This window comes from Hyaena hyaena, unplaced genomic scaffold (genome assembly GCF_003009895.1).
Source record: "Hyaena hyaena isolate Hyena2069 unplaced genomic scaffold, ASM300989v1 scaffold_276, whole genome shotgun sequence".
NCBI classification, from domain to species: Eukaryota; Metazoa; Chordata; class Mammalia; order Carnivora; family Hyaenidae; genus Hyaena; species Hyaena hyaena.
The window spans coordinates 1,118,414-1,406,771 of NW_024080909.1; the positions used below are offsets into that span (position 1 = coordinate 1,118,414).

General features: G+C 42.4%; 1 protein-coding gene and 1 non-coding gene across 3 annotated transcripts; one reads left to right on the forward strand and one right to left on the reverse strand.

Moving 5' to 3' along the window:
• Positions 1–27,392: 27,392 nt before the first annotated feature.
• Positions 27,393–204,676, reverse strand: USP6NL (USP6 N-terminal like). Of its 2 annotated transcripts, XM_039246017.1 has the most exons (16): positions 204,499–204,676; positions 188,294–188,380; positions 106,367–106,434; positions 104,098–104,180; positions 93,773–93,812; positions 82,377–82,457; positions 74,214–74,321; positions 68,790–68,899; positions 66,473–66,521; positions 64,967–65,087; positions 61,727–61,821; positions 60,771–60,836; positions 60,579–60,678; positions 57,559–57,711; positions 29,340–30,738; positions 27,393–28,776 (listed from the first exon to the last, which is right to left on the reverse strand). In XM_039246017.1, exons 2-15 carry the CDS (start codon positions 188,295–188,297, stop codon positions 29,357–29,359), a joined length of 2,460 nt encoding a protein of 819 aa, XP_039101948.1. In that variant the 5' UTR covers positions 188,298–188,380; positions 204,499–204,676; the 3' UTR covers positions 27,393–28,776; positions 29,340–29,356. The 2 variants fall into 2 exon arrangements, with proteins under 2 accessions (XP_039101948.1, XP_039101947.1); XM_039246016.1 differs by having other exon boundaries at positions 27,393–30,738.
• Positions 168,575–168,679, forward strand: LOC120241098. Its single transcript, XR_005530832.1, has one exon. It is a non-coding gene; the product is annotated as a U6 spliceosomal RNA (small nuclear RNA).
• Positions 204,677–288,358: the final 83,682 nt, after the last annotated feature.

The window sequence follows — 288,358 nt, forward strand, 5'->3', positions numbered from 1 at the left end:
GCTGGATCTCGACAGGACACTTGAAACCCAGGCCACATCCACTTTGCGGCTTTCCCGGGGCTGCAGGTCAAGGTTGCAAGCTTGGTTAAGCTTCAGGGATGATTTGCAATAGAATTAGAGTTGAAGTTTTTTGGTTGGGGGGGGTACGTGTGTGTGTGTGTGTGTGGCATGGCCGGGGAGGGAGGTCTTCTCTTCCCTTGCAAACATACCTTTCCGACCAAGTGCCCAAATACACATTTTATTTCACGCACTGAAACAGCGCATGCAAACCAGACCCGGAAGTAGGTGGACAGATAGAGGTTCCATTAAAGCCACTGGAAGGAGGCTGAGTTAGGGACACATGAGTCTCCGCCTCTTTCTGGCAGTGCTGGGTGGCGGGAGGACATGAAAAAGATAAGGCAGAAGGAGAAATAAACCTATGAGGGGCGCCTGGGTGGCTCAGTTGGTTGAGCATCGGACTTTAGGTCAGGTCATGATCTCACGGTTCGTGGGTTCAATCCCCGCGTTAGGCTCTGTGCTGACAGCTCAGAGCCTGGAGCCTGCTTCGGATTCTGTGTCTCCCTCTCTCTCTGCCCCTTCCCTGCATGTTCTCTCTCTCTCTCTCTCTCTCGCTCTCTCTCTCTCTCTCTCTCTCAGAAATAAACATTAGAAATTTTTTTTTAAGAAAGAAAACTGTAAGAGTGACGGTAGCTTCCCTGGGCACTTACTACATGTCTGCACCACGCTGGGTCGCAGAGACCAGTCGGGGGCAAAGGGAAAGAACACCTAGGGGCCACCAGGAGCCGGTCCCGCCCTTGGAATGATGGCCCACCGTCCTCAGAGGGCCCAGCTTGAACAAGGTCTGAGCCTCCACCTTGTGGGTAAAGAAAGTGAGGAAAAGAGACGACAAATTAAATGTAACCCCCCCCTCAAAAAATCATAAGGGCCGTGAGTGCTTCTGAACCACAGGAATATCATGCTAGGAAACCTCTGATTTGGCCTGCGTTCAAAACGAGTTCATGAGGACCGTCTTAGTCCGTTTGGGCTGAGATAACAAAATAACCCCTGTCTGAGGGCTCAAACAGCAAGCATTCACTCCTCACAGTTCCAGAGGCTGGAAGTTCAAGATCAAGTCACAGGCAGAGTCTCTGTCGGATCAGGGCCCGCTTCCTGGTTCCCAGACGCGGCCCTCATGCTGTCCTCACACGACAGGGGTGCTGGGCGGCTCCCCCGGGTCTCTTCAGAAGGGCACTAACACCCTCCTGAGGGCTTCCTGCTCATGACTCAATCACAGCCCAAAGCCCCACCTTCTGTGTCCATCACCTCGGACGGGAATTTGGGGGAGGACACAAGCATCCTGTCTACAACACGGACCGAGCAAGCGACCCAATGTGGAGACCACATGATGCTAGGCCAGGAGGACCCGCTCATTCCGTGGCGGGGAGGCACAGGAGTTCACGGTCCCACAGTATCTTTTTCTGCATTATGCTGAGACACGCTAATTTTTTTCACAGTCATAAACCCCAATTTTCCCCTAATACAATCCTCTTTCCTTATCCCTAATGAGGAAACCTAGTTTTGAAGCCCTTAGGTTTGTCCAACACGGCACCAAGGACTGTGATATTTAACCCTCACGGTACTCCCAAGCGCCTGGTGTCCCATTTGGTAGATGAGGATGTGGAGGCCCAGAGAGGTTAAGTCACCCGGCCAAAGTCACATAGCTAAGCACGGTCTACTCGACTCGAAGACCACGTGTGCCGCTTCCCATAGTGGCGACACTCTCAGAGGCTGACTGGCCACACAGAGTGGGCTGTCCTGTCTCCGGGCACAGTGTTAGGAGCAGAGGGTGCAGATGAACGAATGCCACCCTGCTGGCCCTTCTCTGGCCCAGGCCGCCATGAGTGACAGGGCCAGACGGCTGCTCCCTCCTGCAAACGGGGCGGGGAGGGAAGCTGTTTCCAGCAAGGGCCACAATGGGGCGGCCCTGGCCCCTTTGGTGGGACTCCAAGGGGCCACATGACAGACTGGAGGGATGGGGTCAGGGGCTGGGGCAGCAGCAGCCACTGTGTTTGGGGGTCACAGGTTGCTTGCAAATGTCTGGACTCATGCTCTGACGGCTACGGAGAAGGGACACCTGAATTAATCCCCATGTGCCCCCCCACCCCTGCTGCTATGTGTACATCTGGACAACCTGATAGGTCTAATAAGTCACTGGCATTGAGCTGACCTTCTCTGTCATGTGCACCTGCAGAGGACAGCAGTGCACATTTACCCCTGTCTCACTGAAGATCCCCCTCTCCAGTGTTTCCACCACAGAGCCTGGGGGAGCGGCAGAACTGGCTCAGAGAAACCCATCCACCCCCGGTCAGACACCGAGGAGCCCCTTAGACAGCCTGCTGTTTGCTGTGGTAGACGTGTCGTGGGCTTCCGTGAAAGACTTGTTTGCAAATCATGGCTCTGCCACAAGCTGTGTGACCTTGAGATAATTACATGACCTTTCTGTATTCTCATCAGCAAACCTGCTCCATTCGGCTCTAAAGCTCTGAAATGGAATCACACCTGGAAAGGTACACAGCAGGATCAGGCTCTAAATGACAGTGTGACACATTCATTGGCAAGAATACTCGTGCACTCCCCTCGCCAGGGACCCCCACCTCTCCCCCCTTAGACGCGGCCTGCCGTGGCTTCGGTGCTCGGCCAAAACCTTCGGAGCTGTGATCTCTGGGTAAGACAAGAAGGCTAACGTTCATCTGATAAGCGAATCACACCCCCCACCCTATGAAGGAAGGAGAGAGACAGATAGACACACAGACAGACAGAGACAGAGAAGAAAAAATAAAAAGAAGCGGGGTGGAAGAGAAGGGAGGGGGTTTCAGGGAGATTGTAGGAGCAGGTTTCCCAGAAGGACCCCTTGTCTCTCGGTGTGGAAGTAGCAGATACGTCTGGGGACGTTTGAGGAGAGCTTGCTTGTGGTTTGGAAGCTGGTGGTGGAGCAGGACTTGGCGGGGGGCCCCGGGGAAGGGCTTCCAGGAGAGAGAACAGCCGTATTGGAAACAGCTATGCAGCAGGGGCAGGAAGCCCACCGGGACTGGCGCCTGAAGCAACAGGGAAAGGAAAAAGTGAGCCTCACACGTGAGGACATCTGGCCAAGGGGACAGTGTGAGCAGAGCTCAGGAGGCGTCCTCTGGCTTCCTGCCGCTCTGGGAAAAGGCGAGAGGGAGGTGTGAGTGAGCTCGAGGCAGGGCTGCTGAACAAGACGGAGCCCGGCGTCCTGGTCTGGGAGATTCTCCACTTCTCCAGATGCCAAATGGGGTTAAAGTGAAGAAAGGGCTTCCGGGCCAGACGAGTGCAGGGCGCTGCCAGGAAAATCTGGTCTAAAGATGAATCCAGGAGTGTGACTGGGTCTCTGTTTGAGCCGTAACAAACAGCAACTACCACAGACGGGGGTGCTGAGCCAGCCTCGTCCCCAGCAGGCCTGATATTATAGCTGAGGCGTCTTGTTTCAGATGAAATGAGCCCCACAAAGGTTCACAGGACACCCGCAAAGTCTTACAGAAAAGGGCAGTGGAAGAAACATGGCCAGCTGGGGCTGAAGGGACAGCGAGCACACACTGAAAAGATGCCTTTGGGCCCCAAGGCGCGGTGCAGGTAGAAAGCGAGCTGCGGAAAGAGGGCCCCCCCTCCCCCCCCCGGACGAGGAAGGATGGCTCAGAGGTGGGAAGAGAGGCTCCCAAGAGCAGTGGAAAATTATCACAGGAACCATGCACTGGTACCGCCTGCGTTTCTGAGCACCCTGACCCAGTGACTTCTGCCCAGCCTCGCTGAACACAGGGGGGCCACAGCAGTACCCTACACCTGTCCCGTCATCGCCTGTTGTCGAGTGTGGGAGGGGGCAGATACCTTGTGTCTCTGGTCCACAAATTTCAGATCCAAAAGACTTGGATCTGAGGACTCCAGGAGCCTCATCAGAATGGACCTGGTTTGGATAAACTCACGTTCGACCAGGGTGAGCCTCGGGTGAGGCACCAGCCTCCAAGATGGTCCGAATGATCCCACCCGTGACATTCTTAGGCTTGTGCTTTCCTTCCCTAGGGACTAGGAGTGACCCACAGAACCAACCAAAAACCGCAGAACCGAAGTGCCCAACCTCCAATGTGGCTCTAACCTCATGTCCTTCCCCTTAGTCTCCCGGGTCCCTGGCTCTGGGGAAGCCGGTGCTCATGCCATGAGAACACTTGAGCAGGCCTCTGCGAAGTCCCCGCTGGTGATGAACCAAGGTCTGTGCTGACAGTGACCATGGACTTGCCACGTGTGTACGTGAGCCATCCCGTGGAGCCATCCTGTGGAGCAGATCTGTGGCCTCCTTCAGGTGGTCTCAGCCCTGCCTGACCTTTTTACTGCAACCTTGTGAGAGAACCCAAGTCCCGGGATTCTTCTAAAATGCTCCTCAGTCCCTGATTCATGGGCGTGATATAAAATAATAAACACTTATGACTGGTTGAAGCCGCTGAGGTGTGGGGGTAGTCTGCTACCCAGCAACAGATAACTATTACAGGATTGAAATAGACACATCAAACAGTTCATTCAGTTCATTAATTAATGATGAAGACAGTACTACAGTTCCAAGAGCATCTGAGGAACTGGATATTTACGGGCAATTTATGAAGAGCCACGAGAATCTGAGTGCTGAGTTAATACAAAATAACACGGAACTAGTCCATGAGCTACAGAGTAAGGAACTGCCGCCTGTGGGTTATCTTTTCCACCAAATAAATTATTTTCCTTTGTGTCAGTCAAAAATCTAAAGTCCATATAGAACTTCTGAGACCTTTAATTGACAGAAAACAGGGAGCAGAGTAGTTCTCTATTGTCAGAGGCTGGACTGCACGGTGTGGGACAGCGAGCAGCATCCGGGCCTCTGTCCGCTACTTGTCAGTAACACCCCCAAGCTCCCTGCCAGTCAGGACAACCCAACATGTCTGTAGACGTCGCAAATGTCCCCTGGGGGGCCCAGGGTGGAGAACAACTGCCTCACACAATTAAATAAGCCTTGGGCAGACCTGTCACGTGATGCTCGTTTGGGCGTGCTATCCACTTTTTGGCCTCATTTCTGAGTTTTCAATACTTTTTCTTAACAAGCGTTTGCGTGCCAGGAACTGAGAAAGGAACACCTCCACTCGTGGGGGACAGGAATGAGCAGGTAAAGAGGGCCCAACCGTTGGAGAAGGACATGGGGTCAGAGAGCATCTGTGGGGAAGCCACATGGCACTGTCTTCAGAGGCTTGTTTCCTAGCAGCTCGGGCAGGGAGATGAGTGTTAGCTGATTGAAAGGCAGGCAGAAGAACGGGTAGAGAGGAAGGGAGATGCAGGATGCCCAAAGAGCGCCCTAAGTGGGTTTCGTTTGTTACCTTTTCAAAATCACTTTAAACATGCAAGCAGTATTTATCCAATAAAAAGGGGAAATGTGAATTTACCTTTGGAGCAGATGGATTTCTTGTTCTGAAAGGAACCATTAAATGAATTCCTTAAGTGAATTTCCCCTTAACCTGATGGGGGGTGGAAGCAGGACAATGTTCACCTTTAGCTCAGAAGGCTGACCTAGAGCCTGCATAGTTTCAATAAGGATCAAATATGTACGGTCTGCCACCTTCTTAAAGGGTCTCATGACTGCCTGTAAATCTCACTGATAGTTAATGTCAAGCTAAATGATAAGCACCGAAGAAATCTTGTAAAATCAGTTTTCCGAGTCAAAATTTGAGGATATTTATGATCTAATGCTCCCTGTACGTCCCTCCACCCCCTGCTTGAGCACTAAGCATATAACCACCAGCTTCACACAGCATCATGTAGCAGAAGTATAGCCTTTTCTGCCCATGGGTCCTGTCCCTGTGCTACTTAAATAAACCTACTACGCTGCACCATACGCTGTCTCAAGAGTTCTTTCTTGGCTGTTGCATTCAACAATCCTGCAACAAAACCAGTACGTGCAGCTTTGATGACTAAATATAAAGCAAATACTCACCAGGCTTCTGGTTGAGTCTGTTGTCCTCCGTGTGCATGGCTGAGACTGAGAAGCTCCCTGTTCTGTGCAGAGTAAATGGCAGAATCAGAATTGTACCTGAAAAAAAATTAATTGGTTGGCAAGGGGCTGAGAGATCAGTTTGCAGTGACCGTACCCTCAGCCTATGGGGTGATGTGTCTCAGGAGGCCAGACAGGGGCTGGAGAATTCCCCCACAGGGAAGATGAAAGTCCAGAGCAGGGAACCTGGATGGGGCTTGTAGCCTTTGGGGATGCCGTGGTCATCTTAAGGCCCAGTGAGGGCTCATGTTGGACAATCACGTCCTGATGGACTGTTCTGTCGAGGACCAGAAGGCAAAGGAGCAGTCTTGAGGCCAAAGGGGTATGCCTCAAGGACAGGGGCCATGTCTGTTGTCAGTCATCCTAGGAACAGGCTGGTCATGAGACAGGAAACAAGGATCAGCAGAGCCAGCCTCTGATGGGAGAGATGGGCATTCTTTCTGGGCCTCTGAGCACCAGGGCTGGACCTAGAGTTAAAGATGTAGACAAAGCTTTCCCAGGGGAGGGAGGGGGCCACTTGGAAGTCATGTGTGAGAGCCCTGTAAAGGACCCCAGGACAGACCCACCTATAGACTCTAAAGGAAGCCACATCCAGTAGGCTTATCCCTCACCCATGCTGCATCTCCTTCCCCCTCTTTGTCTCTAGCTCATAGGCACAGGCTGGTTTCTGTCATGGGGTAGGCATTTAAGGGAAAAGCCTGGCCTGTGCCTGAAATTCAGTGCCAAGTGCCAAAGCTAGCGTGCTGGTAAGGACAGCAGCCTGAAGGAAAGAGATTGTGGCCTGGCCCAATGACAAAGCAGGCATACAATACCACACTCCTAAATCAGACCTCTGAGAGATCTCAGGAGACTGAGACCCTGGGCATGGAGGGGACCCAGGGTTACCAATTCACAACCTTAACAAGCAGCTGGGGAATTCATAGAAAGATGATGTGTGGTGAAGAGTGGTCACAGACTGTGAGGCCTGGACATGGAGGCTGTTGATGAATGAGATAAAGAATAGATGATGGACAGACAGTAAACATACAGATACAGGTGGAGAGGAGGGATGGAAAGATGGAGAGGCAGGCTGACAGAGCTACAGGTAGAGAAGACGGGTGGGTGGGTGGGTGGATCGATGGATGGATGGATGGACAGACGGACGGACAGCCAGACAGAGCTACAGGTAGAGGGGATGGATGGATGCGTGGATGGATGTATGGATGCATGGATGCATGCATGGACGGACGGATGGATAGACAGGAAGGCAGACAGGGCTATAGGTGGAGATGGATGGATGGGTGGGCATATAGGTAGGTAAACAGAGACACAGGTGGAGGATCGATGGTGAAGGAATTCAGAGAATATCGCTGCAAAAGAGGCCACTTGGCATGTTGATTATTTTGAGTTAAAAGAACTGAAGAAACAGCAGGTGTAAGAAAGACACACGGACCCTCCTTTTTCTTCCCAAAAGCAAGAGATAAAACTCCCACATGAAAGTGCCCTTCTTGTTCCAGAGAGAGACAAGGACAAAGGACCCAAAGTAGGCTTTGTTCTGAGAGAGAGAGCCCAATGCAGAACTTGAACTCATGAACTGCAAGATCATGACCCAAACCAAACCTGAACATTCAACTAAGCCACCCAGGCACCCCATACATGCAAATATTTAAATAAGCTTAAATTTAATTCTCAGGCCCAGCTGCAGACCCAAAGATTGTAGAGGAGAATTCTTCCTCCTCTACAATAGATAGATATTAATATAGGTATAGGATGTATAAAAAGATAGATAAATGATAGAGAGATACATAGATAGAAGGAGGGGGAAGAAAAGAAAGAAAGAAAGAAAGAAAGAAAGAAAGAAAGAAAGAAAGAAAGAAAGAAAGAAAGAAAGGAAGGAAGGAAGGAAGGAAGGAAGGAAGGAAGGAAGGAAGGAAGGAAGGGAGAGAGGGAGGGAGGGAGGGAGGGAGGGAGAGAGAGAGAGAGAGAGAAGGAGGGAGGGAGGAAGGAAAAAAGAAAGGAAGAAAGAGTAAATGAAACAAAGAAATGAAGTAAGGGAGAGAGAGAGGGAGGAAGGAAGAAATGAAGAAAGAAATAGAGGGAAGAATGAAGGAAAGAAGAAAGGAAGAAGAATGAAAGGAAGGAAGGAAGGGAAAGGGAGGGAGGAAGGAAGAAAGAAAGGAAGAATGAAAAAAAGGAAGGAAGGATGGGAGAAAGAAAGAAAAGGAAAGGAAAGGAAAGGAAGCAGGAAGAAAGGAAGGAAAAGAAAGAGAAGGAAATTACGGAGGAAATATTTATATTTGTTACCTGCCTAAAATGTAGACAAGGGGCAAAGCAGGACATGAAAACAAATGAAAACCACAGAAGGCAAATCACTCGCTTCTGCTTCCCACAATCCAGAAGGAGTCGCAGAGGCAAAGTTCAAAGCTTCTGGGCCTCCCCCTCCACCCCAGGTGTGTGTGACGGAGACACTTCACAGCGGTTGCACCCAACACCACCCACGAAGTCCCAACGCAACATGAGCCAGAAGTGTGAGAGCCAGAGGGTCGGCCCGTTCCTGTCCTGTGTGTCACAGGAAAGGCGTTCGGCAGGGGAAGTCATCCAGATGCGCCCTGAGGAGAGCCGGCCGTTGCAGATGTCGCCCTGAGCTCCCCCACCCCAGGGCCATGGGGTTCCTTCAGGACGGCTCCTCTGCCCTTCACCCGCTTCCCACAGAATGGGAAGGGGTGATACTTGGCCTCCTCCCTGAGGGGTGTACCAAGCAACTATTCTAAAGAATGTGGCTATCCGGGGATTAGGGAGGCTAGCCAATGCCACTCAATAACCACGTGAGGCCCCCGGAAACATGGCGGCCAAGCAGATTGCGCCGGGGAGCAGGGGAGCCCTATGGGGCATTAAGAGGTCTAATCCTCTGTGAAAGGCCTAACTGGGGAGCCCAGCCATATGCAACGTGTGTAGTTTTCTACACATAAAGCTGATTATCTGCCATTACCAGGAAACAAGGAAAAATTACTTGTAATTATTCTAGGCTAAAAACTAGTGAGTTTTGGAAGTTTCTTCGGCTCCCCTCCTACCATGTCCATCATTCACAGGTCTAATGAGGAAACAACACCGCGCTGACTTGGGGTGACACAATGGATGGCAGCGTGCCTCACGCCTTAAGAGGAGGTGGGCGAGAGGGATCTACCTTTAAAGAACTCCAATTAAAGTAATCGCCATTGTTACCAAAATTACTGTTTTTAAACGACCGGAGTCCTCTATTGGAGAACACTTCAGAAAGCGGTGGGAAAAACCCACACGACCAGCACGAGGGAGAACAAAAGCCAAGCACCGTTCAGAGCGAGCTGCTTAAATCCTCCCATGCCTCCCGTTCCGTGGTGGGAAGCCACTGTTCCCGGAAAGCCTGTCACACTGTCTTCAGTCTTCAAAGAGCTGTCAGCAGTATTCCCGGGGTGGGAGGGCGATGCACACGTGAGCGGGGCTGCACACGTGAGCGTGGCTGCACACGTGAGCGGGGCTGCACGTACTGGGTCATGAGGGGTGATGGCTGTCACCTTCTGTCCCCTCCTCAACTTCTCTTCAGGCAGGGTACAACCTGCAGTTCCCTGTTCTGGGCCAAGGGGTGGGGCCAGGGGGCAGATGGGCCACTCCGGGCACCTGGGCCTGAGACTCCAAAATTGCAGGGGTGTGAGGAAATGACAGCAGGTAGGGACGGCCACCCTGCAGTGGCAGAGGGTGCTAGAAGGTGGCCCAGAGCCCATCTGGGATAACCTTGGCGCTCTTGACCTGATGTTAGCAAGACCTAGATGTTGGTAGAGATGCTGTCAGATCATGAGGGGGAAGGACTGATATTTTTTGTAAAGTACCCTAAAAATGAACTACCAGGAACATAAAATGAAGAAAACAAAGAAATACAAAATATAAGTCCCCTCCCCACATTGTTTTTAGGCTCAACAGACAAGAGAAATTACCTTGCGCACTTGCTATAGAAGTTTCTAAAGGCTTGCTCTCAATTTCTGTACTTCCCCTCCTGTGGTCCGGGGGCCATGCTTTCATTAGCTCTGGTCTAGGACAGCATATCCCAGAGTCGATGCTGGAATATTAAGTCACCCCAGGTGGTCGCAGGGAGATGCTTCTGCTGGTCAAGCAAGGTGTGGAAAATACTACATCTCCTTTTGGACAGTCACAAGGCACAGGGGCACATTAAAGGCTCTGAGAAATCCTGTTTCTTTTCTAATGTGTATTTATTTCTTTTGAGGGGGGAGGGGCAGAGAGAGAGGCCCATCTGGTCACTGTCAGCAAAGCCCAGTGCAGGGCTCGAACCCACAAACTGTGAGATCATGACCTGAGCTGAAATCAAGAGTCCAGATGCTTAACCCACCAAGCCGCCCAGGCGCCCCTCTCCTGTTTCAAAAGAAGCAAAAATTACTTGCATTGAGCCCAGTTTTCCAAGCTTATTTGCTTACTTTCTCTCTCCTTTCATTTCGTTTACTGATTAACTCATTTTCGCAGAACGCTTGCAATATTTGCCTGACGACATCAATCACACGCTAAGAAATGCTTGCCCGGGGGAGGGCACTTAGCAACGGCCCAGCCTCAGGCCAGCGGGTCAGGAATGCCAGACGCGCAGGTGGAAAACCCCAGGGGTCAGCAGGTCTTCACACCAGCCCAAGTGGACTCCGCAGTGGTGGTGTCTGGACCCATTTGCAAACGATGCCAAACGGCCCAAGGAATTGCTCTTGGTGAAACCCAGGTTCCTCTGGATTGTCCAGCGGAGGCAGATGAGAACCCCGGCTGTGACGGCGCCTACACTTTGGAAACGGCCTGACACGATGGGATGGGGCGGCCTTTAGCAAAAGTCTGTGCACAGAATAAACTCGATCAAGTGTAAGGAGATGGCGTGTTCCACTGGGGAGCTGCCACGCCCCAGCTACAGCGACACTGTTTACCCTTCCCTGGGCTCACTCAAGCTAGGCCCAGAATGGCTTTTCCTAATTAGCTGGCAGCGGGCAAACATCGCATGGTGCGATCGGCGTCCTTACAGGAGGCTTTCGAGTACTGCTTGGAAATCCATTTGAATGCACTCAGCCTCCCAATCCGCCTCTTAGAAAACAATTATCTACAGTCCAATTTCCGCACACGGAGCCCCAAGCACCAGTCACACCGGGGTCAGTAGCATCAGAGTCTGGTCGTGCCAGTACTCGATTGCTATTGGTTTTAACAATCACAGTGGAGGCCAGCATTCTAGTCCCTCGAAGGCCACCGTCTTTCAGAGACAGGACTTCTCTGCGGTGGTATCACCACCAAAGGCACACCAAAGTCAAGGCCCCTTTCTTGTTTTCCTGCTCAATCTCTTCCCAGTTACCTGCTTCCCTCACACTGCCTTGTACCCCTGTGGGATCACTACTCCGCCATCTGCTCGGTAAGAGCCATCCCGAGTCACAAGAAACAGTGTTTCTAGGCATGGGAGCTTTCCCGGTCACCCAGATGTGTAGGATTTAGTCACCTGCCCGCGTGTCACATCATCCCTCCACACTTCCAACATGAACCGCCAGCCACTGCAGACACCGAGAGACTTCCCAATGACACTGGCGTGATTGGGAAGACCCCAGACTACGTCACAGGGTTCTGTGTGGGTATGAAACATGCCGGGAGACTCTTAGATGTGCCTCTCAGAGAAAGGTGGATGCAGACTCCCCTCCCTGTGAATCAGGGCCAGCGGGGGGCACTCGCTCCTGGGAGCCTGCAGCAGGACAGAAGGCTCAGGAGAAGGTACAGCTTCCTCCTGGCTGTCTCTGTCTCTGGGGACACCTGAGCTGTCACAGAGGAAGTACCACTAACTGGAAGACACCATGCTGGACAGACCATGAGTGGAGACCACAGAGAAACACCGGAGGAGACAGAGCTCCTAGACAACCCATGCAGGCATGAAGGGCCCTCCGAGATGCTCCGAAACTGTGCAAGACAATAAATGTTCGTGGTTATTTTAAGCCATGAAGTTTGGGGTGATTTGTTACTCGGCCACAGGTAACTAACACACCCCTTGAATAGGGCACGACTGGCACCCTTTCTACTTCTCTTTTTCTCAGTACACACACTGCTGGCCTCTTGCAGCCTCCCCAGATGGAGCCACGGACAACGGAACACCTGAGCAAACCTGGTCTCGCAGACTTAGCCTTGAACTGCTCCTCCCCCACTGTGCACCACCCTTTCTTCACGCTGCTCCCCTCCCCAGGGCTGACTCCCATTTTCTACTTGAGACACTTGTCATTATGGAGCCCAGCTGGTCACTTGGCTGCCAACTTTAGCACTAGGCTCCCCTGACTTGTGAAGCTCCACTCTCCCATGCGCCTGCCCTGACCTGGTGGGCTGATGTACTCCCACCCCTGGGCTTCTCCCCACACAGGCGTGGAGCACTGGCCGGTCCAGGCGTGACCGGCTGGTGCCTACAGGGTCCACATGCTTCCTCGCTCGCTCACTCGCGGAGCATCCACAAGGCTCCAGGAGCAGAACAAAGCTGATAATCTCTCACTGCTGAGTACAAGCAAGGAGAGAAAACTCTTATCCTCATTAACAGGGTGATGAACCAATACTAACCTGGACGCTGTGCAGTTGGGACAGAAATTATAAACAAAAAAAAACTATTTTGTTATTGTAGTTGCATGCGGCCTGGTAAGGCTGTGAGTAGGCACAGCTACCAATTTTCTTATCTCTAAAATAGAAATAACAGTGCTGTCATAAGGATTAAATCAGACCATGTAGGTGAGATGCTTCACCCAGTGGGTGACACACAGGAGGGGCTCAATAAACGCCAGCTTTTCTTACTCTCATTACAAATTTTTAAAAAAAATTTTTTTTTGAGAAAGAAATAGAGACAGCATGAGTAGGGGAGGGTCAGAGAGAGAGGGAGACACAGAATCTGAAGGAGGCTCCAGGCTCTGAGCTGTCAGCAGAGCCCGATGTGGGGCTTGAACTCACGAACCATGAGATCATGACCCGAGCTGAAGTCGGACGCTTAACCAACTGAGCCACCCAGGAGCCCCAGCATATTATCTCAAGTTTAATATGCCCAGTTCTGAAATCTTCACATTCCCTCAGCACCTCCCACATCTCCCCCATCGAGCTGAATGGCACCTTGTCCTTCGGCTTGGTCAAACTCCCCAAACACCTGAAGGCATCCTGTCGCCTTTCCTTCTTTCTAATTCCACACGCAACCAAATGGCAGTGTGTTTTGGTTCCATCCTCAAAATAGATTCAGGACTGACCACTTCTCACCACTGTCTCCTCCTACCTTTTCCAAGCTCTCATCACCTTCCCTTAGTTCATGGCCAAGATGTGCTACCATCCCCCCTCAGCACCTGCCGGACTGGCTTTTTGACCAGCTGTAGGGAAAAGTGTGTTTAAACAAAAGTCACATCAACTTGGTTTTTTCTTCTCAAAATCTGGCTATTTCTGATAATTCTCACATTAAAACCAGTCCTAATGACCTCAGGATCTAATAATCTGGCCTGTTCTGGACTTCTCTACCCCATCTACCCTCTCAGCCCCTCCAACATCGTTGGATTTAGCCTCACTGGCTTTCCTTTGGTTCCTCAAACACACCATGCCCGCTCCTTCTTCAGAACATATACACTTGCTGTCCCTTGTGCCTGAAAGACTCTTAATGAATATCTAAAGGGCTTGCTTCCCCAACTTCTCCCAGTCAACTACTCAGGGACTTCTTTGCCAACCATCCTGATTACAACTGGGAACCCTCCCAATGCTCTCTATCCCCCCCCCCCCCCCGCCATGTTTTCATTTCCACCAGAGCCTTCCTCACTCTCTACCATCCTATTTATTGACTTTGCCTTGTTTCCCCTCCTGGATCAGAATGTAAGCTCCTGGAGGGTGTGTGGTCTGTCATACACTGCTGTTTTCCCAGTTCCTATGAACACTGCCTAATATGTGCCAAATGCTCAACAAATGTTCACTGGGTGGGGAGGAAATACAAAGTACTCTTTCCTTGCCTCAAGTGATCTAGAGAACATTCAAGCTGATCATGTGTGGATCCGTGCTTGAAGAGAGAGCTTTGTACTTCCTCAGTAGGGAAGGGAAAGTTGGTGGCCCCTTGGGTACCCTTCTCTTCATCTTTCTCTTGGTACAAGTACACTGCAGTCATCATTAGGGTGTGGCTCCCACTTCTGCTGGTCTCAGGCAACATCCTCATTTGCATATGGGGGCAGAGTTAACCTCTAGATAAAGATGTTTGCCCAAGGTGAAGAACAGAGTTAGAGGTCAAGTCTTCCTTCTGGGATGGCGGTGCTTAGGGAGGCCCCAAGAGTCAATGGAAAGTCTTGGAGTGAAGGCACAACTACTGCTCACTCATGGTGGAGTAAATATTTCCTGTGCGTGTCAACAGATCGATAAATCAGAAAGCTTGTTGAGTTGGGGGTTGTCGTTTATGGGTTTTAGTCCAGACCCTGATAGGGACCAGACCCAAAAGCTCTGTGACCTGAAGGAGACCACTCTACAGCTCAGGGACTTGCCACGAACCCATAAACTGAGCTGTTCACCTTCTCAGGAAGAGACGTCTGCAGATGTCTCAGAGCCACACACGGAACTGGTGGGAAAACAGGAAAACCACTGTGCTTCATATATAACAGTGTTTTCCTTCTTGCTTTTCTTATTTTCACCCATTTATTCTCTCGGCAAATGACTATTTCACATCCATCAAGGTAACAGAAGTTTGCAATGGATCTTACCTTCAGAGGACCCTTGTTTTCTCCATGTCTTTGACTCCCATTTTTTCCTCCTGAGTTGTATCCTCCATCCCTGTCCCTGGGGTGAAGCTCAGGGCCTCTACGGCAAGAAAGGTGACTGGCTCCCTGCCAGGGGGTCGACAGAAAGGCTGCAGAAGCTCTAGCCCTCAAAAGGCCCAGCAGAAATCTGTTGGCCAAGTCCAACATTCTGCAATCCCATATGCGTGACCAGTGGGTTGGGCAACCTATCTCAATGTGAGCTTCCAAAACTACCTCAGGAAAAAGCCATGGGGGAAGACAGGAGAGCAACGACTGAAGATTTACTGGGAACAAACATGCCAGGAGCTCTGGATTCTGTAGGGATGGGTCTGTCAGAGTTGGCATCTACCACATGGCACGGGGCCCAGGCATAGCAGGTGGCATAGACACAGAAATTGATAGCTTAATTAAGGAATTAGGTAGGTTATAACTTGCAACTACCGCACAGGTTAGCTAAATTTTATCACCTTCCTTTTCCATAGAAACTCAAGTATAGGAGTAAGTGAGGGGTGGCTGTCACGTACCCAAGAACTTGTCCTCAAATGGTCTGGCCTATCTGTATGTATGAAAGGAAGAGACCTTGTGTGTGAGGGAGGAAATGTCAACAGACACTTGCTCCACTTGCTCCACTGGAAGCTTCTCCAGGAACCTCCAATAGCCAATGGTTTACCCCTTCTCAAGAACTTGCTGGGTTGCCTTCCACTGATGAGAAGCAACATCTCTAACAGCCAGAAGAGAGCTTCCAAGGGGGTCGGTCTGTAAAATGAATGCAATCTGCAAAGACGTGGAGGGAGAAGACACACAACTCATTTCCGCCCATAAGCTCTGCAGAGGCAAACAACTATGTGCCTTAAAAGCCACACTGGCCAGCTGCCTCTTGCCCCAGGAAAATGCTGGGCCCCTGGGGTGGGTGTCATGGGGCTTAGGAACTTGAACTTCTTCCTGACTGCCCTTCAAGGCTTGACCTTGTCACTCACAGTGTGGTCCCCAGTCTAGCTGCACTGACATCTGGGAGCTCATCAGGGATAGAGAACCTCAGAGCAAACTGCAGACCTGTGGAATCAAGTCTGCATTTGGCAAGATTCCCAGGTGATTTCTACGCACATAATAATTAGAAATGTAAGAACCAGTGACTTGGGCAATAGATGGTGCAGTCCCACTTCCAGTTAAAGCTAACTCTTTCCTAAAAAGTTTCTAACTTGAAACTGTAGGAAAAGCAAGGTCTATGAAAAATCCAAGCCGCCAAATAGATAGACACCCTTATTTGACTCTAGATATGTTAAAGCTTGCAGGGAAGTGATGCCAGGTGGTGAGAGTCTTTGACACGGCAGGGGTACGAAGCATTGGAAAAGAGACAGGAAGTGTGTGGAGGACATGAAAGGCAGACCATGCTTTGTAGTTCTGCCAATAGCCTGGGGGCTGATGGGCACCATGCAAGGTGGCCTTCCCACTACAGGTGCTGTGGCGTTTAGCACTGACCACGCTATTGAAGCCAGCAATCCACAAAGCTAAGAGCCCAGCTGTACCTCCTTGCTGATCTCTTATGCCAACTAGGCCCCAAGCACCCAACTCTGCTTTGCCCACACCCACCACTGCTGGAGTCCTGTCCAGGGAGGTCTGGGGCCCCGGAAGGCACAGACAGGAACACCCTGCTGAAAGGAAGCTGACAGCATGTCATGGACCTCCGTGAAAGCCAGGCTGAGAAGACGAAATGTTCAGGGTGACGGTCATGGGGAGCCTCTGAAGGTTTCTAAAGCAGAAGGACACAATCCAAGTGGGCTTGAAAGGTACCATTTGAGATTGTGCAGTTGAGAAGAAAGTTATTGCAATAATCCAGTCAAGTGTACTGAAGACTTCAAATAGGGTGTTATTGTTTTTGTTTTTTTAATTGGAAGTATAGTCAACAAAAAGCACCTTTATTCTGATGGACACTCATTTATTCCAAGGGACACACAGCAGCATCCAGTAACACTGTATTGAATGAATGTATAGTGACTTGGGCCATTATTACACAGATCAATCTACGTGGTAATGCAGTTAAGCTTTAAATGCTATAAGATCTTTTCACCTAGATTCAAAGGGCCAAAATACCATTCCTCGAACATTTGTTGGACTTGTTGGTTGGCTGGGTGTCCTTCCTCTTCTCGGTCAGTCTGAGGACTCTGTGGTGGCAGGCAGGGCACACAGAGCCCACCCTGGACTGGTGCCGTCTTCCCTCTGCTGTGGGACGGAGTCGTAGTGAGGAAAGGCGAGTTCTGGTCTTTTGCCCAAGGTCAAATCACAGGACAATTCTCGGATCAATTTTTCATCTATAAACTGCCCATCACAAAATAGGAAGAGGTTTAGGGGTTGCCCGGCTTGGGCCTGCTGGGGACAGAAAGGCCTCCTAGGCATTGGTGTGGTCCATCATCCCCGGAGGTGCCCCGACAGGCAGAGGTTCAGCTCTGTCACTAGAAATGGGAGATATCTGCTTCCTGAGGCCAGGTTCCTGTTGGCCTCCTGTGCTCAGGTGAAGCCACCAGGTGACCAGATTCAAGGTACTTTGTCCCTGTTTGTCACCACATACTTCATTGTAAAAGAACACCTGCTTTTCTTTGCATGAGTTACAATTTCATGTATCAGCTTCAATCAGGTTCTACTATTCTATGCTTCTCTCAGCAGATCTGAGACTTAACTCCTAGACTACGGTGGATTTTTAAAACACTGCACAGAGCCCTTCTCAGGACTCTGATTAGGCTCGCGCAATCCATCTGGTGCTCCGAAAGCTGTTTCAAGCCTGGATTCCTTCTCTGAGGTTATTTGTCAACAACCTATCCATAAATTAATAGTTATGGTATGTTTATTAGTTTCCGGGACTTCTAATAGCATATTGATTCTGGGCAGAAGCTTAGCATCTGGTTTGGCTAAGGAATTTAATTTTCTACAAACCACACGATCTAATCACATCATCTGGAATTGAAACAAACACTAATTCAGTGGCCTTTAAATGCTGGTGTGCGCAGCAGAGCTGAGCCACAGAGTTTTCACCCGCCTGCAAGGTGTTAAAATAAAAAAGTCAATAAATTAAAAGAGTAAGAGTATTCAATGTAAAGAACTGTCCGGGTGTTTTCTGAGTTTATGCTTTCTTCCTTATCATGTGCATTACATTATTCATTAACATATATTTAATAAGCATATTTGAAAAATCAAATGGACAACCCTAGGACAGGGCCTCAAATCTCGGGGAACATTTTACTGATCCATGAAATCCAAGGGAATAGGCTACCCTGGACTAACGGAGTGTCCGGTGATGTTTTAAAATATGGGACAAATCCAGTCTTAAACCCCTCCGCACCCTCCTGGTATCAAGAAACGCCTGCCGCTGTTTCCCACGAGGGCCAGCCAGGGGTGAAAAGGCTGCCTTCCCAGACCGGCTTTGAAACAGAAGCCTTTAAACCCAACACTTGCTAATGCCGCAGGAAGAGGAGACAAGACGTCCGACTCCCCCCAAATTTCCGGGTCTTCATATTTCTAAGAGTTCTGCCCTTCATTCACTAGGCATCACTGACCTTCAGCTTTGAAGGCTGAAACAAGAGTGCCCTTTCAGCCCCAGGCCACAGCAGCCCCAGCCAGCCAGCAGGCGACTTTTGCTTAGTGTGCTGGTTGCAGGGCTCCTGGCCTGGGACCCCCCAACCCCCCTGCCTTTCATGGTTGCCCCCAGGGACCTAATTTCTTTGCCCCACCTTCTCCCCGACCTTCCCCACCGAAAGACCAGTACAGGAGCGAACAACAGTGTTCAAAACAAAGGAAGGGCCATCTGAGCGCCCCTCTGTTGAGGGCCGGCACTGGGGGTCCCACCCAAAGCCCCGTCATGTTCATTTTTGGTAAAAGCCTAAATGGTGACCCCAGTTGGGAGTCTATGCTCTGCTTTGCTCCCACTCCTACTCCCCGCTACCTGGGACAACCCCCTCCCCCTCAGGGGTGTCTGCCCCTCCTCACCTCCTTGTCTTGCTTCCGCGTGGCTCCTTTCTTACATCCCAGGCGCCTGCCCGTCAGTTCTCCTGTTTGTCCTAAAACTCCCCAAAGCCTTCATGCAAACCTCCATGGCCCTCCCAGAGGGCCCACCGTTCACCGTTCCTAAACCGATGGTGAGCAGCCCCCGTTGCCAATGTACCCATGACCTTCAACACCGCAAGGCTGATCTGAGGTGAAGCCAGAAGTTGGAAAGGCAACCAAGGGCTACAGGAATACTGTCTGTAGCTTTTTTCACCAAGCAATAAACACATGTCCATTCAGCAGACATAAAGCTGCCTGCCTGTTTTTAAAGGGTGAACAATATTCTTTAACATGGTCACACCACAATTTGACCTATCTTTTATTAATGGGCATTCAACTTATTTCCAGCTTTTCTCTATTACAAATACTGTGAAATCCTTTCACATATTTTTTTTCCCACTTGTATATCTGTTCATAGAAGCAGTTTTGCTGGACCAAAGAATACAACATAGAGAAGCGGGTACTGGAAAGTGGCCTACTTTGGGGATGCAATTTTCCTCTCACTAGTGGGGCATGGGCATCAATTTCCCTAATTAATGGGGATGCAGAATAGTTTAATAGCTTTGGACTTCTTTATCGGTACATGTTCTTTTAATATTCTTTGTCCATATTCCATTTGGGGCTACAAGTCTAAAAGGAAAGAAAAGGTGGGGGGGAGGGGAAGGGAGTGATGGGCATGGAGGAGGGCACTTGTGGGGATGAGCACGGGGTGTTGTATGGAAACCAACTTGACAATAAACTATTTGAAAAATTATGTAAAAAATAAACCATTGTATGAAAAAAATGAAAGCCTAAAAAAAAATAAAAATAAGAGTATCAGCAGCCCCTTCCCTATACTAATACTTACACCCATCACAGGACATTTATAAAGCGTCTACACTCCAGGCACGACGTGACGTGTACATTATCGGAATTAGCCTTGTAGGGAACACCTCATTTTTCGTATTTTGTTCATGAGACGGGTCCAGCGACGCTGCTGGAAACACTGAGACAGCTCCATGCGTGTGGTTGAGTCATCACACCATTCAAAGCCTCTAAATAAAAACGCCTCAAAGTAATCTTCAGGTGGCTTCCTGGTAGCAGTAGAACGACCTGCAAACTAGAAGAGTGAAGAAACACGGGGCAGCGGGAGTGGGCTCTCCTCTCCTTCCCCGTGGTCAGCACTTCACGTGCCTCTTGTAGTGTGTCCTAGACAACTACGTTGTGGAGCTGCAGGTGCTTCATCCTAAGCCCCCCTCCCCCCCAGGACTGCTCTGGGCTGGGAGGACCCGGGCATCATTTTCTGGCAGCTTCCCTGTGATTCTTCCTCACAGCCATGACTGGGATCCACCAGCACGGCCCCCCCCCCACTCACCTTTCCAGCTCTCCTGCCCCCCCTTCCAGCTGAGGGAAGTGAGGCTCAGAAGGGAAGAGGACTCCCCCGAGAGCGCACTGCTGATGAGCGGCGGACTCAGACTGCGGGGCAGACTTGAGGCCCTCCAGTCCTTTCTACCAAACTGCAAATGTACGGAGCCCCCGCCATCCCTCCTTCTCAAAGGTAACTCCACCGAGGGTGTTATTCATGGGTGCGGACGTGGCTGAGAAAACTGTCCTCATGCTAGTGGCTGTTCCAGTATTTGCTGCTCCGCTTTCCCTACTCCCAGGCTGCACTGCGAGAACACGGTCCACGTGTCCAACTCAAGCCACAGTTCCTCATGGGCATCATCTTCATGCCCGTTATGATCACAGGACCTCAGTGCACTGGGGTCTCCTTCCTGGTCCTTGCCACACAGTGGGGGTCGTCACCACATATGAACGTGGTCCTTCCCCCCAAGACCATGGGCTCCATGAGAGCAGGGGTCTCCGGGCCTTGACTGCTGTCGTCGTGGCCCTGGGTCGGGGGCTCTCTCCTTGGAGTGTGGGGCAGGACTTTGTCGAACTTCCCTTCCCCACCTCCAGGCTCTATAGATCAGAAAATCGAGTCCCCAAGAGGCCCCGTGACCTGCCCAAAGCCACACCGTGAATGTATGGCAGAGCTAATGAGCCCATTCAGGAGTGACGTGGTTTTGGAGAAGCCACGTTCACTGCTGACTCACAGCGAGTGTACAAGGCGGGGAACCTCTCCACCTCCCGCAGGCACCCACCCCTGCATCGCATCTCCTATTAGGACACAGCGTAACGTACACACGAGCTCTACCAAGTCAATGACATGCATGGGCAGCGCTCGAGCTTTCTCGATACAGCCTGCCTCAGATGGAGTATGCTGATCTTCCTCCAAATTAAAGTGAGAACTTGGGAGTTACAGGGAGTTTAAGGATCGGCGTTTTACCACTCATGAACACATGACGCAGCAAGCTGTAATAAAGCCAGAGGTCACCTCGGAGGAGTACTGGAGTGTGTCGGAATGGTCAGAACCGATTTCAAGTAGCTTCTTTTTTCCCCATAAAGACACCCCCCCCCGCCGGCCACTCCCTACCTTTACCCACCAGTCCCTCTGGCTCCCATTCAACACCTGCCTCTCCCTTCTCGTGTGAACTCTGTGGAGAGCCGCCCCGCCTCTCATTGGGAGTCCCCAGGTCCCCAGGCCAGTGGTCTCCTGGTGGGAATCCTGCTCCCAGCTGTGGCCACTCCTCACACCAACCTGTGCGGTTCCCTCTCCTGTGTCACCTGTAACCTCTGCTCCTTACCAGACTCTCAGCTCCAGGATGTCAAAGCCCCCACCCTCCTGCCACTCAACCTTGCACGGTGGTGGCACGGGATTCCAAGGGACATTCGAAATTACTACTGTGTGATGAGGCTGTGCTGATCACTTTACACAAAGTAACCCATTCACCTCACAGCTCCATGAACTAAACACCAGTCTTCATTTACAGAGGAGGGGCCGGACCGGAGCAGCGGCTCCATGACATCAAGGACAGGGGCTTCGTTGCTTCACCACATCAGAATTGCTGATGCAAAGTCCAAGCTGGTGCCTGGGTCCCCAGCCACGCTGAACCCGTCCACCGCTACTCTGAGTCCTTCGCGCACTCCTCTCTCACCGGCGCCTCTTAAATGTCATCGACCCCCAGGGCTCCCCATCCTCCGCGTGCTCCTCTTCTAACAAGCACTCTCTCACAGCTTTACCTCCTACGTGCTAGCAAGCCAGGCCCAAATCTCTCTGGGACGGTCAGCTGTCTGTCAGACACCACCATCTGCCAGCCCCCGATTCCTCCAATTCTGCATGTCAAAACACGTCATTTTCTCACTCAACCTCGGCCTGCTCCATCTTCTCAATTCTGTCTATCACACGGTGGCCTGCTAGCCACCTACTGCCCACCCATTTCTGCACTGCCGAAATCAGCCTTCTCACCTGCTCTCCCTTCAACAGTATGGAATGGGGGTGGAAACACACGGGGTCTGAAGAAAACAACCCATTCATAAGAGCAAGAAAAACAAAACACTTAGGAAATATTTTAACAAAAGAAGTGCACAATGTCACGGAGAGAAATTAAAAATCAGAATAAATGTGGAGGCAATCTGGGTTTATGGACTGGTGACTCAACATTGCTAAGATGGCATTTCTTCCCAAATTGATCCACAGATTCAAGGTAACACCTATCAAAAATCCCAGGTCTTTTTTTTTTTTCTGCAGACACTGACAAGCTGATCTTAAAATATATATAGAAATGCAAAGGACCAAGGAGAGCAAAAACCATTTGAAAAAGAACAAAGTTAAAGGCTGTACACTTTCTGATTTCAAAACTTAAACACTTATACACACATACACACACACACAAACCTACATATATATACGTATGTATATATACACATACACAGTCAGTTGAGTTCTGACAGAGGTGCCAAGATCCCCAATTCAGCTGGAGAGAGCACAGTCTTTTTAACACACAGTGCTAAGACCACTGGATATACACATGAATTTAGCTCCTTACCTCACACCATACACCAAACTTAATTCAAAATGGCTCATAAACCCATACACAAAAGCTGAAACTATAAAGTTTCTAGAATAAAACAAAGGAGAAAATCCTTTGTGACCTTGGGTTAGGCAGACAGATACAATTCTGAAAGCATGATTCGTAAAGAAAAAAACTGAAGAAATTGGACTTCATTAAAATTAAAAATGTAACACAAAAGACACTGTAAGACAGACTGGGAGAAAATACTTGCAAATCATGTCTTATAAAGGATTTGTACCCAGAATATATTAAGAATTCCTACTATTCAACAATAAGAAAATCCAATTAAAAAGTGAGCCAAAGATCTGAACAGATATTCCACCCAAGATGATATGTGAATGGTCCAGAAGCGCATGAAAAGGTGTTCACCGTCATTGGCTATTAAAGAAATGCAAATCGAAGCTACAATGAGATACCACTAGAATAGCTATAATAAAAAAAAATACAAAAGAACAAGTGTTGGTGAGGATGTGGAAAAAGGTGAACCCTCGCACAATGCCCTTGCTAATCTAAAATGGTGCAAACACTTTGGAAAAGAATCTGGCACTTTCTTAAAACGTAAACATAAATTTGCCATAAACGTCAGCAATAGCACTCCTAGATATATACCCAAGGGAAATGAAAACATACACACACAAAATCTGCACTCAAATGCTCGTAGCAGCATAGGAAAACAATGCAAATGTCTACAACTAGTGAGTAAACACCACGTGACACAGTCACACAATGGATTACCAATCAGCAATAAGAAGGAATTACCAATGCAGGCTACAACATGGGTGAACCTCAGCAACATATGCAAAAAGCCACATACTGTCTAATTCCATTTATATGACATGTCCTGAAAAGGCCGACCAGAAAGGGGATTAGCGTTTGCCTGAGGCTGGGGGCACGAATGCAGACTGACTGCAAATGGGCACACAGATCTTTATGAGGTAATGGAAATGTTCTAAAACTGTGTTTGTTTTAATGGTTGTACAACTGTGTAAATTTACTAAAAAAAAAAAAAAAAACCTTGATGTGTACATTTATATGGGTGGATTTTATGGCAGATAAATTATACCTTCTTGGGGCACCTGGGGGCTCAAATGGTTGAGTGGCCAACTCTTGATTTCAGCTCAGATCATGATGCCATGGTTCATGAGTTCAAGCCCTGCATTTGGGATTCTTTCTCCCTGTCCCTTCCCCACTCACATGTGCGCACAGGTGCGTGCGCGCTCTCTCTCTCTCTCAAGATAAATACACTTTTAAAAAAGTTACATCTTCTTAAACCTGTTGGGTTGGGGTACACACAGCTCTAGATTCAGTCTGCATAGATTCAAGTCCTGGCTCTGTGATTTGAGTCGGCTGTGTCACTCGAAGCAAAGTTATTTCAACTCCCTGTGCCTTCATTTTCCCATCCAGAAACAGGGACTTAGAGGGAACACACTTCACAGAGTTATTGTGAGGATTATATAGGTTAATACAGGTTAAATGCATAAGCACAGGGCCAGACACACAGCAAACATCCAGGGACGTGTGCTATTCTTCTTATGATTATTATGATCACATTCAGACAGTTATCAAGTCTGGCCAACTTTACTTGGTAATTAGCTCTCAAATCAATCAACTTTTCTTTGCAAGTGCTTCCCTGGTCTTAGGCTGTACTGCTCTTAGACTGAACACTTCAGCAGTCTTGCTAAACTCCTCCAGGCTTGCTTGCTCGCTCCCATGTGGCCTAGAGACCTCACAGGAAACGTGAATATACCCATGGCCAAACTGGCTCCCAGGACCCAGTTCAGTGGCACAGAAGGCCGCCACCATCTGGTCTCTCTGTGGAACACTGCACTCCCCCATCATCAAAGCGTCAGACATCCCCCCACGTACCCCTCATGCCGTATCCCCTCTGCAGCGATGCCCTCGGCCCTCCTTTGTCTACTAATCCTCAGGTTCAGCAATGGAGGCCCCCTCCTCACCCCCCACCCCACATCGGTCCCCCCGACCCTCCTGAGGCTTGGCCTTTCTATGCCTATATTAATCACCTGTGCAGGTCTCCCACAATGAATTGAGGCACACAGATTAAAAACCAGGTCTCCTATCTTGCAGCAGGAGCCTAGCACGGTCCCAAAGACAATAGTGCACTGTAGGTGCTCAATAAAATGTTGACTGGCTAAGTCAATGACCTGACTGTGCACATTTTCTCAGCTCCTCACAGAGGGAAAATGCACTTAGGTTTGCAAACAGCTGAGGCCTATTTTTAGCATGTCACTTAAGGAAAATGACAGAGGTTGTCCAGGAAAATGGAAATCTTACTGTGGCTCTACCTATTTTGAAGAACTACTGTGAAGTGTAATGAGAGAAGGTCCAGGGTCACGCCGCCTTCCGTTTGAAGCCATTTCTCCTTTCCACAACTGCCAGTAGTTCATCAAAATTTACACAGATGGCTGGAAAGTTAATCCTTCCAGGAGAATTTTTCCTAACTTAACTGAAATCAGAGTTTCTAAACCCTGAAATTGATCTGTTAAGAACTTTTGAGACAGTTCATGGTGCATATAAGACAATAAAATTCATAGAGTTGTTTTTTTTTTTTTTAAGAGCTTAGCTGACTGAACAGGTGAAAAATACAATTACCGGATACCTGGGTTTCACCCCAGATTCTGATGGAAGTGGCCGAGGGTAGAAACCAAGAAGAACATTTTTTGTTACATTTCCCCAGATAATTCTGAAGAGTAGCAAGGGTCAAAAAAAATTCCTATGAAATCTAAAATTTGTTCCTTTATGCCTCAGTGGTCATATGCATAAAATGGTGACATTTAGGCTTAGGTTTATGGAAAACTGAAAATCCTTCTCAAAGAACAATTCATAACTAAATGTTAAGTGGAATCCTTTCTTTTCAGTCCCACAACCTCAGGTCACTGAAAAAATAAAGTTTGGCTTGTTAAAACCACCTGATCCATAAGCACTCCTACCCGTATCACAGAGGGACATAGAAGATCCATTAAAGGACCATCAAACAAAAAAAGGTCCCCAAACTGCAATCGTCATTAAGCCACAATCAGATGCACACTAAAACAAATGTGTGAATTGAAAGGTAACTGGGAACGATAATATTTCCAGAAGACGGAGCCGTAGGGCCTCTGGGAATAAATCCCTATTTGTGGGCAGAGCATGTGTTTCTCCAAAAAGAGATTCCAGCAAAGTGCTGAACAGGCATGGTTTCTCGGCTCGCATCTCAATGGGCCCGGAGGGACAGATCCGAAATGACACATACGAAACCTCACTGTAAGATTATACTGAGCATGATATAAACTTTAGCATTAGAATCTCCTTAAATTGAAAAAGGTGAAAGCAATCACAGCACCATCCTGTATACATCTATTTTTCTTCTCCAGAAATGTCCTATTCAATCTCTTTTCATTCTTTCAGAAGAACATTCTATCATTGCCACTGAGAGGGATCGGGACATGTCACCCCGAAATACCCCACTCTCACAAAAGGACAACTTTGAGTCAAAGGCATTTGAGTTCCTGAAATCGCTTTATCTGCCTGAAAGGAGGGTCTCCCCAAAAGCCTCAACTGTCACAAACCCCATCCCCGGCCCACTCCGCTCTTCCCAGCACCACACCCACACACCACCACACACTGTCCCATCGCCCATCACTTCTCCTCAGGGCCTGCTCATGCTCCCGGAAGCGTCCTTCTCCCCTTCCCTCTCCCTGCTAAGTTAGCTGCGCAGGCCCCAAGTCCAACCCTCCGCTGGGTCACTCAGCACTGGGCACCAGTGAAGGCAGCAAGCGCCTGCGAGTACACTTCTGTTCTTCTCCTGTCCATCTGCTTCGGTCGGACCAATTTACAGGGCGTGGCTGGAGAACCCGGCAGGGCGGAAAGAAAAATAATTTTTTCTTCCTCTACAATACTCGGAAATCTGACTTTACATTCATGTATATACAGCTCTCTCAGCTTTAAAAAGGTATTTTTTTTTTTTTTTAAGTCTGATAAAAAATCTAAGTGCCTGAAAGAGTCAAAGTTTTAAAACCCTTTGAGACTCTGGGTCTAGTCTCTTTAACTTTTCAAACTAAATATTAAAACAATGTACCAAAGTGCTTATTGTGTGAGGCGAGACTGCTATAAAGAGTGGGTAATGGCGAGAGAGTTACAGCATGTGCCACTGTAAGGATCAGCCTCTGCTTCATGAGGGCCCTCACCAAATACAGTTTCATGATTATATTCAACCCACTTTACTAATGTTACTTCATCTTTTATCATTATTTCATTATTTACCTTTTACTAAAAGATAAATTAGAAAGACTAAAATTGTACGGTAGCAAAATAACCTCAAATTAAAGTTTCCTACTTGAAAAACTGATGGAGAGAGCCACATTTTATCGTGGAGAAGACTGGTGATACCTTACTGCTATTAATAATGGCAGGCAAAATAAAGGAAAGGTGATGTAGTTCTAAATACAGTATTCCTGGAAATTAATAAAGCATTTAACATACAACTGTGATACCTACAGTCACATAGGCAAACACCGAGGAGTATCTCCTCAGTTAGAAGAAAATTATTAGCTTTAGAAGCATCCGAGACGCAGCAGTTTCACCACATGAAAAAAGCACATGAAAGACACAAAATGAAATAGACTTATTACTTTTAGCATGTTAAAAACAATCACATCAAAAAAAGTATACAGATAAAAATGTCATAAATGACATAAGAAAATAGTGTGTGTATATATATTCTGCATATATATATATATATAAATCTACAGTATTTACCACTGTTGACATATATATTTCAGAGCAGCTCAGACGCTGTCATCACACCCTACACTGTACAGCTTAGTTTATTACAAGTCACAGAATCGTGGTTTAAACGTGGGAACGAATATCCTTAGCTACTTTTCGTTATACACGTCTTTCTAAGCCTCCACATGATCTGAACCGAGAGCCTGGGGAAGGCAGGGTTTGGCGTGTGCTTCAGCGTAGTGCTAGGCTGCTGACACACTGCATTTGTTTTGCCATTTAATAACATCATTACCGAGTTGATTAAAATTACATTAGACTCATTATATACATAAAAAAATATTGTCACATTCACTAGCTAAACAAATGTTACTCTCATTTGAAAAGACATACTTCGGTACCTTGAAAGTTTAAAGCTCCAACTTGTGACAAGAAGAGCCATGGGTGTTAGGCTTTCTACTCTTCATTATTCCGACATCGGGAAAGGATGCTGAAAACGAGCTCTCCCGTTACACACAGAGTCATACTTTCTGGGAGTGCCTGAAACTTCGCCAGCGTTTTGGTAACTGTAGTGTAATAGAATATTTTAGAAGACATTGCTCATTTTTTAACCATGAACCTGAATGTTTTTCACTGAGAAAGAAAAAAAAAGGAGATTTTTGAAAGTGGGGAAGTCACGCTCTTTTTAAAAAAAGACTAAAATCTTAAGACTCCTATTAATAATTAGGATCATTGTTTACAATTGTACACAGTGATAACTTAATGGCCTAAGTGCAGCGACATCCACTAGGGCCTTAAAGAAGGGGTGCCAGGGAAAGACCACGTAAACGAAGGCCCGGGACCCGTGAAAGGGCGGAAGTGAGGAGCGGCCACATTGCTGATCCCGCTTTCCAAGGAACTTCAGAGGAGGCTTCTCGGCCGCACCACGTGAGGGCTCACTCCTCGGTAACCCCTCCTGCAGGCATCCCCTGGAGAGCAGGGCCTCAGCTCTTCCTTCGCACCTGGCAAGGAACGTTCTGCTGTGGGCTTTGCCAGAGAAGACCAGAAGAAAGGGCACCAAATACACTACCGCTGCTCTCACACTGACCGGGGCGCGCGGACGCAGCGGGCCGCGCCTTTGGCTACAAACTTACTTTGAGCGCCCCGATGTTTAAGCACCATTAAGTGGTGAGCCTTGCTCTCCAGTGTCTTTAATTTTCAGATGGAAAGAAAATGGCTGCAAATGCAGAGAAGCTGAATCAGGTCAGGGCAGACCCTTACGGCACTTTAGGACCTGGGTGAAAAATAGATGGGGGAAAAACAAAATTTGAGTGAAAGATAAGTTAAGGAAAGGAAGAATAGTAAGTTATCCCATGGATATAGATTAAAATTAGTTTTTTTTTAAATGTTTCTTTCATTCTGTGTTCAAATGTGGGTGCACAGAGGCCTTTTGGTATCTACTAATAGATATGTACACTACATTTAGCCTTAAAAATGTCTACTCTATGCAGTTTTTCAGTGCTTTATAACATTTCTCAAAAGAAGATGGGCTAATGGAGTAAAAATGCTCAGGTTTTGGAGAAAGATATAAATAAAATGAATGACGAATTATCATCATGCCTGCACCCCTCAACGCCACTGCTGTTTCCATGTTAAATTCTTTTCAACAGATCCAGTGATGATGCAATTTAACAAACGCTCATCTTAAGCAGCATCTATGTGGGGATGAAACGCTTCTACACATTACTAGCATGTACTGGAATTGTGCAAGATGTTTACAATAGTATGAAATACTGCTTTGGCAATTATAAACATAGCAATGTAGGTTTCAAATGGTTTATATTCTCTTGTCTTTACCAAGTATAGATAAATTCTCACAGCAATACTGATTCTTGAATAGAAAGTCCATCCCGATTTCTGTAGTGATATCCTGGAGGTGAGGGCCCTGAATATTGATACCCAGAGGAACCGGCATCTTCTAAACCTGGTGAAGTTCTATATCGCACTGGACTATCTACGGAAACTGCCGGGAGGCCATGGTCCTGAAAGGGAATATGCTGAAAGGCAGAATATTTTGGAAACTTGCTCAAGTGGCTACGGTTGGCATCTTGAGTCCACAGCTGTCCGTGAGTCTCAGGTCTGTATGTGTAACTGACTTCTGACCATTTTCTGTTATCCGGCAGATAATCCACTGGAGGGATGATGAATTTCCCATTCTTTGGTGACTCCAAATTACCTGAATACCCCCCAGCACCAGTCTCAACAGGAAGAACTTCTATTCGGCTGGATGGCAGGACCAGAGGAAGCGGGCGGCTGTACGACTTCTCTGGAGAAGCGTCAGCTGAAAGGGCAGAGCCGTAAGGCCTCCTGGAAGGACTCACTCGCATCCCATGGGTGAGCTGTGGAGACGCAAAGCTGCTGTTCGTGGCAGGGGCGTGTCTGGGAGAATCTCCACGGTACACAGGGGGGTTGCTGTAGGAGGGCGGGTGCGCTGTCCTGCGATCCTCCCCGTCTAACGGAGACGAAGACTTTGTGTAACCCGCAGGCTGCACTTTAAAAGTGAACTTGTTTGGTACTCGTGACGGACTAGACCCTGGCTCCATGTGCTTCCTGGGGCTGTGAGAGTACGCTCTTTCCAGCGCCTCTTCGATAGGAGCGCCGCTGTCATTCTCAGGCACGTTATCGTACTGGGAGGCAGTGGAGCCCCGTTTCCCTTCATCAACGTCCCAAACCTTCATCTTTGGCCGCACGTTTGATAACCGAGCATCGGCAGAACTTGGGATGCTGGCTGTGAGGGAGGGGTGTGCTGACCTACTTCTGCCTTCAATGGCATATTTGGCAGTTTTTTCAAGAGCTGAAACATCTGACGGCTTATTCCACTTGGGCACAAACTCCTTCCTGATGGTTGAAGTGGCATTGCTATTCTGGTTAGCAGCTGCATGATTATACTGCCTCGAACTGTCTTGTGGGCCAGATGGAAGTTTTCTCTGCAAATCTGCTTCGTCTTTAAGCTTTTTACTGTCTTCATCCACGGATTTCCTTCTCAGTGCCCTTACTCTTTCTGGTGTACCAACTCTACCTTCATGGTGAGGGGAATGCTCATGTTTTTTGTGAGGTGAGGAACCGCTCTCTCTTCTGCTGCTCAGAGGGGAACTTGACCTGCCAACACTTCTTTGACCATTGCTTAGGTGACTGATGCCAGCAGATTCGGGTGGAAGCTGTCCCAAAGGTTTCCGTGGGTATTCATCCTCTTTACCTAGAGAGAAAGACAGACCCACAAATAACATAAATACAGCAGTAAAGAGTATCAAAATAAGAACCACATTATGCACAGTTGTATACTTTTCAAATGAACACTCATACTCATACACCACGGGATTGGGGTGGGGGGAGTTAGGAGAAGCAGTTTTTAGAGAGACTGATATGAAAACATACCAAAAGTCAAAATCTTATTAGACAATGTGCAAGTGGGAATATTCTATGAACTTCCGAGTAAGGTTCATACAATTATGTAACATGTGATTCTTAATGTTTTCCTAAGCTACACTGTTATGTGCTTCTTCAAGGACGCAGAGCGGATATTCTCACTTTCATCACTACAGCAGCCATGCTGGTCAGCAGTTCCATGGCCTACCGTTACTTTAGCTTTAGTTGGCCTCAACTAAAATGGTCTCGAAATCTCAGTAAAACCTCTCCTATCAACTTTAAGCAGGTCTACCAAACTGAAAAGGCAGGTGATGACCAAGCGTGTTCTCAAAGTTGTCCCCAAACAGCTTTTCTTATCACTATTATTATTATTGTCTTAAGTACACAGTATAACTTCATGACAAAAAGAAATTAACACTCTATCTCAAAGTTAATGCCTCTAAAAGGATCCTACTTCAAAAGCAAAAGAGGGGGAAAAAAAAGAATTTAAAAAGAACAAGAAAATCACACTGAATACTTTCAGTTTTATATTTTACATCATTAAACCAGAAAATTAATCAAGAATGAAAAGGAAGGTGTAATAAATTGGCCATTTAGCACACAGTTTAGGACACTCACTCTCACCATTATTCACCAGTTATTACACACAGTGCCGACAGTCCTAGCCACAGCAGCCAGACAACAAAAGGAAATAAAAGGCTTCCAAAGGAAGAAGTAAAACCTTCCCTCTTTGCAGATGACATGATACTATATAGAAAAAAACGGAAAGACTCCACCCAAAAGCTACTAGGACTGATAAATGAGTTCAGGAAAGTCACAGGATACAAAACCAATATACAGAAATCTGGTGCGTTTCTATATACGACTAATGAAGCAGCAGAAAGAGAAATTACAAAAATGATCTCATTTACAATTGCACACAAAATAATAAAATATTGAGGAATAAACCTAACCAAGGGAGTGAAAGACCCATAACTCTGAACACTGCAAAAGCACTGATGAAAGAAATTGACAATGACACAAAGAAGTGGAAAGACCTTCCATGCTCATGGAAGAACAGATATTGTCAAAATGTCTATACCATCCAAAGCAATCTACATGCTTAATACAATCCCTAGTAAGACACCAACAGCATTTTTCACAGAACTAGAGCAAACAATCCTAAAATTTGTATGGAACCAAGAAAGACCCTGAGTAGCCAAGCAATCTAGAAAAAGAAAAACAAAACTGGAGGCACCACAACTCCACACTTGAAGCTATACTACAAAGATGCAGTGATCAGAACAGTCTGGTGCTGGCACAAAAACAGACACACACACATCTATGGAACAGAACAGACAGTCCAGAAAGAAACCCACAGTTACACGGTTAATCAGTCTTTGACAAAGCAGGAAACTACATGCAATGGGAAAAAGATAGTCTCTTCAACAAATGGTGCTGGGAAAACTGACGGCAACATGCAAAAGAATGAAACTGGGCCATTTTCTGACACTATACACAAAAATAATCTCAAAATCGATAAAAGACCTAAACGTGAGATCTGAAACCATACAAATCCTAGATGAGAGCACGGGAAGTAATGTCTCTGATATGGGCTGTAGCAACATTTTTCTAGATGTCTGCTCAGGCATGGGAAACAAAAGCAAAAATAAACTATTGGGACTACATCAAAATAAAAAGGTTCTGCACAGTGAAGGAAAAAATCAGCAGAACTAAAAGGCAATGTACTGAATGACAAAAAATATTTGCAAATAACATATCAGATAAAGGGTTAGTACCCCAAAATATAGAGAGAGCTTCTACAACTCAACACTCAAACAGCAAACAATCTAAGTTAAAAATGGACAGGAGACATTAACAGACACTTCTCCAAAGAAGACGTACAGATGGCCAACAGACACATGTAAAAATGCTCAATATCACTCATCGTCAGGGAAATACAAATCAAAACCATAATGAGCTATCACCTCAAACCTGTCAGAATGGCAAACACGAAACACAACAAGCAATAGGTGTTGGCGAGGTGTGGGGGGGAAAAAAGGAACCCTCATACACCCTCATACACCGTTGGTGGGAATGCAAACTGACACAGCTACTGTGGAAAACAGTGTGGAGGTTCCTCAAAAAGTTAAAGGTAGAACCACCCGAAGGTCTAGGTATTGCACTACTGGGTATTTACCCAAACAATATAAAAACACTAATTCCAAGGGATCCATGGACCCCTGTGTTTACTGAAGCATTATTTACAATAGCCAAACTATGGAAGCAGTCCAGGTGTCCACTGACAGATGAACAGAAAAGAAGATGGGCTATACATATACACTGGAATATTATTCAGCCATAAAAAAGAATGAAATCTTTCCATTTGCAACAACATGGATGGGGCCAAAGAGTATAACGGTAACTGAAATAGGTCAGAGAAAGACAAATACTACATGATTTCACTCCTATATGGAATTTAAGACATAAAACATTTTAAAAAATGAAAAACTGAAAATGATTATAATAATGTAGACATCCCATAAATATCACCTTGAAAAAAAACAAAAGACTTCCCTTATACCAATTCCATGGTTTAAAATATGTTTTTCATGAGGTGCCTGTTTGGCTCAGTCGGTAGACATGGGATTCCTACCTATCTTGGGGTTGTAATTTTGGGCTCCTACATTGGGTGTAGAGATTACTTTAAAAAAAATCTTTAAAATAAATTTTTCACATATTGAAAAATAATCATCTCACCTACAAATATGCAGCTGCTCTTCAGGTATCTCCCTGCCTATCCATATATAGAGTTACTGAGCAAGCTCTGCTCTGGGGACCAGACTAAGCAATGTGTCACCAGAGGCGAGTGCACAGACCCCACTTTCATGTAGCTCACACTCTGGGTGATGATAATTTTGTTCTTCACCCACATATCGGACTTTTAAGATATTAAAAAAATACATTCGGTGAGCTTTTCTTTCAGAGGGGAGGGAGCAGAGGGTGATGGAGAAACAATATCCTTTAAAGAGCTAAGCTACCCCAGAATCGGAATTAAGCCAAAAATAATCTTTGTGCTCTTCGATTCCAGGGATTTTTAAATGTTTTCAAAGGAGGCTCTTTTTTTTCCAAACCAAATTTCATATGAGGCCCCAACATATAAAGAAAATATAAACACAGCTGCTCTGATAAAGTGGAAAGTCACCTCTTTTCTTCTTCCTCAATCGGGCAGCTGCTCAGAGGCCGAGGCTCAAGCCCTAGTTCTGCCTGCCCTGAGTAGATGGGAACAGAGCCTCAGGGAAGCCGTGTGCTCTCGCGGCAGACACGAATGGGGCCCAGGACCCGTGTGCTCACCCCCAGCTCGCTGCTGGCTGCCACCGTGCCACATTCATTACACTCCAGAGATACTTTTGATGGTTTTAGCGGATTCTAACTTTATTTTGACAATATTGTCAGCTCTCAGTTTTGCACATTTGAAAGCACACAAATCACTAGAGTTGGCAATTACGGTTTATTTATATGTATCAAGCAAATACTATGGCCCAGGCACTGCCCAGGGAGCTGGCAATCCAGGAAGGACACGAACGATGAAGTCCCCGTCCCCGTGGAGCACACATGCCAGCTGGGCAGAGCTAGGAAGACAGCACCAGGGGAAGGCAGTGGAAGTGAGTCGGGGTGGGGCGGGGCAGGGCAGGATCATGCAGGGCAGAGCTCCGGCGAGCACAGAGGCGCGCTGTGCCTCGAGCAAGGGACAAGCAGAGACCAGCTGGGGAAGAGGAACAGCAGTCACACCACACAGGGCCTTGAAGCATATGGTAAGGGCTCTGAACTTCCTTCTGAGTTAACTGCCAACTACTTTTCAGCAGGAGAGTAACATCACCTGATACCTATCTTATCAAGTTCACTTTGGTGGGCTGGACCTACATTCTGTAATATAATAGTTAATAGCTAACATTCATTAAGCACTTACCATGCGTCAGCTACCACCTAAAAAGCTACATATACAGCATTTAGCAATAGGCACATAATGTAGGTCACTGCTATGACCTCCCAATGTACAGAGGAGGAAACTGAGGCAGAAATGAACTCGTGCAGGGGCTCCTGGCTGGTAAGCGGCAGGTGCACAATTCAAAGCTAGAGCTGCTTCTGGCTTTGAGCGCTCCGGGACAGAATTATATACTCGTGGGGTCCACACACCTGTCTGGGCGCCGGGTGTGGGAGCAGAGAGAAGGCAGATTTGGGGCTTAAAGACAATAGTAGAGGGGCACCTGGGTGGCTCAGTCGGTTAAGCATCCGACTTCAGCTCAGGTCATGATCTCACGGTTTGTGGGTTCGAGCCTCACGTTGGGCTCTGTGCTGACAGCTCAGAACCTGGAGCCGGTCTTTGGATTCTGAGTCTCCCTCTCTCTGACCCTCCCCTGCTCATGCTGTCTCTATCTCTCTCTCAAAAATAAATAAAACATTAAAAAACTTAAAAAAAAAAAGACAACAATAGATACCAGTCAGTGACAGGGGTAACCAACATCCTTCTCGTATCTTTTTACTGTAAGAAAGACATTTTGTGGTCATGGACACGATAGTTTAAGTGATGACCCAAACAATGAACTGCTCATTGATGATGAAAGTTGTCCCTGGTAATAAACGCTGTATATGAAATCGTCTGAGGCAATTCCACAGCAGGTCTGACTAGTCTCACAGGAACTGCTAGCATCAAGGTAAAGGAGGTGACCCACATGCAGCCCGAGTCGAGAATACTCACATGTAGCTACTTAGCCTATTGGGTCAAAAATTAACAATAAAAATAAAAATAAAATCAATCCGTGGTCCCAAAAGCTTTTACCAGCTCTACAAACAGTTATCCACTTAGTTCCAGATAAATGTAGGAATTCTGTCTTCCCTGTAGACAGGTAATGCCAACAAGCAAAATATCAAGAAGATATAAAGGCCTATGTAATCGAAAAAACTAAACTTCAGACTTTCTAGTCCCCACTTGGGCCATTTTCTAAGGGCACAGCACAGGAACCTGAATGGCAAATTCAATGGCTGGCTGATAGCCCATCAGATAAAAATATCGGCCAGTCATCACAACACAACACCCTTTCTAGGTTGGTGAGTAGGAAGCTGATGAAAAACATAACCATTAAAAGGAACAGGAAAACACTGGCGCCCAGAGTGGAGAATTCATGCCTGCAAAATGTGCTGTCATGGGGACAAACCCGGATTAGCTGTAGAGACTCTCATGCTGAGCCCTTTAAGCTGCCCCCTTCTCCACCACTTGAGTGGCTTCTGGCGGCCTGCAGAGAGAGCCACCAACATTTCAGTTCATATGAAATCATTTGAAATGTTTAAAAAATTCTCCATGGCAGTGTTAAACACACCACCACCAGATTTCAAACTGAGGTGTTGCTGCCCCGCGCACGGATGTGGACGCCCTAGAACATCCATCTAGGAGTGAAATGTTTCTTATCCTGGACGGGGAATGCTCACGTCCGTCCGGCTTTCAGTGTTGCAATCTGTATCAATTCACAGCCCATGAAAACTGAACTCCCTTGTAATTAGGGTTTTCCAAGGTTAGCTAACTGCTAGGGACTGAATGTTGTGTCCCCCCCCCCCCCAAGAACGCATATGCTGGAACTCCCCAGTGTATCAGTACCTGGAGATGGTGTGTGTGGGGTAATTAGGTCATGATGGTGACCCGATGGGATTAGTGTCGCCGCCCCCCCCCCCCCCCCCCCCGTCTTCAGGGTGGAGCAGTGGACGGGGCCACAAGGGAAGTATGATCTGCCCTGTTTTGAACCCCCCTCTGTAAAGGTTTCTAGGAAAGCAGCCAAGTCGCACCACAACGTGGTCAACAGTGGACTGAGGAGTGGCCCCTGGCAGAATGGGGAGGAACACCCCATCGGAGGAGCAGAGGTCAGACAGGGAGCCCTGGACCAGGTGGGGGACGGCCCTTCTCCCTCCATCATCACACCCTCCCAAACATACCAGACAGGTGCCACTTAGAGGGAGGAAAAGCCCAACCCTGATTCCTGTGTGAAGCACTGGGCAGTGCCTGGCACGCGGCAGCCCCGGTGAGGACTGGCACGGTCCGCGTCCTCTGAGCTGGCCAGGGTACTCGAGCAGGGTTTAATTTACCACAGGATAGGTCTGTGTGTGTTCTCTCCTTCGGCAAAGTCTGTGCCTAAAAGCTACCTCACTGTTAGGGGCTAAATTGTGTCCCCTCAGGATTCATGTGTTGAACTAGCCCCTAAATCCCTCAGAATGCGACATTTGGATATAAGGACCTTACAGAGGTAATTAAGGTTAAATGAGGTCACAGGAGGGGGCCTCTCAAACAGTATGACTGACGTCCTTGTAAGATGTATGGACACAGACCGGGAGACTTTGCAGGAAAGACCATGTAGGAAGACGCCCAACACTTTGATCTTGGACTTCCCAGCCTCCAAAATTATGAGAAAATACTTCTCTGTTGTTAAAAGCCACTTTATCGGGGTGCGTGGGTGGCTCAGTTGGCTGAGCGCCCGGCTTTGGCTCAGGTCATGATCTCACGGTTTGTGGGTTCGAGCCCCGCGTCGGGCTCTGTACTGACAGCTAACTCAGAGCCTGGAGCCTGTTTCGGACTCTGTGTCTCCCTCTCTCTCTGACCCTCCCCTGCTCACACTGTCTCTCTCTCTTTCTCAGAAATAAATAAAAACATTAAAAAAAAAAGCCACTTTGTCTGTAGTATTCTATTATAGCAACCTGACCTAAGATACTACCCTTAAGTCTATATCCTCAGTCTCCAAACTGACTTGCTGTAGTAAATACAAACTGAATGAACGGATTGCCTTTTTCTGCCAGTTAAAAATCACATATTATACTGAAATTATAATTTATAATTACACTTTTATGGTCCTAGCATATTTTCAATGTCGGCAATGTAATGAAACCAACTGTAGCAATTAAAAAGTATTTCACATAACGTCAAAGACAACTGAAGAAAACAAACGTGGAAGGCAGACACTGGTCCATAAGGTTTCATTACTTTGCAGACTCCCATATGCCATTTTGTATGTCTTGTGGTCACCAACATATGCCAGGGACGGCCCATTTAGGCTTGGCTTCCACGGCACTGCCACAGACATCCAGCTATACTGACTTATTGACAATGACGGACACGAAAGGGCATCTTTGTAAACGTGTTGCCCAGAATTTAAGCAAAATTCCAGATTTGGACTAACTGAACCAGAGTAGAAAGGGGTTAGTTAATAAGGGACCAATTCAGTGAAAAGATTTAAAAAGAAACAAACAAAACAAAACAACAAAAAAACCTTGGGGGAGGTGGAAGGAAGAAAGTGGGGAAAAAGACTATTATGAGAGAAAATGGAACATCTCTGGTGAAATATGGCCATGTCGCAGACTGGTCCTATATTCTAGTGTCTACAGACTTTCATTCTGAAATCCTTTAGATACATAAAAGGCATATATATTGGTAAAGACTAGCAGGACACAGAGTAAAATTAAAATGTAGGATTATGGACATAAGGCATGTTTTTCTCAGGAAAAGGAATAAGAAGACTGAGAAAAAAGTAACAGAGAGACCAAGGAAGTAATTCATGTATGAAACAAAATGGAAAGGTATGAATCATACATACATACACGGGAGACTTAATTTTTCAATATAAAGGGTAAGAAAAGTGTTCACCTTACATTTAACACTACCTCATATTCAAGTCAATACAAAAGTTTTCTAAAGAAGGGGCATTAATATTCTGTGTATCTACGCACCATAGCAGAAGTAAAAGAAAACTTTAACATGTTCCATTTCCTGAAGAGGAAAGAGGGTCAAATTCACTGTGGGGAAAAAAATCGGCAGCCGTCCTAAAATGTCAAAAAAGTAGCATCTCTAAATTCTTTCATGGTAGCCCATGACACATTTCCCTTTCCCCTAGTAGACAATAAATAACCTAATTAAAGTAACTTCTTCTTTTGTATTCCTACCTCTAGTATCTAAGATAGTAAGGGAGTCACAAGTAAGGTGCTGACAAAATGTCCATTCATTCATATGTAACTAATATGAATTATAGTAATGACACACTGTTCGTATAAAGAGTGCAGAAACATAATGGTTTTTCTTTTTTCCTTTCATTCATTCATTCATTCATTCATTCACTCATTCATTCATGGATGGCTTAAAACATCAGAACTTTATTCCCTCACAGTTCTGGAAGCCAGAAGTGTGAAGCCAGCATCACTGGGCCAAAATCAAAGTGTTGACAGAGCCACACTCCCTCCAGAGGCTCTAGAGTAGGTCCAGCTCTTTGACTCTCCCAACTGGTGGTTCCTGGCATTGGCTGACTTGTGGCCACATCAATCTTCAGGCCCAGCGTCTTCGACAATCTGTCTGCCTCTTCACACCACCTCCTCCTGTGTGTGTCAGACCTTCTAATGCCTCCTTCTCACAGGGATACGCGTCATTCCATGTAGGGTACACTTGGATGATTCAGAATAACGTCCCCACCTCAAGGTCAAAATTTAACCTCTTATGGACATTGACTTCCAGGCTTTGGTTTACCCACTTGTACTTTCAAATTAAGGCTTCTTGAGAGACACTTTTTTTCTGTCTTCCAATAAAACTTTATTTAAAAAAGAGGAGGCTGGTCAGATTTGTCCTTTGGATTAGAGTTATTCAAACTCCAATTTAAAGGGTAGGACTCATTCTAATTTCACCAGTTTTTCTTTTCTTTTTTTTTAGGGGCTCACAAAGTCTTTTTTGTTCTTTTGTTCTTTTCTTTCTTTTAACAAAGACTGTCTATAAGCCTTGCAGTTTAATATAAAAGGTTAAATTTGATAAAAGTATCATAAACCTTGATAAATATACAACTAGAGTATGAGATGCTAATTTACATCTTTCTGAATAGAATACAGGAAAAAAGGCGTTTTAAGGAATAAGGAGTCTGAAAAATACAACTAAAACTATGTTGATCGATATTTTCTATCCATCTTTGAATCTAATAATGTTTTATACTATTGGTACTGAATTTTTTTTTTTAATTTACTTTTTAATTTACATCCAAGTTAGTTAGCATGCAGTGCAATAATGATTTCAGTAGCAGAATCCAGTGATTTATCCCCTACATATAACACCCAGGACTCATCCCTACGAGTGTCCTCCCTAATGTCCCTTCCCCATTTAGCCCATCCCCTCACCCAGGACCCCTTCAGCAACCCTGTTTGTTATCTATATTTAAGAGTCTCTTGTGTTTTGTCCCCCTCTGTTTTTATATTATTTTTGCTTCCCTTCCTTTATGTTCATCTGTTTTGTATCTTAAATTCCACATGAGTGAAGTCATACGTATTTGTCTTTCTCTGACTAATTTCACTTAGCATAATATGCTTTACTTCCATCCATATTGTTGCAAATGGCAAGATTTCATTCTTTTTAATTGTTGGGTAATACCCCATTTTGTATGTGCGCGCACACGCACACGCACACACACACACACATACCTTCTTTATCCATTTATCTGTCGATGGACACTTGGGCTCTTTCCATACGTTGGCTATTGTCAATAGCACTGCTATAAACATTGGGGTACACGTGCCCTTTCGAAACAGCACACCTGTATCCCTTAGATAAATATTTAGTAGTGCAATTGCTGGGTTGTAGGGTAGTTCTATTTTTAATTTTTTGAGGAACCTCCATACTGTTTTCCAGAGCGGCTGCACCAGTTTGCATTCCCACTAGCAGTGCAAAAGGGCTCCTCTTTCTCTGCCTCCTCACTAACACCTGTTGTTGCCTGAGTTGTTGATTTTAATTATTCTGATGGGTATGAGGTGGTATCTCAATGTAGTTTTGATTCATATTTCCCTGATGCTGAGTGATGTTGAGCACTTCTTCATGTGTCTGTTGGTCATCTGGATGTCTTCTTGGAAAAACATCTACTCATATCTTCTGCCCATTTTTTCATTGGATTATTTGTTTTTTGGGTGTTGAGTTTGATAAGTTCTTTACAGATTTTGGGTACTAACCCTTTATCAGCTATGTCATTTGCTAATATCTCCTCCCATTCTGCCACTTGCCTTTTAGTTTTGCTGTTTCCTTCACCGTGCAGAAGCTTTTTATCTTGATGAGGTCCCAACAGATCATTTTTGCTTTTGTTTCTCTTGGCTCTGGAGATATGGTGAGTAATAAGTTGCTGCGGCTGAGGTCAAAGAGGTTTCTGCCTGCTTTCTCCTCAAGGATTTTGATGGCTTCCTGTCTTTATGTTTAGGTCTTTTATCCATTTTGAGTTTATTTTTGTGTATGGTGTAAGAAAGTGGTCCAGTTCATTTTTCTGCATGTCACTGTCCAGTTTTCCTAGCACCACTTGATGAAGAGATTGTGTTTATTCCATTGGATATTCTTTCCCGATTTGTCAAAGATTAGGTGGCCATACATTTGTGGGTCTGTTTCTGGGTTTTCTATTCTGTTCCATTGATTTGTGTGTCTGTTTTTGTACCAGTACCGTACTGTCTGGATGATTACAGCTTTGTAATACCTCTTGAAGTCTGGGACTGTGATGCCTCCCTCCAGCTTTGGCTTTCTTTTTTAGGATTGTTTTGGCTATTTGGGGTCTTTCTGGTTCCATACAAATGTTAGGATTGTTTGTTCTAGCTCTGTGAAGAATGCTGGTGTTATTTTGATAGGGATTGCACTGAATATGTAGACTGCTTGGGTAGTATTGAGATTTTAATAATATTTGTTCTTCCAATCCATGAGCATGGAATATTTTTCCTTTTCTTTTGTGTCTTCTTCAATTTCTTTCATAAGGTTTCTATATTTTTCAGTGTATAGATTTTTTTTACCTCTTTGGTTAGGTTTATTCCTAGGTATTTTATGGGTTTTGGTGCACATAATGGTTATTAATACCCAAGATCTACCAGCTAAGAAATTAAATGTAGCAGCCTTTAGAGAGGAAAAAATTCCCATGCAGACAAAATGACACTGTATCTAATTAATTCCTAAGTGGTAATCTCTCAACAGGTACTAGGACCTTGTAGCAGGTAGAGGGTGAATACCTCAAATGTACAAAGACATAGAGAGGATAGAGCCTCTTTGCTCCCCCAGAGATTTCCAGTACTTCTTCCAGGAAGAAGGCAAAACAATGTGAAAAAGGCAGCAGATGATCTAAGAAGGAGGTTTCCAAAGTGTGGGCACTTAAAAAAACCCAACTCCTTCCAATTTTAAAGACAATAACACACGAGACTAGGGAGGATAGGGTATTCACAGGTGCCGGGCTCAACAGCAGATTAGGGCTTGTTTAATTTAAAACAGTGGCCGGTCACACCTCCTTTCTGTAGTGACTGGTGACCTGGGGGACATGCTAAAGACTAACAGGTGGAATAACACATGGCTCATGATCCCGGCATCAACATCCACCTTCCGTAAATACCCACTGCCTGGCAACACTGGGGGATCAGGCCATGTTCACGTTATTCCCATAGGTGACCAAACACCTCTGACCAGTGTACCATTCTCAGTAGCCCAACAATGCTCAAATGTACACACGCTGCCTGCATTTCAGGGCAGGTCCTCGGCCCTCGGGGCGACACTGGCTGTGAAGGAGGGCTGTGTCTCTCGAGAGGAGAGGGAATGAGGAGCAGGAAGAAGTGACCGAGAAGAAAAGAGGGAAGGAAGAGGTGAGGAGAGAAAGCAGGAGAGAGGTAGGAGGAGGTGTGACGGGTAGCGAGAATAACGGAGAGGACCAGAAAGAGAAGGAAGCAGAGCGGAAGGGCAGAAGGTGGAGACAGACAGAGGGAACCGAGGTGCTGAGCAGCGGCTCCCTTCCTGGGGCCACTCAAGTCTGAGCGGGGGATCTGCTCGTGTTTCAAAAAACTGGGCAGGGCAGAGGCCTTCTCCACTCCAACGGCAATACCAAAGCTCAAGGACTTTGTGCCAGGGCAACCCGACCTCGGCAATTATGAAGTCTGGAAGAAAACTCTATTGGATGTTGTTGTAAAGGCAATTCTTTTCTGGAAATGAATTATTCAACTTTCACGGAGCTGGAGATATCTCTGTAGACCCCTCACAAAGGACAAATGCCATTGCCAAGAATATTTTCATATTCTAATAAATATGCTTTGCCCTTTTCCCACAAAAGTCGATCCAAATAAGCATTAAACATTCTTGTACCAACTCTCCTTAGATCCATCTGAACTGACTCGAACCCTGCCACACATATACGCACTAACAGTACTGTGCTTGGCTCTGCTTGGTTTACCTGTCTCCTTTCGCCCCTTTGCAATCGAGTGGAACTATAAGATTCAAGCATAACTGATGTCAAAGCAGATGGCTATGAATAGGCAGTATGTATTAGTGTTTATTATTCATACTTTCATTCTCAGCTTCTTTTCAGGAGCCACAATATTGTGTGTGCTCATTCCATTACAGATGCCTGCCTAGAACTTAAATTCTTCTCCTCTTGAAAACATAGGTGTTTAAAAGAATTACTGCCCTAGTCTTAAAGGGCAGGAAAGCACCACACTTCCTATCATATATAACAGTGAGACATCTTTGTGAAAATATCACATTGATGACAGTTTTTGCCAGGATTCCGTCAAAAGTGGTATTTTTATGCCAGTGCCAACTTGATATATTTCAGAATAAAGGCAAAAAAGTTTATTAGTTTTTTTGAACGTCTTTCTTTGCAAAACAAAAACAGTAAGTAAAAAGAATACTCTATAGCCATCCCTTAAAAAAAAAAAAGAGTCCCTCAAATCCCCTGAGGTTTGTTCATCTTTGATCTTACTCAGGTCTCTGCCGCCACCCAGTGGACATGACGCTCAACTACAAGCCTTGCAGATTAATTGTCTAAGGCATTACCAGCTTTATGCATCCAACAAGAAACACAGAATTACAGCAAAACGCTCTAAGTGCTTTCTCTTGTGAACAATATCCTACTTATAAATATCAACAACAGAATATATGTACTCTGACTCTTCTAACAGTTTTCAGTAAGAAATGGTAGGGGCTGTTGTCAGGAAAATTGTTCTGGGCAAGTCATCTTAGTCCTCTCCAGATCAAATATTAAGACCAACTGAGTTTGAAAATATTGTCACAGAATTAGTCATTTCAAAATATATCTGAAAAATCAAGTGGGTTTATATCTGTTTAATGTGCCCTCCGCCAGAAAAATGTATACAATTCAAGCATTATTACAGCCTTCAACAATCATACCCCCTTTTCTGTTAAGTGACCGAAACACAGGAAAACCGTGGATTGCGAGTAACTTGTTCTGAGTGTTCTGCAAGACAAGCAAACATTTCTAATAAATGTTAACTTGATAAATAAGCGATGTCTTTCAACATGAGTACATGACCCTGACTGTCACATGCTCACAACTGAGCCAATGGTTCTTGTCTCTCTCTCTCTCTGCAGGGCTGTGGGTGACTGTCCCATGCTCGGATGCTCGGCCTTAGGCTGCGGTGTTTGGCAGAAATCAGTGATTTTTCAGAACGGTGGAAGGTGCCCACTACTGGCACTAGTGTATTTTTTTGTCACTTCTAAGCACCTATGGACAGTCCTTTGCTTTTCCAGACAAGAGGAAGCTTAAGAATGCTTTGCTTCCTTCTAGGGCAGGCTGCCTGCAGAAAATACCTGCTGCCTCATTGCCACTTACATTCAACACAGTCTATGACAAGTTTGTCAATACCGTACTGTCGTCAACACCCGTGCGAGCGTATACAATGGCCCCCATGCAGAAAAAGATTCCACTGAGCCAAGAGATAGCAGTGATTCCTTTAGTGATAGTAAAAGTCGCCCTGCACAGTAGCCCTCCTCTCTCGTCTCCCTCACACCAGCCACAAAGGGAAAGGTAAGTGCAGGTTAATTTCTGTTTCTTTATATTGTATTTTCTGTATTACTTTGTATTATATTACATTATTGTAATCATTTTTATATTGCTATTTTTGGGTTGTAGAATGAATCGTCTGAGTATCCATTATTTCTTGGGGAAATTCCCTTTGATTTTCAAGTGCTTTAGTTACAAGCATGCTTCTGGAATGAATTAGGCTCGCAAACCACGGTTTTACTGTAGTTTGCTTTCTAATTTATAGCTGTGAGAGTAAAAACAAATTTTTTGTTTTTGTTTTTGTTTTTTTTTTGTTTTATTGTAGTTAGGTTTGCAGGCTTGACTTTTTTCTCATCGTATAAAATCTGAAGGACAGGGGAGGCAGAGAGAATTACGTAAACATATTTGTCATTATAAATATATTTAATGTCACATACATTCAATAGATCTTTGGGAAATAACTTAATTTTTGTGTTTCCTAGTGTTGCAATTCATATATATAGTAAAAAATGGCATAATATCAACGTCAGGCACTGCAGTCGTGCTGGGGTGATCACCGCCCTCTGGAACTCTGTCGCATGCACATGTCAGAAGAACACGGGAAGCACAGCACTACAAGCATATGTGAGGGAAGGGATGTGGGGGGGTGGGTGCGGGGTGCTACAGGCCCCAAATCCCGCTGACTGGCTGTGCACTGTGGGAGGCTGGGAGTGGCTGGGAAGGCTCCTGGAGGAGACGATGCTTAAGCCAAATGGTGAAAACTGAACGGAGTGGATGTAGGCAAAGGGGCCTGGAAGTGTCCTGGGCGTTCTTGGGGGAGTAGTACATCCTAAGGGACAGAACTGTGGGTGCGCAACACAGCGGAGTGACTGTCGGCAGCAGCCAGTCTGCTGTGGCGTCTGGTGCTGCCCTTGGAGCAGGCTGGGCACCAGCTGGGTGACGCTGGGCGATACCTCACCCCGCAGCCCGTTTCCTCATCTATAAGCTACCACTGCTGACACTGGCGGTGGCACGACCATGAAAGCTTTTCAAAAACAAAGGCCACCTAATGTAAGAATCATGGCCCTTCTAGATGAAAACCAAAAGAACACAGGAGGATTCCACCATGTTCAGAGATCTTTAAAGGTAAAAGGTAAATGTAAAAGACCAAAAACACGCCAAGTCCAATCCTCCCGGGTGGAAAGCAGCAGCCTCCTCTGGGAGAAGGAAGAATGAGCCTGGGTGCAGGGGGGCCCGCAGTGTCCGGGCTGCGTGGCTGAGCACCTGATGGGCGTGGACCCGGCAACAGTCAAAGGGGATTCGTCCTGTGACTTCCGTCACTGACGAGAATTCAGTTGGAGTCCTGGCTCCTATTTCAACTGACAAAGTACCTTCCAAATTTATTTGACATACATTTTTTAATTCCTAAAGATCTAGAACTATAGAAAAATTGAAGAGAATTAAACACAGGATTAATTCTGTATTTTTTTGCATTAAGGAATCTTTTGTATTTAGTATTTTATAAATTACATCAAGAGAACTTGGCCAACTTGCCTTATCATGCCAAGTGAAAGTCATTGGTTTGAACTTGAGATTTGAAATTTATACACAGTAGTGTAACAAATTTTTAAGGGACTCAAGGTTCAGCAAATTCTTAAATTATCAGAGTTAGAAATTAATTCAAGAACTAGGGACAGTTTTGTTTTTAAATTTAAAAGTTGGTATGTTTAAGGGATTGTATATATTAACTTTATAAATCAAATTTAAAATGTTTGTAGAGTTTATTTGCAAAAAGAACAAACATTGGCATTAACATTAACCAAACATTAACATTCCCTTTAAAAGAGAATGGTAAGTTTTCCCACGTCTACTAACTTTTGTAAGCGGAATTAACAAAGTAAAGAAAAACTAGGTTCCTGGATTTGTAACTTTAAGAAATTAAATACTAATTTTAGGAACCTAAATAATTCATGCACCAAAAGTTATCCTGAAGGATATTAACAAACTTGCGTCAACAAATACCTTATTCCAAGGGGCTGTTGAAAAAAAATCCAGTGACATGCTGTAAGTCATCTACCATGCAGGACTGAAAAGCCCGCTCTCACTGTTACTATTTCCAAAGTGTCTGGGGGTGTGCGGGGGAAGAAGGGTAGAGGGTAGGAAGAACAAGCAGACTGGAAGAGGATCTTGGGTCAAACTACGGAGTCTGGGTGTCCTCCCTTCAGCACGCAAGTGTCCCCTGAACAGCTGGCCATTTCACAAGGTCACTCTGGTAATACAAGGAGGTGAGCCACACGGGACTCAGAGCTTCCCGGGGGGCGGGTGAGGGGGTGTGCGACACAGCCCTGCTGGTGAGGCTGGAGAGGAGGGGGAAGCTAGAGAGAGATGAGGAATCGAAAGAAACACGAACTTGGTGTCTGAACAGTCAGTGAACGGACTGCTAGGAAACTGGGATAATGCAGAGAAGATTTTGGAAGAGTCTGGAAGAGGGGTAAGGGGCACTCCGGTGGCTCAGCTGGTTAAGTGTTTGGCTCAGGCCATGATCTCAAGGTTTGTGGGTTTGAGCCCCGTGTGGGGCTCTGTGCTGACAGCCAGCTCAGAATCTGGAGCCTACTTCAACTTTTGTGTCTCCCTCTCTCTCTCTGCCCCTCCCCGGCTCATACTCTGTTTCTCTCAAAAAGAAATAAACATTTAAAAAAAAAAAAAAAAAAAAAAAAAGATGAAGTAAAGTTGAATGTTTTACCGTGACCAGAAACACACAGGAAAAATGGGAAAAATGAACATCTTCCTACATCCAGTCCCAAATTTTGATTACCATTACAAAATAACATACAAAAGAGAAATGGGAATTCTGAAACTGGCAAAGTTTTGCTATAAATAAACAAAACAAAAAATCCAAATTTCCCTAGGACAGAAAAAGACACGTACCACAGCTAAAAGCAAAAAAATGCTTTCCTTTCTTAAAAAGATTCCTTAAGTTTCATGTTGTCTGATACCTAAAATAGAAGGTAACAATTACAATGGCTCTCTCAATTAATCTAAGAAAAACGTGCTCTTGATTCTTCTAGGTCATACGGGCATAAGCGATAGCCAGGCCACACGAGCAGTCACAGTGGACCAACACAGGCTTTTCACCCAGAGCGAACTCCCTAAGTGACAGATTCTTTGTCAGTGTGAACAGAAGACAGGTAGCTGAGGAGAACCAAGGGATATTTCCACCTCAAGATGGCGAGCCAATAGGGTATGCCAGCAACGATGCGAGTCATTTCAGTACCGTGTCAACTACATGTACTTTTATTTATACTGGGTCTTCAAGTTGATTCAGATTAAGAGATGGGGAGCTGAAACTTTCCAACTACTTTATACACATTTACTACTAGCAGCGGTCAACAAGAAGGCAGGATAGAATTCATTAAAGAGAAACAACACAAGATAGAACGCAAACGGCTGGAAAGCAGATGAGCAACATAAAAGAAAAGGCTTGGAATACTCACAACAAACAAAGACTAAAAACACAAACAAGGACATATGATACGATATACTGTGTCAGCAAATTAGGAAGAGGAGGTAATGTTTGATGATAAAAGACGGCTACAAAGAAGCAGTGCACGTTTATGTAAATATATGTGCTTTAAACACAAGGTTATATGTAAAAGCAAAGGAAAAGGACTTGAAGAATATTCCCCAAACTGAAGTAATGGATAGCCTTCATACTTCACTCAATATACTACAAAGATTACCTAGGGTTCTTATGAGAATATATTTGTAAATTGGGTAATAAAACTGAGGAATAGGGGATTTTTTAGGGTAAGCTAGAAATATCTTGCTGCACATAAAAGTAAAGAAATGAATAATCAAAGACTAATAGTGTTGAGTCAGAAGAACACAGGAATCAGTTTAAGGGAGATCCCACTGGCCAAGGGAGAAATATGTAAATATTACAACAATAATAAGTATATCCTATTGAAACAGTAAGAATATATCAAATTTCATGGACTCACAATGAGAAAGCCAAAACAAAAGCTCATTTTTCTGCCACTGGAGATAATCAAGGACATCAACTCCTAACTCGGAAAACTGGGAAAAGAAAACAGCTAAGCATTTATTCTGCTTTTTCAGTAGGAAACACATCTTAAGGTAACTAAGGAGCCTCAGTTGATGAAGGAGAAAAAATGCTTTGTTACAGAAGAAAATCTGCTGATAAATGTAAAAGAAAGAATGGAATTTGAAAATTACTACTTTACAACCTGTAATAAAATACTTGTTTTTGGCAAGGATTATTAATGGAAGCTGAAACCTGCGGGGGAAGATGAAAAGGAAAGTGGTTATCTGTACAATGTCAAACATTATGCCACAGATCACTTGTAATTAAAACGTCTCTGCAATTAAGAAAAATCTTCTTTTTTAAAGTTTGTTCATTTATTTGAGAGAGAGAGAGTAGCATGAGCATGAGGGGCAGAGCAGGAGGGAGGGAGGAAGGGAGGGAGGGAGGGAGAGAATCCCAAAGAGGTTCCCCGTTCTCAGCCCATGGACACTTAACCAATTGCCACCCAGGCATCCTACAACTGGAAACTTTTTTTAAAAATGTTTTTATTTATTTTTGAGAGAAAGACAGAGTATGAGCAGGAGAGAAGGAGAGAAAGGAGACACAGAATCTGAAGCAGGCTCCAGGCTCTGAGCTGTCAGCACAGAGCCTAACACGGGGCTCGAACTCATGAACCGTGAGATCATGACCTGAGCTGAAGTCGGACACTGAGCTGACTGAGCCACCCAGGTGTCCCCAACTAGAAACTTTTAATATGAAATTGATATTAGATGCTATTTGAGAATTATATTGTTAATTTAGATTTGATAATGGCACTATGGTTAGCCAGAAGAAAGTCCTTGTTTCTTAGACACGGAGACTAAACTATTTAGGGTGAAATACCACGAGATCTTAATTTGCACTAAAAACTTATTCAGGGGTGATTGGGTGGCTCAGTTAGTTTAAGTGTCCTGACTCTTGACTTTGGCTCAGGTCATGATCTCATGTTTCATGAGTTCAAGCCCTGCTTCAGCCCCTGCACTGACCATGCAGAACCTGCTCGGGATTCTCCCTCTCCCCTCTCTCTTTGCCCTTCTCCCGCTCATGCTCTCTCTCAAAATAAACAATAAACTTTAAAATAAAATTATTCAATAAGCTATGTGATAGATACATGGGGGTGGGAAGGGTCTTTAGCACTTTTTCTTCTGTACATGGTTGAAAAACGTCTTGCAAAACTTTATACAAATACATTTAGAAACTGAGTGAACAATTTTCTAAGAATATATAAATGATGCACAGGGACCTGAGAAGACAAAATAAATAACAAAACAAAAACCAATAATCAGGCAAACAAAGTTATCAAAGAGTGATTCCCCACAAAACAAGTGTATCAGACTAAAACAACTTCATAAGTGGGGCACCTGGGTGGCTCAGTCAGTTAAGCGTCTGACTTCGGCTCAGGCCATGATCTCGTGGTTCGTGGGTTCGAGCCCCACGTCAGGCTCTGTGCTGACAGCTCAGAGCCTGGAGCCTGTTTCCAATTCTGTGTCTCCCACTATCTCTGACCCTCCCCTGATCACACTGTCTCTCAGAAATAAATAAAACATTAAAAGAAAAGTTCCATAAGTGTATTTTGAGCTCTTAAGGAACAATTTTATTCATTTATTTATTTATTTATTTTAATATTTTTATTTATTTCTAGGAGAGAGAGAGAGAGAGAGAGACAACGTGAACAGGGGAGGGTCAGAGAGAGAGGGAGATACAGACTCTGAAATAGGCTCCAGGCTCTGAGCTGGCAGTCAGCAAAGAGCCCGACGCGGGGCTCAAACCCACGAACCGCGAGATCATGACCTAAGCGAAAGTCGGACACTTAACCGACTAAGCCACCCAGGCGCCCCAAGGAACAATTCTAATACGACATAAAATTTTCCAGAACACAGAGGAAGAAGGAAACTTTGCATACTACGATGATAGCATAACCTGGTAATACACGGAAGTTTTAGTTCATTGTTATGCAATCCTACACAGGAATAACAACAAAAAAGTTAAGTAAAATATTACGAAGTATAAATCATCAGTACTCTGATAGAATAATTCATCACAACCAAGCGAACTTTATCCAAGAAGTATAATGGACTGTTCACAATTAGAAAAAACATTAATAAAATTCACATATTAAAAGTTCTTAAAGAGACCTTCCTCATTTGTGCCTAAAAGGCATTAAAAAAAAAAAAACTCTCAACATCCATTTTTTAATTTTGAAAAAACAGTAACAGTTTGACGCCTTCTTGAGATGAAAAATACATAAGAAGCGTAAGTATATAAAAGGAAGAAAAAATACTACTATTTGATGATAATTGTGTATCTAGAATCTTGGAAAATGTGAGGGAATCAATCTGGCTATCCAGCATGAGAGCTACAGAGAACGGGAGAGGCTTCTGGAAGAGTCAGGAAAACACCAGGAACGCGTCTCCCCCCTAGACAATAGCCGCACCTGCAGAGCAGCTCTGGCAGACCTGCTCGGGACTCTGGGACTCTGCCGTCTACTGAGGGCCTGCAGCTGCTGGGAGATGGCCTCACTGGTAAAGGCACTTAACGTTGTTCAGTTTCAGCTCTGAGCACTGCAGGAATCCCCCCAATCCTCTGCCCACCCCCGCCCCCCAACCTCAGGCAGCTTTACCCAGCTTGTGGGCACGCAGCTCGGGGAACCAGGGCAGGCAACGAAGAATGTGTCCTCCAGATGCTGGAGCTCTGGCTCTGCCGGCTGAGAGCTGCCTCCATTACACAAGTGCAGGAGAAGAGGCGGAGGCCCCGTCTGTTGCACCTCCCCTTCCCCCACTGTCACAAGCCCCCTCTAGGTGACTGTCAGGGACTTTAAAGGGACAGTCCCCTTTTCTCCCCTTCTTTATCTTTTCTCTCCCTTATGGGGGACGGGGGCAGACATCGAAGACTAGGATATTCAAAAACTGCTACATATATGGGGAAAATTAGAAAGTGATCACTCATGTCCAGAGAAAGGTTCAGAAAAGACCTGAAAAGAACTGAAATTTACGATTCTGGCTGATCCTTGACACAGAGACAGCCTACAACAATAAAACAAACAACCAAAGAGCAAACCCTGGGAGAAAAGGAAGAAAGCTTCAGAGTTACCACATTATTAGATTCAAATGCTCAGTTTTCAACAAAAAAATCACAAGAGATACAAAGAAGCAGGAAAATACGGCTCATGCAAAGGAAGAAACTAAATCAACAGAAAGTGTCCCTGAAAAAGACCAATGGAAATAAACTAAACAAAGACTTTAAAATAAGTGTCTTAAAGAAGCTCAAAGAACTAAAGGAAGATGTGCAGAAAATCAAGAAAATCAGGTATGAACAAAATGGAAATATGAGTAAAGAAAACACACAAAAAGACATCAGAAAGAAATTCTGAAGCTGAAAAGTACAATAAATGAAGTTAAATGACCACCAGAGATATTCAAAGGCAGATTTAAGCAGGTAGAAGAAAGAATTAGCAAACTTGAAGACAGGATGAGGATGAGGATGAGGATGAGGATGAGGATGATGATGAGGATGACGATGACGATGATGATTTAAAAAGGGGCGCTTGGGTGGCTCAGTCGCTTTAGTATCTGATCATGATCTCACGGTTTGTGAGTTCAAGCCCCATGTTAGGGTCTGTGTGGACAGCTTGGAGCTTGCTTCAGATTCTGTGTCTCACTTTCTCTCTGCCCTCCTCCACTTGCACTCTGTCTCTCTCTCAAAAATAAATAAGTATTAAAAATAAAACCATGAAGATAGGACAATGGAAATTATCAAGTCTAAGGAACAGAAGAGAGACCATCAAGCAGACCCCCATATGCATTGTGGGAGAAAGAGAGGGAGACAATGGCAGAGAAAATATTTGACAAAATAATGGCTGAAAACTTCCCAAATTTGAGTAAAGACATGAATATAAACAACTAAGAAACTTAAAGAACTCTAAATAAAGTGAACTCTAAGAAACCTACACTGAGACACATTACAATCAAACTTTCAAAAGACAAAGAGAGAATCTTGAAGCAGTGAGACAGAAGCAACTTATCACATATAAGTTATCTTCATACAGTTATAAGCAGATTTTTCATCAGAAACTTTGGAGGCCAGAAGGCAGGAGGCCAATATATTCAAAGCATTAAAAGAAAAACAAAAACAAAAACTATCAACCAAGAATCTTGTACCTGGCAAAACTGTCCTTCAAAAGTGAGGGAAAAATAAGACATTCCCAGGTAAGCAAAAGTGGAGGGAACGTGTTACCACTGGACTTGCCCTGAACGAAATGCTCAAGGGCACATGGCAAAACAAAAGGGCACTACACAAAAATTCGAAGCCATGAAAGGAAATCTAGGTTTCAACAGAGGCAAATACATGGGTAACCATAAACATGATTATCACTGTAAAAATGATCCGTAATTCCACATTCTCTTTTTATATGTAATTTAAGAGCATAACAGTTTAAAAACAACTGTTTGTCTAAAAGCTAGTATTGTTTAACTTCAGTTTGTAACTCCACATTTTGTTTTCTCCATGATTGAAGAGACTAATGGATTTAAAGCAATTACTGCTTTATGTTTTGGGGCATAGACTGTATAAGGATGAAGTGTGGGGGACATGACAACTCCAAGGGCTGGGGACGGAGCTGTAAAAGTTATTAAACTGCTGCAGGCTATTAAAGTTGACCCAACCCTCAATTAGAGTGTTACAACTTTAGGATGTTAAATGTAATCCCTTTAAACACACACACACACACACACACACACACACTATAGAACATACACAAAAGAAAGCAATTTAAACATTTCACAATAAAAAAAAATCCATCAAATGGGAAGTAAGGCAGTAATCTAGGAAATAAGGGACAAAATTATATAGAGAAAAAAAATGGCAAAATGATTGAAGTCCTTCCTTATCAGTAATTAAAGTAATGGTTTAAGCTCTTAAAAGACTGAGATTGGCACAACGGATAAAGACAACACAATCCAGCTATACATCACCTTCAGGAGACTCACTTTAGATCAAAAGACACCAATAGACTGAACGTGAAAGGATGGAAAAAGATACTCCATGCTAACAGTAACAAAAGGGAGTGGGGGTAGCTATACTCAATCAGACAAAATAGACTATAAATCTAAAAAAGCTTACGAGACAAAAAAGGACACTGCATGTGAATAAAAGGTTCACTACAGCAAGCAGATCCTAAACTGCGACTACGTATGCACCTAACAACGGACCAGCAAAATACAGGACACACGGACGGACAGGATGGAAGGGAGGAGGAGCTCCACAGCAGGAGCTGGAGATTTCAACACCTGGCCCACAGTGACCCACAGAACAAAACGCAGAAGATAAGGGCACGGGACAAAAACACGGTAAACCAACTAGATCTGACAGAAATTTATGGACCACTCCACCCGACAAACACAGCATCCACATTCTTGTCAAGTGCACGAGCCATTCTCTAGGAAGCAGCATATACTACGTCACAAATTAAGTCTCAACAGATTTTAAAAGACAGACATTACATAGAGTATCTTCTCTGACCACACACGAAGGCACGAAGACAGAAGTCAATTAACAGAAGCAAAATTGGAAAATTCACCAATCTGTGGATATTAAAAACACACCTTAAAACTCTTCCCTTAAACCACAAGTAATTCTAGATGGGCTAAAGATTTAATCATAAAAACATAAGTCACAGGAAAAAACGTGGGTAACCAAAAATTTTTTCATTCAGCATGTGGAAAACTCTTTACCTAAGACACAGAAGTGAGATGCCATAAAAAGACTGATTAAATTTTTAAAAATTGTATATGAAAAGTATCCGCAATAAACTGGCCAATTTCCTTTACTTACAGAGAACTTGCACAATCACACCAATAGAAAAGTAGGCAGAAGATGAACAGGGAAGTTTATAGAAAAAGAAATTAAAAGGCCCGATAAAAATAAAGGACACTCCAACAAAATTAAAGAAATGCAAGTCGAAACGATGGAACACTCTATCCAGCCAGAAAAATAAATTAACAATTTAAAATGCCATGTGTTGCGTGGGTCTGGGAAAACAACTTACTAACTGAGGCAGCACACAGGAGCCACAGAGAAATTACGTGCTCACGTGTCTCTTTATGATGACAGAGAGGAGACTTAAATTCCTGCTTCAGTGATCCCTGAACCATCTTAATGCTCCATATAGAACCTGCAGTCACTGAAAGAGGAAGACAGCGAGCAGGCTGCGTGGCACAAAGTCCAGAAAGTCAATACTGGAGCAGGAGAAAACAGGTGAAAACCAGAGTCTTGTCCGAGAAAGTTGGGAGTCACCTCCCCACGCTCCCTTTAACTGCCAGTAGGATCAGAGCAAACACCAGCCAGTTCTCTGGGATTATTCAGCTCTCCCTTTCCCTTCCTCCACACCCCCCTCCAGCCACACTCTACCACTTCCTGGTAAAAAGATCTTACAAATTACTGCTACTAAATTTATTCATGTGTACAATGCAGATGAGTACTTTTTTGGCGTTATTTTTAGGGAATAAACGACACGATGTGTGTAGTAAGTGGCAGATTAACTAAGCAGTCAGGAAATGATACCCGCAGGTTAGATGCTACGTCATCCTATTCTATAATTTATTCTCATGGTTAAATAGTTCTACTATGTATTTTTTCTATGTCTTTTACTCCAACTTAACTCTTTTTAAAAGAATGCAAGATATTTGAACAACTGTTAGGGGCTCCTGGGTGGCTCAGTTAGTTAAGCACCTGACGCTTGGTCCTGGTTCAGGTCATGATCTCATGATTCATGAGTTCAGGCCCTGAGTTGATCTCTGTGCTGACAGTGCAGAGCCTGCTTGGGATTCTCTCTCTTCCTCTCTCTCTCTGCCCCTCTCCTGTTCACGTTCTCTTTCTCAAAATAAACAAACATTAAAGAAACAATAATAAAATAAAATAAATGTTAAAGTGGCAAGAACACATTTAGTCATCGCTGTTCCAGGTAAAGAATTAGCAGGGAATGGACTTTACTGCACTGAACACGAGATGACCTCACTTAGCAAAGGTGACGGTTTCACAGGCCGCTGACCACAATCACTGCTGTGACGTTTTGTTTCCTAGAGATTCTGGATGACCCAGAATGAACCTCAGAGAAACGCTAACTGGACCCCTCACAATTAAGTCACTAAAAGCAGAGCACTTTGATTTTTACCAAAGGGAAGAAGATGTACCTTCCATGAAGGTATGTCTGCCTGTCCGCACAGACATATCCAAGACTGAAATTGTGTGCCCCAGCAACGGGGAAATGTCCCATCCGACTCCAACTAAGGGCAGAGCCCCTGACCGCACTGAACGCCGCACCTCTCTGCATGCTCTCCCGCTTCCCTCCTCCCTACCACACCCTCCAGTGTCCTTTCTTTTAAAAGGCAAGAAAGGACATGGGCGAAAAATGCCTTTTTCTCGGGACATCATTCATTGCAAGTAATACTCTGAGCTACCCTTGCTGTGATCTTCCCACATTTTCTTTTTTCTTAGCTCTCATCCTCTGCTTCCTTTGATCCTTCCCCATCTGTCCTATTTATTTACACTTCCTGTGTTGTCACTTATCAGACAGTATGAATTCGGTCTCTCCTGTGTGCACCTTGACACAAGACCCATGTCCTTCTCTTCAGTTGCAGGATCTCTTGCACAGCACCCTGCAGAAAATCTAACAGGAGGTGCTGGAAGATGTGCTGAAATAAGCGAATAAGGGGTGCGTGGGTGGCTCAGTCAGTTAGGTATCCGAGTTGGCTCAGGTAATGATCTCGTAGTTCGTGGGTTTGAGCCCTGAATCAGGCTCTGTGCTGATGGCTTAGAGCCTGAAGCCAGCTTTGGAGGGAGGGAGGGAGGGAGGGAGGGAGGGAGGGAGGGAGGGAAAGAGAGAGAGAAAGAGAGAGAAAGGGAGGGAGAGGGAGAGGGGGAGAGAGAAAGAGAGAGAGAGAGAAAGAGAGAGAGAGAGAGAGAGTGTGTGTGTGTGTGTGTGTGTGTGTTTATGTGTGTCTGCCCCTCCCCCAACTGCACTCAGTCTCCCTCACTCTCAACAATAAATAAACATTAAAAAAAATTTTTAAGGGGCGCCTGGTGGCTCAGTCAGTTAAGCATCCGACTCTTGCTTTTGGTTCAGGTCATGATCTCAGGGTTCATGAGTTCGAGCCCCACACAGGGCTCTGCACTGATGGTGCCAAGGCTGCTTGGGATTCTGCCCACCCCTCTCTCAGCCCCTCCCCTGCTTGTTCTCTATCTCCTTCAAAATAAATAAAAATTAACTTAAATATTTTTTTTACAAGAAAGAAAGAAGCAAATGAAATATATTATCTACACAGCAACATACTGCAAGGCACCCGGGACCAGGGGCCACAAAACCCCTGGGCTCCAGGGTCACTACTGCCACCTGCTGGTCCGCAGCTCCGGACAGAAGCATTCCAGTATCAGTTTCCTCTTCTCCAAAGGGGATCTTTTACTTTCTCTGCTATTACTTACAGTTTTACAACATGAGATGATGAACGTAAAGGTCACTGTTTATGTTCATTTAAACCGCCAAGATTACTTCTCTTGATCAGTATCATTTGCCCCCCAAACCTCCTACATTTAACTAGGGGCAGTGCAGTTATTCTATTAGGAGAGGCAGATTTCATTAATGCGTTTATTTGCTTTTTCTTAAAATAAGCCCGATGCCCTGAGCAGCTTGCCCTCCACAAGTACACACAATGCTACATTCTGAAACAGAAATGGTCCGTGGTAATGACACCGTGTTTCCCAACTTTAATTATGATTTAGATATAAGTCCTTGAGTATTTCTTACCAGGTTCTGGAAGGTCTAATTTTGCGCGCTTCAGTTCTACCATAGAAATCTGAAGTTGTTCTATTACAAAGTCATCTTCGAAGAAAAAGTCCTTTGCCAGGGTCTCCTGAAGGAATTCTACGAGTTCTTCCATAGACAGTTTCATCAGGTGTTCTAAGAAAGAATGAGAGAAGTACAAACACTGCAGCAACAGCTATTTCAGGTTGAGAGAATAATGCATTCTATTCTGGGGTTGTATTTTTCAACAAGGGCACAGCATACAGCTTGTACATAGCTTTGTAAATACCACTGACGCTCTGAAAGATAAAAATGTTTTCTGGGGTACCTGGGTGGCTCAGTAAGTTAAGCGCCTGGCTCCTGATTTCGGCTCAGGTCATGATCTGATGGTTCAGGAGATCAAGCCCTGCCTCGGGCTCTGCGCTGACAGTGCAGTGCCTGTTTGGGATTCTCTCTCTCCCTCTCTATGTCCCTCCCTCTACTCACACGCTCGCACACGTGCTCTCTTTCTCTCTAAATAAATAAATGTAGAACAATTTTTTCTGACATTAAAGCAGTCACAGAGAAAAGCAAGTACTCTGGAGAGAAGGGGGACATGAATTCTGCTAAATACCTTTTCACTGGTTTACTTAAGACTATCCATACCTTCGACATTAATATTAATCCAGAACAAGCACTTGCTAGAGACACAGGCAAGCCAGGATGACGTGAGGGCTTTCTGGTCTACTGTCAGGGAGCTCCACCTCCCACACATGAACCCTTTTCAAGTCTCTATTTTACTCTGTCAGAATTTCCAAAGAATCTAGATGATTAATTTTATTTGTATTTTTACTTATGAAACTAGTTTTACTTAAAAAAAAAATTCAAATTACAGATACGAAATAGAAAGCAAAAATCAGCTAAGATCCCACTAGCCACTGCCCTACAAGTAGAATGTGTATACACATGTATCAATTTAAAAACCTGATTATACTTTTGAGTCCACTGCATATATGTACTATTTACTTAGTCGTCTAACACCAGTTAGGTTATTATTATTATTATTTATTTTACTATTTAAAACCACTGTGTGAAAAACCTCCCATAACAATGTCTCTAAATATGATTAAGGCAATCAAGAAAAAAACAAGAACAAAATCGTAGAGAAGCTGTCGCTGATTAAGGTGCCCAGACACAGTTTTTGAAGTTTTAGATGGTAGTGAAGCACCTTCGCATGAATCCTAGAGCTTCTGTCTTCCTAACTAAGAAAAACCTATGAAGCAGCAGACACATTTTTTTCCTATAGCTATTTAGCCCAAAGATATGATAGGATATAAAGTAATTATTATGCTTCAAGTTTACTTGCAAAGGGTGAAGAAGCTTTTCACTTGCCAAAATTAAGCAAGAGTAATATAAATAAGGGGTGCCTCAGTTGGTTAAGTGTCTGACATGAGCTCAGGTCATCATCTCACAGTTTGGAAGTTCAAGCCCCACATTGGGCTCTACACTGACAGCGCAGAGCCTGGAGCCCGCTTCTGATTCTCTATCTCCCTCTCTCTTTCTACCCTTCCCCTGCTTGTGCTCCCTCTCTCTCAAAAATTAATAAACATTTTTTTTAAAAGTCATATAAATAAAATATAATTTAAAGTGGTGAACAGGGCTATGGAGAAATACAACATCATGATTCTACCTTCTCACTGTTTAGCAAACACTAAACTAATATATATATATATATATTTTTTAATAAAAAGTATACTTTTGTTCCACATCTTAGTCACTTCATGATCCAGAAAGGAGAAAGGACACGGAGAGGAGGGGGGGAGGGAAGAGAATGAGGTGGGGGAGATGGAGAGAGACTGATTTCGTGGCTTTGCGACAGCCCCCGAGGCTCGGGACACAGCTCGGGGCGCGGTGGCCTGCGTGCTGCAGGAGTGAGGGCTGGCTGTGAGCGAACTGAAGCACAGCACTTCCGATTCCCTTTCAGAGTAAACAATACACACTTGATTTTATAGGGACTTTTCATTTGTGTCTAGACTTTGGATAATCTGAAGTCATGTTTTTCAAGTAAGCAATCAAACGATTTTGTATTAAACTACCTAACATGTACTTAGAACAATGCCAAGCACAACAGGGGGAGAAAACTTACAAAACATGACCCCAAGTACTCAGTTAGCTTATAATTTAGGTGGGAAGCTGAACAGATGAGTCTTCCAAGAATAACCTAAGAGGGCAGGGTGATGAACAAATGGGAAACTGCGTCCCAGATGTAGGCCTGAGGTGCTCGGTGAAGCTCTAAGGCTCCCGGGGGCTCTCTTCTCTGCAGTCACAAGAGGAGTTACCAGGAGGAGTTACAACTGTAAAGGTGGAACAGAGGCTGAAAGGTGAAGAAGGCTCTTCATCTTCATGAAGAAAACTCTCATTTCCTGATTTCTAAAGTAAGGCCTACCATGCCACATTTAAACAGCCCTTGAAAGCCTGCAACGGAAGACTTGAAAGCCTTGCTGCATTTAAGCGGCTGGAGACAGTGGCTGCAGCTGCCCCAGAGACCATGCAGTCAGGTGAGAGAGAAGCAGAAGGCTCCCCACCTCCAGTCTACGGCTTGTTGCTGGATGCGTTTTTCCTGGATGAAGGGACAGTGATGGACAGTGTCCTCTCTCCAGACCTCTGAACTAAGGGCCCGGTTTCTCTCGTCTCTGATTACAAGCCTGGGATTCAGACCGATGAAAAGGAATACGGAAGCAAACGCTTGGTCAGAAGAATATTATCAGCGAAATCAGGGCACTGCGTTCTATTGCTTCAGTGTGAAAATGAAACTGAAATAGAAAAACCAATCCAAGACCTCTGCAATGTAATCAGCTTCTAGTCATGTGAAAGAACCAAGGAAAGCCAATTACCAACTGAACAGGGCTTCTTCATGGACTTTCAAGAATTTCTTTAATCCACCACAAATAGAAAATGAATTTGAAACTGGGCGGGGAATGAGAAATCAGAGTTAAATCAAGCCTTGATTTTCGTGAAATCCTTAGACTTAAACATTTTCTTACTTTTGTGTAATTTTAAGATTGTATAAGACATAGCGGTAAGAACTCGTTCTCCTTCAAAGATGTAGATATCCCATATTCTGAGGTTTAGTGTAAAGGGAGTCTATAATTGAAAACAAAACAGAGATAAGATTAACAGCTCACCCTCATCTGGTATTTATAATTTTATGATTGGGTTTGTAAATAAATACTCACACGATCAAGGAAACACTGAAAAAACCATTTCATTGTGTAAAAACTTGTGTAGATTTCTTGAGAATCCTGAAAAAAACAAGGACTTCAAATTTCTGGATTGCGGAAAATGAAATATGACAATCTAATACTAAAAGTTAGGAAAGCTGTTGGGAGGTGGCTGTCAAAACTAGACATAAAACCGTTTTATTCCAAATCTTTTTCATGCTGGAGTATTTCTAGTTTTTTCTCTTCTTGCTCTCTTTCTCCCTCAATTTCACTTCTGGAAATCACTTTAAGGATAAATCCTTCTCATACAGGATTATAATACAGTTTGATTTTCTAGAATACATTTTACAGTGAACTAACCCTGCTTTATTAATTTATCGTGCTTTATAGTAGAGCATACATATGGTTCACTAAAGATGTCTGTATGAACCTTAAAGTACTTTTGGTGCCATAAAAAAGCCTCCAAAATTACTGAGAAATAATGTATCTTTAAAAACGGTATTATTTGTATATATCATCTGCAAACTCACAGTTTGATTCCATGAGTTAGGGCTGTGATGGTTCATCAGTACTCAATTTCACAAATCTTGGGGTGCTTGGATGGCTCAGTCGGTTAAGTGTCCAACTTCGGCTCAGGTCATAATCCCGCGGCTCAGGAGTTCGAGCCCTGTGTCAGGCTCTGTGCTGACAGCTTAGAGCCTGGAGCCTGCTTCAGATCCTGTGTCTCCCTCTCTCTCTCTCCCTGCCTCTCCCTGCCTCACAGTCTGTCTCTCTCCTTCAAAACTAAACATTAAAAAAATTTTAATTTCACAAATCTCATGCTCTTCAAATACCTGGCAATGACAAGTGCATAGGAAATGAACTGGACAACACTGCAAATCAGTCAAGTAAGTGAGACCAAAGGTTGCACTCAATCCCTCTAGTTTCATTCCTGGTTTAAGTGGGTGTAAGTCAATGTCATATCTACCTACCAGGTGTTGCTTAAGCTTGGATAGAAATTTATTCAGTATTTTTTCATGATGTTCTTGAAACCTCAAGAGTTTAGGAAAACCTTGAACAAAGAAGCCTAGAATACAAACATAAAAAACATTGCTTTTCATAAATAATACCAACAAAAATCCTTCTTTTAAAATACAGCACATTGCTTTCATTTTTAACTGTCAGCAACAACAAAAATCCAGGAATTAGTAAGATATTTGTCCTCCCCAGCAAGGAAATAATTGTGTATGAGCTCTGGGTAACGAAACTTATGGTCTGGCATTCGTTTGCCAAAGATCTCCTATAATCTTGTAAAAATATAAAAGAGGACAATATTTCTGAATTAAAAGGGAAACTGAGAAATTAAGAAAAGATAAAAACTGAAGCCACTGATCGGGATTATCTGTTCTCTTAAAGTATCTTAAAGCATATCTTAAATGCACAAATATTTTTAAATTTATTTTTTTTATTTTATTTAAAATCAAGTTAGTTAACATATGGTGTAACAATGGTTTCAGGAGTAGAATTCAGTGATTCATCACTTACATATGACACCCAGTGTTCATTCCAACATGTGCCCTCCTTAATGCCCCTCACCCACATAGCCCATTTCCCACCCCAAACCCCTCCAGCAACCCTCAGTTTGCTCTCTGGATTTAAAAGCCCCTCATGGCTTAAATGCACAAATTTTTTTACAGATTATTCTAATCTTGATGCCTTATCATTTTATTGTACTGTCAACATACTATATAACATTACTTTTTTTCAGGCTTACTTTAACAACTTCATTAGTCCTGTGCTTCCAACGTTTTTATCGCTTTTAATCCCTTCTGTAAGTGATAACTGACATCAGCTAAGACATTCTGGCATGTATTATACGGTCAGTGTGATATCTAAAGTTGTAGTTTATCCCATCTGATTATACAATACAATCTGTAAGATTTCTAGGAAGTAACAAATCATCAATGGTAAATTAGCACAGATTTTGTAGATTTACCTCACGGAACCTCACATGTATACTTATTTACAAGTTTCCATTCAGGTATTCTACACAATGCGTTCTAAACAGGATGTATTCTCAACAGATGCATCATTTCTCCAATTAGTTATTTCCAGCCTGGGCTTTCTGCAACTTTTTGAAAGATGCTCATAGCTGTCCTCTGTCTTTAAAAAAGAATCCAGAGGAAGGACCGGGTGTCATACAAGCTCTTCTTGCATATTCATGATGCATAAGAGCTTCTTAATGCTTCTAACATGTTTTCTAAACTAAAGAAACTTTGTTTAGCTCTCTCCGCCAGACTTAGTTGATCTTAGAGTCCATCCTTTTTTTCATAGAACATCTGTTTCCCAAAATTAAAACTGTGTTCCTCCAAGAACCCAAGAGACATGCTTTTGGGACACACTGCTTTACAATCTTTAGGGAAGGACTATTTCTTAACTGAGTTTTCTAAGGTACTTATAAAAATTTCCAGAGATCGAGATTCTATGCCTCCCATAGTAACATCTTCCAGAGAAGTTAGGTCATAAAAAAAAAATCTGTATCTGTGCCACTTTCCTGTTCAATATGATAGGAATGGGAACTGGAAGAATTTCAGGAAAGTCTCATTTTGAAAAAGGCAATGCCCCTCAGTAATAAACACCAGCTCAAGGATGCTAATAACATTCTTCACTTATTAGTGATGTCCCCGACTTGGTATTTTAAAATCTCATTTTCTTCAGCCCTCACTTTATTCTACACACTTCTAAATGACATCACTATCATACAGGAGATGCAAAGAACCGAGGCAACCTTTAGTTATAAAATCCCCTCGGCAGACCTAGAAGCAAGAATCTCTAAGTACAAACTTACCCACAATAACGACCTAAGCTGCACAACAAATGCAAACGTTAGGATAGTAAGAATATTATTTTACAGATCAGACTGGTGACAACTGCTGAAAGTAAGCTGTCAGGTATGTTTGAGAGAAAGGACTTCCCTGAACGTGGGCAGTCTTCCACGTGACTGCATACTACAGAGACTGTAACATCCCTTGTACTTCACACAGATGAGCAACACCAGCCCATGGTGAGGCAAAGATGGATAAGGGTCAATTATTTTTCTTCAAGATGCCCTTTCAAATGACTGGCTGATGGATGGCAGTTCAATTATGCTGCATCTTACTTCTTACTTGTGGAGTCTACTGATGGGACACCAAGTGTCCAGAAACGGTTCTCATTAGGAGGAGGAGAAGTAACAGTGGTCATTAAAAAAAAAAAAAAAAATTCACTAGGAAAACTGAGGGAGACGGCCAATTGTGTGTGCATGTATACACACACACACACACACACACACACACCCCACCACCACCACCACCACCCCCACCCCCACCCCCACACAAAATACCACCATAGAAAACCACATGGTAAGAATGTGAGATTTAATAAGCTATAGTCCTAATTCTGAAAACGTTAAAATATCACTTTAAACATGTGGCAGGTTCCTCACCGCATAAAGCTTACTCACAAATGGAACTTAGATGATCCATTTCTTAAAGTGATTCATGTTAAAAATGTTTTTAACTTGGTGTTATCACATGGATGGCACTGGGAACATACTTTTGCATTATATGGGCAAGTGGCACTTTTATTTCTGAGAGAAGCTGCAATCCAAACTCTTTAAAATTTCTTGAACATGTGTGGCAGATATAGGAAAAAGGTTATTAAAAACAATCTTCTAACCCGAGAACCAAACACTCATGCAAGTTTTCAGATATTAAATAAGAAAGTACCCACAGCATGCTATCAGCAGCCTTTTATTGGGAAATGGAATAAATTTTATGGCTAAAAGAAATAAAGCACGCATGTCACTGAAATGAGAACTGCGTGACAATCTAAACGTTGTGGTCAAAAGACAGCTTTTATTTCTCCCAGTAACACAGCTCTTCCTAAATTCCTCCAAACCTGAACGAGTTTCTTCCAACTAGGGGCAGGTGAGGAAAGAATTTCAGAATGCCAACAGTATACCTCGAGGTAAACACAACAGATATAAACGTGAACAGAAATGTTTAGCAAAGTTCAATAAAGAAGGAGGAAGTAAGAAATGACTCACAAACACTAATCAGCTGAACAAGCTCCCAGACATTAAGTTTTTGTCCTTAACCCTAAAAAGCATCTTCCAAAGTTTGACTTCGTTTTAATTTACCTTTTCTCCCTTCCTTGTTTATTGTGTTTTGTAAACTCTGGGGTTTTCTTACCATGCATGGCATGTTTGGGGCCTGAGAACAGTTTGACCAGGGCCCAGAAGGCATCCTCTTCATTCATGTACATGAGGAGCAGAGCCGTGATCTGGCTCATCCCCTGACAGTATCCAACTTCCTGAAGGTAAACGAGAACAAAGAGACTGGGGGTTTTCAGATCGAATCACACGAATACACGCATATAAAAACCTGCCCTACAAAATAATCAGAAAATGCTTAAACACATTAAACAATGGGTAATTCTACAGATAAAGACTACAATTTTTACAACACTGAGCTATATGTTATAAAAGAATAAATTTGTATTCAAGAATAAATGCAGAAGTGTGGACGAAATCTAAAGCTACATGTATTTTTGTTATTGCCCATTCAGTACTGTTGCTATGTCTTCTGTAAAGGGTGCTGTTTACTTTTCCTCTGTGTCTATGATTCTCAGTTCAATACTCCTCCTCTCCCCAGACTCCCTGCTTACAATGGGGCCTCAGAGCTTCGTGTCTGTGCCTCATGAACCGAAGCTGCTGGAGGAGAAGAGGTCACCTGACTCCAGAGAACAGTTCATCAGCTGCACTGACTAATCACATACTCTCTCCAGGAGATCTGTAATCAGATGGTGGAATGCGCTTAAAGAGAATGGTCATGGTGAGTCTGTGGGTGCTATTTTAGCCATGGGAAAAGTGAAAAGTAGGCAAAGAAAGGAATCTGGAGATAGAGGGGCAAACAGTTTACAGAGATAATCAGAGTAACTTCGTGGCCCCAGAGTGGAAAAGACAGAGTACAGCCATCTTTCTCAGTCAAATCTCCTCACTCTCACTGTCCAGCTCCACATTCCATGAGGCCCAACCATTGCTTCATTTCTATGAAAAGGCCTTTAATAAACTCTTTAACTTGCTTGCAATTTCTCATAACTTAGAGGCTTTAATGTAATAGAAATTACACACCCAAGGTTCAAGGTTGTCCTCCTTAGAACCCAGTCAACAAGCATTTATTTAACATCCGCATTAGGTTCAACATTAAGCGATCTTTCCCCAAATTAGCATCCTCCCCCGTGGTCCATTAAGAAAAGGTTTACTCTGAGCCTAGTCCTGGGCTTAGCAAGTGGGTGGAGAGGTCTACTGTATGGACCTCACTGAGTGAACGAAACGTGACCCTCAAAGGCAACCTGGGTCCCTGGGGTGGTGAGGAGTGATCAAGGGTCAAGCAAAAATTAATCTTCCCACTGACTCCCTAAACTTCTAGCCATGCTCATTCGTAGCGCTACTGCGTAAAATAAAAACAAGACAAACAACATCACAAGACAACGAAACAATCCAGAGAAAGAGGGGAAAACGAGAGATTCCCCGGCACACAGTGGTTTTTCCCACATCCAAATCAGCTCTGTTCTAAGACCCCAGGGTCACCAGAGCAGCTTTGAAAAGGCCCAGAGAGGCAGGGGGAGCCCCACGAGTTCCTCCAGTTCCTCAGAAGACCACTCAAAGAGCCGGGGGCGGGTGTGCTCTAACTTACCGTGTTATAAATAGAATACGCAGCAAGAACATGGAATAGGGATTGTTGCCTAGAGAAAAGAGAATTTATACTGAACACAATTTACTTATTTCACATATTTTTAAAATTACCAACTTAAGTAAATACATAGTTTGCCTGAAAACAGATAATCTAAACAAAATCACTACTGTAACCAAGAAATGACCCCCTAGCTCAAATGTGAACAATACCCCATACAGTCAAAATTTAAGGCTAGATGACATCTATTCTGATAAAATTTATACCAAAACACACAAAGGGCTTCACAATCTCTTAAATTTGTTGCCACCCTTCACTGAACTATTTTCACTATAGAATCACGCCCCTGGGAGCAGCCAGCCTGCTAGAACCAGGGAGCCTCGCGAGGCTACGGTACAGTGCCCGCTCGGTACGATCCCTGCAGGGCGGGACAACACCGTGTGGGGGGCTGTATGTGCTCTCAACGAGCCCCCACCACATGGTGCTATCTGTCCCACAGCCAGGATGCTGGGGTCCAAGATTCAAGCGGCAGAAACGGGGATGGCTCTGCCCACTATGGTCCCTAGTAGTCCACGAGCAAAATGTTTGCTTCCCGTCCCATCGGCCTTAAGCTCCGCTGGTCCAGGAGTCCTAGTTCAAAGGGAAAAATGTTTCCGCCAGGAGACACAGTGACTCCCCTGAACTGGCAGTGGAGACTGCCACCCAGCCACTTGTGGCTCCTCGCGCCTCTGAATACATAGCCAAAGGAGGAGGCTGACTGTTCAGGCTGGAGTGGTTGATCCTGGTTACTAAGGAGACGCTGAGTTGCTACTACACAGTGGGTATAAGGAAGACTGTGTCCAGAACCCAGGAGAATACCTAGGGGGTCTCTTCAGTATAACCAAGCCTTGCAATTAAAGTCAATGGGAAAGTACAGCAATCTAATTTAGACCAGACTGCTAATGGTCCAGAATTAAAATTTAGCACCCCACCCCGCCCCTCCCCAGGGAGAGAACCACAACCAGCTGAGGTACCTGCAGAGGACAAAGGGAATATAAAATATGTAGTGGAAACCAGCCACAACCATGTGTCCAGTCACAGAAAAGACGGTTATCACTGTTCTGAGCATTTCTTGTTTTGGCATGAGTGTGTGTGTGTGTGTGTGTGTGTGTGTGTGTGTGTGTGTGTATTCATATATATTTAAAAATATTTTTGTTTTCCTCCTTCCTTTTCCCTTTTCACCTAACATATTAGCTATATCAGTCAGATATATTCATAATAACAAACTTTACATCACAGTATTTAGGTTTTATTAATATCAAAGCAAAAGAGTAACTGTCACCAAAGACTTTGCATCGTCTTGTGGGGAAAGGACTAGCATAGTTTTAGTCCTGGGCAAAATAGTTCAGTCCTAGGTAAAGCCATGTTAGGCAAAAGCATGACCTTGTATTATGTGTATTTGGAAATGGAGTCAACAAGGATACACTGTCACAGTCAGCTTTATGTGTCACCCTGGCTAAGCTATAACTCCCAGTTATTCAAAAGCTAACCTGGGCATTACTGAAAGAAGGCATTTTGTAGATGCGATGACAATCTATAATCAGTGATTCTAAGTAGGGGTGACTGTCCCAAATAGTCTGGCCGGGCCGATCCAATCAGTTGAAAGGCTGTAAGAGCTGATGTGAGGCTTCCCTGAAGCCTCTCTTCCTGTGGAAAGCAGCCGGCTTGTGCTCAGGAGTGCCAGCCTGTCCCTTCTGATGGCCTGCCACCCAAGGGGACGTGCCTAGTCAGCCCCTGCTATGTATAAACCAACTCCTCTCAATAAGTCTCTGAATACACATCTTTCACCGGTTTCTGTTTCTCTTGTTGAACTCTAGCTGATCCTGAGGTCAACAAAACTATTCCTCTCGCTCATAAACTATAGTACTCATTCATTCATTCATTCACTCCTCTTTCTTGTTTGTTTCAGCTGTGCACTGGGGTCACACTGATAGGGATCTATTTGTCACCAACATGGTCCTCCAAAAGTAACACAACCTCTAATTTCATTTACTAAGATTGTAATAAAAGTAGCTACTGTATTTTTAAGCATTCTTGGATCATAAAATGATTCTTTACCAACTGTATTTATCTTCTATGTCAAAGGTAAAAAAAAAGTTCAGTTAACCTACACCCTAAGTTTCATACAGCACGGACCAAATGAGCTTAAACCTTTAGGACGTATGTTAAAATTACAGTTCATATAAGACATTTTACTCATTCATGTTTTAAGCTAATGGAGACTTTAATAAACACTATTTATAAATGCCATTTATATTTCGTAACATTAAAGTTTACTTACTTAACACCGTATCTGTCTCTAAACATGATATGGTCCCTAAATGTGCGGTTGACATCAAGGTCTATTTGTCTGATGTCAGGTGAACAGCCCCGTGCTCTGTGTTTTAATTTCTGAAGAGAAAAAAGAGGAAAAGAAAGCACGTTTTTATGAAAATCAGCTGTTGAAAATAATTCTCATTAAAATAAGCCAAACCATAATTCTCATTTAAAAACTGCTTTCATTTAGGAAATCACGCCCGTGGTCGACCACTGAATATGAAAAGGCACACAGTGAGGCGATCCCCCCACCCACCCCTGTCCCTCATGCCCATCCTATCCCCTTCCCATCACCTTCTCCCACCCGCCTTAACCACAGAGACTTTAATTTTGAAGGAAGAACTTTCCCGAGTTTGCGCTGCTCAGACTACGTAAAGGCCCTTCACAGCTGAGCCACGCAGTCCACTAGGATTCCTTTTTTCTTTCCAGCACAAGATTTTTGTTTTCCTTTGAGCTAATCATTGCCTTCTTTCTTGATCTGCTTCATTTCCTTTGTGCTTGCTGCTAATCCAGTCCCCAACTCACTTGAAAGCACATCGATCCCCTCTGCCGCTGCTCAGTGGAAAAGGTCCTCTCGCAGTCCGGCTTCCTGCGGGCGTCTCTGCCACAGCCTTCCGGCCTGAGGACACGCCGCACAGCAAGGGTGCAGGGCTGTCCCTTCACCCTCTGTGGGGCCATCCTTCACGGGGGCCCCGTTTCCTGGGTCTCACCTCTTCTTCCTCAGCTCGTTCCCGTGCTGGAGGAGCGCAGCCTCCATTAGCTCCTGTGGAGGGTGTATGGAAGGTACATGTTTTTGAAACTTTGAATGTCGGGTAATTCTACCTCCTTCTTACTTACTTGTCTGGCTGTTTTAGAATTCTAAGCTGGAAACTATTTTTGCTCAAAAGGCACTGCCTTCACCGTCTTCTAGAGCTGGCAGTGTTGTAACTCTAATTCTAGTTTTTTTGTATGAAATCTTTTTCTCTCCAGAAGCTTGCAGGCATTTTTCTCTCCACATTCTGAAACTTGACATTTCCGTGCTGGATTTGTATCTACTTTTATCCACAGGGTTGGGCACTTGATGGGTCTTTTCAATCTTATCAACGCGGACTCCCATCTCCCAGTTCTAAGTCATTCCTTCTAGAACTCCTGCCGCCGGGTTCCTCCAACCTCCCTGCCGCGGTCCGCATTCTCCTTCTGGAACCCTTGCTGCCAGTGTGGGATCTCCTGGGCTGTCATTTACTTTTCTTATGTTTTCTCTAGGATTTTCCATCTCTCTGACTTTACCATCTACTTACTGGGAAACTCCTTCCGTTGTTATTCTCAAACTTCTCCAAAATCTTTCAGTTCTATTACGATTTTTATAATTAATAAGCTCTCTGTTGTTCCCAAAGGCTCCTCTTCACAGCATTCTGTACTTGCTTTATGGATGTAATTTCTATTTTGATCCCTCTGAAGATATCTGTGATGGCGTTTTTTTTTTCCTTTTTTTTTAAGTTTTCTTCTTGCTCTATCGTCTGTTCCTTACAATTTTCTTTTTTCCATTTGTTCTCGTTTGTCTTTCATGTTAGCTCCTTTCCTCAAACGAACAGTGGTATATCTCTGTCTGCTTCCATGTAAAAGGAGAACACTAGAAGCTGACGGAAAGCTCTTGTGTGCAGAGGTGGGGCCTCACCACCACGTCTTCACTGCAGAGGAACGTGTCTGGGCAGCTTCACTGGGGGTCCCCTGAGGCCAGTATGTCTGGGCTGGGCATGTCTCCAGAGAAGTCTCTTCCAGTCTCCTGTCGGGAAGACAAGCACCTGGCAGCCAATGTTGGGGCGGGGGGCAGGGGAAGCCCGGGATGCCCCCAGTGCAGGACACACACTCTTCTGTGCCCTCTCCACAGCGGCCCCACCCTCCACGATGTCTGGGTGCTCTCCAGTCCAGAGGCCTTCTGGTTCATTCTCTCCACATAGCAGACCTCGGTCTCGGGCCAGGGCTGCAGAGGGACCTCCGGGCTCTGCCGGCTTCTGCCACAGACACTGAACCACGTTCAGTGTTCTCAGCTTCACCCCCACTCCCAGAGGTACCTGGAGGTGGCAACTAACACACTTTTGGGAGGCTCTGAGCTATAAATCAGGTTGCGTCTCCCTCTTCCCACAGCCAGCCTGGGATTTTGTTTGCTCAGGTCTGCTAAGTTGACTACATGTTTGTCTGAATTCTGGTTTCCAAAAATGGGCAGCTCTTCTCTCTTCCCATTTTTGTATTCCCTGCGGGCTTGCCTTTTCAAAAACACTCTGCTGTCAATTTAGTGGCATTTCAGGGAGCTAAGTGAATATATTTAATCTCCCAAGTTTAACTAGATAAGAGATTAAAATTTATATTAATCTATACTTAACCATGCTTAAGTATAATTAAGCATCTACTTACATTATTATACTGACTCATTTACCATGTACTGGTGTATATATATCTATATCTATATGTGTATATCGGCCTTAATTAACTCCAATGCACATATATAAAAACATAACTGCTAATTCCTGACTTCAGCTAAAAGTAGAAAGAAGTAGACTATCTGGAATATGAGTTTAAGTGTTAAGTGTTTCATGACTATGTATCCTCTTGAGTTCTGAGGCAGGAGCTCAGAGAAGTGCAGTCTCTGTAGCTTTTGAAATCGTGACAAGTAACCATGGTCTACTTCAGAATCCTAAATACAGAGGAAGATATTTATGGTACTGTATTAGAATCACACGGCCACTAAAATGTTATTGAATGCTATCGCTGATAAAAGTTGTCTAAGAAGATATCAAAATTTAGTTTAAAATTGATAGTCTGTTCGTATCTGTCCTTTAATTTTTTTAAGATAATTGGCAAGTAAAAGCATTCAATTATTGTCCTACAGGCCTCCTGGCAAAAAATGAGAAGTCAAAGACAAAAGGAAACATTTATAGGACATGAGAAAATAGTTCAAAGGCAGAACCCCAAAAATATCTATAGTACCAGTTTCTCTATAGAACAAGAAAATCCAACATAAAAAGGCCTCAAGACAGAAGCAAATCCCAGTTAAGTAGTAAAAAAAAATAACAGGTCAGAAAGATGATGTCGTCGCCCGTTTACACACAAGTGTACAGAATACAAGAAGTCGAGCATATTTCTTACCCCAGCACAAGGAGGGAAGGCAGCTTCTATAGTTATCCGTGGGACTGGGTAGGCTGAGACCCAGGAGTGTCACAGTAATACAAAAATAACACATTTCATTTCAAAGAAATCAGATCTACTGACCTATAAGCCTGAAGGTGGAAGTGCAGTGGAAAGCATTCACATGCAAACGCAGGATATCCCTGTGTGCTGGGCCAGCAAGACTATGAAGCCTCCCAGAAGGCTACAGGTGAGGTAGTTAACCGCAATGGACTCAACTGCTGGCCATGAGACAGATCAAGGGCGTGAGAGGGACAGATGACACTGAGGTACAACTAAAAGAAGAGGAGGACGTGGAGGATGAGAGCGCCAGCTCAGGAGCCGGGACAATCTCACCCGCCCGAGAAAAATTTCAGCAGTTCGATTCCCAGTGAAGTTCCAACCTGAAGGGAGCAAGTCACGCCACCCCTGGAGAGGGAGAGTAGGAAGGGATGGGAAAGGCAGACCACCAAATAATGATGTCAGGACAACTCAAAGAGTCAAAAACAAGAATGAGTGATCATGTTGGAAAGGGTAACCGTGAAAGTACTGACGGGCAAGTCATCTCTGTTGCTGTTGGCGTACGGCTGGCATGAACTAAATGGATCTCTCGTGTTAAGGGCACTGGCCCGGATCACTCTATTCCATGCAGAAAAAGCCTCAAAGGTAACTGAAAGCGCAGTGCTGCCACTAGTACCTGTGCTGGGCTGAACAGGGCCCCCAAACTCATGTCTATCCAGAACCTAGAACCTGTGACCTGATTTGGGAATCTGGGTCCTTGCAGATGTAATCAAGTTAAGATGAGATCATCCTGGATTGGGGTGGAGACGGAATCCAGCAACTGGCACCCTCATCTGGTGGGACACACAGACAGGAAAGGCCACGGAGAAGGTCGCGTGCAGACGAGGCGGAGATGGAGGGATGCGGCGGCGAGCCCGGGGGCACCGGCAACCCCCGCAGCGAGGGGGAGCAGGAAGGACTGTCCCCGAGCTTTGAGAGAACCCTGGTCCCGCTACCGCCCTGGCGTCACACCTGTGTCCTCCAGCAGGGAGACAGCGGCGCCGCTGCTGTGGGGAGCCGCTCGGTGTGCGCACGCTGCGGCGGCCCGCGGAAACACAGAGCAGGCTGAGGACGAGGAACGGTGTTCTCTCATCAACGGAACCAAACTTTAATGAGCACCTACCATACAGCAGGCACACTGTTCTAGGCGCTGGGTTAGATTCTGTATGTTTTCTCAGACATCATTTTCAATACTGGCTCTAAAGCTATGATACTAAAAGCAAATACCTTATCAAAAGGCTAAGCTAACTCTAAAAGCCTAAGACATAAACCCATAGTCCGTGTAGGGCCCAAACAGCTAATTTAAAAAACGTTTCAGACACACAAAATAAGTAACTCTTTATTTTTATTTATTATTGTATTTATTATGTTTCATCTTGGTAAAATTTTACACACACACTATATGAAAAAGAAAAGAAAATATCAAGAGTATTCCAAAGCTCCTTTTAATGATGGGTATTGGGTTTAAATTATAAATAATTTTTCTTTTATCCATCATATTTTACTTTAATTTATTCCACTCATACACATTTTCTGAGAAACATATTTCAGAATGGTTTTCAGGTATGTTTCCTATTTCTTTCAAATACTGATATAAAAGTTGGGTTTAGAACGGGTATCACTGGAATGACAAGAAGGTAAATTTAACGTATTGGCTAATTTAAGGAAAGTGTCACGCATCACAGAGGCAAAAGTTTGACCTTTTATTAATAACTAACAAAACTTAGAAATACCGACTAATCTTGGAGGAAGTTTTTTTCTCATGCCCAGAAGGAAACAGCCAAGCACCTACAGGCAGCTATTTAAGAAAGGGATTCTGCTGTTTCCCCACGAGGTCTATGGGGGCCATGGTATGTCTTTAGTCACCCCTCACTGCAATCGCAGCGACGATCAGGTGTTAGTCTATTTTCCTCACGGACAGGCCCCAACACTGATCATTTCAAGGGTGCCCAAAGCCCTTGAGACTGATGGACTGATAGAGACAATAACATTTTCACTGAAGGATCTGTTTGAAAGTTAGGAAGTAGGCTGCACTAAAAAAACAATCAAGAAAATAACAGACTTATAAAACTCAATGTAGGATAATTTTAATATAACTTCAAAAGACATGAATATCTTACATCACCTTGAAAGCAAAGGAAATGGTTTTACTTTTCAACTTCAAAACAAGTTAGCTTTAGATACTCACACTATAAAGGTCTCTGGTTTCTTCTTTCATTTTAGGGATCTCCAGAAGTAGAGCCCAGACTTCACCTCGGAGCTGGAGAGGGATTCCTTTGTAAATTCTCCTATGAAACTTATTAAAAGAAACATAGATTGAAAGTTACAAATGACCAAATCTTAGACTGACCCCTCCAATCAAACTACTTAATATTCATTAGTCCTTTATTTTCAAAGCATCCATGGCAAGTGATAACACTTTGACATGGGGCACGGGGATCCTATTATCTCTGCTCTTTCAATCCTGGCAGGGAGACATACACAGAAAGGACACCGTAAGGAGACGGTAAGTATGTCTAGTGATTAGTATTTTCATACCATTAGAAAGGCACCCCTCACGCGCATGAAAGCACAGTCAGCGCTCTTTTTTAAGGCGTGAGCATCTGATTTACATATTCCCCATTGATAGAAGTAACTAGTTATGTACTTTCTTCCTTTTCCTCCCTTTGTCTAAAAGACTCTAAATAACAAAAAGGTTGCCTTGTCCCAGAAGTGTTCTCACGGAGTGCAGAGAATACTGGAACCCCTAATACCTTTTCCTGCAGCAGCTCCTCTCTGGGGCTGTCCAGAACGTGTCGGCACAGCGTAGCCTGTCTATACAGCGCACCACTCAGCCAACGCCAGCCTCAATCCTCAGTTCTCTCCCCGACACGCGCCTCCCAATCTCTCTCCTGCGATCCCCCCTCCCCCCTTCCTCTCCCTGTTCCCTCTCCTCTTTTCAATTTTAGTAGTTCTTCAGGGACACCTTGCCATCACTTTTGAATGAAATGAAGAATAAAGTGTCAGCGTCACCACCTCTTTGGGTCCTTGTACGCTCCTGTGACTCTACGAATCTTAAGACTCTATATACTTCTCCATCTTCTCGTAACTGTCTCTTTTTTCCCCTCAAGGCTAATTATTCAAAATAACATACACATCTACTGTGGTCATTACAAAGCTGTGCATAACAAAACTTGAACCTTTAAAGTAAATGTCCAAACAATGATTAAACAAATTATGGCAGAAATCTTAAGGAGTAAGGTAAGAATACGTACATAGTTACTTTGATGATTAAAATAACATATGTTAACAGTATGGCTAAGAAAACAAGATGTAAGTTCTAATAACTGAAATGCTGACAAGTTATGAACGAACAAGCAGGATTTCAACTCCTGCTTTGTACTACCTAGCTTTGGGACACTAAAGCTTTAGTAACGAAGTCATGAGGTAGCTTTATGACACGGACTGTGTGGTTTAAAATGATTAACACTATAGAATAACTTTTACTGTGAAATAGCGAATATTAAGAAGTTGATTCATTTCTAGATTCAATTCTATATGTAATTTCAGCTTTGTTCTTCTGGTATAAACACACTGCCTCAAATGTGAAATTTCAGCACAGTGACTAGAATCATCAATGTGTTAACTCACGCAGTCGCTCTAACTGCAGGAATATATATGGAAAGGTTTTTTGTAAACTAGACTCTGCTACTTGGAACGTTTCCCATGTACTAAACACTGACCACTGTTAACTATAAACTGAGCATAGTTTAAAAAAAACAGTAAATTTAAGATTTACTTTACTAAAGAAAGTCTGCCATCTACATTCATTCCAAAGCTGTAATATATATTATTACCTTTTTAAAAGTATTTTCAAATTATCTGCTAAAGGGGTGCCTGGGTGGCTCAGTTGGTTAGGCGTCCAACTTCGGCTCAGGTCATGATCTCATGGTTCGTGGGTTTGAGCCCCACGTCGGGCTCTGTGCTGACAGCCAGCTCAGAGCCTGGAGCTTGTTTCAGATTCTGTATCTCCCTCTCTCTCTGCCCCTCCGCTGCGCTCTCTCTCTCTGTCTCTCTCAAAAATAAATAAAACATTAAAAAAAAATTATCTGCTACATTTGTAAAGATGCTATACTATAAGCGTCAGGTATGAATATTTGAAGGTGTGGACATTACTGCAAATGTGAAAAGGGAAATTTCAACAGTCAAGTGGAAGATGATGGCAGGCAAACAGTAACTTCGGTGAACCTGAACCTCCATTAGGCTGATGTTTTCAATGAATAAGAGTTCTGACATATATTTCTCAAACTATTATTACTTGAAAAGACTTTAGACATTATTTTACTGTTTTCCTTCAATTCTGTATTCAACAACTATACACAAATGCCCATGTTTCATCTTCCAGTAAATCTAAAATTAAAAAAAAAAAAAAAGACAGTTTTACTGTTTCCTTTCAAGACAATGGCTTTTTTTCTCTCTTACTGTACTGGTCAGACTCTCCAGCATAATGCTAAATGGCAAGGGATGAGAGTAAATATCATGTCTTGTTACTGAGCTTGCAGAGAAAATTTACTCTTTCACCAGGACAGTCTGATGGCCGCGATAGTTTTGTAGATGCCCTGGACTGTGTCAAAGTAGTTTCCTTCCATTGTGACTTAACTGAGAGTTTTTATCAGCAATGGATGTTTGATTTGTTAAATGCTTTTTCTACACTGATTCAGATGTGTTTTTCTTTTTTTAGTTTTTTAATATGTTGAATTACTTTAACTGATGTTCAGATGCTAAACTAACTTTGTATTCCTCAAATAAACCTCACTTGGTCATGATTTGACATGCTAAAAAAAAAAAAATCAAATGATGATTATATTAAGAAGAAATAAGAGAAAAACATCAAGTAGAAAGAAAAAACTAATGATCCCAGTGCTACTCCACAATTAAAATGAAAAATGAGGCATAGCTTTAACTGAGTATCTACTATGTGCAGGAAACTATTTTAAACTATTTATAGATGTTTCTCTCATTTAATCATATCAACAACTCTGTAAGATGTTATCCCAATTTTATAGATGGTGATAGTGAATCACAAAGAAGTTAAATAATATGCCCAAGTTACACATAAGATGTCACCATCTTTTAGCAAAAGATAATAATTTTACATTTTATAAAAAACAAAGACCATCTTTCCAAGACCGCAATGCACATAACTAGTAGTCACTGTTCCACTCAAATGAACTTACTAAAATACATGGATCAGAAAATATTAAGAAATTCCAGAGCAGAAACCATAAAAATAACAATGAGACTGTACTTAAAAGGGAAGCGTAACATACAGAGTTCTCACCTCACCAAGTTGTACAACTGACACCAACGTAACACTGTGTCAACTATACTTCAATTAAAAAACTTAAAAGGAATATAAGGATGGATGTATCTGAAATCCAAACTTTAGGATGTAATGAAATAAAGCATATAAACAAAGTCACATATATCAGGAAAAATTAAATTCTGAGGTCCTAAAATAAACTATGCTTATGGCTTTTCAAAAACTCGCACTGTTCTATTACAGACTGGCATTATGGTAACATAGTTTTCATCACAAATTTTCAACTATCATAGAAATTTTGGAAATTCTGTAAAACAAAGTAGGTATTATATCAAGTACAACAGTTACTAATAGGATTTGCATACTCTCCATAACACTAGTCCAGTTTCCATTTGTTGAGACTCTATTAATTGACAGAGTAATATCTTGTATTTTCTCTAACAGTCTGTAAAGGAGGCAAAGCGAGTGTGACTCCCCTTCAAATGCTGGCAGACCAGGGCCCAGACAAGAGGCTTGCCAAAGTCAAAGAATTTCATCTTCTTACTCCTACTTAAGGCTACTTTCGCCAAATCACACTGCCTTTTAAGAGATCACAGCTGGAAATTAAGTAGTAGACTGCAGCAGAAGGTGATAGCTGTGTATTCCAATTCATAAATGAATATCACTCATTTATTCTAAAAAGAAACTTTGTAATGATTACCTGCTTTGTGGCCAACACTCACTAGGAACTATGGCTATGAATGAAAAAGTTCTGCGGAACTCAATGTGTAGCAGTGAAAATAAATAGGTAAGCAGAAAATTGTAGCATCAACGTGTAATCCTTTATCATAAAATAAAGTCACATCTACTACTGGCTACCGAGCTGTCACACGCTGATGGGTAAGTCGTGACAGAGACGGACTCAGAGGGGGCCAGGGTGGAACAGAATGGTGGGCACTACACTGTCTAGACAGGCAGGGGTGGCTAGTCCTCATATCAAAGGGAAAACTAGAAAAGGCTGAGGAAACAGGTGTCGGGTGAGGGCAGTGAACCTCCCGCGGTCACTTCCTACTGGCCCAACAAGAGCGGCTCTCCTCCTGAGACTGCGTCAGAGATACTGTGACGAGGGAGGGAAGTGAACGCCACGTGGCAGAGCAAGGGAAGATCACCACTGAAGGAGATGCAGGGATGGGCCAGGAAGGGGAAAGGTGGGTGCAGATGACGGGGAGGAAAATAATGAATTGAATCACTATAACGATTTAAATAATAAAAGTTATGCTAACATTTTCCAATTATTTATTAGGAGCCAGCATATGTGTTTCTATATCAATTTATTTCATGCAATATTATCATGTTCTTAAAGAGGGAGGAACTATTATTATCATCCCCAGTTTATGGATGAGAAAATTAAGGTGCAGAAAAGTAAAGTAACTAACCCAAAGTCATAAAACTAATAAAATACAGAAGAACTGAAATTTAGTTCGACTTCAGAGACCACATTTTAACAACCTTTATATAAAATGTCTATATGTTAGATTTAAACAGCATGTTAATATTCCAATTTGAAAAGTACTACCTTTGAAATTCTGTTAGAAATTTATTCTATGGTTATGATACATCAAATCTTAAAGAAAAAATAAACTAAGGTTCCCTGAAATCTACCTTTGATTCGTATCTTGTTCCCTCGCCAAAAGAATCAAGTAGTCTATTTTAGTCACACAAATACTTTTAAAAATCATCAACTGAAAAACAATCCATTCACTGACTTAATATTTTCAATACTTCTTTCTAACCTTAGTGGTGTGAAAACAGTGATGAAATGTGCCATCCACATCATCACAGTGGCCAGGGAGTCAGCTTTTCAGCCCACCAAATACGGCTCTCTCCGGGGACGTGCAAAACCCCAAGTGTGCACCATGAAACCCAAGTTCACTGCTGCCTCTTTACTGCCTCTTTTCAGGTTTCCTGCTCCGTTAGCTCCTTCACCTCTGCATCCAGAGAGGCAGGAGTCCCTCAAGTCCAGATCTAAAAAAGTTGTTTCTTTGTTTTTTAATTTATTCATTTACTTTGAGAGAGAATTCGAAGCAGGCTCTACCCTGTCAGTGCAGCATGAACTGTGACACCATGACCTGAGCCAGAACCAGGAGTCAAACGCCTACATGACTGAGCCACCCAGGGGCCCCTGGATCTACAAAAGCTTTAAACCATACACGAGGCCCTTCTGCCTCCTGTAACTCTCTTCTACTTCCTCTGGCCTTTCACTGACAAATACCAAAAGGGAAAGCCAACATAAAAGATGGTACAATAAATGGTTTTTTTTTTTTTTAATTTTTTTAATGTTTTATTTATTTCTGAGAGAGAGAGAGAGAGAGAGAGAGTCAACAGGGGAGGGTCAGAGAGAGAAGGAGACACAGAATCCGAAGCAGGTTCCAGGCTCTGAGCTAGCTGTCAGCACAGAGCCCGACACGGGACTTGAACTCACGAACCGTGAGATCTTGACCTGAGCCGAAGTCAGACGTTTAACTGACTGAACCACCCGGGCACCCCAAGATGGTACAATAAATCAACTCTTGAGTCAGACGTGGGATCTCCTGATTGCGACTAACAAGCTGTGTGACCGTGAGAAATTTATTTACAAACTTTGTGCCTCCATTTTCCCAGTGTAAAATAAAATGCTAATACAACGTCCATTCAGTTATTTGACTTAAAAAAAAAAAAACCAAAACCAAGTGTATCTGTCATAGGTACTTATCTGTGACACAACTGAGACACAATTACCTCACAACCAATTAATTGTAACAGAGGTAAACTGTGGGGCGCCTGGGGGGCCCAGTCGGTTGAGTGTCTCACTCTTGATATGGCCTCAGTTCTGATCTCACAGTTGTGGGATTGAGCCCTGCATCAGGATCCACACTCAGCTTGGAATTCATTCTCTCTTCCTCCCTCCCCCACCCCCTCTCCCTCTCTCCCAGCCTCCTTCCCTCCCCTGCTCACACTCACCTGCTCTCTCACAAAATAAATAAACTTAAAAAAAAAAACAGATTAACTGCATTTAGCAGACTTTCTAAAACCCAATACGACTCAACCCTGGCAGAGTGAAAACAGAGACAGTGTTCACAGAACACACAGGCACTGCAAACAACAATGGAAATTCTTTCATTAAAGCTTGGATTCTAACAACTCCAATATTCTCTATCATAGCTATATCTTTATTTCAAGATACTTTTAGAAAATTCTTTGTATTACCATTATGTAAGTAAGGAACCTGTGGAGAGAAAACGTATATCTCCTCTTGGAAGAGAAGAAAATTATGTGCTACTTTTTCTGCAGTACAAAATTTAAATTTAGTACAAATTCAGTACAAATTTAAAACAAGATAAGAACTGAAAGCAGCAATTCTTTTAGAAGGTACATTCTGTTTCACATCAAATTGGACCATATATATCATCAAATAATTCCCGCATTATACTTGTGGGAAAGGGCTTTAAAATTACACATCAAAGAAACAGTTCTGTTAAAATCTCTCTTACTGGAAACTACATTAGCCAGAGTTGCTGTCAGAATAATAGCCGTCAGAATAATAGACTAGTAGAATTGCTCATTTTTACACAGGCTTACATACTTTCACAGATATATGTATACTAGAGAAGAACATTAAGCTGTATAATTCTACAAATATCTTATGGGATTGGATGGGAGATGAAAGGTAGGTGCTGTGCATCGACATTTGCCCTGTAATCCCCACTTGAGCAATCTTTCCACAAGGACATGAGGTAAAGTAGGTGCCAACTTTAGGCCAATCTGGGTGACAACATGACAATGAACAAGGACACAGATGTTATACCTCACATTCTACTCTACAATGATTCCTCTCAGAAAATGCCTTAATGCTAATGTACACAGTTAATAAAATTGACAACCCCAAAATGAGCTTACACCTGATGAAAATAAAATAATAAAAGAGTCTAAAAGACTTTAAATAAGGGGATTTAAGGATGCTCAAGAAGAAAAGGGACATTAGTCCTGTGAGATGCCCTATGACAAAAAGATTTCCACGGTCTAAAAAGTTTCACTTGGGGCACCTGGGTGGCTCAATGGGTTAAGCGTCCAACTTCAGCTCAGGTCATGATCCCACAGTTCGTGCATTTGAGCCCCACATCGGGCTCTGTGCTGACAGCTCGGAGCCTAGAGCCTGGTTCAGATTCTGTGTCTCCCTCTCTCTTTGCCCCTCTCCCACTCGCTCTCAGTCTCTGTCTCTCAAAATAAAAAAATAAATAAATAAAAGACATAAAAAATAAACAAATAAATAAAAAATAAAAAGTTTCAGTTAATTTAAGGTCCTCTGGAAGGTGTGGTCTCCCTACCACATGTTATAATATAGTAAAGACTCTAAGGAGTCCTATAATAAAGGACTTAACTTTGGTTCATTCTGATATTCCCAACTTTATTTAACCAGAGAGCCTTTTTTTCATTTAGAACAGCTTCTACCACAATGAATTTCACAGCTTCCCAACATATAAGTACTTGTGAGGAGACTGGGGGTGATAATAAACAGATGTGTATGTTGCTTTAATTGGTTTAAAACTTAGCACCAACTGCACGGGGCAAAAAGATTTGGGGGGTGCTAGAAGCTTCTGGAAACAAGACTGCTCCTGCTTCAGGGAAAGCTTTGAGAGGCCAGCCTCATCCTGAGCAGTGTGACATGTGGGCATGCAGTGTGACAACTCGGACTATGGCAATGGTTTTGATCCCAAAGGGAGCCGACCTCAAGAGAAAGCAGATACTGAAGAAGGCAGAGAAGAGACGGGGAAGGAAACTAAGTCACGGGCAAGGCAACGGAGAGTCTGAAGCAAATCACTCTTGAAACCAACCTACATCTACACTGCCCAGTACATCCTCGTAACTGGACATCCTGTTCCAACATAAAGACTAATTCACTAAATTAAATTATACCAAAATTTTTAAAAAGAATATGAACATAATATTCCTAAAATTTAAGAAAAGCTTTTAATGGGAAACTCCACATTCAATTTGTATAGTATTCGATAGAAATAACATTATTTTAATTACCTTTTCAGTGTTCTTGTATTTTTCCCATCCTTTTAGCATTTTCAACCACTTAGTCGTTCTTTCAATTTCCAGTTGCTTTTGCTGAAATAAAATTGAAATTCATTGTTACTGTTTAAGGCTTTCATGCTTCCAAATTACGAAAAAAAAAAAAGTGCTGCTTAACAACAACAACAACTACTAAGAAAGTTAAGCTCTTAATTAGCAAACATACTATGTAACTTTAAAAAGTTAGAGAATTGATTATAGTTGTAGTAACAGTATTCCACAGCTAAAGCCAGGTAAAGAGAAAGGAACTGTTTAAATTTTCCAATGCTTTTAAACTAATTGCTGAAAATGCTATGTATTCTACAAAATCAAACCAAAAGGAACTTTTTATTAACTTTGCAATACATTTTATGCAGTAACAAAAAAAGACTTTCAGAATCTGATTCTCGTCTGTTACATTTTACTGAATTCTAGCATCTTAATGTTTTCAATGACCAAGAGGAAGTTCTCCTTACAGGAGAACTGGGTATTTATGTGTGTGGAGATTAATATGTAACTAGCAATATACTAGTAAAAAACTTATCCCAAATAAGTAAAAATTGCTGTCCCGAAGATCAAAGTTCAATGTCTACTCAGGGCAACTATCGTGGACACAGACAGTGCTGTGACAGGTGTGACAACATAAGACCAGAAAAGGTGACAGCAAGGTCACAGTGGAAGGGACAGTCAAATCCACCTGCAGATGTTAAGAACACAAGCCCTTAACGAAGAACTGAAAGATGATCAGGGTTTCATCAAGCACAATGTGGGATGCACGGGCAGATGTAGTTCTGGGTAATTCAGCACCGTGGGCGGGGGGGGGGGGGGGGAGTTCTAAAGAAGCACCAGGAGATGAGGCCGGAAATGCAAGCCGGGGTCTCAGGTGTCACCCAAGCTGGCATCTGGAGCGAAGCCGGGGAGCGGGGAAGGTGGTACAGAAAGTGCTTCCTCCTTCCTTTTTCGGTCTCCAGGAAAGGGATGTTTTTTCCTAATTATTTGGGTCTGTGGTCCAACCTCTCATCAACTCCTAAGGTGGTAAAGTGACTCACCTAATTAGTAAATTTAGAAAAAGAACCAGGCACGCACAGCTCAACTGTCCCTTTGCTTTGGCAGCCTGACACAAATGTGGAAGGCACATTTATACTCCATCCTTTCAGACAGAGAAAAATACCCTCCCAGCCAAAAAGTCTGCGGGGACCCCTTTGTCTGTGGGACCAGGTGAGGAAGAGTCAGGGGCCCACTGCTGCCTCACACCTAACACGCACTCTCCCCTAACAACTCTGCACCCCGCAAAGGCACACAGGTCTGCGGTCTCCCCAGTCCCCGGACACAGAACAGTGCCAGACACAGAGAAGGTACCTAAGTATTTCATTCTCATGAAAAGAATCTAAAGTAATCCTTTCTTAGGAGTGAGCTGAGATTCTGCCATTTTGTTAATTCTCCTCAATTCCCACATTTTCTATTCTGGAGGCCTCTGTGAGTGTAATAAGTAGATGAAGCAAAAGCAAAGGAAACGAAAGACTATACAGGAAGGAAAACCGTTCTGAAGATATACTTTATGCTCCAAACAGTAAGCTTATGACAACCCTGTGAGGTAAGTTTAATTGTCCGTGTTTTACAAATAAGGGAACAGAGGTACAAGGGGGTTAAATAACTTTTAAATCCCCCTATCTAGTAAAGTCAGTTTGAAGAGAGGTTCAAAGCCCGGCAGCCTGGCTTCAGGACCTGCACTCTCAGCCACCACAACTATGTCTCTTGCTTCCCACGTGTCCTCAGTTCAGGTAATTATAGTTTACATGAAAGCAATTGCTCTTTATCAACGGTCTTCAAGGCAGTCTCACCCAGGCAGATGGCATATGCCCACCATCAATATTTTTAGATTTAAAAGAAGCATAAAATCCCAAGGAAAATCCGGATTTCAGGAGAAGATTCTCAATTTCTAAAAACGAAAATATTTTTAGAGAATTTTAGAGAATTTAAAATTTAAAGAATTTTATTTTTAAGGATATTTTTAAAACTAATTACTTCTTAACTCTTTCTAAAAATTGTGATGGGCTTTTCATAATAAAAGATGATCACTCGTGAGCAAAACATATTGTTATAATTCCCATTTTTCAAAAGACTAAGCATATTCTTTATTATATTATTAGTGATAAAATGTTACAGATGGTTCCAGAAATATGTTTAATTTTAAAGCTCAGTGGGGCACTGAAATCTAATTAATGTTTCTGCCAAATGTGACTTTAGAGAAGGCCAAGCTGTGAAAAATTAAGATTGATCGAAGTTTAGTATTTTTTTGTTCTTCTGCACTTCCTCCCCTGACTTCTTCATACACAGCCCCTTTCTCCACCAACAAGAAAACGCCAAATAATTCAAGCCAACCCAAGAGTATAATAACATACATTTTGCCAAGAACAACCCTGCTGAGACTTAGCAGGTCTCTTGCTATGTTTCATTTTTATGACTATGAATTATCAATGAATCACTTTAAGAAGTATTCTTTTTTTTAAAGGCATACTTTGTATTCTCGTATTGATCATACACATAGGTTATTTTAAATGCTACGCACTGACATGGAAGGACAAAACACACACACACACAGTTTTAGAAACCATTAAGTATGCTTTTCTTTCCCCTACAGGGAAGGAAAAAAAGAAAAAGCCACAGCTTGGGCAGCTTGGGAAAAGCTCCTGTGCTGCAGGGTTTGAAAATCCTGTATTAGCAGTTCCATCAGGTTTAAATGCTACCTCCGTGATGCCATCAGATGTTACCTCCATGGTGTCAGCTACACCCGACTTGAATGCACTCATGAATCTACAACTAAACGTGCTACAACTAACTATTCCAGAACTTAGTCTGAAGAAGTAACTGAAGTCACAAGGGACGACTGTGAACCTGAATGCTCCAGAAAAACAGGCTAAGGGACACCATCTTGCTGTGGACTCACTAACACCAAGGTAAACTAGAATGTAACAGCAAGTGAGAATCTCGACCTACGAGCTCAGCAGATACTCAGTCTCAACCTATTCAAAGCTATTTCCCTGACCATGCTACTCCCCTCCTCTTCTCCAACATGACTTCACAGCACCACTACCTGCTAAGTCTAGCAAACTAAAACCATTCGCTTCCTTCCCACTCCCCAAACCACACTCTGCTGGTCCCACCTGCGTCTCCTGCTACCATCACGTTCCCTGTCCTGCTTCAGCAATCCTAACTCCTACATGGAGACACTAACTCCTTACTGGTAGCTCAGGCGCTCTTCAATCCCGCCGCTACTGCTACCACAACTTTTTAAATGCATCACAGTTAAAAAAATCCCTCAATGGCTACTCACTATCTACAAATAAAGTTCAAGCTTCTACATGGACGGCTCTTTACAATAGGCCCCGTTCACCTCCCAGTTTCACTCCCTGCTACTTGTATGATCTGGCCGCTCTGAACTATTTGTCTGTCATTCCCAGCACACAAGGTATTTTCATGCCTCTTTAATCAAAGTTTGCTCTTTGTCTGCCTGTGATGCTCTTCCCCACCATCACTGGTAAAATATATCCTCTCCGTTAAATGTCAAAGGTCTGGAATCTTTACCAAACACCTTCACAGCCCAAGCACAACTGTCTCCTCAGCATTCCGCGGCATGGACTAAGGGCCCAGTGGGCCCGGAGTCAAACTGGAATTCTGCCCCTTCCTATTGGTTCCATTTGGGGCAAGTTTCTTAATCTCTCTGTATCTGTCTTCTCTACAAAATAAGAACTCTTAGGATTATTATTACAACACCTCACAGGTGTGTTTTAGTTGCCCTAAATGCCCAAATCATATTATTACTATTACCGTATAAATTCCTTGACACACAGGAACCATATCATATATTCTTGTTTTAATTTCATCACCTAAAACAATGGCTGTTATACTTACAAAGTTAAATATTTTTAAATTAAACATAATTTATGTAAGAAAAGATGAGTAAACAGCAGTGTGAAACGAATAATAGCATTCTACCAGAGGTAGAGGGGTAGGAAGGAGAAAAATATGAGTGGACGAACAAAGATAGTAAATCCTTTTGACAGTAATTCAATCACTGTAATATAGAAACAGCCAGAAATATTTTTTTTTTAAGTTTTATTTATTTTTGAGAGAGAAATAGAGACAGTGTGAAAGGGGGAGGGTCAGAGAGAGAAGGAGAGACAGAATCCGAAACAGGCTCCAAGCGCTGAACTAGCTGTCAGCACAGAGCCCGATGTGGGGCTCGAGCCCACATACCGCAAGATCATGACCTGAGCCGAAGTCGGATGCTTAACCGACTGAGCCACCCAGGCGCCCCAGCCAGAAATAAATTCTAACAGTATCTCTCACGTAGCATCATGGTGAAAATGGTATCGTTCCATCAGGTTGGCAACACCTTTCAAAGAACTGCCAAAAGGCAGAATTACTGATATTACAAGTCTATACAATTTGGTACCAGAAGCTCTGTTGACTTCGTACACAGACATCTGACTTCTCCCAACTTTTATTCTGAAATATTTTAAATCCACAAAAAGTTAGAACAGCGCACCATGTACTTACACAGTTCACCCTTAAACAACGTGGGTCTGAACTGTGCGCATCAACTTATATGTGGGTTTTTTCTGATACAGCATAGTACTATAAATGTATTTTCTCTTCCTTACAATTTTATGAATGTCATTTTCTTTTCTCTAGCTTACTTCATTGTAAGAATACAGTATCTAGGGCCGCCTGGGTGGCTCAGTCGGTTCAACGTCCGACTTTGGCTCAGGTCATGATCTCATGGTTCGTGGGTTCGAGCCCCGCGTTGGGCTCTGTGCTGACAGCCAGCTCAGAGCCTGGAGCCTGTTTCAGATTCTGTATCTCCCTCTCTCTCTGACCCTCCCCTGCTCATGCTGTCTGTATCTCTCTCTCTCTCTCTCTCCCTCTCTCATAAATAAATAAAACATTTAAAAAAATTTTTTAAGAATACAGTATCTAACACATATGGCATTTAAAATATATGTTAATTGACTGTTCACATTATCTATAAGGCTTCCAGTCAACAGCAGGCTAGTAGTAATTAAGATTAGCGGGAGTCAAAAGTCCTGTGTGGATTTTGGACGGCACAAGGGGTCACACCCCTGCCCCCACTGTACAGTCAATGTCAACTGTAACCAGTGTGGTAGGCTTGGAGGGAGTGTGGACACCCTGTTCTTCACAATTCTATCCAGTGGTCTTACCACCCTCGATAACCCGTCTGAACAGATTCTGATTCTGGTGGCTCTACAATGATGTGGTGGGCTTTTTCTAGGACTCCTATATTATTAATTGCACTTTTCTGTTTAAAAATTTTTCCCTTGTAGCCCCTCCTCCCTTTGAAATTGCACTATGGTATAAAGAACTATTTTTTTCAAACGTTTATATATTTGTTTTGAGAGAGAGAACAAGAGCAAGAGTATGGAGGAGGGGCAGACAGAGAGAGAGAGAGAGAGAGAGAGAGAGAAGAGAGAGAGAGAGAGAATCCGAAGCAGGTTCTGCACTGTCAGTATAGAATCTGATGTGGGGCTCAAATTCACAAATTGTGCGATCATGACCTGAGCCGAAATCAGGAGTTGGAGGTTTAACCAACTGAGCCACCCAGGAGCTCCAAATATTTTATTCTATGTGTTACAATCCACTAACCTCATTTTTCTTTTGAAGCTCAAACTGTCCCAAATTTGGCAGGACAGCTTTTGCCGGGTTGGAGATTTGCCCCTTCACGTGGATCCTTTAGATATGCCCAGCTGGCACAAGATAATCAGGTTCACTTTATACTTTTTGTACCCCAAACCTAGATCAGCCACTTCTTTAAGAAACAGTGGTTCTTTTTAATGGGGACTGGTTTTCAAAAGCTAAAATCCGGGTCCTAGATGAGCTCATCATTGCAAATTGTTAAAATCATAGAGGAGACCCTCGTATAAGGAAATTCTATTCCCCTGAGAACGTTAAAACAACATCTATCCGAAGGAAAAGAGAGAGGTCTTTAACTCTACTCCATTACCTCCACTGACTACGAAAACCATCCACTGTTGAGCACTTTTCTTCCCATGAACTGTCTTCAGAAAAGGACTAAACTTCCACTTGAAGTTTGCAATCTGATGCCCCAAGGTGAGGTCCCCTCTGAGCCAGGACTGGCCCTCCTACTCGGGCAAGGAAAGGTGTAGGGAGGGATTAAAATGGGGACCAATGTCTTCTTTGCTGCTTCTCAATTTCCAGGAATCTCAGACTATACTTTTAACCCTACGCAGAACCAACTGAATGGTAAGTACTGGATGTGGTACTCCATGTGGTATTAACTTATCTCCTGTCCAGTCCAAGGCTCTTCCCACTATGAACATGATTAATAATCCCCACAGTAACAGCCCTACATATACACAATGCATGGATAGATATTAAATGGACTTCTCTCCTAGAATAAGAAATCTTGGAACTCTACTGAAGTCCAAATCTTCAGATGCTTTCTTGCCTCTCCTATTTGAGTATTAGGATGGGTGACTGAGGATAGGTGACTGGAGTCCCACACACCCAGACCTCACCAGCAGAGGTCAGGAGAGGACAAGATGTGCAAGGAGGAAAGAGCCCTGTTTAGATAGAAATAACGACCCTGGAAAGTCTATTGGTCAGGTATTTTGAGTAAGATTTCACACCACATAAAATTAAGATACAGTTTTTAATGATATGAATAGATTCCAATATTCCATAAGCTATGCAAAATATTGCATTACATAAAGAAATAGCTGAATTCATGAAAATTCATAGCTTTACATATCCTTTCCTCCTTATTAAAAACATCAATAAGCTCGAAGAAACAATATAATCCATTATTAACATTGCTCTCTGTCGAGTAAATATAATAAGTGTGATTGTTTATCTGTTTAAATGTCTGTTTGGGGGAATCCAAAGCACTCTGCAAATATCAACACTAATCCTCTTAAGAGAGACTGCCTACTACTACCCCTATTTTAAACAGAGAATTGTCTTATGTAAAATAATACTCGGGCAAAGCTGAAACTAAAACCACAATTACATGACTATGCATTAGGGTACGAGTCTTCGCAAATGGCAGTAAGTGCGTGCTTCAAGTGTATGCTTTGTAAAAGATTAATAAACACGTGCAGAATTCAGCACGGTACTATTTCCATTCATGTTATTCAACAGAGCCGTATGTGCACAATTTTTTATTAATTTCCGGGAAATTGCAGGGCTTGGCCGTTAGGACTAGGCAGTCACTGAAGAGTATCTGAACGGAACTTAAACCAGAAAAAATGAGGGGAATTCTGATAAACTAAAAGGAGTACAGTCCTAGACTGCTTGTTTACGTACGTCTAAAGTTCTCATTCCACTATCAAGAAACCAAATGTATAAAAGGCAGGTCACGCAATACAAGTGCAGTTTTATACAAAACTTGCACAAAAGGCAGAAACGGAATCTCCACAACAGCCTCAGAATCCTGCTTCTCTCTCCACAAAAGACTGGCAGATGAACAGAAAATTATATCTGATGTTAAACTATTAAGGTATGCACAGATTTTTTTAGTGACTTCCTATTAAACACTTTAAAGTAAATAACCAATTAATTCTAAGTCTGACTGCATTGGGTAGGTCTTTTATTGCACAGGCAAGACTGTGAAAATGTAAAAACAACCACCCTCAAGCATGCATCCTCCACTCGTCTCTGTCTTATAGGTTTTTTCCTTCGCTGCCACCTTCCTTGAATCATCTATAGTACCAGTTCCCAGACTTGTGGACTTTCTGTACCAAAAACTTATAAAAAAGAAAAAGAGAGACGGGGGCACTGAAGGCAGAAGTCTATACCAGGTTGCCAGATTTTATTTTGCCAATTATGGATATCTTTCGTTAAAAGATACCTTCCAATTCTTCTCTTACTAATTTCTCAAATAAAGGCCACTATAACATTCAGAAGTGTTGAAGTCACCATATTTATTGTTATAAAGCAGCCATTACATTGATTTGATGATCCATTTAGCCACCACTGACTCAGCATAGACTATATGCAATGTGCTGTGCTTTGGGGATACAGGAGTGAAGAAAGTAGATACCCCCCGCCCAAGATTACCTCCTAGTGAGCGAACAGACAAAACAAAGAAGCGAGTAACATATTTATAGACTGTGAAAGTGTTAAGTGTTAAAGAGAAAAATAAAGGAAGGAGGGGGATAATTAGCACGGGGGGGGGGGCGGGAGAGGGAGTTTGCAATTTTAGAGATCATGGCCAGGGAGGGTCTTATTCTGAAGGTGAATGTGACATCTGAGTAAACAGCAGAGGAAATGGAATGTGTCTTATAACTATGAGGGTAAAGGGGGAAGCACCTTGGGAGAAGAGGCAGACAAAGAAGGAATATGGTGGGCACGCTCTGGAACCACTAAGGAGGCCGGTGAGAAAGGAAGAGAAGGCACTAAAGATGAACAAGAGACTTAACAGAAACCAGGTCATAAAGGACATTGAAGGTCATTCTAAGGACTTACCCCTTTACTGTGGATACAACTGAAAGCCATTACAATGTTCCAATCAGAGTGTCACGATCTTACGTGACGGGCTCAATCTATCTCTTTTAGTGAACAGAAGGATCGTGGGGAGAGAGGGGGACAGCAGCAGAAGCAGGAAGATAGAAAGCTCCAGAAGAGATGTTAACAGTGGACACGGTGGCAAAAGTGGTTCTGTGGTAGTAAGTCATCAGGTTCTGTATCTATTTTAAAGGCAGAGCTCACAGAATTGCTAACAGATGAAATGTGGGATATGAACAAAAGAAAGTCAAAGATAACTTACAAGTTTTAGGCTGAACAACTCGAAGAGCAGAGCTCCCATTTACTAACATGGGGAAGTCTGTTGGCAGAGTACATTTAAAGAGAGTAATAGAAATTCCAGTTGGGACATCCATTAGACATCTAAGTGTAGACACTTAAATGTGTGTACCAGGGTACACAGCTCTAGGATCTGGGGAGCCAAGTCATCAACACACAGTTGGCATTAGAGCCAAAGACTAGATGAGATGACCAAGTTAAAAATACAGATAGGAAAGAAGTTCAAGGCCTGGGCCCAGGACACCTCAAAGTACAGAGATCAAGGAGATGAGAAGGTACAAGCAGAGGAAACAGGGCGAGCAGCCAGTGAGGAAAGAACGCGCGGAACGCAGGAGGGTCTGAGGGCCAGGAGGAGAGAACATGTCGGAATGGGACCGCAGCCTGCCGCTTCACACACCCTGGCAGATCAGGGCCAGCCTGCGGACAGACTGCTGTATCACAGCATGCAGGGAGTCAGAGAACCTAACATAGGCCAGGAGGAGGTGGGGATAAGGGCGGAGAGCTACAAACCTAACCTGACTGGAATGGATGCAAGAAGGAAATGCAGGAAAGAAATGGTGAAGAAAAAGACAAGACACCTCTGTCAAGAAGCATTGCTCGAAGAGCAAAAGAGAATCGGGGCAGCTCCAAGGAGGGAACGGGGCAAAGGAAGATTCATGGTCTTGCAGTGGTTGTTTTCTGAGAGAGATAAAACACTTCACATTGCTGGGAACCATCCAGCAGAAAGAGAAAGAATTCAGGAGTGAAAGAGGGAAGAAGAGCCCGAGTGATGTCCCTGAACAAGCAACAGTGACTAGACTCCACTGGAACAGATGAGGACAGGTGGGTAGGGGTGGCCGTGGAAGTCTGTGGATGTTCTCCTCTGACTGCTTCTATTTTCTAATAAGAAATGAACTGAGAGCAGAGGAGGTACTGGAAATCTGAGCAGGAAAGAATGTTCCAGTAGCTAAAATGGAGCAAAAATTCACTAAGAACAGCGTGATCTCTAGGCAGCATGAATGTTCAGCTGAAGTTAGCAACATGAATGTTCGGCTGACTTTAAAGTGAAACCAGCTGGCATAAGCTCTGAGTCTTTCCCCAGTTACACTGAGCCAGGCAGGAGCAGACACTGCAGAGGCAGAAAGCTGGCCTCAACGAGGCTGGACTTCAGTCCAGAGGAAGCAAGAGAGGCGAGGTGGGGAAAGGCGTGCGTGAGCGACTGTACTGACTAGAGCAGGGTTTCAGCTGGGAGGAGAGGGGAATGAAGACATGGGTGTAGGGAGGGATAATGTCACAGGGGTTCTAGGAGTGAGGTCCAAGGTCAGTGAAGTCAGAACCTAGACAAGAGAGTGGTTCCCCTTTCAAAGTGGACTGGAGGAATATATATATATATATATCTCAATGGCAATTTCGTCCACATCTTAAAGGTATGCTTCGTTTTTTGTACTTTCAGAAATTTTTGACTTTAGTAAGATTTTCTAAAGTATTTTTCAAATTCTCATTCCCATGTTTCACCTCCATTATCTGAAACAGCCTCCTTCCTCCATCAAACAAACGAACTGAAGATAATCCCAATAAATAGCCTGCCTTTCACTCTGCAATTCACTTTTTGGTACAGAAAAAAACAGAGAAGGGGAGGGAGACTCTGATGAACCTCAAAACACTCAATCTTGGGGCACCTGGGGGGCTCAGTCAGTTAAGCGTCCAACTTCAGCTTAGGTCATGATCACAAGATTCCTAAGTTCAAGCCCCATGTCGGGCTCTGTACTGACAGCTCAGAGCCTAGAGCCTGCTTTGGATTCTGTGTCTCCGTCCCTCTCTGCCCCTCCTCTGCTCGTACTCTGTCTCTCTCTCTCAAAAACATACATTAAAAATTTTTTAAAAACACTCAACCTCTAGTTCTGACACACACACGCCTATGGGACCAGCTCTCTGGTCAAGTATAATGAAGGAAGGTGCAAACACTAAGCTTAAAAAAGTGACACATTTACTACACATAAGATTTCTCTAAGTCCTTAAAAGCTAAAAGACTTACTTGAATAAAGCAAAGTTGTGTTGTTATTTGTAGGAAATTTGAGTACCGCCCCATGGAACGGTCTGTAACAGGAAACTGTGGGTCTAGAAGAGTGCTTTATTGGCCGCAGAGTGCCTGCGAATCGCGTCAGAAGCCTTCCACCAATGACCCACCGGAGCCCCTGCCAGGAGAGTCTGCCCTAAGAGACGGAGGCGGGCCCCGGAACAGTGCTCTGCAAGGGCTCTGCACTCCAAGCGTGAATGAGAACCGGACTGGGCCCTAGACTGCCTAGAATACAAGTCTCTGGTGACCGCTACCTTTCTTTTTTTCACAATCTATCAGAAGTTCCAAAACCTCCTAAAACTGTTTTACCGTTAATTACTTCCTTACTGTGGAATACTTTGGGTCAAATTCGAACAATGCCTGTAGTGTTTACATCTAACCCGGCACTCAAAATCGCAGAGGTGGTGGATTTTATCCCTCTGATAAACACAACTTGCTAAAGGCGACACATAAATAAATGTGGAGCTGGACTCACCCGTTCCATAGCCGCATTGTGATACGGGAGCTCCTCTTCGCTGCAAAGGAAGAAGAGTCTATGTGAAATCAAGGAAATCACAGGAACTTTTTATTATTTTCTTTTTAAGTTTATTTGAGAGAGAGAGCGTGTGTGCATGGGTGAGCAGGGACAGGGGAGGGAGAGAGAGACAGACAGACAGACAGAGACAGACAGACAGACAGGGAGGGAGAGAGAGAGAGAATGAATCCCAATCAGGCTCCGTACTGTTAGCACAGAGCCTAATGCAGTGCTTGAACCCATGAACTGTGGTATCATGACCTGAGCTGAAATCAAGTCAGACACTTACCCGACTGAGCCACCCAGGAACCCCCACAGTGAACTTTTTAAAAATTATATACCTATAGGGACCTATGACATACAACCCTTTATCTGTCATCATAAGAATGGATCAAGGTACATAAGCTTCCATTCTACCAAATTCAGTACAAAACAATCAGCTATTCTGTAAGTACAAGGTCCCCTATCTTTAAATCTCTAGACATACACTACCCAGGACAGTCATCTGTAGCCACATGTGGCTGCTGAATCTTAAATCTTAAATTCAAATTAAATAAAAGTAACAGTTCAGTTCCTCGGTCTCACTAGCCACACTGCAAGTGTGAGCCGGCCAGGTGGATAGAGGCTACTGTTGTGAGCAGTGTGTACAGGAAGAATGGTCCTAACCCTGCCAAACAGCCCTACTGGACAACACTCCCGCAGCCCAGGAGGCCAGGAACCTTCTTCCGTGAAGGTAACCATTGAAACCATTGAATATATTGGGCTTTGCAGACCATACTGCCTTTTTCATGACTATTAAACTCTGAGGTTGTACTGTGCAAGCACAAGCAATGTGAAGATGGCATGCAGTTTTATTCCCACAAAATGTTTACAGAAGCAGGTAGTGAGCTGAAGGTGGCCCACAGGCCATCATTTGCTAAGCCCTACTCTACACCACCTCCTCAACTCTTGGGCTCAAACCACAGCCTCTAACAAATGATCGCTTAAAAACAAATGTATAAGGAAACAAAACTATCTCCAATAGATTCATGAATTAAAAGGAAAAATCTAGGGGTGCCTGGGCAGCTCAGCTGGTGAAGTGTCTGACTTCAGCTCAGGTCATGATCTCACAGTTTGTGGGTTCCAGCCCTGTGTCAGGTTCTATGCTGATGGCTCAGAGCCTGGAGCCTGCTTTGGATTCTGTATCTCCCTCTCTCTCTGCCCCTCCCCCACTCATGCTCTCTCTCTCAAAAATAAATAAACATTAAAATTTTTTTAATAAAATGAAAAATCTAACTCTATGAATCAGGAAAGCTTCATTTGCCAAACCTTCAATAGGGATGAGTTTTAAATGTACAACAAAAGATCAAATTCATTTTTCTGATACTGTAATTCGATGATATCATCTCTAACCTAAAACATGCTAAGACTCTTGTATTAACTGCCGGAAACATAAAGACAATGCACTGTCTGTAACAAAGTTATGTGCTTTGAATTGCTACCTCAGTAGTACTGATATCTTGGCAATGATACACAGATTCCTGTCTTCGCTTCTCTTGAACCACATAATCCCATTTTTAAGAGTGCAACACATTAGTATTCAAGAGTCTAGTATTTTCAAAGGCACTCTTGCTACTCTGAAGAGTCCTTAGGTGAACCACAAACCAATGTATAGCAATGGAACTGGCAAAAAGTGTAATAGCCAAAGGAGATGTTAGATAGTCCAAACTCCTCATTTCAGAGATAAGAAAATGAGCATTTTCACTCAGTCACAGTCCCTCAGCCTAATATAGAGATGCTCAACACTATCTTCCTAACCCTGTGGGTTCAAATGAAAATGGACAAGATCTGGGGCGCCTGGGTGGCTTAGTTGGTTAAGCGTCCGACTTTCGCTTAGGTCATGATCTCGCGGTTCGTGGGTTCGAGCCCCGCGTCGGGCTCTGTGCTGGCTGCCAGCTCAGAGCCTGGAGCCTGTTTCAGTCTGTGACTCCCTCTCTCTCTGACCCTCCCCTGCTCACGCTGTCTCTCTCTCTCTCTCTCCTAGAAATAAATAAAACATTTAAAAAAAAAAAAAAGAAAAAGAAAATGGACAAGATCTTCAGATTGTGTAGGAGAAGATGAAGGAGAGGCTGAGAAACCAATTTTCAAGAAAAAAAAAAACCTGAGGAATTAATATAAAAGTCTTTTTTTTTTTTTTAATAAAAATGTAAAGTGTCCACTCACCCTTATGGAAGGTGACACCTTGGACTTTTTATACCTTTCACTGTGCTCACAGTCTGCATTTCCCTGCTTCCTACAGCCAGTGAGGCACGAAAGGCCCAGCACATGACTTCGGGTTTAAAAGCGCACCCATCCCTTCTTCGCTGGCTGGCAGAAGAGGGCTCATCAACACCTCAGGAACTTATCTCTTAAGTGCAGGGTCAGCAAGGACGTCCCGGGACAACAGGGACCCCCGGCACCCTTTGTGCACACCATGAATGGCGTTTCTGGAGACAGGAGGCTGCCCTGGGCAACGGCGGCTTCTCGTGCAGCGGATCAGCGCAGATCCTGATGACTGTTTATTTGAACTTTCCTGACTGCAGACGGAGGGCCAGCTCCAGCTGCCTCCCACAGGACAAGCTGTTTGCAGGTGCTGGGACAACTCTCTGTGGGTCTTCGACTTTGTGAGACAAGCCTCACAAACTTCGCTGTGCCTGTTCTCAACACTGAAGCGGAACCAAGTTTTGCACTTGTCTGTGGAACGGTGCTGACCGTCTATCGGCTCAGGCCACGTGGCCTGTGTTGGGCAAGTCCTACAGAACGTGCTGGTGAAGTTCAAGATGCGGCAGGACTGCTCTCCGCATCCCACTCCTTCTTCACATCAGACCCTACTACTGAAAACCCTGGGAGAGACAGATGCAGGAACGAATCTATATGTAACTGGAGGCGGCCGCAGGCAGACTCCACAGAGAGACAGACTTGGACTTGAATTTCCCTTCACCTCAAAGTTTTCCATCATCTCCATCTGCCGTGTCTCAACCCACCAGGATCCGGGTGCCTGTGCAGCACCTCCAGCGTATCCCCAGATACTCCTACTAGCCAAGCCTTTTTTCATATGCATTTTTAAAATTTATTCTTTAAACTTTTTTGAGATATAACTGACTATAACATTATATTAGTTTTAGGTGTACAACATAATGATTTTTTTAACTTAAAATTTTTTTTAATGTTTAGTTATTTTTGAGAGTGAGAGAAACAGACACAAGTGGGAGAGGGGCAGAGAGAGAAGGAGACACAGAATCTGAAGCAGGCTCCAAGGTCTGAGCTGTGAGCACAGAGCCCAGACGCGGGGCTCGAACTCACGCATAATGATCTGAATTATGTATATATACAAATTGATTACTATATTGAGTTAACATCCATTACCATACATAGTTATAAGTTTTTTGGCTTTTTTCCTTCTTATGAAAACTTTTAAGATCTATTCCCTTAGCAACTGTGAAATATGTAAGAGAGTATTATAACTATTGTCACCATTCTCTGCACTATGTTCCCAGGACTTACATACTTATAACTGAAAATTGGACTTTTGGTCACATTCACCCATTTTGCGTACCTCCCACAACCACCATCCCTGATCTGGCCTTTGGCAACCACCAACCTGTTTGTTTGTTTGTTTGTGTGTGTGTGTGTTTTAAAGTCCACATATAAATGATGACATATAGTATTTGTCTTTCTCTATCTGATTTATTTCACTTAGCATAATGTCCTCAAGGTCTATCCATGTCATCATAAATGGTAAAATTCCATTCTTTTTTGTGGCTGAATAAAATATGTGTGTGTGTGTGTGTGTGTGTGTGTGTGTGTGTGTACGTACATTTTCTTTTCCATTCACCCATCAACCCATCAATGGACATTGGGTTGTTTCCATGTTTTGACTATTGCAAATAATGTTGCAATGAACACAGGGGACAAAAATCCTTTTGAGATAGTGATTTTCCTTTGCATAAATAACCAGAAGTAGAACTGCTGGATCACATGTAGTTCTGTTTTTAATTTTTTGTGGAACCTCTGTCCTGTCTTCCACAATGGCTGCACCAACTTACATTCCTACAAGCAGTGCACAAGGCTCCCTTTATTTCCACATCCTTGCCAAAACATGTTATTTCTTGTCTTTTTGATACTAGCTATTCTAACTGCTGTGATCTCATTTCTCATTGTGATTTTGATTTGCATTTCCCTGGTGACTGGTGAGGTTAACCACCTTTTCATGTACCAGTTAGCCATTTGTATGTCTTCTTTGGGAAGACGTCTATTCAGGGACTTTGCCCATTACTTAACTGGACTGTTTTTTGCTACTGAGTGGTATAAGTTCTTTATATGTTTTTGGATATTAACCCCTTATCAGATACCTAATTTGAAAATACCTTCTCCCATCTGGTAGGTTGCCTTTTTATATGCTGTACAAAAGCTTTTGGGTTTGATGTAGTCCCATTTGTTTATTTTTGCTTCTGTTGCCTCTGCTGTTGGTATCAGATCCACAAAATCACAGCCAAGACCAATGTCAAGGGGCTTTGTGCCTATATTTTCTTCTAGGAGTTTTATGGTTTCAGGTCTTACATTCAAGCCTTTAATCCACTCATTCTGTTGCAAGTGGCTGCCCAGTTTTCCTTCTACCACTTACTGAAGACACTGGCCTTTCCCTATGGTAGTAAGTTAAAGGGGCATATATGCATAGGTTTCTTTCTGGACTCTCAAGTCTGTTCCAATGATCTATGTCTCTATTTTTATGCCTATACCATAATGTTTTGACTACTAGAGTTTCGTAATATAGTTTGAAATCATGAAGTGTGAGGCCTCCAGCTTTGTTCTTGTTTCTCAAGATTGCTTTAGTTACTTCAGTCTTCTGTGGCTCCACACACGTCTTAGGATTGTACGTGTACTATTTCTGTGAAACATGCCACTGGAACTTTGATAGGCAGTATACTGAATCTGTAGATAGCTTTGGTAAGTATGGATATTTTAACAAAATGAAATCTTCCAATCCATGAGTATGGAATTTCTTCCCCTTTCTTTGTGTCATCTTCCATCTCTTTCATCAATGTCTTATAGTTTTCAGAGTGTAAGTGTTTTCTCCTTGGTTAAACTGATTCCTAGATCTTTTATTTTTTTGATGCAGTTATAAACAGGATTATTTTCTTCTCTTTTTCATAGTTTTTACTAGTATATAAAAATACAACAGATTTTTATTTACTGATTTTGTATCCTGCAGCTTTACTGAATTCACTTATCAGTTTTAACAATTCTTTGGTAAAGTCTCAGGTTTTCTATATTTAAGATCACATCATCTGTAAATAGAGATAGCTTTACTTCTTCTGTTCCACTTTGGATGCCTTTTATTTCTCTTTCTTGCCTAACTGTTCTGGCTAGAACTTCTAGTACTATGTGAATGAAAGTGGCAAAAGTGGGCATCTCTGTCTTGTTTCTGATCTGGCAGGAAAAGTCTCAGCTTTTTATACCATCAGGTATAATGTTGGCTGTGGGTCTGTCATATATGTGACTTTATGATGAGGTCCATTCCCTCCATACCTGCTGAATGTTGAATTGTAAAAACATTCTTGAATTGTGAAAACAGTCTTGAAACTCCTCAGATAGATGAAAGAGAAAGAATGTGGTCAAGTTTTCCTCTATGGATTTCCCTGCATTACTACTCCATACCTAAAAATTTTATATGAAATCTGCTGTGTGTACAGCACTGATCTCCACAGAACTGTCCCTCCTCAAATCTCTGTGATGGCATGCAGTAATTCTCATAGCCTTTCAAGAACAAAGTAGGGAGGGGCTTGCTGCCTTACCAAAAGCGACACACAATGTCTAGAATACAGATGTAAGTCACTGCACCGGCCTCAGGCACAGTGGCTGACAGGAGGGCACTAAATGTATGAAAAAAGGGGGACCCCATGCTGCATGCATATATGCATCGTCACCTGGCACCTAAATATTCATCAAGTATAAGAAAGGAAAGACCAAAATCTGGATGAACGCAGGGTACTCCTTTGGGTCAGGAAACTACAGCCCCATGGATCAAATGTGGCCCACTGCCAGCTTTTGTAAATAAAGGTTCAATGGAACAATGCCATGCTCATTCATGTACTGTCTGTGATTGCTTTCATACTACAACAGTAAAGTCGAATAGTTAGGACAAAGATCATGTGGCCAAAAATATTTACTATCAGGCTCTTCATATAAAATGTATGCCTACCCCTACTTTAAAAAACAAAGGTTTGGGGACGCCTGGGTGGCTCAGTCAGTTGAGGGTCTGACTCTTGATATTAGCTCAGGTCATGGGATGGAGCCTGCGTCAGGCTGGGTGCGGAGGGTGGAGCCTACTTGGGATTCTCTCTCTCCCTTTCTATTTTCCCCTCCCCTCCTTGCCTGTGCTCTCTCTCCCTCTCCCCCAAAGTAAGTAAACAAACTTGAAAGCAAAACAAAGGAATGAAGTACACTGAAGTTGCCAAAAGAAAACCACCAAGCTGACAGCAAGAAGCTATGCCTCATAGAAATGCAGTAAGTGAAAACAACACAGTCATCTCTGGAAAGAAAGGGGACTTAACTGCATCTGTTTTCATCTGTTTTAAACTTGAAAGAATTATTAACAAGAGTATATGTGACTGTAATTTTTTAAAACCTCAGGTGGCATATTTCTGTGAGACAAACTTTCACTTGGAAACATAAAACCTGTTAAAATCGGTAAGTTGAATATATTGACTAAATTTTGTTTTGTAGTAAATTTTGTCTAAATTTAGATTTACTCTAATCAAAAGGATCAGGCGGGTAGAAAAGTTCTCAAGCTCTTGTCATCAAAACAGATGCCCTTTAAAAACAAAAACACCTTTATTTTGGTTTCCAAATATTTATGTAGTCCTAGTAAACTACAGACAATCCAGTAAACTTTAAAAATATACACAGTTTGAGGGGCGACTGGGTGACTCAGTCAGTTAAGCCTCCGACTTCGGCTCAGGTCATGATCTCACGGTTTGTGGGTTCGAGCCCCGCATCGGGCTCTGGGCTGACAGCTCAGAGCCTAGAGCCTGCTTCAGATTCAGTGTCTCCCTCTCTCTCTGACCCTCCCCTGCTCATGCTGTCTCATGCTGTCTCTCTCTCTCTCTCTCTCTCTCTCAGAAATAAATAAAACATTAAAATTTTTTTTTAAAAATATAGTTTGATTAGTTGAAAATCTAATGCTTGACATTAATTTTATCTTTATTTCTGATACAATTTCCTTCTATTAATAACTTATGACCTATAAGCTCTATCGTTACCCAAATTCCAAGCATTCTTCACTGAATGGACTAGCAGTGACTATTTTTGATACAAATGTTGAAAGTTCTCTAACTCTTTACTAAGCCTGACTTCCCCACTCTCCGGATGTCACCCTGTCATGAGCACTCAGGCCGGGGATAACCCCCCACCTCTGAAAACTGAACAAAGGCTTTGCTGTTGCAGCATCGAGCCAGGCTGGTTTGGCAACAGTTTTTATATTTATTGTGAAATCTGTTATAAAACCAAGTCAGTCCTATACTGTATTTGTGAATACTGTTGCCTTCTGCACATATCATAACAAGTAATTTCAGTCACTAAACTGTAATTAGATATGAAGTCAGCAGCCTTCAAAGAAGATTACAAAGTGACTTCTGGCCATTGTATGGTATTGACACTGACACTTAAAACCCAATTTCACTGTAGAACCAATCAAAAACTGCAAAGAACTAAAACAGCAGAAAGAAATGCTCTTTGATCAAGGTGTGACAGAACGCAGTGTCTAAACGCCTAGGCCAAAAGACTTCATTCAATGGTGCAAAAAGCTTCAGGCTACAGTGATAAGCAATGAAAACCACCAGCAGCAACCTCTAGAGAAAGTGTCATACTTAAATTAGGCACTGTAACAAACGATCTATGACTTTGGTGAAATTTAATGAAGCTTAACACTACACTAAAGTCCATTTCTATGCTTCATCATTTTCATTTGCGCTGGATGCTCCAAAACTGCATCATAGCATAAATTAAGAAGTGGGTGTGACCGTATGGGAACCAGCCGGCTTCGTTTTCAAAGGAGTGGTGAGCTCAGCCATCTGACTACACCTTCACACAGGTGATCGCTTTCAATGGTGTCCTCCTTAGCCCCTCTTTTTCCCCTTTCAATTTTCTTTCCCGGCATTTCAAGACACTTCTGTGTTTCTCTTACTGAAAACGCAGGAGGTTAGTAAGAAGCAGTAGAGACACAGAAGTCCAGGGCGCGGGCCCTGTGAGGCTACATGTCTCAGCGGACACCTACTGTCAACACAAGGTGGGCCAGCTGGCTGACTTCTTCCTGCTTCAGTTTCATCTAAAAAAAAGATAAAAAGAGTGCCTATCCCAAGGAGTTTTGGGGAGGAATGAAAGAGTTATCCATGTAAAGGGCTTAGAATAGTGCCTGGCAAACAGTAAGTGCTTAAGGAACACTGGCTAATGTTATTAAGATAAATTATTGATTGACTAAATATGTTGTTTCAAGCAATGTGAAAAGAGATTTTAAGTAATTACTAGATCCTTTTGGAATGCACAGTTTTATCATATGTGGTCTGTATTATATTAGACCATTTTATGATACAAACATCTCTTAAAGTGGTTCACTCTCAATGTACAATCACTTGAGGAGGTCAAAATCAGCTGAGTTACACTGCACCTTCTGAGTCAAAATCTGGATCAAAATCTGAATCAAAAACAGAGCCCAGAAATTTATTTATTTTTAATTTCCAGCTGATTCTAATGTGCAGGCAATTTGGGGACCTACTGATCCTGACAGGGCTAAATGTTCAAATTATCCTTTAAAACTTCATTCACCTACCTCAGATCTGCACACTAACCCACACAAACATGCAATCATTTCCTGCCACATTTGTGGCTAAGTTTGATTTATTTAAAAATATAGTGGAAGTGGGGGTTTAATTTAAGAAAAGTATTTCATCATAGTTAAAACAGTGCTCTGGTGGTCTGTTGAAGTTCAAAGTCTTCTAATTATAACTACTCAGGAGAACACTCTGGTTATGCTAATGCCATTAGGTATAATAATAACACCTTATATTTGTCCACATCTTTATATAGTATTCTATCATTTCATTTCTTTTTTATTTTTTTTAATGTTTGTTTATTTCTGAGACAGAGAGAGACAGAGCATGAGCAGGGGAGGGGCAGAGAGAGAGAAAGGCAGACACAGAATCTAAAGCAGGCTCTGAGCTGTCAGCACAGAGCCTGACATGAGGCTCAAACCCACCAACCTGAGTACACTAGGTACGTAGGGCAGCTACTGATTCTGCTTTACAGATGAGGCACCAAAGTGTTATCTGAGACCAGCAAAGCCACAAGAAAGGGCACATTCTCCGACTCCCAGACTGTTCTGTTAGTTTGTTTGCTTGTTCCACCCAAAGGAAAACATGATACAAAAACTACTTTGTAAATGCAAAAAAACTCAACAGAAGGAGAAAACAAAGTGTGAGTGCTACAGGTCGCTGCTATGAACTATTGGGAGATTACATTTTTCCCTTCAAAACGTAATCATGTATCATAAAATTTAAAACCCTGGCTTCTTCCTATTTATAATAAATAGAGTGGAAAAAAAATAGCTGAACGAGAAATTAATCACGAGACTGGATGGAACCAAACAAATGGTGGAGATGAAGAGAAGTCTCCCTCAACAATGCCAGACCAGACCAGGCAGGTTCTCCTCATTAGCAAGATCCTTCCAGGAGTCAAAACCTCTTCAGCCCCTTGACTTTATAGTAGTCTAGACCTCCCTCAACTCTTTATATAACATACTCAGGATAAATGGAATTAATTTTGAGAAGCAATAACACGAGACATTTATAACTATAGGAAAGATCAACAGCATTTCTTTTCATTGCTCATATTTAGGCTGCATAACACTAAAGTTCTAATTGCTAATTATTTTTAAAATGCATTTACATAAAATGAAATGTTTTGCAATTATTCTTGAAATACAAAGTGTTATTCATTTCCATTTAATTCTGCTAAATTATTAATACAACTCATTTATTGCACTTTATGTTCCTACTAAAATACAACAAGTATTAAAAATTGTATTCTTAACTATAGTTCAATTTTAATCACAGAGGTTAAAAATGCTAGGAATTTAATAACAAAAAGCACATTGCAGGACCAGTCCTGGAATCTTCCTCATAGCGTGCTATTAAAAATAAAGACAACCAATATAATAGGTCACCACAGAAACACTGTAATAAAAAAGTTAACTTTCAATCGATACAACTTACTGTAAAAAGCCAAATCTGTCCGTGACTTTGTAAACAAGGTAATCAGCATCCTCCCAAGGTTCAATCTCTGCACCTTCTCGTCCCTGTAATAGGGGACAAAGAAGGGCATTATGGGAACTTATAAAACTGAATAATTACTCAGAATAAAAAGGCCACAAGAGTTATTTTTTATGAATTAATAGTAAGAGCTAGAAATGAGGCATTATCAACCTAAATTAACTGTAGAAAACACACTACTTCTGGCAATACAGTCACTGCTTCCTAGGTACAGGCTTCAAAAGTCCTACAGGTCAGCAACAGCTGACACCCGCCTAAGCCCTGACATCAGACTTGGGTTCCTGTGAGAAGCCAACTGGGGAAGAGGGAGCAACAAACGGTAAGAAAGCCACTCAGGAAGGAGCTGCCACACTTTAATGTTTCTGAATAAAGCTGTCTTATGGGGCGCCTGGGTGGCTTAGTCGGTTAAGCGTCCGACTTTCGCTTAGGTCATGATCTCGCGGTTAGTGGGTTCGAGCCCCGCATCGGGCTCTGTGCTGACTGCCAGCTCAGAACCTGGAGCCTGTTTCAGTCTGTGACACCCTCTCTCTCTGACCCTCCCCTGCTCACGCTGTCTCTCTCTCTCTCTCTCCTAGAAATAAATAAAAATATTAAAAAAAAAAAAAAAAAAAAAGCTGTCTTAGAAAAAAACTTTTTTGCCTTCTTAAGCTCTCTACCTTGTCTCTCTACTTCTGTACTTCACAGCTACATCAGCCTGGACACGATGCTTGCCAAGGCCAAAAATGATCTTCCATTGGCCAGTCCAGTGGACACTGCTCGGTGTCGCTCACTCAACCTCCATGACACTGGCCTCTCTGGGTTCTCCTCATACCACCCAACTCTTCTTTTGATGGGTCTTCATGGGTCCCTCTGTGCCCAGAGCTCTGCCCTCAGCCCACTGCTCTTCTCGCTGTCCCTCTGAGGCTGTGAACTACCAATGATTAGCAGGAGCCCCAAACGTCTACACCAACCCTCACATTTCAGACTCAACACCCAACTGTCTTGGGGATCCCTCTATCTGCATGTATTTTATCAATGACGGCACAATGGCCAGCCCAGTCACTAAGTGTTAACTGCGGGGGAGAAAATGCGTGCAAGCGTGAATGAGTGACAGTTCCACTGATTTTAAGTTAGTTAAGCAGTTAAATAAATTAATTAGGTTTTTCATAGATTCCACTAAAACCTATTCACAATAGTGGGAATTTATGTCTGATGTTCCAAACAACCAATTTAAAGACGAACTCTGAGCACACCGCCTGTATGCCTCCCTGGGGGCAGGGCACAATCCAGATGGCTTTCTATAATTTCACGTGCCTGGTATTCTCACAAATAATCAAAAGTAACAGATACGAAAGTACATGCAAGTGACACAAATATAAAACATGACATTTATAAATCACTGCCTACAACCCATTACAGACCTCAAGAGGTAAAGTAATAATGAGGAGACACATAAACTATCAACAACTGTGATTTTCGAAGGCATCAAAAACCAGATTTCATAACTAACATAGAGATAAAATGCTAATGGAGATTATATATAATGCTTAAGTTCAAATTTTCAAATCCATGTTAAAATTTTAATAGCATATATAAATTATAAATAAAATGGATATTTAATTTTATATACTAACATATTCAAATATTTATTGAATACCTAGCAGGAGTCAGAAACTGTTCCAGATATTTAGAATACAAGAGAAAGTCAAACAAAAGATATTCTTACCCTCAGTTTACATTCTAGGAGTGAGAGCAGACAAAAAACAAAAGAAGTATAATATAAAGAATGCTAAGGTGAGTGCTGTGGTGAAAGAGAAAGAAGAGAACAGGAATCCAGAGAGCTTGGGGGTGGGGGGTGGTATTAAACAATGTGGTCAGAGAAGATCTCACTAAGAAGGTAACATCTGAGTAAAAATCTGAAAAAGGTGAGGCAAACTGCATGAGACTATCTCATTAGTATACAATATTCTAGGCAGAAAAAAACAGGCAGTGCAAAGGCCCAGAGGCAGCAGCAAGCCCGGTGTGTTGCAAGAACACAACAGACCAGGGTGGCTGGAGCAGAAGGAAAAAGAAAAAATATGGAAATGAAGTCAGAGAAAAAAGATGACTTACTTCAAATGTCACATGAAGTAAATACACTGCTTCTGTAATTTAAGCTCTCCAAAAACCAAATCCATTTCTATTTATATGTTTATTCTAATAAAACTGACAAAGAGTAAATCTGAATACTTACTCTGTCATATTTAGCAACTATTTCAGCTCGCTCCTGGGCAAGTTTGAGGGCTACATCCTGGTCCGAGTCTGTGGAGAGATCAAATTTAGATGAACCACCATTTAAAAAAAACATAAAAAACTAAGATAAAACAAAAATTAAATGATAAACCAATATTGCCTGAAAGGACAAACTAGCAAAATAAAATAAACATAAAAGGCTGAGTTAATTATCTATAACTACAACTTTGAAAGATCAACACATCTACCATTTCAATAGTATATATGATATTCAAAAGAAAGCAAATTTGTTAACATAGCATTAACTTAGAGGAGATGATAAATCTTATCCCTTAAGAACCAATTTTGGATCTAATTTCAGAGGAACAAGTGTTAAAGTAGAAACAAATCAAAAGCTCGGAGTTTTCAGATGAAACCCATCTGGGTGTATGATGAGAAGAACAGTCAAGAAGGCTTTTACAAATGGAGGTAATCTGTCCACAAAATAAACCAGTGTAAGATATACTTCAGGAGTTAGAAAAATTTTTTCTCCCACATGATGAAAATAATCACTCCTTCATTTGGCCCCTGAGGCCTCATCAAATGCCCCAATTACTATGCTAATCACCAATTTTACCACATACATCCCTTTCTTTCTTACCACCACCAGGTATCTCTGAAAAACACAAATCTGACAAGAGCGGTAGAGATCATAACATGAAATAGTATGCATATGATGACACATCCCAAGCACCATAAAGAAAAACAAAAGACCAGTGACAGACTGTATCAAAGGCACCTCTTATCAAGAAGAAAAAGACCAGCATTCCACTGGAAATGTGGGCAATGGCCATGAGCATGAAAGTCACAAGAGTAACAACAGCAGCCACACCCGTATCTGTGCTCTCTCTAACCCCCTGGCAGATAGTAAGATAGCGCCCGGCAGAGATACTGTGAAGGGTTCTTTACATGCCTTACCACGTGTATGTCTCACAATGACACCCTACCACAGGTATCGCATGAGTTCTATCACACAGATGCAAAAACAAGGCCTAGAGATATTAGCCAACTTGTCTAAGGTCACAAAACTAGTAAAGAGCAAAACTGGGACTCAAGTCTGGACAGTCTTAGACTCCATAGCCCGTAATTTTAAGGATTATTTTATAAAAATGACTACTAAAGACACAGGAAAGATAAAAAAAACAATACAGACACAAGAAAGGACTTCCAGTGAAAGATGACAGAACACACACTTTCATATCCATTCCTCTGGAAAGGTACTCAAATGACTATACAGGGATTTTTTAAACCCCCTCCCTTCAAGGCCCAGCAAATGGTGCTCCTGAGAAGAGGGAAGTGGAGGCGGAGGGGATTAGGCCTGGAAAGCTGATGAAAGGAGTCAATTCCCTGAGACGGAAGGGATGTGCATGTGAACAGTGTGGGTCAGGTGTGGGGAAGAAGACCATGTTCGCCCTCCACAGCAGGAAACCACAGGTGCTGCCTGCGACTTCGGAAGCCGGAAGCGGCAATCTAGGCACGCTCTCTAGCTCTATGGGAGAACACTGAAAACCAAGCCGCCCAGGGAGAGGAAGGTGGTCACCTCTGTGGGGTGGGCTGTGGGGAGGGAGGAGGATGGAAGTCAGCTATTTTTCAAAATAAGTCGTACAGACTGCTGAATCTTTAAACCAAGTATAGTTCTGATAAAAATAAAATCTAAATTTAAAAGCCGAAGCAGGGGGAGAAAAATAAACTTATCACAAACTAACGAAATACAAGTTTTAAAATATCTTTGTACTTATCTCAGACTGACTAAAAAATGCACTGATGTTACTCAATGTTGACAAGAGTGTGGGGAAATCTGCAGCAGCTTACTCTGGGGGAGACTTATCTTTCTGGAAAGCAATTTGATATGTCCCCAGAATCTTAAAAACAGGAGTGTCCTTTACCTAACAATTCCACCTCTGGGGGTTTAGGCCAATGAGATCATCAGTATAATAGAAAAAATTGGAATAATGGTAAATTGTCAATTTTTAAGTTTACTTGGGAAAAAATTGTTTATGTCACTGCTTTTCTCAGACTGCCAATATACTCTCCTTTGGGGCAAATGTGAATAAATAATAGAACGGTTCAATAAAATAACGAAAATGCAGACTAGATCTTCACAGGGAACTAATGCAGTCAGAAGTCAGGGATATCAACTCAGTTATATATTCATTACCCTGGTCTAGACTTAGGACTTCTTTCAATTCCTTTTCCCTCTTCGGTTGCCCAGCTTTACAACATTACACTCACATTTCTACAAAAGGGTAGGGAAAGCAAATTAAGGAAATTAAACTCAAACTAGGAAAGCTGACTACTAACTAAACTCCACTTCCATTATCAGAACAACTAAGCATGAGTATCTACGGCGATCAGGCCAGGCTCTCTCTGGATGTGTGCTATATATCAGACCTTCACTGCTGCTTCAGTTATGGGAGTCTCAACCCTATTTCCTACTTAACAATGAAAGGCTTAAAAATATGAAGGCAAGAACTGAAAACAATACAGAGTTGAGAAGATGCAAAGTATCCCAAGAAAGCACCATTGTGGCGAACAGTAAAATATAAAGCTTTCCAGGGATCGTCTCCAATCTAGAGGTTTCCAAAAGAGTAAAAATCTAACCATGTGATAGAGGTCATACTGAAACTGGATGAACTTGTATCCTAATTTCAGGAGAGAGAAATCATGCACTTTAACATGATTAGAGTAGTTGACTTGGCTCTCAATCAGATAAAGTAAGTTCTTAATCTTTCAATTCCTTTAGAACTGTCTTATCCTTGTATTTCCCTGTGGAGACAAAATTTTGTAAAGCTGACAAATGTGTTCTAAAAAAAGCGTGAATTTAAAGTCATACTAATTTTATAAAATATAGCCAAACCTGCTTCCTAGAAGAGACTAAATGTAAATGCCAATTGTTCCCAACATGGAGTGCAAAGACATTACTTAATAATCCACACATCGAGGCAACCATCTTTAGAGCAAGTCATCTCCCTCTGCAGAATTCACTAAAGTTAAATTATGTATTATAGTGTCTGATCTATAGGTGAGAAGTTTATGAAGAATTGCATTACAATCCTCCCTTTGGTTTCATTCTGAAAGCTTATTTAGAAATTCCACTGCAAGAACAAAGAGTTTGCCCTAAAACGTTGAAGACAAAGGGTTATCAACAGCTGTCTTGTGTCTGTGTGCAAGTGTGCACAAAGTTCCAGACACCTATTAAACAGTGACAGTCGTGTTTCTCGGCACTTACATCACATGTCATTATTAAATTTAAAAAAATCTCTATTGCATTATTCAAGCCAAATGAAATCAAATTCTTTTTACTGACTTCACATCTAACGCAAGAATGTTTCAAAGTAAAAGAGGCATATTTTAAGTAATAAAACTCGAGAGCCATTGGACTAAATACTCAAGTATACAGGAAAACATATCTGGGCACAGATTTATGGAAGGTAAGGACAGCTAGCGCATCTTATGAAGCATTTCAAAATCTGACAACTATAACACTTCCAGAAGACTTCTAACTCCCTCTAAACACAAGAACTTTTAAGAATCAGGCATCCTCCTGAATGACATTTTTTTTAAAGTAAGTCCTGTAGCTTAGTATTACTCCATTAACCACACATTGTAATGAACAAGTCATTCTCACTTATTAAATTTCAAATTCGGTCCAATAAAACAAAATTCACATTCTTCCTAGTGTACATTCTGACAGATGAACATTGTATACAAATCCCGTATTTCACTTTAAGAAGTACTTTACCATTTGTTAGACAGTTAGTCTGGCCTTGGGAATTAACGGCAGCTTCAGTCCTCATAGATTAAACTTATCTACTCCAAGAGTCCATTTTTATTTTATAGTTTGCAAGCACACCAGGCATGTTAGGTGGTGCCTCACACATTCTTGCAACAAACTGAAACAGAAAAGTGGAAGGCAGCTCTACTTTAAACTATTTGTGAAACAAGCACATGAAAGAAAACATTTCTAAGGGAGAAGAAAAGGCCTTTGTGTGGCGACACGGACTCCAGATATTCAAACAAAGATGATGCTTGTTGAGGGTAAAAACATGTCTTTCAGGCCAGATCCCAAGTATGAGCCGCAGCGGCCTACACCCGGCATTTCCATCTGACAACAAACAGGGGCTTGAGACAAGCCGCCTCAGAACACGCCTTCACCTCCTGCTGCAAAGTCAGCCACATGCGTACTACTTGTCATAAAATTTGTCATGAAGCAACAAAGAACATTTTTATGGAAAAAATTACACTAAAGCTAAGTGGGAATGTTCCCCTCAAATACATGTCATGTCTTAACATTATTTTCAGTGTGAAAACGTCAACCCCTCTTTCAGACGCTAAGTGAATACATGCTAAATCTTGGAAGGTTTTGGAAAGTTTTAACACACTACACATATACAAGTGAAACAAATATTTGGGGAAACAACGTGTATAACTACTGTAGGACAGCTCTGTGAAATTTTCTCTTCTATTCTTATTCCTTCTTACTCCTCTTCAGGGACCTACAATCCGGAAACCACTTTGCAAATGTTAACAGTCATCTTGGAGGCTGCTTGTGGACGTTAATCACACTTAACCAGATACTTAACACATTAAGTTCAAGCCAGTTGTAGTATTTACTATAAGTGAAAGATCTCAGAAGCTTAGAGAGAGGGAAAAATTTCAAGTTCTATACCGAGGAATAAGAATCAGACTGGTGTCAAACTTCTTTTCAGCTAAAAGATAATGAAACTCTATTTCCAGAGTTCTAAGGAAAAAAAGGATCATGAACGTAGAATTCTATACCAAGCCCAACTGTGAATGAACCATAGAGAAAAACTAAAAACATTTTTTGCTATATCAGGTGTGCTAAAGTTCAAAAATGGCCCACACCACCTAGAAGATGCCCACATCCTCATCTCTGGAGCCTGTGAATGGACCTTATATGACAAAACGTATTTGCAGATGTAATAAGTTAGGATCTTGAAATGGGAGATTATCCCAGATCATGCAGATGGGCCTAATGGAATCATATAAGGCACCTTATAAAAATTTTTTAATGTTTATTTATTTTTGAGACAGACAGAGTGTGAGCATGGGAGAGACAAAAAGAGAGGGAGACACAGAATCAGAAGCAGGCTCCAGGCTGTGAGCTGTCAGCACAGAGCCCGACGTGGGGCTTGAACTCATGGACCACGAGATCATGACCTGAACCGAAGTCGGATGCTTCATTGACTGAGCCACCCAGGCGCCCCAAAGGGAAACAAGAAAGTGTGACAATGGAAGGGGTTCGAATGCTGTGAGGAAGGAAGGGGTTGGCAGGCAAAGAACAAAGGTGGTCTCCAGAAGTCAGAACTGGCTAAGAAACAGCTCCAGAAGGCACCAGCTAGGCTGACATGTTGTCTATGGCCCAGTGAAACTGAGCTCAGACTCTGGTCTCCAGAAATGTCAAAGAATAAATCCATGCTGTTTTAAGCCACTAAGTTTGTGGTAATTTGTTAAAGCAGTGATAGCAAACCAATACATGATTCAAAGTTCACTGCCTGCCCAATGTTTCTTTTAAAAAGAATGTGAGAATACATTACAGAAAAACAAGACAACAACAATAAAAAGAACGACAAAGACTCTCTCCTTTTCCAGACTTCAGTCAGGCTCCTCCTACCCTCACCCTGCCTTCCGCCTGCCCAGCCAGAGCAAGAATCCTGCTAAGTCAGTTTAGCAGGAATGCCCCCACACCCTGATAGCTAGTCACCCTGGCGTGCCTTTATCCAGAATCCTGTTCAGTCGGTGTAGCAAGGACCACCCCCACCCCTGCCCCCGCTCCCCGCCACCTACCCAATCCTCTAGTCTGCCTGTTGGCTAGAAACCCCACTTGCCCTTACTGTGCTTGGAGCGGAGCCTGATCTCTCTCCCCTACTGCCGACAGTTTTGACCCTAACTGCAATTGTCCTGAACAAAGTCTTTGCTGTTTTAACAAGTGCCAGAATAATTTTTTCTGTAACAGCATCGAAAAGAAGGCAGACACAGGATCCATGAGATCTCAGAAGGCTAAAATTAGACATGTCTAGATGCCAAGTGTGTAGCTGCCTCCAGAGAAGCCAGCCTACATCAGAACAGGGAACGCAAGGTGTCTTCAGGAAGACAGGAGAGATTATCAGGGATACAGTAAAAGCTTATATATAAAAAACTCCAAAAAGAGGGCGGGAGGACGGTTTGCAATCTCAGAACAAGCAAAGCAGAAAGTGATAAAGCCACAGTCAAACGTGAAGAAATATACAAAGGGCATCGGTATGCGTACGGCATATAGGAGAAATGGATTCACGTGATAGCGACACTTTGAACATTAGGATTACTGTCCTTCCTTCCTACATATCTCATAATATTTGAGACTTAGGTAAATGATACTGACATTATTTTGATTATATATTATTGGCTTTTAGTACTCATAATCAACTACAAACCCCCTTCCTAAAAGCAGCTACCCTTCCCTACAAAAAACATTCTCCGCACTGTGCAAGAATCTACATGTATGCATGCGCACACAGATTTCAATCTCCCTTTTCTAGTCAGAAACTAGAATCGTTCTATAAAGAATCCTACACCTCACTATTTCATTTAACAGTGCATCTGGGAGCTTGTGCATCTCAACATTTGTAGACCTACCTGGTGGTTACCAACAAAGGCTTAGCCACCGATTCCTGTAGGGAGGGAGTACGGGCTCCGAGCCCCGGTCTGTGGCATCCCCCAACCTCCATGGCACTACTACTCCCGCTGCAGTGGCTAATCGCCCAGCTACAAAGTGCTGTCATGGAACAGAGAGTTCAGTCTGGCTCCAATACACCAATGGATCTACCTTAACCTTTTCAGTAGCTGAAAAGCATCCTACCTAATACGCTAATATAAATTTATTCAAGCAGTCCTCTCTAAGGAATGTGAACTAGGATAAAAATAAGAGTCAATTTTTAATGGGAGCTAAAGATAAAACATCATGAGGTACAGAGCTTACTAGGCAGCAGTGACCAAAGGCAACAGAGAAACAGGGGAAGCAGAAACTACCAGTGAACTGAGAAAAAGCAGCTGGTGCAAAGACGCAAACAGTACCTGACAGACAGAGACCAAAGCAAGTCACCATCGCAGAGACATTTTGGCCTAAAAAAAAAAAGACAGAAGGGCCTCTCCCTGAAGCTGCTTCATGCTTCAGTTCCCGGTGGCTTTCACTTCCTGCTCAATACAAATAATGCTCTTTTTTTCCTCTTGAAATAATTTGAATAAGTTATTCTTGTCTATGATCAGAGTTCCTTCATTTCAACTCATCTTTCAACTAAGAGGCCCGGGTCCCAGCGGTGCGTAAGCAACAGTCTCAGCTACTTGTGACCACCCTCCTCGTGCACCAGGGACTAAGATATATCAAAAATAAGGGTGCTTTTAAAGGTAAAATCTTAATTCGGCACCACTGCTAAAAACTTCGGTATTTATTTTGTCAGGCTCTAGATTCAAGGCTGGAAGAAACGCTCAGAGGAGAAATAAGCAGAGTTAAGCAGATCAACATTGAAACACAACTAAAAACCAGCAAATAAAATAAAGGGAGGTGCACCCATCACAAGCCGGCCTGAAGTGCCACTTACTTTAACTGGCTGCTCCATATGAGATGATGTTAAACGCAGGCCCCTACGAGGTACATGTCCCCGGCCGCCTCCCCCGAGCAGCCCCCATAAAGCTGACTGTGAAAGAGCATGGGGCAGCCAGGCCAAACGCACCACCTGGTGGTCCTGGGAGAAGACTAACATAGGGTCTCTTCTCTTCCCTCCACAGGGAGGTCATCTATCACCCAGTATTCCCTCGTGTCCCAGCCCCGTCCTATTTCCCCCTCTTGTAACTCACTCAATTCCATGTTAAACATGTCCTCAAAAACTGCACAACCCCAACACCTACTTATCTCCTTCTTCCTGCCCCCACTAGAGGAATCATCTTAGAAAAGTCATTGGGCTCCTTCTCTTTCCCATGTTCACTGGGAAAACTATGATAAGTAATCGTGATTAAGGAAGAGACAGCCAGAGACTAAAAGCGAGCTACATGAAAGAACCCAAAGTCCTCAGAAACGCCCAGATTTCCTCTCATAACAGCCACACAAGTATCCACATAGTAGCTTCATATTTCTCTGGCTTAATCTGCATTGTCTGGTTCCATAAAAACATTCAAAATAAATAAGTTCAAATTTTATTTATTTTTATTATTTTTTTAAAGTTTTATTTATTTCTGAGAGAGAGAGAGAGAGAGAGAGAGAGACTAAGTGTGAGTGGGGGAGGGGCAGAGAGAGAGGGAGACACAGAATTGGAAGCAGGCTCCAGGCTCTGTGCTGTCAGCAGACAGCCTGATGTAGGGCTCGAACTCATGAACCATGAGATCATGACCTGAGCTGAAGTCAGCTGCGTAACCAACTGAGCCACTCAGGTGCCCCCAAAATAAATAAGTTTAAATGCTCTTCAATTTTAGCTTTTAATTATGAGTATAAACAGGATTTGTATCTTTCCGTTCAAAATATTTCTCTTCTATCACAATCAGCATGGCATCGATATTTTCTAGCATATGCTTTAAATGAATAGTTTTTAAATTTGTCATTAAATGTGCACAACACATTTCTTCCCACAAATCCTTATACTGAGGCCCAACTGCCCAGCCAGGCAGGTAGAGGGGTGGAGGAGGGAGGGAGCAAAGTTGCCCCGGCCTGATCTCCCTCTTTGGTCCAGAGTGGCCACAGGACCCACGCAGAGCTGCGGTGCTGTACCAGCCAAGCAAGCCGGCCAGCTCCTCTGTAAAGCTACCAATCGGTTTCCCACCTGTTATCCCAACCTCCCCTAATCCTTCGGGTCCAGGTCTTCCTTTTACAAATAAAAAGCCCAACGTTTTATAATTGGTAGGCTGGCTGGCTGTTTTGCTTGTAAGCATATACTTTTATGACCTTTCGTAACAGGGCACACACATATTTCTAACATTTTAAGCACAGAGCACCCAGTATCAGCTAGGTATTTAATATTTTCATAACTAAGAAAATGCTTAAAACTATAGTCATAGCAGTAATTCCTGGGCAGTCTTCTATTACTTGCTTCCTATTTTCTAGAAAGAGGAGAAACAAAATAATATTTAAAGTCCTAAAACCAATTACTGGCAAAGACTTATTATCATTGAGAAGGTAAGTTTTTCTCAAATGCAATCACGAATGACAGCTTCTAGCTAACCCACCCATACCTGGTGGCATAAAGGGAGAACCGGCCACTGCTTCTTTTGTTTGAGTGCTCTTCCAAACAGGAACCCGTGACATTTTATTGACATATATAGTTTAGTGAAATGTCTATTTAGCTATAAGCTCCGTGAACAAAACACAGTTCTCATTCATCGTGGGGTCACTAGTATCTATCACAGGGTCTAGCACACAGTAGCTCCTCACCAAGTAGTTCTTAAAAAGATGAAAATAACTGCTCAGACGGGGTGCCTGAGTGGCTCAGTTGGTTAAGCGTCTGACTTCGGCTCCCATCATGATCTCACGGTTCGTGGGTTTGAGGCCTGAGTCAGGCTCTGTGCTGACAGCTAGCTCAGAGCCTGGAGCCTGTTTCAGATTCTGTGTCTCCCTCTCTCTCCGACCCTCCCCTGCTCACACTGTCTCTCTCTCTCTCTCTCTCAGAAATAAATAAAACATTAAAAAAAAATCTGTAAAGAAAATAACTGCTCAGAATTACTATTGTGAACTATTCAACCAGCTAAACATTAAACACAGCAATTTATTTTTAACAATTAGATTCTAAGCTATTTTTCAGAAATACTTTCCCTGCAAAAAGTACACCTTCATGAAGGATTCTCAGCTTTTTTTTAAATTCTATTTCAAGGTAGCATTTGAATTTTTATTACGACTCTAAAATTCAGAAATGAGAAGTCCGCATCTATTTCTGCTTACTTACATGTAAGTACTTCATATCCAGAAGGAAGGAAGGAAGGAAGGAAGGAAGGAAGGAAGGAAGGAAGGAAGGAAGGAAGGAAGGAAGAAGGGAGGGAGGGAGGAAGGAAGGGAGGAGGGACAAAGGGGAGGGGGGGAGGGGGGGAGGGAGGGAGGGAGGGAGGAGATGGCAGGAGCCTCGTGAAAGGTGAAGAAATCCAGAGCCATGTCTGTGATGTCTGCATCCAGCCTGCTCCTCTTCTTACGTTTCCCCATCTAGCTGCCTGTCTACTTTCAGAAATGACTCCAAAAACCTTAGTCTGACTTTCTGGACAGGAAGGTCCTGCCCACTTGACTGAATGTGCTACTGTCATGCTTTAAATCCATGTCAGAACACTCCAGAACTCTCCCCACACTCTTCCCTCACCCCTCTCATAGGGGCAGATGGACTTTTGAGGTTGGCTTGACTCAGCTCCCTGCTGTCTGGCTCGCTCTCTCTCAGCCACCCTGGGGGCAGACCCTCTGGTCTACTCCCCATGCATGAAGGCACCGGTCCTGAGGGGAGGTCTGCAGCTGCTCGGCTCTGCTCATTACCAGTGGGGAAGTCTAAGTCAAGATGGGCTAATAAGGCCCATCAGATCTAATGGATCTAATGTCACATCCTTAGATCAACCAACAGAGGAGACAGTTTGATCTCCATCTTCTCAAGGAGAAGAAACAGTCTCACTACTGGTTCCCTAGAACTCCCCAAATCAGACTAGTAACTCCTACATTTATGTGTAAGGTGATTCATAGAGAAAAAGGATATGGAGTGATGTAACAGTATTTAAATACCATTACTACTGATGGGAAGCATAATTACTAGTTGTTGAATATGAGTGTAACTCCCACATTTGGGGGCAGGGTTGAGTGACAAAATTACCAACAGATACTTAGAACCAAGACAAGCCTGTGAGTCATTTTATTCACTTAGATCCGCCTACAGCTGCTGGCACACTCAGGATTGTACCTTAGCTGCTTTTCCAGCAGTATGATTGTTTGAATAGATGACACGAGATTCACTGGTAACATCTCCCTGTTTGTGGATGCTTTATAACCTGTCTAGTGAGCGTTTACTATGTGCCAGACACTGTGGTGAGCACTTACTATGTGTAATCTCACATAATCCTCACATCAACCTACTCTGATCCCAGTGTCGCTATTCCCAGTTTACATACGGGGAGTCTGATGTGTGGAGAGGTTAAGCCATTCTGGTCCTATGGGAAGTCAGTAACAGAGCAGGACTTCAAAGTCAGGCTGTCTGACTTCAAAGCCCTGTTTCTAACAACAAGCTATTTTGCTAAAGTACAAATGGATCATCTTTATATTTCTTCTCACCTCGGCTAGTCCTTATATTTATTTTCTTAGAAACAAATCTCTGTGATTCATGTGGATTCTTAACAGTTGCTTTCAGCTTTCCAGTAGCCTTCTAAACTTACCAAACTTACTTGTCTACTATTTGTGCAAAATGGAATCCAATGATATAGAGAATTCAAGAACCACTTATATGAAATCCTTGTGACCCCCCCTTAAGCAACTGTACTCCTCTATTATATTTTAAGTTGCATGTTTTAGAATAATAATATGAAGATTATTTATTATTATTATTTAGAATAATAATATGAAGAAACATGCAGTGCTCGCCGTGACAGCACGTGGACTAAAAGTTGAAACAATACGGAGATGAGCATGGCGAAACTCATGAAGAGTTCCAAAAAAGAAAAGAAAAACAAAACCTGCAAAAAATTTGACAGACGAATCACCAAATGGATACTAAAGTTAACTCTGCTAAAATGCTTTGTGTTTAGTAGATACTAACTCAAATGCCCTCACAATTAATTTCCATGTTTACAGAAAGAATTCTGTAAGTTGAATCGACTTCATTTACTTGACCTTCACAACTCTTCTGGCTCATTCAGAACTGTAAGCACGTAGTTATGTTCACTACAAGTTCATGCTGAATTCAGCCCAACAGGAGCTAACAAGAAATGATGCAATTACAGCAGATTCTCGCAGATCACATACACAACAAGCGGATGGAAGAGGATTCAGAGTGCCCGCCCTAGGAGTATGTAACTAATTCCACAGGTAATTTGCCACACCCTCTTCTCAACCCAATGGTACTTTTCTACTCTCTACATCAAAAACAACATGCAAAAAACAAACCGTACCCAACATGGCACACAAAAACAAGAACTCGGTGTCACCTAGAACAGAGTAGCAGAATCACATTAATACATGTTTTTAAAATAAGAGCAACGTCAAGTATTATTTGGTCCCTGAATGGCTCTTCGGTTCAAATCAGAATATAAGTCCATCAAAAGCCAGCAACTTGGAAAGCAATAAATACAAGTGTTCATATCACACTGAAAGTGTCATTCATTCTTTTAAAAAAAAAAAAAAAAGAGCACCATAAGCTCCAAGACAGCACCAGAGAATTCTTGTATCCTAGAGCTGCGCTTACCACACCTCACCCACCACAACGCCTGAGGACGTTATGTATGAGGATCTCGAGTGTTCGTTCAATATAGCACATATTTACATGGTTACCTTTACTGTGCCACTCATTTTGTGTTGGGGTGCCCTGTGTGAGACTTATTTTACATAACAAACAGCAAAAGTGCTATCTACCCACATGTGAACATCACTGATGAGGAGACTAGATAACCTAAGTACCAGCTAAGACCCTGGCTCATACTAACAGCTGGCATTTATTCTGTACAATCTCAACACCTCCTGTATGTTATTTCGTTGAATGACTTCACATCAAAACTATGAGGTAGGTATCATTATTTTTCGCTTAGCAGACAAGAAAATTGTTAGGTTAATTATCTTGCAAAGATCACAGAGCGCTGAAGTTACGGAAGTGACATTTGGACCAAGGCAAGAAGGCCCCAGTGCGCTCTTTATCACTCTACACAATCTTTGAATAAATAAAATGGCAAGCAAGTGAACAAAGGTCTGTCAAGTGAATCTGTTAACAGGGATCCTCAGAGTAGCACTAAATCAGGGCAAGAGGCCAAGGAAGTGCCCTTCAGTCAACAGGAAGCCACCGAGGTGTTTTTAAAGGGAAAACTGGCCAGAAGGTATGGAGAAAATTTAGACTGCTCGGGAAGGAAGAAGAATTTGCTTATTAATACCTCATACTGTTGAGCTCTCTATACCCACTGGGCACTGTGCTAGGCACACACAATATCTCACTGATGTTCAAATAGCCCTATTACTATTCAGTTTATAGGTGAGAAAAATGAAACTTGTCCAACACCACATTAAATGTCAAAGCCACATCTGGAAGTCTCCAAAGGCCATCCTCTTGCCCATTATGCTACGAAAGAGAAGACAGAGAATATGTCTGCATATCTGTAAGTTAAGAAGGTATAAGCTACCAAGAAACAAGCGCACTGGAACCAGGAAGCGGGTTACCTGAGTCAGTATGCCCAGCCCTCCATGAGCTGGCTTTTGTTTCCACAAGTACATCTCCTCCTCCAATAAAGAGAAAACTCTTTCTAGATCTGAAAATGATGACTTCCCAATATTGCTCATTCCTGTGCACTCTCACATACCCAAATTTCCAAAGTTTCAATCCACTAATACTACAAAGCTGCCATAGAGTCTGAGACACATAAAGTGTATTTTCCTGGTAACTGATTTACATTTATAAGCAAGCAAATAAACGTTTCCAAATTAAATTGGGGCAGCTAAAATACTGACACCATTAAACTTATTTTTTTTAATACTTTACTAATTAACAATCACCAGACCCAGGCAGGGAACAGGGAAACATGGGCTCCCCACCAATGTTCTGTAGTCGTCTGTGATTTGTACCCTCTATTCAATATAATCCAGTCCTACATTTTTCTTCAAACCCTTTTGGTTATCTTCTTTTCCCCCCTACGTGTAACTCACAAGTTCTTCAGAGTCAAGATCCATTAATTCAAAAGTATATCAAACTTTAAAAAACAGTATTTTCAACACCTCTACTACTGGCAGCTCGTAGAAAGTAAATGTTATACAAACACTCCAGATCTCACCCTCAACATCTGAAAAATGTTAATGTTTCATCAGTTTCAACATGCATAAAGGCCATCACATGTAACAATGGGCAGTTTCAGTCTGGCATGAATCCAAGGCAGGGACTGTGTGAAGGAAAGCAAGTCACCTGGCCAACAAGGGAGCCTAGATGCCACGCTAGTGCCTTTCAAAGTAGCTTGCTTTTCTCTACTCATTTCACAAACACCAAATCCCTTTTTGAGAGTGAAATAAAACCAAAGCAAAACACAAAATTTAATGGCCTCAAAAAGAAAATGAGTAATATTGTGGAAGCATTTGTGACGTGCTAAAGTAACACAACACAAGCCCCTTAGATGGAATCTACAGAGGTCTTAAATGACCCACTTCACCAGAAGGATGCCACATGCAGACTAAAGTTGCTTCCACGCCAAAAATATGACAATCAATCATCAACTACTGTGGGAAACAAAAACTAACAAAAAACCCATGTACAGAAAAAAGACAACAATGAGGGGCACCTGGCTACTGATCTTGGGGTTGTCAGTTCAAGTCCCACACTGGGCTTAAAGAATGAAATGCACCAAAATGTTAACAAATGTTTTAATCTCTGAGAGTCTGAGAGGAGGAACTACGTATAATTATGTTTTCTTCACACACTTTGACATTTTTTTCTGCAGGGTCATTAACTAAGCATGTTACTTTTACTACAAAAAAAAAATTTTAATGTTTATTTATTTTAAAAGACAGAGAGAGTGCATGCGCATTATGTGCATGAGAGTGGGAGAGGGGCAAAAAGAAGAGGCAGAGAGAGAATTCCAAGCAGACTCCATGATCAGCACAGTGCCCAACGCGGGCCTCGATCCCACAACCAATGAGACCATGACTGTGAGACCATGACAAGCTGAAATCAACAGTCGGATGCTAAACCTACTGAGCCACCCATGCGACCCTAAATATTTTTTTTAATATAAGGACAGAGAACATTAATAACATAAGTTAGAAAATTAAAAAAAACATTTTTCTCAAACACATCTTAAGCTTTTTAATAAGAATAGTATGCTGCCTGGAAAACAAACTTGCTCCCCAGTTCTCTTATGAGGTTTTAGACAGAAAGCTCTAAAACAATTTTTGAAGAAAGTTATCTAGCCATCAAAATAATTCTCCCCTATCTCTAGGACACCTAAAACTTCCACTTGGAGTATCAAATAATCAGTCATGTAACTCAGTAAAGATCAGAGTAAAAATATAAAGACCAGATTTCTCTCAGAAAAATGAGATGGATTAAGTTTTCTGATATTCATTAATTCAAAAATTACTGAACACCATTTCCTGCCACTGTACCTAGCTACTGTAAATATAAATATGGACAAAACATAGTTCTTCATAAAGATCACAGTTCCCTGAGGGGATCAGACACACAAAGAATCCACTGTAAATAATGTGATAAACTCCCCTTAATAGAGGCCTTTTTCTTTTTTTTAAATGTTTATTTATTATCAAGAGGCAGACAGAAGAAGACACAGAATCTGAAGTAGGCTCCAGGCTCTGAGGTGTCAGCACAGAGCCCGACGCAGGGTTCAAACCCATGAACCATGAGATCATGACCTGAGCCAAAGTCGGATACTTAACCAACTGAGCCACCCAGGTGCCCCAATAACGGTCTTTTTAAAATCCACAGAGAAGTTAATAGGAAAAAAGCAAAGTCAGAAAAAGACTTTACCTACAAAGCAACATTTTAGCCAGGCCTCAAAAGAATGGTAGAAACTTACCATTTGGACGAGGACAGAAAGCCATGGTATGTTAATAAAAAGCTCTAGTCCACGGCAACAGCAACATCTATTTCAATAGCACATACCTCAACAGTCATGTTCACTGTTGGGGTAAAAAAGACAAGTCTTCTGACTTGTATCATTTCTCCTTCCCCTTCTTTCCCACAATACCCCACCCACCACAACTGGAGCAGAAGGCAATCTCCCGGGGCAAGAGTTCGGCGTATGGAGGAAAATAACAAAAGCAGACAATTTAGGGATTAGGCATTCGTGTGAGGCCATAAGAAAGCAAAATAAACAGTAAAAATTTAATAACTTCAGTTCTGATACTACTAACATATCATCATTACTTGGGTATTCATTCCTCATGACCTGAGTCATTCAGAATTAAATGACTAAGATAATGGCAACTGAAAACCTTTTTTAAATGATGCCAATTCTGCTCAAAAGCCAATTTTAAAAACAAATCTAAGGATGTGTATTCAAATACACATCCCTTCAATATTATGCATATACACTCCACCATCTACATTATTTTCCCAGAATTGAATATATTTAAGTAAAACAGCAGTGGAATGTAGATTTCCAGAAAAAACAGCACAGGATTTTTTTAAAAAACAACTTAGGAGCGCCTGGGTGGCTCAGTCGGTAAGCATCCGACTTCGGCTCAGGTCATGATGTCGCGGTTCATGGGTTCGAGCCCTACGCCGGGCTCTGTTGCTGACAGCTAGCTCAGAGCCCGGATCCTGTTTCAGATTCTGGATCTCCCTCTCTCTCTCTGACCCTCCCCTGCTCACACTGTCTCTCTCAGAAATAAATAAAACATTAAAAAATTAAAACAACAACAATAGCTTGACCATGCAACTGACCCATGAAAGAAGGGGAAGGGCTGCCACTGGGCTCCAGATGACACCTTGTCTGGATACCCCAAAAGTTCCTACTTGGGTTTTTACTGTAACCTATACATCACACCCCCAACCCAACACCACTCTCAATTACCTGGCCTGAAATGTACAGAAAGGTTCAATCAGACTCTAAATGATTTTTTTTATGCACAACAGTTAAAGAGTAAAACTCAAAGGAAGACACGATTAAGTGGGAGGGAAAAGCCTCTTCGACAATACTGTACTTGATGAGTTATACCAATCTCCACTTGAAATATCACCATTCTCCAAGGAGATTAATCATCAAAGACCTGCTATCCTTCTCACTGAGGAAATCATTTCTTAGAAAGCACTGTCTCCCTGAGTATATACTCCTGGAGTATAACCATCTAAGGTTATAGAATACATTTATAACAGCAACCCAAACTCCTCTTTTTCAAGTAAATAAGCATGACCAACTTCATAATCCACCAAAAAAGACTGAGAAACAATATAAATGTCCATCAATTCGGCTATGAAAAATTACATGGCAAAATTATATACTGATTTGGGTTCATTTCTAATATATACTGTAAGTGGGGGGGGGGGGATGACAAGATTCATAAGAGTCCATATAACACCCCTTTGGGGGTTAGGGATGCACAGAAATACACAAAATTAACAGTGGTTGTCCTGCGGAACTTAAAACGTTTTGATAGGTAAATAGAAAGGACACTTATTTTTCAATGGATAACCTTTATTCAGTGTATCTTGAATTATTTACCATGTACATGTACCATCTTATCAAAATATAAAGGTAAAACTCTAGGGGTTGCCTGGATGGCTCAATTTAAGTGCCTGAATCCTGATTTCAGGTCAGGTCTTGATCTCAGGGTCCTGAGTTCAAGCCCCACAGGGGGCTCTATGCCCAACTTTAAATACATACATACATACATACATACATATCTTAAGAAATGTAAAGATAATTAATGTTAGGAGAAAAATCCCTCTTTGGGAAAAGATTGAAGATTTAATTCTACTCCAGCACAGATCCTTGACATCAGCAAAAGTTCCATTTTCTACCACACCCTCATTCTAGCCTGAAACATGAGGAAGGTCAAGTATAAGGCCACCTCAGCTTTTACTATAAAATGAATGCCTTCAACTTCCAATTTTCTTTACTGCTATAAAGGAAGGAAAGGAAGAATGTAAATTCAGAGAGATAAAAACTGTGCCAAGTGCATAACTATTTCTTTCTCCTTATCACAAGAAAACCAATTAGCACTTTCTCCTCCAGCAGGCCACCCAGGGGGAGGGGCTGTGATGGTGTAGAAAGGAAATTAAGAATCCCACCTTCTCAATATATGAACAGAAAACCAGGCCCAGAGAAACATGTCCTTTATCCATTACAATGATCTGTAAAGGAGTCAGTATTTTACTAAGAACTGTAAAAATTAAACAACAGATAATACAAATGCTAAAATCATTACATTTTAGGCTGTTATGGGCTAGTTCAAACACTTTAAAATAAATACAAGCCTGGGGGGTGGAGAGACTAAGTTGGTGAAGTGTGCAACTCTTGATTTCAGGGTCGTGAGTTCAAGCCCCATGTTGGGTAGAAAACTTACTTAAAAAAATAAATAAATAAAATAAAGCCAAATAACAAAATTTACAGGAAAATCTGCCTCAGCAGATCACACTACAACTTTTCTAATCAATTCACTTACTTACTCGATGTGATTTTTACTGCTGACAAATCTAGGTTGTTTTTGAAATAGATGTCTCATAGAACTTTCATTTATAGTGTTCTTGAAATGCCTTTAAAGCCTTTTAGAGAGTATTTTTTTTTCCTTTAAACTCTTATTTTCCATACGACACAGATTTGTCAAATGCAGTTTTGCCTACAGCAGTTCTTTTCAAGAACATAACTTTAATAAACTTGCTGACAAACGGCTTATATTACTTTAACTAACTATTTGTAATACAGCCAATCTAATGGTTCTTAGGTTTCCAATAAAACCATCAATGCTTTGACAATTTCACAAACTCACTATGGACAAGGGCTCATTGCAAGTAGTGAGAAACATAGATTATTAAGACACAATATCTGCCCTCAAGATGTTTACAACCTTGTAAATGAATAAAAGAATCATTACCATAAGAGATGTGCTCCCCACAGGACCCTGTCCGCCAAGGACAGAAAGACAAAAGTGATCCTCTTTCTTAAAGCACATCACAGGATCTGCCAGGGACAACTCCATTACTGTACCATGTAAACTGACTCTAATACAACTAGAAAACTACAGACCATTTAATGAATTAATTATTATAAGAGGTGATTATCTAAAGATAGAACCGAATTTTAGTGAGATCACTTCTATTTATTTCAACCCTATAAACGAGAGGCAATTTGGACTTTTCTTCTAGGAAATGCCTTCAGTTTGACTTATGTCCCTCTTGAAATCTAACAGCATATCTAGAAATCAGAAGCTCAAATTGCTTGGCAAGTATACTGGAATGCCAGCACAAACCAAAGTTAACTGCCTATATTTCCTTTTAAATGCTATCAAGAAGCATAAATCTTTTGGAATGTGTGGTTATCTTTATTTACAATATGCTTTAGAAAGCATTTTCTTACTGAATTATGTCTGGAATGTGTGTATATATGTAAACACAGGCAAACCAGAGCTTTCCCCAACATCTATAATAATAGATTCAGAACAGTCTGATGATTCATTTAACAAATTAAAATGAAATCAATACCGTTATACAAATTAGTACAAAATTAAGTCTATAGATCAGTAATTTTAATTTTACTCCATTTCTAATTTTGTTTTTGTTCAACAGAATTCTTTTTTTTTTAATGTTTATTTATTTTTGAGAGAGAGAGAAAGAGATAGAGTATGAGTGGGGGAAGGGCAGAGAGAGAGAGGGAGACACAAAATCTGAAGCAGGCTCCAGGCTCTGAAATGTCAGCACAGAGCCCCATGTGGGGCTCGAACTCACAAACCGCAAGATCATGACCTGAGCCAAAGTCGAACGTTTCAGTCGGTTGAGCACCCAGGTGCCCCCCAACAGAATTCTTTTTTTTTAATCACTTTATTTTTATTTGGTGTTCCAGATTATATATTTTAATTCTAAAAGTAAACAAGTATTCTCCTCTCAGAAACTGAAACAGAAGAAAAATCAAAGGAGGATACATGACTTTATTACCCATCGCGTCTTTGACCTAGAGTGGCATTTTTTTTTTTTTTTTGCATGACTTCCCCCACTTCTGGGAAATAGTGAGGGAGCCATTTGTATCCTTCCCAATAAAAATATATTGATAACCCAGTGTTACAGACATCAGGTCTGTAGTAATGAACAAAATGGAAAATAGTGATTTCCGAAAGCTTGCAATTTAGAGGTACAGACCTGCAACCAATAATTATTAGCACCCAGGAAGATTTCACGGGACTTCCATTGTTTTTTGTGATCCAGTAACTAGGAAATATAATCAATCTGATTCCCTATGGAATGCAGAATTATAAGCCAAGATTTAATTTGCCTCCATTAATGCAAATATATATTTCAGTACTGCCTCTGTGTCAGGTGCTGAGTGACAAAGATATGCAAAATATGACCCCATCTGTAAGGAATTCACCGTCTAGTGGTGAAAACCAACAGTTAGAGCACAGCATTATCGATATTATGATAGAAGCCCCATACCTAAAAGAAACGTATGCCTTGTTTTTAAAACTCATAAGTATCCTGCTATGCTTGAGTAGGAAGCAACAGAATTCTTAGTAACTGCTCTGCCAGTTATCACTGATGTAAACTTGGGCAAGTTACAACCTGTATGGGCACCAATCTCCTCACCTGTAAAAGAGAAATCATGACAAGAGCACTAGCCAACATTTACTAAATGTCTACTGTGTGTCAGATACTGTTCTAAGCATATCACAATGTTCTAAGCATATATTCTCAAGCATAAAATCAAAACAATCGTATGGTGTAGAAACCATATATAGAGAATAATATATCACCAAACCCCAGATGAAGAAAAAGAGGCACGTGTTTCCAAAGGTCTTATAGCAGGTGGCAGAGCCCAGATGGTCGGCGATCCAGAAGCCACACTCTCAATCACTAAGATACAACTGCTTAAAAACTGTAAAACTTCTCCTGCCCAACTTGTAGAATTCTTGTAAACATCACATTTAATTGGGTTCATAAAAGCATTTCATACCTTTAAGAGCCATGTAAAATAAGGTATTTCTTATCAATAAAGTTTTAAGGACAAGATTGATAAAAATTGACCATGGGGATATCAAAGCAAAATTTTAAGTTAAAAAAAAACACATAAAAGGAATTGTAAAGGATCTTCAAGGGTACCTAGCTCCACTTCTCAACATCCTCTTGATAACATTCTTAATAAGTTGTCACAGATTTTCTCCTTTAATACCTCCAGAGACAATAATCTCCCAAGCTCACATCAGCCCCTTCCATCTTGAAATGTTCTAATTATTATTAGAAACGTCTTCCTTTCAACTCTAAACAAAATTAGGCTTTTCCACATGATAAGCCTATAAATACAAACCACTTAGATATTCACACTGTTCAACACATGACATTTTATTAAAGTCCCCCTTGAAATGTGACACCCAAATTCAACTGAATATCCCAGAACAGGTCTGATGTGAGGGCAATAACAGCTCTGTTACCCTTCTTGATCTGCAGCTAAATCATTCACTTTTCTTTCCTGGCTGTCAGTCCACTTAATGGGCTCACATTTAGCATACACTTCACTGAAATCTCTCAGTCCTCTCTTAGGGGCTATCTTGATCACAGTGTAGAACATGACATTTTATCGTTTTTTAAAAATGTTTTATTTATTTCTGACAGAGAGAGACAGCGTGAGCAGGAGAGGGTCAGAGAGAAAGGGAGACACAGAATCTGAAGAAGACTCCAGGCTCTGAGCTGGCTGTCAGCACACAGCCTGATGTGGGGCTCAAACCCACAAACCGTGAGATCATGACCTGAGTCGAAGTCGAATGCTTAACGGACTGAGCCACCTAGGTGCCTCCATTTTATCATTTTTAATCTTGTTTTCACTTTGGTCTATCATTCTAGCCTCAAAAGATCTTGACAAAACTTAATTTCATGGCATTACTTTAGCTATCTCTATCAACATTGTATCCTGTTTCTTCCTTCACAAACCCAATGATTACAATGAAATTTTCATCCTGGCCACTGAAAAACTGCCGAGTAAATTAAGATCCTAGGACAGATTAGCAAAGACCTTGACTCTGACATGAGTAAGTTAATTTAAATATGATACATCAATCAATTATAAAATCCTTACAAGACCTATCATTTCTTGTAATCTGTGGTGACATCAAATAAGACTTCATCAAATACATTTCTAACACCCAAATAAAGCCCATCTCCTGGTAGGCCGGGCTCAAGACAGTAGCATAGTAAGATCCTGAACTCCCTCCCTTCCGTGGATACAGCAAATATATAATTACATGTGGAATAATTTCCTCTAAGAAGAACCAGAAAACTAGATGAAAAGAGCCTCACAACAAAGAACAAAAATGACAGCATCAAGAAGGATTGGAAAGGCAGAAAAAGAAAGGAGAGGGAGAGGAGGGGAGGGGCGTAGAGGGGAGGAAAGGAGAGGGGAGGGGAGGGGAGGAGAGAGGAGGGGAGGGGTGGAGAAGAGAGGAAATGAGTGGAGAGGAGAACAGAGCAGAGCTCAGGTCATGATCTCCCGGTTTGTGGATTCAAGCCTGTGTTGGGCTCTGTGCTGACAGATTTGGATTCTGTATCTCCTTCTCTCTCTGCTCTTCCCCTGCTCACACTGTATCTCTCTCTCAAAAATAAACATTAAATAGATAGATAGATAGATAGATAGACAGACAGATAGATAGATGGATGGATGGATGGTAAAAGTCAAGAGATAAAGAGAGAATCTTAATTATACACAAAGGAAATCCCATGAGGCTACAGGAGATTTTTCAGCAGAAACTCTGAAGGCCAGAAGAGAGAGGCATGACATATTTAAAGGCTAAAATGAAAAAACGTCCAACAAAGAATTCTATACCTGGCAAGATTATCATTCAGAATTGAAGGAGTGATTAAGCGTTTTCCACATAAACAAAAACCAAAGGAGTACATAACCATTAAATTGGTCTTATAAGAAATGTTAAAGAGAGTTCCCTAAACCAAAAAGAAATGGCACTGATTAATAACAAGAAAATATCCAAAAGTAAAAACTTTACTAGAGTAGAATAGGTAAATATGTAGCAACGGTAGTAGATCAGCAACTTATAGAGCAAGTATGAAGGTAAAAAGACAAAAATAGCAAAACTAAAGCTACAATAACTAGTTAAGAGATCCATAAAATTAAAAGATGTAAAATATGACCAAAAAAATAGAAAATATGCAGGGCATGAAGAAAAACAAGTAAAATTTTGGAATGTACTCAAATTTAACTAAAATCAGATCATATATACAGAAGAAGGTATATGTGAACCTCACAGTAACCACAAAGCAAAAACTTATGGTAAATACACAAAAGAGAGTAACAAAGGAATCTGAGCATAACACTAAAGAAAGCCATCAAACCACCAGAAAAGAGAAAAAGAAAGGAACAGAGAGGAGCTATAAAAACAGCCAGAAAACAATGAACAAAATGGCAATAAGTATATCTCTCTATCAATAATTACTTAAATATAAACGGACTAAACTCTCCAAGAGAAAGACATGGAATGGCTGAGTAAATTAAAGAAAAATAAAACCCATCTATATGCTGCCTGCAAGAGACCCACATTAGAAGAACACACACAGACTGAAAATGAAGGCTATTCCATGCAGACGGAAATGAAAAGAAAGCTGGAGTAGCTATATTCATAGCAGAAAAATCAGACTTTAAAACAAAGACTAATAGTGGATAAAGAATGCCATTACATAATGATAAAGGAAATTAATCGAACAAAAGACATACCATATATAAGCACATAGCCATGCAAGACATATACATGCAGTCAAGATATAGGAAGCAAATATTAACAGACCTGAAAGGAGAAATTGACATCAATCCAATAAAGTAGCAAACTTTAACATCTCATTCACATTAATGAATAAATCAAGACCAAAAACAAAAACAAAAAAAATAAACGAACAAACCTTCAGCCTTAAGTGACACATTAGACCAGATGGACTTAAAAGACACACACAGAACATTCCATCCCAAATCAATAGAATACACATTCTTAACTGCCATGGAACATTCTCCAAAACAGATCACATGGAGGCCACAAAATAAGTCTCCATAAATTCAAGGAGACTCAAATCGTATCAATCATCTTCTTCAACCACAGTGGTATAAAAGTAGAAATCAATTACAAAAAGAAATCTGGAAAAAAACACAAAAATGTAGAAATTAAACAAGTTATGAACAACCAATGGGTCATCAAAGAAATAAAAAATACATCTTCAGACAAGTTAAAACAGAAATACAACATACTAAAATCTCTGGAATGCAGTAAAAGTGGTTCTGACAAGAAAGATTGCAGTGATACAGTCCTACCTCAAGAAACAAGAAAAATCTGAAATAAACAACATAACTTAACACCCAAAGGAGCTAGTAGGGGGATAAAAGCCCAAAGTCAGTAAAAGGAATAAAATGATAAAGATTAGAGCAAAAATAAGTAAAATAGAAACTAAAAAAAAAGAAAAATCAATCAACCAATGAAACTAATCAGAACCCTAACAAACAAAATAAAATACGAAAAGAGAACTTACAACTGACACCATGAAAACTCAAAGGATCAATAAGAGACTACTGGAACAAGTATATACCAACAAACTGGACACTGAGAAAAAAATGGGTAAATTCCTAGAAACATGTAATCTTCTAAGACTGAATCCTGAAGAAAGAAAAAACCTAAATAGACCAATTACTAGTAAGGAGACTGAATCAGTAATCAAACCCACACACACCCCCCCCCCCCCCGCCCCAAGAAACAAAAGTCCAAGACTAGATGGCCTCACTGATAAATTCTATCAGACATTCAAAGAAGATTTAATACTTATCCGCAAACTCTTCCAAAAAAAACTGAAGGGAAGGGAATACTTCCTTCCAAACTCATTTTATGAGGGAACCATTACCCTGATGTCTAAACTAGATAAGGACACAACAAAAGAAAATTAAAGAACAAGAGCACTGATGAATATTAAAGAACAAGAGCATTGATGAATAGTGATGCAAAAATCCACAACAAAATGGGCAAATCAAATTCAACAATACATTAAAAGGATCATACACCATGATCAAGCAGAATTTATTCCAAGGACGCAAGGCTGGTTTAACAACTACAAATAAATCAGCATGATACACCACATTAACAAAATGAAGGGTAACAACCATATGATCATTTCAATGTTTTACGGAGCCCCTGGGTGGCTCAGCCAGTTGAGCGTCTGATTCTCGATTTTGGCTCAGGTCATGACTCAGGGTCATGGGATAGGGCCCCACTTCAGGCTCTACACGGTGGAGCCTGTTTGAGATTCTCTCTCTCCCTCTCCCTCTGCCTATGCCCCTCCCCTGCTCATGCTCTCTCTCCCTCTCTCAAAATAAATGAATAAAGCTAAAAAAAAAAAAAAAAAAAGACAAAAACAAAAACACCTCTCAACAAAATGGAGATAGAGGGAATGGATCTCAATACAATAAAGGATATATGACAAACCCACAGCCAGCATTATACTCAATGGTGAAAAGCTAAAAGCTTCTCCCCTACGATCAAAAACAAGACAAGGAGGCCCACTGTCACCACTTTTATTCAAAATAGAAAAAAAGGCAACCACGTAGGAAAGGAAGAAGCAAAACTGTCACTATGTGCAGATGACCTAACACTATATACAGAAAACTCTAAAGATGACATCAAAAAACTCTTGCAATTAATAAATTCAGTAAAGTAACAGGATACAAAATAGACATACAGAAATCTGTAGCATTTCTATACGCTAATAATAAATTATCAGAAAGTGATATTAAGGAAACAAGCCCATTTACAAATGCATCAAAAAGAATAAAATACCTAGGTATAAATTTAACCAAGGAGGTGAAATTTTTTTTAATGTTTATTTATTTTTGAGCGAGAAAGACACAGAATCAAGCGGGGAGGGGCTGAGAGAGGGAGATACCGAATCTTTAGGCTCTGAGCTGTCAGCACAGAGCCCGATGAAGGGCTTGAACCCACAAACCGTGAGATCATGACCTGAGCCAAAGTCAGACGCTTAACCGACTGAGCCACCCAGACACCTCAGGAGGTGAAATCTAACCTGTACATTTAAAACTATGAACACTGATGAAAGTAACTGAAAAAGACACAAATAATTGGAAAGATATTCTTGCTCATGAATTAGAAGAGTTAATATTGTTAAAATATCCACACTACCCAATGCAATCTACAGATTCAATGCAACACCTCTCAAAAACCCAGCGGCAATTTTCACAGAATTAGATCAAATAATTCTAAAATTTGTATGCAGCCACCTGAAATCAAACAATCCTGACATAGAAGAATAAAGCTAGATATGCTCCCTGATTTCAAGCTATACCACCAAGTTACAGTTATCAAAACAGTATGGTATTTGTATAAAAGCAGATACACAGGGGCGCCTGAGTGGCTTAGTCGGTTAAGCGTCTGGCTTTCGCTTAGGTCATGATCTCGCGGTTTGTGGGTTCGAGCCCCACGTCGGGCTCTGTGCTGACTGCCAGCTTGGAGCCTGGAGCCTGTTTCAGTCTCTGACTCCCTCTCTCTCTGACCCTCCCCTGCTCACACTGTGTCTCTCTCTCTCTCTCCTAGAAATAAATAAAAAAAGTTAAAAAAAAAAAGTTACAAATAAAAGCAGATACACAGATCAATGGAACATAACTGAGAACCCAAAATTAAACCCGTACATATATGGACAATTAATTTATGACAAAGGACCCAAGAACATACAGTGAATAAAGAACAGTCTCTTCAATAAATGGTGTTGGGAATACTGGACAACCACATGCAAAAGAATGAAAAACTAGACCACTATCTTGTACTACACACCAAAATTCTCTCAAAATGAATTAGAGACTTGAATGCAAGACCTGTAACCATAAAATTCCTAGAAGAAAAGAGACAGTAAGCTCCTTGACAGTGGTCTTAGCAATATTTTTGTGGAGGTGACTCCAAAGGGAAACAAAAGCAATAATAAACAAATGGAATTACCTCAAACTAAATAGCTTCTGCACAGTAAAAGAAACAATCATCAAAATGAAAAGGCAACCTACTGAACAGGAGAAAATTTTTGCAAATCATATATCCAATAATGGATTAATATCCAAAATATATTAAGAGCTCATATAACTAAAGAGCTTAAAAACAAATAATCCAATTTAAAAATGAGCAGGTCTAAAGAGACATTTTTCCAAAGACATACAAATGGCCTATAGGCACATGCAACAATGTTCAGTATCACTAATTATTAGGAAAATACAAATCAAAACCTCAGTGAGATCCATTAGCTCACATTGGTTAGAATGGCTATTATCAAAAAGACAAGAAATAAAAAGTGACAGAGAAGATGTGGAGAAAAGGAACCCATATGCACTGGTGATGGCAACGTAAACTGGTGCAGCCACTCTGGAAAACAGTGGGGAGTTTCCTCCAAAAATTAAGGAAAGAACTACCATATGATCTAGCTATTTATCCAGCTATTCAACTTCTGAGTGATTATCTGAAAAAAACAAAAACACTGATTCAAAAAGATATATGCACCATTGTTTTCATTGCATTATTTACAAGAGCTGAGAAATGAGAACAAGCTAAGCATGCTTCAATGGATGAAGAGATAAAGATGTGGTATACAGTCACAATGGACTCCTACTCAGCCCTTAAAAAGAATGTAATCCTACTATTTGCAACAACATAGGGATGACTCTTGAAGGTATTATGCTAAGTGAAGGAAGTCAGATAAAGAAAAATACATATACTTGCCCTCCTATGTGGAATATATAAACAAACAAAACAAGCACAAACTCATAGTGAACAGCTTGGTAACTCCCAGAGAAGGCAGGTGGAGGGGTGGTGAGTAAAGTGGGTGAAAGGAGTCACTTGTATGGTGAGAGATGGTAACTAGACTTTTAGTGGTGATTTCTTGCAGGGCATGAAGATGTCAAATTATAATGTATACACCAATTTTGACTGCAAAATACTTTAAAAAAAAGAAATGTAAAAACAAAAACCTATTTCCAACACTTCCTTGGGATGTCTATTCAGTGACAGAAAGGAACTTCTACATTAGTTTGTTCTTCTTATACCCAGAAAAGCTCCTAGAGATCATTTCCTTTCAAATCTATTCATGAGCCACTATTAATAAAACCATGCTAGCATTCTGATTACAATTATCATGAAATTCAACAGTTTCTTGTTGCCAGAATCTACCCTTGCTCTTTTGAGGTATCTTCTCTGTATTTTATTACTCTTAATATTCACAATTACTCCAAAAAAGTCTAAGTCTGTAATTCATTTAACCCTAAAGACCTGAATTTATTTTTTTTTTAATTTTTTTAAATGTTTTATTTATTTTTGAGAGAGAGAGACAGCATGAGCAGGGAAGGGTCAGAGAGAGAGGGAGACACAGAATCTGAAAGAAGCTCCAGGCTATGAGCTGGCTGTCAAAACAGAGCCCAACGCGGGCTCGAACCCATGAGTCGTGAGATCATGACCTGAGCCGAAGTCGGATGCTTAATTGACTGAGCCAACCAGCCACCCACTAAAGACCTGAATTTAAAGGGTGTTATTATCCCCTAACCTACCATGGGCTTCAAATACCTCTCATTTCTATCTATTCTCTTTTGTGTTTGAAGATAATTCTGCTTTTACAAAAACAAACAAAAAAAGCCAACAAATAAAAAGCAGATAGAAATGAAAAGTGTGGAACACAGTCTTTCTCATGTTTACATTACATGACCTGCTCTGAAGAGCAGGCCTCTGTGGTCATTACTGATTTCCAGGAATTAAGCTACGCTTTTTAAGGTGTCTTTATCATACTGTTCATAAATGTCAACTCATTTGCACTTGATTCTTCCTGACACTATTTTTTAAAAGTACTTACTACTGTTTTTCACTCATTATAGGTTACAAGTCTTTTCTTCTACCTTTCATTCAAGCCCTCAAACTCAAAAGATACCTTAAACAGCTTTTGTGTGTGTGTGTGTGTGTGTGTGTGTGTACATGCGCGCGCGTGCACATGTGCACGTGTGTATGTGTATAAATGTTAATTTATTTATTTTGAAAGAGCAAAAGAGCTCCCAAGCAGGGGAGGGGCAGATAGAGAAGGAGAGAATCTCAAGCAGGCTCCACGCAGTCAGCACAGAGCTCAATGTGATGAGATCACAATCTAAGCCAAAACCAAGAGTTGAATGCTTAACTGATTGAGCCACCCAGGTGCTATTGTTATTTATTTATTTATTTTATTTAAATTCCTTTATCTTTTCTTTCTTCTTAGAATCAGTAGCCATTGTATATTTCTTTTTCCCCCATTTTTGTTATTTTAATTGATCCAGGTCTCCGTTAAAAGTCTGCAAATGTAAGGAAGTTCATCTTTAATATTCTTCTAATTCACTTTCTTAAAGATAGTCATATATCAGTAACTAGGTACAGAATTTCATTCCTTAGAATTTTACAAATCCTCAGAAGTTACCAGCACTTCCAACTTACCAACAAGCACTTTCTTATTAACTTGAATTAGCCCTAAAAAGCAGTTCCTTTTATTATTCCCACAGCCTCCTAAAATATATACTTATCAGTAAGATTACAAAATGAGTTTATTTATATTTGAATAAGTTCTATTGTCAGGCTTACGTTCTTGTTGGAAAAAATGGTTACAAATGATAGCAAGATCTCACAGTTTCAAAGTTTCAAAATAATTCATGGAGAAAACATCTTTTCAATAAATGATGCTGGAATAACTAGGTATCTACACAGGGGTAAAAAAAAAAAAAAAAAGAAAAACAGACTTTGGCCCTTACCTAATACAGTCCACAAAACTCAGCTTGAGGGGCTCCTGGGGGGCTTAGTCAGTTAAGTGTCTGACTTGACTTCGGCTCAGGTCTGGTCTCACAGCAGTGAGATGGAGCCCAGCATGAGGCGGCATGGGTGACAGCACAGAGTCTGCTTGGGACCCTCTGTCTCTCTCGGCCCCTTCCCAGCTCAGGCTCACTTGCGTGGGTTCCCGCTCCCTCTCCCCCTCCCCTCCCCCTCCCTCTCTCTCTCTTTCAAAATAAATAAATAAACTTAAAAAAATTAATCTGAAATAAGTCATAGTGTTGTCAGGTGAAGTGGGTTCATCACAAAGAAGTCATGGAAGGTGCTTGGTCTTGTCATGAGAAAGACTTCAGAGACACAAGCAACACGGTGGGTGAGGGACACAAGCAGGAAGGTCTATTAAAGTGAAAGGTGCACCCTCAGGATGTGAGAGTGGGCGGGGAGAGTGAGGTGGGGGGGGATAGGAGGGAGGGGAGAGAGAGCTGTGCACCTTGGGGGTTGGGTTATCTTTATTGACAGTTGTGACCTAGGGAGTACACTATTCACTACATGGGGCGGGAAGGGTTTCCGATCCATTTCTTCCTTATTCGGCCGGGGGTTTCTGGTCCTGGCGGCCGCCATCTTGGGCCTGTCTGGAGCCAGCTGGCTTCTTAGGAGCGCTGCCAGACAAGCCCCTGGCTTCCTCTACCACTGGCCACCGCTTCCTCCAAGCTGGCCTCCAGGGAGCCCGTTAGAAACCGCCTACTCTATAACAAGAGGTTTGCATGTATGAGCAAAAACTATAGAACTACTAGAAGAAAATATAGGAGCCCAAAATGAAAACATGTTCATAAAGATTTTTATGTGAATGTTAATATAAGTATTGCTCATAATGGACAAGAAAAAACCTAAATGGCCATAAACTGGCAAATAAATTATATTTAATCTTTATGTCGAATAGCATTCAACAGCACAAAGGAACAAATTTACAAATACATGCAGCAACATAAATAAAATACAAAAAGCCTCCCAATGCATAATTCCATTCATATCAAATTGTAGAAAACACAAAATTACAGTGACAGAAAACAGATTAGGGGCTGCTGAGGCTGGTGGCCAGGACAAAGAGACACAAGAAAACAAGAAGTTTCAGGATTCTTGATGGAACTTTTCTATATCAAGATGTGGTAGTGATGATGTGACTTCATAAAATTATCAAAATTCATCAAGCTCAATGCTTCAAATGGATGAATTTCACTGTGTGCAAGTTATACCTCAATAAATGTTTATTTTTTTAAGTTTACTTATTTATTTTGAGAAGGAGATGGGGTGGGAGCGAGGGAGAGGCGGAGAGAGAGGGAGAGCATCCCAGCAGGCTTCGTGCTGTCAGCGCAGAGGCTGACGTGGTGCTTGAAATCACAAGCTGTGAGGTTACGACATGAGCCAACTCCAAGAGCTGAACTGAGCCACACAGGCGCTCCTTCAATAAATCTTTTTTTAAAAGATTTCATAGTCTCATGTTTTTAACAATCACTAACCACTTTATATTTTTATTATTGAAATGGTTTGCTGTCTTTGGAGAATCTCTAAAGTTACACCCAATTTGCCACTTCAAGGCTGTTACAAAAATCAAATAACCAAACTCTCGTAAATATGAAAAATAATCACCAACAGGCTCTGAGTGAGGGCCTAATGGTCTCTCTAAACACCAAACACAGGTTTCAATGCACTGACTTTGTTGCATCTACTTTGGAAGCTATTTGCTTCCTTCAAGTTGTTAAATGACCTCCAAATAAAGTAAGAAATGATTATAATTGTAAGAATGGTAACAGCTAACATCAGTCGAGTACCATGTCTAGGCACGGCACGGATCACAAAGAACTATTTATTCTTCTCTTCACCGTTTGCAAACACTACTCCAACCACACAGGCCTTATTTACAGTTCTTAACAGCACTGCATCCCCTGCTCTCCTTCTGTTTCAGGGTCACCCCACATTCTATTCCTTCTGTCTGGAATTCTCTCCACTCTTTAAATGGCTGACTCCTACACTCTTCCCATCTCGACCTGAGAGTTACCTCTTCGGGGTGGAAGATCTTCCTTTAGTTGTTCTCTTCATGGTACCTTGATATCTTCTTCACAAAAAATACCACAGTTTGTAATATTTTATTTGTTTGCTTCCTGTCTTCTCTACTGGACCCACAGATCAGTCTGGATCATATTATTTACCACTCTAAGCCAGTGTCTAGTACAGTGCCTGACACATAATGGCGGTTCAATAAACTTACTGTATGATGACATGAATGGATAAGAATTTTCTAATCTAATCCCAATCACAATTCTCGTGACACAGAACCTTTGTAGAGCTGAAAAAACTACAACTAGGAGGGGTTAATCTCAGAGCATGATTATATAGCCATTAAGCAGCGGTATCACAACAGGCATCTATGTCCCCAAATCTCATGCATGTAACCAAGTGGTAATGTGTATATGCAGTCTTGCAAAACTCACTGAATTTCCACAGTGGACAGTTTAGGTCTGTTCACTTAGTACCAAGTTATTAGGTGGATCTTATCATAAACTCTAAGGACTATTCAAATCATTTGCCTGGAATTGTTTGATCAAATGTTTTTTTTCAACAATTGGGCCAGCTCAATTATGAAGCAGAAATATTTACTGAGCTTGATGGTACTTTATGGAATAGGCTCTAATTGAGCACAACTAAATTTATAATACATTCCTAAATGATAGATGCATACTTTTCACTAAAGTAAATTACATAGTATTTATACATTCGTTCTATTAACAAGTGAGCGTGTTGTCTCCCTATTCTTCCACACTACTAGCTCTCACTATACTATACTTCCTGCCAAGACTCAACAGCAAAATGCCAGCTGTCATAAGTAAAAGCTTTGAATACGCCTAGAGGCGTGGCACATACGCACCAATTAAGAAAAAACAAAGGTTATATTGAGCAATGTGAGACTTACTACAATAATTCTATTCATTGGAGAAAAAAGAAAAGCCAGAAAAAGAAAAGCAGAATGAAAGAGCTTTTGAGTGACAGTGAACTTCAACAAGTGAGTCAGGGCAGTGAGTCATTCTTAAGTGTGTACCTCAAAAACGCGAACAGATACTACCCTAAGTCCCAAGATGCTAATTATAATCTCTGTCAAAATAAGGAAATAATGCTGCTCTATGCTGAATCCCTGTTTTCAAGGGAGTCATCGTTCTGCCCCTTACGCTGGTCAGACTGTAAATGGCTGTAAGACTCGTTCCTGAAATACGGTCTACGGACTGAAGCAGTTCTGGAACATATGAGGGCACAGCTGCAACCGGAGGTTAGGTAAAGTCCTGCAGTGTCCCTCAGGGTGGAAATACGGTACAGAAAATCCTTTTATGTTGGCTTAATACAGTCCACATGATGCGAAGAATTCACATATACCAAGAGGAAGAACTGTTTCTTAAATTAAACATACTCTTAACTTTAAGTAATGAAACATTTATTTCCTTTCAAGGAACCCCCCCCCCCATCTGCCTATTTCTACCAATGGCATTACTCTGCCAGATTTTAAGTTCAAGAGCTTAGCATCATTTTTAACACTTTTTTCTCTGACCCTTCTACATGTAATTTCTCACTAATTTCTGAATTTTTTTCCAATCATCCCCCTCCCCTTGCTTCATTTCCCTCACTGCCACTCTAGTCTACAACCATATTGTAGAAAACACTGTTTCACGAGAGTGTACTGTACTGTAATCCCTGTGTGCGGCCTACTGGGATACGTGCTAGGTATGGCACAGGTCACCTGCCAATAACAGTAACTAACAACACCTGAATTTGTCAAGTCTTTCTCTGTAGTAACATTCCTCCCACTAACTTGAACTTTCATGTTTCCTGCTGTGGGAATTAAAGTGATAGACAGCATTGGGCAAGTATGCCAGATATATTAAAGAGCCTGTCCATAAGAGTATTCACTCAGGTACATGGCACTTGTTATATACGTCACAACTAAATAAAAGGCTGAAAACTGGTGACCCTTAGCATATTATGTGAACATATATTGATTCAAGAAACCCTCACTCTATTATTTGGTATTAGATTTACCTGGGTATAACACAAAACTTAAAATCGCAAGGCTAAATCAAGAGATGTTGATTTCTTTCCTGATGTCTAGGAAATTTAGGACTAAGTCACTGGGTTTGATATGAGGATGTTATATAGAGTCAGCAGGAATTCAGGCTCCTCAATCTTTCTTTTCCATATCCTCTTTAAGGCTTATATCCTCAAAGTCACCTCATGGTGCAAAGATGGCTGCTAGATCTCCAGCCATCATATTTGTATTACAGAGAGCAAGAATGAAGGAAGATGGGGGGCTGGGTGCCTGCAGTTGGGGGAGGGTACACCAGAGGAAGGGAGTAAAAATACTGCCTGCCCCAAATAAAAACTGCTAATAGGCAGAAAGTCAGCATTTCTCAGTCTCACACTGGAGTTCAGGGTACCAAGGACAGTCAGGGCCTGAGGGCCAAGATCCTACAAAGAAAACAAAGGGAAGTCAACCTAAAATTTCAGCTGCTTCATTCCTCAATGCATTTGCCCATTCATAAGCAACAAAGACTGTGAGAAGCCAAGCAGAGAATAACAAGAACAGGTAAAAAGCTAAACAGAGCCATTGTCAGTCTCAAAGTCTTAAGGAGACAAAACTGGAGTTCAGGACCCATCAATGAGGCAAGAACCTGGTAGGCACCCCAGACTTCTAAATGAGGTCCCTGAATGACTATACTCTAGGATTCATGAAGAACTAGAAACAAACAAGGCCTCATAAATCCTAAAATTCAGACTTACAACATCTCGAATATGATGGACTAAGTTGCTCTACCTCTTCTCTAATAGCCTGTCAGGAGCTACAAGTCTACCCAAAATCTTTACAAATTTTTCATATATAATAGCTACCACTTAACAAAAATTTATTAGGCATCTGAATGGTATCCCCCCTAAAAGGGGAGAGGGAGATCTAAAAGATAAGGCAGATACTGCAGTATCAGACATATATATATTTTTTAATTTTGTAATTAATATGTTCAGTAAGACTGGTAACAAATTGGAGAATTTCACCAAACACTTAGAACCTTTTCCTTTTTTTTAAGAATCATATGAAAATTCTAAGCCTGAAAAATACAATCACTGAAATTAAAACTGAAGACAGGCTTAACAGTAGATTAGACACAGCTAAAGAGGGCATTAATCATCTAGAAGACAAATTAGTAGAAAATATATAGACTGAAACAAAAAGAGAAAAAAGAATGGAAACTACATGAAAGAGCAAAAGAAACAATGGAGACAAGAGGAAATGGTCTAACATACGTGTAATCGGGGTCCCAAAAGAGAAGACACAGACAGATTTAAAGAGCTAATAAGCAAGAATGGTAACCCACAGATTCAAAAGGCAACATGAACTCCAAGCAAAATGCAGACAAAGGAAAAAACACCTGGACACATCAGAGTAAAATCTGTGAAATCTAAAGACGAAAAAGAACTCTTCAAAGCAGCAAGACAGAATAAGAAACAAACAGGTAAACTTCAAAGAAAAGAGCAGCAATAATTTAAAATTCAGCAAATTTCTAAATCGAAACTCTGAAAGAAAATAACCAGCAACTTAGAACTTCAAGAAATTTTAAGAACGTTCTTCAAAACTGAATCCCAAAATAAAGACATTTAGAGACAAACAACAACTGACATACTTAATGATCAGCATACATACACTAAAATCATAAAGGGAGTTTTGCAAGTGGAAGAATATGAGCCCTGGTGGAAGAGCAGACATGAAGAAGAAATAAAGAGCAATAGAAAAGGTAAATATATAGACATTAAGAACATAGGGCTTAAATATATACAGACAGAATTAAAATATACATGAATAATGACTAAAGGCAAATAAGACATAAATGAACTTATTTCAAGGTTTTTAGATTTTTCTAGGAATTGGGGAAGAGCAGTAATTGATTATATATTCTACAAACCAAGGATGAATAATACAATCTAGAATAACACCAAAGAGCAGCAAAAGAATTTATAAATAACAAATTAACAGGTGTGAGACTGGATAATAAAATTTATTTGAATAATGTAAAATATGGTAAGAAATGACAGAAAAATAATTTAAAATAGGTGGAAAGAAAGTCAGATTTAGACCCAAACGTGACAGTAATATATGTAAACAGACTGAGCCACTCCAATTAAAAGATTAAAATAATCACTTTTTTTTAAAATATAGATATATACTACTTAGGAGAAACACATCTTAAATATAAAGACAGAAAGTTTGAAAGTAAAAAGAATGGGGAGAGAAATACCATGCAAACACAAATCAAAAGAAAATTGATATCCACTGTATGCAAACAACAAAGCAGACATAGGCAAGAATCATTACTAGAGATAAAAAGGAACATTTCAAAGCAACAAAAGAATCCGTCCATGAGGAAGACATAAGTATGAACCTTAATAACATTAAGTTCAAAATATGTAGCAAAAATTGGCAGAATTAAAAGGAAAAACAGGGGCGCCTGGGTGGCTCAGTCAGTTAAGCATCCAACTTCAGCTCAGGTCATGATCTCACGGTTCATGGGTTCAAGCCCGGCATCGGGCTCTGTGCTGACAGCTCAGAGCCTAGAACCTGCTTCAGATTCTGTGTCTCCCTCTCTCTCTCTGACCCTCCCCTGCTCGCTTGCTCTCTCTCTCTCTCCCTCCCTCTCAGAAATAAATAAAAACCATTGAAAAAAAAAAAAGGAAAAACAGACCAATTCACAAGTGGGAGATTTTAATCTCCCTCCCTTGGTCCAGAAAGGTCACCTGGAAAAGTCTTAGATCTCTCTAGATCTTTCCTTAATAATAAATCAATTACACTCAATACTTTTCAGCCAATTAATCTTGCTCTCAACTTCAGGGGCACCACCAAGTGAGAACCTGGGTATTTTATATTCCTTTTGTGAAAGAAAAAAGCCCACTGACTACTTCCTTTCAGGTCATAACCAGAGAATTTTAGAAGAATTCTAAAACAACTCCATACCCTCAAAAGAATTTTTAACGATGACTAAAAGCCAAACCATACAACCCATTATCAGTTATGGATATCATTAATTATGCATGAGATTAACTTTGCTGAATATTTTGCTTTCTTTTCGCACCAAACCTCCTTCATGTTAATTATTTTTGTGCTCGCTCAGCTAAGTTATTCCTTCACAACTTCATTCAACATATTAAAGAGAAACCTAAAACTATCTGCTTGGTCAAAGCTAGATAACTTCTTAGTAGTAGGAAGAATTAAGGAATAGTCACAAGAAGAGACATACGGAGTCCAACAGCACAAAGCCAACAGTATGATGCCCAGTACGATACAACAGCAATGAAAATGTGTTTCCACTTTCCCTCTTTATGATACAACTATAGCAATTATAGATGGATGGTAAAGTCTACACATCTCCCTAAATTTATTCTACTTAACAAAGGAATTTAAACTGGTGTGAATAACATACTCTAGTTCAAAGAAGACTTATGATTTTAAAAGCAAAATTTAAAGTGGATTATCACCAAGGTAAAGTTGGAGTCATGGAGCTGAAAGTCTGGCTAAAGTGGATTTAAAAGAAAATGGAAGAGGAGAAAACTGAGTACAAAGAACTCCTCGGAGGAGCTGTACTGCAAAGGGAAACAAAGAAATGGAAGAGCTGTTGACAAGGGAGGCAAAGTCATATGAAGTCATTTTTCAGTGGATGAGAGAAGTAACAGTGCGTGGCGCAACGACGGCAATGACCCATCAGAGGAGGGACACTGATGACACAGGGAAAGAAGAGAGAGCTGAAGGAGCTTCGTGCCAGACCCACGAGAGGACAGAGAATTCAGCGCAGGAGAGGGGCCGCATTACAAAGGGGCAGAGCTAGTTCACCTACAGTAGGAACAGGCACAGCCCAGGGCTTCAGCGGATGGGACGTGGGTGACCCTGACCGTGCTAGTCTGCTAGTCCTCTGAAGCAGCTGGCTTCAACTTTCTCAGTAAAGAAGGACAATAACCAGCTGAGAACTGGGTCCCGGGAAGAGATGCTGCAGGTCTGGGAAAAAACAGACAACCGCTGTTGGATAATACAGTATGGCTGCTAGGCAGCATGGAAAGCCCACCCAAAGTTCATGATAATGAATTTAAAGTACAACCAGTCAGAATGCTGTGGTGTACCCTCCAGCCACGCCCAGCTGCACAGGTACAAACACAGTGGAGGTAATGCTGGCAAGAGCCTACTGTAAAGCAACCAGTCAGTTTCACTGCCAAAAACACTCTGAAGCCTTGCCCTCGTTCCCCACATCCCTGCCCTGACTCAATGCCCCTTCTGCACGTATATACACCAACGTCCCTGCACAGGAGAACATCATCATCCCGGGGATCCGTGCCCTCACGTTCTCTCACCGCGTCTTCTTCCCACGAGTGAGTCCCAACAGGATGAATCCCATCTCCATGTCCCTCTACCGGATACCACCTGAACGCTAACCTCATCCTGCCGGCTGTCAGGATGTCTACACCTGGGTATCTAGAGGAAAAATCCCCGTTTGTCGCACATAACCCTTGGCAGTCTTTTCCCAGTTTGTGGTTGTGGCATTCCCAACACACCTCCCATGCTCCCCGTCCACGGAACCCATAACCGAGATACAAACACTTTCCCAAACACACCCAGACCTTTAACAACCTCACACCTCTACAGACTATCACATCTAATTCACTTCACTAATTTCATATAAACTATACTCACTAACTCCTAATCATATTGAAAGTCACATCAAACTGAAGTTTCTAAAGAACTCAAACAGATCCAGCCCTCCTCTGCTACACTCATAGGACAAATACAGTAATTCTAAGTTCAAAGTAGAATTTCTACAACCAAGCATAACTTATTTTGTTTAATATCAGTTGTTTTTTAATTGCCTAGATGAACACATTCCAATCAACATTTTTTTTAAAAACCTACTTCTGAATATAAAAGTCATAAAAAAAAAGGCAAGCCACGAAGTCAAACTTGGTTACACACTTCTATAATAATGACAGTACAATCTTCAAACTACTGGAAATAAGAGACTGCCAAATTGTCTAAGCTAAAGGTCCGAGCTCAGCAATGAAGGGAAGTCCCCATAAAGAAAACAGATTTGTGTGTGTATGAGTGTATATAGCTCAAGTACCATCCGTGCCGGCAGTACATATAATCTAGTATACTAACTAGTGGGGTCTGTATTATAAATGTACAAATGCTTTAGGCTGCTTAAATTAAAGGCAATATTTACTGGTCCAAATAACAATCTCTAGCCTTCTAACAATTTCTTACCTTGAAGACACGTGAACAGGAAAATCAGAAATTCAAAAAAAATCATAAAAATAAGAATACAGCTTACTTAATCATTTTCTGAGTACAATAAAACATCAATTTTAAAATCATTTTTGAAGGGCACCTGGGGGGCTCAGTTGGTTAAGAGTCCAACTCTTGATTTCGGCTCAGGTCATGATCTCATGGTTTGTGAAATTAAGCCCCAAGCTGGGTTCCAAGGTGACAGCACGGAGCCTACTTGGGATTCTTTCTCTCTCTCTCTCTCTCTACTCCTCCTCCACTCTCACGTGCTCTCTCTCTCAAAATAAATAAACTTTACAAAATAAATTTAAAAAATAGAATCATTTTCCAAACCATTCAGTAACTCAACATCTAAAGTGTATACACAGTGCACCCCAAGCACGAGGTATAAGACTTTCTACAGCCTAGAGAGTTATAATCACTTTGGAGTAGTACAAAGTCTCCTTTTTATCTCCATTACTACAGTTTAACATTTATGGAGCTCTAAATAAGCAGATCCTCTAAGCAACATTACAATAAAATATAGAAAAACAATACATTAAGCCCAAAGCTACTCTGATTTCTTGAGCAATCATAAAGTACATCCTAAACATCTTATAAACACAAACCAATGTAAACTGATTACAGAGAGTGATAACGGCCTCCAGCCAGGTGGGGAGGAGAGCCTTGTGTCGTTCCAGTGATGAATTCTTGATTGGGAACACTAGCTCTACCGCTTACCAGCAATTTGATCTTAACCTCTCTCGGCCTCATTTCCCTTATTCGTAAAATTGAGATACCACCATACCATGCAAGGATTTCGGATCTAGTCTACAAAGCAAGTAGTAGTTGCATGTGGAAAAAGGCCAGAATGGTAGACAATAAAATATTAAGAGAGATCTTTCCTAAGGAAATTAGAGAATCTCCAAAAAAACTTTCCCTGCGTGTTCTGTGTCATTCAAGTTTTCTGCACTAAGGATAACAATTCTATAAAAATAAAATGAAAAAAAAAAGTCTTGTTTTGTTACCAAAAAGCACAATTATGCAAATCTTAAATGTCCTATTATCCCACCGAAGTAGTCACTATTTGAATTCTCACTGTGTCAGATAAACCCATAAACCATCTCCACTTAATGTTCACAGAGATCTCCCAGTGTGTCATCCAGGCAATTGCAAATATGTACTAATATAAGTAAAATAGGCTTTTAAATGTAAGAAAACTGAGGATCAGAAAAGTCACTCAGCTAGTACATGACAGTGCCAGGATTCAAACCCCAGTCCTACTTACAGGCTCTAGACATTATAAAGGTTAATCGTGAACTTGGCAACAAAGGCAAGAACTATCTTATCATCAAAGAACAAAAAGCAAATGCAAATATTTGAAGGTTCAGGGTTTTTTTTTTGTTTTTGTTTTTTCTTACACAACCCTGCCCCAAAACACCCTGTGTCCTTTCCTCACCTCTGTAATAAATTTCTCTAAAAGAGAGAGGACACTATCAGCTTATCTAGATCCCTAGAGGTTTAGCAAACTTCACATACCAAGCCCCAGCGAATAACTGAAATACAGCTAACCACATAAGAGGAAACAACCTCTAAAAAAATCAGTGTGCAAACAACAATAAAGTGCACATTCTTAAAACGTCTCTTACAACTTTCATTCAGAACTAATTTATCCTGACTATTCAGAACTACTTTGAGATGCAGTTAAAAAACCAGGTTGTTGGTTGATTCACTCCCAAGTCAAAGAATATTAAAGCAAAAAATGCGAATAGGAAAGACTATTAGAAGCCGATACACTGATAACGTACAAGTAACTGTCTGCCTAAGGAATCAGAAAGTTAAGAAATTCATAAGGAAGATTTAAACAGCATTTAATCTAAATCTATCTGGAGTATATTCAGCAGCCCTAAATGCCTCATTAGGCCTTGAGTTACTAAGAAAAAAATATTTAGTATACTCTATGGCACAAAATGACAAATAAAATTTTAAGTAGTTTCATCCAGAAAGTTCAAATATCAAAGTCTGTGCTTCAAGCATCCAAAAAAATTACATTATAGAATACTTCATTTCCTAACTGAACAGTTATTACATACTTGTAAACTTGTAAACTATTCCAATAATACAGATGTGTATAAAGAAAGTGAAATCTCTTTCCCCCATCCTGCCTTCCCAAACCCATTTCCCAGTGTTAACTGGTTTTTGACTCTTTCTTCTGCATATTCCAAAACAGCTAAAATCATGCCCAGCACATACACACATGCACTCATGCAGAAGAGCACATGTATGCACATGCACGCATGTACGCACGCACGCATGCACAAGAGGCAGGCAGGAGAACCGAACGAGGCGTACTGCTCTGCAATGTTCTTCTCACATAGATCTCACGGCTATGTTCCAGATCTGTTCTTTTAGATCAAGCTTATTACTTTCAGTGGCCGGCTGGACTGCACTCCACTGAATGGGTACATCATTGTGTATGAATCTCACTCCTACAGACAGTTACGCAGGTGATTTTAGGTGGCTTCCTATCACATGAATGACGCTGCAGGACACCTTCACGCACATCTGCCGGAACAGTGCGTTCTACAAAACAATCACAGATTTGAAATGATGGGACAGATGAAACGCAATTTTTAATCTGGATAAAGAATACCAAAACTGCCCACCAAAAACATACCAAACAATGTGTCAGTAGCTCTTTCATCACACTGAACATTATTCATACTCTTAAATTTGAGCCAGTCTTAGGCACACATGATATTTCATTACTCTTTATACCTGCATTCTCCCACAAACACCGCCAGCTGTGTGTCCAATATTCCTACATCTCCCTTACTGCTAGAACCCCAAATTTTTTCAGCAAGAATGTTTCAAGTTAAAAACTACTTGCTGCTTAGGCCACCCTGCAGCCATGTGACACAGTTCTGGCTGGTGGCTTAAGGAAACGTTTACGCTTTCTTTACACAGGTGACACCCATTCTGCATTTCCCCTTTTCCTTCTTCTGGCCTGGCTCTTGGACCTGATGATGGAGATGCAGCAGCTATCTTGAAAACATCAGGATGAAGACTGAGTGTGACTGAGGAGAAAAATGCAAAGTGCTGGGTAAACTTAAGGCATGTGATACATGCATAAACTACACACACACACACACACACACACACACACACAAATGCATATAAAACTGGTGAAATCTGAATAAGGTCTGTAAGTTACAATAATGTCAATATGCTGGTTTCCATATTTAACTGTAACATGTTGCCTTGGGAGGAAACCGGGTGAAGGGTACATGGGACCTCTCAGTACTATGTTTTGCAACTTGCTGTGACTTTGTAATTATTTCAATTTTATATGCCAAAGCGAGTGCTGTAATTGTTTCGCAATTTTAAAAATTCTTGGTCCTATTTTCGAAAACCCATAATCAATATACTTTCTCACTCTTCAAATTTCTCCCAGCAGAATGTGAATGAACTTTTTCTTTCCTTTAAACTCCACTCCAAACCCCACCTTTCCAATCAAGGTTTCAGATAGTCAATGCATGAGAAAGTCTCTGCTTAGGGCAGCTGGGTGGCTCAGTCGGTTAAGCATCCAACTTCAGTTCAGGTGATGATCTACGGTTCGTGTGTTCAAGCCCCACATTGGGCTCTGTGCTGACAGCTCAGAGCTTGGAGCCTGCTTCAGATTCTGTGTCTCCCTCCCTCTCTGCCTCTCCCCTGCTCATGCTCTGTCTCTCTCTAAAAAATGAGTAAATGTTTAAAAAAAAATGGAAAAAACAGAAAGTCTCTGCTTCCCCCCACCCAATTCTGCACAGACAATTCCTAGACCACAGAGAAACAGCCCACATATGCCAAGATTATCAAGTATAACCATTCCAAAAGTTTTTGTTCACATGTCTGACTGTTTACAGAAAGATAAGGGCTTTCCCACAATTATTTAAAATTTAAAGGAATATTATAATGTTCTTAAATAGCAATTTAGATGAGTCCAAGTCAGATTTCCAAATACAGCATCTATATTGTATTAGATGCTTTTGGTAACCACAGTGATGAAACTAGCAGATGTTCAGGTAATAGTCATTAAAAGCTCGCCATGACCAAGTAGCAAAATGACCTTTTAATTACCGTATCTGGTATCTGCCAAATGGAAGAGAAACAATACTCAAGTAGCCTGTTTTTTAAAGGGTAACAAGTTCTCTGTACACAGACACTGCACTACTTTTAAATTACACTTTGATTATATCAAGATAGTGGGTACAAATAAACATTCAATTCCAAGTACCATTCTAAGTAAAATAACCCACTGCAAACCTAATTGTTCTCTAGAGAATGTTTATAAAATCTACTGGGCAGTCTGTTTCAGTAATAAAATAAAGTGAGAATCAAATCCTCTCAGTCATTAGGTAACTGATTAAATATACTAATTATCTATTATCCATGTGCATTCATCTTTGCTGATAAGCTATAGAGAAGCAAATACCAGGAAAGATCACGAACCACTGCGTTCTTCAGAATTAATTTTTCTTCAAAAAAAATTAACTTTTCTTCCAAATAATGAAAAAACTACGGACCTCAAGAAGGTCACAGCTTAATAAAGGAACAGCACTTGTAAAAGGTAAGCATAAGCACCTATGTTATAGGAGAAGAGGCAGGATACATGCACAGGGTTACTCTAAATCACTGTCAGGTAGAACTTAGTACCTCTGTCTGACCAGTTCCCAACTATCTTCCAGGCCATCTCTAATCTACTAAGAAAGCAAGAAAGGCTATTGAATCAATGTGTTAAAGAGGATGTCTGAGAATCTCTAATTACACCACAAGACCATATATAAATTTGACTCATATTAACGGCTTTATAATATCCACTCTTTACTCCATCATATAATATATAACACAAGGTAACTTGCACGACATATATTTGTGAGAGGACACGCAATCCCAAACGCAGCTGTCCACAAGATAATTATGGCTCTGCCACTGCTATTCTTTTCCATTAAGCAAAACGTAGTAACAGAGATTCTGTATGATCTTACACCACAGGCACACATCATCTGCAGAAGTTGACACTCAAGTTTTTACACGTTTTTCTTCATATGGAGATAATAACCTGTTTAAAGTAAAAAGTAACCTAAATTATACCTAGATGTCATTACTACAAAAAAATAAAAACTACATTTTGCTTGCTTTTATTTTTTTTAATGTTTATTTATTTTTGAGAGAGACACAAAGTACAAGCGGAGGAGGGGCAGAGAGCAGGAGAGACACCGAATCCAAAGCAGGCTCCAGGCTCTGAGCTGTCAGCACAGAGCCCGACACAGGGCTTGAACCCACGAACCGCAAGATCATGACTTGAGCCAAAGTTGAACACTTAACCAACTGAGCCACCCAGGTGACCCTACTTATTATATTAGATGGTATTTTTTTTCCTTTTGATTTGAAAATTTTTTCCCTTTGTTATATCCATGTAATAAACCCTTGAGTATAATCAGGAAAAACAAAGAAAGAGGCAACAAACAGCAGACCAAAGAGTGTGCAAGGTAATTTAAAGCAGTAAGGAAACCAAGATAAAATCAGCATCCTTTAAGAATCTATCATCCAGGAACTCCTGGCTGGTTCAGTCAGTTAAGTGTCTGACTCTTGATTTTGGCTCAGGTCGTGATCTCAGGGTCGTGAGATGCAGCCTGGCTGGGATTCCCTCTCTCTCTCTCTCTCTCTCTCTCCTCCACCCCCACAAAACACTCACTCAGTCTCACTCTCTCGAAGAAGAAGGAAGGCAGGCAGGCAGGCAGGCAGGCAGGCAGGCAGGCAGGCAGGAAGGAAGGAGGAAAGAAGAAAGAAAAGAATGTATTGCTCAGGAAATCACCAAATGTTTCACCAAAAGGTGCCTTACATGTCACCATGTTGTAGGGTCATGACCTACAAAGACAAGAACTATTACCCAGATCCACCCCACTGAGACAAATATAGACAAGTAGAGTCCTGAGAGATGGGACACATTTCCGATACTGACATCACAGATGGTAGAATGGGTTTTGAATTCCCTTTACTTCAGAAATTACTTGAACAAATGTGTTTTGATATTAATAGAAATACTGATTGCATTTCAAAATCTGAACATTTTTTTATTCATCAAGCATACTCTGAGCATTGACTAAATGCACACATCCTAACTCTACACATTCCAGGAGAACTTACACACCGTTTCAAGGGTGAAACTGTTAAAGACTGTTAACAACTAAGGCAGTGATGTAAAAACAATGGAGTGAGAACTGAGCAGTGGAAAGTGAGCTGGGACGGGGAGCACGGAACCCCCACAGTGCCTAACAAAGGAGCCCATGCTTCACCCTGAGACCAGTGAGGACTCAATGCATTTTTATTTTTAAGCTAAACTGTGTGACAGATACCTTGCTCTAAGAGGTGATCCAATATAAAAATGAAAAATGCACCCAAAACAGGTTGGAATACATAAATTTTTTCTCAGATGGGAAATGAAAACTACACAAAGGCAAAAATATAATCATTACACATTACTAACTATAAAGTGTAATAAATCTGAACACACAACGCACATCTGTTTACTGAACAAACACACAGTTACTATGTGCCAGGTGCTGTTCTGAGCACTTTACAAACGTTGATTTAGTCCCCATTAACAACCTTATGAGAACTTCTGTGTGCTGTTATTAATCCAAATTTACATAGGAGGAGACTGAGGCACAAAGAAATTAAATAACTTGCCCAAGATCACATGACTAGATGGTAGTGGATTCAAGATACGAACCCAGGCAATCTGGAGAGACAATCTGCCCAGTTGGGTCCTAGAGAACTTTCTGGAACATGGTTACTGGGCCACTTACGAGGTGGTTAGTATGACTGAGGAACTGAATTTTTTATTTTTTAATGTTTATTTATTTTTGAGAGAGGGAGAGAGAGAGCGAGCACGAGTGGAGCAGAGAGAGAGGGAGACACAGAATCTGAAGCAGACTCCAGGCTCCAAGCTGTCAACACAGAGCCTGACACGAACTCAACAAGATAATGACCTGGGCCAAAGTCGGGCACTTAGCCAACTGAGTCACCCAGGTGCCCCGGAACTGAATTTTTTTTTTCCTTAATATTATTTATTCAAGTTATTAAGATTATTTTTTTAAGTTTAAATAACCAGGCGTTAGTGGCTAGTGTACCATGTTGGACAGAGTTAAGACAATGCCCTTAATTACCTTAAAGCAGGAAAAGAAGACTGCTCAGGATGTCCACTGCATTCAATTTTACATTTACACAATGCAAAGAAAGTTTTTCAAATAATTTAGACTTTCAAGCAATGTGATTGCAAAATTTACAGACTTACTTCCATAATTCTTTATCATAGTTGAGACAATGACACACTGGACCAATGAGCTAAATAAAATGAACACATTTTTCTCTAAAATAATGTATTTTGAAACAGGTTACTAATTAAAATCTGTACACAGAATATACTTTCCTAACACAAAGTTTTGATACAACTTTTATCAATTATCTTTGCCCACAACACACAATTTCAAATTCTGCATTTCTAACTTTAAAGAATAAATTCACTGCTTAAGGTTTTCCAAGTGTAAGTGGAAATGAAACTGTTTACACATCACTATACTGAGTCTGACCACTGTGCACAGAGAGCCCTGTCTTCTGTCCTGGACACAAACACCTATCAGCAAGTTAGTAGCCTTCGAACATGGCAGGAGTGCAAGATCAATGGCAAAAACAACAACAATAACAGAACCAAAGAAAAACATTAACCGCAGCTAAAACTGAGCCCGTACTACCTGCCAGCCACTGTGCAGGCCCTGTATATGCCTGATCTCAATCCTCACGACACTCCTGTGAAGTACGTCCAATTCTACCCCTAAGAATCTGACGCACAGATATGTTAAGTAACTTGCCAAAGGTCACAGAGCTAATAAGTGAGATGCACATACAGGGGTGAGACCCCAATCTACCTGAATATAGTCCATGATCTCAATTAGCCTCTTCTGCGCTGCCTTTCTCTTCATTAAATCACATTACTGTGTTATCAGCATAGCAGTATATTGTGAAAAATCTCTGAAAGCTTTTTATACTTAAGCCAATTACACAACTTTCTAAGACTTCTGCAACCCAATTTACTATGTATGCCTGTTAGAAAGAGTGAAGATAGCCAGGTGAGCATTATGAATCTGGTTACCACAGAAAAACAAAAACCATTTTAAGTAACAGAATTTGATTGTCAGTGCTCTCTGAGATCTTAGAGAACACCTGGTCATAGAACAAATGGAAAACACCATGACACAGAGAGAGTTACTGACTTGCCTAGGTCTTCCGATTCCCTAAACCATCAATGTCCCTCCCAACATATTACAATGGCCACATTGTGTGTTTTAACTCAGCATAAATGCTATTCCTCATTAAGACCCAGCAGCAGCAGCAGCAGCAGCAAAATACACTATAACAGGGCTTGAATTGCATGCAGAGAGATTCTGCTGTTTAAAAGATATGCTTTTGCCTCGTGTTTTTATCACATTGGATACATACTGGTGAGCTTGCTTCGACTCTAAGTGATAACCCAAGAAGTCTAGAGGTAAGCGAGGGCGGTGCAAATGCTCACTGGCCCCACTGGTTTCACCAAAGACAAGACTTGTACGTTTCTCTGCCACTGCATTGCTTTGGTCCTCACGGTCACATTATGGCTGCTACAACTTCAGGAATTAACGTTCGTGTTCCAGGTAGGGGAAAAAAAGATGTAACAAGGAAGCCGAGATGACCAACTAGCTCAGAAGGCAAAACTTTCCCAGAAATCTCCAGCAGCCTTTTACTTCCATCGCAGAAAATACAGTTTAATTGGTGTGTCTTAACAAACAACATCACTCCAAACAAAATCAAAATCCTGTTATTAGTAAAGACTTGAGGGAGATAGGGTATTGGGTGGGCAATGAACAGTGTTTACCACAAGTAGTTATTTCTCAACTTCTCATTCATGCTTTTTTTGGTCAAGAGCTTGAAACATTTTGTAAATCATAAACAAACTTCAAACAAACAAGGAAATCAAGACTACTACCCACAGTAACTTCAGTTTCTCAAGCTTAGTCGATGTGTGCAGAATACATCTGCTTTAAACAGAAGCTGAAAACCATGATGTATGAGACACTACAAAATATCTCAAAAGGAATGCCACCTTTCTCTGTCCATTGTTATGTTATTAGCTATAATATTTCATTTATCTAAAGATCAGGTTCTGACCATCTTAACTCTTTTCCAAAGCACAGCTAAAACACAGAATGGAAGCAAACTTGGTCGGAGCTAAAACATTTACAGTTGACCCTGAACGATGCAGGTTTGAGCTATACAGGTCCTACTCAGATTTTTTTCAGTAAACACAGTGGAAAACTTTTTGGAGATTCAAGATAATCTGGAAAAACTCACAGATGAACGCATAGCCTAGAAATATCAAAAACATTAAGAAAAAGGTCTGTCATGAATATATAAAATATATGTAGATACTAGTCTCTTTTATCACTTGCTACCCTAAAATACATGCGAATCTATTATAAAAAGTTAAAATGTATCAACACATATGCACACACTTACAGACCACGCATGGCACCACTCACAATCAAAGATGCAGTATTAAATCTTAAGTGTATAAAATCAACCGTAGTACATACTGTAATTCTGTAATAATTTCATAGCCACCTCCTGCTGCTATTGTGATGAATTCGAGTGCTGCAAGTAGCCACATAAAATGCCAACCATGTGACAATGCTAATCACTTCCACATGAGCAGCTGCCTCTCCCGTAAATTGCACATGGCAGTAAAAAGTCATCTCTGGTGGTTCTCACGTACTTTCCATCGTGTTTAGTACCATACCGTAAACCTCGAGTAAGACCATGGGACCTACAGCAAGTGCCACTAGTGATGCTGGAAGTGTTGCCCACGAGCAGAGAAAAGTCAGGACATTTCCAGGAAAAGCTCAACTGCCCGGTGGGTACCATAGACGGAGGTCTGCAGCTGTGGCTGTCCAGCGTGTCAACATAAATGGGTCCGCATACGGACCACTGCAAAAGGAAGAGAGGGAAGGAAGGAGGAGGGAGGAGGGAGAAGGGAGGGAGGGAGGGCGGACGGACGGACAAAGGCAATCTGTGAAGCCACCGCCACAGCTATGCCAGCAGATGTGAAAACCTTGCACTTTCCATTAAATACCTTTTACCCGGTGGTGAAAACGAGCGCTGGTGCGGGAGCGGGGCTGCTGTGAAAGGCGTACGTATGGAGCCTAGTGTGACTGGAGAAAAAACGAAGTCATGATGTGACAACTTAAAGCAGAAAGAGGATGAAGGATCTAAAGCCGGAGAATTTAATGCCAGCACAGGATGGTTTGATAATTCTAGAAAGAGATTTGGCTTAAAAAACATCAAGATAATGGGAGAGGCAGCTTTTCCCAGCCAAGAGGCAGCAACGAGTTCCCAGATGCCATTAAGAAAATCACTAAAACAGGGTATCTGCCTGAACAGGTTTTTAATGCACATGAAGTAAGTGCTCTATCCTGGAGGGGAAAAAAGAATGGCACGAAGGACATTTATTAGTGAGGAAGAGAAATGAGCATGAGGATCTAAGGCAAGAAGGGATAGGCTAGCTTCCCTGTTCTGTGCAAACGGAGTCGGGTTTATGACCAGGCTGTCCTTCTCTAGAAAACCTCAGCTTTGAAGGGACAAGATAAACACTAGCTGCCAGCCTTCCGGTTGCCCAAGAAGAAGGGCTGCACAACCAGGACCCTTTTCCTGGACTGGCTGCATCCATGCAAGTGGCCCACTTGCCCCCAAATACAAAGTCTCTAACTGAGCCTTAGATAGGGCTCATAAGGACCTACCTGTAAGGCTCATCACACGGCCCTCTACAGAAAGGACCATTAGCGCTATGGAAGAGAACTCTTAACAGTGAGAATGTTCTGAGAGTCTGAAAATATTACACTATTGACGATGCTGTGTTACTGTAGAAAAAAGCCATGAAAGCCATCGAGGCCAAAACAATAAACTCCTGCTGGAGGAAAGTGTGTCCAGATGTCGTGCCTGACTTCACAGGATTTACAACAGAGCCAACCAAGGAAACTAGGAAAGAGACAGTGGGTATGGCAAAGAAAAGATGGCGGGGCATGGGGGGGTTGAAGGGTTTCAAGATATGGCCCTTAGAGAAATTCAAGAGATAATAGATCCCACATGAGAGGAGTTAACAGATGACCTGATGGAGGTGAATGCTTCCGAACCAGTGCCAGACGATGAGGAAGACGTAGGAGCAGCAGAGCCAGAAAACAAATTGAAGTCAGATAAACCGGCGGAAGGGGTCCAAATATTCAAAACTGCTTTTGACTTCTTTTATAACATGGACCCTTCTATGGTACAGGCACTGAAACTAAAGCAAATGGTGGAAGGATTGGTAAAGTACGGGAACATTTTTAGAAAAATGAAAAAAACACAAGAGTCAGAAATCAGGATGTATTTCCATAGAATTTCACCGACTGAGCCCACCTCATGTGCCTCTCCTTTCTCCTCCTCCACATCCGTTCCCCAAGAAGGCAAGACCGCCCCTGCTCCCCCTCCTCCACAGCCTATGCAACGCGAAGACAATGAGGACGGGGATCCAATTTCCACTTAACAGACAATGACCAATCAGCATGCCGCACAGTTCATACATTTCGGTTGTGTACATGCATGTCTTTGTGCAAACATGGAGTAACTGCAGGCATGAACCGTAGCAGATGCCTTTGCATCATCATCGTCGCTTAAGCACTCGTCATGGTCGACATCATGTGCAAGACTTACAAGGAAGCGGACAGCCCATTATAGATAAGCATAAGGTGAGTGATATTTAATTTAAAATTAATAATGTGTTAGTTTTCTTACTGTTTATAACTTCGCTTCTGAAGAATTACATTACTGTACAGTATGCTTGGAGGAAGTGTGTATCAGCCTATCATCACAGGTGTTTTTTCTAAAAAGAAGTGTAAGAGTGCTTCCTATACGCTATCATGAATATGACTGTGACACTGTATGTCATAAAAATTTTATATGGTTTACTCATTAGTGTACAGGCCAGGCTCCCACAAAGCAATCGAACTGATGAGACTAGGCTACCATAGGCAACCTTACTGCTGCTTTCTCATTATCAATGCATGAATCATTATACCTGATACGAATTTCTTTTTTACATTACCTTCTCACTTTTGAGGTCCCGTGTTAGTAAGACATATGACAGCTACAATGTTCTGTATCATATAAAACAATACTGATACTGGTACTGACAGACTATTCGTCTTGTAAACTGATGACTTAGACTTACCGTATTGATACCATGCTATACTGTTAAATGTATTTTCTCTTCCTTGTGATTTTCTTAATACCATTTTTTCTCTAGCTTACCTAAGGTAAGAACACAGCACATAATATATACAACACATAAAACATGCATCAATCGACAGTTTATGTTATCAGTAAGGCTTCCGCTCAACAGTAGGCTGTTATTAGTAAAGTCTGGGGGAGTCGAAAATTATACACGGACTTTAAACTGTGTGGGATTGGCACCCTTAACCCCCACATTATTCAAGAGTCAACTGTCAGTTAACATTTATTGACCAATTGAACAAACATAACCATAACAAACAGAACATTAAAGGTGTAATAACAGGCAACAGGAAAACGCTACGAGAATACAAAGGAATAACCAATTCTGCTCTAGAAGGGTGACGGGAGAAAATGAGGGAATGCTCTCTGGAAAAGGACGGTAATTGTCAGAGGAGAGGCAGGGCATGCCATCCCGACGGCGCAGCACGTGTGAGACGCAGCAAGCATTCTGCTGAACCAGCACAGACAGCGCACAGAGGGTAACGCCGCTGGAAACACAGGTAAGGCCCAGGTTCAGGGTGCCAGTTCCGGGGTGCCTGACAAACTGTTTCAGAAAGCGATCTCAGAGAGCAACGGAAGGACGGAATACACTTAAATACACAGGACCGGTCTTCTAACCTTCTGCCACTATCATATAAAGGTTTCTAAACTTCTTCCCATGGGATGGAAGTCTCTTTGTGTCTGGGTACCTGGCTCCCCTCCACTATTTATTTTGCTTAGGATGCTTTTACACACTCTCCCCTGACACCCCAGCCAGCCAGTTTTTTATGCATCCTCTGATAACCTAGCTCAAATGAAAGCATCTGTCACTGCACCAAAGAGTCTAATTCCTTTGCTCTCCTTATTACCAAACGAGGGCCAGTTCCCCATGGGGTTGCCACGACACCCTGTCTACTACAACACCTACCACCCTCTTGTAACTATTAACCTAGCCTCTCACCACCTGCATCTGTGTTCCCTGAGGAACCGTGCATCTAAGAAGTCACAAGTGTGCAGGGAATGTTTATCAAATAAAATGAATGAGGAAGCTACTTTAATAATCTAGAGGAGAGGTGTTAAGGCATAAAAGTGGGAATGAAAAGGTCAGGACAGATACCAAAACTCATATGCTTTACTAACAGGGGAGATTTTGAAGGGATCACTCTAAATCTACTCTTTCTCTAAGAATAATTTTAATGGGGCGCCTGAGTGGCTCCGTCGGTTGGGCGTCCAACTTCAGCTCAGGTCATGATCTCACGGATTGTGAGTTCAAGCCCCACGTCAGGCCCTGTGCCGACAGCTCAGAGCCTGGAGCCTGCTCCCAATTCTGTGTTACCCTCTCTCTCTCTGTCTCTCTCTCTCTCTCTGCCCCTTCCCCACTCATCCTCTGTCTCTCTCTCTCTCCTTCAAAAATAAACATAAAAAAAATTTAAAGAATAATTTTAATAAACATCGTCATCAGGTTTTGCAACCTACAAAAAATATTTTTAAGAGAACCTGAATCATCTTTATATTTATCAGACTTCTGTTTAACAAGATAGGGAAACATGTACTATTTTTTAAATATTGTTATCCAAATAGACATGAAGCTTTTTTTTTTTAATGTTTTTTTTATTTATTTTTAGGAGAGAGAGAGAGAGAGAGAGAGCGTGAGCAGGGGAGGGTCAGAGAGAGAGGGAGTCACAGACTGAAACAGGCTCCAGGCTCTGAACTGGCAGTCAGCACAGAGCCCGACGCGGGGCTCGAACCCACGAACCGTGAGATCATGACCCAAGCGAAAGTCGGACGCTTAACCGACTAAGCCAGCCAGGCGCCCCTACATGAAGCTTTTAAAGGAGAAACGTAGGCCCCTCAAGAACGCACAGCCACAACGAAGACGTGTGTGCCTTATGGACATCTGAACAGATTGTACAGTTTTACTTCCAGTCTGCTCGATGGTGTTTAGCCTCCTCAATCTACTTGGCCCTGGAGATGGAGGCTCACCAAGATATTCAAGAGGAAAACTGTGACAGTTTCTGTTTCCACTTAGGATAAATCACTCATTCCATCCCTTTCCTTGGTCTACAAGATCACATTGCTCTCTTAGACTAGTTTATCTTGACAAATGTATACTTTCTTTTGTTCATTCATTCATTCTTTCATTCACTCAATAAATAGCTGAGTGTCTGCTATATCCCAGACATGGGCAAGGATCACACCTTATTCTGTATCCTCAGTGACTAACATAGCAACCTGGGCTATGATATATATACTGGGCACTTGATAAGGGCCTTATGTATAAATAAATGGGAGAATGATGAGAAGACAAATGAACATATACATGTGTCTCTTTCTCAGATGACAAGGATACTTTTCCAAAGACCAGTTATCCTTGCCTAGTCTTTATTTTCCCCAACGTTGTAGTACAAAACATCTATGCCTATTCATTTCAACCATCTTACAAATGTCAATCATTTCCATCAGCTCCCCACTGCGTTATTAAAATATAAAATACAGATCCACTAAAATCATCAATAACACTAGTTCTCTCCCTTTCTTATAATGCTAACTGCTGCAAAATCCTAAGTTCCGTGAAGAGCATGAACATGAACTCTTAGTAATGTATTTCACTAAGTGCTAGGTAGGTTGGGAGACTTGATTAATACTTCAACTGAATGACAAAGTAGTGATTTGGCAGATATTTTGAAATCTTTAAAGAAAATATTGATGAATATTGCATAATTTCCCTCCTTCCTCAAGATAATCCTTCACCATACCCTTGAGTCGTACCTATAATAAGATATATTAAGTTTGTTTACTGCCTCATACCAAGGAAAACTAATTTATGAAAATCTCTCAAACCACTTATCATATTGGTTTCATCCCCAACTTTGATACTTCCCTTCACAGGTCAATTTTTCCATACTATTTACTAATATGAGTGTGAACCTAATACCTTGAAATGTGGCTCTCTCTACGTTCATCCAAATTCATACTATATTTTAAAGAACTGAGTTTCAAAATTCTTTTTATAGGTCATTGTTTTATATTTATCTGTAGAACTTTTTCTCACTTTATCAGTATTATAAATTGGTAAAATGTAAAATATTTTACAAAAGGATAAAACTAATAATAAATATATTAGCTACATGATTGGGAACACAATTAGATAAGGTATGAAAAAAAGACGTGCCTATAAAAAATGTGCATACAAGATGCCTCTGTTTTTCCTGGTCACAGAAAATTCTGCCTGAAAATAATAAGAATCTAAGAACAAAAGCTGTTCTACTACTTTAGTACATGGCACTTCTTAATACTATTTTTTCTATATTCAGATGGCATTTCCTGTCAAATATGATTAGGCTGTGTACGTGTATGCATTTTGAAAAACAAGAATATTACTACTCCTTTCCCTGGGTGTATTCCAAGTAATTATGATTGTGACTGAAAACATATAAACTAGAAGAAACATTCCAATAAAAAAGTTCCATCTGTAAAGGTTAAACTGTATGAATCTGACATTTTCAAACAGATTGAGATTAAATTAACTAATTTAACTAATTTATATTCTCCTGAAATAGTAAAAGCAGTAAGCTTTTTGTTTTTTTCCTGGTGCCTAATTGTTAGTATCCTGCTCTTCAGAGACAGGAATCCAGTCCTTATTATTACAGAAGGAAAAGAAAAAATAACGTAGCAAAACGGAGGTAAGTAAAGTATCCTGAATACTTCATTTTCAAAGGTAAATGACAACAGTTTCTCTGCTTTTTGACATGCATTTTTGCCCATTTAAATACCACAGTATTCCATAAAATGAGAATAGACAAGATAATCTAAGGTTTCTTTCAGCTGAAATATTCTATATGTGGCTGATTAAACTATGTCTCAATACTACTTCATATCACCCTAAATAATTTTGCACAGAACCTAAGGAATCTTATAAGCTTTAAAGAGATCATATCAAGTTTTTTTAAAAATCCAAAGTAATCTATATTTTATATCATCTGAGGTATATTTATGCTATTCAAATCATACAAAGATGAATACTGTAAGATATCTTACATGTGAAAAGGCTGATATACAAATTTTATCAACTGATTTTAAACCACAGATTAATTAAATTGCCAGCATTATAAACTAAATTCATAATCTTATATTTTTTAAATCAATTCCTTAATGTCATTTTGGAGATTTACTATTTCAAATATTTAAAAAAGCAAAACACACAAATATTTCTTCAAAAGTGTATCTGTATTAGTTCATTTTAAGATCTGTAAGTCAGGAATGTAATTTAGAAAGATTTCAAAAATGTATTTCAATATATCTGAAATTGACACAGGCTATAAAGGACTATTTTAAATAGAAACAGCAGTGATTAAGCACATAATAACAAACAGAAAAAAGTAATTGTTCCCTGAAAAAGGCAGGATAACTACCATTCAGCTGCTGAATTCACATCTATAACTATGAATTGATCAGCTGGCTGTACAAACAAGAACCATCAAGCTCCTTGCCCTGGTACAGGCAGAAACCTAGCTTGTTCCTTTCTGATTTCTACCAGGAAGATTTGTATTTTAAAAGTAAAAGAGGATTACATAAATTATTCTTCTACCTCCAAAACGCATGACACAAGAGGATCTTTCCAGGGTGAAAAATACTGTTGCAGCAGCTATGTCATAACCTCTCTTTACTCTTCATGCCTTTTCATAAGACGCTATGCTTCTAATTTGTCATTTAAAAACAATAATAATAAGGCGTGTTAACCATTATGCCATTACCTGATCCTTCTCAGTTACCAGAATATATCAGAAGAGCAAAAGCATACATGATTAACTCAAAACTCCTTTTTTAGAGCTGTTCTTTTAGGTGGAGATTTGTAAAAACCTCTGCGTGCTCCAATTGTTCATTCTGACGATGTTCCTACCTTCCTTGACTTTGGCTGCTTTTTGCCTCGATGGTGTCACCAGCTCCTTTACAATCTGCAAGACCTGAATCATTGCTAGTTAGCGAGCCAGAGACTACGCTGCTTCCTCCAGAAATCCAACAGGTTTCATCGCCGAGAGCTCACTGCTGTTTCTGCTTTCGGGAAGCTCGGGCACGAACACAGTTCAACTTGAGAGCGATACATGCTTTGCTTAGCTATCGGTGGAAGCTCTGAAGCAGTTAATAAGAAACAACAAAAGGATAGGCTGTATCTTCTTGATACAAAGTGACTTCAGCACATGGGAAAACCACCATCCTCAAGGTCCAAACGTATCACTTTCCAAGGCATTAACTAGTTATAAACAAAACAAAACAAAATGTGGGCAATCTTCTGCAAATCACTACGCACAGTGAAAACATTTTCTCACAAAAGTCATGACAGGAAAAATAAAGTGCTATGCTATAAATTCTCATATAGCGGATCACAGATGCTATGTGCAAGTTTTTAAAAACACTCAGAAGTAGTCAACCAAAATACCCTGCACTGCAAAGGCTTAATACTTTTCTTTTCCAATTTCTCAAAAATCTCATATTTGAAACACAGAAAATAAAATGTGGATAAAAATAACACTCTTGCTAACTCCAAGCTCCCAGGTCTGCATAACAGACAGGATCCTTCAAAAACAATCCTATAAATTCCTTGCTCTCCTCCTCACAGAGACACCTCTGACATCCTAGTACATGAAATGAAGTCTAAATTCACACTTCTCACTAGAAATCCCTAAAGGATTTGTAAATTCGTTGGCCTCACCATTAGGGACAGGGGCCAGAGATTTTTCAAATCAAGTATAATCACCATTTTTGCAACACAGTTTTCAACAGCTAAGTTGCAACAATGCCCAATTAATACTGAATGTCTTTGTTACATATTCTATTTACCACACAGCATCCCTTTTCAAGGGGCTACAGAGTTCACTGAAAGAGAAAACTGACGTTGGGGGCTAATGTGGTTAAATGACGTATTTACTGAAGTGATTCCCCACCAGCAATGTGTCCCCTTATGGCACCTGCCAACTGTCCCCCTGGGTTTTCTGCTTTCCCATTCATTGCTCTGATATCCTCCATGTATCATTAAATAATGGATCTCAGAGCAAATCAAAGGCAGCACCTTTGTCCTCACACTTAAAGGCTGGTCATTTTCCCATTTTTCAACTGGACAACCGAGGCACACAATCAATCAACCAGGGTTGGAAGTAAAACACAGGATCCAAAACTCAAAGGCTTCTGCTTTCTCTGACATCACGCCTTTTCTGTAAAAATGTATAGTTTTAAAATTCAGGGTGAAGTTTTCAGCTCTTCAGAGAAGAGGTGCTATAACATGTGCATATATATCCACCCATAATGTATTCTCCATATGGGTGGTAATTTAAGACATTAGTGCTACAAATCCATGACAGCGAGAAACTACTTGCAAATGGAGGACAAAACAGAACAATTATCCTAACTACCTGTTATCTTTAAAGAGAATATCTATACTTGCAAACTAAATCAAAAAGTTCAGATGAGTGAAAGACTAAGTTTTCAACCTCAAATCAAAACTGTGCCTTTTAACGATTCCCTCTGAAGACCTGACATAGATAAATCAATATCTAAATCAAACTCCTTAAATCAAGTTTCCCCAGTTCTTTTTAACCCTGGCCCCATTTCCTAGGGCAGTTCAGAATATGAAATAGGTACTAGGTATATAGTGAATTTATTTCCAGTTCTTTGTATTTCCAGCTCCTGAAAAATTACTTCCACTCTTCTAGAAAAAAAATTATGTTTTTGAAAAGTACTTGCTATTAGCTTTGCTCTTCCCCAATATTTTTTTCTTTCCATGCAAGGAAGGGGATCTACAGGGCATTATCTTCAGTCAACTATATCTTCCATATCTGATCAGTGAAGAAAGGACTTTCTATATTCATGTTTCCATAAAATTCAACTATCATCATCCTCCATCTCACTGGTAACAGTATTGGTTTTGAAAATGAAAATCACATAGCAATCAGTTTGACTCACTACTGTCAGTATTTACTTCTGCTAAGCATCCAACAGCTTTTTCTTGTTTCTCTCATTCTCTTTGTCATTTTTTTAATCATCTCAGTAACCCTATCTGACCACATACTCCAATATAGTAATATGTATGTGTGGTGTCCTCTAAAATGTCAAGATCATGAAAGACAGAGTAACCATTACAGATCAGAGGAGAGTCCAGAGTCAGGTTAACTAGAATGTAACACATGATGCCTAGTTAGATATGGACACGAAAGGAATGAGGGAAAATACACTGCATTCAGAACAACACCATCTACAGGTTGTCTGGGTTAACTTCCTAATTATGACCATTATACTGTAGTTACTTAATAGAACATCCTGGATTTTAGTAATATACCCTGAAGTATTTAGGGGTAAATACTTCCATTTATCCTTTACTGGTCCAGAAAAAAAAAAAATAATATTAATACAGAATGAGAAACTAAATGTGGTAAAACATTAGCATTTGGGAAATCCAGAGAACTGTTTGTGTTGTTCTTGCAACATTTTCCTAAGTCTGAAATTACTTCAAAATAAACTTAAATTCTGACTACTACACAGGGGCGCCTGCAGGGTTCAGTTGGTTAAGCGTCTGACTCTTGATTTCGGCTCAGGTCATGATCTCACAGTTCATGATTTCAAGCCCCCCACTCCTCACCGCCGCTGAGAGTGGAGCCTGCCTGGAATTCTCTCTCCCCCTCTCTACCTCTCCCCCCACACACACAAACACACACAGTCTCTCTCCCTCCCTCTCTCAAATGAATAAACTTTTTTTAAAAATCTGACTACATAGCCCCAATATATGTGTATTTGTTTGTAAAGGATATATATGTATTCATACTTAATGTTCTTTACATCATACAAAACAAAGGATTTTAAAGGACCAGACTAACAACATAAAAAAGAATTCCACATTTGTGAATATGCTGTGTTCCAGTTAAGTCTGTGTACACATATACGTACATTTATGTGCATTCTCATATCTGCTTCCTTTGCCCCAAAGATCACTCTGAATTCTGGAATGAAATTTTGAAAGTACACACACATCTGGGGTAACTCTGGCACGAGCAGTCTTAAAAGAATTAATTTCCAGATCCTTAACTTCCGTACGTACTGGTCACTAAAGCCGACCTGCTTGGGAAGATGCCTGAAGCAGGGGTCCTCCGTTTGCACCTCCCTTTGCTCCATCACCTCTACCCACTTCACAATAAGAAAGGCGCACCCTCACCCATCTTACCACAGCACAGGGCTCAAGGGGTAAAGCGTGGGAGACGACAGAGGAGTAATCCAACAGCTCCTTTAATCAAGGCAAAGTAACATCAGTCCGTTCCACTTATTAAGATAGGAGTTTCTAACAAAATATTCACTTAAAGTGAATATTCACCACAATTTATCATATAGCTGTTGTTTTGACAAACTGCACAAGATAAACCTCTGTGAGGAAAATGGAGTAGATACAGGATTTCAGAAAAACAAGTATATAAAATCTCTGGCTACTAAGGAATAGCCTGTTCATTTTTTAAATAGATGACATTGGCTATCAAACCACTGTGTCATTCAAACCTCACTAGATATAATTGTAAGAGGGATGTAATAGTTTTCTTTATTGAATATTTTCTCCTCACTGGGCCTCTGGCACAAAGAATTAATTGGTTTAATCACAGTTCTTATCGTTAGTCCATGCATGGCCCAGTTTTATTTATTCACTCAGTATTTATTTTTAATAATAAACACCACAAAGCAACCATTCAAACAAAAACTAGGGCCTTAACAATAACCTACATTTAACTACAGTATCCCTAACCTCCAACCCATCTCCCTGCTTCACCCTAAGCTACCAAACATCCTGAATCAAGGAGTTCTTACTCCTTTATGTGCCCGTCTATCATTACCGCCCTCCCTCTCTCTCTTTCTCACACACATCCCGTGCTGCTGTTTGGTTGTCACTAACTTTATAAAAAGGGTATCACATATTTTATGTTATCTTTGAGGAATCATATTTTTTCTTAAATGCTGAGACCAATGGTTCTCAATCTTCAGTATACACTGAAATCAAAAGTTTTAAAAAGTTTTGAACCGTATGACGCCTGAGTCCATCTGTAGGGATTTGGACTTGACCGTACAAGGGTGCAGCACACGCATCACAAATTTTAAAGGTTCCCTCAAATGATCGCAACATTCAAGGACCACTGTTCTAGAAGAATGTTGTAGGAAAAGTCAACTCAGTGTGTACAAGTACAAATGAAAGGTACAAAAATTATGATTCCACTATTTCAGTGTGTTTTATCTCTCTCTCTCTCTCACATACACACACACACACACACACAGACTATGCACAAAGAAAATAACATCAAAATGTTACCAGCAATTTTCCCTCTGAATGGTGACATTATACATTAATTTTTACTGCCTTCTTTTTGCTATACTTTTCTGAGAATACATTCAACTACTTGAAGAAACAAATTAGGGAACCTGGGTGGCTCAGCAGCTTGAGTGTCTGACTCTTAATTTTGGCTCAGATCATGGTCCCAGGGTTGTGGGACCACGCCCCACATCCGGGTTCATGCTGGACGTGGAGCCTTCTTAGGATTCTCTCTCTCTCCCCCGTCTCTGCTCCTTCCCAATGCACTTGTGCACACACATGCATGCGTACTCTCACTCCAATAAAAAAAGAACTATATTTTGGTTTATAAATATTCCCCATCACCTAACCAAAAAGGGTACACAGATGGCAAGTTAGCACATGAAAAGAACTTCAACATCATATGTCATTAGGAAATTTCAAATTAAGGCAACAACGAGACACCCCTACACGCCTATTAGAATGGCTAAAATGCAGAACGCTGACAACACCAGATGCAGGTGAGGATGTGGACAGAGCAACAGCAAGCCTCTCATTAACCGCCAGTGGGGGCACAAAGTGGGAATGCAAAATGGTACAGCCACCTTGGAAAACAATTTGGTGGTTTCTTACAAAACTAAACAAGCCCTTTCTATCTTATGCTGAAACTGTATTCCTTGTCATTCACCCAAATGAGTTCAAAACGCACGTCCACACAAAAACCTGTACATGAATGTTTAGTTTTATTTGCAAATGCCAAATTCTGGATGCAATCACTTGTTTTTCATCGCATGAATGGATAGACAAACTGCTCCAATCCAGGTTATGGAATACTGTTCAGCAATAAAAAGAAATGAGCTATCAAGCCATAAAAAGAAGTGTTAAATAAACGAACACTTATATGTTAAGTAAAGGAAGCCAATCTGAAAAGGCTACATCATGTAAGATTCCAATTATATGCCATTCTGGAAAAGGCAAACCTATAGAGACAGGAAGGTGATCGGTAGCTGCCAGCGATTTGAGAAGAAGGGGGGAAGGGCGAAATGGGGGGGAGCACAGGGGACTCTACGGCAGGGAAACTACTCTATGAGCTGCTCTAACGGTTCATACATGTCATTATACATTTGTCAAGACCCGTAATATGTACAACACGAACAGTGACCCTTAATGTAAACTATGGACTTCAGTTAACAATAATGCATCGATACTGGCTCATCAATTGCAGTGAATGAATCACAAAAATGCAAGAGGTTAACAACAAGGGAAACTGGGAAGGTGGGAGTATTATGAAGGGGCTTAAGGGAATTCCCAGCACTTTCCTCTCAATTTTTCTGTAAACCTAAGAGAGTTCTAAAAGAGAGTCTTTTCAGAAAGCCTAGTGGCTCAGCCGGTTGAACATCCAACTCTTGATTTTGGCACAGGTCATGATCCTGGGGTCATGGGACTGAGCCCCCTGAGTGTGGAACCTGTTTAAGAGTCTATCTCCCATGCTCGCTTCGGCAGCGCATATACTAAAATTGGAACGATACACAGAAGATTAGCATGGCCCCTGCGCGAGGATGACACGCAAATTCATGAAGCATTCCATATTTTGTTTTTAGATTTCACATATAAATGAAATCATATGGTAAAAAAAAAAAAAAAGAGTCTATCTCCCCATCTGCCCCTCTCACCCACTCATCCTCGCTCTCTCGCTCTAAAAAAATAAATAGAAGATAGGTTTATAAAATAACAAAGAAAATCTATATTTAATGTATACCTAATCTATATCTGAAAAAATACAAAAATAAATCCAAAAAGTACAAAGTTTAACTGGAGAGAGTGCTTACAACACAAACAGTCATTGCCTATATATGAGAGATCCAACGTGGCGTGGTAGACAAGAAACGGATCAGGTGCCCTTACAACGGACTGTCTGTATAAGGAAGGATGCAGAGAAAGAGCATCGCTTTTGCACGGCTGGTAGGAATGCAAATTGCTGCAGCCACTCTGGAAAACGGTATAGAGTTTCCTCAGAAAGTTAAAAGTCGAACTACCCTACAACCTAGCAATAGCACTACTAGGTATTTACCCAGAGAATACAAATATAAAGATTCGAAGGGGCACATGTACCCCAACGTTTATAGCAGCATTATCAACAACAGGTAAACTATGGCCAAATGACCATCCACTGATGAATGGATATAAATGATATGTGTGTGTACATATACATACACATACAGATATATGTATGAGTATTACTCAGCAATCAGAATGAAATCTTGCCATTTGCAACTATATGGATGGAACTAGAGGGTATTTTGCTAAGCGAAATTAGTCAGAGAAAGACAAATATCATATGACTTCACCCATATAAGGACTTTAAGATACAAACAGATTAACATAAGGGAAGGGAAGCAAAATAATATAAAAACAGGGAGGGGAACAAAACATAAAAGACTCTTAAATATAGAGAAGGAACAGAGGGTTGCAAGAGGAGTTATGGGAGGGGGGAAGGGATACATGGGTGAGGGGCATTAAGGAATCTACTCCTGAAATCATTCACTGTTGTACTATGTGCTAACTTGGATGTAAATTAAAAAATAATTTTAAAAAATAAACGTAAAGGGGCGCCTGGGTGGCTTAGTCGGTTAAGCGTCCGACTTTCGCTTAGGTCATGATCTCGCGGTTCGTGGGTTCGAGCCCCGCGTCAGGCTCTGTGCTGACTGCCAGCTCAGAGCCTGGAGCCTGCTTCAGATTCTGTCTCTCTCTCTCTCTCTGACCCTCCCCTGCTCACACTGTCTCTCTCTCTCCTAGAAGTAAAATAAAACATTAAAAAAAATTAAAAAAAAAAAGAATACTCTTAAAAAATAAATAAATAAATAAACGTAAAAAAAAACAATGGACTGCCTGCAAACAGCTGTGTGCTAATTCATTTCAACAGAAAAATTCTTGCTTCAATCTTACTTCCTATGTTTGTATTTTTGTTCTACATGGCCACCCCCCAAATCCACAGCTCTTGGCGGACTCACTAAGCTCCCTTTTCTTCCCCATTACTTCCCAATCCAGCGTTCCCAGAGTGGGGCACAGGGAGGAAGTGTGGGGAGAAACAGAGCAAGATAAGAAGGGAGAGAGAAGTGTGCCAAGCTGTAGGCTACACTAGGGCAGCACACCGGCTGAGATGCTCCAGCTGCATCACTGTCCTTTCTCACGAAAATACCAAGTGAGGGGCGCCTGGGGGGCTCAGTCAGTTTAGCATCCAACTCTTGACCTGGGCTTGGGTCATGATCTCACGATTCGTGAGTGTGAACCCCACATCAGGCGCTGCGCTGACAGTGTGGAGCCTGCTTGGGATTCTCTCTCTCTGCCCCTCCCGACTGCTCACGTGTATGTTTGTTCTCTCTCTCTCTCCCTCCCTCTGTCTCAAAACTAAATTAATATTTTAAAAAATAAAGAAAAATAAACTTTTTAAAGTCTCTATTTTCTTCTCTTTGTCAACATACATCTTTAATAGTTTTCTTAATACAAAAATAACACACGCTCACTGTAGAGGAGGAGTCTATGAGAAGAAGCCGACAGAAAATAAACCCTTAGGCCTACTACACAGAGATAAGCACTGCTGACAACCTTTTAGACTTACCCATGTACTTTTTTGTTGATTTTACAAAACTGAGGTAATATTATACATACGTTTTTGGAACTGAGATGTTTTCACACTTTAAAATACTTCATCAACATCTTTTTTATAAAATAAACACAGACAGGAATATTTGTACAGTGCTTTGTCCAAAAAATTTTTTGATCATATGAATAACAGCCCAGCATCTTTTCATTCCTGGCACTGATTTAGATTTTTTCTACGCACTTTTCAGAAAACTGTTTTGGCTTTCCTGGAAATATATTTTAGAATAAAACTACTGTCAGTTTTTTCAGAACATGTAGATAAATGAGAAAAAAAAATGTGAGAGGCCACACTTGCTGTGACAAAAACAATCTGTAAATACCCAAGATGTCAACTGGCCAGCAAATAGAAAACGGCTTTTGATTATTAAACTATAAACCCATTTCTGACGGGTCTCCTCTTGGGTTAATAAATCAACATAATATACTTCACTTCTTTGTTATTCTACTAAGATTTTATGGGCGGAGGGGCGGGATATAAACACTGTTCTACAATTTTGAAAAGCAAGCTCAACAAACTCATCAATATGGAATAAAATGTATGTTGTTTATCAAAATAAAACTTGTTGGCTTTTGTCTCTATACTTTTCCTGTATCTATACAGGATAATATTTTCTGTCCAAATAGCGCTCAGGTGTTTATGGTAATTCCTCATCATCCATACGAGGTACTTAAAAATGAACACTGTCGAGCTAATCAACAATCTTTGCAGATTTTTTTCACAGAAAAAAGTAAGACAAAAAAAGTAAGACAGAAAGGAAAAATGTCCAGAACTGGCAGAAGTGGGAAGAGCCACAGAATATGGATAACAGCACTGTCATTCTTTCACATAACTCAAAGCATAGTAGATGGTAGTAATTGTTTATGAACAGAAATACCTGTGCTGGCGTAATTAAGTTAGCAGTTCTTTTGAAACCAGTGTTTAAAGATATTTTATCAAAAGGCAATTCATTTTGCTTGTAACAAGCAGCCAATAAACTTCCATAGCTTGGTGGAAGCTTCTGTACTTTCCATGGCTCAGCAGAAACTGCCATAAATAAGTGCAAAGTACAATTCACAAACACGGGGAATGAAAATATATTAGCCCAGTTTATCTTCACAACACCTAGAAATTCTTAATGTATTGACTTCTATCATAAGTTTAGGGTTAAGGCAGTAAAATTTTCCTCATCCATACAAAAAGTATTAAGCATCTAGTGGGTACAATACCAGTTGCTGGTATTATAAGAGTGACCAGCCTTCTTCTGTTCTACCAAAAGATATTAACATGAAATACATAATTACATAATTACTGAATTACAATTGAAATAACCCCTGCAAGTAATTACAAGATGACAGGAGAGTGTCCTTAAGTGAAAATAGTAGGAATTAAAGGCTATAACATGGCACATTCTAATTGAACGTTGCGTTCAAATTTCTCAATTACATTTTGAAGTTTTATTTTTTTTAATGTTTTATTTTATTTTATTTTTTTGAAAGAGTATGAGCGGAGGAGGGGCGGGGGTGGGGGCGACAGGGGATCCAAAGCTGGCTCTGTGCTAACAGCAGCAAGACAGAGGCAGGGATTGAACCCACGAACAGTGAGATCATGACCTGAGGCAAAGGTGGACACTCAACCAACCAATGTTGTTGCCCCAATATTTTGATTTTTAAAGAAAGCTTCCCTTTATGTAAAAATGACTCTTCTGACTTTCCAAAGCCACATGCAGATGGACACACAGAGACAGCAAAAATACTTTCTAGTCACGAGGAAATTTAAATATGACTCTATTTCTAAAATCAAGGACTCCAAGAAAATATATCATCCAAGCAATCTGACCTACTCCAGATTCTAACGAAGCTGTCAAATAACACTATGAGTTTTTAAGAATTCATTACCATAAAAAATATATTAAAAAGCAGTTAAGTCCTGGAATAAATCAGAATTCAATTTGGATGAATCATCATTTTAATAGAACATCACATTTAAGATCAAATGTCCATATGCACAAATACATATACAAATAAAATATAAAGATATAGGTATTTCCATAGAATTCACAAAAGTGCTTATGCATATAAACAGAGAAGTTCCTCTAACATTCAGAAAGAGTTTTCTGGAGTTTCCAGAATACAAAATCTGTAATTCACCGTAACACATTAATTTTAACAGGAAGTAAGACCACCAGAGTCCCTGACAGAATAACATATCAGACAAAATCGATCTTTGATACCTATTATTCTCCACTCTTCCTCCCTTGCTGAAACCCTTTTCCTCCCTCTGTCTTCTATGTATGCATTATCTCTCTGCTAACCGTAACAAAATGACCCACGTTCCAAAAGAAACATATAAAATTTCAGTACATATTAAAAAAAAAAAAACTACACTGCTTCATAATAAAACTTTTGGAGACGCAAAAGCATCATCCAAAGTTGAAGTCTGACGTTTCCCAATAAGCTATTTGGAAGAAAGGACTATTTTAAAAAGGATATGATACAAGAAAAAATGTAAACAGTGAACACATGAAGAAAGCTATCCTAACAATGAGCTAGCATCTCAACACCCATTAGGATGGCTTGGCTGCTATCAAAAACACAAAACAGAAAATGGCAAGTGCTGGCCGGGATGTGGGGAGACAGTGAAGCCCTCAAGCAATGTAAAATGGTGCAGCTGCTGTGGAAAACCCGACGCAGGTCCTCAAAACATTAAGCACAGAATTACCACATAATCCAGCAATTCCAGGTCTGGGTATATACTCAAAACCACTGACAGGGGAGTCTCAGAGAGAGAGCTGAACACCTGTGTTCACAGCAGCACTGTTACCACAGCCAAAAGGTGGAAGCAACCCAAGCTGTCCATTAGCAACATGAGGCAATCCCAACAGTGAAACAGTACTCAGTCTTTTAAAGGAAGGAAATTCTGGGGCACCTGCATGGCTCAGTCAGTTGAGCATCCAGCTCTAGCTCAGGTCCTGATCTCACAGTCGTGGGTTTGAGCCCCACATTGGGCTCACTGCTGTCAGCAGAGAGCCCGCTTCAGATCCTCTGTCCCTCTCTCTCTACCCATCCACAGCTCGCATGCACACTCTCACATGCTCTCTTTCTCGCTCTCTCCTTCTCTCTCCTCTCTCAAAACTAAATAAATGTCAAAACATATAGATATATATCATATGTTATATATTATCATATATATTATATGTTATAGTATATTATACAGAACATATATATTATTGTTATCAAATATTATGTTACATATATGATACACATTATTTTATTTATATATATTTAAAAGCATATATATGTATTATATATATAATATACATGTATTTTTTTTAAAGGAAGGAAATTCTGGCGCCTGCTGCACCATGGGTGAACTGTGACAACATTATGCTGAGTGAAATGAACCAGTCACAAATCGACAAATATTGTATGATGCCATTTACATGAGGCACCTAGAGAAGTCAAATTCATAGAGGCAGAAAGCAGAGTGGTGGGTGCCCAAGGCTGGAGGAAGGGAAATGGGAAGTTGCTTATTAAGTACAGAGTGTCAGCTTTTCAACATAAAGGTTCTGGAGACTGGTTGCACAACAACGAAAATACACTTAAAGCTACTGAACTGTACACGCAAAAATGGTTAGGATGGTAAATTTTATGTTATCTGTATCTGACCACATTCTGGGGAAAAAAGCTATCCTGTCTAAAAATTAAATATGTGCAACTAAAAGTAACGTGTTTTTTTTTTTAATGCTTATTTATTTTTGAGACAGAGAGAGAGACAGAGCATGAGCAGGGGAGGGGCAGAGAGAGAGAGACGTAGACACAGAATCTGAAGCAGGCTCCAGGCCCTGAGCTGTCAGCACAGAGCCTGACACAGGGCTAGAACCCACGAACCATTAGATCATGACCAGAGCCAGTTGGATGCTTAACCGACTGAGCCCACCCAGGTACCCCTAAAAGCAATTTTTAATGCCATTTTGAGCCTATTAAACTGGTCATGGCAAAATATATTCTAGTATACCAATTACCAGAGTAACTGTAAATTAGTAAGTAGTCTTTTAACAAAGACAGGCAGACATAGGAAAAAAGTTTCAGTCTATGAATCTAGCCTAGGAATTCATTCTAGCCCACTTTATTAAAGAAAAGGGGCAAATTCATCAGTGATATTCATTCTGCAAACATTTTTAAGAAACTGAACCATCCTAAATAATCAAAAAATAGGAAAATGGTTAAATAAGTTACTATGCATCATTACCTTTAAGGAATATAATTATGAAATTATGAAAAACAATTATAGAAATATGATTAACTGCCTAAACACAACTCAGTGTTAGAAATCCAAATATAAAACTGGATATACATTATGAATCAAGTTATATAAAAATACATTTTTAGTTTATTTATTTATTATTTAAGTAATCTCTACACCCAACATGGGGCTCAAACCCACACCCTGAGACCAAGAGTCACACATTCTTCTGACTGAGCCAGCTAGGCACCTCAAAAATATATTATTAACTGAACAAGAGTACAGAGTCATCTGCAACAACGCAAATGGCTGCTTTGATGTAATGGGGTTACAATGACTTTTTCTCCCCATTTCCAAAATGTATTTATTTTAATGTTAGGATGATACTTTAAAAACAAGGAAAAGGGGACTGGAAAGATTAAAAAGACAGACCAGTTATGATGAAATTAGGTAAAATAAAATACAAAACAAGGCAGCACTGGGGTGTTTGTCTGAACCAAAAGTACAAATTTCATCTCCTCCCAACACTTCTTTATACCAATGCTGAATGCTCCTTCATTTCTTCATCTCAATCTCCACCTCTCTCCACTCCAGGCCTTCATCCATTTTGCTCCTTCGGTTCAGAAGCCCCTCCCTCTCCTCCTCCTCCTCCTCCTCCTCCTCCTCACTTAGCCAGACCTCAGCTGGAACAGGATTTCCCAGGAGCAGCCTTCCCACCGCCCCGCAGCCCGGCCGGGCGCCGGCAGCCTCCCGCGGTTCCCTTCCTGTGCCAGGCACACTGTGCCGCTCGTGCAGCGTCCGTCCCCACTAGCTCTGTGCTCCCAGAGGCCAAGGGCCCTGCTTGTCGGGTTCTGGTCTGTAATGACCCGCCCAGCTGCAGTCCGCTTGGAGGTACCCATTAGTATCTGCTAATACGGAAATAAAGACACAATTATTATTCAAAATGATATATTCCCTTCCTTAAAATTCGTCTTCAAATCAGATTCAAACACCATAACTTTTATTTATTTTTTTTTTAAATGTTTTTTTTTTTTTTAAATTTTTATTTATTTCTAGGAGAGAGAGAGAGAGAGACAGCGTGAGCAGGGGAGGGTCAGAGAGAGAGGGAGTCACAGACTCTGAAACAGGCTCCAGGCTCTGAGCTGGCAGTCAGCACAGAGCCCGACGCGGGGCTCGAACCCACGAACCGCGAGATCATGACCTAAGCGAAAGTCGGACGCTCAACCGACTAAGCCACCCAGGCGCCCCTCAAACACCATAACTTTTAAAATAAGAAATCAAGGGGTGCCTGGGTGGCTTAGTCGGTTAAGCGTCCAACTTTCCTTAGGTCATGATCTCGCGGTTCGTGGGTTCGAGCCCCGCGTCGGGCTCTGTGCTGACTGCCAGCTCAGAGCCTGGAGCCTGTTTCAGAGTCTGTGACTCCCTCTCTCTCTGACCCTCCCCTGCTCACGCTGTCTATCTCTCTCTCTCTCCTAGAAATAAAAATAAATAAATAAATAAATAAGAAATCAATTTATAGCATCCTGTGTCTCAAAGTTGTCTAAAAAGCGAGATATGAATCTCTTACACTTTGCAATATTGCAAATTAATTTTCTAGTTTTCACTACACCTTGCAATTATTAAACTTTTAAGAGACATTACTATAGATGGTAAGTATCCTGACATTTCACATTAAAATCTAATAAAACCCATAAATCTCTAAAACCTAATGAGAGTCTTGATGTGTTCATTTATTCTATTTTTGGCTACAGAAAATTTATTAGGACAAAGACAAAGAGGCACCGGGTTTTATGAAAAGCTAATCCTTAGTGAAGCAATCTCAACTGATACATAAAGAGCTACAGCTGGTTGATTGCTAGGAAACAAATTCAATAGTGCTATACCTTACCCCTTAAAAACGTTTGTTCGAAAGCATCTTGAAATTTTGTCAACATAATTTAAAATAGGAACTGTGCAGAAAATCTCTCTTGATAAAAGCCAAATGTTGTCTCCTTTCAAGGTCACCGCATTCTAGAAAATACCGCATGCCATTTTTCTCAAGCCTGCATAATAAAAGCCAAACAGAAACGAGTAAACCAGAGCAATAAATCCTGTTCCTATGCAAGAGATACAAATCCTATTTCAATTAAGGAAGAAATGGTAAATTTTTCTGTTGAAAAGCTAAATGAGAGAAGTAAAGAGATCACCATGCAGTCTTCCTGTCTCTTCCAGACAAGCCTCCTGGAGTAATGTCCCCAAACAGTCACACCCTCTAGGAGGGACTCCACCACAGGACAACCCGAACCTGAGGGCTACTCTACAAAACAACTGGGCTGCAGTCTTTCAAGACACCAATATCATGAAAGGTAAAGAACACCTGAGGTCCCAGGTTCAAGGAGCCTTCAGAGACCTGACACCTGAACTCAGCTGGTGGGGAACACCCCCCAGCCAGACCCTGCCCGGGGGAGGGGGGGTGTTAAAATCTATGCTCCAGGGCGTTACAGGGAAACTGAGCCATGGAAGAAGGATTGTAAACTAGATAAACATAATTTACCTACTTGGCAATTTGATTGTGGTTATGAAAGAAAATACCCTTGTTCTTCGAAACTTCATGCTGAAGACAAATGGGTAAAGAGTGTGAGATATATGCAAGCTACGCTCAAATAGTTTCAAAATAAATAAGCAATATGTATTTTATAAAACATATTTTCAGAAATAAAAAAATAAAGGATTGATCTTATTAAAAATATTAAGTTGGGCTAGTTGGGAAGGTGAGGTAGAATTTCACCTGCTGAGAAGATATACACACTAATCAAAGGAAGAAATCAGAAAGAAAACTTTGCCGATCTCAACGCTGTTATTTTCCATCAGCACCCAGCTCGGCGCTGGGTTAGAAAAGCACATCTCTTGGGTGAGAACAAAACCTCTGATGGCTAACAATTCTGACAACACATTTTAGGGGAAAGGACAATAATGACTTCACTTTTGTAATACACATCAAACATTTTAAAGTAATTTAAGTACAGAGTTACTTGTACTAAGGAATTCTTTTGAGTTCAAAGTTCCTCTTAACAAAGTCAGTTTGGGTACAACAGAGAAAGTTGGAGTGGGGTCTTCCTCCTGCCCTGGACAAAATTCCCCCGTACATATCAGTAAACACACCTACAGGTACATGTAAGTACAGACTTCCCATAAACTGTTTAAGGCTGATTTGGGCAAAAAAAGAAAATCACAGTGGCCCTAATGACTCCACATGGGGTAACCTGGACCTAGAACACAGCAATGGAGAAGCATCTTTCCTCAGGAGACTCTAAGTGACAAAGAAGATTTCCCCTTAGTTAGCAGTAAAGTAACCCCTCCTTGCAAGCTTCTAGGCTATTCTGATGGTAGCATCAGAAACGACATTTTTGATAAGAAAGCATGCCAATGAAATATACCTTAGTGATCACGATTTAACAGTCTGTATCCATCGTTTGGCATATAAAGTCGTGTTGATGCAGTCAAAGCAACAAATTCAAGCAGGTTTGAAAATCAAATTCAAATTCTGTGGTACCATAATTGTCACAAGTAAACAAGTTTGCAATGTTCTTCCGACGCCGGTAAGACCTAGCCCCTCCTTCCCTAACCCAGGACACTTCCCACTTCATCTACATAGCACATAAAGAAAAAAACAAAAAGTTATTATCTAAAGAAAATACACAAGAGCAATTACCGTGAATTCATATAAAAACTTAAAGTATGTGTACATGTTTGTTTTCTCAAATTTCTTTTAAGTTAGGATCAATCAAACATATTCCACCTCACTCTGCATTAGAACAAGGTTAAACAGGGAAGACATGGAACACAGTACTTGACTGGAGAGTGTTGAAGTCTTTACTAACACAGCCTTGCAACTTACATTTCTATTCCATTCTTCTGGAATCTGAAACAGACAACTGTATTTTTTAAAAGACACTGTGACTCCCCATGCTCCGCAATGTAATCTGAATGTGTAGGAGCGTGTATTCGTGTCTTACTGAAATCTTTTCACGTTCCACTGTTTACAGCTTAACACCTGAATGCTCCAAATATATGTGTGAGTGGGAAAGAAAACTGGTCTGACTCCAGGGTACCTAGGTGATGCCAGCAGGAGTCAGCTTCTGAATTCAGGGTGAAAAATAGCACTCTACAATCAAATGCCTGCACATGACCACTATCTCTGAACATGAATTTAAGAACCAACCTATGACTCAGTGCGTGAAGTAGGAGAGAGAGACTGAGGAGAGGGGAAGAACTGGGAAGATGTTTCCACTCTGTTCCTGACCCTTTCTAACCAACAGCTTTAAAGAGAGGCTAAAAAGAATTACTTTCATAGTCACCTTGTCCATCTCGAAAAGAGAAAAGTGAATGTAATATTAAAACACTATTTTAGATCAATTTTGAGGGAGGAAGATAGAGGCCTGGAAATTTTTAATATCAATTTCACACTTCTGGAAAATGAGGAGACAACCATATAATGACATCCATCATACAAACTGACAGGCTCAAATTCCCTTAATAGAATATGTCTATTTGTATTTGAGCCAAAATGTGATAATATATAGCTGTCCAGACACTATTTTTTTAAAAACCCTGAATGTTAACATATGCAGATTTATTAGTCACACCATATAACAAATATCACTTGCTTGTGTTAATTACAGTCAAAGTAAAACACTTTGCCAACTTTCCTCCATATAGAATTCACCTATTTCTCAAAATTTTAAAACTCAGACTTCAGCCTTAGCACTCAGGGGGGTTTTGCACCAGCATGAGCTCTTGTATTCTATACAGATCTAATTTATACAGTGAGTCAAGAATAAATGATCCAACACAGCCTTTCTTTTCCTTTTTCCTCTCCTTTGAAGTGAGCTGAGTTCTCCTTAAAGGTTTACAACATAGCCATTTCCTAGCTGTAAAGTCATGCTTTCAGAAACGCATTGTCGCAAGGTGTTGTTTTCCTAGACCTTCCCTGAGGCAGTTCTACCATGGTTGATTCTGTATAAACAACTGTACAAAAAAAAAAAAAGGAAAATCACTTACTAAGATGCGCTTTCCACTGTGTGTCTTTTAACAAATGAGAAATACTAAAAGTCATACATACAATATTTTCATGTAGAAATTCATTTTTAGAGACGTTAATATAAAAAGGATATGGAATATGTTAAACCAGTACATCACTTCTAAAAACACGGATTCAAGGATAAACTGTATAAATCAAATATTTTCTGAAATTAATGAGAGAGATAAGATGAATAGTTAAGGTTATTAATTTTAAATATATATTCCCCTCTATCTCTGCTTGCCTAGAGAAGCAGCAGAATGAACAGAGAACATGTGCCTACATTTGGAACAAAAGAACCTCTGAAATAACCAGGACGCAAATTCCAATTTGGAGCGACAAAAGTAGGCCCCCAAACCCAGAAAACTGCATGTTTCGGTCTTCTTAATTAAGCTTAACAGAGACATAGCTCATTTTATCCCATAGCTATGTTCCTACAAGGCAAAATTGGAAATGAACTTTTCTCACTGACAGAACCATAAATTTTAGAGCTAGAAGGCTTCCAGACAATGTAGCCCAGTCCCCACACTGAAAAAAAGAAACCGGGGGGGATGGGCGGGGGGATGCAGATGGGAGGTGTTGGGAGGATAGAGGCACACTAAAGGGGTCAAGCCCATGGCTATACATAACATGGCGAGTTAACAGCAAAGCCAACCCAGGTGTCTGGGACTCTGAAAAGAAGATTGCCACTGGAAAACTTACTCTCTCAGAATGGGATTTTAAAGAGTTTCTCTTAAGAAGAGAGTACCTTAAAACTATTATAAAGAGGTTGTTTGGAGCACCCTGCTTTGTGTCACACTAAAGAATTTTAATTCAAGTTGATTTATATACCAAGGTTATCTATATTACACCGATGGAAAAGAAACATGTTAATGACAGGCCTACAAAACCTATGTAAATAATGTAGTGTTTAAACAATAATAGTGTAACAACAGTAGGTAAATGGTTTGATATTTTAAGATTTAACTAGCAAAAGCAATTTAGCTTTACTGAGATTATACTGTAACATTATAGTAAGTGACATTTATGCTAAGAATTTAAATGACTTGTAATAAAAGAAAATGATTTCCACAGAAGATGTCTTGTTTAACTACAAATCAATTTCCCTTATATATATATATATGAATGTATAGATGTATGTCTGTGTGTGTCACAGAGAGAACAAGAAAGATAACCAAACGGACAAAATATAAACAACTGGTACACCAGATAAAACGTATATGAAGAATTTGGGTTCTATGTTTATAACTTTTCTTGTTACAAGTTTGAAAAAATATCAAAACAAGAAGATACAAAATAATGTAAACCATCTCCTAACAAAACTTAATATTATACTGTACTTCTACTATATTTCTTTTTTTTCAATTAATTTGAGAGTGAACAGGAGAGCGTGTGCACACACGGGGCTCAATCCCAGGACACTGGGATCATGACCTGAGACAAAATGTCCCCTTACACTGAATACTATAACTGAATATTCTCTGTAAGAAATACTACATTAAACTCATGTTCAATGTCCCATAGTATCAAACTAAGAATAACTCACTTTTCTGTAGTGGTCAAAAAGATGACAAATTGCTACAAGTAAAGTATATTCCATTTTTGATGGTTAGTCTTAACACAATGAAGTGCCTTAAACCAAAAAACTGATCTAATAAATTTCCGGAGAAGCAGTTTTTGTTGGCATTCTCCATCACCTTAGCCCCACTGCACTGCTGCCACAGGTCAGACAGGTGACACAGCGTCTCTCAACAGGGACTACTGTACAGTGTATGTGGCCTCCGCCCACTAAACACCAGTAGGGCTCCCTAGTAACTATGACAACCAAAAAGTCTCGATACACTTCCAAATTCATCCCCCGCCCCAATTAAAACCCACTGATTATACAGTTGACCCTGCAACAAGGAGGGAGTTAGGGACACCAAACCCCCACAAAAGTGAAAATCTGCCTTTAACTTCTGACACCCCAGAAACGTAACTACTAACAGAATGGAAGCCTTACAGATAGAGTTGATTAACACACATTTCACGTCAGATGTATTATATGCTGTAGTCTTACAATAAAGCTAGAGAAACAAAAATGTTATTAAAATAATCATAAGGAAACTACATTTAGAGTACTGCACTGTAGTCTTTTTAAGTATAGTTGACACATGATGTTACATTAGTTTCGAGTGTACAATACAGTCATCCAACAACTAACTATACATTGTGCTGTATTCACAAGTGCACCTACCATCTGTCACCATACAGTACTATACTGGATTTATTTTAAAAATCCATGTTAAATAAGTGGACTCACACATGCAAACCTATGTTGTTCAAGGATCAACTATATATTCATTTTAAGAATGGTGAACATTTAAAACTTTACCTCCAAAATCCAAACTTAACAAACATAAACAATTCTTAATATAACAAACAGACATTTAATAAAAGAAAGGGACTTTTTTCAAAATTCTATTAAATACAGATACCCCATAATTCAAAATACAATTCAACTTAAATTTTCTTTCCTTTAACCTCTACCCAGCTTCTAAGGTACACAGCTATTCCATAAAACAGGATATATAGATCTAGACAGATTATAATTCTAGACAGAAACCTTAGCCAACACTTAGGGAAAGCCTTCTATTATTTGTTGCCTGATTTTTCTATTTAAAAATAAGACTCGGAAGGATCTTCATGCCGGACTGAGGGACTCAGTAATCTACTCGCTTATCTATAACATTACCTGTTCCAACAAATGTTAAAACAAATTGTTTTCACTTCAGCATGAACTCTTAGTCCACTGCTCCAGAGGAATAATGATATATTCTCTATGAGAAACCCATAAATATACCACATCCCAAATTACTCACTGCCATTACTTTTTCCTCAGTTACATGAGAAATGTTTCATAGCCAGAAGTGACCTCAAAAACCCCACTCCTGTATTTAGGCCAAAGGGCAGGAGCAAACACTCCAATGTAACAGAATCACTCCTGGATCGCCAAGTCAGAAGAGAATTAACACAGAAATCCTCTCTTACAAAAAAAAAAAAAAAAAAAGTTTTCTGAAGAAAGTGAAATAAAATATATAAGACTAAAATTTTAGAGCAGATAAGCTTTATTTTTTTAAGTTAAAACATAGGCAAATAAAATTAAGTAGTACCCTAAATAATCACTTCTGGCTTTTGATGCTTTCTTGGCTTATTTTTTTTTTTTAACACATTCTTCCAAAATCTCGTCTAGAAATTGCTCGGCAATGCTTTTTACAAGAACTACTCCTGTCGTTAGAATCTCCATTAAAGACGGAAGAGGTCCATTTCAAACTATAGCTACAGTTTAAATATAACAACTTTCACATAAATATTTCATCTTTGGCACCATGATAAGAAAAATTTTGAAAAAAAATCTTGATAAATGTATAACATTGCAAAATATGCAAATACAGAAAAACAAACACAATTCAGTACTAGAAATCAAAAAGGCTTTCTGTGATTGTGGTAAAGTTGACAACCACAATGAAAGGCACATCGCAGCAGCGCCACAGAATACATTTTCCACAAGGTAAGCATCTAGCCTCAGAACTGGACAGAATACACAAAGTTCCAGACTAAAAGCTAAAACACATCTCAAACACGTAACAAATTCTCTAAGCTCTGCAGCCGGGCCCCCAACCAGTGTGCCAGACAGCGCGGGGAAAGCGGAGGCTCGGCAGCCGGGCACAAGGAACAGCCTGGGGAGGGCCGGTCACCGCCAAGCCCCCAACAGTCCACCACGCCTGCCGCACAACTCCTCCCGCGGCCTGTGTGGTCCATGACGTGGCAAGGGTCAGGAAATGCTTCAGGGAGAAACCCGCCCACACATAACAAGTGTCCACCTTTCTTTTAATCGCTGGAGAAATAGTGAAAAAACCTTTAGTTACCTGTCATTCTCACTCAAACCCAGGTTTGGAAATTCTATCTAGACACACTGTCCTATTTTTTAACCTGTACCATGATTCTCCCCTATTTTTTTCAAAAACAGGAACTCTGATACACTCTGTTCCCACCTTTTTGAAAACTTGCAACCACCCCCTGGCAATTGCATCGTAACATTGACACTGTAACACTCGCCAACCTATGGTTACAGTGGCCTGCTTAAGGACAGACCATCAAACCGGCAAGCATAAGAAATGTTACTCACAGGCTATTTCAAAGGAAGCTTTGAGCTTAAACTAGGATGAGCTTAAAACTAAGAAAAAAAGTCAGAAAAATGCAAACACCGCCTGTAACCGATTTTTTTAAATTACTTCTAACAAAAAAGCCTATTTGTCAGAGTAATTTTTCCAGAATGAAAACGTCAGTTGCTCCCCTAAGTGAACTTTTTTTTTTTAATGTTTATTTATTTTTGAGAGAGAGAAAGCACAGGGGAGAGGCAGGAAGAGAGGGAGACAGAGGATCCCAAGCAGACTCCACACTGAGAGCGAAGAGCCTGATGTGGGGCTCAAACTTACGGAACTGTGAGACCATGCCCTGAGCCGAAGTCAGATGCTCAACCAACTGAGGCGCCCCTCTCCTAAATGAACTTCTTTAACAGCTCCTTAAGCCCTACAGGATGAAGTCCAAACTTCCTGGAATGCCCGTGACCTCGACCCTGGTTGCGTCTCCACCAGCTTTCTCTCTCACGGTCTCCATTCCCCATCTCTATGCTCCCAAATGCTCAACTACGTGCTAACACCTACGTGTAGTCACGCCTTCGTGCCTTTCTCACACTCCTCGACGTCCTTAGAATGCTCTATCCTTTGCCATGCTCCCTTCCCCTCCACATATACACACTAACTCACCCCCACACTCAACCTTCAATCTCTCTTCACATAGGATCAGCTTAAATGTCACTAAAAACACTTACACATGGACTAGCGACTACATACTAAGGGTGTTACTTAGGAACACCTGATCCATGTACCATTTATTGAGCATCTGTTGGGAGCCAGGAAAAGTGCTCAGCACTAGCAATAAAAATCATTGCCCCCAAGGATCTTACAGAGTCCATGAAAGTAAGAGTGACTAGCTGTGCCTTAGCACAGTATGACAGGGCTCGAAGGGGCCAGCAGACGGCCACAAGGAAGCAGCATAATGGGCTCACCCAGGGAGCACAGGGGCTCGGGTGGCAGAGAGGACACTAGGAGCCAGGGAACTAAGCACAAACTGGGTTTTCTTGTTCACTGTGAAATAATGAGTTTGGACTTGACGGTAACACCAGGGTTTGAACCTCCAGTGGCGTGTGCATTCTTGGTGGTTCCCTTGTCTTCACACCAAAACACCAAACATAGAGAAATTACAGACAAAATACACGAACGAATCACTCAAGTGAGATACCTACGCCCCAAACCATGTTAAACATCTCCAGATTAAAAATCTAACGGGGGCACTTGGGTGGCTCAGTCGGTTAAGCCACTGACTCTTGATTTCCACTCAGGTCATGATCTCGCAGTTCGTGAGTTCGAGCCCCACATCAGGCTCTGCACTGACAGCACCAGAGCTTGCTTGGAACCCTCTCTCTCCCTCTCTCTCTGCCCCTACCCCTGTTTGCACTCTCTCTAAATAAATAAACATTAATAATAAAAAGAAATCTAACAGGAGCACACAGTGTAAGCCAAACTAAAGCCAGGAGGTGTGCTGGGCTACGGGCCCCAAAGCAGGAAAGGGCAGCAGGAAATGAATCCCATGGGGTAACTGTATGTAAAAAAGAGTTCATGTGAAACGGGGTCAGTAGCCCGGCTCCTTGCTTAAAACGAGGGACGGGAGAGGGGGGCGATCCTTCTTGATTATAAAATTAGACTGAAAAAGGCCTTTGCTAACTTGCCGAAGCTACAGCTCAGGAAGCTGCTGACCTAATGCCAGCTGGCTCAGTGACGGAATCTGTGATATCACCAAGAGCACCACGAGGCTGGTGCCCTGGTCCACTGACACAAGACCTGATTCCGATCTGGGAACTGCAAAGGCAGGCAGAGACAACTGCAAATCGGCTACCCCAGCAAGAAAAATCACAAAAGGAGACAGCCATAGGAGGCAGAGAAAGAATTTCCACCAGAGCGTGCCTGCAAAGCTACAGAATGTGATGAAAACACCAACAGCAGCAATAACCACAATATGAATTCACTGGAGACAAAATTAATAATCAAGTGATCTGAAAAAGATCAAAGAAGCACATAAAAGATCCACCAGGAAATATATGAATAATAAATTAACCAAATTTTTAAAATAGAAACAAGCAGAAATGAGAAAAAGAACTAGAGGGCATAAAAAATAACCAATCTGGGATGCCTAGGTGGCTCAGTCAGTTAAGCACCTGACCTGGGCTCAGGTCATGATCTCACAGTTCATAGTTCGAGCCCCATGTCGGGCTCTGTGCTCACAGCTTGGAGCCTGGAGCCTGCTTCGGATTCTGTGTCTCCCTGTCTCTTTGCCCCTCCCCCTCTCGAAAATCAACAAATATTTTAATAAGTAAATAAATAAGCATTTTTATAAAGTATAATCTGTAATTTAAAAAAAGAACCAACTAAAAACCTTAGAAATCAAAGACAACCACTGTAATTCACAAATAAAAAGTTGTATGTCGTTCAGATAATTTATTATTAGTTGGCTAACAAGTGACCCTTCCCCTCTGATTTGTCCACACAGGGCTCTGAATTTCCAGAGGGAGCAGGTATACAAGACCCTGTTGGACGCTGCGATTCAAAAATGAAAGACCCTGGGTACCTGTCCTCAAAGAACTCTGTAACAGCGGTGCTAACAGAACACTAAGATTACAAAGTAGAACAGAAAGTAAATTGCCCAAAATGTAAGCATTTTTAAGTTACAATGCTGGTGGACATGTCTTAGTTTTCATAAACTCATCCAGCCATCTTTACTAGAGTTGGCACTTTACATTAGACAAACATTCCCACAAAATTTCATCTGAATGGAGCCAAAATAACAAAAGCTGCTTCTGTATTTGAACTCACCTAGCAACTATGCTGGTTTACTCAAAGGAGGCCACTGAAAAAGTACCCCATTGAACAGTCTCGAAAATCAAAGCCCACTTCTTGCGATATTATTCTTAGTAGAAAGCAGTCACAAGCAACAACAGCCTTGTTTTCATTTAACTGCTTAATTATTTCAATCAATGGTAAAAACTACCCGGGGTGCCTGGGTGGCTCAGTCAGTTAAGTGTCCAACTTGACTGTGGCTCAGGTCATGATCTCAAGGTTCATGGGATGGAGCCCTGCAGAGCCTGCTTGGGATTCTCTCTCTCTCCCTCTCCCCTCCTCCCCTGCTCTCACACACACACACACACACACACACACATGCTCTCTCTCTCTCTCAAAATAAACAAACTTAAAAAAAAATCTTTAAAAAAGTAAATTAAATTAAAAAACAAAAAAACTACTGTATCCATATTAAGATAAATATAATCAATATGAATTATGTGTGAAAATGTTTACTCTCTAACATTATACTCCAGTAGGAAACGCTCACTCTATTCCAAAGTTCCTATAATAATAAAAAAAAAAATCTATACTTTTAAAAAAATACATCAAAATTGTTATATGATTGCAGACAGGATAAAAATCATAATTCTTCCCTCACTCTCTAAAATAAACATTAATACAAAGTACTAAAACTCAGCTCTCCTAATCACAGTCAGAAGCAGACAGAGAAGGCAGAAAATACTATGTATAGTACCAACTATGTAAGAGGATACAACCTGTATCAAATTTGGAAAGTCCATAGGATACATGTGGTTCTCATTCCATCAGAGACGTTAATAAAGATATTTTTTTTATTTGTTTATATACTAACCCATGTTACCAATGATCCAACTTCACACAATTAAGCTTCTGTTAATTACAATCAATTTAAATTCTCCCTCTTCATATTTTTTTTCTTTTTCCCACTTCCCCTCTGGCAACCACTAGTCTGTCCTCTGTATTCATGAGTCTGCTTCCCTCTTCATGTTTTTAACAAGTCACTTCCCAATGAGCAGTCAACAGAACATTTTAGAGAACAGAAATAAATCAGCCAAGAAACTAATGACACAGATTTCCTCACCATATCTAACTTCTCAGAATAAACCAAACACCAGAAAGTATCTCCTTGTTTAAATACAGACAGGTGCACGGTACGGAGCTGAATCAGAGTATCCGATCTCTGATGAAGCCACATCATTCCAGTTTGGCCAACAATAAACTTTTTCTTTATTTTAAGTACACTGTGAATGCTCCTGAGGCCCCTGAAATGAAACACAGGACACTTACTCATGACTGGAAAGATCTCTGTAGGCTGTCGCAATCAGATAGTAAATCAAAATCCGCTGTCCAAGGTTTCTCAGAAGAATACATGTCCTAGTCAGAAGAGAGAGAGAAATCATCTTTTTAAAGGTCAGCATTTAAAATAAAATTTTCTAAAAAGAAACAAAACTAACTTGGTTTCAACAATTTTCTATTTCCATAAGAACTTTCTAAATATAAAACTGTCATCTAAATATATAAAAATTACCAGTCTTAAAAACCAATCATGATTCCATTTATATTTTCCTTTTACAGGAAGTTACCCCAAAAGCAAATAGTATGTACACAGTCATTACCACACAGAAACTCATTAACAGATATCCTTTGTCTTCACTTACAAAAAACTTATGGCATATCATACCTGTTAAATTTATTTTGATTACACATAAATAATTTATATACACTATCAAATAAAGATCACCAAAGTTATTGCTATGTACTTTCTCTAATAATGGGCATTTTCCTCATTATAAAGTATGGTTTCATTGTTTAAAAAAACTGGAAACACAGCAAAATAGAATGAAAAATTCGCTCACCACAAATGCCACTCTATCTACCCAATTATGTGGGGCTCACTTCCTTTCAAGGAATTTCTTTATAAGTGTTTTTAAAACACACTTTATAGGGGCCCCTGGGAAGCTCAGTTGGTTAAGCGTCCGACTTCGGCTCAGGTCACGATCTCATGGTTCAGGAGTTGGAGCCCCGCATCGGGCTCTGTGCTGACAACTCAGAGCCTGGAGCTGCTTCAGATTCTGTGTCTCCCTCTCTCTCTGCCCCTACCCTGCTCATGTCTGTCTCTCTCTCAAAAATAAATAAATGTTAAAAAAAAATTAAAATGCACTTTACTACATACAAAATTTTGTATTTGGTTCTTTCCACTTCAGTGTAACATAAAGCATCACCCTGTATTAGTATAAATACAAACTAAATATTCCTTGATTAATATATTAAAGAAAGTGAAGCATAAAGTAATACTAATGCTATGCTTCAACATAACTATGGATGCACAAGTGCCTCCCCAAACCTAATACATAAAATCCCACAGATAAATTAAGTTTTGATATAAAATTTACACTGTGCTTCCTCATTTACAGCTTTCTTCATAACCTGATGAACTACTTTTTGCAATAACAAGAAGCGATGGTTACTTTATTTTCTAATTCAATTAAGAACACAGCATAGTACTAAGGACCCTTGCTTCTGAAACAGATTAAAGTTGGGGTAACATTTTTGAGGAAACAATGCTGGTCTCATCTATATTCTTTGCTCACGTAATGTAAAATACATGAGAAACACAAACGTACAAAATGAAAATCTGTATGCACAGCATGATTCGTATACTGTAATTAGCCATGGCATATAATCACAGACTGCCACGTAATCATCTGACCCCCATCCCACAGGCTTTCTTCTTATCTATACTGTAAATACTATGATTTTCATTTCCAGATAACCCAATTATCCCAAAGGAAATGAGAAGCTGTATGGAAAATCTAAAATAACATATAATCTACATGTTAGTTTTAGAATACATGACCAGAATTTTCTCACTATAAATATACTTCCTTGATGGTGGTGCTTCACTCAGTCTAGTAGATCTGCTTTCCCTCCCAGGGAACTAGGAGGTCAAACAGGCTGAGCCCCAGAGCATGCTGAATGACGACACAGGAAGGCAAGCCCCTGGTTCCGATACACAAGGTACATTCAACATTCACAGATGACCCAGGAGTCTACTCACAGTTCACTAACACTTGCAGAGTCTAGTCTCTGTGGCCAGGGACTTTTCTCTTTGCTGCTGTTTATAACAAAGTTTTTAATCTTAAATTTAAAAATTCCTAAATGGCAACATCAAAGCATTTTATACTAAGTAGTGCCTCCTACCCATAATCATAAAATGCTCAATAAATACTTATTCAAGGATTGAAGTTCCTAAGATATTAAGTTTTCTTATCACTAAAAATAGTAACCTCAAAAATACCAGGATAATAAAACTTATAAACAGTGGATTTATGACCTTACCATCTAAGGTGATAAATATACTTTACAAATATGCAACAATGCATGAATTGGAATTACTGTAAAAGGTCATGGAGTAGTTTTTAGAAGAAACATAATTTGAAATTACTTGTGACTGAAGTCACTGCTTCAAAACTCTTTAACCTAATCGCAGCTCTGAAATGCAGCCCCTCCTATCTGCTTTCAAAGTAGGCAGCACGCAAATTCTTTTCAGCAACAACACAGTTCAGAAGCATGTAAGATAAAATGTGCACAGGGGCGGCTGGGTGGCTCAGTCGGTTAAGCATCTGACTCTTGATTTCAGCTCAGGTCATGATCTCAAGGTTAGTGAGGTTGAGTCCCACGTCCGGCTCTATGCTGACGGCATAGAGCCTGCTAGGGATTGTCTCTCCCTCTCCCGCTCTCTCTTTGTCCCTACCCTGCTCACACTTGTGCTCTCTCTCAAAATAAATAATGTGCACGTTCTTTCTCCTCCTCTGAATGCTATCCCCTCCCAATGGACATAGAAAAAAAGAAAGGAAGAAAGTCTAACTTTGTTTTTCACAAGAGGGGGAAAAAGTAATTTGTCTTAAATCCAGTTTCATATAATAGGTAAACTGAGGTATTTGTGTAAAATCTGGCCTTTAAAATCATTTTCTAGTAACTTGAGCTATGCTGTTTATTCTCGGCATGAGAATTTACACTCATACCAACCTAACACGGATTCTTTCAAGGGACACCTGCAACATTTTGAGACAAAACTTGATATGCATGAATAGTAAGCAGGGCTAAGGATAAGCCATCCTGACAGGAAACTCAAGGTCTAGTTAAAGGTAAAGCAAATTCGGGCGCCTGGGTGGCTTAGTCACTTAAGCGTCCATCTCTTGATTTCGGCTCAGGTCACAATCTTATGGTTCATGAAATCGAGTCCCACATCGGGCTCCACATGCTCACAGCGCAAAGCCTGCTTGGGATTCTCTTTCTCTCTCCCTCTCTCTCTACCCTCCCCCCCCACGCACATAAAATACATAAACATTTAAAATAAGTAATACTTTTTTTAAAAAGTAAAGCAAACTCCGCCATATCTTCTTCTTTACTGCTGGCACTAAACAGCCTAAAATAATTTCTGATGCTTTTAGACAGTTAAAACCTCTTGAAGTCTCTAAAAGGATTTCTGACTTTCATAACACCAGATAATATATTTGAGAACAAGCTCAGCAGTCCCAATTATAATTATTTTAAAACTTAACAGAATTACAAACCATAACATACGGTATCATCTTCTATTGTTCCTAATAATATTCTTTCAGATCAAATGAACAGTAATTCATTTCACTGTATACGAACTTCTCCTATGGAAAGAAACACACAAGAAGCCAATCTCCACCACAAGCCGATGGGACTTCCGTTCTTTTCCTCTCAGCACAAATTAAATTTGAGAAAATCAAATTTAATCTTGAGAACATTATACTAAGTGAAATAAGCGAGCCATCTAGAAGACAAACACCCGATGATTCCACTCATACGAGGTGCGTAGAGAAGTCAAATTCAGGGACGGAAAGTAGAAGACTGGGTAGGACAGGAAGTTAATGTTCACTGGGGACAGAGTTTCAGTTTGGGAGGATGGAAAAGGTCCTGGAGAGATGGATGGGGACGGTCGTACATCAATGGAAATGTACTTAATGCCACTGAACTGGACACTTAAAAAAGGTTAAAATAGTAACCTTATGTGTGTTTTACCGCAAAAAATACAAATAATATGAAAAAAAAGAGCGAATCCAATGTACCTATGGCTCCAAAATAGCAAGCAAATCCTAAAGTCACAGAAATTTGTTACAAAGAATCTTAAGTGTTTTTATGAATAAATATCCAAAACCAACCACACATTTCTAAAATATCTGGCTTTAAAGGAAAAAGAAGCATATACCTGAGAAATAGCTAGGACTCATTACTTATATATTTTTTTAAATCCTTCCAATTAAATAACTAACGCAGGCCCTGTTAAGGCCAGGAGCAAAACAAATACTTTCAGCACTGAATGTTAAAGTCCTTTCCAGTTCCTCCACCACCACTGTTGCCTATGATTAAGTTCTCAGGTTCATTTGTTTTTTTTCTGTCCACCCGCAAAATATTTCTCTCTAAATAAATATATACACCTTTTCATTCAAACGCTCTTGTATCGGTAAAATACTCACACCAAGAAGCTGAAGACAATGTGCAAGACTTTAAAACTTTAGCCACAGCTCCGTTTTTATCTTTTAGCATCATTAAATGTTTTGTAGAATAAAAAGGATGGCAAAAAAAGGTATTTAATTAATTCTTCCTCATAATTTCTAACTTCATAGTCAGTTTCCATTTGAAGAACTTCCACTACTTTACTGTGAACTTTCCAATTTTACCACTCGAAGTAAGTACCTCTCCAACTAAACATAAAGCTGTCAGGTAATTCTGTTTCCGAGATTCTTGTGTCCAAAGAGCTTGCGAACCCTCTTACTACATGACGCCAAAACTACTTGATAAAATATAATAATTTTCCTTTTAAATGCACAGCAAATCTCATAAGCAACTAAGAGAAATCCTCAGAGACCGAAAAAATGAACAGGGGCACAAAGAGAGGGTGGTAAGTAGGCAACGATGCCAGCAACGACCCTTAGAGGCGACTGCCAATCTCCCATAACTGAGCTGCACTGTCCAGTACTGTAGCTACTAGCCAGCAGCTATTTACATTTAAATTAAAACCACATAAAATTTAAAATTCCATTCCTTTGTCACACCTTATACATTTTAAGTGTGGCTACTGGCTGCTGTATTAGCAGAAGTCTGTAACATTTCCATCATCCCTGAAAATTCTACCAGACAATGCTGAAGGGCTGTCGGTGCTGACAGTCACGTGTGGGACAAAACCAGAGCTTCACACAGTACAACACGGAAAGTCAGACTACAGATAAGCACATAGAGCCTGGCCGCTGAAGCGCTACATCTTCAATAAAAAGATTTAGCTATGGGAAAAAATCTGCCCCGGAGGAAGAGTAAAGGAAACTCTCTTCTGAGTCTAGGTTTATTTGTGTTAGGGGGAGGGGCGGGGAAAAGGGGAGTGGTCACCGGAAATCTGTAACCAAAGCCAACCTTCACACAGGTTTCAAGTTCAAATCCATACACTTTTATATTATAAAAATCTCAAGCCTAGAAGTTAAGTTGCACTGGTTTGACACTGTCCTCAATCGCAAACTCCCTCTGGAAGAAAGCTCTCTTAAACCAAGTCTCATGAGCATTTTCACAAATGAAGATACGGTAAAAATTAGCTCAAAATTTAAGATTGTATATAAGCCAGATTCGACAGAAATAAGCAGACTAATCACAAATATGTCAAAAAGGAAAGGACAATAATGTTTTGAAATACAACAGAAAATGAAAAATATGAGCAAAAAATGAGGCAACAAATTTCGAAAAGAATCAAGTGAAAAACAGGATAACTAAAACTAAAGCTCAACAGACAAGTTCAGCAAAGTGGATGCTGCTAAAGAGAGAATTAATGAACCAGATGACAGATCTGAAATCATCCAGGACACAACAAAGACAAATAAAAAACATAAAGGAAGATCAAGAGACACGAAAAGTAGATTAAAACATCTATTATATATATCTAATTTGGAGTATTAGAAAGAGAACATTAAGAATGAGGGAGAGACCCTCTGCAAAAAGATAATAGCCAAGAATTTTCCGGAACTGATGGAAGGTACTCATGTATGGACTCAGGTTCAGCAAATTCCAGAAAGTATAAATAAAATGGAAACTGACACCAAGAGATACCATAGTGAAACTGTGAAACATCAATGACAGAGTTCTTAAAAGCAACCAGAAATCAAAGGCAGATTACTTACAATGGAACAACAATGGGAGCCAGAAGACACTAGAATAATACCTTCAAAGCTAAAAGAAAGAAACTGTTAACTATAATTATACACTCAACACAGCTAAGCTATCTTTTCAAGAAAAATGACAAAATAATGAAAATTTCAGACACAAACTGCGAGAATATAAACAGGTCCTCATTAACGATGCTTCCAAAACTGTAGTTCACAAAGATGGAAAGTGATGCCACAGAGAAGATCTGAAATACAGCAAAGAATGGTGAGATAAAAGTTGTAGACACAAGTAAACACAAACAAATATCAGAGGTATGATTTCCAAATCAGGAATTACAAAAAGAGAGAGAGAACGCGCTAAAGTACTGAACAACAGCATGTAATCTAGCAGGGAGGAAATGAGAATGGAAATATTCCAAACTTCTTATGTTGTTATTTAGGAGGAAGAGAGGGCACATACTATCTTTTGTTCCTTGTCTTCCTTCACTCTCTGCTCTCGCTGTGGCTTCCCTAAGGGTAGGACATAGTCCCCACCTCACGGATGTGGGGGCCTGACCATATGACGTGTTGGACTCTGGGCAGAACCGATGCTGTCCCATTTCTAAGTGGAGGGTTTAAGAGCATTGAGCTTGGCGTGTCTCTTGTACCCCAGACTGCTGCTGGTCTGACAAAGTAGACACCCAGCACCCAACCCACAGCTTACAGACAAGCCTAGCCAAACCCAGCAGAGACTGCCAAACCTATGAGCTAAGACATAAATGTCTGTCATTTTACACCACTGACATGTTGAAGTGGTTTGTTACACAGCAGTATTATTGCAAAAGATGACTAATACAGAGAATAAGGACATTAACTTTAAATGCAAATTAAATTTGTGAGTTTCAGTTCTACTAAAAAGCGTTCCTCACTAAATTTGTGAACATACACACACACACACATAATGACCCTATTTTAAACATAAAGTTCCAAAATGTGTACAATCCACATTAAGTTGTTTAGGGGCATATGCATACGCAATGTAACTATCCAGAAAAGCAAAAGATCACTAGAGCCTAAAGCTGAGCCTGATGGTTTCCTCAGGACAAGTAACGGATGGAGGAGGAAGGGCAGGGAGATGTGATGCAGGATGACACGGACAACGTTCTAGCGTTTGAGCTGGGGGAGGGGATACCACAGGCACCATGCCATTAGACCCTACGTAACACATGTTACGCAGAGCTTTTCGTCGGAATGTAATGTTTTATAATATTTTAATATGAAAGAGGAAAGTTTTTCCCCAACAATTCAGAAGCGAAATGATTACAAATAAGAGTAACAGAAAACGTATACCTACCCGTACAAAGGAGTTAAATGTATTTATCATGTTTAAACTATAATTAAGAGGCAGAAACAGTTGTAGCGACTCATTCATTCTTTAAAAAAGTCAAGTGATAGGCAGCTCCACGACAAATTGCAAGAGAGCGTTCCCGTGCACAGGCTGCGGATGAGACATCACCCCCACGTAAAAGCAGCAGGCCCTCCCCAGAGTTGCATCACTTGTGCTCTCTGATCTCAGCCATCCGATCACTAAAGCTTCTGTTCTCGCCCTCGGAGTTGCACAAGCCAAGTTCATTTTCTAGGAGAAATTCCTAGATCCTGTTTTACAGCATTGCTATGTGTTCAACTACCAGGCCAAGAAAGAGCGTAAGAAAATTTCCTTTGTTGAAGCTTGATGTGTAACAGCAAAAAATAAATAAATAAATAAATAAATAAATAAACAACTTAAATGTCCAATAATAAGGGATGAACTAAATGACCAGTTGTGAATTTACACATAATGGCCTCTCAGGTATCCATTTTTAAATGTCTCAAGAAAATTTAATGATGATGAGTGAATGAGTGCTCAGCAATGTACTTTATGCAACTTTCTGTCAACAAGAGTTATCAGAAATGATGCCTCAACCAATTTATTTCCCAAAGGGTTATAAAGCGATACTTAAATGATTAATGTTGGGTTTGTAAATTTAAAACAAATAGATAATATACAAATTTACTATCCATTCAATAAATATTTACTGAGCAGCTATTATGAGCCAGGCAGTGTTCTAGGCCCTGTAGACATAGCCAAGAACAAAACAAAGACCCTGGCCCCATGGAAGTTATGTTATAGGAATTCTAGTACCTTCCTTTCTTAATTCAGATTCACAGTTCATCGGTTCAAATACATATGTTGGGAACATATACATACATATACATGTACCAGTAATGTGTTCTCATTCCAGATGAACAACTTGAGTTAATATTAGAGTCATTATTCATTGACACAAAAAGTCTCACCACTGTACTCTTCTAATTCTTGGGCTTTCTATAAAGAATGCTCTTTCTGCAGTTTATACCCCCTGAAACACAATGCTAAATTTGAATAGCTTTCAGTATTTTCCCTGCTCAAGAGAAGTGAAGCAAATCTTCTGTCAGCGCTAGAGTGAAAGGTTTATTTCTCCTAGTCACTATTCACTCCATCAATATAGCACTTCCTGCTAACAAGGTCAGAGAAAGAGATGGGCAAAATGTGAAATCATTGGATTTCCTCAGTTTGTTCACACGTGTATGTTAATGAAGCATCAGATAAGAATAAGGTCTAATTTCCTCTTCTACAGGTAGAATCTGAGTTCGGTTTCCAGAAGAGCTTATCAAATTCCAGTAGCTTTACACTGGCGAACGTGCCAACTTTTATGTATTTAGAAAACCAAAGGTCCTTTCCCAAGCTTCCTTACCTACAACTATAGAGGCAGGGCCTTTCAAAAGCAGTTCATAATCTGTTCAGGTTATAACTGCCTAATGCACTTGATACATCAGAAGTGCACGGAATGCCTGAGCCCTGCAGATCAAAGCTAAAATGAAGGATACAATATATCTGACTTCCAGAGGCCTGGCATCATTTAAAAAGTCAGGTAAAAACTCCAGATTCTAAATACAAGAATCCATCCATCCCTTCAATAAATACTTATCCAGCTAGACAACAGGCAAAAACTTCTCAAGGGGCTGGAGATAAAAAAAAAAAAATCACGACAAACTTGGTCCCAGTCATTTTGCCACTAACAAAACAAACTCAGGACAAAGGTACTATGAGGGAGATGGGAGTCAAGAACTTCAGCTCATGCAAAGGCCCTGCAATGAATGAAAACGAATAAATTTGTGGGTCATAAAATGCAAATAGACCAAGTTGAAGACAGGTAAATTCATGTAGTCAATAAAATTGGAATTCAGCAAACTGATGGCAGATCATGGGCCTTGAAAGAAGATCACTCAAAGTATAAGAAGTCCTAGATGTGAGAGGCACAGCTGAGACTCAGGTTCTTCATCTGTAAAATGAGAGTTAAACTTTCCAACTCACCTACCACTCAAGACTATCAAGGGATTATGCATGAAAAATTGCTTTGGTAAACTAAATATCTTCTATACGCTAGCACTGATTCAGCCTTTTTTTTTTTCAGGTTTGATTTTTAAATGAGTTGAAATTATTTTTTAATGTTTTGTTTTTGTTTTTTTATTGAGAGACAGAGAGAGAGAGAGAGAGCATGAGCAGGGGAGAGGTAGAGAGAGGGGGAGACAGAACCCAAAGCAGGCTCCAGGCGGTCAGCGCAGAGCCCAACACGGTGCTTGAACTCACATACCACGAGATCATGACCTGAGCCAAAGTCAGACACTTATGCAACTGAGCCACCCAGGGGCCCCTAAAATGATTTTTAAGTTCTCTTTCTAGCACTGTAAGATTTAGGAACTAAAAACTAATCTTAAGTTAGTGAGTAACTAAGAGAATTTTAACTTCCCAGGCATTATTAGTAGGATCAATCAATAAATTATTGCAGAAAACCAGGTATGAGCTGAATGAAACAAACCGGTCTATAATGTTGGTTACAAAAAGGGGGGAGGGGCAGATTCAAATGACACTTCGAAGAAAGTTAAAATGACTATCAATAGTGAAGGAATCAAAAGAGTAACCTGAGTTCGAGGGAAGAACCCGGAGGGCATTCTTCTGGCAATCCTTGGTGATGGCAAATTACGTAGGAAAAAGAGTTTGCAGCAGAAAAATATTTCCCAAGCAAGTCTGTTAGTTACTTAACACTAACTTGAATACATATTCTAAAACGCTCCTTTAAAAATTACTACCACTCTTCCTTCATAGACTATTCTACCTAGTCCCTATTTTCCAATAACCAAGCATCTGGCTGGGAAAGTAAAACACAGAGGAAACGCTACATAAAAGGCAAGATAAGGGACTTACGTTTCCAACAAAGCTAGACCACATATTACACACCAGGCCTCTTGCTTTAAATATAATTAAAAAGCTAGACAACTATATGTATTCTTTTAATTTCTAAAGGTATCAGAGGATATAAATTGGTACAACCACACTGAAAAAACTGGTAGTAACTAATAGGGTAAAATATGTATCTACCTAGATTACGCAATAGTTGCACGCCCAGGGATATTTCCAGAAGAAAGGACTGCGTAAATCCAACAAAATACATGTACAAGAATGTTCACAGCTTTACTACAATAGCCCCGAACTGGAAAGAATGCCAGTGTGTGCAAGCAGAAAGGGTAAACAAATCGTGACAGACTGTGTATGAGCCTGCTAGTGTGGCACACTCGATGTTCCAATAATGGTGACTACAACACTTCTGGTCTCACATGGTCTTCCAGATTTTTCTCTCTCCATCACTTCTCTGCCTTTAGGCTAAGATCAGGGGCAGAATCTTATCTCTCCCCATCAAGAGGTTGAGTCTGTTGCCCCTCTCTTTAAACCCTGAACTGTGAGATTATGACCTGAGGCGAGGTCAGGGGTCTGTTTCTTAACTGACTAAGCCATCCAGGGACCCCTCAGTCTAGTGTCCTCTTAAATGTTATTCTCTAGGTTCTTAATTTTGGTTAATTGTGTTTTTCATTCTAGAATTTCAGTTTGGTTCTTTTTAAGTGGTCATGTCACTTTCACAGTTTCTAATTCCCTGTCAGAACTTTCAAGCTTGGTACATCTGTTTGGACAGGGTAATAAGCATGGCAACAGTCCCTCAGTCGTGCAGATTTTTCCTGTAGTCTTTTATTTCTCGAGGGGTCTGATCTCCTAACGTTCCTGCCTACCTTTGATTGTGTACTCTTCATTCAATTTGAAAAAAATATTTCTAGAAGTGACTATGGCTTTAGGTAAAGCTTATTCTGTTGCTTTTGCCAGGCACTTGGGATTATCTTTATTCAAATTAAGGCTTATAAGTACCTCAAAGAATAGAATGCAGTGGAAGTAAAACTGCATTAAGTTTCAAAGCCAAGTCCTGGGAGAGGCCACAGAGCGTGTGTCTGGCTCTCAGGCTCCGCACCACCGCATGTGTGCTCCCTAGAACACCGCCACCATGCTGTGAGCACACCCAGGCCACAAGTGTTCAAGTGTTGGTCATCAAATGGCAGGCGTGGGGCAAAACTTCCAACACTTTTAGGCCCAGCCTTCAGGCAGCCCTTCCTGACACCAAATCCAGCTAAGACAAGCAATGCTCAAGTTACAGTTTTGTGCGGGAAATCAAAGTCATTGTTTAAGTCACTGAGTTCTGAGACAATTTTTTAGGTGCACCTAATAATAATCTCGCAGTTCATGGGGCTGAGCCCTAACACCGGGCTCTGTGCTGACGGTGCACAGCCTGCTTGGGATTCTCTCTCTGCCCCACCTTCCTCCCACATGCGCACACCCCCGTTCTCTCTCTCAAAATAAATAAATAAACTTAGAAAAAAAAGAGCCTATTAGATAGAGATAAAGACTAATTTGGTAAACTGGAAGACAGACCAAAAAACATATATATATCCAAAACAGAAAAGAAACAAAAGAATGGAAAATACAGAAGACAAGTGAAATGCACAGAGGCTTTCGTGAGCTCTAACACCCTGGAACTGAAGTCCCAGTAAGAAAATACAGTAAGTCTAACTGAGTAACAGCATAAAATAATAGAAATATATCTTTATATTTAAAGTGTAAAATACATATGCCTTTTAAGACATTAGGAGTTTAAAATATAAATGCGTTTTAAGACATTAAATGGGTTTAAAAAAGAAGAAAGAAAGAAAATCCACTTAAATATTTTTAAAGTCCTTTCACATTCTCTGGAGAGTAGAAGTCTCAATTAATATTACTCTTTAGTACGTTGAGAAAACATATTAGAATTTTGTAGGCAAACACTAAAGGAACAGCAAAAGAATACATGATCCCACGCTAATAAAAAAGAAGTAAATGGAAGAATTTTTTTTAAAGAGAATCCAAAAAAAAATCTAGAATGAGAAAAAAATATGGAAAATAAGGAAGACAAATAGTTTTTAATTTTTAAACACTTATGTCAATATAAAGTTATTAGATGCCAATTCATTTTTATAATAGTCATCAGCAAAATACACAAAAACATCTGGCACACACACCTAACTTTTATAAAATTTTAACCAATCCTTTACATTGTGACTGACTTTTCAGAATCTTACTTCACTTTCTTTTCTTACCACAGATATGCTAACAAGCATGAAAATGTCCGAAAACCAAATAAAAAGAAAAGGGTATACAAAAAAAAGCCCACAAAGCCAACTGGCTTATAAACACTGCATTAGCTCCATAACAAAATATTAATTTGCCATCACTGATCTATGTAAAGTTATTGAAATTAACATATAAGAAACTCAAAAACAATATTAGGTTATTTCATGAAAAACATTACTCTAATATTTTTAATTCACTTGTTAACTTAGTGAAAGGAAAATGGCAGCATAAAATGATAACTTTTTCTCACATCAATATCAGCAAGACACAGGTGCAACATGTACCTCTATCAGAGAATAACCATATATCTATTTAGAGCCAAAAACACTTAAGCAAACGAGATATGAAACTCCAGAGTCAACTCTTGACCTTCCTATAGGCAAATGAAACTACCTGCCCTTTAATAAATTTTTTTTTTACTTTAGGGTAGACTGTTACTACCATTTTGTGAGAAGTAGGTAATTTAAGCTCTTCCACAGAAAACAATGCTACCAAAATTAAATCAAAATACCACATTCATATCATATAGTATCTCTGTAAAGAAATCAAAGAATCGTTTTCTTTACTTCCAGTCTTTCAGATATAAAAGCTAAGGAGGGAGCGGTGCCAGGATTAGAAAACTAGACATCAAAGCGTCCAGAGAGGCACTTCCAGGTCTACCGCGGTTACAGTCACCCAGACTGACCCCCTTTCCGCAAGGGCTAAGGGGCAGGACGAAGGTTCCCCGAGCCTTCCCCACACTGGGACAGTGGCCGCCCCCCAGCCCCGGGGAACTAAGTACGGAGGCGCAGGCGTTCTTATCGAACCCTCCCAAGTCTCTTCAGGGCCCACTCACCTCCCCTCTTCACCCACTATCTCCTGTTCCTTCGGGCCTGACAAGGCGCTTGCCCCACCACCCCCAGGTCAGGTCGGGTTCCCTACACACGGCTTTTATGGCTCCCGGGACTTCACTTCAGAGGACCTGTGTCCCTGCTGCTGACAAGGTACCTAGCACGAGGCACACAGAAGGCACTGGAGAAATACTTGCTGAACAAACAAATCTGAATTTATGATTCCCCCCAATTTTACAGAGAAACAAACCTTTAAAAATCAAGTTATTTACATGAAATGATACAGCCTGGAAATGGCACAGACCAGTGGAGAATCCGAGTGTTTGCAATCCAAATTCCCACGCTGTGACCCCCCACGGACTATAACGAAATGTGCTAGAAGACAGATTTCTTTCAAATTAGCATTACTTTTGTATTGACTTCCACTGTAAAACGTGAGATACTTTTAGTGGGGGGGGAGGGGGAGAGACTCTAAAGACAAGTGACCCCACCTAAGTGCCAATAGGCCTCTCAAAACTCACCCAGAAGGGACAAACTGTAACTTTCTGGGAATTAATGGTCAGAATATTGTTGATAAGGATACCATTGCACTAAAGCAAAACAGGCACCATTAAAGTGAAATTGCAAACATACACCGGAATGTAACCACTTGTCTCCTTCCCTCCGACTAAGTCTCCAGCCTGCTTCAAACTGCCTTAATTAGCATGCCCAGTGCGTGTTAACCATCCTAACCATGTTTTCAATTTGCCACTAACTTCAATTTACCGGCCTCTTTCTCAATCACGTTCGCTGGCTGCAGGAACTCGAGACAGATGTGCACATGGCGGCCACGGCTGACCAGTCCAACCTCTGCCTGGCACTGGAGGCCAGGTTGGATCCGCAGTGCCAGGAAGTCGTCTTGGTTCCCAGTAACGCCCAGGACGGCCAGTCCATTAACAGATGGCGGCAGAGCTGACACTTCCAGTTACTGCCTTGTATAACCAGGGGCAGTTGTCCTCACCGGGAGAGATTTCATGTCAAAGCACTGTTACAATTGGTAATGGGCTGTCCTCACCAGACACAAGTAGACCAGGGAGCCGGAGAGGCTCGCTCAAAACAGTCAGTAGGCACAAACACCAAGACTCGGGCCCAAATTCTTAATGTTTGGCAAACGATGCTTCCTCAAATGCCTGTGAGACAACTCACTAATTCTTTCAACAATCATCAAAGGGAATTTGTGAACTCAGGATACCTGTTTTCCTTTAAAAATTAATGCGGGGCGCCTGGGTGGCTCAGTCGGTTAAGCGTCCGACTTCCGCTCAGGTCATGATCTCACCGTTTGTGGGGAGCCCACGTGGGGTCTGTGCTGACAGCTCGGAGCCTGGAGCCTGCTTTGGATTCTGTGTCTCCCTCTCTCTCTGCCCCTCCCCTGCTCGTGCTCTGTCTCCCTCTCTCTCACAAACAAACATTAAAAAAAAAGTTTTTAATAAATAAAATTAATGTATACTTTTATTAGCATAATTTTTTATATCATATTTTGACATATGTACGTTTGACATCTTTCAATTGCCTGTGTAAACTACAGCACAGGATCAACAGCCACTCAAAGCAAAAACCTAAACTAGGTTTACAAACTTTATTAGCGGAAACAGCAAACTCATAAAGATTTTTAATTTTAGGGTCTGAAAGTGTGAGAAATAGTGGTAAATAAACCACTGTTCACGTGATGCTGGCTAACTTAATTCTTACTAAAATGACTTTACAAAAGGGAAAAAGTAGCCGGACTTCCCTCCATGAGAACTTCCCAGGGATTCAACGCATGAGGGAGTTGGCCACGGTGATCTCTAAAGTTCTGTCCAACTTTGCTGAGCTACAAAATAGTCAGTAAGGATCCCAGAGACTCGATTCCAGCTATAAATGGATTAGTGCAGGATTAAAACCACTTCCTTCCAGTAAGGAAAATATTTAAGATCGTGTCCCCGCTTTCTTTCCTCCCATTTGTGTCACATTATTTCCCAGGACTGGATAGTGTCCCCATTCAAACACCCTTCCCAGTCCCATGAGGTGAGGGACCCACTTAGCTCCTCTTCAAGTCTCCTGACGGAAAAGCAACTGTGGATTAAAATGCGGGGAGGGGAGGGGGCGGGGTGGGTTTAATTCTCAATTTAAAGAAATCTCTTCCAATTTACAGAAACGTGGCTTCGCAGACTCCTCGAATCTTCCCTGGCATTAAAATACCTGCGGGCAACCATTCTCACGCGTCGGACACGCCGCACCGTCGCTCGGCTCTGAGCGCAAACTACTTTGCAAACTTTGCACAGACGCACAGATTTCCAGGCTCCCCGGAGCCCGCATTCACCCCATCTTCCTCGTGCCGAGTCGAAACAAAGTTCCGCGGCACGAAGGCAGTAATTAAAAAAAAAAAAACAAAAAAAAAAACAACCGAAGTTTGCCTCAGTCCTGCCCACTTGGACTCCGCAGGACGCAAGTGAAACTTGCAAGAGAGACAGAGACACGTCTCCCGGGGACCGAAGCCCGCTCCGGGGGGAGGGGGGCGGCGCGGCTGCCCTCCCCCAGGATCTGGCGGACCTGGGTCCTTTCCACCCGGCCGCTCCACCGGCCCTCAGGTCCCCCGCGCACGCCGTCCGCCGCAGACCCTCCCCGCACGCCCCCTGCATCCCAGCGCCCCCAACCCGGCGCCCGCCAACCTGCCAATCAGTCCCGCGGAGCCCCACGACCGAGGTTCCGGGGGGCACTCGGACGGCCCCGCGCAGGTTTCCCGAGCCCGACCCTCGAGGGCTGAGGCGGGGAGCCGCAGCTCCGGCCACCTCCCCGGGGCCGGGAATGGCGGCGTCCGGCTCCCCCGGGCCACCCGGACTCCCTGCCCGGAGGAAACCCCGGAGACCGCCGCCGCCGGCCGACCGCCTGCGGTGGGAGATGAAGAAATGAAGTTACCTCCGGACGGTCCCGTCGGCGGAGGCTGCGGCAGGGCGCAGAGCGGGGAGTCGGGGCAGCCGAGCAGGTCCCGGCGCGGCGGCGGCGGCTACCGCAGTGCCCTCCGCCCCATTGTTTCCCTTCCAAGAGGATCCCGGCGAAGCCGAGCCCGGGAACCAGGAAGTTCCCCCGGCGCGACACCTCCTGCCGCCGCTATGGAAACGGCCCCCGCCTCCCAGGGCGGCTCGCCCGGGACCCCGCCTCCGCGCCGCTGGCCCCGCCCGCCTCACGGGCTGCCGCCAACCGTCGCCGCTGCGGCCGCGGCCGCCGCCATCTTGGCGCGGCCGGGCGGCCCTTTCCCGGCGGCACGTGCGCGCCGCTCCCGCGTTCCCGCCGGCCGCGGGGGCGCGCTTGCAGGGCTGTGGGGGGCGGGCGCAGCTCCCCGGGATCCTGGGCAAGACGCGGCGCCTCTGGCCCCCTTCCCCCCGCTCCCCGGCCGCCGAGCGACCGAGGACCCGCGCCGCACTGCAGACCCCGGACCCCGAGCGAGGCTTCGAGGCGCGGCGCGGAAACGACCCACTTAAGCTGTTCCATTGAAAAGGTCAAGGGACGGGCGAGACCCGGGCCGGAGTCGGTAGAGTAGTGGCCCAGAGCGTGGTCTCTGCAGCCGCGTCGCCGCGCGTTCCCTTTCGGGCCCATCTTCCTAGCTGTCAGAGCTAGGAAGCTCGAAATGTCTCCGTGCCTCAGTTTCTTCGTCTGTAAAGTGACATGTACGTACCTGTCTCGTAAGGCTGTCATTTGGAAACACCAAGTGCCTGGTAGTAGTGCCACATGATCGTTCAGTAAACTGGTATTGCTTCTGACCAAAAAAACCACATTTCTGTCATTTTCCGGGAACTTGGGTGTTCCAATCAGCACTACTTTAAATAGGCTGCTGTCTCAGATCCCACTGCTGCTTAAAACTTCCCAAATGTTCATCTTTCGTCCCATCTTTCTCTAGGTCAGCTTTCCTTTTTTACATCACGGAAACTGTCAGGAGTTTCAATCTCCAGAGTCTTCCATTAAGAGGTGCCGTAAAAAGGTGAATGATGTAAACTTTCCAACACTGTAATTAGCTGACAGTTAAATGATTTATTCAATAGAAGCTAGAAAAGTTAGGGTGTGCAAATAACAAAGGCTTCCTGTCCTTGATTCCAGGAACTAGAATTACTAAAGCTGGCAGCTCTGCCCCATTGTTATCTCTTTTCCAGCTGGTGAAAACAGACACCTAAAAACTGGGTGCTGTGTGCATTAGGGATGGAAAGAGGAGGTGGGTCACAGACTCCGCTGAAGGATGCAGACTTTAATAACTGCATAAGACGGGGTCTTAGATGATCTCCACGGTTCCTTGTAGCTTATAAGTATTGTGATTTTATCCGTACGCTCTTTAAATTTATACTTCCTTTGGCTATTCATTTAAACCAAATTTGCAGAAACTAGTGTTTAATAAGCCTGATCCGAAACTGAAATAGTCTGATACATGAATTTCGGTAAAAACAGGTCAGGTGTTGGCAGGAAAGTTTTTCAGCACCCAAACACTTCTCCAAAAGTTCTGGAGGGACGCCTGGGTGGCTCAGTCGGTTGAGCATCCGACTTCGGCTCAGGTCACCATCTCACGGTTAGTGGGTTCGAGCCCCTCACTGGGCTCTGTGAGGACAGCTAGCTGAGAGCTTGAAGCCTGTTTCAGATTCTGTGTCTCCCTCTCTGACTCTCCCCTGCTCATGCTGTCTCTCTCTTAGAAATAAATTTTTAAAAACATTTTAAAAAAATTTTTTAAAGAGTTATTTAAAAACATTAAAAAAAGTTTTTTTTTAAGTTCTGGAATGCTCTGATTAGCGATAACCCAAACTTAGATGCCTGAATTTCTGAAAGGCAGGAGCTCCCCCCCCCCCATCATATAGCTCTGTCGCCCCTATTGGACTGCAGTTTGCTTTGCACATGGTAGGCACTGAATAAATGTCTACTGAATCAAATTGCCATGTTTGTGGCTGAGCTCTCTTCATTTAAGGAGACCTTGGGAAGCACAGAGATACACAAGAGATGTTACTCAAGGGACATCACTGCAAACACCATCAACAGGAACCCCAAGTCACTAGTAAATGGGATTTGGGAATGGACAACCCTGGCCCCAGGCTTTTTTGGCAAAACAAAGTGGACATTTCAGATATGTTTTTCCACAACTTATATGGGTAATTTTTTTAAACTTTATTTTGGACTTCATTATGAGCACCACTGATTCAATTTTATGCTTCAATAATAGCACTCTGACTCAATAGTACAGTTAAAGTTCAGAAATCCCCACATTTTTCCCCAAGTCAGAGGATCACCAGTGAGTTTCTGGCACTTCAATATAAAACCAGGATTTGTTCTTAGGTATAACTTCAGGGACTTGCCATAGTTTTTTGTATATTTAAGCATCTCAGAAGTACTGTTAAACTACAAACACAGATTTTTGTCTTTATATCCCCAGTGTGAGGGCTTCACACTGGGGTAGGCATGCAGATTCACTCATCTGTGGCATATGATAAACAGAATTTACATCAGTGATTGTCAAGGAAATAAAGATAGAATCATTTTTCCTCTAAACCAGGGATGGGCAAACTTTTGCTTACAGAGGAAATATGGTAAACATGAAGGCAACAGTAGACAATATACAATAGAGCATGCCTGTGTTCCACTAAAAACTCACGGAAATAAGTGGATTTGACCCACAAGGGCATCTTTTGCTGACCCCTCAATAATTCTATTAGATTCACTCCATTTTTTGTATCCACTCCAGTGTGAAATGCCAGATATTAAAATACAAAGAGTAAAAGCTTGATAGAAAGCACCAAAAAGTCAAAAAATGTACAGAGCCAGTTCATGTCACCAGTTAAAATATTTCACAGATATCAAGGGTTCAGAACTACATCTCATGTAATAAAATGGTATAAGATATTTGCCTTCTGTTTTTGCAAAAGCTAGGAGTTACAACAATAGAAATACTTAAAATGTTGACAGAGGTAAGAGGGCATGTTCAAGCCCACCACAGGATGCCATGGTAACAAAAGCCAGAAGTACAATTGGAGAGGAGAACATAACGCAGAAAAAAAAAAAAAATTCTCCAAAGTGAATCAGCCATCCTTCACTGCCATCCTCAGAGTGTGGATAACAGTGTAGGTCCTTTGAGTCTCCTGTAAATTGAGAATTCAAAACGTGAATCCGTAGCTATTTGATCCATTCAATTCTTTTTAATAGGGGTAAGCAGATAGCTCTCTAGGGAGGGACGAAGGGGATTATAATGCTGTGGACATTCTCATCCTCACCAGCGGCAATACTTTCTGAAATTTCATAAGGAAGCAATGCTCTTCCATTGGTTAGGAAAGTCACCTCCAATGACGCTGCATAATAATTGTTCTTTATTGCCGGGAAAAAAAACCAGACCAGTCAATATCTGTGCACCCAGTGTAAGCACAAGAGTAATGAAGGGTCAACAACCACATCCGCACTGCTCATATGAAAAATTTTTCCTTTGGTTCAAAAGACAACTTACTGATGCAGAGCAAGGAAAAAGTTCATGGAAGAGCTGTGAACCCCATAAAACCATTGCAAGATGTTGTGTACACCACCTTGTTTGTTCCTTACAACCATCTGGGGTTGTCTTGTTCATTTATCAGTATACTTGGGAAGGGGTTCTATCTTAAGAATATAAATGCCATGAGACTGGAGAACTTATCTGTCTTCTTCCCTGTTCTGTCCCTTGGTCCAGATCAGTATCTGGTACAGAACCAGCTCTCTGTAAATAATTGTAGAAGAAATGAAGGAAGAGGAGGAGGGAAGGAGAGGGGAAAGAACAAAGGTATACAGATACTCATTTTCTTTGGGCAGAAGTTTTCTAACTTTCATCATCTGCTCAGAAGGGTCTGTGACACACACACGCACACACACACACAGGTAAGTAAGAATGACTGGTTTTCAACTACAAAGTCCACCTCTCGTTATCTCCTCTGCCCTTTTGTTCCCCAGCCGCTCTGCTCACATAACAAATGGTTATCATGCTTTGCCAGAAATCTACAATGATGCCATATCATTTGGAGAATGTCTCATTATATTTTTATAACTTTAGAGAATTGCTTCTGCCTGCTCAACTTTAAGTCACCATACTTAAAGTCTCCATTTGACCACCTCTCAGATACCATGCCCTTCGTTTTTTTAAATCTCATCAGAGTTGTGTTCAAAAGAACTGTAAGGTATTAAAATAAATGATTCCAAGGCATTTTTGTCCCCGATTTACGGTGATAAAACTCTTGCCTCTGTATGGTTTTCTAATTAACTTTTAAACCCTTGTGTACACAAATCTATGTAAGTTGTGTGGTAGCTCATTTTCAAAGATGGCCCCTCAGTGAACCATGACTCCAGTGTTCACATCTCTGTATACCATCCTCTTCTTGACTCTGGGTTGGCCAAAAGAATAGGGCAGAAGTGATGTTGAATATTTTCTAAGACCAGATGATTAGAAATCTTACAGCTTTTGCCTGGGTCTCTGAAATACTTATCCTTAGTATTTCATCCCCTCCCAGAAGTCAGCTCCCATGTTTTTTGAAATAATTTTTTAAATGTTTTTATTTGGGGGAGAGGGGGAGGGATGGGGAGAGACACAGAATCAGAAGCAGGCTCCAGGCTCTGAGCTATCAGCACAGAGCCTGACACGGGGCTCGAACTCACAAACTGCGAAATCATAACCTGAGCCGAAGATAGATGCTTAACCGACTGAGCCTCCCAGGCACCCCTTGGCTTACATGCTGAGGCCACAATAGGTGGGAACCTGTACAGAGCCCCCAGCCAATTGCCAGCTTCCACTGCTAGGCATGTGGGTGAGCTGTCCTGGGTATCCAGCACAGATGAGCCTTCAGATGCCTTGAGCCCCAATTCTGCAACCCCATGGAAAACCCGAAATAAGGACATCTCAGGTGACCCCAGTCAACCCATGAGACCATGAGAGCAAAAATTAATTGTCGTTTTAAGTCACTGAAACAGGCTGGCTTGTTTAAGTCACTGAAACAGGCTGGGTTGTTACCCACATACTGATAACTAGACTAAGTTGATTAAAAATAAAGTTGCTAAAGCTATATTTAGCTATAGTTAAGCTAAGACCTTAATAAATAACTTCATCAAAATTACAGAAGTGCTGCATAAGAAGGTCGAGTTCTAGAAGAACAAGGTGAGCCGTAAAAGGTCCTAAGGTATCCCAGGGCATGTTTTTGCTGATTTTGTCTGGCTTCTTCCCTCCAGGTGGGGTGGCTCTCTGGACACTGTGAAACGATATAACAACCTTAACCCTTTGGTGTCTGCAAAGTAAATACACTCGCAATTACATTTGACTTACACAGACATGAGATAAGGCCCCGCCCACATGCTTTGGCTAAAAAAGGAAAGTAGTGGTCACAAGTAGCCAGACTAAAGATTCAATTAAAATGAGACAATAGATGGGGGGGAAAATTTTTTTTTATCTACTCAGCTTTCCTTTTCTATTTGCTAACACTTTATGAAGATTGCAGGTCCCTAATTCCTAATCAGCACTTTTGAAAGCTAAAAAGCTCAGGGAACCAAAAGGCGGTGGGGGGTTCCCCCTAAGTTTGGCACCTAAATTCATTTGATAGCAACTGGACTTTCCTTTGGCTGTTTATGGTCTTTATTTGATACGAACACTCATCCCACTGCAGAACTATCAGTGTGTCATGACAAGGTCCTGGCCCAGATCCCACTTACACCTGCCCCTTAAGTAATATGCAGTGTATGTGCTATGTCACCCTTCTAGAAACCAAAACTTCTGAATTCCACAACAGTTTTGGTTTCAGACCTGAAGACGACTTTATTAGAGACCCAAAGTAACATTTGTTTTTTTGCACAGGGGTGAGGCAATATTAATGTGGGACCATTCATTGAACACTCAATTCAGACAGCCTGAGTTCAAATCCCCGCTCCACTGTTTACCACCTCTGAGACCAGGAGTAAACTTCTGCCTCAGTTTCCCTCTTGGCAAAATGAAGATAGTAATAAAAATTACCTCATAGGGTTCTTAGAGCACTAATGGGGTTATTCATGTAAAGGGTTTATCCCAATGACCAGTAGTTAGTAAACACTCAACAAATGTTAACTCTTATTGTATTATGATTACATGTAAGCTTTTTTATAAGTTCAACAAAACTAATAATATCTCCCTTACGACTCAGTGGGGAATAAAGAAACTACTCAAGGTATTACCAGCAGGAAGATATTTAACACAGGGAATCAGAGGTACAAAATCTTGGGAAGGAGGGAATGGGGGGAAGGGGACCAGCACTGAGTCCTGAGTTATTCCGCAGCAGGTGTGGACCTGATCACTGTCAGGAAGCTGCTGCACCCAGAATCTGAAGTCACAGGAAATGACATGAAATCATTGCCAATGCCACAGCTGCCTTGCAACTTAGAAGCTGGTAACTGCTACAGGCACTCTCTGGAGTCTAGCTTCACTGCAAAAATGCATGTCTGTCAAACCCTTATGTCAGCCAGCCACGGCTGTCAGAGGAACAATGTCATACTCCCTATGCCATTCAAATCCCAGGCGTGCCTCTCACTGCAGAACACCACCTTACCAGAATTGTGCTGGCAAAGGACTCTGGGAAACACAGCCTCTACGATACAGATGATACCCCACACAAATAATTTAATAATAGTGATTTACATTTGCAAAGCATCTGCCGTCAAAGTTCTGTGAGGCAGGCAGGAACTGAGCACAGAAGAGCTTAGTGACGTGTCCATAGTTGGCTGAGTAGCGACACACTCGGATGCTCATATTCCAAATCGAGAGCATGTTGCTTTATGCCAATGCTCATCTGAGTCCTACTTTTTTCCCTAAGTCCTCATACCATTTGTATTCTTTACTTACTGTTTTTCTTTAAGTTGCCGCACATTTCTACTTAAGTCAATTTAAATAGGAAATTTTGCATCGCTATCTAAGGCATAATGCAAATCACTGAAGCATAAAGCAAGTGTCACATACCATAAATGGAAGATAAAAGTAAAAATGTACACACGGGGAGCACCTGGGTGGCTCTGTAGGTTAAGCGACTGACTTCTGCTCAGGTCATGACCTCACAGTTCAGCTCATGAATTATAGTCCTACCTCAGGCTCCCTACTGTCAGTGCAGGCCCCACTTCAGACCCTCTGTCTCTCTCTCGCCCCTCCCTCGGGTTCTCTCTCTCTCTGTCTCTCTCTCAAAAATAAACATTTAAAAAAATGAACACACAGAAAATAACACAGTGATATTAAGACCACTTCAGCATTGCCCACAGAGGGCACTGAGCCGGAAGCCTGCTCTCTTTTGTTGAAAATGGAGATTGGGATGTGTCAGAGATGTTAGACATACTAACAGCAAACATCCTAACATCAAATTGAGATTCTCTCATTGATATCTTCACAAGGTCTAAAAGGTGACTAAAATCCTTGAAAAGAAATTACATTTCTCACTATGTGAGGCAATATTACTTAAAGCCTTACCCATCTTACCTTCCGAATACATCCCACACTTCAGGTAACAATGCTTTCCTTCTGCTGTATCAATTATCAAAGTTGAGTTCGGAATCAGAGGATTTATTAATTCAATTTTGGAAAGTACTTGGTAGCTGAGTGTTCAATATACATCAATATGTTTTGCTCCTACTGACTCATTCATGTAAGATTTGTTTGATGTAGAGGTAAAATTCATATCACTTACAATAAATCATTTCAAAGTGAGCAATTCAGTAGCATTTAATACATTCACAAGGTTGTACAACCACCATCTCTATGTTGTTCCAAAACATATGCATCATCCCGAAAAGAAACTCTGTACTCAGTAATCAGTTAACTCTCCATTTCCTCTCTCCCCAGGCCCTGGCAGTCATCACCCTGCCTTCTGCCTCTATAGATTTACCCTGGGTGTTTCATGAAATGGAATTATATAATATGTGACCTTTTGTGTCCATCTTCTCTCACTTAGCCTAATGATTTTGCAGTTCATACACATTGTAGTATGTACCTGTACTTCATTCCTTCTTAGGGCTGAATAACATCGCATTGAATGGACATACCACATTTGGTTACTCATTCATCCATTCATGAACATTTGGGTTGTCTCCAACTTTGGGATACTGTGAATAGTGCTATGAACACATGTGTACACGTATTTGGTTCAGTGCCTGTTTTCCAGTTATTTTGAGGGTATACTTAGGATTGGAATTCTGGGATTATATGGTGATTTTCTATGTTTAACTTTTTGAGGAACTACCAAACTGATTTCAGTAGTGAGGAATCATTTTCCATTCCCGACCAGCGGTGCACAAGGGTTGCAATCTCCCCATATCCTTGCCAACATATTTATTTTCCGCTTTTGTAATGATAGCCATCCTCATGAGTGTGAAGTGGCATCCTGAAGTTTTGATTTGCATTTCGCCTAATGACTAATGATGCTGTCATCTCTTCACATGCTTATTGGCCATTTATGTATCTTCTTTGGAGAAATGTCTATTTTCCCACTTTAAAAACTGAGTTGTTTGTCTTCTTATTGTGGAATTGTAAGAGTTCTTTATGTATTCTTGACCCTTCTTGAATAAGAGATTTGCAAATGTTTTCTCCCATTCTGTCAGTTTCCTGTTTACTTTACTGGTAAATGTTCTCTGATGGGCAGAAGTTTTCAACTCGATGAAGTCCAATTTACCTAATGTTTGTCTCTTGTTGTTTTGCTTTTAGTGTCATATCTATGAATCCATTGCCAAATCCAAGGTCAGGGGTATTTACTCTTATGTTTTCTTCTAAGAGTTTTATGTTTTAGCTTTTATGTTTAGACATGATTTTCATAGAAATAAGGTAAATCCACTGACCTAGATTAGCTCTATAACCATTGAAATTTATGCACTGTTGAAAGGCTCATTTGTTTATTTAATAAATGACTTTATATGGCCATGACTATGAACAAATCACTATACTAGATTGTACATAACTGTAGACTATATATATACATGCACTTATCAGTAAATGTATTGTTTATTAGTATTATATATTATTCTTACATACTAACAGAAAGGTTAAAGAAGAGCTAAGAAGAAACACTGGACTGCCGGTTTATGAGAAGAGGAGCAGTATGTTGTAAATTAAACAAAAACTCATGGGGCACCTGGGTGGCTTAGTCAGTTGACCACCTGACTTTGGCTCAGGTCATGATCTCACCATTCACGGATTAAAGTCCCACATCGGGCTCTGCTGACAGTTCAGAGCCTGGAGTCTGTTTTTGATTCTGTGTCTCCCTCTGCTCTGCCCCTCCCCTGCTCACACTCTGTCTCTCTCAAAAATAAATAAGCATTAAAAAAAAAATGTTAACTCAAACTGGATTAAATAATACAGATGAGTTATTGATTTAGATCTCTGAAAGCCAACTAGAAGATGGGCTTTGTGGAATTCAGTGATATTATCAAGGATCAGCTTCTTTACATCCCATTATGTCTGCTCCATCCAATTAAGATTCCAGGGCTATATGCTTCCTCACCTCAATCAGAGAAAATGAGCAACCTCTAGCTAACACCCGTCTCTGCCTCAGGCTTTGGTATGAACTGAATCACATACCCCTTCCTGAATCAACATTTACTGCAGATGTATGATTATGTTCATTGCTCTCACTGCTGTTCAGCACCAGTAATGGAGTTGGGCTTCTTCCCAGATGGAGAAGATATGGCTCTCAAATGGAAATTGGGCAAGTGACAAAGAAAAGAGGAATGGATATGGGAGGCCATTACAGTGTTCACCATAGGTAATCTCAGAGAAGTCTTAACAGAAGAGATGGGATTTGACCTGGTTGGGGGGAGTCAATACCAGGACAGTATGAAGGCTCATTTTTTAAAATAGGTAATAATCATCCATTTTAGCTAGACTGCTGGTGTCAGGTGAAAGCTAGTAATTCTGGGAGGCTAACTTGAGAGCATATCAAAATGGAGGACTTCCAATGCCTGACTAAGGAGCTCAGACTTAATTCATCAAGCAACAACAACAACTACAAAATAACCTTACTCTCAAGAAAAAAAATATATTTCTCTAATTATAACTGTATGGGAGAGGAGGTGGTGGTGAGTGCCTGGGTATTTTAGTAGGTTGAGCAACCGATTCTTGATTTTAGCTCAGGTCATGATCCCAGGGTTGTGGGATTGAGCCCCACATCTGGCTCTGTGCTGAGCATGGATCCTGCTTAAGATTCTCTCTCTCTCTCTCTCTCTCTCTCTCTCTCTCTCAAAAAAAATTTTTTTAAACCCTGTATGGAAATGTAAGTATTTTAGAAAAATTCATTTTAATGCTAGATCTTGGTATTTGATAAGCTATATTTACTTCTGGAAATTCATTCATTCACTCATTCAATCATCAAATACTAATTGAGTACCTAATGTGTGTCCAGCACTATACTGGCGATAGCTGGTGGTTCAATGGTGAAAAATAGTAATGTTGTCGCCCCTGTGAAGGTTATAGGCCAATGGAGAGCCTATCTCTGTCATCTTGGCATCAGATTCTAAAGTCTCATCTGCCTTTGGAAAGCATTACATTCTGGGTTACAAACCAGCCCGAAATCTCTGTGTGTCTTGCCAATTTAATCCACTCCTCTTCTGAGCCCTCCAAGTCTAGTTCATACTTCACTACAGAGAAGTTACCCTTTCACCTAAAGATTTTATTTACCTCAAGCTCAACACACCCATCTTCAAAATGGGTAACTTTTGCTTACCTCAGTTGCAGACCTAAATATTGTCGAGTTAAAATCAAAGCAGAGACTAGATAATTAAGTTTAATACCCTTAACGTACGGTAGTTGGAAGTTTCTTTCTTTCCTCTCCCCCTCGCAGTCCCCCACCCCTTTCTGTGAGCAAACCTCCCCTGTGTACTTTCAAAGAGGCAGGGCTGGAGAAGAACAGCTTTAAAGCCTCTTACCTGTCCAACTCCTTTCCTCCCTATGTTACCTGAACTCAGAAGGATGCATTTGACGTGAAAACAATTCTCATCCCCAACCCAGAAAATAGTTTCATGTTGGTCTGAGAAGTGAAACAGCCTAACTTAAAGTTGGCGGTAAGAAGGCAGCTTTATCCTTAAAGGAAACGTCTTTAAAAAACACACACACAGACACAATGACAAACCACATAGTGTCTGATTCCAGCTCTAAGACATCATGGAAAAGGCAAAACTATGGAAACAGTCAAGGATCAGTGATTGCCGGGGTGGGGGAGTGGGAGGGATAAGCAGGATTTTTAGGGGTTTTAGGGATTTTTACTCAGTGTGTTTCCATGCCGTTATACATTGAAACCCATGGAAGGTATAACCCAGAAGCGAGCCCTAACGTCAACTATGGACTCTGAGTGATGATGATGGTGATGATGATGATGATGCTGATGATGATGAAGATGGTGATGGTGATGATGATGATGATGATGAGGATGATGTACCAGCCTAGGCTCTTCAGCTGTGAGCCTGATGGGGTTCTGGTGGGACACTGATAATGAAGGAGGCTGTGTGTGTGCAGGGGCAGGGCAGGGGGGCAATGGATATAAGAAATCTCTGTACCATCCACTTGGCTTTGCTGTGGACTTAAACCTGCTCTAAAATACAAAATCCACTTAAAAGGCAATGAAAAAAGGGGAATTTACTAGTGTAAACACTTACTATGCCCCTAGATATCCCAAGCGGCGTGTGACATGCTATAGTATCAAGTATTCGCAAGACACATACAGTCCCTGCCCTCACAGAACTTACCTTAATGCTTTCAGCAGATAAAGTCATTGTGCCCCATGAGATGGCCTTCCCAGATGGTACGATACAATTCTCCGTTCAGGTCGAGAGCCCCAGGCCTCCTTCAGCAGATTGCTAAGGGGTAATTCCAACCAGCTTAAAGGAGCCAGGCCTCCCACCCCCTAGGAGAAAACAGCCCCAAATCCAGTAATTGTCACCAGAAGCTTTTGAAAAAAGCTGTTGCTGGGGTGTCATCCCCAGAGCCTCCAATTCAGTGGGATTAAGGGCTTGCCCAGATGCCACACTTTGTCAAACACATCAGGTGGTTCTGGTGCAGGAGATTCGAGAACCAGCCATTCAGCAGTTGATTTTACCCTAAATAGTAACAGTAATCACCGTTGTCTTGTTTTGACATATTGAGTCTTAATATGAACACTGATGGAAAACTAGGAAACCACCAAGGCCCACGGCAAGGAAGTTTATGAGAAAGAGAAACACAGATGATCAATACACACCAGTTCAACCCCATAAGTCACCAAACAAATATAAAGTGAGATCAATATAATGTGATTATTCATGTACCATATCGGTGTAAATTTTAAAACACCTAGAATATGTCAAAAATAGGATGATAAAGGCATCCCCTACATGGTTGGTGGCCACGTAAACTGGTAGAATTTAAGTAAAGGGCATTTCGGCAATATATATTGGATTTTGTAGTATAAATAGCTAGATCTAGTGATTTTCTTTCTAGGAGTATTTCTTAAGGAAATAACTCCCACACATATACACAAAGAAAACCCACAGAAATCTATGTATAAGGCCATTCAGCATAGCCTGGTTTATAAAGAATCGGAAGCTACCTTCCTGTCAGGAAGGGACTGGTTAAAATAGAGTAACCCACCCAGCAAAGTGCAATTCCATTTAAAAATAATTTCATCTATATTTATTAATAACAAAAATATACCTTTAACTGATTTTTAATTTATTTATATATTTTTAAAATATTTCCTTAGTTTGAGATACAATGAGTGTGCAAGCAAGGGAGGGGCAGAGAGAGAGGGAGAAGGAGAGAATTCCAAACAGGCTCCACGTTAATAATGCAGGGCTCAAACTCACCAACCATGAGGTCACGACCTGAGCCGAAATCAAGAGTCCAGAGCTTAACCGATCGAGCCACCCAGGTGTCTTACAGGACTTTAAAAAACTACGTATATAAAAATACCTACATATAGTCTTATTTTTAAATAAAAATAAATGTGAGATACATAGAGGGAAGGAAATTACTGAAAATGTTAACAGTGATGATTTCTGGGAAATTATTTAGAAGTTTTTATTTATACATTTTTACATCTTCTGAATGATTTCTACAGCAGGCATGTGTGACCTTTAAAATATCCTTCCCTCTAAAACCCTTTATATGTTATGAATTTCAAGGGAATTTTCATTGAAGGAATAGCCTCTAAAGCAGTTTGTGTACTACTCTGTTGTGGGCAGGGGAGGGGGGAGATGAACTCACGGAGGGGCCTGGAAGGAGGAAGAAGAGGATGACCAGGGTCCAACCTAGAGATCAGGCCCCCAGACCAGGTCTGAACCTAATGGCAAGATAGGCTGCAAGCAAGGACTGAGGAGATGTTTTCCCAGGGGACACTGTGAGACACAGAGACATAAACAGTGTCACTACAGTACTCAAATCGGCCATGTGCCAGGTGACACAGAGTAGGACAAGGAATTGCTCTCAATTCCGGGCAGCAGAAAGGAGCGGTGAGGGTCTATGGGAATGATGCCCCGTCCTGGCATTGCGAGCCCAGAACCCTGGCGTTCTCCTCGCATGTGGCAGCACAGAAAGAAATCCCAAATCTCTCAGCAAGAACAGGCTCACAGCAGTGGCCGAGCCAGGTCGGAGAGGGGGGATGGGGAAAAGAATGGAGGGGATGACAGGGAGGGCTTTCCAAGGTGGGAAATATGAGAGCATATTTCACTGCTGATAGAAGCACCCAGTAACGGAACAGAGAGGGAGCTCTTCTCATTCCACCCACAGTCCTGATCTGATCTCATCCACACCATGGTTTTAACTACCACTTGCATGGAACCGCCACACTCACAGCCAGAGCTTAGGCACACAATAGACATTTATTAAACAGATGAAGCTTTCCATGGGCTTTTGGACTCAAATTATTAACTCATCATATCCTTCTCAGTAACTTCTCTGCTACTAACTTAATGCACACTTGCACCATTCTTCCCTTGGTGTTCGCTCTCAATGAATGGTGCCACCATGCTCCCAGTTGCCTCTCACTACCTGGGCATCCTCCTTAATGTTCCATCTCATCTCTCCCCATATGCAGCAAGCCAACAAGTGTAGATTCTCTCTTTGGAGAACTCCTGAATCTATTCTCTCCTCATTATTCCCGCCATCAGTGTTTTAATTCAATCTCTCATTGCTCTGTGTTTGGGCAACTACGACTCTTTTTTCCAACCTCCTTCTAACTCTGTTGTATACAGCTCTGCCTCACACTGTTCGCAGCATGTTTTCCTAACATTTAAGTCTGACCACGGCATCCACTCACCCATTCTGAGCTTCAAAATAAAATGCATTTTATAAAATACATTTATAAAATGTAAACATTCAATAAATAACCAACTGACTTGCCAAATAAAGAGAGAAGTTATCTTGGAGCAGGGCTGCCCGCCTCCTTCCCAATCTAGGATAACTTTGGGCTCATCATCCTTTGTTATAAGAATCTAATACCAGCTGGTCTCTAGGAACACTCAAAACAGGTGTTCCCAAGTTTTGTTACATGTTATTCATATTTTCACTATTCCACAAGAAGTTCACACTGGTGAACTGGAACTGGAGCACTGGTATATACTGCAAGGCCACAACAATTTTTTTGTGTATATAACAGAGTACCTAAAATTAGAAAAAGACACTTTTAACATGAAAAAATAAAAGATAGCTTTGGTAATTATATATGCATTTAGCCTTGCCCCCTGGAAGATGCTAAGATAAACTATGAAATAATTCATTTCCAAATAAAAGGAGGGGGTAGGGGAAGGACTGAAGATCAGCTAACAGAGCTTGGCAAAGAACAAGTCATGTAATAGCAATTTCATTTCTTTCCAGGATGAGTGGCAGGCTATGCTGATATGGAGGAAGCAATAGCTATAATCTATATGATCTATTCTCTGCAATAAAGATTCCGATGTGATGTTATCATCAAGAAGCTGGGAAGATGCAGTTCAGCTGAAGATAGCTAAGTGCAGATTTGTATGCGATGCCAACATCAAGCCATTTCTCAAAGAATAATAAATATGCTCTTTTTGACAAAGAAAATGTTAAGATCCACCTTCTCCAGTGTTGCACAATCTAGAACAAAGAATCAAATCAATACAGGAACCCTCGTCCATTTTCATTTTATTAACAGACTGAACTCTAACAAAATCTGCACTTAGTAGACAGGCTCAGAATGGCAGCTGATGTTATCGATAATGGCTGCTGATAACCCTTCTACATCATGTCCTTATTTGGGCAATGTATGACCTGTGAGTGTCACTGAGTAAATGGGGCATATACAAATAAGACTATAAATAAGACATAACCATGTTGAGGTTAAAAGGAATGTCATCATTTATTTCAGCAGTATTGAAGCCTGTGGAGCTTTGAAGTAATTACTATCCTTCCTCAAAATATTAATAATAAAAATCATCTGAAGAGGCATTTTAAGCAAAAACATTTGGAATACATTTTTTAATGTTTACTTTTGAGACAGACCTAGAGACAAAGACAGAGAGATAGTGTTCATGAGTGGGGGAAGGGCAAAGAGAGAGGGAGACAGAGGATCTGAAGCAGGCTCTGCCTAAAAGCAGAGAGCCCAACATGTGGTCGAACCCATGACTCTTCAACTGTGACATCATGACCTGAGCCAAAGTCAAACGCTTAACCGACTGAGCCACCAGTTGCCCCAGCATACAATTTTTTAAATAAGCAGGAGATATATATATAAAAGTATATATATATATATATATATGCTTTTAAAGTAAGCTTTATGCCCAATGTGTGGCTTGAACTCACTCACACCTCAGAGATCAAGAGTCAAGTGCTCTACTGACAGAGCCAGTCAGCCCCCCTCCCAGGATATACATTTTTTAAAACACAAATCTAAGGGATTGCTGTCTCTCTCATCTCAGAGAAAAGATGGTCTCTATGAGGACAAGATGATAACAATGGAGAACTTGCCTCTGTCACCTGAGTTTCATTTCCCCCTGGGGTTTTCTCAAGGGTTGTGACAGTCATTAATGCTGTTCAATGCTGTTAATGCAGAGCTCACAGGACTGCTTCCTGGCCCCGTTGGGTTGGGTACAGTCATCCCAGCTAGTGAGTTGTGAACAGAACGTGGCATATGTAACTTCTGTGCAGAACACTTAGTTGCTGGGGTGAGACCCTCCAGCATCCCTTCTGCTACAGCAACAAGCAACGCTCCAGACGGTGGCCACTCCATTAGCCTGCATCACCACGCACAATGGAAACCCCTAGTGTCCTGCCATAGAAATATGACATGAATAAAAATTCAATCTTATTTTTAGCCACTGACATTTTGGAATTGTTGGTGAGTACAGCCAAGTCTAGCCTATCCTGACTAACACAGTTGGATTATTACTTCGCTAACACCCTGATCCTCATTATAAACTTTCCCTTAACCTTAAGATCCCAATGTTGACAAAAACTCATTCTCAGGTTCCTGTTGACTTCATTGGTAAACACTGGTACTTTCAAAACGGCATAAATAAACACAGCGAGTGAAAAGCAGCAGCAGAATACAAAGGCTCAGGGAGTGAGCCAGGAGACAGATTAACCAGGTTCTACCATTTCTATACTGTGTGACCTTGGGCTAGCTACATCATCTCCCCAAGCCTCAGTTTCCTCAACAATGATATGAGAGATGATGATAATAGAATCTCTATCACTGAATTGTTTTAAATGCTCGAAAAATTCCCGTTTAAGAAGGTATTTTCTCAGCAGATCCTTCCCTGCCTCCTGTCTTAGCTGGGGTTCCCCCCAAAAAGCAGAATCTGAGAAAGATGCTTTGGTGTACTTTATTGGGGACTGTGATGTCAGGGATCAGAAGAGAGAGAGAGAAAAGGGGCTAGGCAGGGCAGACGGGAGAGCCAACACAAGGCTGCAAAGCAGCATTACGAACTTGGCGACTGGTCTGGTCCCTCAGTCCTATAGGACCAAATGAGAAGTCTTTTAACAGGTCCCTCAGGATCCTCCATTTATGGGGGGGAGGGGAAAGGAGGAAGCAAGTATCTGTCAACTCCTGTGCCACAGTGGTCAAATGTTGGCCCCAAGGGGGTGTTGGAGCAAGAAATATAGAGGATAGGACCACGGGTTGAACCTCAAGCTAGACCTAGGCAATCAGAGGCTCTTTACCCCCAACCCCGTCCTTAAAAAATACATTCTGCCTACAGTTCCCGCAGTTGGAGCTGTTCCAAAGATACCATCTTGAGAGAGTAAGGTGTTGTTGAAACCATCTAGATGGTATATGTGACTGAGCCCAGTCAAGGCCTCTGTAGGCTTTTAAAATTTGGCAGGCAGGTGTGGAGATCTACTCATCTCCCCTCCATCTAAGACAGCCACATCCCTAAGTTCCCTTGCTTATTAAACCTGCCACCTACCAATCTGGAGTGGTCTCTTCCTTTGGCCACTTCTTGCCCTCCATGCATGGGGGGAGTTTGCAAACCAACAAGGAGCATGAAGTAACCTGCACTTGTGGCTCGTGCATGCACAGATATGGGCACTGAGAGGTGCGTCCCGCACCTTGTGATTAACAAGCAGCTCTAGAATGGGAGGGAAGAGGCAGATGGTGCTACCAGGTTCCACCTGCATCAGGTTGCTCAGGGTCTACACTGAAGAAATCTGAAGACAGAAGAGGTGTCTAACCTACCACCCATTTAAAACTGCAAATACCTCACTTTGCAATTTCTTATCCTTCTAGCTTGATTTTTGTCTTCATTTTACTTATCACCATCCAGTATAGAATATCATTTACTTCTTTAGTTCATTATGTCTCCCCCATTAGGATGTAAACTATTTGATGGCAAGAGGTTTTCTTTAGTTAACTGTTATATCTCAATAATTAGAAAATGCCTGGAGTAACATAAGTCCTCCATAAAAATTATTTTTTAACTTTCTGTTTTGATAAAATTTCAAATGTAGTACAGAGAACTTCTATAATGCTTTACTCAAATTTAAATTATTAACATTTCACATTTGCACTCATACATGCACTCTCTCTCTCTCTCTCTCTCTCTCTCATACACACACACACACACTCTGAACCTTTTGAGAATAATATGTATACATCATGCTCCTTTACTTTCAAATATTTAACCATGTACTTTCTAAAAATAAGAACATCTATAACATAACCACAGGACAGTTATCAAAAACAAGAAACTTAACATGCTGATGAATATACATTTCATATTCAAATTTTGCCAATGATCCCAATAATGTCTTTCATGGCAAAGATTTTCCCTACCTGGAGATTCAGTCCAACATCACACACTGCACTTAGTAGATATATCTCCTTAGTCTTTTTATTTTTTTATTAAAATTTTTTTTATTGGAGAGAGAGTTGAGGGAGAGGGAGAGAATCCTAAGCAGGTTCCACATGCAGCACAGAGCTGGTCATGGGGCTCAATCTCATGACCCTGGAATAAGACCTGAGCTGAAATCGAGTTAGATGCTCAGCCAACTGACCCACCCAAGCACCCCTCCTTACTCTTCCTAACCTGGAATAGTTGCTTTGCCTTCTTTTGCCTTTTGGGACAGTGACATTTTGGGAGACTTTAGGCTTGTTATTCTGTAGAAAGATCCCTCAGTTTAGATTTGTGTGATGCTTTGTCATTAGGTTTCCAATGATTAAAAAATGCATAAATAAATAATTATTTTAAAATACAATTATTTTTAGAGTATAGGCCTCTGATACCTGTCCTAAGTAGCCCCTCCGGGACTCACAGATCCCATTCCACCTCTTCTCTTATAAAAGCTAAACTTTAATCCTGAGATGCCGACCCATTTCCTGGGAGCACCCAAGTCCCTCTGGCTCCTGGCCTAGTTCCATGTGCAAGGCCAGGTCTCTGAGCAGCTCTGCCTACACAACTTCACACTTTCATGGCACTCTTACCCCCACACCCACATTCATCTCTTCCCAGCTTCACAACACAAAAAAAAAAAAAAAAAACACCCTCCTTTTTCTAAAGTTCCAGTTAAAAACAAAAATTTCAGAAAGGATCCTGATTGGCTCAGCTCATGTCTGTGGTCAGAATTTGGGTTCTGGGATTTGAAGCTTCATTAGAGCCATAAAGTTGAAGCAGGATGTGTAGAATAAATGCCCCTAAAGGGAGAGTGCTATTACTTGAAAAAGGAAGAGACAGTAGACAGAAAAATCACAGTGAAATGCCCAGAAAATGCTTCTCACTGCCCTAAGAATACTGCTATAAAGGCCCATTATGACTGGCCTCTGGTTACACCTCCAGCATCTTATCAATCCCCACCCACTCAATATTTTAACCATACTAAACTAGGAGTTCAGTTGCTATAATTTCTCACATTCTTACCTTACCTCTGTCTGGAACTTCCTTCCTCCCTTCCTCCACCTCTTCCTCCTCACATGGCTAAGTTGAGCTCATTCTTGTGGTCTCACATTATACATCAATTCTTTGATGAAGACTTCCTTAACTTTCTCAATTTCCCTGACAAATTCAAGTTCGATGCTTCCCTTATGAGGCCCCACAGAACCTAGTACACCCTTCTGATAGCACTTATCACACTGTATTCTTATTTTCTATCACATGTCTCTCACTCTATCCTAATTCCCCTCACCATCATCCAATTTTTGCCCCCACTGGAATGTAAGTTCCATTGAGGCAGGAATTATGTCTGCCTTGTTCACTGTTGCATCTCCAATACCTCATACAAAGTTTGGACAAATATCAGGAACCCAACAATTTTTCTTAAATGAATGAATGGGTGCCTGAATGAGTACATGGATATGGTAGGCGCAGTATGTAATAGCTCCAAATAAGATTTGACTTTATTCCAAAGACCTTGAGCTAATAAGAATAAATACAGGGAGATGTCAGCAGAAATGGTGGGGTAAAGACCTATGAAAATTCTCCCCTTCAAAAATCAATGAGAGAATTGGAAAAACTGACAGAATCAGCCAGGACTCTGGAAATCAAAGGCTTACAGTGGTCTGGGGAGTGTTTATCCATTAAAAAATTGCTTACTCCTGAAAAAAAGAGAAGACCACGGGTGTTTTAACTTTTCCTATTCCAATCTCCCTCTCTACAGCTTTATGGTAGTTTTTTAAAAAACAACAACACAATCACCAATCACAGTGAAAACCAGCAGTCAGAGAGCCACTTACACAGGCAGTAGGGCACTGGAACTCTTTCAAAGCCTCATTACCAGAGAACTGTCATTACTTGACCAGTCTGGAAGATTCCACTTACAAGGCTGTCTTCAACCTGGACTGAGAGCTCACCTAGTAAGAAACGTCATTTCCCTGGGGCGATTTGTCAAAAAAATGTTTAGAGGCAATTGTTCAACCACAGTTTCCTGAAGGTGAAGATAACAGAGGCAAACAATAGTCTAACCAGGATGCTTAAAAGGAAAACTTAGGAAATGAGCTGTCCATAGGGGTTTTGAAAAGTGAACATATGGGAATCTAGAAGGTGACATGCAAACATAAGCCTGCATGCATGCTCAAAAAAGTCCTGAGGAGGACCCAAACAACCCACTATGGTTAACTTTGAGACTCAGCACAAGAAAGAAATGAACACAAAAGCAGATTAGTCCACTGCCTCACTGGATATTAAAGGCATGCCCCAACACACAAACAGAATCCCTTGGGGAAGACTGGGAGACTTTTGGTTCTAAAAGTTTAATGAGATCCCTATCTAGTCACTGGCTAACTACTAAGCTAAGTGAGCAGAGACTTCAGTGACCACACACAATAAAGAATACAGACGTACCAGAATTAGTTCAGAAAGGTCACTAAACTAATCAACAACCAAAATAGTAGAAACAAACAGCACCAACAAACCCTGGGGAAGGGAGAGAATCTGATTTCTTGGATTGCCATATTATTTTCAAATATTAATATACTTATCCAGTTATATGCTATAATTGCAAAATATCCAAATAATTAAGAAACTCTGGCCCACACAGGGGAAAAGTCAATAAACAGAAACTGTCACTGAGGAAATCCGCACATTGGACTACTTGACAAAGACTTTAAATAATCTATTTTAAATATATTCAAAAATTATAGGAAATCATGTCTGAAGAACTAAAGGAAGGCATGAGAACAATGTCCCACCAAGTAAAGAATATCAATAAAAAGAAGATTACAAAGAAGAAACAAATAGAAGTTCTAGAATTAAAAGTGTAATAACAGAAATAAAATAATCGACTAGGGAGAAGCTCAATAGAAGTTTTGATCAGATGGAAGAAAGAATCAATAAACTTGAAGATAGATCAATTAAGAATATCAAGTCTGAGAAAAAGAAAAAAGAATGAAGAAAATGGAATTTATTCACAACCTGTAAGACACCATCAAGTATACCAACATACTATAATGACAGTCAAAGAACAAAAAGGAGAAAATATTTGAAGAAATAATGACCCCAAACTTCCCAAATGTGAAGAAAAACACTAGTCTACATACCCAAGAAATTATTATCCAAGAAGTCCAAGTGGGATAAATTCAAAGAGATCCACTCTAGACACAACATAATCAAACTGTTGAAAATACAAAGACAATCTTGAAAGCAGCAAGAGAATAGTAACGAACCACATACAAGTGATCCTCAATAATCTTAACAGCTGAATTTCATCAGAACTGGAGGTCAGAAGGTAATGGGATGATATACTCAAAGTTGTTGAAAGAGAAAACTATCAACCAAGAATTCTATATTCAAAAAATTTTTCCAAAAATCATGGAGAAATTAATACATTACTAGATAAACAAAAACTGAAAGAATTTGATACTAGCAGACCTGAAAAACAAGAAATACTTGAAGAAGACTGAAACTCAAATCCACATGAATAAAGAACATCAATAAAAATCAGTAAATGGGCAGATGGCATAAATGTGTATTTTGTTTGTAACTTTCCTCCTTCCTATAAAAAGGCAACTACATAAACTAATAATTCTAAATCTGTGTTGCTAGGAATACAAAATATAAGGATATAGTTTGTATGAAAATAATAATGCAAAAAAGAAAATAACAGCACAAATGAGGAGTGAAGGAATAGAGATACATAAGAGTAAAGGTTTTATATTTTATTGAAATTAATTTGCTATTTATTTGAAGTAGTTATAAATTAAAAATTTAATTAAAATCTAGCAGTCAAGCTTTAAGACAATAACTCAAAAAATATAGTAAAAGAAATGACAAAGGAATTTCAATTCTATACTAGAAAATGTCTTTTAAAAAGAAGACAGTGATAGAGGCACCTGAGTGACTCAGTCAGTTAAACATCTAACTCTTGATTTCGGCTCAGGTCATGATCTCACAGTTGTAAGATAGAGCCCTGCATTGGACTCCAAACTGAGCGTGGAGCCTGTTTAGAATTCTCTCACCCTCTCTCTCTCTGCCCCTCCCCTGCTCATGCCCTCTCTCTCTCTCTCTCTCTCAAAATAAATAAACATTTTTTTAAAGAGAGCAGTAATAGAGGAATAGAGGAACACAAAAGGCAAAAGACATAGAGAGAGCAAATAGTAAAACAGCAGATGTAAATCTTACCTTACCAAAAATTACATTAAATGTAAATGGATTAAACACTCAATTGAAAGGTGGCAAGGACTGGGAGAATGGATAAAAACACATTATCCAACTATATGCTGTCTACAAGAGATACACCTGTTATTTTTATTTATTTGTTTTTTAATGTTTACTTTTTTTTGAGAGAGAGAGAGAGAGAGCACAAGCACAGGGAGGGGTAGAGCAAGAGGGAGAGAGAGAATTCTAAACAAGCTCCACGCTCACCACAGAGCCCAACACAGGACTCAATCCCACGATGGTGAGATTATGACCTGAGCTGAAATCCAGAGTTATGCCTAACCAACTGAGTCACTTAGGCACCCCCACGTCACACCTTTTAGATACAAAGATACAAATAGATTTCAAATTGCAAATAGAAGAATAGAAAAATGGGTGCCTGGGTGGCTCAGATTCTAATAAACATTAAAAAAAATTTTTTAAAGAATGGAAAAACATACCATGAAAATAGCAACCAAAAGAAAGCTATAGTAGCTATACTGATATCCCATAAAATAGATTTTAAGTCAGAAATTATTGCTTGTGGGGTGCCTGGGTCCCTCAGTTGGTTTAGTGTCAGACTCTTGATTTCAGCTCAGGTCATGATCTCACAGTTGTGAGATCAAGCCCTCCATCAGCTCCACACTGGGCATGGAGCTTGCTTAAGATTCTCTCTCTCCTCCCTCTGACCCTCCCCCACTCACACGCGTGCCAAGAATTTAGGGGTTGTGTGACTGGATTTACAAGTAGACATGACTCACTTACAGTCTCTACAAGAAACTCTGAGACTTGAATGCATCAAGTTGGAAATAGGTTGGGAATGGAGTATGAGCAGTGCCCTAGACAAGATACCAGTCTAAATTGAGGGTAAGCTCCTGAGAAGCTAAGATGTAAGCTAAGAAGATTGTAGTAATGAATGGGCAGAATAATGTGGCAGAGACTAGTGCACATTCATCAGACCCACCTCCTAATGCTGCGCACGGCCACATTGCATTTTCCAGCCCCTTTGCAGTTAAGTGTGGTCATGTGGCAGTTATGCTAAAGTGAGTAGAGATGATGACCACCATTTCTGGTTCTGCCCCACATTAGCCTCTGAAAGGCAATTCCCTATGCTAACTTCCCTCTCCAGGGCAGCTCTGGAAGCCAAGTGTGCAAGATCATGTGGGTGGAATGAGCTTGGGCCCCTGCATCTCTGCCAGAGAACATGACAACACAGTATGAATACCCACCTGGGTTTTACCTTCATGAAAAAGAAAACTTAACTATTATGTTAAGCAATTGAGATTTGGGAGTTTCTCTTAATAGCAGCTCACCTTACCTTACAATCACTTTTATAAACGCCAGTGAAACAACAGAAAGTTGCCCAGAGGAAGCTGGACGAGAGCAACAGTAGGCAAGAATGAGCAATAGAGCAATGTTGTCCATGGCCTTACAGCTGAGTCCTCTCTTCCAAATTCTCCTCAAGCTTCTACCTCACCTTACCTTCTATTCAAAGCTGAATTTCTTGCAACAGCAGTCTACACTTGTCTTCTCTATGTCCTCACCTCCCACTCGTTCTTTGCTTTATAAATGTAGATCTTGCCCACCCTCCACTCTGCTGAAACTGCACCTTTGACCTCCCTACGCTGCCAAATCTGACTCAAAGGTATTTAGTCCTTATGGAGTGGCTTTTAATATGCAACAGCAGGCGGACTTCAAGAAGTGTGATATTTATGTTTCTGCCTCGAGAAATTAATGTGTCTAAGCTCCCTTTCCCACTGGGCAGGGAGGAAACCCGATCGTGGCCACGATTAGGATACCCAGGTCTTGGGTCACGCAAGAGTCCAGAGGGTTTTAAACAGCCCAGAATTCTGGGAATGAGGGTATTTAGCTGATAAGAGTCTTGAGTAATAACATGCTTCTTGTCCTCCCCAGTCCATATCCCCTGGGGGACGAGTGGCTCCCTTCTTTCTGCTCATGGCTGGACACAGAAGATGCTGGGGGAAGGCTGTGGTCCCCACTGCTCTCAGAGTCCATGAGCCTGGCTTCATTCCCCTACCCTTTAGGACACTCTTGCTAACTGAGGCACCCCAGTTGCCCTCAATTTTGCAACTGAGGAGCCCCCGGGGGAGCAATGGAATCCTAGATCTCCAAGCTCAGAATCCCCACTCAGGCAAAGGAAAGATGAAAACATCTCTCACTGACACACACTCATGAGGCAAAGCCTCAGTCAGTGATGCTGTGGCACCTGCTTTGCTTGAGCCTCTCTGAGGGTGAGAACAACTTCCCCTCCTTGGAAGTCTCTCCTCTGAATTATATGAATGTTCTCTGAGTTTCCCTTCTTTAGGATTTTCCTTCTAGTCCTCTTTGCTGTGCTCATCCCTAAATGAATGGTTTTCTTTTCTTTTTCTTTCCTTGTTTATTCTTAGAAGTATCTGAAAAGATTATGTACCTGTATGTTTTGAAGTTGACATGTTCTCCTAAGTCTAAATGGGTGCAAAGAATGAATTCTCCAATATACTGTAAATCATATTATTTTAAAATGAAACTGTTCTGTCATTCTTTTAAATAAATCTAATGGGATCTATAAAGCATGGTGCTGGTTATAACCCACGATCATCCATTTTTTAAATTATTTGAGCAACCTCTTTTTTAACCTTTGACATTTTATGTGATTTCTTTTTCCCTTTCATATCATATTTCCCCTCCCGCAGAATTTAATCTTAATATATTTTATACTTTATGGCCCTTTATTGATCCCTCTCTTCTCTGGGAAAAAAGTATAAATTACAATTTGCTGTGTTTCTCATACCCATAAGCCTCTAAATGTTCAGAAATTTCTTCTGTGCTGAGTTGCCATTACAACGATCACTGGCAAGCAATTCATCAAAACAACATAAATACTATAAGGTTGATAAATAATGATTAAGCAGAAAAGGAAGCCTTTGCCCCAGTTTTAATGAGATATAATTTACATCCAAAAAAATTCACCCACTTGAGGTATACATGCTGATAAATTTGAACCATTTTGTTCACTTATGTAACCAACACCACAATCCAAATCAAGATATAAAACATTTCCTTAACTCTACACGTTCCTTCTTGGAGCTTTGCAGACAGTCCTCAACTCTTGTCCCTGACCCCAGACAGCCACGGATCTGCCTTCTGTCACCACAGTTTTCCCCTCTAAATTCATATGCAATGTTTGTCTCCTCTCAATTCATATGCAGAAATCCTAATCCCCCACATGACAGTATTAGGAGGTGGGGCCCTTGGGGTGATTAGGTCATGAGGGGATTAGTGGCCTTACACAGAGAAGCCACAGAGTTTCCTGGACCCTTCCACCAGGTGAAGAGCCAGGGAAAAGATATGCCACCAATGAACTAGAAAGGAAGCTCTTACCAGACCAGAATCGGCCAGCATCTTGATCTCAGACTTCCCAATGCCCGGAACAGTGAGAAATAAACTTCTATTGTTTATAAACCGCCCAGTGTGGTATTTTGTTATAACAGCCTGAATTGACTAAGAAATGCATCTCTTAGTTTGTGGTACTGGAGATAAATATAGATATAGATACAAATATAGATGACATAGATACAGGTAGAGATATTTATATATATTTTTCCCAGTTTAGTCATCTGTTAGTAAATATTACTCGTCTCTAGAATGAAACAAGGTTCACCATCAATTCTATTCCGATTTTTCATTTTTATAGGTGTAAGCCTTGAGAAACCTTACAAATAAATGGATGGAAAAGGAAGAAGTGGTTTTTTTTGGAGCAATGGCTCTCAAATCTTTGAGCTCTTGTTGACTTATGCTGCAAATCAGAGCAATCTACAATCACAAGCCACTGGTGACGGCTTACCGGGGGACAGGTCAGTAAGGTCCGACTTCAACACTACTGTGGACAGGGCTGGAGACCACCAGCGGGCAGGTCTGCTCCTTGGCCACAAGAGCCACGCACTTTCTCAGAAGCAGCACCAATATTCCCAGATGCCCCTGTGTTTGCTGCCCTAGAGGTTTTTCCCCTCCAGCAAAATGCAACAAGGTGTGATGATGGGTGTGTCTTCCTTTTGGAAAGTGGAAGAAAGGCAAGCGTGAGAGATGAGAGATCAGGGAGGAGACATTGTCCCCTAGACGCTTTTCCCTCCCAGGTCAGCTCTGAAACAGAGCAAGTGGGGAAAGATTAGAAATTGAAGCTGAAAGGGGTACCTGGGTGGCTCAGTCGGGTAAGCATCCAACTTCTGCTCATGTCACCATCTTACAGTTCATGAGTTTGAGCCCTGCATTGGGCTCTGTGCTGACAGCTCAGAGCCTGGAGCCTGCTTCAGATTCTGTGTCTCCCTCTCTCTCTGACCCTCCCCTGCTCATTCATTCTCTCTCTCTCTCTTAAATATATTTTAAGATACCTTAAAAATATATATAAACATATATTTAAAAAAAGAAATTGAAGCTGAGGATCTAGAGGCATCTGGGTGGCTCAGTTGGTTAAGCGTCCACCTCTCGGTTTTGGCTCAGGTCATGATCTCAGGATTTGTGCGTTCAAGACCTACACTGGGCTCTGTGCTGATTGCACGGAACCTGCTTGAGATTTTCTTTCACTCCTCTCTCTCTCACTCCCCTGCTTGTGCTCTCAAATAAATAACCAAAAAAAAAAAAAAAAAAAATTGAAGCTGAAGATCTAGAAATGGACTCCTATATATGTATACCTATATACATGGGGGTGTCTTGGTGGCTCAGTCAGTTGAGCATCTGACTCTGGACTCCAGCTCAGGTCATGATCTCATAATCTGTGAGCTCTGTGCTGACAGCATGGATCCTGCTTGGGGTTCTAGGTCTCCCTCTTCCTCTGCCCCTTCTCCACTCACGCTTTCTCTCTCTCTCTCAAAATAAATAAATAAATGTTAAAAAAACAAACTATGTATATAAACACCTTAGAAAGTCTTCACAAGGAATGCTTTATCCCAGTTAAAGACCTCTGCCTTAACTTAAAAAGCTGGTATTTGGGTTCAGGCACTGGTCATCTTCACCTCCTTTATTTTTAAAAAATATTTACTTATTTATGGGGGGGGGGTGCAGAGAGAGAGAGAGGGAGAGCAAGAATCCAGAGCAGGCTCCTCACTGTCAGCACAGAGACTGAAGCAGGACTCAAACCCATGAACAGTGAGATCATGACCTGAGCCAAAATCAAGAGTTGGACATTTAACCAACTGAGCCCCCCAGGAGCCTTTATTCTCACCTCTTTTAGTTAATTACACTTTCCTTATGGGACCTAATCTTTACCTTTGGCTTCACCCACCCAGACAGGCTAGTCACTCCACAGTCTGTCCTCTCTAGCTTAGACCTCTGGCTTGGGCCTGTGGACCACATATTCACCTGGCTGTCTTCACTTTCCACTCTCCTGACTTGGGTTTGATATCTTTTCTTAAATGTGCAAACTTCTCCTATCCTAGATTTAGGAAAAAAAATATTCAACTCCCATAAATTCAATTGGAAACAAAACAGCATTTTTCTCTTACTTTACTATTCACGAAGTACTTTCAACTATATGCATGGGTATATAGTATAAAGTATATATATAAAGTATACATGTGACCCTTACAGTAAATGCCTATATTTTACAGATGAGGAAACTAAGACTCTGAGAGGCAGTGAAGTCAACTACATTCAGAAACACATGAAAGAAATAAGATTTATTCTCTGCCTCGAATAAGTTGGAGAGAAGTTACTTAAAGATTTGAAAAACCAGTATAACCTTGCGCATACTAGGAACCAAAGGTACATGATAGGAAGAGTATTTTTCCAAACTTCTAATAAAGTAGAATAGATTTACAATGGGGCACCTGGGTGGCTTACTCAGTTAAGTGTCTGACCCTTGATTTCAGCTCAAGTCATGATCTTAGAGTCATGAGATCAAGCCATGCATCAGGCTCTGTCCGTGCTGAGCATGGAGCCTACTTGGGATTCTCTCTCTCTCTCTCTCTCTCTCTCTCTCTCTCTCTCTCTCTCTCTCTCTCTCTCACACACACACACACACTTTCTCCCTCCCTCCCTTCCTCTCCCCCACTAATGCATATATCCTCTCTCTCTCAAAATAAATAAATAAAATTTAAAATTTTTTTAAAAAGAATAGACTTACAATTTATGTAAAGGCACTGTATCTTGTTTCCTTATGGAAATATGAAAAAATTAAAAATTTGTTGGCTGGGAAATAAATTAAGTAATCACAGTACCTAAGACCCCAATTAAATGAGCAACTACCAATGGTTTAAGGGTTGTTCGGCCAGAAACAGGAGGTGAAATGTGTCACTTCCTTGGCGTCCTTCCAACACTTTAATTCCACACAAAAGAAAACAAGTAAGTTTTATCCATTCTCTTATGGACTGTGTTTCTGACATACTCACTCACTGAATGTACATTTCCTGTCCTGAGTGAGGCGTTTGTGGACTGTTGGGGGTGGTGGGAACAATGCCTTACTCTCTTGAACAAGCATTGTTTGTAACAAACCCCAGGCAAAAGGGCATCTTGGGAGTCTGGGTTCTCATACAACCCAAAATATACAATTTTACATCCTCTTAAGATGGTGGTCAAGAAGTGATCAACCAAATCTTTAAAAACATTCTTCCTTCATCTTTTTTTCTCTTTGTTTGCACATCTCTCATCTTGGCTCTCATTTCTCACCTGCTGAGATGTCTGGACTGTCTTATCTTCACAAACAAGTCGAAACTTTCAATTTCCCTTAGACATATTGGCTACTCGCATTTTCATCTTTATTGTACACTTTTGGACTCGGGAGACACAACTCCAAGCTTTCCTTGGTTGGTAATGAACCGGGCCTCCTTTATTACCACATGTTTTATCTGGCAAAGACCTGCAAAGGTAAATGCAGCCAGCAGGAGCGCGTGGGTGGTTTAGCCAGTGGAGCATGGGACGCTTGATCTCACTGTTCTCAGGTCTCCATCTCAGGGTTGTGAGTTCAAGTTCCCTGTTGGGTGTGAGCATACTTAAAAACAAACAAAGGCAGCCAGCCAATGAACAATGGGAGGTGTGGGGCGCCTGGGTGGCTCAGTCGGTTAAGTGTCTGACTTCGGCTCAGGTCATGATCTCACGGTTCGTGGGTTTGAGCCCCGTGTCGGGTTCTGTGCTGACAGCTCAGAGCCTGGAGCCTGTTTCAGATTCTGTGTCTCCCTCTCTCTCTGACCCTCCCCTGCTCATGCTCTCTCTTTCTCTCGCAAAAATAAATTAAAAACAGTAAAATTAAAAAAAAAAAACCCAAAAACGACAGAAGGGTGCTTTGAGTAAAGGAATGGATGCATTCCAGTCTAAAGAATTTCAGGTCCTGGTTTTTACTCAAAATCTCGGACTTCACTTCTGAGTTGGAAGCATAACTTCCTTTTTAAAGGAGCCAAGGGGGATCTGATGGTCCACAGATCCTGCTCCGTCCAAGTGTCCCCAATTCCATCTCCAGATTTAGAGCAGCTTCGAATGTTCCCAGGCCAGCTAATGGTGGGTCCTTTGCGGGAGGGCAGAGCCCACAGAGCTAAGGGCCTGAGACTCAGACAGGAAATATGCTGATTTCCCCGCTCTGGTCCTCTGCCCTCTACCAACCACAACTTCATTCCTGAACTCCATCTTATCCAAACCAGAAACGTAAGCCTCTCTGCCCATGTAGGAGTGTAAAATGAGATTGGAGCAACCTCGATGGCACCAAAAGTAAGCAGGACATTACCACTATCATTGAATATAATAATCTAGAATATTCTGTAACCACAAAAGTAATGCTCATTTAAAAAATTCAAATAATACAGAGGCACGGAGAATGAAAAGTCAAATTCAATGCGAATCATTTCATATCTTCTCTATTTCTGTGCATTTATACACATGCGCACACACACGTGTATTGTATTGCTTTTAAAAATTCAAATGGTGTGCCATTTGTATTATTTTGTGGTTAGATTTTCATTTAACAATATCCTTTAGAATTCACTTTGTCATGACTTAACATCCCAGATATAATTACTTGACTATTCCTCTAATAACTTAGGCTATTTGCAGCATTTGTTTATTGTGAAGAAGAGGGTGAGGGTTATTTTTGTACATAATTTTATCCACATCTGGAAGAATTTCTGCATGACAGATTCAAAGAATAGTCTTGGGACTATTGGATATCGAACTTTAAAGTTGGAAAGAGTCACATGACCATTTATGGTTACCTTTTTTTTTTGATCTTTTGCTTTTAACCCTCCAAACACAATCATACACATTCCAAACGGAGGGATTATGCCATCGTTAGGCCTAATTTCCACCCTGGGGGTGTGTCTTAGTCCATTCAAGTGGCTATAGTAAAAATACCACAGACTGTGTGACCTAAACAATAAGCATCTCTTTCTCACAGTTCTGAGGCTAGGAAGTCCAAGATCAAGGCAGTGGCAGATTCAGGGTCTGGTGAAGGCCCATTTCCTGATTCACAGACAGCTGTCTTCTTGCTGTGCCCTCATAAGGCAAAAGGGACACTAGAGCTCTCTGGGGTCCTTTTATAAGGGCACTAATCCCATTCCTAAGGGCTTTCCCACTCATGACCTAATCACTTCACAAAGTCCTCACCTCCAAATACCATCCCCTTGGGAATTAGGTTTCAACATATGAATTTTATCAGTGACACAAACATTCAGTCTGTAGCAAGACAGGACAAGTCTTCATTGAGCAGGGCTGTTCCATAGACTGCTGGACATCTAACAATCTTGACTCTGCTTATTAAAAGCCAGTTGGAATCTGCATTAGTTACCTATTGCTATACAACAGATTACTTTAAACTTAAGAATCTTAATGGCGTGCTCAGTCGGTTAAGTGTTCGACTTTTGGTTTTGGCTCAGGTCATGACGTCATGGTTCACAAGTTCAAGCCCCGCGACTTTTGGTTTTGGCTCAGGTCATGACGTCATGGTTCACAAGTTCAAGCCCCGCGTCGGGCTCCATGCTGACAATGTGAAGCCTGCTTGGGATTCTCCCTCCATCTCTCTGCCCCTCCCCAACTAGTGTTGACTCTGTCTCTCTCAAAATAAAGATATAAACTTTAAAAATATCATTAAACTTAGCATCTTAAAACAAGGACCATTTATTATCTCCATTTCTATAGGTCAGGAATCTGGGAGCAGCTTAGCTGGATGGTTCACGCTTAGAGTCTTCACCAGCCTGCCGCCCAGGTGTTAGCCGGAGAAGCCGTCATCTGAGACTTGGTTGGGTATGGAGGGCCTGCTTCCAAGTTTACTCACATGGCTAGCTTGCAGCAGGCTTCAGTTCCTCACCACGTGGCCATCTCCATGCTTGTGATGAGGCTTTCCACGAAATAAGTAGTGGGAGAGAGAGAGAGAGAGTCCGAGAGAGAAGCTGCAGTGTCTTTTCTAATCTTATCTTGGAAGTGTCTGACCTTCACTTCTGTGGCCATCCTACTGATCACGCAGACCAACATTGCTGCAGCGTGGGAGGTACCATGAAGCGGCGTGACCACCAGAAGCAGGGATCACTGGGGGCCAACTTAGAAGATGGCTACCGTAGGGCCGCCTGGGTGGCTTAGTCAGTTAAGCGTCCGGCTTTCGCTTAGGTCATGATCTCACGGTTCGTGGGTTCGAGCCCCGCGTCGGGCTCTGTGCTGACTGCCAGCTCAGAGCCTGGAGCCTGTTTCAGTCTGTGACTCCCTCTCTCTCTGACCCTCCCCTGCTCACGCTGTCTCTTTCTCTCTCTCTCTCCTAGAAATAAATAAAACATTAAAAAAAAAAAAAAAAAGAAAATGGCTACCGTATCCTATAACTGATATTCGTGACAACAGAAATGTCCTACATATATTTCCCAACTCTCCTCTCATCCCCAATTAAGGATGATCACCTCATTTACGATGAAGAAAAGGAAGAAAGGTAGAAGCAGTGATTGCTTAGATTGTGTGACTCATAGCGGCTCTCTAGCACTCTCCTGCCTCTCAGTAAACACATTTGTGACTAATCTGTGGGAATCATTTGTAGTTTAGCTGTACTCCTCAGGAAAAAGGAAACTCTGATAATAATCACATATTTAGGTTAATGGCAGATATTTTTCCCTTGCATGGGAATTTTAGTATCTCTTCATCTTGGATAAAGTAAGCTTACAACTAGAAATTCCTCTCCAATTTACTCAAATGTGGTGAGACTCAGCCTGGTACTACAGTTTTTAATATTTTCCCAACATAAATTAAATATTGGTGCCTGGCTGGCACAGTCAGTAGAGTGTGTGACTCTTGATCTTGGGGTTGTGAGTTCGAGCCCCACACTGGGTATAGAGATTACCAAATCAAATAAAATATTTTTTGTATGCCAAAGAACTGCTAATCTTGCAAAGAGCTCTTTAATTGGAGTGGGAGGAGTTGGGAGAATGTGGACAACGGTTCTAAGGTTATTAGTACTACTGCTGCTGAGCTCAGAGTTTCCGAGCCATCGTCTAATTTAATCCTAACAGTCCAGAGGAGGTGGGCATTATTATTCCTTATCTGCCAGGTTAGGAAACTCGTGCTCAAGATCAAATAATATATAAGTGACAGCCAGGATGGAAGTCAGATGCTTGAACTGAACCTTGGCTACAACATGATCAGGACAGAATTCTTTTTTTCTCTTTTAATATATTTTTTACGTTTGTTTATTTTTGAGAGAGACAGAGCACAAGTAGGGGAGGGGTGCAGAGAAGGAGACACAGAATCCAAAGCAGGTTCCAGGCTCCAAGCTGTCAGCACAGAGCCTGACGCGGGGCTCAAACTCACAAACTGCGAGATCGTGACCTGAGCCGAAGTTGGAAGCTTAACTGACTGAGCCACCCAGGAGCCCCAAGGCCACAATATTCTAATCCACAAAGACAAAAGAAATAATCATTTTTAATCCCCAGAAATGGACTGCACACCAAAGATTTTCCCAAATTGATAATAAACTTACTAAAAAATGTGATGATGGCTGGGGTTTGGACAATCTGGGACCAGTGAAACTATCCTAAGACACAAGCACAGTGAGACGTGAACTTCAAGTCACACATCAGAACCGACAACGATCTGGATGCATAAAGTCTGTGTAGACCCAGGTGCCAACACCTGCCCTTTGCTCAGCTGGTCTGATTGGACACATCCCACTCTCTGGTCAAGCCCATCATACCTCTGAGTCTTACATATCTCATCAGCCAGCATTGTGAGTCCAACATTCATGTTACTAAATGTCTAAACTTAAGGGGCTCCTGGGTGGCTCAGTTGGTGAAGCATCTGACTCTTGATTTTGACCCATGTCATGATCTAAGAGTTGTGAGTTCAAGCCCTGAGTCCAGCTCTGAGCTGACAGTGCAGAACCTTCTTGGGAGTCTCTCTTTCTCTCTCTCTGCCCCTCCCCCAATTGCATGTGTGCTCTCTCTCTCTCAAAATAAATAAACTTTAATAAATAATAAGTGTCTACACTTGACAATAACTATTACTGAACACTGACTGTGTGCCAGGCACAGCTGTAGGCATGTTAGCTACAAAATCTCATTTGATCATCATAACATGACTCTACAGATGAAGAAACCAAGTAATTAAATAGCTTACCTAAGCCTTTGACATGGAAAAATTGGCATCTACCTTTTTTTAATGTTTATCTTTGAGACAGCGAGAGAGAGGGGAGGATGGGGCAAAGAGAGAAGGGGACAGAGGATCCAAAGCAGGTACCGTGTTGACACCAGTGAGCCTGAGGCCGGACTCGAGCTGAGGTTGGAACTCACAAACTGTGAGATGGTGGCCTCAGCTGAAGTTGGATGCTCAACTAACAGAGCCACCCAGGCGCCCTGCCATATGCATTCTTTTGACGATAGTGACGCTTTATTTTGAGCAATATGGTGAATTAGTAGATCCCTCTTCTCCCCACTTGCTTGCTTCCCTCCAACACCCAATTTTAGTTAACTATGTATCTTTAGTTCTTTTATTTATATGGTTAAGTATTTGTGGGCCATCTGAAGCCAGATGATCAAGAAGAGGAAGGTACTGTAGTAGTTTGAATGAATGGAGAAAGACGATGGGAGAAGTGAATCCTCAAAATACGCATGATGTTATAAGCACACAGAACCCAGAAGTGTGGGAACTAGTATCCATATTCACACAGAGATCCATGTGGAGTAAGGATCCCCTGATGAGAACACAAACCAACTTACCACAGATTATTAATGTGCATAGTGACCAATGAGTAAACTTTGTTAAATGATATTATTGTCATCACAATGAAAAGCACTATTGGACTGTCCCATCTACCATAATACATTATATTGTAATGTGTTATTTATTTATTTATTTATTTATTTATTTATTTAATTTAGAGAGACAGAGCGAGCACACAAATAGGGAAGGGGACAGGCTGAGAGAGAGAAAAAAAAAGAGAGAATCCCAAACAGGCTCTATGCTCAGCGTGGACAGAGTCCAACACAGGGCTCAATCCCACAAACCTGGGATCATGACCTGAGCCGAAATCAAGAGTCAGACACTCAAACGACTGAGACAGCCAGGCACCCCTAGACTGTCCCTTCTACATGATAGGGATGTAAAACAAAGTTCGTTAAAAAGATAATAAAAAAATAAATAAATTTTAAAAAGAGAAAAAATATCAACATAGATCATGGAAATCACTCAAATGATGGGCAGTATGCTCAAAATCAAAATAACCAAGGGGCAACTGGGTGGCTTGGTCACTTCAGTGGCCAACTCTCAATCTCAGCTCAGGTCATGATCTCATGGTTCATGAGTTTGAGCCCCATGTCCATCTCTTTGCTGAAAGCATGGAGCTTGGGATTCTCTCTCTCTGCCCATCCCCCACTGTGCTCACTCTCTTTTGCTCTCTCTCAAAATAAATAAATATCTTTAAAATCAAAATAATCAAACCAACAAGTGAAATCTTAACCATATAAATAGACTTTTCTACTATTAACACCAATAGCAGTGATTTTATTTCAGCAAGACAATTCAATCTGTCATACTGAACCTTAATTTCTACCCTCTGAGTTTGTAGTTTTGCTAGTATGTTTTGAATTTATAATTGCATAAGACTATTAGCATAGGTTTACATGTTGTTTTAAATATTTAAATGTGTGTATTATCAAAACCTTTCCATTGTAAGTGACAAAGACCCAGACCGACCTGGCTGTGCTCATCCTTCACAGCCCTCGATCCTGGCTACAATCAGCATTTTAGCCCAGGACTTTACAGCAGTCTCCTCACCTGCCCCTGACAACAGAATAAAGGCATCGTCCAATATGCTGCCCTTGGTTCACTTCTCTTCTCCTTCTACACACTTTCTTCTGGGGGGAACTCATCTACTCACGCAGCCATATTGATTGTGGGATGACGTTGTGGTGTCTACACTGCCATCCATCATCTCTTTAAACCTACATTTCTGACTGCCCCCTCGGATGTCTCTGCCTCCCCTTTAATGTAACAAACACTGATGAACTTTCTCCCTGTCTCTGTCCCTTTCTCTCCTCTTTTTTTAAAAGATATTTTAACTATAATTGGTTCATACCATTGCTTTTTTTCCTCTTGGGATTTTTCTCTCCATCATACCTCCACTTGCACAGATACCACTGAAATGGCTGCAACGTTTTGGACTCCAGCTAAGGAGAAGTTGAGTCAGCGATGCCAGGGCTTGGCGGGGTAGATCTACATGGCTCACAATGAGTTGGGTGTATGGTTATTGCTAGCCATCTTGGGGTGGGGGTGGCTTCCAGGAATATCCCTGCTGCCCATTAGGCTGATTCACCCAGAAGGCATGTCATGATATGAACGTGTCCTATTATACACAGCCCTGAAACCATACAGGTAGTGAAAGAAAAACAAGCTTGAAATGTGCAGCTGGAAACCCACTCAGAATAGAAATCGTCTCCTGTCAGGAGGGCTCAAGAATGCAGCAGAGACGATTTTCCCATTTTAGATACACTGCTTTTTTTTTTTTTCTTTTTTGATGGTAATTGTGTGAAATAGAATGATCATGAATTCTGTATTTATAGGTCACAAATTATTACAAGGCTACCAACAGCAAGATCATCTGTAACAGCTCATAGATATAAGCAATCTGTATTTCCAGAATTAAAATCTATAAAATAGGAGATAATCTACAAAATAGATCTAGGAAATAAGAACATTTTGTCTCATACGTTTTCTTATACAATCTCTGTTGCATTAACAGAGCAGACATATTTTATTCAATTTTCACATAAAATCCCAAAAAGCAGTCCACGCCTGCACCGGCACCTGAACACAGAACGAACCATAGCCCCCGGCTAGCTCGTCTACCAACTGCGGTCTGAGCTCTTGTTAGCCCACACTGAGGACAGGTGCCCATCTTATACTGCTGTCTACCATCGGCTCTGCTCTGCTCACCATGACTGCCTGTGCGGGGCACACAGATCAGGGACACACATGAATTATGTTGACATGCCTGGTGGCATGTCTGCTGCTTCAGGAGAACTGCCGATCAAGCTAGAGAGCCTTTCTGCCCTTGATGTCCTAGGAACTATGCTCCTCCTTGAAATGTGACGTTAGCGAGAAAAACTTTCTCTCCTTAGCTTATTTTTTAAAATGTCTGTCCTATTGAACAGTGAAAAAGTGGTACAATTGCACAACTCTTAACCCACATTCAAACAATTATAACATTTTGCCACATTTGCCCTTTCTATCCCTCTCTCTCTCTCTCTTTGAATCTCTCTCGATCCCTCACTTCCTTTATCCTTCCTTCCCTCCATCGCTCCCTATCATCGGAAACTAAGTTGCAGATGTCAAGGCATTTCAGTCTAAAATCCTTGGCATGGGGTGCCTGGGTGGCTCAGTCAGTTAAGTGTCCAACTTCGGCTCCGGTCATGATCTCACAGTTCGTGGGTTCGAGCACCGCATCGGGCCCTGTGCTGACAGCAAGCTCAGAGCCTGGAGCCTGCTTCGGATTCTGTATCCTTCTTTCTCTGGCCCTCCCCTGCTAGTGCTATCTCTGACTCTCAAAAATAAATAAAAACATTAAAAAAAAACAAACAGTAAAATCCTTTGCATGGATCTTCAGAAAACAAAGACATTCTTCTCCGTGACCGTAATCAATACCACCATCACATCCAAGAAACTTCACACTGATGTAATAGTAGTTTTATCTGCAGTTCAAAATCCCAACGCCTGGAATCGTCCACGGAAGTCTTCTTTGGCTCCTTCTCAACCTAGGTCATCAAACGTCATCCGATTCACTTGGTTCTCATGTTTCTTTATCCTTTATTCTCCTTTTAACCAAAACAGCTCTGGGTTTTGTTTTGGTTTCTTTTCTTTTTCTTTCTTCCTTTTTATTTTCTCTCTCTCTCTCTCTCTCTCTTTTTTTTTTTTTTATGGGTTCAGGCCAGTTGCCTTGTTTGATTGTTTCCTCATCATCATATTCAAATTAAAGGTCTTGGGCAAAATACTACCTGGTGTACTTTTCACTGCTTCATATCAGGAGGCACATTGATACACTGTCTCATTGTCAGACAAGCAAAGTTGGTCATTTGGTTAAAGGTGCTTTCTGCCGGATCTATTGTGAAAACATTTCTCCCTATTTGTAATTAGGAAGTAACCTCTGGGATAATAAGGGCAGACATCAATTGTGTGCATCACCTTCTCCTCCACAATCTTTAATCCAATGGGTTTAGCATCATTATTGCATTGGTGATTGTAAAAGAAATGGTAATTTTCCTAATTCTATCATTCTGTCTACATTTATTAGCTGACATTCTTCATGAAATTTTCCCTCCCTTGCAATACACACTGTTTTAACATCACTAGAACTCATGGATTCCTTTCTAATTTCATGTTTTATAACCCATTGCCATTTTTATTAGGTTTTTGGTGCTCACTTTGTCCCAAAATTAACCAGTAGGAACCCCTTCAAGCTGGCTCCCCTGAACTTTTCACACATCTTCCATGATCAGGGTCAGGATCGCAGGCGTGTGACCTGGGCAGTTTCACAAGACCTTGCTCTTAGGAAAGCCACCTGCGTGACTCACTGCTCTGTTATTGCTATTTTGACATTCCTGGTAATTTTTCAACAAGCAGCCTGCATTTTCATTTTGCACTGGGCCCTGCAAATTATATGGCTGGTCCTACCCATTGGCCTTAGAACACTTTCTGCCTTCTGGCACAAGAAGAAGTTCCAAATACATTGTATTTTCCCTGTCCTTAATCTGAAATCAGTCAATTTATCCAAGGAGGCTTGTTCCTTGTAGAGGGAATGGGATTTAGAAACCAAGATCTGAGGACGAATGTGTCCCTGGATCCTGGAGTGGCATTGCTTCAAGTCATCTTCAGCAGGAAGAACATAATGACCCTATCCAAATCTCTGCACTAAGAGACACTGAACTCCAGCATGGCTTCAAGCAGCATAAGGCTGTGTCTCTAGGAGGACCCCAGCCCCTCCCCTAAATGCCTGCCTGGAAAGTTCAAGCCTTCCGGAGAATTTACTGTTCTTTCCAGCCAACATGAGATAGGCTACTGACCACCCTGTCTTAGAGCATTCACTTAAAAGGGCTTGTAATTGCAAATCCTTCCTCTTACTCTTTGAGATGTAGATGTTTCTCCTGAACTCAGGAATGCCTTCCTCAGGGCTCTGAAAGTCCTGCTTTCGGAAGGTAGTCAGTGGGAAGGACAGGACCTCTGTCTCCCAATCTCCGTGGGAGGAAGCATCCTGACTTCCTTCCCTGCCAGCCGGCAGACGCAGCTGGCCCAAGTGACACTGAGGCCGACCAACCTTCTGTAATTTTTCACTTGAGCACCGCTCTGTCCCCCTCCCAACTGCTTTCCTCTCTGTTTAAAACACCGGTGACTCTGTGCACATCAGCAGGGAACTCCGTCCTTGTCCCTGCTCTCAGTAGCTCCTGAATAAAATCTGCTTTCACCGCTTTAATGTCCAGCTTTATCTTCGACAGTGAATAGAGCTGGGAAATCGTGAATTCATAGCGACGCTTCCAGGTCTAATCCAGAAGCAGAGCCTTTCTCCGTCCCATGGTACCTCTCTCCTCGGACCTCCAGAGCCTGAGGCTGCCCCACACCGTGTGTTTACTCAGAGGCCGTACCTGACAGCATATGCAGAGGAAATTCAGCACGATGACACCAATATTATTATCAAGCATATCAAGCGCTTGCTTGAATGCATAAGCCTCCTGTGAGTCTTGTTTCCCTTAGAATATATCCCAGGAGTCAGAGCATAGGCTTCAAAAGTTACTGACAAGCCTCCTCTCTGGAGTATTATGCCATCAGCTTGCTAACCACTTACTTTGTGTTTATATTCAATATCCGCCACCCCCCCCCCATTCTCTTTAATTTTTGAAATACTTACAGTCAAAGTTTTAAGTATTTAAGCACAAAACTCAAAGCTGCATGAAAAGATCCTCAGAAAAGTGTCAATGTCCCTCTCACTCCTCCTCTTTCCCCGCCACTCGCACCCGTGCCCTACAAGTAATCGTCTTCCCTTGTTTCCGGTTTATCTTTCTAGTGGTTCTTGTGAAAACAAGCAAACACACACACAATTCTTAGCCCACCTTTTTGTACAGAAATGTTAACATGCTTTATATATTCTTTTCCACCTTACTTTCTTCACTTAACAATATAGCTTGGATGGGGCACCTAGGTGGCTCAGTGGGTTGAGGATCCGGCTTCAGTTCGGTCATGGTCTTGCAGGTTGTGAGCTGGAGCCCTGCATGGGGCCCTGTGCTGACAGCACAGAACCTGCTTCAGATCCTCTGTATCCACTCTCTCTGCCCTTCCCCTGTCCCCCTCTCTCTCTTTAAAAAATAAACATTAAAAAATATATATGTAGCTTGGAAATCCTTTCCTATGCCTTCAGTGAGCCCCCCAGTCTTTTTCATGGCTGCATGATGCTCCATCCCTAGGCTGTTCGTGACTGGTTCAACTAGTCTCTGACGGACAGGAGCTTTGCTTGTGTTTTCAGTATTTGCTACTGTAACAAAGTTCTGCAATCAATAACCTTTTTTTCATATGCTGCTTTGCATTCTGCAGGGTGTTTCTTCAGAATAAAATGATCGAAGCTGGATTCCTGGACCACAGGGAACATAGTCCTACCGACACGTTGATTCCAGCCCAATAAGACCCATTTATTATTGTTTTATTAACTACTGCCCCACTCTCATCTTTAGTGGTTTCTCTGCTCTGTACTCCTGCCAGCGGTGCCTAAAAGGGCTGTGGACACACCGATGTAGAGAAGCTCAGGTGTTTCAGGTACGGGAGCTCAGAGGGTCTGCTCTGTGGGAGCTGTTATTGCCAGAGAGCCAGTCTCCTACGGCTTTCCACGATGAGTTTGCTATGGTTGTGTCTCCAGCATATTGAAAGACAGTTCATGCGGGTGAAAAAGAGGGCTCCCCAAACCAGCAAAACCTTTGCGTGATGGACTGGACCTTAAACTACCTCCGGGGAGAGCTCTAAAAATAGTGTGTGGGGCTCAGAAGTGGGCCCCAGCCCTGAGCTCTCCAAGGAGACTGATGAAGATGCAAAATGAAAACCACAGATCAACGAATGAGGCTGAGAGCAGCTACATAAGAAGCCAGGTGACAACAACACACATCCTGCAGCAGTGGAAGCAGGGGTGAGGCCTGGCCCTGCTTAAGCTGGGGTGACGCTTAGCGAGGGCGAGGGAGTCTAGCAGGGAATCAAAACTTTCATCAATAAAGTTTACAAGTTCAGCTGTAAATATAAAACTTATGGTAATTATAAACAGCTCCATATTTTTTTTTAAATATTTTATTTATTTCTAGCAGAGAGAGAGAGACAGCGTGAGCAGGGGAGGGTCAGAGAGAGAGGGAGTCACAGACTGAAACAGGCTCCAGGCTCTGAGCTGGCAGTCAGCACAGAGCCCGACGCGGGGCTCGAACCCACGAACCGCGAGATCATGACCTAAGCGAAAGTCGGACGCTTAACCAACTAAGCCACCCAGGTGCCCCAAAACAGCTCCATATTTTTAAAAATATTTTTTACAGGTTTATTCATTTTTGAAAGGGAGAGAGAGAGAGCAGGGGAGGGGCAGAGAGAGGAGGAAACACAGAATCGGAAGCAGGCTCCAGGGTCCAAGCTGTCAGCAAAAGCCCTATGTGGGGCTTGAACCCACAAACCATGAGATCATGACCTGAGCTTAAGTAGAATGCTTAATTAACTGAGCCATCCGGGCACCCCAACAGCTCTATATTTTTATCCTGAATTTAACTAACTTTGCCCAAACTCATCAGACCCAAGTATATCCGTCTCCTATTGCTGTTGTAACAAGTTACAACCCACTTCACAGCTTAATCAGCACAGATATATTATCTTACAGCTCTGCAGGTGGGAAGTCTGAAAGGGCTCATACTTGGCTCAGGGTGTTGCAAGGGCTTCTCTAGCTTCAAGAGGCTTGGAGTCCCTGGCCTGAGGCCTGCTCTCATCTTGTAAGCCAGCAGCAACTGGGTGAGTCATTCTGACTTGAGTCAACTCAGAGTCATGTGACACTGACTCTTGGGCCCACCCAGATAACCAGGATAATCTTCAGAGTTCAAGGTCAGCTGACAAGCAACCTTAATTCCATCTGCAAACGTGACTCCCCATTTCCATGGAAGCTGCCATACTCATAGATTCCAGAACTGGGTTGTGGATGTGTATGGGGGCAGTTATTCTGTCCACCGTCAAGTGACACTGGACTTCCTTGTTCCCAGCTGTGCTCCCACACAGTGCCACATTCACAATTCTACAAACGCCTGGAGAGCAAAGTGCATCATTACTACAGGTCCCTTGAGGACACTGGGAAGGGAGCTTTAGGTCATCACCTAGCAAATCCTCTTCAGATATCTTGCTCCTGAGGTTTCTATCCGGCATTCTGCATGGGAACTGTAGACTCTACTTTCTCCTCCTCCCCCCTTCCCCACTCCTTCCAGACCTATTTTCCTTCTGATTGTGTTCCACATCCTCTCTCTTCAAGAAACCCAGCTCACTTCAGTTCTCAGCGTCTCTGGCCTTGCATCACTCTGCTCACCCCACACTCGGCTCCTCGCAGAAAGCGAGTGTGCTGGGCATACCATCTGCTCCCCCAGATCCCATCCCCAGCCTTCTGCTCCGGTGCCCAGGAAGGCCAATCCCGCCCTCTGGCTCCTGGTTGGGTTGCACACTACAAAGTGTGGGGAATGGAGGGGGAGGGGGCGTGGGGGTCTATTCTCCTCTCTTCCCAAAGCTTCAGCTCCTATCTGGTGGCCTCATCTCCAGCGACAATTCTCCCTCCAGGTTCTGGCAATCATCACATCCCCCGGCCCCTCCCAGGCCTTGAGCCGTAACAGTCCCCCCCCACGCCTGCTCCTTCTGACGGGCTTCACCACTCCTTGTTGGCTTCCTTAAACCCACACCTTGATAAATGGTCCCTTTGTGAAATTCTGTTCAATGTCAATGTCAATATCTAAAGTCATTCCGGCAGGGACCCTGAACACGTAGTGGGGACGGGGACTTGTAAGCGCTTACAATTTAACACACACACACAAATGTTTGACATCTGCTAAGACATGGATGAACCTTGAAGACGTTATGCTAAGTGAAATAAGCCGGACACAGAAGGACAAATTCTGTTACAATTCCACTTACATGAGGCACCTAGACTAGTCAGGTAGACAGAAAGTAGAATGGTGTTCCCAGGAGCTGAGGGTGGGGGACACAGTGTCCGTCTGGAGAGACGGATGGTGGTGCAGGTGCCCAACACCGTGAACGTCCTCCATGCCACACCCTTAGAAATAGTTAAGATGGTGACTTTGATGTTATCTAGATTTCCTACCATGATGAGAGAAGAGAAGAGAGGTAACTTTCAAAATTTCTATCACACACACAACAGGGATCTCAGCCTGAGTTCTGACTGTGACCGTGTCCTGTGATGGGATATACCCGGGCAGGTCTGGAAAAACAGTGGGCTAGCCTGAGAGAAGTTTATTTGCAAGAGGGCTGAGGACTTAGTTTAAATGCAGAAAGATCCAGGCACCAGGCCGCTGACCCAGAAACAAAGTCAGACTCCTCATGAGGGGCAAGAGCAACTGTCCAGTTCAGGAAGGATCCCTGGTAATACATGCTCACCTTTAGTCTTTAGAGCATTTCCTGCAATTACCACAGACCCTGGTGGGCTTTTTTAAATGTTTATTTATTTTAAGAGAGAGAGAGAGAGAGAGAGAGAGCGCGCACGGGTGGAGGAGGGGCAGAGAGGGAGACACAGAATCCCAAGCAGGCTCCAGACTCTGAGCTGTCACTAGAGAGACCAAGGAGAGGCTTGAACTCACAAACCAGGAGACCATGACCTGAGCTGAAGTGGGACACTTAACTGACTGAGACACCCGGACGCCCCACCATGGACCATGTTTAATGCCCGTGTGTCCTCTGCCTGGACAGCTCCACCAGCAGGCCTGTCTCTGTTCGTCCAGGCTTCTGTAACAGAACCACAGGCTGGGTGGCTTACGGATACAGACATTTGTCCTCAGAGCTCTGAAGGCTGAAGTCCAAGATCAAGATGCCCACAGAACCAGGGTCTGGTGAAGACTTGCTTCCTGGTTCACAGATGGCGTCTTCTCTCTGTGTTCTTACATGGAGAAGAGGTAGGGAGCTCTCTGGTGTCTCTTTCGGAAGGGCACTAATCCCATATACAGGGCTTCTCTCTCATGACCTAGTCACTCCCAGAGTCCCAACTTCCAAATACCATCCCAGTAGAGAATAGGACTGCTACATATGAATTTGGGGTGTAGGTCTATGGGGGGGATATATTCAGTATGTTTCCAGAGCTATGAATATTTTATTCATAGCTTTGTCCCCAACACCTCATTTAATCACCCTGGCAGTACGTATATTTGAGTAAATGAATGAATTCGAATACAGACTGGTGATTGTTAGCATAATTGGTTCCCTCCTAGCTCTGTGGATGCTTGTCTGGGTCCTGGAGTTACAGAAAATTGTGAATGAAGTGAACTACAACCTGAACTCTGTAATACCCCAGGAGCATTAAGCAACGTCACATAGCACCTTCAGCGAACAGGACAGACAGATGAGAGCTATCCAGAATGAGCCTGAGTGTCAGCTTTTCAGAATTCAGGGCAGCGTATTCTCACCTGACAGTGAGGCGGGGTAAATTGTACTCTGATTTTTCTTCTTTCTTTCTAATCCAAATCCAAAATGTCTTAGCTTTCAGCCATCCCAGAGCTTTAACATGACCTTTCTCGCTTTTTCTCTATTCATGTTTTGTAGCCACATTAGTCAACTTAATTACATTTAACTTTAATGGATTGTATAACTATGAATATAATTTTTGAGATACTTTTGCAAGAGGAGAACTTTCCCATCCTGCTCATACATTCTTCTCTTAGCTCATGGTACATATTAATGCCAATGGCTTATAATTCTTAACTTTAAATGCGGTCAGCTGGTTTTGTTTCTGAGTGAGACACCGGAGGCCCCAGGAAGGTTTCCGGCCTCTGCCAGGATAATGAAGGAAATCTAAGACATCGTTTCCTTGATTCCTCACCACAAATACCTACTAAAGCTGACTCTCAGGTGCTGAACCAGCTGGCTGTCACTGCCGGCGTTGGGCTCAATGCCAGGTGGTCTTGGGCCTTTTTTCATCCCCTTTTGACTTGATAACATCTTTTTTTAATTTTTCAGTTTAGCTATGCTTCCTTACTTGGGCCCTTTCAAATTCTTGATAAAGAAATTGCTTCCCTCCTTCTTGACCATGACTAGAGCATGTGTACAACCTCATGGGCATATTGTTTCAAAGAGGAGCCTGCTGAGCCTTTCCACAGAGACAAGAGAGAAGAAAGGAGAAAGGAACAAGAGGCAGGTGTTGGGAGTATTGAGATTTGCATGGAAAGAATTTTCTGGACTAAGCCCCTCCTCCATCTTAGAGATTTTGTCATATCATCTGCCAGGGTATATTTAATGGTCCCCAATATGATTTCAGCACAAGTTGATTGCCAATGCGTTGGCCAAGCCTCCACCCTGGGCTTCAATAATCTATCACTTTGCATATTCTTTTCCACATGATGTGGGTCCCTGTTCATCACATCTGACTCTTGGCCCAGCCCTCACCCGTGCCCTATCCACACGTGGCACGTCTGGATGTCAGCAGTATGAACAAGGTACCGATGCATGCCACGCCATGGAGGAATCTTGAAAACAAGGGCTAAGTGGAAGAAGCCAGGCACAAGAGACAAGTGCTATATGATGATTCCATTTCTGTGAAATGTCTAGAGCAGGCAAGTCCATAGAGACAGAAAATGGAACGGTGGTTGCCAAGGGGCTGGGGGAGGGGAATGAGGAGTGACTGCCAATGGATGCAGTATTTCTTTTTGGGGTGATGAAAACGATCTCCGTGGTGCACCTATGCGACTCTGTGACTATACCAAAAACCAATGAATTGTACACTTTAAATGGATGAATTGTACGTATGTGAATTATATCTCAATAAAGCTGTTACCAGAAAAGCAACTCAAGGTGAGGGTAAGGGGGTAAAGGCGGAAGTCAGTGTAGGAGAAAATGAGCAATGAGACTTTAGAAATCAGAAGGAGATAAAGAGAGGGATGCTTCTCTTTTTTTTTTTTTAAGAGAAAGGAAAAATATGCTCTTATAAAAATTAGGGCTTTTCACGTAACAGCTGAGAAGAGTGTTGTCTCTAAAGTATGTTCAGGAAACTACAGGAAGGGGGTGGGGGGAAGCCTGGCTCAATGCAGGAAAAGTGGAAACCAGACAAAAGGCGTAGCTAACTACGGAATCAGGACCACCAAAGTGAAGAGTCAGAACACCACGGAACAGAGCAAAAGACAGCCGAGAACAAGTGGCAGGAAAAGCATTTTGAATTTTGACATAAAAATTCAGTTAAATGAGACATGAAAGCCCACCTTCGTTCTTGTGGCCTCTTCTACGTTTTTACGCACACACACCTCCCCCTCTGCATCCCACTCAGAAGCTGGCCTCCCTGTCCCCCAGGGGACCTGTCTCGCTCTGATGAGCCAGACGGGCAGCACGAGCCTTGGGAACATGCCGAGAGGCAGTGGTGGCCGAAGCCCACGGGATCTTCCCCCACCACCCACCTCCTGGGCGGCAGAGGCCCAGGTCCCCACCAGGCTACTGGCGGAGCCCTGAGGAGCCAGCCCCACAAAGTGGCCGGGGAAAGTCCCTAGGTGCCCGGCCAGTCGGCAGCCTGCGAGAGCTCGTTCCCTCTACTTCCTCTCCCACCAAACTTCTGGCCCCGGGCACCAGGCCAGGAGGCAGGAAGTCCTGGGCTCTTTATTTATTATTATTATTGTTGTTGTTTAAAGCTCTGCCAAGCCATCTGGGGGCAAACGCTTTAAACATGGGCTCACCTTCTTTCTTTTTAAAAATGTATTTTTTTAAATTTTTTAATTTTTTTTAATGTTTTTTTATTTATTTCTAGGAGAGAGAGAGAGAGAGACAGCGTGAGCAGGGGAGGGTCAGAGAGAGAGGGAGTCACAGACTGAAACAGGCTCCAGGCTCTGAGCTGGCAGTCAGCACAGAGCCCGACGCGGGGCTCGAACCCACGAACCGCGAGATCATGACCTAAGCGAAAGCCGGACGCTTAACTGACTAAGCCACCCAGGCGCCCCTTTTTAAAAATACTTTTTAACATTTATTTATTTTTGAAAGAGAGGGAGAGAGAGCGTGTATGAGGCAGAGGAAGGGCAGAGAGACAGAGACAGAGGATCCGAGGTGGGCTCTGCTCTGACAGCAGAGAGCTCCATGCGGGGCTTGAACTCACACGCTTGCAAACTGTGAGGTCATGACCTGAGCCAAAATCAGACGCTTAACCGACTGCACCACCCAGGCACCCCCATGGCTCACTTTCTATTCTGCATTCATGCAGCACCTTTTTTCTGGGCTTCCTCGGGTGGCAGACATTGTCCCTGATGGTGTCATGGACCCAATCTTACAGCTCACGCTTACACAGGGAGACGAATGGTTTCCATGGTGCTCGGTTGGGCCGGGGAGACACCACCCCAGGCCCTAGCGTCGGGGAGGCGCTCTGCTAATGCCTCGTGAGAAAGAACAAACAGCTACGAGAGGTGGTGTCTTAGTCTACTTGCACCTTTTTAAATGTTATTATATGTGTTCCATTGTGACAGATCTGGAGCTGAGAAGGGTTCAGCTTCAGCAACTAAAACAACCCAAAATAACAACCCATAGCTTTCTCTGATTCCAAATCCCATATACCTCATCTAAAATATTTAGTCTTCAAATGAAACAATATATACGCCCACATCCTTTCTGCCAAAATATGTCGTGCTTTTCGAAACATTCTTTAAATTGTGTACATTTGAACAATTCCTCAAATTGTAGAAATTTACCATTAAAAAGAAGAACTAGATATAAAGCATGGTCCCCTGGCCACGGAAAACTTCCTTGTGGGGGTCCAGGAGGCAAGGAGATGGGGAAAGACGCCTTCCCCTGCGTATTTTATTTGGTTTGGGATGACAGGTCTACACAGCAGGACAGTAGTAACTAAATGCTAAGAAGGGGATGGCCCTCACTCACATTTGTTCAGATCTGTGGGCCTAAATGTGACCTGGCTTTGTGAATATAATTTACATTTCCAGAGCTATGCATGAAACCAGACCCTCCAAGGAATATACGAAAATGAGACATTCAACCCCCGGAAAAAGTTTTGAAAAATAATTACCACCACTCTATCCACCCACCTTCCACCCAGCTCAAGAAAGAAGTCCACGAAATACATAACTAAAGAAATAACTTTTTGTAGTAGGACACCACGCTGCCAGGAAGCATTTAGTAAGTACCTAATTGCTTATAGTTTTGGGCTAAGCACTGTAGGAAAAGAATTGCATTGCACTAGTCTCTCTGTCTCATTTGCAAAGACCTCATCACATAAAGGTGGTTAGCACTCACCTGGACAAACACCAGCAGATGGTAAATTGGAAACATACCATGGACTGGGCCCTGAAGCATCCACCCAGTCAATGTCACATTTGCAGGGCAGGGCGGCCAGGAGAGAGCGTCCAGGTGGGACATGCAGATACAACAGCAGACACTGTCCGCACGCCTTACAAGATACCAGCTCAGTCTCCCTGAGAGCAGAGAAGCCTGTGGGACTGGCTCGGAGGCAGGCGGGAGGAGGTCGGGGTGCAGAGCCAGGCTGGGGCAGGAGCACAGAGGGCACACAGCAAGGGCGTGGCCGGCAGAGAGCGGGGAGGCAGAGATGGCTGTGGAGAGGACCCAGGCAAGGCAAACAGAACACACATCAGCTGTTGCTAACGGCCCCACCCACGCCTCCAGGCCCACGGGTTGCTCAAGCCTTCCGCAGCACTCAAGACCCAAGGTAGATTCTAGAATGCTTATTGGTGGAAACGGGGAAGAGGAGGGTCTAGGACGGTAAAGCTTAAAACACTCGATTTCAAGTCAAGAAGGGAAGGGTAAGAAAACATGTCCTGCTCAGAGGAAATGCTGATAAATGACAGGGTCAACTGTACCCAGAACAGTATCCTTAGATCTGCTCCTGGTGATGAGAAGACACCAGCAAAGCGCCAGGTGTTTCTGCAGGTGAATAAACCACACAGAAGGGGATGGATGGAGCCATGCGGTTTCAGCTGACCAGCGGAGTGGAGTTAGAATCAGACCCTGTAAAAGGGATGTGGATAAGCAGGAAAACCTGCCTCAAAAGTAGGAAAGAATGCTGTCATTAAAAGCTATCAAATTAGGGCACCTGGGTGGCTTAGTTAGTTAAGCATCTGACTTTGGCTCAGGTCAAGATCTCACAGCTCATGGATTCAAGCTCCGTGTCAATCTCTGTGCTGATGGTACAGTGCCTGCTTGGGATTCTCTCTCTGCCCCTTCCTGTTCTCTTTCTTTCTCAAAATAATAAGCCTTTTTAAAAGCGCATCATGTTTACTAAGTAATAACTCTAAGCTTTCAAAACTATTTTAGGTCAATGGCAGGACCCCTCGTCCCACCACAGTCCAGACCCCAAACACAAGCTCTAAAACCAGTGAGAGGGCCGAGTCCAAGGCGACAGAATCCTCATTCCACTCCCTTCAAATAACACACTTCCTTCTGGAATTATACATGCACGTATTTGTTGTAAGAAATATCTAAGCCATCTTAATGAGAAAAACAATAAAAGATGGAAGGCATGTGGGTAATAAGTTTGCTCAACCCCCACTGAGTCTTATGGAAATACAAATTATAATAAACAGTGAGATAGTACATTTTTGTAAAACAAAGTGGTAAAAATTCAAGATTATCCCTTGCCAATGTGGAGGAATAGATTCTCTCTTACACATCGGCGGTACACTGATAATGCTTTTCGGGGATGGCAATTTGGCAGTGCCTATTTTAATGAAATGCCCAAGCCTTTCAACCAACAATTCACTTCTGGGCATTTCCTGGAATCATTTGTCCTAGAGAATTAGTCAAGTGTATTCACAAAGCAAAGCATGTTTATTACAGTTGTGTTCAAAAATTGGTTAAAAAAGAAGCAAACTTGAATAGCCATCACTAGGAATAGTGGATACATTTTGGCACATCCATGGAATATAATGTAGCAATAAAAGAGAATGAAGTAAATTTATATGGAAAAGACCACATAAATGATCTTATGAAAAGACGGCAAAGACCTAATGTTCCCTGAAAACTACAGGTTGCAGACCGCTACAGGAAACATGACATTATTCATGTAAATGCGTACATAAAACTACACATTTCTCTATGTAAACACAGCCATGCAAATGCAAACAAGAAAATCTGGACAGATTTATACCAAACTGATAATAGTGATTACTTCTGAGGAAGGAAGATGGTTGGGGATTGAGGAATTGAGAGGGTGGTGTTTTTTTTCTAATCTCTCTGTATAGAAGATTCCTTTACAATGAAAATGTACTCGTGTGTTACTTGTTCAAGTACAAATGAATTTTAAAAGAATGAGTGAGAAGAGACAGAAGCATCTGACTTCATGAGGCAGGCAAGTGGAGTTGACCCCTAAGGAGGGAGATTCTTCCTGACGAACCAAGCAAGAGTGTCTCCATTTTCTCCCTCGTGCTGATTGGATGTTTGACACATGGGCTCCATCTATCTCTAACTGCTAGACAGTCCCGCAATCTATTCTGAAGCAGTAGAGCTTGCTTCAGGTTGTTATCCCACCCCCTCAGAATGAGGAATACACAGGCCTAAGGATGATTGTTGAAGGAACTTAACATCTAGGAACCTCCCCTCACTGAAACGCGATAATCGATAGCTCCCAAGTAAACATCAGATCGTGTCTCTTGACCCTTCTCCAGCAGAGTTTCAGCACATAAGGAATTCAAAGGACCTCATCATCGCACTACTCAACCGTAGGGACCCCAAGGCATCTGTGGTTTTAAAACAGAGACGCTGGGGTTCCTGGGTGGCTCAGTCGGTTAAGCGTTCAACTCTTACTTTCGGCTCACGTCATGATCTCACGGTTCATGAGTTGGAACCCCATATCGGGCTCTGTGCTGACAGTGAGGAGCCTGCCTGAGATCCCCTCTCCCCTCTCTTTCTCTCTGTCTCTCTCTGCCCCTCCCAGCTCATGCTCTCTCTCTCTCTCTCTCTCTCAAAATAAATACATAAACTTCAGAAAATTAAAAAAAAACAGAGACGCTGGAACAGTTTGCATTTACAGAATTGGCATTTTAATGGGTGGCACACAGCCCTCTGGCCTATGAACTGATACACATAAAAATAACACTTGGTCAGATTGGGGTGGGGGAAGGCAGCAATATAAGTAACCTGAAACAGGGGACTGGGGAAGGGACCTGGAAATTTAAAAAACAAAAACAAAAATAAAAACAAGCAAAAAACATACTACAGACAGTCCTTGACTTACAATGGTCCAACTTATGGTTATTCTAGTTTATGATAGTGCAGAACTGCAGGCATTCCATAGAAACCATACTTGGGATTTGGAGCTTGGATCTCATCCTGGGCTAGCAACAAGCAGTCGGTCCTCTCTCGGATGCTGAGAAGTAAGCCACAGCTCCTAGGCAGCCAGCCACTGAGGGCAGGCACCCATCGCTTGTGCTATTCTTTCAGGCCAACACATGACACAAGGTAGTCAGCACCTTCCTACCCAATGAGCTTCATGCAAGATGCCTCTGCCCACCTAGACGCTGGTGTGAGTGCCGTGGGCACGTTGAAGGCCAGCCGGGCTACTTAAGCTATGATGTGTGGTGGGTCAGATGAGTTACGTACATTCTTCTCCCTGATAATGTTTGCAACTTACGTTCGGTCTGTTGGAATTTCAGTGCATCGTACAGCGAGGGAGATCTGCACACGGCAGGCCGATAAGCATCATTTTCTTCCCTATTTTCACCTTCATATTTCATTCTCTTTTTTTCCACATGAGAAAAAAAATGGTGAAGCATGAATGAGCCCTTCATCCTCAGAGAATGTTTCACATAAAGTTTTAACCACACAAGTCAGAGAGGAACAAAACACTATTTTTCATCTTGACCCAGCTAACATGAACACTTCAAAAATATTTTTGCCGCAAAGATTAAAATCACGGGCGCACTACGCCAAGCGGCATCACAGCGCCTCCTCGTTAATTTAGTGAGATGCGGCTTCATGTGGAAGTTCCTGTTCAAGGACTACATACACTAAAAGGGGTATTATCATCTTCACTGTTAAAACTGTAGTGAGAAAGTATGATCAGGTACTGAATCTGAATCTGTTACACTGCTTCCTAGTGTAACAACTGGAAAAATATTCTCCTGTCTCCATAATGTACTATTTATTGTAAACCATCATTTTTAGGTTCTCGGTAAGTGAGATAAGATCTGATTAAAACTCTGTTGTTTCAGTTGTTGAATCGAGGCTGTGTGTGTGTGTGTGTATGTGTGTGTGTTTACCTGTATATATGTACAATGATTAACTATATCTTACCTTATTCTGTATGTTTGAAATGTTTCATAATAAAAATGAGAAAAACTTCTGTTGTTTCTTTCAAAATCTCTTTTGCATTAGCCGGTCTAGTACCTGGTTCAGACCTTCACTTGCTTGGGGTGATGATGGTGTAGCCACCTTCTCTGACTTTCTCTGACCCCGCATTGCTGGCCGGCCCACATAGTGCAGCCACGTGACTTTGTTTACCACAAAATGCGCCAGGTCCTCTGCCGGCTTCTCCGGTTCTCAGCATCTCCTCCCCACCCCCTCCTGTTTCAGGTTAGTTTCTGTGATCCACGGGCTGGTCTTCTCTGTACCTTGGCCGACGGGGCGCACTGCCTGTCGTGGAAACATCCAGAAAGAGCACACACCTGCCACTGTGACACAAATTTCACATTTCCATTAGCAATAAAATTACCACCTCAGTGATAGCCTCTCAGCCACTTAAAAACCAGGAAACAAAGGGAACAGATGTTGGTGGGTAAATTATTTATCATTTTCAATGTAACGATGCCTCTAAAGGTAAACAAAAATAAATTGGTTAAAACTATGTGATTACGCATAGGGTGCCTGGGTGGCTCAATCGGTTGAATGTCGGACTTCACCTCAGGTCGTGATTTCATGGTCCGTAGGTTTGAGCCCCACATTGGGCTCTGTGCTGACAGCTTAGAGCCTGGAGCCTGCTTCAGATTCTGTGTCACCCACTCTCTCTGCCCCTCCCCCCCAAAAAATAAATAGACATAAAAACAACAGCTATGTGACCATGCGTGTATTCAACACATTATCAGTGAGCATCTAGCATCTGCAGGCACTTAAGATACGCTGATGAATGAAACCAGATAGCTTTCATGGAACATACATTCTGGGAGCAAACATAACTAACGTACAAAATAAATAAATGTGTTACATAGCATATTGGAAGATGATAACGGCTATTAAAAAGAAGAAAAAGCTGGGGGCGCCTGGGTGGCTCAGTTGGTTAAGCATCTGACTTCAGCTCAGGTCATGATCTCATTGTCAGTGAGTTCGAGCCTCATGTCAGGCTCTGTGCTGACAGCTCAGAGCATGAAGCCTGCTTCAGATTCTGTTTTCCTCTCTCTCTTCCATTCCCCTGCTCTCTCTCTCTGTCTCTCTCCCTCTCAAAAATAAATAAAAATTAAAAAACAAGAGAAGAAAAAGTTGGAAAAGTTAAAGGGAAATTTGAGAGTGCAAGGCAGGGAATGTTCTAGAGCAGGCGAGATGCTGCAGTTGTAAACAGCATTAATAGCATGGAGAGTGTCTTAGTGTGTCCGAGCTGCTATGACAGAGTATCACAGACTGGGTGGCTTATAGATAACAAATTTATTTCTCACAGATCTGGAGGCCGGCAAGTCCAAGATCAAGTCACTGGCAGATTCAGTGTCTGGTGAGAACACACTTTCATGTTCCCAGACGGCCGTCTTCTCTCTACGTCCTCACAAGGTACAAGGGGTCAGGGGGCTTTCTGGAGCCTGTTTTATAAGGGCATCAATCCCATTCCTGAGGGCTTCCCCCCTCGTGGCCTAATCACCTCCCAAAGTCCCCACCTCCACATACCATCACACTGGAGTATGGGCTCCAACACAGGAAGTCTGGGGGAGACACAAAATCCTGAATGCAGCAAAGAGGCTTCATTGACAAAATGGCATTTGCAGAAAGACTTGAAGAAGGTGAGAGCTATCACGAAGCTATTTGGGGGAACAGCATTCCAAGCAGGTTGCTGAGGGAGCCTACACAGGAAGGAGCCTAGCGAGTATGATCCCTCAGCGTGGACTCTCAGTACCCCTACCAGAGAGCACCGACTTCCCTAACCCGCTTCCTTCCTCTTTTTTTTTTTTTTAATTTGTTTTGACATTTATTTATTTTTGAGAGAGAGAGAGAGAGAGAGAGAGAGAGAGAGAGGCAGAACAGAAACACAGAATCCAAAGCAGGCTGTAGGCTCTGAGCTGTCAGCACAGAGGCCGACACAGGGCTTGAACTCATGAGCTGTGAGATCATGACCTGAGCCAAAGTCTGATGTTTAACCAACTGAGCTGCCCAGGCGCCCCTCCTTCTTTTCTTTCTTTTCTCTTTAGTGCTGGCTGTCCAACTTCGACACCATCTTCTGCACTGCATGTGACAATTATCCAATACATATTAAGTAGGGAACAAATTGAGAATGCTACTTTCTTGTAACTCCCAATCACGTACTAGAGCACCATCTCAAAGCAGGTTCTCAAAACGCATGTGTTAACCAATCACGAGTTGGTGGCCTCCTATGTCACCAATGCCTTCACTACTACTTTGAACCCCTTTTCCTCAGTTGATTTCATATTGTTCCCTTTGAGGAACTGTAAAGAGAACATAGTATGTGATAAAGGAGTAAGTCACTCCCAACCTGCAGCGGAAGCCAGTCAAGTCCGTGTGCAAGAGGGAGGAGGGAGGCAAGAGCAGAAGAGATGGAAGACAGAGGGACAGTGTGTGTTCGTTCAGAGCAGCGGTGTGGCCTGCCCGTGGGAACCCCAGCGTCAGTGAGCTCACCTCATTTGCCCGGCATCTTGGCAGATCCCGGTGCTCCAGGACAACCTCGCTTAACAGGAAGTCTCTGCTAAGAGAAAGGAGTGAGGCATACGAGAGAGCTACCGTCTTAAAAGCATGACTTATGAATCATGTTTTGCCCCATATGGAAGGTCGGAGATGGATAAAGTGAAGACGTGAAAATTAGGATTTCATCTGTCCTGACTCCTAGTCCTTTATTATCATCCAGCGAAACACACACTTAAAAAACCACAACAGGAAAAATTACCCAACTGGAAATCACCTTGTGGCCTTAATTTGACTGAGTTTTATCTTGTCCATGACAGAGAAATCGTGATTTTTCTAACTAGCAGAAAAAACAAACACCTTCCTCTTTCAGGATTGACACTTCCTGTTAAAGCAGGCAGGCTATTTATGTCTTGACCTTGCCCCCCACACTTCGTTGTCTTCCACAGAACATGATCACTTCTGGTATAAAGCCAGCCACAGGCCAGAGGTCCACAGGATCGCTCCACCACCCAGGCGCGGCCCGTGCCGCATGCTGTCTTCGGCAGCATATTATCCTGGAAGGGACACAGGCATTAAAGCATATTCACAGATAAACATTTAAATTACAGTTATGGTAGGCATTCGGCAAGAAGCTTAGGGAGACTTAGTCCAGACAGTGGGGGTGGGGTGCTGTGGTGGGGTCAGGCTTTCCTAAGGAAGCCATGCTTGAGCTGAGACTGGAGGTGGAGCAAGCTTTAGCCAGGACATGAAGGAAGGGCCTAAGAGGGCGGCTGCAGATAATTGAAGGGGAAAGGCTTGCATCCATCAGGTTCTCTGTGAAGACATAACCAGCAGGATGTATACAAGAGAGAAAGAGATTCCTTTTTTTTTTTTTTTAATTTTTTTAAAAGTTTATTTATTTTGAGAGAGAGAGAGAAAGTGAGTAGGGGAGGGGCAGAGAGAAACAGAGAGCATCTCAAGCAGGCTCTGCACTGTCGGCACAGAGCCTGACATGGGGCTCAATCCTACGAACCATGAGATCATGACCTGAGCCAAGGTCAAGAGCTGGATGCTTAACTGACTCAGCCACCCATGACCCGAGAAATTTTTTTGAAAATTTTATTTTTTTTAATGTTTTTTAAAATTTATTTTTGAGACAGAGAGACAGTATGAAGGTCAGAGAGAGAGGGAGACACAGAATCTGAAACAGGCCCCAGGCTCTGAGCTGTCAGCACAGAGCCCTACATGGGGCTCGAACCCACAAACTGCGAGATCATGACCTGAGCTGAAGTCAGATGCTTAACCGACTGAGCCACTCAGGCGCCCCGAAAGATTTCTTATAAGAAATAGGTTCTTGGGTTTCTGAAGTCAGGCAAGGCCCAGGATTTAAAGGTGAGTCAGCAAGTTGGAGGCCCAGGAGAGCCTATGGTGTATCCCAGTCTCACCTCTAACCGACTCAAGACCCCGGGAAAAGCCAATGTTGTAGTTTGAGTCTGAAGGCAGGAGAAAAGCCAGTGTCCCTCTAAAGGCTGTCAGGCAGGAGGAAGTCTCCCTGCTCTGGGGAGGTCAGCCTGTTGTTCTATTCAGGCCTTCGACTGATTAGATGAGGCCCACCACACTAGGGAGGGCAGGTCATCTGCCTTACTCCGTCTACCAATTCAAGGGTTAATCTCATCCAAAATCACCCTCACAGAAACACCCAGAATAATGTTTGGCCAAATATCTGGGTGGCCCGTGGCCCAGTCAAGTTGACACATAAAATTAACCATCCCAGGGGTGGTGAGAAATGAGGCTGGAATGTTAGATGTAGAGCCGACGCAGGGCAGACGTACAGAGGCCTTGTACAATGCCGAGAGTTTGATCTGTGTTAAATACTACCATCTACCGTCAACAGCAGCTCACAGAAGGCCACACGTTGTAATTCCACAAAACACAAAAGCCATCATCTCAGAATAAAGGAGGCTCCTTTAAATGGAATAGATGTAGGCTTATGAAAACCTCCCTCAATCATCCTCTTTCTTGTTTGCTGGCAAACCCCAGAAACTTGTGTCCTGGTCCTGGTCTGCACTGGCCCAGCCGAGGGCATGAGAGTAGCCCAAACTGTGAGATGTGAGAATGCCTTGGAAGGGTGTTTAGAATGCACACAGGAGAAGGTGAAACAGTAGAGAATGAAACCTTCGTTGAGGAGGTGGGCAGAGAGGCAGAGCAGTGAAGAAAAAAAAAAAAAAACAGTAGGAAATGAGAATAAAAAAATGGAAACAAGAATGATCCTTCTCCCTTTCCACTGCAATCTGATAGAAACTCTTGACTCTAATCCTTGCACCTGTAAAGATGGGATTTTCATGAGTGCAGAACGAGGAAGTCATATGCCCCTTGTGGCCAGGAGGAAGATTAGCGAGGAAATCACAAACTACACAGGGTTGGCAAACTCTGGCCTGGGGGCCAGCTCTGTCCTGCCTACCACCTGTTTTTGTACAACACCTGTTTTTATATTGCACATGGGCCATTTTACATTTTTTAGAAATTTTAAAATATTTTTTAAAAGATCAAAAGACATCTAGTAAATCATGATGTGTGAAAATTACTTGAAATTCAAACTTCCATGTCTAGAAACAGTGTTCTTGAATCACAGTCACCCCTCAGAGCTTTCCATGTTGCCCACGGCGGCTTTCACGGCGCGTGACGGAGTTGAACAGTCGTAGAAGAGATCGTGTGTTTCACGGGACCTAACCTATTTGCCACCTGGCGTGCAGTGGTCTGCACGCTAGTGTTCCTCCAGAATTCATATGTTGAGAGCCAGTGCCCAGTGAGATGGTGTGAGGATGTGAGGCCTCTGGGAGGTGATGAGGCCATGAGGGCGGAGCTTTCATAAACGGGGTCTGCGTCCTTATAACCGAGGCCCCACAGAGCTCCCTCCCAGCCTTCCGCCAAGTGAGGTTCTAGCTAGAAGGCGCTGTTTAGGAACTGAGTCCTCACCAAATACTGAATCTGCTGTACCTTGATCTTGAACTTCACAGTCACCTGTGAGAATAAATGTGTGTTGTGTATGAGCCACCTCGTCCGCGGTATTTTGTTACAGAGCCTGAACAGGTAAGACATAGCACGTGACAGAAGACATCGTCAGCCCTTGAGGAGAGGGGATGGGCAAATGGGAGTTCAGCACAGGAACAATCAGGCGGAGCTGCAGGCGGCCATCCCTCCCCACCTGCATTTAGGAGGGAGAGCACATCAGGGACTTCTCGGTGCAGAATGTACACCCTACAATGCCTGGTGCTGTTCCAAGGAGGGAGAGAGCCTCACCAACATGCCGTGGGGCACGTCAGCATGTCACATACAGACTCACATTTAGCTCGTGGCCGTTCTATTTTAAACCTGTGTGTTTTTACATTAACTTTGAAAATTGTTCCTTTAAGTGAAAACAGAGTCTGATTTTAGACTTTTGGACTTCCCTCCCCAGCCCTAGGTACTGACTGGGGCAGAGTGACATTTTCCTACGGTGCTGGCTCATTATCTTGCTTCTGGAATTGCAAATGCAAGGATCAAGTGGCATGGTCTGAATACATCAAGGAGCAGAGGGAATCCCACAAGAGGTGCCCTGAAACAAAGGAAACAAATAACTTCAAAACCCCATCATGCAATCTGGACCCGTTACAGGACAGATGGAACTCTGAATTGTTTGATTCTATCAGCAGAACAGAGGAAGGAAATGTTTTAAAATGAGATTATGTTATTTTCCCCAGTTCTTATTATGAAACCTTCCTGCAGTGAACTTTAAATATGAGCAGCCCCTTTCATGGGGATGAATGGGACCCAGCCAGCAGGAGGATTGCAGGGAAGTGGTTCCGTTATGAAAAATGTGCAGAGGCAGAGGTGGAGATGAATAGTGGATCCCTGTGGGGTCCTTAGGCTCGGTGAAAAATCAGGCTCTAAAACACAGCTCCGCATCTTAGGAAGGGATGGGTGCCTTTGAGAAAGCTACGTGCCCCATATAAACATCAATTAAGGGATCCTTTTCAAAAGACCTCAATTGTAATGAATAAAAAGTCTTTGCCCTCAACAGGAAAATGATTGACAACTAGTTATTGTATAAAGAAGAACAAATATCCTATAAGTTAGGAAAATCTCCCCCAAACAAAATCATGCGATAATTCTTTATGATGCAAGGCTTTCTACATAGAATTTTCCAAAGGAGTTTGTCTGTATCATTAAGCCCCAAACCCTGCTGCATAATAAAAAGATGTTTTGCTCGATGTTCTCTAGTCCGTGACTGTCCAGGTAGGATGATATGGACGATCCAGAGATTTGGTCACTCATCCCCTTTGCACCTCTCAATGTTAGACCCTCTGAGCACCAGCACCCACATCTAACAGCTTACATTGGCCCCAAGAAGCCTGGGAACCTCTGAAATGTAATTATCTTCCCCTTCTCCTGCCAGCCTTCACCAACTCTGTGAACGGCACCCACATCTATCACTCATCCAAACAGAATTTAGGATTCGTCCCCAATTCTTCTATTCTCATTGCTCACCCCTCAGACCTTTCTTTCCAGAGTGAAAAAGAATGACACCATGAAGCACAAAGGAAGACCATTTCAGTGCCTAACCCTTCGGTGACTTCCAACTTCACTTAGAAGGAAACTCAAACTCTGGTCCTTAGCCTACAAAAAGCCTGCCTGATCTGATCTGGCGATTTCTCCAGCCTTTTCTCCATCACTCCATCCTGAGTCACAACGTTCCAGCAACATCGGTATCTTTCAGTCTTCTTCCCACCCTGAGCTTCTGTACTTTCTCTTGCCTGTGACCAAGCAGTTCACCCCACACACTTCAGAGACTGCCACTTTGGATACACAGCACACCCCCAATCTCTTTCTTCCTTTTAATTATCAGGACTTAGGGCTGAGCTGACTGTCACTATTGGAGTTCAACATGGCCCCAAAATAGCACCCTTCCTTTCTGTCCAAGTTCTGAGCCCTTGAGAAATCAGACAAAGAAGCCAGGCAGATGGAGAGCAAAAGACTACATTTATTACTGACAAAATTGGTTTTCGAGAACGTGGCTTATAATATCTGCAAACAAGGGCTTCCTCACACCATCCCTGGGCTCAAGTACAGCTACCCACCAAGTCATAGGCTGTGCTGTGTCAGGGCAGACCTCCCACGTGGGGGTCCCGCCTGGGAGTACTTACTGCACTATCTGCAAGCAGGCTGGCTCTCCGCGAGGGGAGAGGACAGCTGGACCCTGCAAATCCAGTTTCTCTTTCCAAATGTAAGTCATCCCTCTTCCTCTAAGAACAGATATGGCAGAAGGAGACCAGAAGTGTGATGCTGGCCAAGCTCCCTCTACATGGAAGGAAACACCAGGAGTTTAAAAATGTTCCCTACTCTGCCTCCCATCCCCCCAATTCTCCTCCTCTAAAATGCCCTAGCTCCCCTCCTGTGGGCTGGCCCAGGGCCTTCACCCAGCTCTGCCGGTGCCCTCAGCTTCCCTGCATTCGCCTGCCCTTCTGCCCTGTGATGACCTATTTCCATGCCAGCTGTCCCTGCCGGCCCGTGACCTTCCCTCTAGGGCAGAGACCAGGGAGAGTAAAGGATGGAGGGAAGAAACGTGGCCGTGTATGACTTGGAGGTGTTCTCCCTGGGAAGGGACTTTCAACGAGCGGAGACCGCAGCAGGCTGGCCCGTGCACGGAAGCCCGTGTCCAGAGAGCTCTGTCCGTCTCTCTCCGGACTCAGCTGCAGGTACAAAAGGAAGGGAAGTTCTGCGCTCCTTGCACGGGGCTTTGGGATACTATTTTCATTTCACATTCCAAAGAAAGAAAAATTATCCGTCAGACACAGACTGCCCAGACCCTCGAGTTAAATGGTTCACTCTGTGTTGCAGTGGCTTTGGCTTGCTGCTGACAAAGCGGACCTCCAGACGTTAAACTGATCTTGTTTTAGAACCGATGCAGCTGCATTTGAAGCATCCCTTCCAAGGGGATAAAAGCGGCTCCCAGAAATGGGGTCCAATACACACACGTGGTGCTGATCACCAAGCTGGCATCTCTGAGAAAGTGGTGAAATCACTGCTTTTCATCAACAACCTGTTTAACCCTGTGCTGTCTCACCCTAGCAATTACATTCCTTGCGCAGGGTAGTATTTAAGCCTGAAATACTGCAGAGGACGAGGAAGAATGTGCTTACATGTAGGGCAAGCAGCCCACAGAGGCAGTCTAACCTACCAGATTGAGGGCAGTGAGAAACGGAGTTCTTAGTATGTAAGTCACAACCTAGATGGAGCAAACACTGTCAGGACAGAGTGAAGAGTAGCTCTGCTCTGGTCCCCACGCCAGGGGACCCGGGGGCCTGGGCACTCATCAGGGACACTGTGCTATTCATTGCTCTTTAGAAAGCCCCAAGACTCATGCAGAGCGAGGTCCACACATACAGACGTGCACCTAGGTCCATGCATGTAGATTCGTACAACAAAACCTCAAAGAGCCACCCCCGCCCCAACTTCCAGCCCAACTTCTAATCATGCAGTGTCCTTGAGTGACTTCTTCAAAAGGAAGAAGGTGCCTGGGTGGTTCAGTCGGTTGAGTGTCTGACTCTTGATTTTGGCTCAGGTCGTGATCCCAGGTTTGTGGGACTGAGCTCCATATCGGGTTCCAAACTGCTTAAGATTGTCTCTCTCTCTCTCTCTTTCTCTCAAATAAAATAAAAATTTAAAAAAAAAGAAGCCTCGGTATTTCTGTTAACCCTCTTTAACACCACGTCCTACTGAAGAAGGGATGGATGTCCAGTGAGGCTCACCTGAGCCCAGGCCTTCACAGGCGTGAGTGCCTCTGAAACAGCATTAATACGGTGTGTTCATTTCACCTGGAGAGAGAACACTGGTGGTGCCCTTCTGCTTATTCATCAGACATTTCTTTCATGCTACACAGTGAAGGCTTTCTGGAGGAATGGATCCCTGAGCTGAGTCTTACAAGATGAATCAGATCAGGTAAACATCAGAGGCATGGGTTTGGGGGCTGCAGGTGGATGGCGTTCAGAGGGGACAGCAGAGAAGCCACAGAAGGAGTGAAACTATGAGTAACGAGAGTGTAAATTGCAAGGGTTAGGGAGGCATGGCCGGGCCCCACTCCTGAGCCGCAAAGGCAGTGGGAAGTGACAGGTCACATTTGCATTACATCTGGATGAGTCTGCGGCCAATGCGAAAGACGGATTTGCAGGAACTGGGACAGGTGGCACAGACGCGGGTTGGGAGGTGGTCACCACAGCCGCAGGGAAGGGAGGGCGTGGGCTAATCCGTACATGGCCCAGTGGCCTGGGGAAACTAAGAGTCTCTTTGGGGGTGGGTGAGGACCCACACAGGAACAGGAGCCAGGGGGACCAAGAGCCTCCTCTGTGGGCCTTGAGATGGGGCGAGGTGAGAGCGTTACAGACAACAGCTGGCAGACTGCTGCTTCCATTGTGTCTATTACAGATCTGGAAAGTCAAATTTGCTAAAGGTGGTTCTAAAGAGAAATGACCCACTTCTGGATACAGACATAAAACATCAAAAGCAGGGATTGGATCAGGTAGTTGTTTGTGTAGCCACGTTCACTGCAGAATTATCCATAGCAGCCAAAAGGTAGAAACAAACCAAGTGGCCATTGATGGACAAATGGATAAACAAAGTGTGATATATATATGTGTATATATACACAAGGGAATATTATACAGCCTTGAAAAGGAAAGAAATTCTAGGGGCCCCTGGGTGGCTCAGTCGAGTAAGCGTCTGACTTCAGCTCAGGTCATGGTCTCGTGGTCAATGAGTTCGAGCCCTGCATTGGGCTCTGTGCTGACAGGTCAGAGCCTGGAGCCTGCTTCGAATTCTGTGTCTCCCTCTCTGTCTGTCCCTCCCTCACTCATGCTCTGTCTCTGTCTCTGGAAAATGAATACACATTAAAAAAAAAATTTTTTTTAAAGGAAGGAAATTCTGATACATGCTATATCATGGATGAGCCTTGAGTACATTGTACAAGGTCAAATACACCAGTCACCAAAGGGCAAATGCTGTATGATTCCCCTTACTATGAAGTATCTAGAGTAGCCAAAAACACGGAGAACAGAAAGTGGAATGAAGGCTGCCAGGGCCTGGGAGATGGGGAACGGGGAGTTATTGCTTAATGAATACAAAGTTTCAATTTAGGAAGCTTCTGGAGAAGGATTGTGGTGACGGCTGTACATTAGTGTAAGTGTACTTAAGGTCCCTGAACTATATTCTTAAAAATGATTAATAGGGTAAGTTTCATGTTATATAAATTTTATCACTGTTTTTTTGAAAAGAGAAAGCAAAAGTGATTTAACATTCATTGAGTACCTAATATATATTAGCACTCCCCTAAGTGCTGACAAGGCTTCAGTTTGTTTAATCCCAAACAAAATCTCCAGGGTTCAGTGCAAGGTGGCCAGCAGCCACACCTGGTCACGTGTCCAGAGGACCCACCTCCCCCCCTTCTGGATTTCAGGCCTTGCTCTCTCTGGGAGGAATGAACACAGAATTCTCTAAGCTCCTGTCCCCAGGCAATGATCAAATCAACTGCTCCCACCTGCCAGCAATTCATGAGAGGAGGCCCCACATCTGGCTGCTGGCTCAGTCTTCCAGGTTGTGCCCTTTCCTGCCTCGCAGATAGGGCTGTGTTCACACAGAAAGGGGTTGAGAGCCCTGGAATCAAAGCTCCGTGAGACTGGGATCATGTGTGGCTGGGAGGAGGAAAGATGAACACAGCCTCCTTATGAGCTGAGCAGCCCACTGTCTAAGGACTTCTTGGGCCTCCTGACAGCCTTGGTGAAACCTAAAAGATCGTGAAGATGGAGACTCAGAATCCTTCTTAACACAGTCCCCTGGGGGTCATGATCGGTCAGAGATAGCGCACATGGTGATGGCCATTCCTTGTTCTGTGGCTGGCCTGGCCTTGGCTTTTGCTTTAGCTTCTCCCAAAAAGGCTGCCTGGGCCCCATGCCCCACCGCATATCCAATCCAGGCAATTGAGATGCTACACGCAGCCTGCTTCCCAGGGAGAGCACTGAGCAAATACATCTCTACGTCGTAAGAGAGCACAAAGCTGCAAGATGAACTCTGTCCTCATCCCATCCACACTTACCAGAGGCTCCTCCCACGTGCCCATCTCCTCTTCTTCTCTGCCGAAGAACACTAAGCCAAGTGAAACAGAGTGACTTTTATATGCTGTTCCTTCTAGAATCTGCCTCCTGTCACAGAGGCCTGCGTGAATCTGCTTCAGGGTCTGGTCTAAGCATCTTTCTTTGCTGGGGGGATAACATCGACCTAAGCCTCTCACACTGCCCTGCTCGACTGGGATGAAACAGAGAGGGCTGGGGGACAAGGAATGGTGGATTATTACTCAAAGAGTGCAGAGTTTCCGTTCTGGAAGATTCTGGAGAAGGCCTGGATTGGGAGACCTGTTCTGTCCCCTGCAGACGCCTCCCCTTCATGGTCTCGTGTATGTGTGTGCGCATGTGTACACACACGAGGAAAAGAACCCACCTTTTAGATTCCAGGCCGACTTGATTGTGAAGGTAAGTGGCGGCACCCTTGCTGGCTGCCGGCCTCACCCCAGAGCGCAGGCCACCTTGGACCGCCTGACTGGGCCCAGAGGCACGGGGGCATCTTGCACAAGCAGCCTCCAAACCAGATGGGCAGGCTGAGTGTCCTTTGTTCTTTCTGATACCCGAGGCCCCTGTTAAACCAGGGCTATCTACGGCTGCTCCTTCTCGGAGAGGAGAGAAGATGACTGCATGTCATTTACATGAGCCTCTGCCTCACACCTTAAAATCATAACTAATCCTGTGAGTCACCGCTTCCTCCCCGTCAAGTCATCCAGGACTCTGGCTCCCGCTGCCCTTGGGTCCCAATAGGATCTAGAATCCTGAGAACTCCTGGCTTGGGAAGAACCAGGAGCCAAGCGTGAAGACCCTACTCTGTGCACCTGCCTCCAGGCAGGAGGTGCTGGTTTTCGAGGCCAAGTTTCAGAGCTGGGTAGGGTAGTGATTTCCACAGTGCTGTGGGCTGGAGCTGGAGTTGTGTCATTCGTTGTGGGTTGGAGATAAAGGGGCAGTTCAACCTGTTCTCGCTGCGCCAGTGGCTTTAACAAGCACCTCAGACTGTAATTACCTTTGCCAGTTGGACTGGTTGAGGAAACGGATGTCTTCCCCTGGAGCTGGGGCCACAGCCAGCCCGGGCTTCTTGGGACTGTCCCTGGATATCTTGGTCTGGCTTCTAATGCATTTCATTTATGATGTGAGTTATGTCCGAATAAAATAAGAGTGGCTGAGGAAAAAGGAAAAAGCCAGAACAACACAGAGAGCACAAGGCAAGGAAGCATTTGTCAGTGGCCTGACCGAAAAACGCCAACCGAAATCTCAATTTACCATACTTCGACTGTCTAGTATAGAGCCAATCACACTCATTACAGAATGTGATGATTTCATTTTACCAACAACAAAAAATGCCTCTGAGTTTCCCTTTGGTTGCTTCTGTAAGTGAATTTAAAACATTACTAAATTGTCAGAAATCTGATTGATGTACGTAACTTTTTAAGACCCCTCTATGGTGTAAAGCAAGACATTCTTGGATTCTGAAGCTAGCTGCCTACGCATGGAAAACACCAAATGCTTTTGTAATTCAAGATAATAACAAGTACTCACTTGGCATGAAAGAACATGAAGTATAAACACCAGCTCATCAAAGGACTTCAAACGTCTTAATACAATCCAGGAGCCAAACATGATAACAAACCCAACTCATAGGATTGGTCTTCAGAGGTCAGGCAGGGTCCATGGGGCAGGAAATGGCAGCCGTGCTCATTTTCTTCCTCCTCTGTAACTGGATGGGTTGGAGAGGTGTGGTTGGCTTCCATACAGTCCCTTAGAACTCACCATGGCTGACTATTGCATCGATCTTTTTTAATTCCTTTTAATTTTTATTTTATTATTATTTTTTAAATGTTTGTTTTTGAGAAAGAGAGAGAGAGAGAGAGAGAGACAGAGTGTGAGCAGAGGAGGAAAGAGAAAGAGGGAGATATGGAATCCAAAGCAGGCTCCAGGCTCTGAGCTGTCAGCACAGAGCCCGATGTCAGGGACTGTGAGATCATGATCTGAGCCAAAGTCGGACACATAACCGACTGAGCTACCCGGATGGCTCAAACGCACGGGCTCAAATGCAGGGCTCAAACCCACGAATCCTGAGACCATGAACTGAGCCGAAATCAAGCGTTGGACACTTAACTGACTGAGCCACCCAGGTATCCTGCATAGATCTTATTTGTAAAGCAAGGTTTCGGTGTGGCGTGGGCCCAGGAAGAGGTGCATGGTAAAGTAGGGTCCTCCATATCTGGCCCAAAGCTGGACCTGCCCAGAGCCAAACTGCTAAGTAGGTAAAATAAACCTTTAGCTACCTCAGCCTGACCACTCAAGTGTCTGTCACTCCTTTCCTTCTCCTGGCAGCCCCAGCCCGGTTCTGTGTTCTCCTAAAACTAAGGCTCTAAGAAAAATCCCGTGGCCAATCATCAAGACATAAGTCTTTGGCAGATGCACCTCTCTGAGCAGCAAAGGTTTTCTTGACAAAACCTTATGGAAAAGTGTAGTGGTTAATATTAGGCATGAGTTTGCCTGGGCCACAGGACACCCAGATAGCTGGGCCTCTGGGTGGTCTGGGAGGGTGTTTCTGAAAGAGATTAGCAATCAGTCAATTGAGTAAAGGAAGACCAGCCTCCCCAGTGTCAGTGGATGTCATCCACTCTGCTGAGGGCCCGAGTGGGACAAAAAGGCAGAGGAAAGTTGAACTTGCTCACTGCCGGAGTGGGGATGTCCAGGGTCAGAAGAAGCTGGTTCTCACTTCCCTGGCCTTGGACCGGACATACAGCCTCAGCCCTGTTCTGGTTCTTGGGCCTCTCCACTTGTACTGAGACTTTCACCATTGGCTCTCCTGGCTCTCAGGCCTTTGGGATTGTTCTAGAAATACACCACCCACTTTCCTGGGCCTCCAGATCACAGACAGCAGCTTGTGAGACTTCTTAGCTTCCATGATTGCATGAGCCAACCCCTCATAACAAATCTCCTTGTGTCTGTCTGTCTGTCTATCTATCATCTATCTATCTATCTATCTATCTATCTATCTATCTATCATCTAACTCCTATTGAATTGTTTCTCTGGGGAATACTAATACAAAAAGGAATATGGTCTAACCAGAATTTCAGATGTCAGGAGGAAGAGGAGGTACGGGCAAGTGTGAGGCATAGGGAGGCACACTGCAGAGAAGCCCTTAAAGTTCACTGAGAAGGTGTCGCCAACATGAGCCACACGCAAGAGCAGGCCAGGTACTGTGGGGTAGACCAGCTGTTCAGGAGAAACCACTGCACACTGTTGCAGACCTTTCTCTTTAATCATCTTTGATGCTCTCCTTAGCCAAGGAACAAGGGTGACCCAGCTGCTGCTGGCTGTGTCTGACACGGCCTCAGTAGTGCCCTATGATGGGGGGTGGGGCTCTGAGTCCCAGAAGGGAAGACCTTCCCTACAAAGGGGCTTCATACACCGGAACGAGGGAAGTATTTGGAAATAGAAAATGGCATCGCCAAGAGTTAAACCGGCCCCAGGTGTGTCCCCTGCTCATCACCCCAGGAGAAATGCAGGTATTCTGGGCTCGTGCCATTTACACACACGAGAAGGATGGCTTGCTGGTGACCTCATTACTGGTGTTGCCCAGAGAACCAGTCACACCTGCTCACCACCCACAGCCTGCTGACGCAGGGCTCAGGTGCCAGGCCCAGGAAAGCCTCCTGAGACTCCGTTCCTAGGCAGAAATGTCTCTCTTCACGGCCACATCAAGGGCTTAGAAATGTTTCTCCTCGGGAGAGGTAACCGGGAAAGAACAGGACTTTGTGTGTTCATCAAAAAATAGATGACCCATGACTCCCAGCTGGTATGAACGGTCTCTTTCACATGCTCCTCTAGCATCGCCCAACAGAGTTGTTCGCAATGCTGTGGGCCCCTCAAGTTAGCGCTCTGGGACCTTCGCCACAGCACAGGGACAGTCCCACCGTAAGGCAAGGGGGCCAGCCTTTTGTCCACAGGCAGTCACCAGCTTCCAAGTGCCCTGTCCATGGGGCAGGCTTCATAGCACCCTGGGCAAAGAGGCAGTCCAGCACTGTAAGCAGCCCGCACGGCCTGTCGGGGGTGGGGGTGAGGGGGGAGACCCAGTCTCTATCCCAGCATGAAACACTTGGGGGATCTGACTCTACCTCTGTTCTTTTGATGAGTTTTTTTCCAAACAGGTTTCTTCAACCATCTTTGGTATGTGTGTTTCTGTGTTCCTTTGTTTCCTTTCTTATTTCTGCATGTTTACCGTTCCAACCTTGCGTCTCTCTCGTAGAGTGGTGGGATGCTCCATGACATATGTCATTCCTTCTCCGACTACTTTTATGTCCCCTTCTCAGCTAGTTTGGTGTGTAGTGGGGCAGGGGTGGGGGGTTGCCGCCACAGACACATTTTGGTGCCTGGTGACTGGACAGGGGCAACACAGGAACATTTCTGTGGGGCTCTGCACAGACTTTGCTGGCAAAGCTGCATCCTGCCTTCTCTTCTGAGACTGTGTGAAATGTCCCGCTCCAGGTTCATCCCACCTCATTAAGAGTGTTTTTGGGGCACCTGGGGGGTTCAGTCGGTTAAACCTCCAACTCGGCTCAGGTCATGATCTTGCGGTTCATGAGTTCAAGCTCCGCGTTGGGCTCTGTGCTGTCAGCGCAGAGCCTGGAGCCTGTTTCAGATTCTGTGTCTCCCTCTCTTTCTGCTCTCCCTCCCTTGCTCGTGCTCTGTCTCTCTCTTTCTCAAAAATAAATAAACATTAAAAAAAATTAAAAAAAAAAGAGTGTTTCTAACTACTGTATGGATCTCCTGGGCTCTTTTGGTCATGCTTTCAAATTCTGTGGAACTCTGGAAAAGGACCAACACCCCCAGAGCCTGGGGAGGTGGTGAGTAAGAGCTTTTACCCTCATGAGATTTCCCCGTCAATGTTGTCTAGGCTCCTTCATTTACTAGAGCGTGTTCCTGAGAATTCCAGGGACTTTATTGATCCATCTTCCATTTTACATCCTGTTCTGGGGTTTGGAGGCGGGAGGCAGGGCAACAGGGAGGTGAAGGTAAAGTTAAGAGCTACTTCAGGTATCTTGCTTCTTTCTCCAGGGTTCACTTTTCAAAGTTTACAATGCGGAACTGTATGCTTCTCTGTATTTGATTGCCAACAGTGTTTGTGGGTTGTTTTGGTTTGGTTTGGTTTGACTATTTGCTGGCATAACCATGTTCTCTTGATTTCATTAGCCTTTGGGGAGAGAAAGAGAGCTGTGGTCTGACTTTTCGTTATTCTTCAGAAAATGCAAGTCCGTGGAATGAGAAACCAACGTTCCCCCAAGCAGGTCATGGGCAGCAAAGAAAAGAACAGGATACCAGGCTTTGGTCCTGAAACGGTGGCCCCAGCACCCCCCACACAACACCCCTGCCAGCCTTTAGTCCTGGAGATGAACTTCCTCTTGGCCTCACCCAAAGCCAAGGAAACAGAGGCCTGCTTTCAACTCAACGGACATCTGAGAAAAAGAAGTCCTTTCATTTCACTTAGAAGCCTCCACCCTTAAAACTAATCTGTCTACTCACACTCAAGCCACAACGATGACTTCTCTGTGTGTCACCTCAGCAAGACCTTGTAAAGGTCCCATATTCTCTGATCCCTCTGCCTAGTCCTCCGACAGGTGCATAGAAGTCTATCTTTCCCCGCAAAAGAAACTCTTCCAACACAGTAACTAGCAATGTTGGCATTTGGGGCTAGGAAAATGAAAAGTGTCCTTTGCAAAGTGAAAAGTGAGAGGAGAGTGGGCCCTATGGAGGCAAAGCCCCCTCCATGCACCCTGACATCCACGGTAGCCGACATGGCCAGAAGGGGTCACCTTGCCAGCCCAGTCAGGGAGCTGCCTTGGGGAGAAATGAAGCAAAGCAAAGCATTTCCTCGGGAATGACCAGCTTACAACTTTGTACAGTCTTTTCTTTATTTATTTTTAAGTTTTACTTAATTTATTTTGAGAGAGCAAAAGAGAGTGGGGGGAAGGGCAGACAGGGAGGGATAAAGAGAATCCTAAGCAGGCTCCTGCTGTCAGTGCAGAGCCTGACGTGGGGCCGGATCCCACAGCCATGAAATCATGACCCGAGCTGAAATCAAGAGTCAGACATTTAACCAATGGAGCCATCCAGGTGCACCTTGTACAGTCTTTTAAAACCATTACTTCGAGCATCTCTACCCTCTGAAGTTTGGTGTCCTGAAGCAAAGCACAGCCTCCCTGCCCTGCTTTGGGCTTCACATTGTCCAAGAAGGATTCTCCGTGGACTGTGTGACCTTGGGTGGGTTCCAGCCTCTCTGGGCACCAGGTTTCCCCTCTTGGGACATTATCACATATGCTTTCAACTTATACTCACACAGTGTAGGACGCGGGCCTGCGCACAGGGAAAACCAAGGAAGAATTTGTCAAACTGAGAGAGAAATCAGGGTGCCCAGAGCCAAGTGCTTTTCTGTAATCTTGGAGCCAGAGAAGGAATACGGTAAGAAGCACAGCCATTATCTGGCAAACCCACGCCCACATCTGCCAGGGATGTTAGGGATTCCTCACCTGATCCCCGGCCGCAGACGCACCTGTGACAAAGGGACTTCCCCCATCTGGCAGCACCAGAAGGCACCCGGCTCTGCCCGTGTGGTGTGCGGCCCAGGGTGTGGCATGGAGAGAGCAGGGGTGGGTATCAGCTTGGGCGAGGGGCAGCACACACGGCTGCACTCCACTGCTCTGTCTCTGGCTTAAATAATAGTGAGCTATGGTAAGCATCAGAACGCCGCATTGTAATAATGTTTGTTTTGAGAAGTGGTGGTAGACAGAGAGACATGCTGAGTCTCCACTTTCAAAAAAATTTTTTAATGTTTTATTTATATTTGAGGGAGAGACAGAGCACAAGTGAGGGAGGGACAGAGAGAGAGAGAGAGAGGGAGAGAGAGACACACAGAATCTGAAGCAGGCTCCAGGCTCCAAGCTGTCAGCACAGAGCCCGATGCAGGGTCCGACACTTAATCGACTGGGCCACCCAGGCGGCCCCAGAGTCTCCACTTTCAAAGGCAGCTCCCAGGACAGGCTACCTGGGCAAGTCCAGCCCTGTGTGACCAGCCAGTGTGTACGTATGGTCCTATCCCCTCACCAGCAACCTTTCCTGAACCATGACTACTCAGACCCTGTCTAATTCATAGGAAATCCATTCACCTTCGTCATGGGGCTCCCCCTTCCCCTCCTGACCCCAAGAAGTCCACACCATCTGAACAGAGGAAACCCTGAGGTGTAAAAAGTCTTTGCTTCTGGGGCACCTGGGTGGCTCAGTCGGTTAAGACCAACTCTTGATTTCGGTTCAGGTCATGATCTTTGAGTTGATGAGTTTGAGCCCCGCACCGGGCTCCGCACTAACCATGAGGAGCCTGCTTGGGATCCTCTCTCCTTCTCTCTCTCTGCCCTCCCCCAGTCATGTGTTCTCTCTATGTCTCTCAAAATAAATAAATAAACTTTTTAAAAATCTCAAAAAAATAAATTCATTAAATAGAGAAATAAAAAGGCTTTGCCTCTGGCTGCCATGCAGCATTATTGCTAGAGGTGGGTCCTACTCAGTCCTACAGGAAATCTCTGTCTGCCACCCAGATGCAACTGGACACCACTTGCTTGGGTCCCTGGAGGTAGAGTGAGTTCCCCGCCTCCGGGACTCGGTCCAGCCCAGAGGGCCCCAAGCATGTGTTCTCAGGTGAGCTGTGTCCTAGGGCCACCATTGCAAGTGACCGCAAACCGGTGGCTGAAAACAGCGGGACTTTATTCTGTCACAGTTTAGGGGGCGAAAGTGGGCTGGCAAGGCATTGTGGGAGTCGGTCTTCCCAGGTGCCGTGAGTGAGAACCGTTCAGGACTAGAGGCACCCGGGCTCGCAGCTCTACGGTTCCAGTCTCCCTTTCCTTCTCATGGCTTCTCCTCTTCTCTTCTCTGTCTTGTAAGGACATGTGTCATTGCATTGCGGTCCCACCTGGTCGATCCAGAATGTTCTCCTCTGAAGATCCTTAACTTAATTATGTCTGCAGAGATATGTTTTCCAAATAAGGTAACATTCCCAGGCCTGGTGGACATAGCGTTAGGGGCACACCCTGCAGCCCGGGTGTCTCAGCTGCAGTGGCCACAGACTGGGGAGCTGAAACAGCACACATTTATTTCGCACCGTTCTGGGGGGCTGCAGCTCCAAGATCAACGTGCTGGCAGGTTTGGTTTCTTCCGAGACCAGTATCTCTGGCTCACGATGGCAGCCTTCTCATTATGTCTTCCCACGGTCTTTCCTCCGTCTGCGCATCCCCCGTGTCTCTCTGCGCATCCACATTTCCTCTTCTTAGAAGGACCCCAGTCAGGTTAGATTAGCTGCCGCCTCCTCAAAGGCCTCATTTTAACTTAATCACCTATTTAAAGATCCCATCTCCAAATTCACTCACATTCTGAGGTACCGGGGGTTAGCGTTCCGATGTATGAACTTTGGGAGGACACAGATCAGGCCTTAACAGCAGGTAAGCACCTTTCAGATCCTACTCTGGCCTCGGCCAAGTTGCTTTGCTGGCTCAGGAGGCCTGAGCTATTTGGGTCAGTTTCCTGTCCACTCCAGAGCCTGGAGCTGAGCCCAGGAATGAGACAGCTTTTCCTTTCTTCTTTTTTTTAAATGTTTATTTATTTTTGAGAGAGAGGAGGGGGAGAGAGGGGACGAGCAGGGGAGGGGCAGAGAGAGAAGGAGACAACAGAGAATCCAAAGTAGGCTCTGGGCTGTTAGCACAGAACCTGGGGTGGGGCTCGAACTCGTGAACCATGAGATCATGACCTGAGCTGAAGTCCGATGTCCAACTGACCCCAGGCACCCAGGCGCCCTGACAGCTTTGTCGGTTCAAATCCCCTGAAACAAAGCATCTTATCACTCTTTTCCTATACGAAGGCAGCTAAGAAATGCTACCTGGTCTCCTCCAGAGGGAGCCACCTTTAGGGACTCAGAGATGCCCACGTCTGCCCTTCTTCACTGATGCCAACATGCCTCCCTCGCTTCTAAGGGGCTGCTAGCCCTGAGCCTGCTCGGACGGGCTCCCAGTGTGCTCTGTCCCAAGGAGCTCCCTTAGCTTCCCAAGGCCGGGTGCCGTCTTATCACTTAGGGCTTAACATGCGCCAACACCTCCCTTCTTCATGTTCTAAACTCACTTAATCAACTCCCTCTTTCCGAATGTGAGGATGAATTGTACTTTTTTTTTTTTTTATGAATTGCACTTGATGTGGAGAAAGTGCTTGATAAATATTTGCTGGATGATTAAATAAGTGTATTAGTTTGGAGGTCTGCTATAAAAAACAATAGCCAACAACAACAAAAACAACCACAGCCACAGACTGAGTTATCTTCTCATTATTCTGGGGGCAAAGGTCCAAGACCAAGATGTTGTCAGGTTGGTTTCTTCTGCAGGTGTGTGTCCTTGGTTTGAGATGCTGACTCCTGAGGTGCCTGGGTGGCTCTGTCGGGTAAGTGTCTGACTCTTGGTTTTGGCTCAGGTCATGATCTCACAGTTTGGTGAGTTCAAGCCCCACATAGTGCTCTGCTCTGGCAGCATGGAGCCTGCTTGGGGTTCTCTCTCACTCTCTCTCTCTCCCTCTCTTTCTCTCTCTCCCTCTCTCTCTCCCCCCTTTCTTTCTGCCCCTCCCCCACTTGTGCTATCTCTTTCCTCTCTCAAAGTAAATAAACTTTAAAAAAAATGTGGAGGATGGGGCGCCTGGGTGGCTTAGTCCGTTAAGCGTCCAACTTTCGCTTAGGTCATGATCTCGCGGTTCGTGGGTTCGAGCCCCGCGTCGGGCTCTGTGCTGACTGCCAGCCCAGAGCCTGGAGCCTATTTCAGAGTCTGTATCTCCCTCTCTCTCTGACCCTCCCCTGCTCACGCTGTCTCTCTCTCTCTTCTAGAAATAAATAAAAAATATTAAAAAAAAAAATGTGGAGGCTGACTTCTCTCCAAGTCGTCACATGGCCTGACCTCTGTGTATCTGTGTCCTATGGCCTCTTATAAGGACACAAGATCCCATTTCATTTATCCCTAATTCACTCATCCTTAACTTCATTTAACCTTAATTTCCTCTGAAAAGAAGCTATCTCTAAATACAGTCACATTCTGAGGTACGGGGAATTAGGGCTCCAGCACATGAATCCCGAGGGGACACAATTCAGCGCCTAACAGTGAGGTAGTTTTCAGACACAGACTTTGCTGAAGGAGAGAACACACACAGACCTATCCTGTGGTGAATTAAACTCTGCTCAAGTACCAGGGCCAGCTCAGAGGACGCAGAGGGTGCCAGTCCTCACCGGGGCTGCCGCGTGCCAGGCACTGCCCAGCGCTTCACGTGGGAATCAGGGTTGGGCTTTTCCTCCCTTTGAGTGGCACCTGTCTGGTGTATTTAAGAGGGTGTGATGACAGAGGGAGAAGGGCTGTCCCCGATCTAGTCCAGAGCTCCCTGCCTGATCACTACGCCTCCAGTGGGGTGTTCCTCTCTGCTCTGGGTAACACATTTACAAAGATGCCCTTCCGTGTCCATCGTTGTCAGTAAGTTAGTATAGCTGAATGTCTACGGAAGACACTGTCAGGGGTCACCCCTCACGCCACTGTGCACCACAACGGGGAGGAACCCATGGGCTGAATCCTTTTGGTGCAATATGGCAACTTTTAAAGAAGACTTTGCAGGCATGAGGCAGGGGTAAGAGCCAAGCACATCACACCTCTCTGTGTGGCCCCATTCTGCTCCACTCTGGAAAATCACCACGTTGTCAAAGAAGCTCTATCTGTTGGGATGCTTTCACAGGTGAGTAAGAGCCAAGCTGACTCAAAGTGGCTTCCACAATAAGGAGAACTTACTAGTTTCCATAAATGAAAAGCCCACAGGGGGATTAGGCTTCAGGCGAGGATTGATCTCACAGTTCACAAGCCACCAAAAACCCCATCTCTCTTTCTATCTTTTGTCCCTGTTTGTTTTCCTGGGATTGGGAAACAATCCCAATCATCCAAGGGCCCTCTCCTCTTTGGTTACAAGAAGGCCACCAGCAGCTCCTGGGATAAGCTGCCTCAGTCCCGTAGAGTAGGAAGAAAATATTCTTTCCCCAATTGGATCAGAAGTCCTGAGCCACCTGCTGGTGTAGACCATCTTTAATCACATGCCCATCTCTGAATCCATCCGTGTGCCTGGGGTTCGGGTGGGACTACCCTAAAATGCTTAGAAAAACAAGGACACGTTCCTGGAGCTGGATGGAGGGTGGTGGCAATATCCACCCCACCCTAGCCAGGGAAGCTCAGGACGTTGAGAAGAGAAACATAATTGAAAGGCAGCTCTGACCAAGAAAGAAACACGGCAATGCAAATGGAAGTTACCCAAAATAACCTCCACCTATTTTGAAATGGTATTACATTATATCATATAAAAATAACAGCTGCTAACCATTTACTGAGTCTCCCAAGCTCACATCGCATATACATATACCTACATGCATTGCATATGTATCGCTGAACGTAAAAATAGCAAACGTTTATACAGAGCTTGTCCTGTGCCAGGCTGAGCATTTCACACTTATCCACTCTTCAGGCAAAGACAGAGACAAAGCATTAAGTAAAATGCTCCAGTTTCCACGTCGGTGTGGGAGACGCTGTTGATGTAGCCCTAGGTGAGCGGCTCTCAACCCTACCTGCACAGCACCGAACGGGGATCAGGGTGTTCTTCAACACTGGTTCCTACATCTCCCTCTAGAACAGCAACAACCACAAACAGAATATCCAGGAGGGCTGGCACCAGTATTTGCCCTTTGAGCTTCTTAGGTGATTCCGATGTGCAGCTGGGGTTGTAAACCAATGTTTTATACAAACACATCACTAAAGGACAAGTATTAATTCTTAGAAAGAGTACATTATAAACACACAGTGAGGGAAAGTTGTGCAGGCTGCTTTTAGACAATAGGTTTGAGCAATGAAAACTTGATCAAGGCAAAAGGGCCCAAAGCGATCCCCTGGCTGAACACAGACAGGACCATCAGATGACTAACCTCAAAATAGCCCTAGGCCCCAACTAACCAGTGGGCTACTTACAACTAGGCCCAGTTACCATAAAAGGGAAAGCTCCACATGTCCCCATACCTCCTGAGCTTCCCTCTTTAAAAACAGCCCCCGCCCACCATTTTTTGGCAGACAGCCTTTACCCTGCTGTCCAGCCCACTTGTCCCCTGCGATATATTCAATAAACTATCTCTTTTGTTCTGCCTCAGGTGAATTCTTTCACACACACACACCCGTGCCACCTGCCCCCTCACCAGATTGGATCGCCCCATATTTGAGCCCTCCCACCTCGTCTGATTGGAGTGACGCCATTAAAGTGACATTTCCCTCTTATCTTCACAATTTGCAACATTGCCTCTTTCACAATGGAGTGAGACTTCCTGTGTTATCTTCCAGAGCCAAAGAATTCCCCTCTTCCCTTCTCCATTTCAGACAGGCTCCTGGTAGCCTGCTAAAAAGAAAGAACAGGCCTCATGTTTCCTGGATTAATTGTAGCAAGATTGGGATAGTCTACTAACACGTTAAAAGTATACTTGTTTGTAAGGGTCACATTAACTTGTGGGTCAATGACCATCTTCCATCCAGGCCTCTGTCCATAAGGGGAATTGTGGGCAAGTAGTTTTGTTCTTCTATTAATTTAATCCTTAAAACAACTCTACAAAGTAGGTGTTATCATCCCAGTTTGCGCATGGGAGAAGAAGCTTGGAGAGGGAAATTTACCAGGGCCATATAGCTGGAAAGCACTGGGAATAGAGGTGCTAACTCAGACCATGGAGTTCCCAAGCTTGCTATCTGCTTGCTACCTCACCCTGGGACCCTGGGCACGGGGGAGCAGGTGACAGGAGCCAAAGCTGAGCAGGATAAATGCTCCCAGTGGCCAGAAGCAGGATGAACTATATGGCTCAATCCACATTAAAACAAAAACCACAGGCCCAAAATGGCACCACTTAGGTTGAGTTCCCAAAACAGGCTTAATATCTCATCTAGTTGCAATTTCAACCTCCCCCAGAAATGTCATCTTAACCGGCCAGTCAGGAATTTGAGGATCAGCACCAGTGAGGTAATCTTCCACATGAGCCTTCTCCTCCCCCAGAGGAAGAAGAGATGATCTGCAGGATAAGACCCCAGCTCCTCCCACCAAGGGAAAGCAACCAAGTCTGGAATAATCCTTCCTTTTCTTTGCTGATGACTTTCTTGCCCCCCCCCATAAAAACCTTCCATTTTTGTATAATTCTTCCTAGCTCCCCTCTACTTGCTAGATGGATGCTTCCTGATTCATAAATCACTTAATAGAGCCAATTAGATCTTCAAATATGCTCAGTTGGATTTTGTTTTGTGGTATCTCTCACATCCTAGAACTCTGCGTGCAGACGAGTGTAAGCCCTGTCGTAGAGGGCACACAGAGCCAAGTGGGGGACACTGATGTCCTTATGAGAGAAGATTTGAACACACAAAGAGACACAGGACACACACGCACAGAGAAGGATGGAGAGAGAAGTCTGTGTCTGCGAGCTCAGGAGAAACTGAACATGCTGACACCTTGATCTTGGACGTCCAGGCCCCAGAACTGTGAGCAGTGAACATGGCTTATTTCAGAGCCACAGTCTGTGGCATTTTGTTATGGCCACCCGAGCTGACCAAGACAGGGAACGAGCTGACGACATCGGATTCCTTTTCTTCAGACATGACAGCGTGATGTGTGGGCAGGTCCACCAGCTTTCAAGGCCTGAATGGGTTAGTCTCCAGGAAATGGAAAGCTCAGGTGCTACTTCAGAATAGTTTTCTGCAGCTGTTGGCCAACAGGAGACAAAAGACAAGTGTCCTTTTCCCAAGATTGGGGCCCTGCATTGGGGCTCTGGCTCCTTTCATGTCGATTGCAAAGGTAGGCCCGTGCTCCAAAGTGCACAGAGTCCTGTGCTAATGCCCCCACGCCCCACCCCCCAACCCCCAGCACCAGCTGTGGGGACTTGCAGGTACAGCATGCCCGGGGCCTCAGAAGACTAAAGGCAGGTTGAATGCCGTAGACGACGAGGCCAAGGACTACCTGGGGTCTTAGTGAACTGGGCGGCTCCCACCCAGCCCCTGTGACTTGTACACTGCCCAGCCCAGAAGCAAGCCCTTCCAGGGGCCCCCACCACCATTTTTATTCCCCTTTCATTTCTTGGGTAACCGCCCTTTCTTCTCAGTTCCAAGAGCTTGTATCCCCCACGGTGAGACAGCCCTTTTCTTTTCATTCCTCTTGATCACTGGAGGAATAAGGCCTTCACCGCTTATAGCTACCAGTTTCAACTACTCCCTTGTCCACACCTGACACATCCCTCCACTTTTCCTACGTGCTCTTGGTAACCTCCTGCCCAGAATTCTTGGTTTAGGTGTCCAAACTCAATTTGAAATTCTTTGGTTCCTTAAAGAACCCTACTCTCTCCTCCTCGACCACAGAAGTTCTAGAAAGCTCTCAATTTCCTAATTCTCCCCTGTCCCCATCACAAGTAAAGGTTCTGGTCACCAATTCCAATGTGTATGTGGGGAGGAGTTTCCTCACACCACCAAGCAATTCTCGGACACCAAACTGGATGTCCTCCAATTCAGCTCAATTCTGACACCATCTACCCAGAGATAGCACCAGATCCCACAGGCTGAAGACTTGGTCCTACAAGACTGCTTCCCACACACATGCAAGCACTTCAGATGTCATCACAAGTCCTTGTCACCTGTGCTTCTAACCAGCCGGCTATAAATCGGAGGTTCCAAAGACACCCTCCTTGGATTCGCTTCATTTGCTAGAGCAGCTCACAGAACTCAGGGAAACATTTCAATTACTAGGTCACCAGTTTATAAAGGGATAGGGCATAGGAGCGGCCAGACGGAAGAGATGGGTAGGGCAAGGATGGGGAAGGCATGTGGGGCTTCCATGCTCTCTGAGCATGCTTCTCTTCCCGAATCTTCACCTGTTCACCAACCCGGAAGCTCTCTGCACCCTATCTTTTTGCGTTTAATGGAGGCTTTATTACTTAGGCATGATTGGCAATTGAGTCAACTTCCAGCCCCTCTCCTCTCCTTGGGAGTTGAGGGGATGGGATTTGAAGTTCTCACTCTCTAGCCACAGGGTTAGTTCCCATGGCAACTGCCCCAAGTTTAGGTGTGGGCCAAATGGTTCATTAACATAACAAAAGACACCTTTGTCACTCTCAACTCTTGGGAAATCGCAAGGGCTAGCTCAGCTATCCGAAGCTAGGTGCCAGAAATGATGAAGACCAAGTCTATATTTGCTATTATACCGTAAAGTAGGTAATTGTACTAGTCAAGGTTTTCCAAAGACACAGAACCAAGAGGATATACAGTTGGTCCTTGAACAACAAGGGGTTAAACTGTGCAGGTTCACGTACATGTGGATTTTTTTAAGTTTATTTATTTTGAGAGAGAGAGAGAGAGAGAGCTTGCACAAGCTTGAGTGGGGAAGGAGCAGAGAGAGAGGGGGAGAGAGAATTCCATGCAGGCTCTGCCAGTGAGGATCCTGATTCGAGGCCTGAACCCACGAATCATGAGATCATGACCTGAGCTGAAACCAAGAGTGTATGCTCGACTGACTGAGCCACCCAGGTGCTCTAGATTTTTTTAATAGTGCAGTACTATACATGTATTTTTCTTCCTAATGATTTTCTTTCTTTTTATTTTTTTATTAAAAAAATTTTTTTGATGTTTATTTTTGAGAGAAGGAGACACAGCATGAGTGGGGGAAGAGCAGAAAGAGGGGGAGACACAGAATTTGAAGCAGGCTCCAGGCCCTGAGCTGTCAGCTTACCTGGGGCTTGAACTCATGACTCGCTAGATCATAACCTGAGCCAAAAGCAAGAGCAGGCACTTAACCAACTGAACCACTCAGGTGCCCCTGGTACCTCCATTCTTAACAAGCCCCTAGGTAAGCTGTAGGTACATTGAAGTTCAAGACTTATTAGCTCTTATAGATTGAGTTGCATTTCCCTAAAATTCATATCTTGGGGTACTAACTCCCAGTACCTCAGAATGGGACCTAATTTGGAGATGGGATCTTTCAAGAGGTAATCGAGTTAAAATGAGGTCATTAGAGTGGGCTCTAATCCAATATGACATGTGTCCTTATAAGAAGGGGAGATTTGGACACAAAGATGTGCCCAGAGGGAAGAGTCAGTGAAGATGCAGGGAGAACAAAGCCGTCTCCACACCAAGGGGAGAGGCCTCAAGCATACTCTCCTCTCACAGCCTCAGAGGGAGCCAATGCTCCCCACACCTTGATCGCAGACTCGCAGACTCGCTGCCTCCAGAGCTGGGACACAATCAATGTCTGTTGTTTGAGCTGCTGGGTTTCTGGTACTTTGTTAGGGCAGCCCTAGCAAAACCAAATACACTGGCTCCACAGAAAGAGGGACCTTGAGAACAGTATCGTGCACCTGCCGTGGGGTGGGGGTGGGGCACCTAGAATGTTCTGAGCCACAACCGGAAGACAGGCTTAGCACTCTATTTCTTCCAAGCAGAGAGGAGCTTCTCACACAAAGTTCTTCAAGTGAAGTAACCTGAGAGCAGCAGGGAAGCCAGTGTCTGTTTTCTGGGGCAGGCTGGGAGACGTGCAACAGAAGGATCTGGACCAAGGGGACACACACACACAAAAAGTGGGTAGAAGAGAGTAAGGTTAGGAGTTGAAAAAGTGAGAAATAGGGATCCTGAGAGAGGATAGTTTCCATCTGTTATTTGTTCTAACTTCCAGGCTGATGCTACCGGGGGTCTTCTCTCCACATGCGGGAGTTTAAAAATAGGACTCTGTTGGCGTCCTGGGCAAGCGTGTTACTTGATCAAATAAAAATGCTCCTCTGAAAGTCTCCTGGGTGGGAGTGAGCATCCACTGGGTTCTCCAGGGTCCTGGATGCCATCTGGCCTCCCCAGTGTCCCTCAGAGCCCCTAGTCCCCAGCTGAGTTTAGTCTTCACGCTCCCCTGGAAATCCCGCCTTTGAATGAAGAGAGCACATGGGATCTTAGGAACTATGCTGTCTGCCCCTCACTTTATTTATTTTTAATTCTTTTTAATGTTTATTTATTTTTGAGAGAGGGAGACAGACAGAATCAAAAGCACAGAGCCTGACGTGAAGCTCGAACACACAGACCACAAGATCATGACCTGAGCTGAAGTCTGACGCTCAACCGACTGAACCATCCAGGAACCCCTGCCCTTAACTTTACTGTTAACAAATATGAGCCTTAAAGAAATTAGGGACATTGTCTCTGGGACAATGAATAGCAACCACAGCCTGAGTCTCCCGGATCCTGGACAGGGGTCTGTCTACACCAGCAATGCCAAATTCTAGTCCCACAGCACACTGCAGGGTGGGAAGGGGTACGAAGGAGAGCTCCCTGAAAATAGGGTTTGTTTTCAAAACCTGTAGAGATGCCCAGCCGTTTCCCACTCAGGACCTTTCCATAAATTGTCTTCCCACCTAAAATGCTCCATGCCCACACCCCTTCCACCTACATATCTTTTTCTTCTTTAGATCTTAACTTGAACACCATTTCCCCAGATGAGCCTGATTCCCCATACTCATTTAGGTCCTAATGATAAATGCTCCCTCACCTCCTCTGCTTTTCCCCTTTGGTGCGCTTATTAGTATAATTGCATCTTTAGCGGGTAGTTGGTTATTTCATGTCTGTCAGCTGCTACCATATAAACTTCACAAGTACACATCTTCCTCATCCCTACCTTCCCTGCACCTCACACAATCCCATACACACAGTGGGGGTCTACAGATAGGTGCTGATGTGATGGCTGAAGTAGCAGGCTAAGGACTCAGAAATTCTGCAATAAAGCAACTGATATAACCTTGCTTTCATTCAGCATTTCCCAGCCCTGTTGGACCACGGAAACTTCTCTTGAGAAACAGGAATCTGAGCAACTAGACCCATAGAATGGGGGCACACTTGGGGAAATAATATACTGTGTTACACAGACTGCCCCAAATAACAAGGTTCCGATGCTCCCTGTCCCAGAGAGAACAAGGCTTCTTTATTAGAGATGGAAGCAAGTGTGAACCACAGTGCCCCCTGCGATCAGAGGAAAATAAGTGGATGACCACCATGCCCAAATTTCATTCTCAGGTCATATGGGTCTTCAGAATCTAGGACTTTTTAAAGTCAAAGTGCCATCATTTGGTTCCTCCAGTAGTGAAAAAGAGATCTTAAGTGCCTCTTGAGCTATAGCTCTTCCAATGAAGTTGGAATTTTTTCAGAAGAAAGTGAAATTAGCATCAACCGTGAGTTCTAGGACAGAGCAGAGCCTGACTCTCAATCAACATGGAGGAGAAAGGCAGATATTCTAAGTGTGATGATTAATCTTATACATCAACTTGATGGGGCCAAGAGATATCCAGACAGCTGGTTAAACATTCTGGTATGTCTGTGGTTCTAGGTATATCTGTGAGGGTGTTTCTGGAAGAGGTTGGCATTTGGATCGGAAGACTAAGTAAAGAAGATGTGTCCTCACAATGTGGATGGGCCTCACCCAATCCGTTGAGAGTCTCAACAGAACAAAAAGGCAGAAGAAAGGCAAATTCACAGTCAGCCTAATTAGATATCAGTCTTCTCCTGCTCTTGGTATTGGCATTCCTGGTTCTCTGAATCTTCAGACTTGAATGGGAATTATACCACTGGCTTCACCTGAGGCTCTAGCTTTCAGATAGCAGAACATTGGACTTTCTCAGCCTCCATAATTGTGTGAGTCAATTCTACATAATAAGTCTCTTACAGATGGATGGATGGATGGATGGATGGATTGATGGATGGATGGATGGATAAATAGATGATAGATAGTAAATAGATAGATAGATAGATAGACAAGATAGATCCTATTGGCTGATTCTCTGAAGAACCCTGACTAATACACCAAGCGATAACTATTGCATGAGGAATCCAAGTGCCCATTAAGGGACAATATCAGAGGTACCAGCCCCTCTTACCTGGGAACTGGGTCTGGAACAAAACTGAGGGAGCAGGGCTCAGTGATGGGGCCAGCCCAAAGCAACGTGAAACCAGGAAGAATAAGGGCAGAGACCGGGGCGGGGGGGGAGGGGAGGGAGAAGATCCAGAACTAATGACTGTTTCCTGGGCATCTCCTGTGAAATCAGAGCTGGCTGGGGGGCCATGGGCGTGCTGGGCAACGCCAACTGCTCTTGGCCCTTGGTGGCTTCTATCTTGATCCAGGAGACAATGACTTCATGTACAACAGCAGCGGCTGGAGAAGGAGCAGATGATAAAGGAAACCAAAAGTCCACAAGAGATATAAGAAGAAGCTCAGAGAGGAGAGCCATCCAAGCTGGAGCGATGAGTAGGTCAAGGGTAACCCAAAGCTCAGGGGACAGGAGGTGGAGAAAGACCTTTGGCTCCTTAAGGATGTCATCAGTGACCTTTAGAAAGAGAAGCTCTGCTGCTGAGCGGAGACAGGAAGGATAATGGAGGCAATGTGAGGGCAGGACAGAGCAGAGGCAAATGTGGTGATACCAGCCACTCCATCTGCATGGAAAAGCTCACAGGAAAAGGAAGTGTGGAAGCTAGAGAGGTAGAAGTTCAGGCTTCAATTGTTTCAATGT

What these genes read in the sequence shown, in the direction of transcription:
- USP6NL (XM_039246017.1), bottom strand. An exon ending in TAGTTGCTAAATATGACAGA is followed by an intron (nt 104,181 to 106,366) that starts GTAAGTATTCAG and finishes CCCCTATTACAG; the next exon opens with GGACGAGAAGGTGCAGAGAT. An exon ending in ATTAGACCTTCCAGAACCTG is followed by an intron (nt 30,739 to 57,558) that starts GTAAGAAATACT and finishes CTTTCTCTCTAG; the next exon opens with GTAAAGAGGATGAATACCCA.